Source organism: Thunnus thynnus, chromosome 19 (assembly GCF_963924715.1).
Source record: "Thunnus thynnus chromosome 19, fThuThy2.1, whole genome shotgun sequence".
In the NCBI taxonomy this organism is placed as follows: Eukaryota; Metazoa; Chordata; class Actinopteri; order Scombriformes; family Scombridae; genus Thunnus; species Thunnus thynnus.
In genome coordinates this window covers 14,385,199-14,673,556 of record NC_089535.1, presented here as the reverse complement: position 1 = coordinate 14,673,556, position 288,358 = coordinate 14,385,199, and the positions used below count along the sequence as shown (strand labels likewise).

Sequence of the window (288,358 nt, the reverse complement as noted above, 5' to 3'; positions counted from 1 at the left end):
AACAATGTTACTGGGACAATTCAGGATAATATCAGCATTGCCATCACGAGGGTAGTTCTAGTCACAGCAACTGCTCAAACTGAAGGACTAAATAATTTTGGTCCCTTTTTACTTGTGTGTCAGTGTGTGTGAACTTTATTTTACTGTAACATATACAATAGAAAAGCATTGTATACAACAATACAGTTTTACAGCAGATTTTACAGTATGGAGGGAATTGTACGTTTCATGGAAACCCAAAATGTTCTACTTATGTGTTTGGGTACTTTACCTGCTTATCAATGACGAATCCTGCGCAGTACATCTTCGATTCGATAAATCTTTTCTGATAAATGTATCTAAATGTATGCTGTCACTTTGACTCACTTATGGATAAAAATGTACATGCACATTTCTAACATATCAGATTTTCCATCCTTTGCCTTCTTGGCAGACCTACAGTATGTGTTTTTAAATGTACATATTTTTTCATAAGAGGGGGACCCAGACTTTTGACCAGAGGGTCAGTGGTATGAATAATTTTATTACTGCATAGGAAATGTTGTTGGGGAAAGGGATGTGAAAGCTATTCCTTATCCAAACATCCCAGGGCACTTAAAGGGTAAATCTGAAATATAGTGGGCAAAAAAAAAAAAAATGCTGCTGCACAGTTCTCTTTGTATTCCAGTTTACATGCATGTTTCACTTTTCGCCACACCTCAGTCAGTGATGTCATACCAGCTGTTTGGTTTTGGACAGCTGATGCAAAACACCTGCAGTGATAACACTGATTTGGATATGACCAGAGGTGAGACATGCTTGAATATTCTTTATATTGTTTGTTATTATATGGGGTTATAACATGCATATTCAGTAATTGTTTAAGGAGGCTCAAGGGACGATGCAACCACTTTTCAAGATATATTGCCCAGAACAGCATATTTCTTTCTTGCAGTCCTCCTGTCATGAGTCTTCTAACTAGAAGTTTGGAGTTTATTGAAATAGTTGGCATAGGCTCATATGAATATGAATGCTACTGTAATAGCTGGTATGCATCACCAAGTATAAAGAAAATATCTGTTGGCAGAAGTCACATCTGCGGCAAATTTAATCATAATCCTTCCTGTTTTTTATTGTAATACTTTACTTTTTTATCCGAGTTTATACTGACTTTATCCCTCTAAAGTTATGATGGCTTAGTTATTGTGCTCTGATTTCAAATCAAAACTCCACCCAGATTGTAATAAAATATAGAAGACTTAAGTCTGGGAGCTAAATGCACCTTTAGATCATGCTGAAGCAGTTTTCTCCTTCTGGTTGCCTTTACTGTTTCAGTGTGAATCAGAAGATTGTTGGGCTTCAGGGTCATATTTCCATTCTATATTAAATGAAAGAGAATAAACAGCATCGTGTACCCTTACTGCAGCTACCACCTTGCAGGATTCATAATGGTAAGGTCATTGCCATCTTTGCGACTAGTTACCATTCCCATCCACCTGTTACTGCATCAGCTAATGGCCTAAGTCTCATGGGCTCGACTTAGGGAAAGGTTCATTCCACACCTCTTGCCCAGAAGCCTGAGCCCTGAATTTTAAGTCCATAGAGGGAGGCTTTCAACCCAACGAGCGAAAGCCAAAAGGATCTCCATGCTCTTAAACAGATTTCAAGCTCTGAGGAGGCCCCCGTATCCTTCCCAACCCTTAACACTTCCATTTCCCACTGGCTTCTCTTGCAACCAATGTGCCCAAATTTTGAATATAGATTTTCCCAAGAAGTCCTTTGGTAAATTATAAATCATTGAAAATGCTGCAGCACACATGCTGGCCACTAACAGGAAAAGCGTATACATCACACCTGATTGGCAGAAGACCTGAGAGCTCCACTCAGTTTTAGTGTGATAATATGTCTTTTCATCAGCACTTTACATGAGGTCTTAAAGTCTACACAGTCATGGATTTATTTTATCTTTTCCACACTGTGTTGTGATCTTCCCTGTTATTTTAGTTTCTAGTCACTTAACATAATTCAGTAATTTAATTGGCTGTGGAGATTTTGATATTAGATTTGCAGCTGAGGCTCTTAAAAGGAACTTAAACTGTGACAATGTCGCACTCTTTTATTTGTATTTTGGCAATGAAGACTTTATAGCTCTTAATTACAGGCAATTTGCAAACCATCTTGTAATTATTGTCAGACTATTAGCCATAAATTAAATCTAATTAGGTTAGCGTCAGTGGTGACCACTGTGAGAGTGCTGTACTTGACATGTGATTTAATTCTTTATTCTTCCATTGTGTTAATATTATTTTTTTAAGCCAACACCTCACAACAGGGAATAATCAGTCAATTAAAACAAAAGTGCAGAGGAAACTCAAACCCCTGGCAATTTTGAAGATGCCTAGAGAAAGCCTATCCATGTAAAGTAAGCACTGTAACGTTTAGTAGGCTAGCTAGCATTCAGCCCAAGTGTGTTTTACATTAGGGAATAAGAGAGTGATACTGTGCTTGAACCTGGCATGTAGTAACCTTTATGGTGGTATGAGAGGGGGTTGAAGTCAAACTCTCACAGCCGTTTTTAATCCTTTTAACTTTTTCATCTTTCACTCAAGCTTACTCTCTGGAGATTATGCTTTTCTCACGATTGTGATGAAGAACATTGTTCTTTGATGCCCCAGTAACACCTCTGGGATCTACTAGAAGAACACAGCAACACCGATCATGCAAATACATACACCTGACATTTATAAAAGAGACATTATACTGTCAGTATTCTAAGAGCACTCCAGTCAAACAAACAACATACCTTGAGCTTGATGACCAGTTAGCATGTGTACTCATGCACTTACGAGCATATCTCCTCTTTTATTTGCAAAATGAGAAAGGTGGGAGAGGTAGGGAATTGGATTCCTCCAAGCCTGCTGTTCCTAGTCAGTGAGGCTGTAGACAGCTGGGCGCCCACTACAGTTAAGATCAGAGGCCTTGATAACCTGGGCCCTGATTTATGGAGAGCAAGCGGCCTCTGCAATCACCTAATGAGGTAGAGAACGCAGAGTGTTTACATGTTTATTAGATAGCCAAAACCAGCTGGGGACACTATTTCCCTCCACCTCTCCCTCTCTCTCTCTCTCTCTCTGGCAGTCTCAGCATTGAGAATGTTCTGTCTCCATCGCATCTATCTATCTATCTATTTATCTATCTATCTATCTATCTAGCTAGCTAGCTAGCTAGCTAGCTATTTATCTACATGAGTCGCAAAGTGGATGCTTTGAATCTGTGCCACTCAGTCTCGTTGGAGAGCATCTTTGTCTCATTGCGGATTCTTGTTTCGATTTTGATATCTAACACTGAAAAAGGTCAGCTAATACTGAAAGTGAAAAACAAACCCCCCTCTTCAGATTGTTTCCAGTAAACAGTTGCTAATTAATAGTGATACACCCATGGGGGTGTAACAATGAATATTCGCTATTTTCCAGTCTGGCACAGGTATTTAATGATCCCCAGCAGACCCTATTGTCTGCTTCCACAACCAAACAGCACCACATACTTTGCCGTTCTCATTACAGGAGGTCATGGAAAGTGTCCTCGGAAGGGGCTTGTCTACCTCAGGGCCTTTTCACAGCTGAGGGTGACTGAACGTCTTGGCTTCATGCATCTCAACTACAAAATGTAACAGTTTTACATCCACCAACATAAAGTAGCACCTATCTTTGTGCTGTTTTCTCAGTCAGTGAGCAAACACACTTGTGTGCATCCATATATAGACATTTCCAATAACCAGTGCTCAGTGGAAATTGGATCTTATAATCCCTGCTGCTGGCTAGTCTCCTAAAACTAGAAGAAGGAACAAGTGGTGGTGATGGCGGGGGTTGAGATTTAGTGGTACTCGTATCATGTGCATGTAATGTCCATGTGTGCACACACAAATTACCTCTCTTTCAACAATGTTCTCTGGGTTACAGTGATAAATGATAAAATAACACACAAACATAAGCACAAAATAACACACTTTCCCATCAGCATCTCTGGAATCTCTCAGCACCTGGGAAAAACTGTTGGCTGTCCAAAAAAGTTAATGCACAACAGACCACTTTCTCTCTCTCTCTCTCACCCTCTTCTTCTCCATTTGGCCTTGTAAAACCTTCGCAAATCAAATCCGCTTTCCATTGGGGTTTTGTAATTGTTGTTTTTGATGAGGAATTGTGGTTCTGAAGGCTTTCAGAGCTTGTCTTTCAACTACAGGATCTCTGCTGCTACTTGGTTCTTGTTATCCACTGCTATGTACTAGTGGTGAGCAGATTGTGTCGGAATCCACATAGAATTTAAAAGAGGTCCACAGGTCTCCCGACTGTTTTTGAAGAATGGATGATCTGTAAGATTACATTGTCATTTTCCTCTGACTGCTTAGGCTTATGTCAAAATAGAGCTTGTCATCAGCTTCCTCTCATCATTCGTCCAGTTTCCTAGATATTCTGACATTTTCCAAGAAAACATGAGAGTGCATTCAAACATAAAGTACAGTGGCTTGAGAATGTACTTTGCGCAAATCTAAATGTTTATTTAGTGCCGTCTGCTCCAGCAAACAAACATTTCAATTTAGCATTTTATTATTCTTGGTATTAGAAATTCTACCTCAGGCCCATAGCCCTCTGTTCAATTTCTCTGGATATTCAGTACATGTGCTGTATGTGCATAAGAAATACAAAAATATACAAATATAAGCAATGACAAGGACAGTAAGTCCTTGCACAAGCACAGGCACACACCCAGATAAGAGAAATGTTTGACTGGCTTGGATTGTAAACCTTCAACTGACCAACAACACCTCAGCAGCATTAGTCCTGCATATACACATACAGTAGGGATGCACAAACATACATTTAAGGCAGCAATGAATTTACACAGCCACAGTAACATACAGGCAATGCTGAAAGAGCCTGATCATCAAAATCTGCCATTTCAATTTCTATCTTCCCTCTCCTCCATTGCCCTTAGATGCCGACCGGCCGGCGCTCCTAACCAACCCCGACCCCAACAAATCACTCATTTTTATACAATTACCTCCCGCTCCCTTCCTGCGCATGGCTGGGTGCAAGTGTCGCCCGTCTGCCTGCCATTGTGTGCTAATTTTAGGCCCATTATTTGCTGTAACAAATGTGCAATGGGCAGAGTCACTTTCACATTAATAGTTTGCACCCAGAGGGGAAGTCTTCCTCCTCATCATGGATCAAAGGTCTCCTCTATTGTATCTAACTTCCTGTTTCCCCTTTTAGCTACTGTGTGTTGTTTTTTCTCACTCTCTCAACCTGGACCAAACTACTAGAGCAGTTCTGGGCTTCAGAGCCCTCAAATTGGACACTGCTGCGAATGACAAGCATGAGAAGATGACCTTTAACCTCCTGGGTGATTGCGGGAGAGCCGACAGGTGATTTGTGGAACTAGGAGGAGATGAGAGGAGATGCATAAAGTGAAAGCTCACGCTCTCGATATCATGTGTCCGCAGATGGGAGGAGAAATCTGCATTCCATTGTTGTACTGTCAGCAGAGGTGTCCAAATTTGATAAAATGCCTCGTCACCTTTCTCTGGTTCAACTCCCACACATGGTAAATGATAGAAGACTGCAGCTGAGGTTACCGTGACCTTGGTCTCTTCAAAAATAAGACTTTTCAAAGTAAAATGGGCAAGTGCGTGCTCTTGATAATCCTTTCATAGTCTTACCACATCACAATGTAAGGTTAATGCCAAACTGCTCTTCATTTTTCTTTCCAGAGCTTTCAGCCAAACATATCACCTCCAGTGATTTTTTTGGATGATTGATGTAACTATGTGTCACAGGAAGCTGTACGGTGTAACAGAATGGGAAGACCGTTATGTCACAAAGCTAAACAAATCTCCTCTCACCATTGTACTGCGAACAACTGATCCAACACATGTCTCCTATTAATCACATGGGCACGTTTGTAGAGAAAATAAGAGGCAATAAATAATCAAGCAGGGAAAACCTTCGCTCCCACTATGGCTTTATGGTCATCATTATTGCCAGAGTGAAGACAAATGATTAAAAGGTGCTTCTTTTTTTTACATTTTTGATCTTATTTCCATAGTTTCAGCCATCATTCTTATGGGTAATTATAACACTGGGCAGTGAGATCTGGGAATATAATAAAATCACTAGAAAGGAGTCAGACGGAGCACACACAAGCAGATCAATCAGGTTTTAAACTAATCAAATTAAAAGTAGAAGAGGGATACAATTATTATCCAAACTGTCTGTTGTAAACATCCATCAAAGTTTACAGACCGGCCTCCTGCTTCAACTTTAATCTGCATTACTTGTCATAGTTCAACAAGGAAGGATTTTACAGACATTTCACATGTGCTCACATTCAGTTTAGATTCTGTTAGCTTGCTGACAACCTGCAAATTTTGTTTTATCAGTGTCACTGTGTTCACAGATCTAAGCAATTATTTTGGTGAGTACGATGTTAACCAATATAAATAATGGCCAAAATTAGAAAAATAAGACCTCAGTTGTAATAAACTAGCATTATTCTTAATGTGAAACTATCAGCCAGTTTGCAGCTATTGTAAAATATAAGTTCCTTAAGTATTCAATTAGCAATTATCAAGTTGTCCTCATGAGAATTTTCGAAGGTCAAATCTCATCTCAGGGACACACTGCAATACTGTCATTCCTTTCAAGGTTACTAAGAATGCCATACTGACTGCTTTATTTAAACAAGCTAGTGATACACAATGATTTAGTGAAGAAAAAATACTTCTCTTTTCCCTGATTTTGGTATTTTCATCTGATGAGTGAGTATAAACAGCCAAGGATACTAGGAGTTTTGCTAATGGGTGATATCAAGAGAGCCCCACTTATCCATGGACTCGCCAATGCCAGTTTACACTAGTTTCACCATCCTCCAAAAGATACCCTCAAAAAAATCAAAATTGTGAATGTGCACACTTCAAATTACATTAATCTGCAAGCATGTTTCACACACACAGTCATCCATACCCTTATACACACAACAAAAGTCATATTTTCTGATTTTGTCATAAACAGATATCAGTATATGACAAGGACTGAGAAGTTCCAATGTGGCACAGTGAGGAAGCATTTCTTTGTGTCCATTGATCGTGTAATTAGGGCCACACAGAAGGTGAAAGAGATTGCTGACTGCTGAGGGAATGACCTCTTGGGTGATGGGGGGCGGGGGGTGGAGGGATATAGGAGCCGCGGCCAGTACTGCGGCTATGAGAGTGTGTCATCTTCCGCTATGTGGCGTGTCCATGTTAATGCAGAATGTCCCCTGTGGGACTGAGCCCTGAAGACTTACAGAATGAGCGGTTTGCTCATGATACTTTAGGTCAAACATTCCCCTCCTAGCAGTCAAGGCTGATGATTTCACAGAAACTGTGTAGACAACCACAGTTAACTCACAGCTAGTGAAAATTTATATGCCGATTTTAAAGGGCGAAAAAATCTATTCATATTATCACTGTTGTATATATAAAACAAAACATACAACTGTTTGCTCCTTATTTGCCCAAAATGACTTAAAGTAGCAAACTAAACTGTTTAGTTGACTGGAATGCAAATATTTGCTAATGAAAAAAAAATAATTTTTATTTCTATTTCTTTCTTTATTTCACATTAATAACTTTCTATCATCATCATTTTCATTAGCATTTTGTCATCATTTTACATTTGAAATGGTGCTTGTGATTTTCATAATTATGAATAATAATAATATTAATAATTATTATTATAAATAATAATAATAATAATAATCAATCAGGAAGAAAAAAGGAGAGAGAATAAAAGGCCAAGGACAGAAGCAAAGTGAACTGGAGCTCAGGAGACAGGCGGTGAGGGAAGAGGGAACAGGTAACTTGGATGCACTCTGACAACAGACTGTATCTGCCTTTCCCATATATACTAAATTTCTGTAGCTGCTCCGGTGCCTATATGAAGGTAACAAAGGTGTACAAGAAGCGAGCTATGTTATATATTGGTCTGCAATATGATTAGCAAAAATATTCAAACATATAACCTGTAAAACAACATAGGTGTATAATGTATGCGTAATAAAGAATATGCCAAATAAACATTGTGTTTCCATGATTTTGATAGGCAGCTATAATGCTTACACTTATCATTCTAAAGTTTTAATGTGACTACTGCAACACTTTATGTGTGTGCATGCATGTTTCATCGTGCATACAGTATATGCAATTTTTGAGTTACCATTGAATCACCAAAAAAGGAGTTTTGGATAAACAATTAACTGTAAGCTAAAATGAAGACCTTAAATTCACTTCTAATTCAACTATATTTAATTGACCTTGACTTTTAGTTTGTCCACCCATCCATGTGCTATAGCTAGTGTTTGTGCTGGATACTGCCTGCTTCTCCAACCTCAGCGCCAAAGCCTGCATGTCTTTCTCTGTTACTCCAAATGATGAGTTCTTATAGCCACACTGAGCTCTGCCTGGAACAAACACGGGCAAATTGACTTTATCCTCTTTTGTAAAGTTCAGGGGTCTGACAGACAGGACAGACACACGCAGATGGGAAAGAATATCTCTGAGCATCTGTATGTCATGGAGTCATGGGGCATCTCGAGGGGCATGTTTAGAGAGTATAGAGCAGGAGGCGGTGGGGGTTAGCGCTGTGTGGACTGGAGCAGACTGAAGGGGGGCAGGTCATTGTGCCTTCAGGCAGGTGGGGGTGGGCTCAGGAGTTAATTGGTAGTTTGGGGTTTGATGGTGAACGTTGGTGACAAGTCTGTGTGGCCAGACCCAGTGAGCCCCTGCTGCATATTCACTGTGTCGCAGGGCATCGCGGCAACTGTCACAGCTCACCAAAGCTGGAGAGATAGAAATAGAGAAAGGGGCAGTAAGGGGAGGAAAGAGAAAGATGGGTGGAAGAAAGAAGTGAAGGAAAGCAACTAGAGTAAAGATAGATTCATCTGTTTCACTCTTTTTCAGCTCAATAAAAACTAAACTCAAAAGAAGTATCTCTACCTCCCCGTAACAGTTTTCCTTCTTTCTGTATGATGTTGAAAGTGTCCAACTAGCTGTGCAGAAAATATGCTGGCATTCGGTTTATTACAAGTATGAATTGTTCACTTGCTTGATGAGAAGGGAGAGATATGACCGCTTCAAAGCCAGCTAGTAAGTGGGAGAGGGGGCCTGAATGAGGCTCCATGCAAGCATGACGCTGGGGTGACTCAGTGAAGCTCTGCTCCTAATTGTGGCCCAGGGAAACTATTGTAGCCGGGGTGCAGGTCACCCCGGGCCCCAGGAAGGTTACACTGGCCCTCTTAAACCTGTTGTTGCCTGGCGCTCACATAAAAATTACACCTCGTAAATATGGACAGCTAGGGAGTGTGTGAGGCAAGACGAGGTCGGTTACTTTTCTGAACCCTGCCCTTTAAACTTGCAGTCACCTTGATCCTGCTGCCGACTGCCTGTTAGGTTGTTCACTCACAGGGAGACAAGCAGCTGTGCACTTACTGGCTTGTGTTTTTGCTTGGTAGTTTTTTGGCACCTCATCTTGCTCTCTAGGTGGACAGCATTGAATCATCTTCGCACCTATCTGCATCCTGGACTTGCTTTGATGTGTTTCTGTATTTAAGGAAAAAAAACCTTCCTTTGACCCTCAGCTGTTATTTTTGTACATAGAAATTCTGCCCAAACACATGCCCATTAGATATCCATTGTCAGGGCACTATGTTAATCTTTAAATCTGTCTGTCAGTGTTTTTTTCATCTACTGAACAAAAATCTAATTTAGGTTTGAGAAAACTGGAGAAACATACCGTGTCAGGCCATGGTGACATTAAGTATTTAAGCTGTTTTATTGTTTTTATCATAAAAGAAAAAGTGTCTTGTGATGGATCAAATTGATACAAATTATCTGTCTGTTAGCTGTTTGTTACAGTTTGTATGGATGCAGACATTTTCATTTTAAAAACTATCATGCCATATCATGGCATTTCATCAAATGGATGTGAAATGAAATAGCCAGACTTCATGTCAAATCACAACATCCTCCTCCTCCTCCTCTTCCTCCAATTTTCTTTTCAGCGCACAAAAAGACTGTAAAGGTTTATTATGTATTCTGGTTTGAATCCAGTTCACAGAGCACAAGGAACGTCTTCACATAAATATTCTCTGGTCTCTGTCTGTAGGGCAGTTCTAGCTATGCCACTTGTGCATGAGGTGTACTATATGTGCATACACGCCTGTTCTACTAAGGCCTCTTTTGTCATTAAGGTGAGTAATGGGGATACAGGCTATAAGAGAGCCCAGGGAAAGGCATCAAAACCTTTGTCTGTCCGATATTGTTTTAGAATGTGTTTATTCAGTTCAAGAGGAGCCTCATTACTCTCTCTCTCTCTTTCTCTCTCCCTCTCTCTCTCCTTTCTCTGCCCATTTTCTCCTTCTTTGGTTTCCCAGGGACCAATGTGGGAACAATAGATGTACAATTAACGTGGGCCAGGCACGGGAGAGCAAGCGTTTGATGTTCCTGTTGAGTGGCCTCCTTGCTGAGGGCAGGAAAGCAATGTTTGGCTGTGTTCAGGCTTTACTGTGTGTTTTCGTTGTTTCTGAGGCATTGGCTCCCAGAATATTAAAATTCAGGCCATAAATAAGCTGATGGCAGCTGCAATATGCCAGAAATAATGTTTGCAAAGCCAAAGCCCTCATTATCTCCCCAAGGCCTAAAGTAGGAAGACAAGGGGTGGTAGAAGAAAGGAAAAATGCTTTTAGCCTCCTTTATGCCCACTTTTTCTCTGCTCCTCTTCACTCTCATTTCCTCATGTGCCACTTGCTCTTCCACTTGGAGGTGGAGTGGGAGGAGTAACACAGATATAGTCATGCTACACCTGACGCCCTAATGATAGCAGCAGCAATGGAAATGCTCTCATGAGAACAAATCCATTTTCCATACACATTTGTACCCCTTCAGGGCCAGCAATCGCATGGACTGTAACCCAGCCTGCATTTGGAAACAGGCAGGGAAACATGCTGGACAATTTGAAAGTCCATGAGAGGATGAACAAATACACTCATTTACACTGACACATATAGCCAATATTGCAGCCCAGTATTCCAAGGAATTACTTCGACATTGGACAATTCCACAACTCCTAATTTACATCCATTGCCAATATTCAGTGCCAATGCAGGATGTAGTGCAGCCTTTATGTAGCCCAGTGGATAGTAAGGCCTTGTTCAGACTAACACTAGCCCTGCATGAAAAAACGCAGCCCTCTCATTCATTTGAACCCCATTGCAGAGGTCTCCGGAAAAACAATGCAGGGTCATTTGGCAAAAAAAGTGAAACCTGGCAAAACTGGTGAGACACAACACAACATAACACAACACAATGTCACATAGACGTGCAAATGCACATTCATAGTGGATTACTTTGTAACATGAACACTGTATGTCTACTGTTCATTTTGTGATCGTCATGATGAAAGATAAAATAGTTACTGCTGTGATAACTTTCCAGAGTTGGAAAATCCTGTCTGTGTTTTCTTAATTTTTTATAACCTTTACTTAACCAGGAAAACCTCATTGAGATTGAAAATGGCCAAGATACATAAAAAGTATTATAAACCATAGTACAATGTTATGGCACTTGGCACCACCTATTTCATTGTCTCATGGCTATCATTAACAACACAGTCACCAACACAGTCCTGTGCGTTGCTTTGATGCATGTCTGACTTTCATGCAAAAGAATACGTGCAAACTAAAAGCTGATATTTAAACCCAGGACCTCTTTAATGTGAAGCAACAGTGGTTTTCATCTAAATGCCCTATCCATCCAACCATCCATTTTCTACCCCTGTGTATCCTTTTCAGGGTCACATTCTTTGACCAAGAGGCAGAATACGCCCTTGACAAGTAGCCAATTTATCATATTCACGCCCATGGGCAATTTATGGTTTCCATTTCACATAACCATTGGACTGAAGGCAGAAACCACACCAACACTGGAAGAGCATAGAAAATTCACATTGGTCCAAACTAGCGTGGTCAGTTTTGAACCAATGCAACCTTTTTGCTGTAAGGATAACCTGAGTAACCATCTCTCTGCCTACATGCACCACAATGTACAAAATCTGGCCACCAGATTCAGTACAAATCAGATTTGACAATGTCATTGTCTGCAAAAAAAAATAGTAGATATACAATGTCATACAGAGTAACAGTATTATCCCCAACAAAATGCATAATCAGATTCAAAGCAGATTCAAAATTGAGTGAATGTAATTTCTAGGACAATGAAACAAACTACCTGCTGGCTACCTGTCTTCAATTTCCCTTACCAAACATGTCTCTGCTGGGCTCAGATGTTTGGAGGTTCTCCAGAGACATCATCACAAAAGAGCAAAAAAGAAGGACTCCATCCATTGGAGTGGTACAGCCAAATAAATCCCATGGACATGAGGAGTACAGCCAATTCATCTTAAAATGTGGTCTTGATGAGAAAGGACATTCAATTACATGAACGCATTGTGATTGCACAATGGCCATTCTGGGGAAAATATATTGGTGAACCATGAATTGGTTTCGGTTGGCTGCCCTGGCAACTCGTTAAGTGAGCAACAGCATTTACATGGCGATGGAGGCCAAGTTCATAGGACCTTTTTTGGGATCAAGGGTTTGCAGTGGCCACAAACACATGCTTGTGTGGTTCATTTAGTTTTCAGCTTGGTGAATGATATCAACAATAAGCACTGCCAATTTATTGTCCAGTTTTACCCATAATCACAATTCTTCAATTCTAGGTGTCAGAAATCTGAAGTCATATGTAATGGGTAAGTGTTTGGGTGATAATTTATATCAGTTGAAGTCTAGCAGCTCCTCCCTGATGATGTGTGCCATGGCTTGAGCTGCTGCAACAATGAGAAGATGCTGTTTGGGCCACATAGAAAACACAAAGCCTGTGCATATGTTTGTACTGTGGATGTGTGTGTGTGTGTGTGTGTGTGTGTGTGTGTGTGTGTGTGTGTGTGTGTACGTGCATGTGTACGTGCATGTGTACATGCATGTGTGTGTGTGCAGTAATAAGCACACTAATACAGTACACACAAACACAAACTAGTAGCAAAAAAACCTGCATAAACTTGCACATACACAAATCGAGAATCAAATATAATATTGTATACACTTTTGGCCCAGTGGTGGCAGGTGCTTGTTCTAAATGTCAGAGTCTTTGATCACTGGGGTTGCTGATGGAGAGTGGTGAGGGTCAGAGTGTTTTTTTCATAAAAGATGAGGGAAAGAGAAAGACAGCGTGTCACATAAAAGCATGTTGCTTTGTTGGGAAAGCAGATTGGAGGAAGTGTATATTTAAGTGTGAAGTAATAAGGGTGTTGAATCCTCTCCAGGCAAAGCATAAGCAAATGTGAATCCAGCACAGATGCTTACAAACAAATCACATGCTCTCTCACACAAGCACACAATGGGACTAACAGCGGGTAGATTGATTAGGGAAATTTTGGTGACCAACTGAATTAGCAACCCTATCTATACACACATGTTGAAACAATTTGCTCTACTAAATACATTTTGGAAGCAGCACAATTGTTGCCTTGATTCACATATTCAAATTCAGGAACTTCTAAATTCCTATTTACTGCACAGAAGGCACAGCAAGGACATCAGCATGTTTGGTTTGGTGTCCAAAGCACAGAACTTGGTGGTTTGTTTTCCACTAATTGTTTTAGACTACTAAAAGAGTTGGTTGAAGCAAAAGTTCAATATTTTGGAGGATACACTTATTCACTTTCTGGTGAAAATCAATACCATGCTCATATTTGCTTGTTGAAAAGTAGGCTACAGCCAGCAGCTGGTTAGCTTAGCTTAGCATAAAGACTGGAAACAGGGGGAAACAGCTAGCCTGGCTCTGTACAACGGTAACAAAATCCACCCGCCCTTCTAAAGCTCACATCTTGTTTGTTTAATCCCAAAAATTCACCGTTTTATGGGGGGGGGGGGGGGGGGGGGGGGGGGTTATGTGCCATATTTCATGGCTTTGAGCAATTGCCAGGCAACCAGCGGAGACTCAAGGAAGTTACTGTGCCCGACCAAGAAATAGTCTGACATGTAACCACTGATGTATGAAGAGAGCTGGATACAGCGCGAATGCTCAGCCTTGCTACCAATTTTTATTCTAGTGGCCACTCGCATATTGCAACAAAAAAATCCCCTGCGTCCCAAAAAGCATTTTCCCCATAGACCAATATTATATAAAGATAAAACTGTTGACAGGACACATCAAACTGCAAATAAAGTCAGTTGTTCGTCTTTGTATTACTGTATGAATTTTGAATCCAGCGAGGTTTTACATTTGTAAAACTTTCCTCGAGCCTAGAAAAGCGATTTTAAATTTGTGACGTCATCCCAATGTAAAATCTATGGGCTGAGCAGGAACTCGTGCTAAGCTAACTCTCTGCCAGAAAACGAATAAGCGTGTTTCCCATCATGTTGAACGGTTCCTTGAAGGTCAGGGAAAGATTGCATCTATCAGCCTTTACTTTTACAGTATTCAACCAAGATCACAATCTGTTTCTAACCTTAGTCAAGTGCTGTGAGTTTCCTAAACAGCATAAAAATAGTAGTGGATATTGAAGGAAAGCAAATAAATACATTGACATTGACTGTTGTCAAAGTACGTTCAGTAGGAAAATTTGGTGTTGACACTTTACAGAAACATTCAACATAAACATATCCTTGTTATGTTCATTTAAAAATGAACAGTCTTACAACATATTTTCGTAATATCAGCGTACATTTGCAGAGACAGGGCTTCAAAAATGTCCCAATATGCCAACCAGGGGGGGGGCAAAGAGGAGAGGAATTATAAATATTTTTAAACCCCCCAAAGCCCACATGAGTTCATGAATTGATGTGGAAGGAGTGACATCCTTTTCTTTTTTTTTCTTTTTTTTACATCAGTATTTCAATTTTCTTTTGTTGTGGTCGATCTCTTTAAGTATGTCTAAGACTTTCCATTTGGCTGTCACTTAAGATCTGTCTCTTATCCTCTAAAAACTCATCTAGTCCTTTTGGCAGCTAATGGAAATGGTGTGGAGCTGCTGGCGACTCAGATGGCATTATAGGCAGGGTGGCTTTAGTGTCAGCATGGAGGAATACCTTCAACTGATGGCTTTCAGGACCATATGTAAAGGAGGGGAGGATAGGATATTGAAAAAAAAAAAAAAATCTCTAAATGAGGGTCACTTTATGTCACAATGTGGCAAAGATATTCAAGCCTTTGTGTACGCAAACAATGGGATTTGTACACCAAATGCTTGTCAAGTACAGAATAGTTTAGCTGATGTTGTGTGTTTTCTCCTCTTGTAGTAAGAAAGCAGAGATAAAGTAGTTTGATTCTGTACAACAAATAAACTCACAGTACTGAGGAGTGGTGAAATTTATCGGTGGCGCCTAAACAAATTGGCAAGATGGAAAAACTTCAATATATTCTGCATAGGATTTAATGAAACGGATACTACTCATGCAATTGCTGCCAGCTGCAGAACTCCATATGCAGCTGAGAGGGAGAGAGGATAAATCAGAAGTCAAATGCCAATACGCCATCGGCCAAATCTCTCAACCTGATGAAACACAAGAATAATCAGATTTGGAGAAGCTTTTTGGGAGTGGAAGTTCTGGGGGAGTTTGAGTGTTGGGTGATGATATGAGCAGAAAGGACAGAACAAGGAGTGCTTTTTCCTGACTGACAGACAGTCCCAAACAAGGCTGTTCTCCGGGGGTCTCGTCCCCAGACGTGATCGCAGCAGCTTGGAGAAAAAAACACAGAGGAGGGAAAAATGAAGTTCTTTGTCAAGGGCGGAGGATGCGTTGGTTGATTTGTGGGTCAGATAAGGATATAGAAATTTAGAGTTTGAAAGATTAATTAGTCTTGGCAGTTTCTGTAATGTTCTCGTGTGTTTGTATTGTGTAGACAAGGTCAACTGAATGTGTGTCTGTATGTGCATATTTATGTTTTTCTTATTGCATTTATTTTTAATGCATACTCATTGTAGGTCATAGTAGTGTACTGTGTCCCCACTTAGTAAAATGCTGATTTAGGTCAGTGGTTAAGGTTAGGTTTAGGCAAGCAGTGGTTATGGTTAGGGTTAAGATTAGGGTTAGGGTTAGGGTTAGGGTTGGGGTAAGTCTCCAGGAAATTATTGTAAGTCTTTGTAAATACCCCAAAAGTGACTTAAGTAAACCTGTGTGTGTGTGTGTGTGTGTGTGTGTGTGTGTGTGTGTGTGTGTGTGTGTGTGTGTGTGTGTGTGCCTGCAAACATGTGTGCACAGTATTTCTCTGTTTATGGTTGTCCGCGGTGACAAACGTGTGTTTCTGTATATGTGCTGCTTGTTGCAGGCGTTTCATCTCTTGGTCCATCACTTAACACAGACAGAACAGCCTGAAAACAACACAGCAACATAGCTGCTTCTCTGTGAAGCCGAACATGAGACACTTCAGCTGTCATTACATTTGCACACAGCTTGGCCCATCTTATCACACACTTGCCATCACTTGGTCTGTCGCTGACTGTTTGCATACATTTTACAATGACATGCATTTATCTGTAAAGACTTAATGAAACGTGAGATTCCTCCTGAATGGAGTATGTAATAGTCAAGGACATGAATCATCCATCACGGGCTGAGCATGTTTAGACAGGAGAGTTTGTTACACTACTCATAATATTCACTGAATTCAATACCACCAGATTTTTTTTGACTGTATAAAAAAATAAAGTTAACATATGCAAATTATCCAAATTATATCTACTAATTTGCTATACTTAACTAGCAAAACTTTTCCAATTAATACATAAAGCAGTTTTAAAGAGAAAGAAAAACTTTTTTGCCTTGTGATGTCTGTCATAATATGTTCTATTGTTGTTCCTCCTCTGTTTTATTGTATATAAAAGTGTCCAAAATAACTTCCACTCTACCAACATTAGAGTATCGTGTGGGAAAAACTGGTTGTTCATTTCCCTCAGCAAGAACAAGACCTCCACCAGCCCAATGTCACCTGCAGTGAAAAATAAAAACACAAAACTATTTTTAAAAAGATCCAATTTTATCCACTTATAATATTATTAATGATCATTTGATTTTTTAAAAATCTAGTATATGGAAATAGCACCATTAAGCACATTTATGTGAAGTATCTGCAAATGTATTTCTTTAGAAAGAAACTGCTCACCAACTCATAAACTGTCAAAATAGTTTTTTCCACTTTTCATTAAAAATAATAATGTTGATCAAGGCATTTTAAATTTGACCTCTGTGAGACACCATACACATTAAACTCTGAACGTTATAGATTTTCTGGGTTAATAATGATTTGTATTCCTGAATGATTTGGTTTTGGTTGCATCTGATCATCTGCTTGTCACACTGTGGTTCCAACTTTGGACCATTGTTGAGAAATATGGAAACTACATTTAAACATCTGCTTTGATTATAAGCATAGTTTTAATACCTTTTAAATTTTTAATTTTTTAAAATGTTTTCTTGGAGTCATCGTGCTTTTTGTTGAAGTTGGAGCTCATGTAATTGTCTGAAACATATATAAGTCCATGTTGCTTATAATTATTTGGTGATTAGCTCTGTTACTAACTAACTGTGACAATGCAAACTGTCCACGCGGTGACAATGTCAAACTCAGAGTAGGCTTTCAGATGATGTCAACGGGCCAGCTGTTTGTGTGACTCTTACTGATCCATACTATTCAGCTTTCTGAATGAGAGAGCAGCAGCATGCAGTAGAAGGGGAGGGCGGGGGCAGCAGGCTACTGCAATGTGGAAAACACCGGTGTATCTGCGAGAAGGGACGTCAATCTACTGGGATGAATTTTTCTGTCTCTCAGCCTCAAGTCGCAGTAGCATGTTGATGTTGTTATATATTTTTTTGTTGTTCTGATGTGTGTGTGTGTGTGTGTGTGTGTGTGTGTGTGTGTGTGTGTGTGTGTGTGTCACGCTGCAGAAGCGTCCAGGTAGGCAGCCTGTACACAGATCCGTGTTTCCGCGTGGAGGAGAGGCAGAGCGACAGCAGGCCTGATCCCGATAGAGTAAGATCATTTGAACTAACCCTTTAAAGTTTTGTTGAGACAAGAGACAGAGGCATGTATGCTTAATTCATTTTTACGCTTTGAAAGAAAAAAAATAAGCTAATTAATAAGGTGCTGTAGCCTAATATTCAGAAGTGATTGCATGTGATTGCAAAACAGGCCCTTATAGTTAATTATTCCCTAATAATTAAAATTAAATTGTTTAATTATTAATTGCAGTAAATTTATTTATATATTCAGCCTAATTTTGAACTTCACATGTATGTTGTAATGTAGGAGTAAAACCTTTTTTCTTTTTTTAAAAAATTTGTTGATATTGCAAATGAACTTTTTTTCAGAAAAGAAATCTAAGAAAAGTAAATGTTTTAAAAAATATCACCTACGTCTCTTAATATATTTTATTTTAAATGTAAATGAAGTTCAGAGTTGGATATAAAGTTCAGTAAGTGTCTTTTTTTAATTTAAGTTAAAAGTATCAGAGAACAATAAAGGCGTTTTCTTAATTATAGTCTAAACAAATGTCAAGTTTTACCATTTTTATTGTATTATTCCGGAAAATATCGTCGTTTTTATTATTATTTTTTGCAGCAATAGAATTGGTTTTATTGTTGTTGATATTATACACAGTATCCTGTCATAATGTGATGGAAAGTGCCGCGTGTCCTGCAGTTCCCTAGCGCCATGCAGTGGCGGGACAGTGTTTCCAGTGCGGTGTGATTGTGGTCGCTGTGCTGGCAGGAGTGATTTATGCACACCGTGAGTATCACTTTTTTTTAAGTCCAGCTATGATTCTTTTTTTCCCCCACTTATAAAATCATTTCATGACTCTAAAAATATGAATCCTCACAATTAAATTTCTATAAAAAGTTTTTGATTTTTCTAAATTGTTGATTTGATTTATAAAATATTGCCTGGAGGAGGGGGAAAAAAATCAGCTATTTTTTTATCCTCCGACTTGAAATATATCTTGTCAAAATAAACTTGAGTCAACTTTGATGTCAAGAATCAAACGCGTTTTAGCACAAAATCCGTTTCAGGAGGAAAAGCCTAATAGCTTAATTGGGTCTATCAAGTAAAATTGATACAATAACATCCCCTCACTCTGTTCAAAGAAAACTGTGACACTTTTTTTCTTTTTGGTCTAATGACCCCTGCAATTTTCCTCCACCCGGACTCATTTGCCGGCGAGTGGAGGAAATATTACATGGGACCATTTGAGGAGATGGTTTTTCTTTCTCTTGAAACAGTTTCTTCAGGTCGCTCCTGAGGGGAGTTTGAAAACATGTCGGCCCTAATTAGCGCTTCAGACATCACACACGAGTCCAAGAGTTTTTCAACTGTTTTGGATTTTGACATCTGCAGATTCTTACAAAAATCTCATATTTCAGAACAAAATAAATCCGCTATGAAGAGCGAATAATTATCTGTTGACATTTTCTAACGTTTGTTTTTTTCTTTCACAAGACAGTCTCTTCTTTTATCTATTTCACAATTGTTGTTTTTTTCTAAAGCTTATATCGCATAATTATTATTTCTACGTGTTTTATAAAAAAATCAAAAATAAATTCTTGTTAAAGTGTCCGCAAAAATCTTAATTTTCCAGCGGTGTATATTTCAATTTCTACTCCCAAACATTTGACTGAATCTTCAATAAAAACGTGTTAGTAATAATATATTTGACGCAGTTGAACGTGAAGGCACCACGGTCTCAGTTAACAGCGATAAGAGGAAAAAATGAACTAGTCTCATCAAATGAATGTAACCCGATGATTATTTGAAAGAGGAGCAGCGTCGCTCTTTATGTCTGCCTTGTTTAAATGTATTCTTTCTTTCTTTCTTTCTTTCTTTCTTTCTTTCTTTCTTTTTGTCTATGAACACTTTTGCACAGTCCAAAATTAAATATATATATTTAAATATGTATTTAAAAATCTTTACAAAGCAGGTCTTTTATTTAAAAAAATATTTTTTCTAAATAGTATGGAGCTTTAACATCAATAAATTCTCAGAAAAATGCAATATTTCAACATAACAATGCCAACTCTATCTATGATCAATTAATTCATTAATGAATTAAATCTTGATTTCCAACTTCTGTTCACCCCCATGCAAAATGATAGAAGAAGGAGAAATATGATTATGCGTCATGGCCATTTCAATCACATTACATCAGTGATGATACCAGTATCATAGCAATCATTTACCCCAGTTGCCTATTAATCACCTTCCATTAGTGTCTTTTACCGGGCTTTCAGAGGGGTTCCTGGATCCCAGTCCATGTTTCAGAACAAATGAGTCATCAAGCCAACCGCAAAAACGCAATAACTAACTGCCTTTTGTTCCCGTGTGTCACTCCAGCGTATACTTTTTTTAATTTGGGTTCAGAACACGAACACAAGCATCGATTTAAAATATGTTTTCCCACCATCAGGATTGGACTCGGGACAGTGTCCCATGGGATCCGGAAGGTTGGTGTGGGCAGAGGGAAGGGAAGGAGAGAGGGGAGACTCATGTGCAACACTTTAAAAGAGGAGGGTTCTCAATCTTGGTTTGTCAATGGGCCTGCTGACATGGGGAAACATCTGCTGCGTAGAAATAGAGACTGATGACTCAAATTGTATGGAGTCAGAGGGCCTGCCAGCTTAGATGGGGAATGTAATGGCAGAGAATATGGATATACCGTATCCGTTTGCCCCCCACGCCCCAAAAGGTACCGGCTCAAAACAAACAAAATGTCACTTTTCTTTGTTCATACACTGGTAAAACAGAGCTGGCACATCAGGGTGTTTGTGTGTTACTTGAAAGCTCTAAAGATAAGCTGGTGTGCTCACCCCAAAGTGGATCAACACATGTCAAAGTGTACCTCACCTTGCGTGCTTACTGGGGCAACCACAACAAAACACATATCAGCAGGGTTGTTTGTTGTCTGTCTCTAATAATCAACCTCTTTGCCATTTGATCTGGCAGCTGAGAAGTCTGTCTCTGTCTACTGCATGTTCCTTGTTGTGTTGGTCCACTTGAGTGAAAATGGAATTTTTAGGGGCACGTTTCACCTCTTGGTTTACTCTGCAACAGCAGCTCGCTGATGCTTTTATGATTAGGACGACTAAATTAGAACCAGAGAAAGCAAACCAGGAGAAAGACTGAAAGGAAAGACTGAAACTGCTCGGGCAGCCAGGCGAGGATCACTTCTGACCGCTACCTTCTCTTATATCGATACGCACAGCCAATAAACCTTTGTTTCAAAAAAGATGAATGTTGTCATTGTTATTGTAATGATAATCACCATATACAGGGCTCATTGCACGGGGAAGCCCACTGTTCCTTGATAGCATGTCAGTTGTTATGATCATCAAGGTATACAGTCACAACATCGGGTCTAAGAATGTTTCATCAAATTTCTCCACCATAATAGTGTTGATTTACATGCAATTGTGAATCTTCCATGTGAATAACAAAAGGGAGCTGAAAAGCGGGGAGAGGGGAACGTGTGCTTATGTTCTCGGTTTCAGTCATGCTAGTAAGCTGATTTATCTTACTATAAGAGGCAGATCTTGAGAATATGCAAGGAGAGAAAGCTAATGGATCATTATTATGTGTTCCTCACTCCCCTATCTTTCTAATGACTGCAGGGCTTCGCGATTCTGGCTTTGATTTGGAGCCCATTCTCTAATGTGACTTGAGTGGACTAGCTGAGCTAAGACACAATTTCCAGGAGATTGCAGAGTAAGTGCCTCTGGCAAGACCTTTTTATTCATATGGCACTTGACTTTCTCTATCTCTCTCTCCTGTTCGGGAGAAAGACAGCAGGAGAGGGGGAGAAAGAGAGTTTTTCTAACGGTTATTGATTGGGTTTAAAAGGAGGAAAATCACTGTGAGATGCAGGTCAAAACACATGTTAAAAGCAAAATCTGTTTGCACTTGTTTTTTCGACGATCCTCTAAAAGAAGAAAGTTTATATTCGGTCTGGTGACTTCATGAATATGTTCTGTTTCTTCACAAAAATCAGAGAAAATATAATGACTCGGTGCTGGTGAGTCCAAATTTTTGAATTCTGATGTCTTTAATGATGCCCTATTGGTGTAAATATAATTAAATGTATATCAGAAGAAAAGACTTACATTTACTTCTGTTTTCCTTGAAATTGTTCATGCAAATAAAATAATGTTTCCCAATAGGATAAAACAACAAAAGCATTGATGGATTTCTTTCTCACCTACAGTCTACGTATCACTATGTTGACCTAAATGGCACTGCTTTGTTTGTGTATGTTTGTCCCAAAGACTGTATGTTTTTCAGGAGTTTCCTTTTTCATCAAATGCTTCAGTAAGAAATGAGATATAATGTCCTTATCACAGTTTTTATGAATATTGTTGTCATACCCGTGAACCCCAACAGCTGTTTATTTGTCTGTCCATATGACATCTTTGTGTATGCTCGTTTATGTCAGTGTGTCACCTGTGTGTGCCCTAAATGCTTCCCTATGAGAAGAAGTTCAAAGGTTATTACAGTAATTCATTAGATAAGTCATAAGTTGATTAAATGATTGGAACGTAGTAATATGAATGTTGTATTGAACGTATAGTCACGAGTGTATCCTACAGTACAGTAGACGGACACGAATGTATAGTAGCTACATCTGTTGACTAACAACTCTCCCTTGTGGGCATGGAGGACATTGCATGAGTGATGAAAAGGAAATGTCTCCAAATCATGTTCACCTTTTTTTGTTGCTGTTTCTAAGTTTGCAGGTTCTCTCTTCTTCATAGGCTCCATCACAGCTTTTTCCCATTTTAAACCCCACAGTTTTCACTGCCTCACAGTTTAACAGTGCACACTTTAAAACTGATGTGATCCTTCTTCCAGTGTGTATAGTCAAATTCAAAAGTGTCTTTTTACAAAATCAAAACGTGCTAAAATGTATTTGTCTTGTGTCATATCCAAATACAAAAACTGATAAGACATTTCATACTTTTTTTTGTAGGGATTATATGAATTACATTACAGTAGGAAAAAAGATCTGTAAAACACTACATGTAGTGCAGTGAAAAGTACTTTTGTATTTTTATTAAATAATCATTAAATACAATAATAAGCTATAACCACACGCAATGTAGTTGAACAATAGGCTGTAGCTGAACAAAACACTGTTGTTGCTAGGCGACACAAACAGGAGTGTATAATTACCAGTGTGAGTGGCAGTTTTCCATCAGCGTATGTAACATATAAATGCGCTGTGATTCAGTCACAGGTGTGCCGTTGTTGGGTGTTTTACAGCTGCTTCAAACATGTCTCAGCCAATCTTGGCCACAGACTGGAGACTCCTCCTAATAATTAGGGGTCAAATAATTAATTAAATAATGAAACAATGAGACTAGAGAGGCTGTGTTTTACATCTCAGAGGCGTTGATAGGCCTCATCAAGATGCCAAGCGGGGGTTGAAGTGTCCAACGGCTTATTGGTTTTAAAAATCAGCCAAAACATTTTTGTACTGAAAAATAAATGACAAACATATTTTGTCAGGACAAAAAATGTTTTATTATGAATCAAAGATGATATATTATTCTCATGTTTCTTAAATAGTAAGTCTCTATGTAATGATTTTCTTTCAGTGCATTAATATTCGCAAGTCTTATGAGTAACAGGAGTGCTTTGATATGTCAGTGATGTGATGATCAACGATTAACAGCTGTCACAAGCTTATAGCTAAACATTTTTGACTGTCAGCATTCTGACATATGTGGAAAATGAGACTGAGCCAAATCATGTGGCCAAATATGATATAGCCACCCACACACACACACCAGTCAAATTGTTTCCCTACCATCAAAGAATAGGCTCAGTCTACTGCTCAGTTGATTTTAGTACAGTTATCAATATCTGAAAGAAATTTTATGTTTGCCATTGAATGATAAAATGATTCAAGGACTTTACAGGGCAGACCTTTGAAACCTCTATCATCAATTAATCAATGACATACTTGATACTTTTCTTGTCATCTTCACTGATGAAACATTTGCTTCCAGTCATACAAACACACACACACACACACACATACATGCCAGTCAGTCACCCTTAAATTATTGCATCAAGCTGTTTACAAAGTATGCAGTGACTTTCGTAGATGCTTTTTTGTTCATCACTTACAAGCATTTAATTGTTCAACTTTACCGTTTGGAGCTTCAATTAGTGGAGGTCGATAATTATTACAGTTTTTTTTTTTACAATTGCTTAAACATGATTTTGAAAACAGGGCTCATTTTGTCAAAAAACGACACACAATTCACACAACCAAACACACACGCAGCAGAACATCTGAGATGAGATCTTTTGCAAAATGAAACACTTCATTCAAAAGTATACAATAATTCATAAAAACCCAATTTTGTCATGGTATGGCACACACATGGTTCATACGATCTGATTCAGTTTGAACCAGTTACACACTGCTGTGCTCGGTTTAAAACACTTTTAACATTTCTACATTTCTGATGATATTTTCAGAGATATTGTTAGAGTCAAGTACATGAAAACATTGACCTACCACAACACACAACAGCAGTACTGCACACTGATGAAAATATTTATTTCTCTCCACATTGTAAAATCAGTCAATACATCCATGCATTTCCAAAGGTTGCATTTTGCACTGAGAATCAGAATAAAACATATTCTAAATAGAATATAGTACATAAACACAGAAAAAAAAACATTTGAGGGGACAAAAAAGAAAACATAAATTTAAAAAAAAAAACCCTAAGCATCATCTCTTCGCCTAGCTTGATCTGGCCATAGCACTAATTCCACATCACAGGCTCGCACAGACCCTGCATCAATTTGGTTGCAGGCCTCCTCCATAGCTTGAATGACGGGCTTCCACCGCCATGCCGAAGAAAAAACTCCTCAATAGGGTTAAGGACGGGAGAGTGTGCTGGGAGGTATTGGAGTGAAACTTGTGGATGCTGATGAAACCAGTTTTGGACCAGAGCGGATCGATTGAAAGACACATTGTCGCAGATGACAGTGTATCTCATCTGCTCTAAATATGTGAGTATGTGGGCCATGTTGTAAGGACCGAAGTTGGCATAGCAGTGGAGGTCCCCATTTTGTGTGATTGCGGCGCACATTGTGATGTTACCACCATGTTGGTCGAGACATTCAAAATAGCTCTGTGGCCAATGATGTATCTCCCTTTTCTTTTTACTTTTGTCAGGTTAAACTCAGCCTCATTTATGAAGATAAATTCATGAGGGACTGCATCAGCATCCATTTGCAAAACTCTTTGAAGAAAAGACATTGTGTAGTTCAGCATAGGCCTACTATCAATTTACATGTAAAAAGGTTCTTACTTACCTCCATATATTCATGCCGCAGGTCTTTTACTCTCTTAGAATTTCTTTCAAATTACACTCAGTGGAGTTGTTTCATCTGTATGTGATGTGATGTGATGTTTTTTAAGGGTTCAAACCAGTATTGATAGAGAAACCTGATGGATGTTATTGAAAACTGTGAGGTCATTTAGAATATTTGTTTGAATTTTTCTGAAGGCGTATCGTATTATTGGCCAAAACCATGTTTACGAAAGCTCTCTGAGAATATGGGACCCCTTCCTCCTTGTCCTCCTCATCTTCTTTGTCCACGTCCTACATGTCTACCTCTTCCTCTACCTCTACCTCTACCTCCTCCTATTCCTCTCCCTACCCCTCTTCCTCCGCGGGCTCCTCCTCTCATCCTCCCTCTTCCTCTCCTTCTTACTACAACGTTGCCGTTCATTTCTGTTGAAGACAGGTATACTCACCTGTTGCCTTTTTATAGTGATTACACCTGAACGGTGAGTTTACAATTAAGCACCTAAGTGTCTGTACACCCGACGGCCGTGTTTGATCAATTGGTTCATAGGTAGGTACTTTGAAAGGCAGTGCCTTGAAATAAAAGATTTCTGTCTCTAATGTAGATAAGTTTATGTAGTGTTGCAAAACACTGTGTGTAGTGTTTTGCAAAAAATGTGAGGCTGAGAATGTGCTTATAGTTGTGCAGATCTGGGCTGTGGTTTTGCTCTTTGAGTGTCAGGTTTCACTAACTGTGTTATTTTTAATTTTAGCGTGTAAGCAATCGAAAAAAAAAATGTAATGCGTCAGTGTGAGATATTCTTTTTTTTTCAAGCAGTAGCAGAAAAAAGAAAACTTGCACCAAAAGTTAATCTAGTGGGATTCAGATCAGTAGAATGTGTATAGTAGATGTGTGTGTGTGTGTGTGTGTGTGTGTGTGTATGTGTGACAATTCAATAATTCAAGCCATTGATAAAGCACATGCAACACAAAGAATTTTTGCAAAATTCCATTTGTCATCCTCGGTTTTTCTTCTGGGTCTTCCTTCCCCACTCAGCCTCCCTGCATTGCCTGTGGCATACAGTCATCAAGGGGATTAATGTCCTTCAAACTTTTATATCCGACATAAATGACAGATTGTTTTCTCTCTGCCGTTTTGATGTGTGCAAGAGAGGGGTGCACGGGGGCTGCTTTGAAGTCCTTGGAGCTTTTATCTTCCTGTATTTACATTGGCTAAAGTGTTAAGTGGAGTTCTCGTTTGGCTTGAAGGATGTAATACCCTGCAATGAGAGATTTACAGGAAGGGAAATTGCAAACTCTATGTGCTCCTTTCTGTGGGCCCCTTCTAACAAAAACTATTTATGCAAATGCAAAGGCTGTGGATGGAAAGCACTCCGAGACGAAATTAGATGTTTTCAAACAGGCTGCCGTGCTGAGTTGGCAGATGTTCTGTCGCTTCAGAAGGGACCCTTTAAACAAAAGCTGTTGATGGCTCTCTGTGTTGAGTGTGAGCTGCGCCAAGAGCTGCATTTCCTTGGAGCCATCTGGAAGATAGCTGAAGATTTGCTTGGCTGGAGCTGGCCTAGCACAGGAGCACTGGGAAAGTGATTGCACTAATTGAAAGGAATGTTTATATTTGTACATTTTCTCTCATCATTAAAATGTAGATGGATAGCGGTACATTTACAGCAAATTTATAAAGGGGAGATTTGGGGGGGGGGAAAGCATTTTTATTGCTTTTTGAACTGAAACAAAATGAAAGTTTTAACGTCATTGTATTTATTGCTGGTGGCAAAACTCTATAGGTGTCAGAGAGCTCAAAACCTCACTAAATCAAATCAAATCAATCACCTTGTGTAGATCAACAGGTAAGGAGGAGTCTGGATTACCAACCAGGCAAATTGGGTAACTGCCCAAGAGCCCCAGAAGCCCAGGTCTGCTCCATATAATTTGGTTCTAGATAATTTGATTAATTGAAAAATCTGTGAGAAATTTGCACCACTGAAGTACAATATCAACTATCTTCCATCTTATGGACTTGGTCCTCAAGAGGGACTCAAAACTGCACTGAAAACTGAGGGCAAGGTAGTTTTAGTGGTATTATTCTATCATAGCAGTATTGTAAAGTGGCAACCAACAATAATTTTCATTGTAAAATAGTGAAAATAGTGAAAAATAGCCATTGTTATTTCCTGAAGCCCAAGATAACATTTTCAAATTACTCGTTTTTTTCTGACCAACAGTCAAAAACCCAAAGATGCTGAGTATACTATCATGAAAAATTGGAAAAACTAGAAGATATTCACATTTGAGAAGCTGGCACCATTGAATCTTGGGTATTTTTGTTTTAAAAAAAGACTTAATCAATTCATTAATCAACAGAGTGGTTGCCAATTAATTTTCTGTTGATCAATTAATCAATTAAGTATTTGATCATTTCAGCTCTAGTGTACTACCCTTCAAATAACGATCAAATAATGATCTATTGTATGTGGATGAAATCAGTAGGACTGAACAGACCTGAAAATGTAAATGCACAAGGATGGAGGCTGATTCATGTGCACCACAGCAGGAATTCCTCTAACACAGGAACAAAAATATAAATAAATTGTCATCCCACAGACCACACTTCTGTTATACAGCAAATAACACATCTGCATAAAATGTGGTCCAGTCTGGGGAAACTTAAAAATTCTATGTCCTTTCCAAATGTAATCACCAACAAAGGATATCAAATTAAATAAATCATGAACCCTTTATAAAAATGTGTGTACAGACACACACTGTGTACAAAACAAAAACAAAAACTGGACTGCAATGGCACAGGCCGTGATGCAAGTGATGCAAACACAAGTGGTAATGTTGATTTCATATTAAAATTATGCCAAAGTCTTGTTACACAAGTCAATACCTCCCAAACCAGTCTCTTCAGATGGTTTTCAGACAGGGTGAAACACTAGTTGAAAGTGTTGCCTAATTACGTATCTGCCCCAATGACCCATTTATCTTGCCAAACCTGGTTACAAAGCCATTTGTAAAGTGGTCTCGTTAGAGGCTCAAACTCATTTCTCTCACATTGGATGGTGATGAGTTGACCTGTACCACCCACAGCTCTTGCAGAGTCCTGAACCCTTGCTGACCTGGCTGGCAAATCAGGGGTCAGGCTCAGATAGGACCTACCACGTTGTCCACCCCCCACATGACCACTGGCTAAAGGCTGCCATGACAGACACCAGACAGACAGCAGGGTATTCAAGGAGTGTGTGTGCATGTCTCTTTCCTTCTCTCTTTAACTTTAGAAAAAGTAGCAGCTATCTGCCACCATCTACAAGGCAGTGTGAGGCTACAGCCCCCAGCTGCCTCCACTTCAGAGGGAGAGGGCATGTCAAAACAGCACATGGCTCTGCCCTGCCACAGTCACGGCTGCAAGTGGAGCACTCTCACGGGTCATCTGGAGTGACAGAATGGCTGCGGCCCTGATCCTTAACGCACCTCTGCTTTGTTTATGGCTGTTTTCTGGCGCCCAGGAGACAGTTTAGGCAGCTAAACTGGCTCCCTGTGGAGTCCAGAGTGATGCAGTTAAACCTCTGTCAGGTTCACAAAATTGTAAATGGTGTAGCCCCAAATTAGGTATTAAACTTCTTTCCGCAGGTCAGAGAGGCTAACAGGCACAACACCAGGTCCAGTGTAGCAAATCTGATGCTGGTAAGGATCAGTAGCCAGATGGGTAAAAGTCCTTTTAGATACTCGGGTGCCCAGGATTGGAATAAGTTCCCTAAAAGCATTAAACAGACTACAAACCCACTCAAAACTAAAACAATACTGATAACCTACCCCTGTAAAGACAGTTGTGTAGGCAGAGTTGTATGTGGCTCATTTAATGGATCTGGGTTTTTTTGTATTAGAAGAGGTGTGTACTTTAGCCTGTTATCAGAATAATACCTGTAAATGCCTAATGTGAATATTTTCTGTATATTGATGTTTTTTGTGCTTTAATATGCTGCTAATGTCGTACTACACTATCTCCACACGCACGTACATGTATACACCTCCTCACACCTCCACAACAACTAACTCCAACGAGGACCACAATGGAAATAAGTCCTGTGACTTTCTTGTGTTATCTTAGATGTTCTTTTAATTGTGCAGGCACATAGTGTTGCAACCTTCTAATCTGTCCTTTTAAAATGATTTGTCAAATGAATAAACTAAACTAAACTAAACACAGCAACATTTAAATTACACAAAACATGTTAACTGCGTTTTGTGAAGCAACTGAAGTATACCTAATAATAAATACTTGTCACATGAAATAATTTAGCAGTTTTTTCAACTTTTGCAAATGTGAGTCAAGCAGCCATTCGGCCCTCATGTTTTGAATTCAGGTAGTCTTTTTTTTGTGTGTCAATTACATCTTCTGTTATTGTAGATTTACTTTTATAATTGTGACTGTGTTACTGTAAATTAAAGTTGTGGGTATCACATGAATATATTGTAGAATCTGTTCATTTGGGATATTCTAAACAAATCTAAAATACATTTCCATTAAAGGCCAGTATTCAGTTAAAAGATGCAGTATTTTACATATGTGTGTCAACAGCAATAAGCCACATTTTAAGTGTTAAGCTGACCTTTTCGCTCTCCTCAGAGGGCTTTTTTGAACAACCTTGTCATCTCATGTGATGCACTGTTGGCAGACAAGCGAGATAAAATGTCATTGACTTCTAATTGTGTTTGCGCTAATGCTATGTCAGGCCAGACCCCGGCCTCCTTTGTCCAGTCTGTAGGCCATTTGGCTGCAGCAATGCACTTGGCAAGCCAGATAACATTTGAATGGCCATGGTCTAATAGGCCATCTGTAGAAAACACAGTGCAGTCAATTAAGAGTCCACTTTCTCCAGTTGTGATGGCCATTAGACAGCCCCACTACAACAAGTGACTCTTCAGTGGCTTTTACTCTTCAGCTACCCGCTCCTTTTCATTCACAGTGTCCTCGAGCTGCCCAGTCCGTCAAAGACTGACTTATTGTCTAGTTTTGTCGTCCACTAGGCTTTTTCTAGTTTCTATTGAAATTTTCCACTCAATAATTTTATGTGACCCTGATGGTCAAATAGAACCTCCTTCACTTCCTCTTTTTCTCTCTCTTGTCCTCACATATTTTAACTCCCCCACTACATCACACAAAAGGAGCATAGCTCTTACCTCCCCTCGAGAGGACATCCTTTAGAATGATTACATACACACAATGAACTAATTTAAATGCCCTTAACATTTGTTTGACAAATGCATTTACTATTTTTCATATATAGTCCTTCACAAACCCAACCTCCTCCCCCCAAAGATACAACACACACAAACAAACACACACACACACACACACACACACACACACACATACACACATTCACAGGAAGTTGACTCTCCTATATTTAATACTGTTTCTCATTTGGGACTAATTTTAAAATCATGTAACAGCTGAGTCTGACAGCACGCCTGTGAGTCCCTTAAAGGATAGGTTCACATTTTTTCCAAAAAAATTTTCCCCTCATTCTGTGAAAAAATACATTCCAAAGTTTATCTGAAGATAATATGAGGCTTCAGCAGTTTGAGTTAGTCAAATCAAGAGAGTATGTTTTTGTGTTTGTAGAACAAAATCCGCCCTTTGTATTTCCACAGTGTGTCTGTGCTGAGATACAGAGGGGATTCTGTATTAAAAAGGCTGTAACTTTGGGAGATATTTAGTTAATTTGTTTAACTCAGATGAATGAAGTCTAATATTAACTTCAGATAAACTTTCATTTAGTCTCTTAATGGCCAGTGTGAACAGGAGGAATGATTACAGCGAGCAAAAATACATTTTAATGTAGCTATGTGGACTTCGCTATTATTTTAAGACAGGCTTAAAAAGTTGTGAAACCGTCCTTTAAATCAAACATGCCACTGTGACATGAAGTTTCCAGGAGAACTTCAGTCCTGATGTTGGCTTCATTGGGAGCAAATACAGTATTAGACTAATGTGGCACTCCTTGTTTTGTGGCTTGGTGCCATTTCCTCACCCAGTTAGTTTTTTTTTAACACTGACTCATGCCAGCTGACAAGATAAGTGCAGGGTAGTTTAATCTAGAAGAATGCATCGTATTTTTACGCAATTATCATATGTTTTGAATAAAATAATAACATGAAAGTTAACCAGTAGTTTGCCTCTGAAATGTAGAAGTATGAAGTAAAATAAAATGGAAATACTAATCAAGAAAAAGTATCTAGAATTGTACATAAAGAGCAATACTGACTACCAAAATAAACTTTGACCAAAATTAAAAAGGAATATAACACAGTCTGTATTAAAAGAGAACACCGAACACAACATCATTTTCAAGAGTTTTAATAATTTACTAAAAAATAGTGTAAAAGTAACAGATATCTCCCACTAATGTGGATCTGTTTGATATTCAAAGTGATGACAGATGTAACAAATTTTTGCAAACTTGCCTTCATCTGTACATTTGTGTACACTTTACTTGGCAATTTAACCTCTTGGCTGGAATTAAATGAGTTTTGCACTGTATACTGTATATCAAAAAAGCTCACAGCAAAAAAATACTTTGATATGAATCACTTGAAAGTAAACCAACCAGCATGAAATGTACAGCTTTAAGAAATTCCAAAAACACAGCTGAAAAGTGTATATACAAGCATGCTAGGAATCTAACAAATAGCAGACTGAGGGAAGCGACGGGCCTTTCTAATGGTTTGCTTGACATCATTTAGGAGAGCCAATGAAATAAAGCATCATTCTTAAATATTTAATAACCTTGCAATGTTCAAATACCATGATCTTCTATTGCCTATTTCAAGTTTTTTAACAGAAGAGGAACATTTTATAAATATACAGTATACTGTATCTCCTGCATCAATTAGTTTAATTTAAACTCATTAAATAAAAAAGGCAAAATGTTCAGTATCTGTAGAAAATAAAAAAGAACAACTAAAATGCATTTTCTTTGATAAATGTTCATACTGTGTCCACTTCTAAAGAGATGGTTGTGCCCATCACCCTTATCATTAAGTGCCTGCATGGAAGAGGTAATATATATTTATGTATATACATATATATATCAAATTCTATGACATGATATAATTTGTATAAATATGGCATCTTTACAGTTGCATTAAAATGACAAATTTTATTTCAGATCCCGAGACTATTAACAGTCAATTGGGGAAAAAAAGGCCTTGTTTAAGTTTCTCATTTTCTTGTTTTAAATATTAAAAATAAGTCTCAATTCTTTGCAAATGTATGTCTTACATTATAAACAACACATCTGTCTTAACTGGTCAAATATTTTCCATCGTGTTCATATCTACAACACTTTGGAAGATGAGGAAAAAAAGTGCCATTATCAAATGCTCCCCCCTTTGGAGTAGATGAGGACGTTTGCCCCATTCAGAGTAAAGGTACAAGTTTCATTAACCAACCACAAGTCCCAAGAAGCTCAACAGTGCAGTTCTATACAAAAATGTAAAAACACCACTAATGTAATAATGCCATGTGTTTGTGGTGGCATGCCATTCTGCTGGTTGTATAATATGGAGTTATGTGGCCCTGCACGGATGTCCCTTTCTGCTTCTCTGTAAATGTCATCCACAGATGCTTCAAATGCCAGTAAGATGCCACCCATGTGGCACATAATACTATTTTGATCAGGAGAAAGTTAATATTGTGATATGTCAGTAAAATGGGCATAGTTGGATAGATCCATCTGTTTTCTCCATCAGAAAGCACCATAACTGGCACAGAACCAGTCCTGTACTGGGTTTGAACGGGCTCGTGGTTAACCGAAGTTTTCATTCAGAGCAATTCACTCTTCTTGTTCATTACATTCCAGGCATGGGAGAGTCTGATTTGCCCTGTCCTTTTATTTGGCCATTAAATCAACGGTCTATTGATTTAAAGTCTATCCAAAACAAGAGAAGAGCTCTGGTGCTCTCTGGTGCCCAGAAGGAGGAAGCGTAGGCACAGAGGAAATGAAGGTATAACGTCAGTCCTCTAGAGTCCAAAAAGCTAAAGCATGTTCAGGATGGCGTTGTACATTTGGATCAGTACAGCCAAGTGGACGGGCAAGCAGGACTGGCGGTCTTGGGTGGAAGGTGTACATGTCAGCCAGGAGAGGGCGTTGTACTGCTCCAATACAAACCTGTAAAAAAATATAATTTTAGTCTTTTAGAGCTTTTAAAGATATTTGAAATAATCTATATTTTATGTGTGCCAAAATCCATTTTTCACTTTCAATATTAATTCAGCTGAGTCACTCATTTTAATTAGTATTTGTTGAAAATTAATCACAATTATATAACATGTAATTACACTTAAAAAATGTTTTTTTTTTCACAATTTCTTAATGAGTTATTTATTGTTAATCATGACAATGATTAATAATCAACCATAAATATAAGTTTTATTGCTGTTATCGGAAACAACTCTTGTTATCTCTTATCAGTTATGATACATGTGTAAATACTGCTGATAATTTTTACTGATAAACAAGTAACATTAACACACACATGTCCTTAGCAATCATGCAATATTTATAAAAAAAAAAAAAGTTTTAAATACGTAGATCTCTGTGAACTACTTAAATAAAACCATTGGCCACAGACTTTGACTAGACGGCTTCAGGAGTTTAGACTCTGTTTTAACGTGTTGTGTACTTACCTGAGCACATCAGAGGTGGTCTTTGAGTCTAAGGGGTGAGGGGTCCTCTTGGTCTTGTCTGACACTAGCTCATCTGACTGGGCTATGGAGATGTGGTGGTGGAGAGAGGCCTGAAGTGAAGAAGCAAAGGGCACAATGTTTACACATGCTTGGCTGTAGTGAGCAGCTGTATCCCTCTTTAATGTTTAATCACACAATTAAAGCATTTCTGCATGAATTCTTGATCTAATCAGTAAATCAGCATGTCTTTTCATCTCTGTGCTTTTCTCTCCCTCTTGCTCAAATCAAATAAGTTTTACTGGCTTTTTCTCTCACAGAAACACACATACGAACACATGCAGTGCTTTGAGTACCTTGAGGAAAAGTGGACACTGGCTCTCAGCCTGTGGGCAGGAAGCCCAGAACCAGTGAGGAAGTCCATTCGCTTGTGCGGTGGAGACGTAGTAGCCCAGAGCCAGTGGCTGCTGCTTTAGCTCCTCTGGTGGATTGTCCCTGGACAGCAAGCGCTCTCCCTGGCTCTATACACACACAGGAGAAGGCCAGCAATTAATTACCACATTCAATGTGATCCTAACAAATCCCGGGCCATGGCCTACATTATTTATTCATCAATCTACATCCTACACTGCACTGCACTGTCGCAGTTAAACAAGAACAATTCAGTTGAAGAACCAGCTGGCAGGCAGGTATGTAAAAAAAATTAAATTAAACTGGTTCAAAAAGTTAATATTATCGTATATTTATGTAAAAGTGAAAGACATCCCCTGCAGATTAAGTTCAGAAATTGCTGCACCATACCTGCTTATTATTTGGTTTCCCGTGTTTTGAGTTGGTGTGCTTGAACCCAGAATTAATTTATGTCAAGTCAGATATTTCTAGGTTATAGTATGCAAACCTAGATCAAGATATGTAGCATAGTATAGTACAGTTTAGTTTTAAGGTTATACATACAGCTTTAATAAGAAAAATACTGTTTTTAACCAACAAACTCTCCTTTTGTGTTTTGTAATGAGTCAAGATTTCCTGGTAAAAAAAAGACTGTTTTTTGCAAAAAAAAAAACCAAAACCATAAATTTGCTTTCGTTCCCTCCAGGGAAAAGTGTAGCAATGATACACACAACACACACAGCTGATGTACACATGTGTAAAGGTCACAGCTACACTTTCCCACAGTTTGTCTGTACTACATGAAATGTGCTTTAACACGGCACAGGTTGTCAACACGCCTCTTCTCTCGTGCCTTCAAGACAAATTCCTCTGCTTCTGTTATACTTGGCAAAAATCTCTGAACTGATTGTTGTTTGATAATAGGATGTGTTGAGTGTCAATCAAGACTGCAGAGAAGTGGCCCCAATGCAAAAGGTCAAAATCAAATCTGAACCTGAAGAGGTATGCATTTCAGTTCCATCAAAACACCCCTTTAGTGCACAGAATTGTCCATAAGTCTTTAGTTATTTCAACACTGCCCAGCTTGATTAAATAGACAGATCAAAAAATCCAAACAAAATTATTCTAACAACCAGGTCAGATCTCTCTTCCTTCCTCTGCAGAGTGAAAGCAGCTCAATTTCCTTCTTTGAAAACAATGATTAAGTAGTAATGTTTTTTTCACATGTAGGGGCGTGAGGGCATGTAATTGTTTTTCCTTTGTAAGAGGGTGTCATTTGCTACAGCTGTGAGTCACTGTAGGTGGATTTCTTTCAGAAGAAACAAAACACCAGCACTCACAGAACTATAGTCTTCTGATTTATTGTGAACAAAAACGAACACTAGAAGCCATCATCAGTGTCATTTCTTCCTACTGGTGTCTGACTCACCCTGGTGTGCTGGAAATGTGATCCCATTCCCATCCCGGACGGAGAGCCAGGCGAGGGCACAGGAGAGGTGTTCGGGGGAGAGTGGAGGTTCCCTGTGATCAGCATCATGTCATGGCCAATGTCATTTTCCAGTTCATCAGCAAAGGGCAGGTCAAACATGTCATCTGAGGGATGAAACAGAAAGAAAACAAAGTTCTGAATGTCAGCACAGAATTTAAACTTTTATAATCAATGGCACCTCCAGTTTGGGGTATTACTACAAAGGGGCACGTTTTTACTAAAAAGGCACAATGTGGTCAAGATCTGGAAGTTAATCATTTTATGCACAAGCCATGTGTGACTGTGTGTTTTAGGACAAAGATGCCACCTTTTGGTGCAAAAAAGCCAGTGAATAAAGTGTGCACAAAACTAGAGTAGCCCTCTGCCTTAATTTGTAACTTATTTCAATATATCTATAACATTTTTAAATGAGAGTTTAGTTTTACCCATGTCTCAAGATGTAATCTTGTTGCTCTAGTATAACTGTTATGCTGCAAAAACTAATGGTTACCGTTGTTGTCCTCAGTAGGGTAGGAGCTCGGTGCCAACTGGGTGGTGGCAGAAGTTGGGAAGACTAGGATGTGTGTACAGGAAGCATCCTGAGGTGTGTTCAGCTGCGAGGTCTGCAAGTTCAGGGCGGTGCTGCGGCCAAACACTGACCCCATGGTCACTGCATCTAAGTACAAACATTCAACAATACAGCGAAGGTGAAGTGTCTATTTAAACATTAGTTTAAATTAGCTTTAAAATAGAAATGGTCCACATACTGTATATGTATAATAGCATAATTTATGTGATTATACATGTGTATTCATAATTACTGTATCACTATTTTTTAAGTTAATTTACACTTTTTCTTATCTGCCAAATCATATTTTGTACCTAATCTGTGTCTAAACTAAACTAAACTAAACTAAACTAAACTAAACTAAACTAAACTAAACTAAACTAAACTAAACTAAACTAAACTAAACTAAACTAAACTAAACTAAACTAAACATCCCCACTGTTGTAACTGTTTGACAGATGAATTAGACAGGCTACTAACCAGGCATGATCACCAAGGAGCCCTGCGGCTCCATGGCTACCAGGCAGGCGCTGAGAATAGTGGGGGAGTCAGCAGCTGAGATCCCACACATACGACAAGCCTCCCTCAGCTGGCGCCCTATTGAGTGGAGAGAGTGCTCCCCAAGGAGCGAGCTCCAGTCTAGTTGAGAGAGAGGATGGGAGGTGCATGTGTGAGAGGGAGAACAAGATCAAAGCAGAGAGGGATGGAGACATGAAAGGTGTTTTAGTGAATCATACAAGAGGGTGCTAAACAAAATTACAGGAATCCCCGCATCCATTTGAGCAGACAGACTTATAAGGTGTAAAGGACAACAGACAAACACAGTCCTTTGTACAGATTTTTCCAAATGAATGGGGGGACTGAGTTTGTGTTGAGATGTAAGACATATCTTTGTTAGTGTGGAGGCTTCACACTTACTCTAATTTATACCTTGCAGTATATCGGGGAAATTAAGTGATAATGATCATAAAGTAAAGCTTTATCCATTAGAAGGTAAGAAAAAAATATCTTGCAACAAATAGTACTGTATATTTCCTATGAACATGACTCCTAAGTTTTATTCACCAAGACAAGCTGAGTTACTCACCTTTGAGCTCTCCATGCCCCAGTCTGCCTAATCGACCAATCACAATCCTCCATGGCAGTGAGGTCATCTGGATGATGCCAATACACCACTCCCACAGCTTCTGTAGCCCCATCTTCCTGGCTGACACCTTCGGACGCCGTGCTCTGAAGTGAAAAAATAATGAAATACTTAAAGATGCATGAACATAATAAACGAAGAACAATTAAGAGAATTAAGTACATAAACAACTTTTCCACACCTGTTGGGTACATCAATGTTGATAATGCAGGTCTCCAAGAGCTCTCCTTGTTGGTCAGTACAGGACACCAGGATCCAGCGCTGGTCATGTGATAGGCAGTATCCAACAAAGAGCACATTGTATTTGGGAGGGATCTCTGCCCATATCTCTCCTGGTTCTGGCTGTTTGGGACGGGTTGGACCAAGGACAAATGGGGGACAGTACAGCTGCAGTGGGCTGGGATGCTGGAGGAGGAAATTCAAAGGCATCAGCAAGTATATTACAATGATTTTCAGTGTATGTGAATAAAAGAATATGATTGTGTACATCTAAATACATAATTTCATGAATTTCCATGCCTACCTCTGGACTCTTAAGCACAGAATTGACAGTGGACACTGGTCCAAAGCCGGTCAGGGACTTGATGTGTGTTTGCTGGGGCATCAGACGTCTGCATTGGGAGTAACAGGAGAAAGCCAGGGAGCGCAGGTGTTGAAGGTACAAATGGCTCTCCCCACTAGCAGGCTGGAGAAGGTACTGGCACGGCACCACCTAAAAGGAATGGAAGGAAAAGATGATGATCACAAGAGCAATGCAATGGTTCAGGCAAGTCTACTGTAATGCAACACAGATGAATTTTTGTTCAATCCTGCCCAGAATAAATCAAAGAATCTGCTTACCTGTAGCATCAGTGCAGGTCTCATGGTCTCAGGCAAAGTCTGTAGCATCTCTGTGTAGCAGCGAAGAAGCCCTAGTAGCCAAATGCTTCCTGCCTCTACATCGTCAGCCTCTTCTTCCTCTCCCCCTTCATTTCGTGTTCCACTTGAGCTGAGAAAAGCATCCACTATGTAAATGACGATAGCTGGTGGGTTGGTGTGGCTGTCCATTGACTCAGCCACAGTGGGGATGCCGATTCTGGATTGCTCTGCAGTGCTGAAAGAGAACAAGAGAAAAGTTGCTCTGTAATTGTACCTGTTCAAATGTGTGGAATGAAATTTGTGATGAGGTAATTCCTCAGTAATTTGTGTCTTACAGTTCAGGGTTTTCTGCTGGTGTGTTGGCTGGCGGTGTGGCACTAGAAGGCCCTTTAGACTCGCTGGTTCCTCCGTGGGTTGTCTCCCCTATTTGGCCTGAGGTTGCTCCAGTTGGGGTCGAAGCGTTTGCTGAACTGAGAGTCCCCGGTGCTGGTTCTGCATCAGTGGCCCAAGCTTGAGGCTGCCCAGCAGAGGCAGACTGGGTTGAGGATGTGGGGTTTATGGGAGGCTGGACTTTGGGAGGCAACAGAAGACTGCTGTCCAAAGGCAGGCCTGATAGCTGGGGACCTGCAAGAGAGATTATTGTACTTACAAATTATCCTAACCTGACGCGCCAGATGGTTTGTTACAAGGAACCATCTGAGAAGTTGGCCATAGAAACTGTTTGGAAAAGGGCAGGCACTTGCAAAAAATACTTGGCCGGTGATTGGATGAACCATCTGTCTATCAGCGTCTTAACTTGCGAGGCAGCTGTATTTGTGACACTTGGTCCAAACCACCAGTGGTTCAGATACAAGCACATAAAATGAAGCCTGACAAGATGAATTCTCGCATGATCTCCTGATGTTGTGATCTTGCGAATCCAGCTGCCTCGCAAGGTAAAAATAATCCATGAAGGATAATACATTCAGCAGTAACTGACATGGCCATACATATAATAAAAATGCAATTATTCTCACCTAGCTGCTGCTTGCAGGCATAAGCGTAAAGTTTAAGTTTTCTGAGGTTGTCGGTGTGTTGCTGTCCAGCCCAGGGTCCAGTCAACCACTGGTCCACGTCCAACTCCTCCAGCTTTTCTGGCTCCACCTCCTCCCCCACACGCACTATGCCATCCCTGGACACTTTGGCCAGAGGACGGTGCTTCCCAAGGCGGCATGTCTGTAAATGGGGTCATTCTCTCATTAGAAACACTTATGACATTAAATATTCACAATCTAGGCACAGTTTTAGTGTAATGTGATCCAAATATGCGATGAAATTCTACCAAGTTTCTGATTCAGAATCAAATCTCCTACCTCGTAAACAGCGCTGAGCTCCTGGAAGAATGCCCGGGCTGCAGCCAGCAGAGAAGGGCTATTGGGACACAGCACCAAATATGCCACATCCCTCTGCCCACCATAAGGCTCCAGCAGCAACTTCTCCCAGAAAGGCAATGCCAAAGGGGACAACGCTAAGAAGTCACGCTCCCGGTCATAACCGAGTAAAACTGTAGGGATGGGCAAGGGCTCCGGTGACTCCTCCGAACCTTAGACAAAAGCAAATTGTGAGCTTTTTAGTTGGCTACAGTCTAATGCCACTTTCTCTGTGCACTCCACACCATCACTTCAGACATTTACAGTACTACAAATAACATAAAAAATTGAGACAGGTAAAAACGGGAGGAATGTCTTGGCTAACCATAGGAGCCCCTTCCAGCCATCTTATGGAACTGCTGCCAGGTGAGTGGACCCTGAACATGCTGGATGTTTTCCCAGGTCCGCCCTGTTCTCTTCTTCTGGATGGCATCCTGCAGGAAAGGCTGCAGTGAAAGCAGCATACGAACCATATCTTGGGACGACAACATGCTCATGTCCACCACTGTAGAGATAAGCAGACAACCACACACACAAGAAGGATACATGAGCATAAATAAACAAACATAATACACATCAATATACAATTTAGATCACATAAATGAAGTTGTGCAGGTGTAAAAATAATATTTCCACCAAAGTCTTTCTGATCTGTGAAGTAGAACTTAATTTATGAGAGTTTATCACATACTGTGTGCTATCCAAAGGATGCGCTGCATTTCATATCATTTAAATCCTTTATTTAGCAGCCAAATCATGCTTCTTACCATTAGTATGAGGCCAGGAGTGAAGAGCTGTACTTCTGACAACAGCTGGATCTACTTTCCCTCCTGTGGGATTATCCACATACTGCAGCCCCTGTTCCAGAGCATTGTAACACTCCACACAGGCATCGCTCCCATCTGCCCACTGCTTTTCAGACATCCAGCTTTGGAGCAGTGCCCCCTTGCGGCCATGGCAGGAACAGCTTATAGGGAGATGCAGTGATGCCAAGGAAGAAATGGGCTGGGAGCACTGTTCCTGTAGGAGGATCATGACTGACGGAGAGGCAGGAGCTGCGTCCTGGGGCCGCTTGGCTCTTGGGTCTCCCATAGTTGGGTCCCGCCGGCAAAGAGCCAGCCTCCTCTCAGCCGCCCGTCCCACCTCAGAGGAGCGACCATAAATATCCAGCTCGTCTTCAAGGAAGAGGCCTGTACCGTGGGCCAAACGCCTGTTCACAATGGCACTGAAGCCACACATACAGCGGTATTGATCCTCACAGGTGGAATCAGGGATGTACACCCCCACATCTGCTCCTTTGACATTCATATTGCAGGCACAGATACAGCAGCTGTCAAAGTTGCGATCCTTGAAAACATTGAGGACGGAGTCTGAGAGCAGGAGGATAGCGTACAGGCTGTGGGCCTCAGGTAAGGAGGGTCCTGGCCGAGCTAGGGGTTCTACTGAGCTAAGAGGCAGGCTGGTGGAGGGGGTGGAGACTGGTGAGCTAAGCTCAGTACCATCCTGCTTCACTGAACCTTGCCCAGAGCTTGCAGTGTTAATACCCCTTGGTGTACGCGGAGTGCGTGGAGTGGGCACAGAGAAACGAGGAGTGGCAGGAGAGGGGAGGATGCCAACAGTGGTGCTCACAGAAGCAGTGGTGGCACTCATCTGGCCATACTCCTGGTCCGTGAGGGTGTTGACACTGGGGACGTTTCTGGAAAACACACATATTGGAGGAAACAAAAACAAATAGTGAGATTACTCTGTCTGGGCAGCAGCTCTTTATGGTCATGCTGCTCCTTAAACACAAACAGAGCACAATCCTTTGAACTAACACTACCATCCTTAGAGCACTGCACTCTTTCTAGTGAGGTCTAAAAGTCAACCTCACACTTCAGAAACACCAGCACAACATTTTAAAAATCTTAAATAAAAGCTTTGAAATAAAGACATGATTAAACTTCATTAACATCAAAGATCTATTGGTCACAAATGCTTGTCATAGCTGACTACTCACGTGTATCCATCCCTGATGAAAGTGGTGTTCTGAGGATGCATGACCGTGGGGAAATGCTCCATTTTGGGCATGAGAGCCCAGGATGGACGGTAGAAGCATTGCTCAGGAATCTTGAGTGGTGGTAGACTCTGGCTAGGTAGGCAGGAAAGTGGAGCAAACATGGAAGAGCCTATCTGTGGCTGGACAGAGAGTAGTAGTAGTTAGTAACAAAGAGACACATTTCATTGTACTGAGTGGAAATAATCAGGTAGGAGTCCATAATAATTCTTGAGATTATGTTTCATATATGTATCTTGTAAGTGTGCCTGACAAGAATGAAGGTACAGAGGTACAGAGTAAACCATGTAGAATTTAATAAACAATTATTGGGGATAACCTAGAGAGAGGTTAGAGAGGAGGCAATATTATTGGGTCTATCTCCCAGTGCTAGTTAGTTAGTTGGTTGGTTAGTTGTTAAACTATTCCAAAGTATTTTGGACTGTCTTGTTAAAGATTTTGTGAGTTATTGAATGAGGCCATTGTCCTCCATTTCCTGAACTCAGTTTTAAAAATGGTTCCTTTCTCCCTGACACATTGTAATCCAATGGGAGGCCTTTTCTACATTATTGAGCTGTGGTGGAGGTAGTGGTACTGAACACAAGAAAGTTATTAGTAGAGGTTACTTAAAAAGTTACTTTGTGGTACATTTATGTGTGCTTGAAGTTAAGGAGACTAATTACCATTACCATTACACCATAAGCAGCCTGTGCCACTGACACAAAGCATGATCCAATGGATTTAATGCCATATTTTAATATATTTTATTTTATTTTTTATCAAAGTACCATAAAAGAAATCAAGATCTGCTCGACCAGGCAACATTCATAGTTTATTAAAGTTGTTGTGATCATGTGCCCACTGCAGCCTTCTTATTGTTAGCAAATCACATTGAAATCTGTAATTCCTGTTAGCTTCAAAAAGTCTGGCTAACCATCTCTGACATGTTTCATTTACAACATGATCATCCCCAAATGAATTAGCACTGAATAGATGTTTATTATTTACCACATCATATTCAGAGGCAGCAGCACAATACAATGAAAATCTATTACATCTGGAGCCAGCACTCGGTTGTCATCAAGTCACTTCAGATCCCATCTATTCTAATGTTAAATTGAACCTTTCAATCCTGTTTGCATGTTTTACATGTTGAGTTGCACTGACGATACTTGTTGTTTGAAGGAGCTGGGTGTTTGTGTTAATGAACAGATGCACCAAAAAGTGGCCACTAAGTGCATTCTGCTATAATTAGCATTTCCCAGCGCACGATGCCCGCAGTCAGTGCAGATGTCTGACTCACAACACAGAGATAGTTAATTAGTGAGCTACAGGTATTACTGAAACAATTCCAACATGATATGTAAGCCTGACCAGCTGCTGAGTAGCTGACTGCCAGTTAGTCAACACTTCCTTATATTAACTTCCCCTTGATGCCAGAATTTGAAGTGGATTTCAGTGATTTATTAAAGTCATTAAAGAGTCCAAGTCACCCTATTCACATACTTAGGTGAATATTTTTCACTTCACACTTACACTGCTTACAAATACACTGCTGTATTTGCTGTTAATCAGGTACCAATTCAGAATGTCTATTGACCTTCTTTGACAACAAAGCCATGTTTCTCCTCACCTTGAAATCCTCCTGCCTGGGACTGATCATGTCCTCTTCCATCTCCATCCTGTATTCAGTAAGCTGGGCGGAGGCTAAAGGCGGAAGGTGGTCAGCTGCTCCGCTCGGTGCAGGGGGCTCTTGGCTCGGGGTGTCACGATACGTCATGATGGGAGAGAAGGCTGGATGCTGCTCTAGAGAAGGTGGGGTGGGGAACATCCGCTGGAGGTCTGCTACTGCTGAAAGGAGACAGAAATGGTGAAAGAGACAGAGAGAGGAAGAGGAGAAGGAGAGACAAAACATTTTAGTTTAAGGAAATTATAATTGCAACAACCCCAAAAAAGTATAAATGCAGCAACAACTATACATGAAAGCAGTAGATAGATATTAATGTATTTCATTGAGATTTTAAAACTAAATATTCATCAAAGTGACTCACTTGATGGATAAGGTACTGCAACTCTCCCTTCCTTCCCCAGAGGGCGATCTTCTGTCGATACTGGTAGCTTGGTTGAGTGCTGGTTGGGGTAAACAGTCTACAAATTATTACACATAAGATTAGAGGATCAGTTTTATTAATTACAATATTTTGTGCTTCTGAATATTGAAGCATACATCATACTGAATGATGGGAGAATTATACTAAGAGCTGATATTAGTGCCTCTAGTGTTTCCACAAAATGTTTTAGTGGAAAAATTGTTGCTTTTCCCACAAGCTAATTAGTTTTACTAGAAATTCAATTATAGAATAGACAGGGGATACAGTACATCCTGCATGTGATATGTTTGGTAAAATATAAATGAAATATATAAACCATGATGCCTCACCCCTAGCTCCTCCTCATCTTCATCAAATATGTTGTCCAGATCAGAGATGTTGACTACCAGGTCTTTTTCTCTGGTCAGAGAAGGATTAGCTTTGGCAGCTCCGTCATCCTGACTTGATTCATCTAAAACACACAAACAACTTTAGGCCAATGGCTCAAAAAATAATATATACTGTATGATGTATACTGTATACTGTAGAGTATGCATATGATGTTGAAGGTGAAGGCTATGTCCCACCTGATTTTGGAGCGGAGTTAAAAATGGACATGGCGTCTTTCCCATCAGGCAGCGCGCCATTACTGGTGATTTCCTCTCCCTGGTGGATGGATTAGAATAAAATAAGAATATTCATAGTTTAATTCCAGATTAATTTTGCAAAATAAAAAGTGAAAAGCTCCCGTTTTTACAGAAAGATTATGCGAATAATGTGTCACATGCTGTTAGTGTTAGCGCATAAGCTTAGTGATGAAAAAAGCCTTTTGTGCACAAAATGTTCCATAAGGAACCAAGTGTCACTTTTTGTGCCATGGAATGGATTTCATGCCACAAAATTATGAATCATTTCACCATTTGGTGTTGAGCATGTAGTGTATAATGGGTTTCTAGAGCTTATTTAGAGCTTGCTGAAAACAGCTGCCTGTTGATGAGAGTGATGAGAGTGAATGAATAAGAACTGCCAGAAACCAAAACAATGAGAAAGACACAATAAAACTTAATAGAGTGGAGAGAAACTGCAGAGTCGAGTGATAATTCTCTGCAGGTTCATCACAATGAGCAACCCCCTCACAAAGAAGTAGTCATGTGATACATTGTTGTTATAAAAATATTGATTCTAGTCATTAAGTTTTTCTGAATCTTTACTATTACTGCATTGTGTTTTAAATTGTGTGTGTACCTTGGCCTTCTTGCTGGGTTCTCGTCCTTGACTCTTTAATCTCTTGGAAGTGGAGAAAGTGTACTCAATGTCTCCTTCCTTAAAGTCGTAGGGATCATCCCCAGGCTCCCGCAGTGCCTCCACAACTGGCTGCTGGAACAAACCCAAAGTTTGGACGTGGTCCCTCACCCTCTCCTCGGAGATTTTAAATCTCTTGTGAGTCTGTGTGTATAGTCTGGAGGAGACGAAGAGACAAATGCAATCAATTAATGTGCAGTGGTGGTAGCGTTTAATCCTTCTTTTGTGTCCTCATATCGCATATCTAATCTCATATCTCTAGGATAACCCACATGCTTTCATTGGATGTGTCACAGTGTAGCTCCAGCACTACCTGACAAACATAATAAATACCCCCAAATCCCCCACACTGTTGATGTTTTATGTCTACTATGATTCTGGCCTAGGCAGCACTGTGTCAAATATTTGCAGAAGCCTTATAATCTGCCTTTACTCTATGCAATCACCCTCCTCACTGCACCTAACATTGCTGCTATTGTGTATCTCCCCTACCTCTTTAGCGGAGTTCCCTCAGTGGCTGTGTCCACCTTCACTTCCTCTAATTTATCAATGGGGAGTTCTGCAGGTCTGCAGTCAGTCTTATCAGACCTGGGAGTTCTGAAGCCTCTCCACCAGCCAGCCCCGTTCTCCCTCAGCCTCAGCAGAGCTGTATACACAGCTGTCTCGCTGGTAATCACCCCCAGCCCTGAAGCCCCGTCCGGACAGACATGCATATCCACAGGCCCATCCAGGACCTCTGGGTCCTGCACCCGGGGATGTGGGCTGAGTGTGGGAGGAAGCGGAGACATTGGCGAAAGGAGGAGGGACTCTGGAGCTTTCCTGCCATTGGAGAGAGGCTTAGGATATTTGCAGTTCGCCAGCGTAGCCAGAGGTTCCAAGGGTGGCTCCAGCGCCACAAGATCACCGAGCTGAGGCCCTCCTGGTGAGTCCTGTTCCAGAGGGGTCTCCTGCGTGACAGATACACGGTGGTGGAAGGGGATCATGGCTGGCCTCTTGGACTGTTTGTCAGCCTTCTCTGTCTTGTCACTGGTCTTGTGTTTGGGCAGGGAGGGAGGGTATAATGATGGGCCAGAGGACTGAGTGGTATTGGCACTAGTCTGGGGGTTGGCAGTGGACGTGGTCGTCATATTCAACTTCTGCTGCTTCAACCTGCAACAAAGTCAAGTAGATTAAAATCAGAAAAAGCAATCAAATGAAAACCCTCTAAATAACCTGTTTTATGGTAATATATTATATACTGTAACACTTGTTTAATGACACTTCTTCATTATTTCTCTCCCAGAAAAGCAAACTATTAGCTGATTACATTATTATAGAGATGTTGCTTTAATCTCAAAATAGTCTTTGAGCTGCCAAAGCTCACTCATTTTTTATTTTCCCCTCTTTTAAAGCCCCATTTATTGTATCACAATTCAGCCAGCAAGACCTTTTCAGACAGCTGTAATGTTTCTGAGATAAAAGGTTTTTATTTGCTACACAGCAGCATCTCTTTTCTGATGAACATGATTTTACTTACTGTGATATGACATTTGTAGGACATTAAAACTGCATTAATTACAGTATATTAATACTATTGACTTTTTTTGCATACTATATTGTATTTTGACTTAGGTTTGAAAATTTCCTGAACAAAGTAATAATTGCAAATATTTAAATATGTTTTTTTGTAATAAACATGAAAACAAGGCCAGTAAAACGCTGGACATATTGAACAGCTTGAGTGCAGCTCTGTGGTACCTGGAGCAGCTGCAGGGCGCTCTCGCTCCCAGATCGTTGAAGTCCCACGTGGATACTCCATTTGGCACTTCCTTCTTGGGCGTCACGTCAGTTGGCTGATTCCGTCTGCAGGGAAGAAACATATCCATGAGGGCGCCAGCTCAGTTGCATCACTGCACTTCAATAATAATCACAGCAAACAGGGGAAACAGACGCAGAGATGGTAATAGTAACTTACACATGCTGAGGCTGGTTGAGATAGCACTCCCTCCAGGCCTGATGGACCACATGGCAAGTCAGCTTCTTCACAGAATGCTTTGGGCTGATGCTGGTGACCCCCATGCTGCTGTCTGGTGTTGGGACACTGGAGACGGAAGTCACAAAGCCACTGTCCGCTGGAAAGATGGAGGGGAAATAAACATTTATTTTATTTATTCAGTGTTCAGTGATCTGTTACATAGTTTAAATGGATGTAGTTCAGACTGTGCAACTAATTCTCTGTACGTTGTGTGTATTTGTTACCTGAGCAGGGCTGCTCTGGTGACGTTGGCGGTGTGAGGGGCACACTGCAGTGGTTCTGCTCTCTGGTGAGACCCTGAGCTGCAGGAACAGGTGGAGGCTGCTCCACTGGCAGGTCCCCCTGGGCAATCAGCACAAAAGCAGCTGGGTAGGTCATCCTTACTCCACCTGAGAAGATGAAAAAAAGGACATTATATACTGTTACGATACAACAGAACGGCCGCTGCTCATTTGTAACTGCAAAGATTATTGGACCTGTCAAAACTGAGACTCAGTTAAAACAGTAATTATATTTTTTATTATGTAATATCCAATTTGAGTGGAGAAAATGATACATGTCCCAGTAGCCTGGATATGCATTGTACTTGCTCCTTATCAATTAATAAAATCACACACGTTCACACACATTGCTCAAATGAAACATATCATCTGAAATCCTTTTACATTCACTTGTTCACTATCATTTCAGGCAGCCAAGACTAGACAAGGTTTCCTCTTTAGATGCCACTGGTATCCATAGGAGTTTTGATTATAATCAGGTCAAACCAGCGCTGTGGGATCAGACTGATTAGACAAAGCTGTTAAGAGTAACTCCCTGGAGCTTTTACCCCATCTTCTCTATCTTAACTTTCTGTCTTCCCCCCTCTCTCCTCTCCTCCCTTCAGCTAATTCCCTCTTTTGTGCTAAAAGATTGTGAAGATCGTTGCAGCCAAAATGTTCTTCACTAACATCTGATATTACCAAAGCTCAAACTACCTAGGAGTCTACATGGAGGCTGAGGGTAATCAATGTGATGTTGCTCCCTCACTCTTTGCTCTAGTAGAGCAACATCACTGTGGTCTAATGTTTTTTATTGCTGTTCTCATGCTAAAAAGATCTCCAGCGTGCTTAACTATGTACTGCTATGCAATAATTTCATGTGCAGAAGCTAATTTTGAGTTTGGACTGACTCCACAGCAAATTTCTAAATACTGGGTGAGCTAAGATGTTCCCACAAAGCAGTAAATTCTGGCATTTTTCACATTCCACATTGTTTTAAATGCACCAAACACTTTTTCCATACCTACGATGACCTCCACCGCCACGTGACAGTTGCGATCGTAGACCTGGCTCGCTTCATCTTTTTCCTTCTCTCCACTTCCCTCTTTCTGCTGAAGTACCATGGGATAGAAGTAGCTCCACTCCTCCATCAGCTTCCGTGTCGCTGGGTCACTCATCTTGTAGGCCTGGCCTGTTAGAGTGCCGCTCAGACCGTACGGGCTCAGGATCACTGCAGACGGATAAAACAGATATGAAGTGAGTTGTGAAAGATGTGAAAGATTATTTTGTTGATTTTATTTGTTGATTTATTTTAAGATTTTTTTCTTTATTTCTTCATTGCATTGACCTTAATCTAATTTGTAATGTAATGTCTAATTTGCACTGTGTATTTTGTGTTTTATGTAAGTGAAGCACTTACTGTACTTAAGTGTAATTTTGAGGTACTTTTACTTTACTTAAGTATTTCAAATTCATGCTATTTTATACTTCTACTCCACTATAGTTCAGAGGAAAATATTGTACTTTTTACTCTGCATTTATTTAGCAGCTATGGTTACTTTCAGTAAAATGTCACAGTATATCATACAGTTAAAATTACACATTCATGCATCTGCTACATATCAGCAATATAATATGAAATAGTGTAACATTCTCAGGGACTATTTTTCTGCATTGAGTACTTTTACTTTTGATACTTTTGAGTACATTTTGGTAATAATATTTTTACTCAAGTAACATTTTCAACTTGTAATGGAGTTTTCTTAAAGTGTGGTATTGCTACATTTACTTGAGTAAAGAATCTGAAAATTTCCTCAACCGCTGCCGATCTACCATGATCATGTCCATATTCTGGTTAGTGTGTTCATTTAAGTGAGAACTGCTTGTATTGTACATAATCATCATTTACATAATACATTTCTAGTTGTACTTCATTGTCATTGTTGGATAGATGCTTACATGAATTGTGTTTTGTTCTGTGTGTATATGCCATAGAAAAACAAACAAACAATGGTTTTGTATTTTTACCTTGTACTGGTGTGATGGAGGTCTGTGCAAGGCGGATGTGGTTTTCTGTGATGTGGTACGCAGGCTGGTGCTGGGCAATCTCCACACTTGTGCACACGTTGCTCTCCCCATGGAGGAAGAAGGAGAAGGAGCATGACAAGTGTTCACTGGGGAAAGAAGGCAGCAGAGGTTTAGACCATGAGACCGCAGATAGGGAAAAACAGCACAGAAATGTGGTGAGTGTGTGTACAGTAAGCTGATCATAGAAACATGTGTGCAAAATCTTCACTGTGAGCGTCAGCTTGTACTCCCCATGAAAATTTAATTGATTGCCAGTACGAGTTTGCATGCTCTGAACTCAAAAACAGACACTTCTTTCTTGTCCATTTCAATTAAATGTACATGTACCTAAACAACTGTTGACATAATTAAATTGCGATTTAAATTGAATTGAAATTAAATTCAATTATGTTAAATTTGAGATTAAATAAACCCATAAATCACATCTATTGAAAAACAAATGTACAACATGAATACTCTGGTCTTTTAGGCAGCAGCATGACAGATGATGAGTGCTTTTCTCCAAACAGTAATTTAGAGAACACACTCAGAATGTGTCTTTGTGAAAGCCTTGCTGAGCTCTACCTACATTGATCAACTTCATCGTTTCCCACATAGGCTCCTTATTGCAGGTATAAATCCTCATTTGCTTATGACTGATTGTCATGGCTACATGTTTACATATGCGGCGCTCTCTTTATTACGCAGCCCAGGCATAGTTCATCATGCATAGCTTTTTTTTAATCACAGAGGGGTAATTGTTGGGGCCTTGTTGCAATCTATATACCAGTGGGCGGGCTGGACATCATTAATACCAAGACGGCTTCACTGATGTATATTTTTAATCTATAAAGCTCCTTACTACCTTGGTATATATCAGACTGACAATAAAGTCAGCAGGTACTGTAATGTCCTTGTGATTACCCTGCTGCCTATGCAATATCTCCTTTGCCCTGAGGGAGCTAGACCTCTATTTGAGCCTTAATGGATCATCAAATTCAATAAAATGGCCAGTTCCACAGTCACTCATGGGCAGAACTAAACACAGTCTTAAGGGAGCCCAATACTGTGGCGTGGACCATGATAGCCTCCAGATGGCGCTGAGTGCACCCAAAGAGAGCAAGAGGCCAATTTCTCTGCTTCATAAACATCCCTGATGCTCCTTGAGGAAAAACATACCATCATAACAGCAGGTGGTTTGAACACAGTTCTGCACAATCACAGGAGGAAGAGCAGCGGCATACATATGCATGCAACAAACAGGCACAGGAGCATGTCGCCTTCACACTTATAGTACAAGCACGCACACACACTCTCGCAAGCACTATTCCGTCATCTCCACAATTCACATCTCCACAGTACATGAGTCGAAATGCTTTCAATGTCACTGCCCTCCAACATTGTCCTCAGTGCATCATTACACCATATGAGGAGCTATATATAGCTGCATGGGGAAGCTCAGTGGAAACAGGAGTACAGTTAACTGTCATGCGCATGTGCATGAACAACAAATATTTACATTTAAGGAACTTTAGGATTACCACATGCTCAAATTATCTTCTGACTGTGTTTAATTCTTTATTCTTAAATCATAAATAAATGTGATTCAGGGTGCCTAAGACAAACAACTTTTTTTTAAGGTTTTTTCTAATTGGCTGATTGACTGATTGACTGATTGATTTGATATATTTCACTATGTCACACTTCCTGTTCTGCCTGCCTGCACTACAATCATAATGTAACAGACCTCCACAGATTAAATAAGGCCGGGAAATGAAGCATCCATTCAATTTTATTTCCTTCTCATGGTGATAATTCTGTTTATATTGTTATTAAATATTTTTATGAGGTGTGTGTGCACACTGATCGGGACTGATGCGTGTACAAAAATACGACTTCCTCAAAACCCCTCATAAAACGGCAACTCCGACCAAAGAGCAGGGAATTACTGTTGGAAATCAACTCTGCTCCCTTTGTATCTTTATCTCATGTTCTCCATCTTATAATCAGACACGTAGCAACAGAGTTAGTGGCTGGATATGTTTGATATTTCAGCTGGAATTACAGTGTGCTGATAAGGCGTTGTTCACCTTTGTACTGTCAGTTAATTCTACCTGATATATATATGTTGTTATAAAGCAAAGCTCCTGGTGAAAATGATTACAGATGTTTAATATTGTAAGAACTAATTATGACTCTCAATCTATTACATTATTATAACTGCAATAATGTGCAGGAATGAGCAGAACTACAAAAAGAGCATCAAACTGTAGGCTGACACAGCTGGGAGATTGATGCTCCCTGTCCTTTTACAAAGGGCATTTTCCTGCACAGTAAGCGGGTGTGAGTGTGTGGACACACAGGGCTTCTTGCATCCTCGGGGACATTTGTGCAGTCGGCAAAGCGCGCGCATGCGTGTGTGTATGTGTGTGTGTGTGGGAACAGTGGACAGAGATGTGAGGCAGCTGTGTATGCTGGGCTGTATGAGTACAGGTATTAATAAATGAAGAGGAGTGATGGCTGAGACTTGCCTCAGGGCTGACAGTACTGGAGAGAGATGGAGAGAGGAGACGGAGAGAAAGAAAGGGGAGTGAGTAGGGGGCTGTGAAAAAGAAGTGAGAGTGAAGAGAAAGAGAGGAGGAAGAACAGAGTAGAAAGAAAGACAGGAATGGTGGAAGAGGGAGAGAGAGAGTGAGCACTAGAGGTAGAAAAATTAAGCAAACGCATGAATCAGACTGACACGAAGAGGGAAGATAGGAAGGTAGGGAGGAAATATGGAGGACAAGGAAAGAAAGATACAGTATAAAATGAGGAGTGAGAGCAGAACGAGAGTGAGAGAAAGAGGAGGAGGTGAATAATTCAGTGCCACGCACTGCAATTGCTGCACACATATCGATGAGATCAGAGTTTTAATGGGTGGCTACTGAGCACAATTTTATGGTGAAATCAATCAGGGAATGTCGAGCAGGAGAAGCACCCACCCACAGACACATCACGTACTGTCCTCGTGTGGAAAATGTGCATGCATGTCTATCTCATTTGGCTTCATATAGTACGTGTGTGAGTTAACAGCATAAATTCAGTTAAATCTAGGCTATCGCATGTGTGCAAATGTGCCACTGCCTACAAGCATTTGTGTAAGTGTGTGCATGCAGAGGAAGACACAAATGTACACACATAAACCTAGTTATTATAATAACATGTGAACACATATGTATACGTCTCATGCATGTTTGAATTCCACTGACAAGAAATGAGGAAAATGGACTCATTCGTGTGACAACATGTGTCTTTTCACCTCATCACAGCGCTACCAGCCAGCCAGCCAGCCTGCCAGCAGGGGCTCTGGTTAATGTCCGACATGCATCATGGACTTGACACACACACATCTGTGTGTACAATCACATGCACACAACATAACAACGGTTATCTTGGTTGTCGGGATGATGCTCATGTCTAACCCAGAGGGAAAAAAAGATAAAAACAGAAAATGGTTCTCAGATTAAAGGAGATAGAAAACAATAAACAGTAAAACAACTGTGTGCAAGACACACAGAGCTTCTGTTTCCACTGTTGCAGGCATTGAAAGCCCATGATGTGATAACTGCTTGTTGTGCTTAGATATCATTAAAGTCATAAACAGAGATGATCAGATTTTCTTATATTCTCTCCGATCTCCTCAATCTGTACGTCAAATTCTTTGACTGCCACCACAATTATGAGATGTCTCCTGCACTCTAGTAGCCTGACCTTTCCTACACGATCGCAAAATATCTCTTGGAATCACCGCTGCTCTGGTATATACGTGGACCAATGTACAGGATGTTTATCCTCTTGTAAGCTCTTGTGAGCAGCATGTACACACATGCTCCAAAAGTCCTTCCACTGCACTGACACAATAATTATTCCATTCAAACAAATCCTGCCAATCTACCAAATATGCATAATACGCTCAGTGTTATGCAGGTGTGTGCATATGCTCCTTCATTCACACTTAATACACACATACACACCACTATTAACACGAACATAAGGGGGATGCAGTCAGCTTGATGTATTATTCAGTGGCCCCCTGTGGGTGGCTTTGGCCGGTGTTGCTATCACAATGTTTGTGCTCAAACACCGCTCCAACTACTTATATGGATTCACAATGAAACGATGCCATGCTCAAGGACACAAACCGTGCATACTCATTGCCCTTTCTATAGGCACAAGATGCAGAAAAATATAAGTAGTTTGCAGCTGAAAATTCAATTTACTGTTAGTCATGAAAAATTGCAGAAAATGACTTAGAATACTTTGTCACTGGGCTATTCCCACACAGATGCTGCCAAGTGAAAAAGTCTCAAACCTCAGTACCAACATCAATGCCAGCTACCACAGGCTTTTTACCTTCATATCTGTGGTCCTAATTAAAAAAGAGGAAAAGGATATGTTGGTAGGCTGTTGCTGTGATGTATCATCGTCCTCTCTATTGATCTATGTGTCTTTTTTCTCTCTCTCTCACTCTCAGTGGGCTTACCTGGTAATATTAGAAATCTGGGGGATAGCTCATTACGTGTTCTCTGCTTTTTGTCTCAGGGGAGGCCTGATACACATGTAGAACAACAAGTTTCAAAGGGGAAAATGCAAATAGTTCAGTAAACCAAATATTTAACAAGGGTGCTTATGAATGAAGGCATGACTCTCCTGAAATTTTGTCTTAAAAGTGCAAAATAAATAGATGAGATAAATAGATTTCACAACATTATTAATTGCAAAAAACACATCAGATATCGTCTCATTTCTCTCCAGCACATTACATATAATATTTTTATGAGTCACAGTGCATGTAGTTAATCAATGAGCCACTGAATAAACCTGAGCTGCAGTATTTAAATACAGTGAGTTCTCTATAAAAAGCCTTTTCACTCCTCAACTGTAGCACATTTGTATGATAATAACATACACAGTTACAGTTATAGTCAATGACTGCAGAAGTGGTGTTGTGGTTTCTATTGTTATGTTCTTCCTACAGACGCATGCTGTACATTTCAGTTTGACCTTACACAGAAGGAAGAAGAAAAAAAAAAACGAATGTCACAACTATAAAGACAGAAATGACCCTCCACCTGAACACGCCTTCTCTGGAATTCAAGGAATTCCAGGAACATCTGCAACATGGCTAAATTTTATTGTACGAGCCAACATGTTTCAGCCACAGGAGTGTGGTCCTCGTGGTTCAGACCAAACAAATCACTTAAGTGCCTGAGTTAGTTTAGTTAGTAAGTTTTCGAATGAAATGCATGGGGAAGTAGGAAGAGTTTTGAAAGTTTGAATGTTCCTTTCATTGACTTTCATTTCATCATAAATGTCCTAAATGTGCTCTATATCTTAAAGTATGCAGAAGTGGTGGATTCCCCCCCAAAAAAGTACCGAAGGCAGACAAATAATGAGGAGAACAATGAAGATGTCTTCTTCCTCATGGTGCTAGATTCCTCCTTTAACTCACTGATAACAAACACTTTCTATATTCAAATGCTCTAATCCAAACTGTTTGACTTTTATTGGTGTGTTTTTCACAAGTAGCACTTTGGTCAGTCCACCAATCCACCTTTCATTTACTAATTAAACCTCATTCATCTACTCTGCCTGTCAGTCTGCAAGTTTCCATCAATCAGCCACTCAAGGGGCCATTTTCCTTGTCAGTCACCTTTGTAAGCAGTTAAATAATCAGCTGACCCCTGAGTCAACCAATGAGAGATCATAAGACCAGACCAGACACCCATCAGATATTTTGCACTTTTAATTACCATCAGACAAGTTTAACCATGTTGCACACATCATATCACACTGTGATTGAATGAAGATGCTAAATAAGGGAGAGGAATGTGACTTTCTTTCTATCACTCTGCGCAACTGGGAGCTGTAGTAACGTTGAAGGGAAGTCCTTGGAAGCACCAAGGGAAAGATTTAGCCAAACATACCAGTATGAGAAAAATTAGGTCAGTAGGCAATTTTTTCTTTTTTTCGTTTTTGTTTTTTTTTACTTGCTTGTCATTCTTGCTGTTTCATCTTGTCAGCCTGATGTTTGTGATTAGTTTTGAGTGAAAGGCTTCCTTCCTTACTTGCATATATCCATTTTGTTTTAAAATTGTATGACATCTTATTACTAAAACAAAAAGAACAGTAAACAAACTATCTTGGTGCATCCCTGGTGCTTTGAGTATCAGTAATGCGGAGGTCAGAGGAACAGGGTGAGACAAGAGGGCATGTTTATATATTTATATATATATTTTGTTTTTGTTTTTGTTTTTATTTCTGGAGATTCCTGTGACCTTGAGATGTGGCCTAACACCAAATGTCTGTTGCCTAGGAGATGGCTAATATCTCAATGTCATTGGTCCCTGGAGAGGAGAGGAGAGGAGAGGAGAGGAGAGGAGAGGAGAAGAGAGGAGAGGAGAGGAGAGGAGAAGAGAGGAGAGGAGAGGAGAGGAGAGGAGAGGAGAGGAGAGGAGAGGAGAGGAGAGGAGAAGAGAGGAGAGGAGAGGAGAGGAGAGGAGAAGAGAGGAGAGGAGAGGAGAGGAGAGGAGAGGAGAGGAGAGGAGAGGAGAGGAGAGGAGAGGAGAGGAGAGGAGAAAGTAGCTTTAACAGGCAATACAACTTGTTTCTGTTTCATGGTCAAGTACCAGAGGACATCTTTGTTATGCTGTAAAATACGAACATTATTTATGCATGAGTGTACAGCCATTAATGCAAATTAAAGCTCCGAGATTAACAAATATACTGTGTACTGTACTTGGCACGCGTAGAATTGACTGAACTAATGAGAGGGACAGACTCCAATACATCCATTCAGCCGTCTATAGTAATGATTAATTTACGACCCCCCACCTTCTCTGATCCCCACCACCCCATTACACACACTGAGCCTCCTCCCTGTCCTCTGTATCCATGTAACTCTCTCTTTCTCTTGCTCCCCTCAGCGTCTGATGCAATCCATTGCCAACCCAGAGTGCTTTCCTACCATTCAGACACAAAGAGAGCAGGAGTGTTGGGGGGGGCGGGGGGTGGGGGGGGCAGAGGAGGTTTGGGAATTTTCTCCTGGATGTGCCAATTCTCGCCATGCCCTGGGGACACATACGAGATAAACACCAGATAAGCCTGACAAAGGCAGCAGCGCCAAGGAGCAGGAGTTGGCACGAGCGAGGGGGCATGGCATATGATATGAGCACTGAAGCGCCCCCTGTTGGGGATAAAAAGCAGAGCGTGGAAGAGCAGAAGAGACAAAGGAGCTGGTTACAGCTGAGGCAGGAGGTCAGAGTATGCCCAACTGAGCAATACCCCCTCGTGGCATGAAAACACTGATGGCCAGGGATCTGCAGAGGGTTCCTCGGGCTCACACTGTCAATTTGGGGGCAACACTGCTATTCTGAGAACAAGGGATGATGACGTGTGTGCGTATGTGAGGGCAACACATGTTTGCATGTGTGCTGGAAGCCGGCAGTGGAGAAATGTGGAAAGAAGAAGTGTCACGGTTCACTTAGAGAGCGTGACACACGCGACAGCAGCAGAGCACAAGTATGAAATGTACAAGTAGTGCAGGCATTGACATAAGATTTCTATTTGTTTGTGTCTCAGGGTTCAATAATATTTCACTCCTCCTTCTCTGCCTCTCCTTCCAGGATGTTCAATAATTCAAAGACAGAAGAAGTCAGGATTGGCTCAGCAGGGGGCGTGCCAGCTGACAACATATTCATACAGAGCTGTCAAACTGAAGAGGAATTACATGATGTACAAAAGAAACAAACACACACACACACACACACACACACACACACATTCACATGTGAATCTTAGCACACAACCAAACACTGAGCGTCATTTCAGAAAGAGAACCTCCATATTCAACATATATTTGCATGAATGCGGTATGCAAACACACACAGGGCAGTGTCTTCACACCTTCTTACTTCCTATCACCACTTTTCTTGAGCCACTTTTTTTCACTATGCGTCCCTCTCCTCCCTCCTCGGTTTACATCAGCTCTGTTATCAGATCTTTCATTGACTCTAGGTTTATTTTCTATTTGGTAGCTTTTAATGTCATATTTGGTGGTAACATGTGTTTTGGTCATTATTCTTTTCTAAGTAACTGTTTCCCAAAGCCCAAGATGACGTCCCCAAATGTCTTATTTTGTCCCGACAAACAGTCTATAACCCAAAAATAATTTGTTTGCTCTAATAGAAGACTAAATTAACCAGAAAATATTCACATTTGAGAAGCTGGAATCAGAGATTTTGAACATTTTTTTTCTTAAAAAATGACTTAAAACGATCAATCAATTTTCAAAATAGTTGGCGATTAATTTTCTGTCGATCAATTTGTTTCAGCTCTAGACAACAATAAACACAAACTTCACAAACATAAATATGGATGCAAATTATAATTTATATTATGGTTGACAAATTTCAGGAAAAAAATAAAAAAGTGTTGGACCAGCATGAGCCACGAGAACAGCGTCAATGCTCATCAAGTTGGACTGAAGCTGTTCTCAAACTCTATTGGACACCATTCCTGAAAAAGATATCCCCTCACATGGTGTTCTTTGTCTCCAAAATCTCTACAGATGTTCAGTTGGGTTGACATCTGGTGACTGTGAAGGCCATAAAACATTCCTTTCCTCTCATCAAACCATTCAGTGAGCCCTGTATGGAAGCATGTCTTGTACCAGTAATTTATTCAGATTTATGTACCGCATATTGCACCATGAGAGTGCTTTCAGGTAAAAAAAAAAAAAAAAAAAAAATCACAATAACATCAGGCTTGCTCGAAGCATTTCTCCGAACACTATATGTATGAAATGTAAGTGACGCACACATTCTGTTGAGATGTCATGCAGTGTGACTCACTGAGGGATTTCAACCTGCTCTGAACAGCTAAACCTGAGTTTGCTACAGCACATCACAGCAGACTGCGTATGTGTCAGCAACTTTCTAGATCGTAGGTTTCCGGTGAATCTCTTAATTTGCACCACATTTGAATGAAAATACAATTTACAGCTTTCCGGTTCAAAAGTTACAAAGTAAATAGAAATAAAAGAAAGAATGATTTTCGCTGCCTCTAAGCGATATTCAAACAGACTTCTAAAATGAGCCATTTGACAGCTAAGTGGTTTCCTTGGAGCCATTTACTCAAACACTTTGCATTTGAGCACCGCTATTTTAGAGATGTAAGGAATGTGTCATTCTCACCAGCAGGAGAAGCTGAAGTGGGCAGACTGAGCTGTGAAAGGGGACTTTAATGGCTGAATCAACAAGTTCTGTCATCACACCCAACCCTCTTTTTACTCTGTTTCAGTCTGTCTCTCACATTGCCTACACAGTTATACAGTGTGACAATGTCACACATACACAACTGCCCAAAGCCGCGAGAGCTCGACTAAGCTCAGCTCTCACCTCTCGCTAGCATTCACTGTCCTAGTTTTTAATAGTCTCACACCATGAGCCAGCAGTTAGAACATCAAGGAGAGGACAAATACTGAATCACATGAAAGCCATTCACACCACCTACCTAGCTGTGTCACTCTTCGACATGCACACACACACACACGGTCATTCACATGTGCTGTGTATCTCTCACAGCCAAACGCTCAGTCACAAAGATACAGTTACTAAATATTATGAAGTGTGTGTGTGTGTTGGACATTTTACTTACCTGTTGCCCAAAGACTTTTCTTCCAGTTCATGTGGCTTGAAGAACCACTTCCCAGTCCTCACAAAACCCTTATCCATCAAACATCTGCAGCAGCAAAGAGAAGTAGAAAGAAAAGCCAACAGAGGAGTGAAAGAAAGAAAGTCATTAATTGGACATTAAAAAAGAGACACAGAAACACCTGAAGGATATATTACACTTCATATATAAGAAATATGTAACAAATAGTGTTCTTGTGATGCTCAGACAGGTTTTCACACAACTTAATCAAGATTTTTAATGTTGTAGCTTGCGATGAAGTTGTGTAGAATTTTAATACTATGCAGGTTGTTTCTCAAGCAGACTTGTCATTAACAATGGCAGCTTCCATAACATCAGTTTCTGGTCTTCTTATGGATTTCATAGCTTATATGACTAGAAAAAGCAAAGTCAAAAGTTAAAGTCTAAATCAATAAAAAAAAATTAGTCACAAAAAAGTATATTTATTTCCTTTTTTAAAAAATCAGGTGATTCTCTTGATCTTTGATCATGTGCTAAATTTAGAAACTTAACTGAAAAAAAAATATAATATAATAGATAATATTGATCCTAATTTTGGCTCTCTGCCTGTTTGTACTTTAATATTTAAAAGCTGCAGCTCCGACTGTCCCGCAGCAACATGAGCAAAGTCCGGGAAGTGGCATTTATGACAGGTACTTCTAATCTGCATGCCCCAAAGCAGTGTGCAATTTTACACATGGCTTTCCAAAATCTTTACTTTCGGCACATCAAAATTTAATTATATCAAACAGTTCATGCTCCCTGTCTGGCTACCCTGCCATCTGTTCACTTCTTCGCCTCATCTCATACCTTTCACAGACAAAACTCATTGCTCTCGGGTCTTTGACTTGTCTCTGTGTGCAGGTGCCAGAGAATCCCCTGCTGGATCCTCTGACCCACGTTAAGGAATTACAAAATAATTTGATGGACTCCTCTCCACTCAGCCAGGCTCAGCTATCCAAGGCTTTGCAGCCCCCAGCTCTACCATCTTTGGTGCATTCTTATCAACACATTTTATTATCCGACCATAGTTTCTCCTCTCTCTCTCTCTTTCACTGCCAGCCTGTCCGTGCCCTGGTTGCTGCTCTGACAGGATCTACAAACCACTGTGGTCCAGTGGGAAGGCCAGGAGCCTGAAGGAAACACCAGCCTACAGTATCTTTGCATCTCTTTGAGCCCACACATCTTCATACATATGGATTCACTGCAAAACATTTAGACCACAAGCCAGTTGGTGGACACTGTATTCATTAATGCTGCTGAATACAAACTGCTACACTTGATCGGTACAATGGTAAAAAAAAAAAAACAGTCTGCAGGTCAAGAAAGCATGGTAGTGCAGTAATTCAAAGTTCAAAAGTTACTGAACCAGTCAAATGTAATTCATGAATGATTTTGATGCTAAATATGTTAAGGCACTGGGTTACTTGATGTGCCAAATAGAAATTGTGCATCATGGTCATTTAACTGGAGTAAACAATCTGTTACGTATATCCATGGAGCAACCTCTGTGAGTAAATGCTGAAGCTAATGCTGAAAAGCCTCTAGATGCAGTTCCTTCAGTGGATCAAAAATATTCTTTGAGTTTATTTATTTGCACAGGTTAAAATCAAACAAGAAAAAAATCAATGTACGGGGAGAGGAAAAAGCCTAGTTGGCTTATTGATTACCTTTACATAAATAATATACAAACATAAATATAAAAGTCACACTAAATTAAAGCTCCTTTAAATATGCTCTAAATGACTTCATGAGAATAATAATTTCATAAATTTGGACCCCTGTGCCTGATTAAAAATGAACCTCTGCTTATCAGATGTTTGGGAAGACAAAGATTAGATAGTCTGGTTGCGTAAGAGTCAATCTGACAAAGCATTTCTTAGAAGAAAGATTCTGTGAAGAGTTGTGAGACATGTATTTTCCCATACTACATTGAATTGTGAAAATTAAGCATAAATTAAAGAATAATAAAGGGTATGAAGACAAAATATCTTAATTTCCCAATTTTATTGGGTAAATTAGGAAAAAATATCCTTGATGATATTGAAGTCAACGGGGTACAACTGACTTCTCTCTTGACTATAAAGCCAAAGTTTTGTTGGGTTTGCCAATTTTGCTCCTTCTAACACGTAACCTGTTGTAAATTGTGTTACTTTTGCCACAAGAAAATATTATAACATCAAAAGGGGTATGTTTGTGAGCATATTTGCCTGATTGACAGGTGTCCTAAGCTATCAAACTTAACTGAGATGGACTCTACATTCCACCTCACCTCCACCACAGGAGGAAGGCACCCAAAAAGTGTTTTTTAGCCACAGTAACTGTCAAAAATTGAAGTAAGCCCAAATTCCAGCCTTTTTACTGTAAAACATTCTTGTAGATGAGATGATGTCCCTGTTTTCCCCTGATTTAATTACATCCTGTGGCACAGTATTGACAAGTCCACATTGGAAACAAGCATTACATTTCACTATCATATGCTAAACTCTGAGTACGATAAGGCTTTACGGATAATTTATGTCCACTGATAACAAATAATAAAACCCATATGAAAGTCTGCTGCAGTGCGCTCCTATAAATCTTGCCGTAACTCCATTGGCAGATGTCTCACTGTCTTAAATCAACAAAACATCTGTACTGTCTGTCTAACCGATTACCCTGAGACTTAAACCAACCACTAAACCCCTCACCTTCTCACTGTTATTGCAGTCTTACTGTATGCTGCAGATTTCGAGGTAATGAACCATAGAAGAGAGCTCTCCTGACCATTACAAGCCGTACTAGTTCTTTCTGCTAACAGGGACTCTTATCTCTGAAGTTTCAACAAGCAAATTCAGCAACTCCTTGTTCTTTGTAATCTGTCTGCTAACATGCGTCTGTTGTAATGTTCCTGTGTTATTAAAAAATTCCTTACTGCTTAATTTGTAATTGTTTGATTAAGACCTGGTTAATTCAAATTATTGTTCATTTTTAGTTAAAATAATTACAAAACTGCCAGCGACAATGTTTATTTCAACTGTATGATATTAAAGAGAAAGTGTAAGTGATCCCTACCTGTGTTGAAATAGTGAGCTATAAAAGGAGTTAGCTTCAAGGTAATAGGAAGGTTAATTCAGCCTGCCCCCTATGATGATCACTGATGCTTAACTTAATAGAGAGCAAATATGTGCTGCTTCATTTAACAGATGGCTCTGACTCAGAAAGGAGAGCTTTGGCTACTTGAGCAAGTGATTCAGCGCGCAGATTATAATTTCATTAAGGTGATGCTGCTAGAAGGAAACTAAAGCCGTCTGTCAACATGACTTTTTGTATAAACGTCATTCTTGGTCATTTACGTAAGAGATAGAAGGAAATGACATTCAGAGTGGTCATTAAAAAGACTGGTAGATGTTAAAGATTTATTATATTATATCATTAAGTAAGGAAATCAAATAATATCACATAATTGTTTTAGCTTAATTTTATAATCTTAAGTTAAGTTATAATCTTAAGTTTTACACCATCCTTTCAGTTATTTTATTTAATTCACAAAACCAGATTTTCCTCATGAACTTAATGTGATAGAAAACATAGTATAAATCATAAACAATTAGAAAGTTAATTAGTGTGAACGCTGAAGCATTCAAATCTTCATTTATTCTCTTTCTTCCATATGTTTTTCAATCACTAAATACTTCTGCATACTTTCAGCAACAGAAACTGTTGAAATATCAAAATGTTCAGCTCTTTAAAGACATTTATGCTATGACTTTTATTCATTCTTGCATATTCCAGTCATTTTGTATATATTTTTAAAAAATATCAAAATGTATAATGGAAAGTCTATGGGAGGAATGTTTGAAAGTTGATATCTCAAAAACAGAAAGTGCTGAAGTATTTATACTTCATGGACAGCTGCTCCATGTAGAAATGCTTAACATATTACAACATGGTACCTATAGCGCCACCATGTGGTCAGTTATTATGTGTTTTACGTTTCGGCTAATAACTCATGAACCGTGAGGTGTGGCAAAACATCACTTATCAACACCAACAACAAAATAACTTATCGTTTGTCTGTAATTGGTTACCAAACTTTTGAAGGTGTGGCCTGATGCCCTTAATGGGACATAACTCTTCAATGCTACATTGGACTGCAACCAAATTTGTGAATGTTGTACGTACAGCCACACTGCACAAGTGTGTAGCATTTGATACAATTCTACCTAAAGGGGCGCTACTATAATATTATAACATATTTATACAATTCTGTTGTCTTTAATAAAATGAAACTTAGTACACAAGTTCCCCATGAATGTGTTCACGACATACTGAGGCATGGTACCAATAGCCCCACCTTGTGGCCATCAGTGAAACAACACAATGCTACTTATTAACTGCCATATCTCTTAAATGTAATATTCCATGGTAACCAAATTCAGCAAAGTTGTACAGATGAGGATGCTGAACAAGTCTGTAGCATTTGATACAATTTCACCTGTAGGTGGCGCTACAAGATTTAAAAAAAAAAAATGCTGCTGCACCAAAATGAACAAAAATGCAGTTCAGCTTCCAATGCTGCCAGTTTTACATTTCAGCTTCGGGGTTTTTCAGCAGTGCAGTGCAATGCATTTCAGCTTTCAGCTTTTTCAAGCAAGATTCATTTCAGGTTTCTGCATTTTCAGCAATGCTTTGCAATTTATTTCAGCTGTCAGTATTCACATGCATTTTCCCCAGGAAATGCATTTCATGTTTTTTTTGCACTGAAGTAGAACATATTGCACAAAAGCTGAAGTTATATACTTTGTAGAACATGTAATACAATCCATGTAACTTCTCCTGTTATGTAACATGTTTTCCTGTTCTAAGAATGTCATTCACTTCCTGTTTGCAGCCATCGCTCTGCAGGTAATGAAGGCTTCTGGGTAATGATTTTACCTTTCCAACAGGTTGTGTACGGCCTTGAACAGGAGAGTCCGGCACTCGTAGGACAGCCCGCACTCCCAAAGCCCCTCCTCAGCCACTGAAAGAAAGGGAAAAAAAACAATCATTAAATTATAAATCTCAATATCTTACCATCTCATTAATATAACCAGTGATGATATTTTCAGGGACAGAGAAACATCTGCACACACCAGCTTGAGGATAATAAACAACACATGATTCAGTGTTGCATGTTTATAGCTGTCAAAACATGCTGCATGTGCAGAGACGAGGAAACCTGCACATCATATTAGAAATTGCACTTACTGTGAAGTCGTGCGTGTGCATATGTGTGTGTGTGTGTATATGTGTGTGTTTGTGTGCATGCACAGAGGGTGCTTGGCTGTGCAGCTGTCAGGTTGGCTGCAGCGACAGCCCAGTCAAACCCCATGCAGTTGTCAAGCTCATTTAGCTAGAGAGCGAGAGTGTGCCTGTATCTGTGGAGGTTGACACACATGCTTGCGTGCTCAGGTTTGTACACGCATACGGAGTTTCAGTTCAGCCCTTATTTTTCCAGTGAAATTTTTAGGCAATGAAGACAATTTTGGTCGAATGAGCGTCACTTTGCCTGAGTCTCTGACATGTCAGCAGCCAGTTCACATGCGTGCCAAATGTGTTGTGAACAATTCTCTTGATTTCTTTAACCCCCCGACCCTACCCCGACACATGCTCACATTTCCCTCCTCCCAAAAAGGAACACACACACACACACACACACATGCACAGACACACATGCACAGACACACACACAGCGGCCAGTTAACAGTGTTTCTCTTTGTTCTTTGCCATATACCTGCAGGGCTGCTGGAAGAACTGGAGGATTGTGGGTGGGTGTTGTGTTTGCTTATAGGGTGGTGGCAAACAAACCAAGCATCACAGAAATACACAAGAAAAAAGGAATGAAAGACAGAAGCAGATCGCCTGGGGGATGGGTGGCATAAACCCCGGTTGAGGTTTTCTCTTTCTCCTCCTTCTCCTCTACCTCTTCCCTGTTTTTTTTTCTTTTTATTGATGTTGTGTATTCCTTTCCCCTTCTCTGTTGCTTTGTTGATATTTCCCTCCTGTTTTTTTTTCTCTTCTTCTTCTTCATACCAGAGTGAATGAAATTTCCTTACTCGCCAGAATTACCCTGTAACCATGGAAACGCTGGCGGTGAGAACATGGCGCCCTGGCATTCAATTTCAACACTGGTCCCTCCCGCCCCTCACCCTCCTCCTTCTCCTCCTTCCTCTGTTCTATTGCTTCCAACACCCCCCCTCTACCTCCTCCTCCTCCTCCTCCTCCCCCTCCTCCTTCCTCCACCCCCACCCACCCCTCATTTACTCCTGCTTCAGGGCTCAGACAGGAAGCTAGCTCCAGCCAGCTCTTCTACAGAGGAGAGAGATAGAGCGAGCACCATGAGCAGAATGCCAAGTCTCCAGAAAATCCAGCTCATTAGCTCTCACTGTCTCAATATCTTCTTCTCGTACTCCCTCTCTTAAAAATCCCTCAACTTTTTCCCCCTCCGCCCTGCCAATCCTCCACAACCATCTGCTCCTGACCAACTCCACAGCAGGCTCCTGACCTCTATTTACTCCAAAACTGTGTCACTGACTCCTCAACCTCACATTCCACTAACATTCAAGAACTGAACCACACACCCCACCAGAGAAAAGACTTAAAGGAACTTTTCCACATTTGCTCCGCTAATTCCAGCATGTGATTTTGTAGCTCATAAGACAGCAGGTACAATGTGTTTGACAAATCCCAACAGTGGTAGCCAAACAAACTTGGGTGCCTGGAAAACATGCAAACCACATCAGACACTCCTGTTTGTATTCTAGTTGTCAAAGAGCCAGCTCAATGCACCATATCAACACAAGGTGTGACAAATCACTCTTGCAAGCAAACAAGGTCAAATATCCACTCAAGCACGCGCACACGACCCCATACAAACCTTATACATATAGAGAATGAAGTGTGAAATAACATGATGATCTGAGGCATTAAAGTAGTGGTGTCCCATAGGGATGTTTGAGGCATATACTTGGAGAAAACACCATGAAACTGTCATTTCAGCAACAGTCAGTCAGTAACTGCCATGTTTTGAGTTTTACTGCCTGTTAATCAGAGGAGGAACACAGATGGCCCAAGGGAAAAGCGTGCAGTAGACTCTAAATGCACAGCAAAGTGCAATAGGGCTTTAAAGCATCATGATCCATCATTCATCACAGCCTGAGCTACAGGGAGCTAACTGCATCATGCCTAAAAGATTCTAAAGGGACTGGATGTAATCGACCACAGTCTCAATTAGATTAAACTGAAGGCTCATCAGTTTTGGGTTTTTATTGATTTTCAGTGATAAATAGAAAGATTTTTAGAAAAAGAAGCAGATGCATTTAAAAAATATATTTTCACACAGATTTTAAGTCCCACATTGAGCAAAAAATCATGTTTGTTTCCAGTGATAGAAAGTGAAGGAAAAAAAATGGGAGAAAATGGGTGATAATGACTAGCTGATAATGTGCCGAACTAAGTGACTAAAAAAAGAAACAATTTGATGAACAATAATTGTTAAGCAACAGTCTGTGCTACAAATTACATTTTTTTGTTATTAATTTTATTAGTCAGCTTTTCACCAGTTGCTTTAATAGTGAAAATAAACACAAAAAATTGGTGAATATTTATAACAAGACTAAAAGTCTACAGCCATGCTAGCAGCTCTGTGAGGCTGTACATAAGCAAAGCATTGCTTTGAGTTAAATGTTAATGTTAGCATGCTAAAATGCTCACAATGACAATCACTCCCTCTTTCACTCATTTACTGATCCCTGTATAATAGACGATAAATTGTTTACTCAATAGTGAGCTGCAAATTGATAATTATCATCAGTTTGCATCATTGATGTCAGCTGTAAAATCATCGGTAATTTTTGCATTTTTGCATTTTTGCAATAAAATGCGGTGCACTGCATTGTGGGATTGTTACCATTTTTTATAATGGATAAATTCACTCACGATTTCAGACACTCAAATAAAATGGTGGTGGGTAGGACTATATAGTAAGTAGGGAGTGATTTCTTCATTTATGCTCATATTTCCTAATTAGGAATAACCAAAAAGTACAGCTGTGGTTGAGAATGTAGTTAGTTAGTTTTGCAGGTATTTGGTCATAAACCAAAGTACTGGATACATTTTGACTTGATAATGGTGCTGGATGAGAAGTTAAAGGGAACAACCAAAGTTCGGTGCAATTCATCCTGAGGGGGACATGACATTAAAGTTGAGACACCTCACTCAGAACCACAAATGTTAACTTCATGGAGTCAACACAAGCTGAATGTCTTTATCTGGAGAACATAAATATCTGTATGATATTTCATAGCAATCCATCCAATAGTTGTTGAGATATTTCATTCTGGACCAAAGTAGTAGACTGACTGACAAACATTACCATCTCTTGTTGCTAAGATGCCTAAAAATACATTGCTGTAGTTTACTGGTTTCACTCCAAACTTCATGACTCTATATGGAACCAAAAACAGTCACAGACACAGGTCACAGTGTGTATGTGTGTGCATGAATGCTTGCTTCAGAACTACAAACATCTCAGCGTAAGAGGAACATCAGGAATCAAAATTGTCAGAATCATTATTAACGTGTGCATGTGTGTTCATGTTCGTACTTGCAGTGCATGTGAATACTGATTCCCAGAGTGCCTTTGTGCACATGCAAGCTCCCAATGTGTGAGTACTGTCTGTGAGTGTGTACAGTGAGCTAACCTTCATATAAATGCATGTTTGTTTCACATAACCTTCCTCCCCCCATCTCCGTGCCACGATTCTCTTAACTGCCGCACCAACCCAAACACAAACAAGCAGTGATGGAACTGGGTCGCCACTACCACTGTATTCCCACCTCTCTTTCTCTCCATCTCATCATCTGTATCTAACCCTATCTTTCCATCCCTTTGTGCGTCCCCCTCTCTCACTCACTATCCATCTCTTTCCCTGTGTTGCTCTCTCTCTCTCTCTCTCTCTCTCATTTTCCCCACATCATCTCCCCTCTCTCTCTCTCTCCTCTCTCTCTAGTCTCACACCACTAGGGGGGGTGACAACTCACCACCACAGTACTGTGCTAACAAACACAAAGATGGTATTGATCTAAGAAGGGGAGAGAGGCGGGAGTTGAGGTGTGACAACATTCAGTCTCGCACACGATGACCCCTCTCCACACATTTCCTGCCTCCTCTCTCTTTCTGTCTCCCTCCCTCTCTCTCTCTCTCTCATTGGTTCATTTGTCTTGGATCAATAGCACCAGGAGTCTTGGCGTCCAGTGGTGTCTCTGCAGTGTGCAGGCAATGAGCGTTTGTGTGTGTGTGTGTGTGTTTGTGTGATTTCACACAAACCCCACTGCCACTTTACTAATTAGCTGCCCTGCTGAATGTCTGAACAGAGGTTGATCTCTGTTTGCTGTGTGTGTGTGTGTGTGTGTGCATGCATGCATTAATGCGTGTACTATGTGTGTGGGTATGTAGTGCATGCGGTGCGTGTGCATAGCCAAATGCCTTTGCTTATGTGCTTTTACTATTAAGAGAGAGAGGCTGCAGGTGGATATAGAGTGAAACAAAGATACACACGGGCATGAAAGGAAAGAGTATGTGTATGTGTGTTTGTGTTTTTGTCTGTGAGTATGTGGAAGTGGGCGAAAATAATATCCTACCTATCTGTTTCAGGTCCTATCTGTTTGGCGGCACCTGGAATTTGCTCAACATTCTACGGATCAGATTCTTCATTATGTTATCAATTCATATATAATTCTGTCATCCTGTCTTTTTCATGCTGTATTTCTGTTATCTGGTCTTTTCTTTAAACACAACATCTGTTCAATCAATCAATCAATCAATTTTTATTTATATAGCGCCATATCACAACAGAAGTCATCTCAAGGCACTTTTCACATAGAGCAGGTCAAGACCGTACTCTTTAATATACAGAGACCCAACAATTCCCCCATGAGCAAGCACTTGGCGACAGCGGTAAGGAAAAACTCCCCTTTAACGGGTAGAAACCTCAAGCAGACCCCGGCTCTTGGTGGGCGGCCATCTGTTGCGCGTTTGTCCGACCTAGAAGAGGGATTCTTCCTGTTGCTCTTCCTGAGGTTTCTTCCATTTTTCTGAAGGGATTTTCCTTATCTGAATCAAGGGTCTAAAGATAGAAGATGTTGTATTGCTGTACAGACTGTAAAGCCCCCTGAGACAAATGTATGATTTGTGACTTGATCTTATGAAGCTGTTCAAATATTTACTTCAAGTTTTTAAATAAATCAGATAAAAAGTTAAATTCATACTGTTTCCTGTGAAGTTTTCAGTGTTTCACTAAATTCGAATTCTATAATTTTCAACATTATATGTGACACATTTTTGTAAAAGGTAACATTTAAATGATCCATGATCATTTTGCTAATGTGTGATTATATAGAAAGACAATAAAAGAAAATATTGAATAATTGTGTTGTGTGTGTGTGTTTGTTTGCATTTTAACACTTGACAACACACACAACCAGGTGTTGATGTAATGTTAAGTGCTGTGGGAGAAACTGTAGACGTGTCATGTAACGCTCACACTACATTTATATGATACTACCTAACACTGACATGAGTGTAAGTGGTTTTTGAACACCCTGAGGTGCTGTATGAGGTCTAAAGATGTCACCCAAACAATTTATAAGGCCATAAAAGTTGACTTTTTCAAAACACTAAACAGGCCAGAGAGCAAGTTTTGAATCAGCACAAAGAAAAGTAGTCGTTGAGTCACTGATATTGATCAACAGCCCTGCAGATATATTATTTTGATTTTATGTTGCAGTTCAGTAAATGTTACTCCTCAAACCTTAAAGAATGATTCAATTCTGGTTTTTGATTAATTTATTGATTGGGGGCATTCAGACACCAGCTGGTGGTATTTTGAAGCAGGGGTTCACTCTCTACACTGTGTTTTCTCGTTCTCTTGACCTCAGTAGCATTTCTTAAAGGAGAAATCCCCACCCAGGACAGGTATTTATGTGATATGAGGCAGTTTGGACATCAGAATAACAAAAAAGTAGAGTGTGCAGGGAGACAGAAGAAGCCCAGAGGGGATTACTTAATGCCTTTACCTACAGTATATAGAGCTAGCAGGGCAGAGTCATTGTGCTGGCACGGAGACAGAGTTAATGCAACTATTGTAGGCCAGCTGAGCTTCACGACCCTCAATACAAAACAGAAAATGTATAACTCGTTAAGAAAAGGAGCAAAACACCTTTTCAACTGCAGGAAGTTTAGCTAGAAATCAGGATGTTATGAGAATTATTATTCTAGAGCTTTACCTCTATTTGCACTGGACAAATCTGTGTCCAATTTAGGTTATTTGGCCATAGTTGTAGTTTTAGGAGTGGCACGCAAACATTAACATATTGCATCATTTGTTGTTCCTGAACTTTGTAGATCACAAACTTTTAAGCTCATCAGTTTATGAGTCTTTTTTTTTGGTCCGAAAAAAATGACACTTTGGTGAACGATCAGTGAGGAGCATCTCATACTTTGTTTCATTCATAAATTCTTACATCACCATTATTATCTTTATGTCAACTTTCCATGAGCCAAGTGATCGTTGGATACTCTCTTTAAGATGATTGCTATTCTGGTGTTCTCTCTTTTAGATCCACTTTCTTGCTCTACTCCAGCACCACCAGCAGTGTGTAGGGTAGCCTGTCCTCATTGACTAACATTTAATGGAGATGCTTCACACTGATGAAGTCTTATCACAATAAATATCTCACTAAATATTGTGATACATTTACATTGTCATACACAAAGATCTATCTTTGCGCTGTCACCCACTTGCACTGAAAAACATAAAAAATAAAACTGAACTTTTTTTGTTCTTCTGGAGGTGATGCAAGGCTCTATTACTCAATAATTGCTTCTGTGGCTGATCATGAATGCTTCAGATTGTGTGCAGATAATGATTGTGTGTGTTTGTCATCAGACATACATTTCAACGAAACCTAGCAGAGTCTCCATCCATTAGCCTCGCTAATTCTTGAACGATCAAAAAATCTCCTTAGCGTCAGTTTGAAACAGCAGCCATGGCTGTGTTATGAAAAATTAACGACTTTATTACTAGCTAGTAACTGACCTAATTACTAGTTAGGGTGTAGTTGTCCAAGTAAAGGGAGGGACTTTAGGTAGGAAGAAAATTTGTGTATCATTGTGGTTCAACGGGCTCAGGTGGTCTGTTGTAACTCCTAGTTTTTTCTTGTTTTCAGTCACATGAACATCAAGCTGGCTGATGTGAAAGATTTCTCTACACACAAGAGCACATTACAGGATCAGGCGAGGTCAATTAAACATGAAGGAGCATCTGACACCAGTAGCATAAGGACATGGCATCTGACTGTGCCTTTTATCCAGTGGTGTGTAAATACTGTACATTTGTACAACCCATTAACCATCGACCACACAGTTTACATTGTGCATACTGGTGTACTGTATACGCTTATTCAGAATCTCCGCTAGCTTTACTGTATGTTTTAGACACACAGGAGTAAAACTGTTCTCAATATCAAGAATTTATTATGTAATATGCTGTTTGTAAGATTGTAAAGTATTTGATTTTATTTCTTAAAAGAAGTTTTTTTTTACTAACATGACCATGTAAAAATACATTCATGTTGTATGAATGTATATCACTGGCATTGGCCCTATTTTGAACAGAAAGACTTTACTTTTTTCATTGTAAATTGATGGCAGAAAATCTAAAAACAGCCCTTAACTGTAAATGTATAGACACTAAATGATATCCACTAATGTTAAATGCATGTGAAATGGTGTAAAGTTTTACTGCATATTGTATGTAAATATTTTGGGTTTATTTTAATAGTGTCTCTAACTACAATTTCTGACATAAAAGGCTGGTCAACACTCTACAGTGCTTGAATTATCTGTTATCTGAAGTATAGAGTCTTTACTTATACAGCCATATTCACACTGTAGCATTTCATTTTACAACAAAACAAAGACAGGGCCATATTTTCTTCAGACTTTTTCCACCTCATTGCTGTTCACTCTTCAGATCATTTAACAGCAAACACCCTGCACCCTGCATCCTCCACCCCTGTCCATGTGACAGTCACCCACACATTCTCACGCTCTAGTGACACCATTTCCTAAACTTTTCAGCGACACCTGTCAACACAGCACAACAGAGTGTCTGCCATGTCTCTAAGCACACTAACACCACCACTTTAACAGGAAACCCTGCGGGCTTTCGAATTAAACAGATAACAGTTTTTTTTACAGCCTTTAAACTGGAAGTACAATTATGTAAACTGCCTTTCTTCTGTCCCGTAACAGGTTATCTTTACAACTTCTGGTTAAAGTCTTAAATATCTCCTTATCAGTTAGTCCTGCATGTGAGCTCTAACGGGCTTTCTTATCAAGTAATCTCATCTAATGACACTGCTGAGGAAGAAAGCTGAGACACTTTTAGAAAAAGAACCCATATACTGTCACTGACATACTGTGCACACAAACAGACACAAAACATGTTTACATATACACATTCATGAGTACATATATGTAATTGCAACCAGGTTGCATGCACACATGGCAGGTATTGAAACCCAGAAAGCCTAGAATGTACAGAACAAGAGGCAGCAGTGACAGCGAGGAGGAGGAGGAGGAGGAGGAGGAGGAGGTTGAGAGAGAGAGTGAAGGGATGAGGGGGAAATCTGGAATCAATTAGGTGACTGAGCTGAAGTTGCTTGCATAGTTGTGGGGGTGAGTCAGGCAGAGAGGCAAGAGAAGGGACCAGGATGTGAGCGTCGTGCCACGAGTGTGTGTATTTTTATAAACACAAGCGCACAAAAGCAGCTACAGTATAAGTGTTCAGTGACACGTGTGATTGTCCATGTGAGCATTCTATAATCTAACTAAAAGTTTTTGGTTGTCTCTTTCCCCTGACAGCGCCACTTGGAACAGCGGAGTCAAGTTGCAGCCAGGAAAGCCCCACCTCTCCTCCGTTGAGGTCAAAGTGGAGGGTAAGAACGGGTGGCTGGCACCGACCCAGGCCATGTCAACACAGCAGTTCTCAATACAGTATTCCTTTACACAACTTCCCCTCGTTACCTCTCTGCACACCGAATTCACAGCACTTTGTTTTCTACTGTTGGCTCTGATGATGGGGGAATTTGACTTTAAAAAGAAAAAAAGAATAAAGCACACAAGCAGGAGCTTTGTGAGCACATGTAGAAAACTGGTTTACATCTCGCTGTGCATGCAGCTGAGGTTTGCAGAGCATATTTGAATTTGCAGACGTAACAATGTGCACAGAATATATCGTGTGACAACTTTAAGTTAACAATGATTGGGATTTATTCACAGGGGTTCTGCTATTATTGCTACACAGCTTATCACACTGCTGCTAGTGGTGACCTGGTGTGAATCCTAGAAGCATAAAGCACCTCTGCAAGCGTACATAAGGCATACTAATGAGAGGAGGTAGAGGAAAGAGAGAAGTAAATAAAACAAAGTGTGAGCAAGACTGTACATGTGTCCGCCTGTGTAAAGCAAAAGCAAAATTAACAGGAAATAAAAGGGAAAGTATACACAAAGCGACAGAAAGAAAGATAGAGGTGTAACTCTCAGAGGAGTCAGCTTCTTCATGTGCAAACAGGGATCTATTTCACAGACAATGCTGCATGTTTTACACAATCAAGAGGGAGGCAATCATCACGGGCATGAGAGGACAATAAATAATTGAAAAAAATGCACAACACTGCACCATTATGCTAAAACACCAACAGTTCAACTATTCTCATTTGAGTCAACAAGACAGGCAGCACATAACATTAGTCCGATGTTCAAATCCAATTTGTGGTGCTTCACTTTTCAGAGATTAAAAATCTTATTTCACATTAGCTGGTTTTCTGTTTATTTCCATAGCAAAGTAGATTCATATATATTTAATCTAGTAAACAAATATGACACATAAGCTCCTTAATTTATTAAGCATCTCACCAGTAAGTCCAGTGATACTGCGCGTGATTCCTGTCATTACTGTAACAGCATGTTGACAGTGTAATGTATAATTCACAGGATATTTACTGTATTAATGCAGTCAATGGTGTAATTAGAGTGACTGGAGAGGATCTAGCTGGGGCTAATATGCGAACAACAAGAACACAAATGAGATTACTCTCTAATATAACCTGCTATAAAATGCATGTGTTGGTGTGAGAGTAAATATGTGGGACGTGTGGTGGAGCGGTGGTGTAGAGGGATCAGAGGGGATAGTTGGTGTGATAGAAAAGGAAAACAGACAGAAAAATAGAGAAGAAAATAGACAACAAAGTAAAAAAAATAGGTCTGCATGAAAAAGGAAGATGACAGGAAAGACATGACAGTGAAGGTAAGGTAAGGAGTGGGTTGTGTGTGATGCTGAAAGTAAAAGAGGAGTGTGTTTGTGTGTTTGTGTGTGTGTGTGTGTGTGTTGTACGCTGGCCTCTCACCAACCCTGACAATCAAAATGGAGCCAACTGTGCAGAGAAAAGCCAATAGAATTATCCCACACCCCTGCGTAATATGACAGTCACTTAGCTCATTCAACGCAGCACACATACACACACACACACACACACACACACACACGCAAAGCAACACCACACACAAATCTTTTTATGTTTGGGATGCATGCTAAGTGCTAAGTGCCAAGTGTTTTCCCATAAGTCGCTGGGTAATAAATAAATGAATGGGACGCCAGTGTCTGAACTGTTTTCCACACATTGTCGCGAAAATACATCTTGTCTCTGGCGGTGGTGTACAGTCACAACTGGAATTTTTGATTTCAGCACAGAATTAAAAGTTAGAAGAAGAAGAAAAAAACAATGCAAAAAGAGTAAGGAAGAAACTAAACTCAGCAACAAAAGAAATATTCTCTACAGCTTTGTGACCTTACATTTGTAATTAATAGACCCTGAGTGGTAAAAATAAATTAAAATTACTACACTGTGTTTGTTTTTTCTATTTTTATGTCCTTATCCTTTGCATAAAAAAAAGACTTTCTCTAAGAACTCTGTATTTGTTGTTTTAAAATGCCTCTGTCTCAGTTATTACAGGTCTATTCGCTGACTGTGTAACCTTTAACCAGTAAGATTATAATAATGTGCACTCTCTTCACAGTTTCACTTTTATGGCTTCCAAACTGCAGCACGAATAAACAGCTGAAGTACAATCTCATCCTGAATTCTTTTCAACGCCTCTGTAAACTGTTTCCTCTCAGCATTAATCCTGTTTGTCAGAAATACACAGGAAGTAACAGCAACTGTTTATTACAGTTTACATAGCGGAGAGTGGTGAAGACGACTTCTATTTACAGTTTGCTATTTATGTAACCAGATGTTTCTGAGTAATTCCAGTGGTGGTCTGCCGTCACTGTATCTTCCATGTGTCTCCGGTCCATTTATAACTAGAGTCAACTAAGAATTAAAGATAGAATTTCACTTTTTTTTTAATGAGTCGAATGAGTCAAACAGGGGGAGAGAAATGGCAAAAAGCCAAAGGCACTAATTAAAAAAGCTGCTTGAAAATGTTAAATAACATCAAAAGGAAATAGACCTGAAACCTTCACCTCTCTAGAAAACCCACAGCTCCTCCTCTCTTCCTCTCGCTTTTACCTTTTATAAATTGTTGCTTCTCTATCTAACCAACCACGACATCGACTTAACACTGAACTCTGCCTGTGCCTGTTCATACTGGGAAGCTCTCCATGTAATTACAGGAAGGTGGACCGATCTCTTTGTGCTCACAATATTTTCACTGGCAGTGTAACTAAACAGCACCGCGTTGGAGGGGAGAGGTTATTGACAAACTATCAAAAAATGTGTTGGACTCGTTGTTCCAGGGGAAGTGTTTGTGAAGTGGGTGACTGCAGCAAAAACTGTTTTTTTGTTATCTGCAACGCCATCTCAAATGAGGTCTGTCCAGGACCTTGATACTTTGAGTGGTGTTCAGGTAGAGTGAAGTGACGCTTCCTTTGAAGCCCATTCATTCAGCATGTACGCGCAGCTGTCAAAATATTGTGTCGAGTGTCAAGTAGCTGCTAGTGCTGGGACACGCAGAAGCTGAGTATCTAGCAAATTACAGCACTGTGACCTGGTGATTAAATATGTTTAAATATTCTGTTTATCCATGTAAGCAAGCTACAGAGACAGACAATTAATATTCACTTTGTCTGCTGCACATAAAATAGAGTCTGACAAGCGTTTTAGCCGATGCATATTCAAATAAAACACTAACAGATTAAAACATAAGAGCATGATATCATTAATCACTTGCTAGTAGTGTAAAAGGGCCCATTTCTGTGGTGTTGACCCTCATGTTAAGCCACAGACACTTGAGCACCTCATTAGAAGTGAATGGGCCTCGAGGTGGGAGGCAGGGCAGCCATTGAGAGGCTTAGCGGGACTCCACAGGGCTTCCTAACTGCCACTAGAGGGGAGAGGAGAGAGAGAGAGACTGAAAGCAAAGCTCTCTCTCTTTCTCTCAAGGATGAGCGGGAGATGGAGAGCTCTCCTCTCTTCCCAGGCAGGCCAAGCTGCAGTTCATTCATGGGAGTGCCTACAATGTCTATGCCAGTCCCCAGTCTGGTCATTAAAGCACTTATGATCTGATGACACATTTTTCAGTGAAGTCTCTCATAGGATTGCAGAGATCAATAGTTAGTGGCAATTAAAAAAAAAAAACAGCCAATCAGCAAAAATGTATCTATATTCACCAGTATATGATGAATTTAATGTCTTGATCAATTGTATATTTTTCATTTCTCACTTAACCATAATATGATTTTGTTGGTGAAATTTATATGTAGGATGGAAATGTTTCCTAAATGATCATTTCTGCTTTTTTGGCTCCACAGTGTCTCATTATCTCAGTTTTTATGGCAAAATTACAGATACTTACCATAAATTGAAGAACAGCTGGTTATAAAAAGGGTGTGGGCATTTATGTCAATGGCGTCACCGGGCAGTGCTGTCAGAAACTTAAAATTACCGAAAGCTAAAAAAGGACAACTTCACTGAATAAACCGAATGACTGCAAGATTATTTTTAATGTATCTCTATTCTGACTTCATGCGTTAAAGTGAGATCCATTAGTGCTTTAAAGAAAAAATTCACCGCTATGAATATGATGATTTCTTTTAACTAGGTCACCTATGTAGTAGATATGTGCAACTGTTTTTGAAATCGGTTCCCTATGACAAGAGAAAAGTAAGAAAAAGACTGTAGATTCCCCACACCTACAACAACCAGAATGCATTGCTCACGTCCCGTCCAATCAGACTGACTCTACAGACGTTATGTTTATGGCTGGCACAGCGGCGGTTTAGCAAAGACTGAGCAGCGTTATATCTCTTTACTGAGGCTTATTTTCATTTACATAATGTTTTTTCTCATTGAGTCTCGCTATATCATACCACTGTGTCTCCATTTTGGCTTGTTTTGGGAAACAATTGTGGATGAAGGGGTGAAAAACCGCAACCAAACACTGTTTTTAAGGACAAGGAGCCAGATCCTGGATTGTACTACCCGGGCTGTCTTTTGGCAGCTGTAACGTAGCTCTGGTGGCGGCAGCTCCCTCCTCCACACTGTTGTTACTGATTCCACAGCGCAATATTCAGCCTTGTATCATGAAACTAGTTTTTTTCCAAATATGCTGATATTTTAAAGTATTTAGTGGTATGATATTTTAGTGTCTGCTTTTCCCTATCAATGGCGTAACATGGTAGATGGGAGTGTTTTGTAGAGACCCACATTTGACAGTCCTTGACGGCACCACTACTGAAAATGAGGAAATATAGACTTTTGCCGGATCTCTGGATGCAGGCAACATGGAGGGAAATTAAACATTGTTCATTTGCATATACTACCCACAATGTAATGATACAATGCTGGTTCAAAATCAGCAAAGTTTCCCTTTAAGATACTGAAGACTGTGACATACTGAACACATTCCTGATAGATGATAGATAAGAGTTTACATATGCAGGCTTCCAGTACCCAAAAATGAAATTTTCATAATTGCTAATTGTTTTAACAAACAGCTGTAGTCCCTATATGAGAATAGCTGGCTATTGTGGAAACACTGATAGTGTGGTTACTGCAACAAAATCAGCATTTTCTGCTGGTGATAAAAACGCCAGGGGAAAAAATCAATTTGGCCGTTGTAGTCACTTGATGCAGGCTGAGAGGCCTCACAAACAGATATCAAAGGCAGCTGGCTCGTCTTCAAGAAGGAGGATAGAAGATAACAACAGCAGTATTCATCACATTTAATCACCCTTCATTTATTTAAAAATATATGTATATTTAGCTTTTTTGTTGTGAAACCTCATCTTAAAGTCAGATTGAAATAAGATTTAGAGGAGCTCTATTCTTATTTAAAGAAAAATATATTTTTTTTAGGTCAAAATATTCTGTTTTTTGTCATGCACTTTAATTTAAACTAATGCTGTATAGTATCACACTATGACATACAGTTGACATACATTTTACAAACCAAATACAATATTTGTATGCTCATATTTACACTTTAAGTCATATAATTTCTCTCACATTATCTCACTGTGATCACAGAAGAGTGTCTGAAACACTCTGCACTCCTCACTCTCATATACTTTTTTTTTTTTTTTTTTGCATATATAAGTTACTGCGGGCAAAAGATAAATGAACAAAATGTGCTTTTACTTGGAACTGAAATGGGACATGAAGTGTAGTGTGGGAGCTAAAGACTCAACCTGAGGCAACATTAACATCAGCCCATGACTTTTGATGTCTATCTCAAACATTAATCTCCCATGCATGCAAACATATCAAAGACAGAGTTCATTGATTCTTTGTAAGCGGCACATTCTGTTTATAGTGCTTCCAAATCACGCCACATACTGTAACAGACCATTACAGCTCAAGACTGAGAGACATGTTTCCTTTCTAACTTCAGCGTGAAACACATCACTTCTAAAAACACAGCAGCCTTTGTAAGTAGCTGCAAAAATACACAAACAGAGTCTGTTTGTTTTGAGGGTTTCCTATAAAACCTGTAATCTATATTTGCACTAGATTGTTGATCTTCTTGAAAAGTAGAAATGTCATAATCTTGCTCTCATTTCCCCTCCCTTCCTCGAACTTCCCTCCTCCATCCACATCACAGTTTGCTCCACCCCTCAACCCTGGTTCCCACTTTTGCACTCTTCCACACTTCCACACACAGATTCCCTTAACTCTCAAATATCCTCACAACGTCTTTAACGCTCCTACTCTCTCTGTCTCTCTCTCTCTCTCTGTTCTTCTTTCAGTCTCTCCATCTCTTTCTCTCTAAGACTCACAAAGCTCTTATTCTTTCAGTTTGTGGCTTTTCTTTCGAAACTGAAAGCTTTGCGAAGGGAAAACGTCCACCCCCACCCCCTTCTCCTCTCCGTGCAGCTGGGAAACTTCACCCTTACATCTCATCTCTCTCTCTCTCTCTCTCACACACACACACACGAACACACACATACAGAGCACAGGGTCAGGAGGTCACAGGCCACGCCCTGACAACCCACAGGGGGTGGAGAGAAGAAGAAGAGGAGGGAAGGAAATTAGAGATCCTCAGTCCTTCCCCGCAAATTTACAGACAAGTAAACATGACTGAGGCAATTTTTTCCTCGGTTCTCAACCTGCCGCCTTCATTCCTTGTTTCCTAGTTCATTTCCCCTCCTCCCTTCATGTGTATGTGCCCCCGTCTATCCAGGCGAAGTCAGAGGAAAAAGTTTTGCCCCAGTTTTTTTCCTCTTTCACCATGAATTTTGCAAGAAGACTATAAGATCTGTAACGGCAGTTAGAAGCAGTCATAGCTGAAGAACAGACTGATCTTTTCTCACAGATGTGAGATGAGAAACAAGTGAACAGGAGGTGTGAAATGACCAATTTTCGAAATAAGTATATGTTGTTTTTCTTGGCAGGACGGCAAATAAGGAACCACACCAACTGCATATCTAACTGCCCAAAGAGAAATCGCAGATGTTCTCTCTCCCTCCAAACAAACCACTTCTTTTCTTCTTTTTGAAGCATGAATTCCCGTCACACACACACACACACACACACACACACACACACACACACACGCTCTCCCCTCCCTTTTCTCTCCCTCTCTCTCACTACATGTATCTTCCCCTCCCTCGTCTTCCCACTCTTCCCGCCCATCCTCCCCTCTTTCTCTAGCTAATGTTTTCTTTTTCTTTTTTTTTTTCTGCTATCATGGAATTGCCGCTTTCCACATGTGACTCACTTTTTCACCAGCCAAAGCCAGACAGAAAAAAAAAAAAAAAAAAAAGTCAAACGCTTGTGTCTTCTCTCTGCCTCTATGGCTCTGTGTGTCCCTCTCAGTAGGTGAAGCAGCATTCCTTCAGGGGGCTCTTATAACCTCTGTAGGTCTCCCTCTTTCAGTGAGGTTGTTCCCTATTGAGACATGTGTCAGCCGGCGACCTAGTTCCCGATTCAAGCAAAAAATTGTGAGGCTAATTATTCATTCCCTCTGTTTGAGTTTTGCCTCTGAGAGCTATTCCTAAGACAAACCCCTCGAGGAATAAAGAGAAGGAGTAGGCCTTGATTGGCAACCGTACACCCCCACCTTTTATTTGCCAAGGAACCAAGCGTGCTAGCAGACATTCGCCACCCTAACATCACAGAGAGCAACCCCAAAAACAAGGGAGGAGAGAAAAAATAACGCTCAACAAAGCCTGAAAAGAGGAGGAGTAGCAGGCAGGAGGAGGGGGAGGGAGAGGATGGAGAGAGGGCTGGAAGAGGCGAGCGTCAGAGGAAAGAATGAATGCCAAGTAAAACTTGTTGACACAGAAAAGAGGTTTGGGAGTCAGTTTCAGTATTATATTTTTTTTTATCTTAAGATCAGAGTTCTTCTAACCTTTCTTTTTTAAAGAAACTTTTTTAAAAAGTATCATCAAGGCTCAGCGGATTCAAAAAAGGTGAAAACCTGCATCTTTGTCTTTTCACTTTTATCGGTAAATGGGTGCCTTTTAGTGAAACACACAGCACAATCATAGTATTGCGTCTATGGAAAATGACAGCGAAGATGAATATGTGCTTTGTACTCGACAAAAAATGTTGGTAGCAGGTTGCTGATCTTAACAATGAATATTTCTCTTTGAAAAATACCTTTCCACATTCACTAGAGGCGTCTCTCACTTTCATTGACTCCCTTTTATTCACTTCCTGCCTGTTTTATTTTACCCTAATTGACCCGTGTGGCCCTTGTCTTGTTAATCTTTAACGCCTTTCATCCAATTCCTTCTCACCGATTTATGGACTACAAGTCATAACCTCTAAAGGCTTTCTAATGAAATCGGTGTGGGGGAAAGAAATAACCACTTTCACCCACATTATCAGGTCAGAAACACATTTTCCTGTCTGCACACTGGTACCTGTTCTCTCCCACTGCATTCAACATGCATCCTGGGAGGATTTGCTCAACGTGTTTTATTAAACTGGAACGGTGCTGAGGAAGGAAAGCAATGTTGTAAAGCACTTGTAACCTCGCCTGTGACAATCTAACTCCTTTCTCTTGTTTAGGTGTTAAATGGCCAATGTCTGCTATCATTATGATGGAATCAGTAACAATGGGAAATGGGAGGAGAGCCGAGGTGAAAGGGGATCTTAAAGTTTTAAATAATGTGATGGACCCAATAGTCTGTAACCTTATTGGTAAGGTTTCACATCAAGTGGTGGCAGTTACTGTATATTCAGATGCTCACTGTCATCATCAAAATGCTCAGTTGGTTACAGCTTCACAGGACAACATGAACATGAAAGTGGCTCAAAGTGGTGATCCTAAAGTGTCAGCACTTTAGGATCACCACTTTGAGTCCTGGCTGCGATAATCAGAGAGGTGAAATGGACACCGGTCTCTATTCACTTAACAACTGCTGTTGAGACGCACTTTAGCAAAACACTTAATCTGTCACTGATTCACGGATATCATGGTGCTATTAAGTGGATAGGTGTAAATATCTGTCATGTATGGGGAGGTTGTTACCGTCTAGACTGCACATCTGCTCAGCAAATCAGCCCCAGAAAAATAAACATATAAAAAATGTCACTTTAAGAGAATAGTTTGACATTTTGGCAAATGTGTTGCTCGCTTTCTCGCTGAGAGTTAGATGAGAAGACTGATAGCACTCTCATGTCTGTACACAACATATGAAGCTACCGCAAGCAGTCGGTTAGCTTAACTTAGCATATAGACTGGAAACAGGGGGAAACAGCTAGCCTGGCTCTGTCCAAAGATAACAAAATCCACCTACTACCACCTGTAAAATGTATTAAATTAACATGTTATATATCTTGTTTGTTCAATGCAGAAACCGAAGTGGAAAAAAACAATTATTTCTGGTTTTACAGGGGGTTTATGCTGACTATTACTTCATATTATCATCACAGTGACAACCAGCGGAGACTTCTGCATACAGCCAAGAAATAGTCCAACACATTACCCCCCTAAAATCACAAATTGTTATTTTTACACTTCAGTAAGCGTATTTCCTGAATTATCTAACAATTTCTTGAATGAGACTGACTTTTTAATGTTTCATTTGAAGAAGATGTAACTGTGTAAAACACTACCCTACTTGAATGAATCAATGTATCATAACTAGTGTAGTTCCAACTGAGGGCTGTAAAAAAATAATCTTCTGCAGTTTCAATTTGCTTTTTGTAATTTGCAATTTGATTTTTTTTGTAATGCAGACGAGCAACAAGCACAAATGTTTCACTTTTCTAGTGTAGGCATAACATATTCATTCTGCTCTTGCACTACAGGCTCCAAGTGTAAAATACAAATGTAAACTACACTTATTTGCACCCAGCAAGAGTCACGTAGATCCCTAAAATAAACAGGGAATTATGTACGACACATTAATAACTGAGCATCTTCCATAGCAACAATAACCTCAATCTAACCTGTATTTCTGTAGCAGGTGGCAAGTGGTGAAGAGGGTTTGTCTCCACAGGCCAGATTATGAGGTCACAGCCAGACGTGGACAGATGGAGGCAGAGGTTAGCCCTCCCTCCTGTGCTCTGCTACACACACACACACACACACACACACACATTTGGCAACCATTTTTTCACAGGACAATTACCTTGCGACCTCTGCCAGCCCACACACACACACACACACACACACACACACACACACACACACTCTTGGCCAATTACGGACACACACAAGGAATGGTAACAGTCACAGTTGAGCCACATAGAAACCTGTCATGGTGAGTACATACACACTCAACAACCCCTCCAGCTCCACAAAATATGGCAACCAGCTCTGTTTCTGAAGGGCACAGCACCCAGCTGCAGCTTTCTAACACAAAAGACAGACAGACAGACTGATGACTGAGACTCTCCCCTACATATTTGGCAGAGATTTTTTTTTTCCCTCCTTGTTTAAACTCAGTGCCTGAAGTCATGTCCAATTCAGCCTTCTCTGTTCTGTTAATTCCATTATCTCTGATTATTTTCTCATAAGCATTGCTGCTCTAATCCACTTGTTGGTCACATATCTTTGTTGCACCAGCTAACCATTGAGCTGATAATGGATATGCATGACCCAGGTTTTTAATTCAGTCCTATCCCTCTTTGCTTTCACTTTTACAAGTAACAGTGGTGACAAACTGAATGATGTTAAAAGACATTTCCTACTCAGATAACGACAAAAATTGCTTTGAAGGTGAGTGATTTGTTACATTCAAGATATGGCATTAAATTATCTCCCCACTGCCTTGTACCCCCGTGCTTTTTAGTTTGTAGTTTTTTTTAAGACCATTTTGGAATTAAATAAGCTCATAATTTCTCTGAGACAGTGTGTTTAAGGCTCCCGTCCCTGGAACAACATACACCCCCAGCTAGGATTGATTCCAGTCAGAATCTTTTTCTGCTGGATTTCCCCTACTTTGTATTCCTCTCAGCTTTACTACAGTTTCAAGAAAGAAAAAGGAAAACTCAGAGTTGTTGAAGGCTCACTCTTGGTAAAAAAAAAAAGACATATAGATATGTCGTCTATGAATTCCCGATTGGAGCCTTACAACAAGAGCGACATAAATATTTTAGATTAAAAACATTTACAAGACACACAAGATAAATATTTTAGCAACCTCGGATGAAATTATTCTAATCATACATCATAGATAAATTTGCCAACATCTGCTAAGCAGTGTAAAGAGAATGGGCCTCTACCTCTTCCTCCTGCTCCTGCATTCACCTTGACCACATGCTGTTTTGGTGGCACACAGGAGCACCGCCTATGGTGTTATCAAAGTCATCAGCCTTTAGTATTCTCCTAACTAGATAACGCTACACCCACATACTCTTCGGCAAATCCATAATCAATCCTATTGTAGTGCTCTTGTCTCATTGTGTCGCTGTGAATGAAGCATATTTGTGGGCTGACAAAACAAAAATGACATTTCCATTTTTTTTGTGATCTAGCTGATGCTTTTATTCAGAGTAATTTGCGATGGGTGCAACAGCAGAATCATTTGAAATTCATAAATCACCAGCCCACTGTAAAGACAGCAGGGTTCAGTGCCTGCACAGCACATGTATTAGCTATTACTGAGTCCTTATTTGTGCAAATTTTAGGAATGTTTTTCTTGAAATTGAGACCTTTTTGTACTATTAGAATAGGAAAGAAATAAAAAAAACATGCATAAAACTGAAAGAATATACAACTATCACAAAATATAACTCACTGAAAAAAACAGCTCACGGAGAAAAAGAATCCTTTTTTAACTCGATTGTACAGCATAGTTCACTTCCTTTGAGATTGAATAGGCCTACAAATTTAATAATACATGAAATTTTACACTATTTCAGGATCTCCAGACACCCTGAACAAAAGACTGGATAAAGCAATAATAGGTAAGGTGAGAAGTTTAATAAAACATGACTATTTTGTAAGCAAATATGAATAGAAGCTGAGATATAATTCAGATATAGGTTTTGAAGTTGCAATAGAGGAGAGGTAATGACTCCTGCTCAATCTAACTCAGGTGGGAAAGTCATTCCTCTACGGGGAAGACAGGAGACAGCAAGGCCACTGCAGGGACAGGGATAAATAATTGGACAATTGTACCAGAACACAGGAGTCTAGGTCAAAACCTCAAAGTATAGAGTTTTGTTTTTAAAGTCAGTACGTACAGTCATGTAGGAGCAATGTGGCAGGAGGATTTAAGGACACTGTGGGCAATGTCGGGTGCAGCTTCACAGAGAAGATGCAACGACTGAAGAGATGTCGCAATAATCCAGACTTGAGATGAGTTTGAATAAAAAAGAAGGCAGCAATGCGGTGACAGATAGATAGAGATATGGTAGAATTCAGATTATTGCTGTGATGTGAGGCCAACAAAGCAATTTGCTCTCTAAGTCACTGCAGTGCTGTCAGTATTGATATGGAGGTCTTGCACGGGGCTTGCCGGAGAAAAACAGCAGCACAGTCTTGTCAAGGTTGAGCGTCTTGGCAGAGAAGAAACTTTATCAGTCCCCGTGTGTCATATTCTCAGCTGTCAGAGGATGGAAAGTAAAAGGCAGAGCGTTGCCGGTGTCAGAGCATGAGGAGAGGCTACGTGACGTGAAGACTAGAGTCTAGAAAGAGAAGAAGGGGAAGCCCAGTAGTGAACCCAGGGGAACCCCAGTGAAGAAGAATGAAGAAGAATAGAGCATCACTCTGCAGCCTTTCAGGTTGTCATCAATAATTTGGAAATAAACAGACAAAGAATAATAAAAAAGCTAGGAGGTAATGAAGAAAATTGTTGTTTTTTTTCCTATAGCTTTTTCCAACAGTGATTTTTACAAATGCTGATTATTTGTCTAAAAACTGATAATGGAGTACACAATGAAATAGATTAAAATTACATGTCAAATAAAGAGATACGGTATTCATGGGTTACCACAATGTAGGTCATGGGAAAATCAAAGCAGCTATTATTTTTTACAAGATTTGTTCATTTAAAAAGTCCTCTAAGGTAGAGAGGTGATTTTCATCAATGTAAACTCCATTTTTTTTTACATAATTTAGAAGTCTAGCTGACATATCGAGGCTGAGGTTAATCTTTATCACTGAAAAATACTGAGTTCACAGTTCAAACTGATCTTCACCCTGATTTAATGTGCTCTTGCGTCATTATGTTTCATCTACTTTTTGATGTAACAAAACACTGACGCTGTCTTGTCTCCCTGAAGTAATACTAGAACGTGTTTAAATGTGTATGTGATGAACATGTATTCATTCCATTTCCATCAATGTTTTATGTTAAAAACCGCTGATGAAAACCCTCATCAAACACCATATGACACCTTCATGCATCCCAGATGACACATTATATACTGGCACATCTTGCTAAAAATGTCTCGGTACTTTCCAAAGAAATTATCATCGTACATTGTGGCTACATGATTTCTTGGTAATTTTATCAATTCCTCATTTTAGACTTTGTGCTATGTTATGTGATCCGGTAGTAAAAATGTCACCACTGAGTCATCCGATTCGTGTCTAGGGAAGAACAACTATAAATTATAAACAAACCTAAAAGTTGGCCATATGTCTCTTTGTATACACCCTACTGTTTTGTTTTCAAAAGAGATAATTTATATCTGTACTTTAAAGACTAAGTGGGCTATCATTTAGTCTTAATGTGCCTGTCTTTGGTCGGTGTGATGTGGCTACTGACTGTGTAGCCAGCTGTGACTAAAACCTTATTTACACCGGACATGACTCAGACACATTTTTTTTTAGTCGTTCTTCTCTCAGACTAAAAACACCTTAATTTTAACCAACACTGCTGTCTACAGCAGGTAGATGCTCCATCCCCCTCACACATGCATCCCAGTGACCTGAAGCATCTGTTTACACTTTAAATTTCATGAATGAATGCGTCATTTCACTCACAAGCCATTTTAATGGGCCCCTTTTACAGCAGAATATGTTCACTTGCCATTGCAGGAAAAGCACAGGTGTAACTAATAACATTAATAATGACTGCATTCTATTCAGGGTATATCAGCGCCAGGGCTCTGATATTAGATACTGTATGTTGGCTCACTGGGACATTTCACAGGCATCATTAATATTATTAGTTACACCCATAGACTGTATATAAAGTTGGACATAGTGAGCTGTGACGTCGCCCATTGGTTTGCATTGGAGCCAGTTTGAAGATCAGAGTTGCGGCTTATGGTCAGCTACCTCGGACTGAAGTAAACGCTAGCTTACTGGGAACATTGAGCAGTGCACACTTGGGCTAACATTAGCTACTTTGGTGAAATTGTGCTAACAGGGCAGGTATCGTAATCAAGTAACACTAAACTTACTGAAATATTGGGACAGTAGTCAGACTCAGTGCAAGTCCCAAACTGTCAATCACACCTGTCAGTCAACGCCCACACAGCAGACATGAAAGCTATTATAAGTCTTCAAATCTTATTAACAGAGATATAATTTCCAGAATGACTACCAGCACACTTCTTAGAGGGCCCGAATTTAGCGATTGAGACCATTATGACTCAGTGAAAAAATAAGGATTGGCCTAATATTTCTAGAGGGAAGATGACGCTTTTTGAATGGGAGTCAATTGGAGCCAGGGATTTTTTGGAGCCAGGATCTAGCGGCCGTCTGTGACATTTTGCACTTTAAGGTACTTCCACATTGGCTTCAGCCTCAAGATGTGGTAGTTGCCGTTTGGTTACACATTGCTTTTCCTGCTCAGACAAGTCAAAATGTCAGCTGTCTACACATGCACCTATTTCAACAAGTCAATAAATTATTTTCTTATATGATAGATAGAAACGTATAGAAGGATAAAATGTTGTGCTTTATGTTTAGCTGATATTGTCAATAATTACAGCAATGCATGACTCTACAATTTACCATGTTGATAAAGCACAGTGTGCTCCTGTTTACAGTGAAGGACTCTATCCATACTTACATACTTATGGTATCACTGCTAAATGGTTAATTATATAACTTGAACACACTCTGCTCATCAGTAACGTTAACTTTACTCTGTTGATGATATTTTTCCTATGAAAATTGAAAATACTGCAGTCATGATGCTTTTCATAACAGGTTCACTGTACTACAACTGGAGTGTTATGATATAGCTTTTATTTAAATAATCGAATAATAATTGCAATCTTTCAATGTATGCAACAATTCCCCTTTTTGTTCATCATTTGTCCATTCCTGATAAATCATCTCACCACCCAGTCTCACAAACACAGAGAAAGAGAAGTGTGTGTATGTGTTTGTGTGTGTGCATGTGTGTGTGCGTGTGTGTGTGAGTAAATGTCATGATGACACTGCACTATGACTATACAGACTTTGTGTATCTCTGTACATAAATCTACTGGGTGGTATGTGGGGCTGCCGTTGGATAATCACAAGGTCCAAATCGTACATTCAGTCACACATTAATCATTGTGTGTATGTGCTATATGTGCGTGTGTGTGTGTGTGTCTGTGTGTGCGCACATTCATATTTATGACTCATATCCAAAATATGTCACTTTCGCTCTGCCTGTGCTGGAAATACTGATGACTCAGCCCATTCAACACATTAATCCTGTTTCCTTGCAAACTGTACTCAACCTACACTCTCCTTTATGCGCCTTATACATTACAGGCCAGTGCTGTCTGGTCATAAGAAAACAAGCCACCGTGTGTTGAACATGGTGCTCAAACACTTGACATTGAACCAAAGACAATATCACAGAGAGCTGGATTGCAGTGAGAGAGGAGTGGAGAGGTAACACCAGATCATAGCTGCTCATGCTGCTGGCACTATCTCAAAAGCATGATTTATTTAGACTTAACCCGTAGAGAAAAGATTCATTACCTTCACGCAATATCAAGATATTTTGCTAAGCTATCGAGCAGTTCTCCACACTAACACTTCATGTCTTCTTCATTAAATTACCCACCATGATTAGAAGATTTATACGTTAGACTTTGTTTTGTTTCTTTCCATTACTTTTTACTCTTTCACTTTAGATCAAATGGGCCTTAAATGGGCCACCTGATGCCGCTGAAACATTGGGGGTTAGCAAGTCAGCTACAGCTGCAGGAGAGGCATTTTCTTTGATAAAGATGAGCTTGTGGTAGTGGCTTGCAGCAGCCAGGCTACACAAATATAATTCAGTGGAATACTTATCTTTCTTTGTTGTCTAACTGTGTTAACATTTCAGTCTGTTTGTATGGATAATAACCAACCTCATATATCAATGTATTTCCTGTTTTCATTCTCTAGCAGCACTGATAGCTACTGTGGTGTCACTACACTGCCTGCAGCCTTAATATGTAACCTAATTGCTGCTCATTTAAATGATATGTCAAAATTTGAATGACACATTGATGGGGAAGTTGTTAAAGGTGGTTGCACAACACTTTGGTAGACTGTGACGGTGTTTGAAATCGGATACTAACAAACTGCCTGCTACATACTCAAACAGCATTAAGTATGCCATTACAGCAGACTGTTCACAGCTGCCGTTGTTGTTTATCACAAATATAAAACATTACTTCTTCCATTCTTCCAGCGGTAAATTACCAAAGAGCCGCACAGATCAGTTTATCAGATTATTTTCTCCCTGAGATGACGACATGTTGACCAGCCGATCATCTCAGGAGTCGGGCTGCTAGCAGCCAAGATGACTGATAGGTCTCACCCGGCCAGCAGCTCCTCATATCTCCAAAAGTGTTGCACCGAATTTCCAAACAGGCATTATTTGGATAAACTAACCACATATTAAGAATCTAAATGCTTACTTTCTTGCCTGAAAAAATATTAAAACTTGAAATTAAAATTCACATAAAGTGACATATTAACAGTCCTAAAGAGAAATTTACAGCAGCTTTTAGCCTGGCTCATAATCTCATTGCGCAGTCTGAGGAGACGCAATGCATTTTTGGGCAGTTGTCCAGTAAAGTCATGCTGCATTTTTGCTAATCTAGTACACATCCGGCCATATCTAATTTTGCATTTCATCAATTCATTTTTAAAAGTGACACATCAGGCAAAAGTATTTTTGTGTCACTAAATTATTGTTCTGTTACTATTTCAATTTTTTATTAATTTCCATATCAAGTGGTTTGGATGTTTGCACTGTTACTCAGTGTGCTCCATTTGTCCTCTCAACTTCTATTCATGCCCCATGTGGACCTCCCCTGCCCCCTCCTTGGCCAGCTGAACTGAACCCCCCCACCCCAACCCCCACCCCACCTGTTACGAGTTCAGCCTTTATGGGTCAATGTGAGCTCTTCTGAGTTTAACAACACAGTTTTTATTGTTTATATCTTTTTAATAACTGCTGGTGAGTGTGGGTGGGTATACCCATATACTAGAATAATAATTTATGTATTGTAAATATAATTAGGTTCTGTTTTTTTTACAAGTCTCACTTAAAAAACATGAACAACAGTTTAATGAGGTGGGGTTCCTTGGCTGATGTATTTGTTTAGTCCAACTCCCCATCCTGGTTCTAGTCCTCCGTCACTGTGCATTTTACCTCTTTTAATGTGAGTTCTAGGAAGTTGAAATTAAAGCAATCCCTTTTTTAAGCCGGACTTGACTGTATAATTGTATAGTCAGTCTTTATCTTATTGTTGTGTAAAGGATGTAACATCCTCTTCTTAACCATTAAATGGTAAACATACCTCATGAAAATTCACACATTCACTACTCTGCTGGCAGACAGCACTCTGAGCTGACTATCCAGCTAATTTAAAACATGACTCGAAACATAATTAACCTGCTGATTATTCACACTAAATGAGCCTGACAAGCCAGCAGCTTAAGCTGTTCGGTCAAATGTGTGTAAATCAGCATTTCTGCATGGATGAGTGTTTCCAGTGTAATAATAAAAATGCACATATATGGACCTGTTTTTGGCAAAAACAGTAGTTTATGGATTAAAACTGGTCTTTCGATATCCCAAACCAAAAACCTTCTGACTTTTGAACAGACAACAAAGTTACTTTAGTTTGTCAAACATTAGATTGTGGTGAGTGCTTCTGTATCAAGGGGACCTTTTGAATTTTGAACCTTTTTCAGCCAAAATCGAAGTACAACTAAAACTGTAGTTCTCTTCATTTATTTTCACACAAATTTCATGACTATAAGAGCAAAATTCCTGAGTGAATTTGAATATCTTGATACTACATGAAACAATTTGTCCCAGTGGTAGAAACATTTACTGATTTTAACTCTAGCTGGCAGAAGTTCACAAAAAAAAAATCAGCACATCATGCATCACATCAATAGACTTTTTTATGTAATGGCCAGGTCAGCCAGAGAACAAGGAGAGCAAGGAGGAATAGGGGAGAAATCACACAAGGTGCAGACTGACACAAGTAAAAAGGAAAACAAGAGAGGAAGTCAAGGTGACACAAGGGAGAGGGAGTGACAGAAGTGCAGGAGAGAGAAAGCTAACACATAAAACGTTCCCACGTCGAATAGAAATTTAGGTGTGTAGCTCTTTAAGACTTGGTAAAACACCAATATTCCCTGTGTTACAACTGAGTCTAATTTGGAGGGAATCCAGCTTCACTTTAATTAACAATTATCAACTCCTTCTCACACCCCAAGTGCTATTTTCAGTGCTTAATAGGAATTATAAACGGAGACCTGTGAGATTTTGCAGAAGTAAAGAAGTCGTATTATCATAATTGCATGCAGCATGTGTAAGTGTGTGTGTGTGAGTGTCTGTGCATCTGTTGAGTTGTAGAGTAATCCTCCTCAAGAGTCCCTCCACACTAACACAGCCATGACGTTAAAAATTAGTAGTAATACTGATGCCAAAAGATAACAAGTAGCAGCCTTTGACTTTAAAAACTGGACTAAAAATTGATCCTCATTTTTACTTGAAGAGTAAACTAAGATTAACTGTCCTTTTCAGATACAAAATGAAGCACTGCCGGGTTGTGCAAATTAATTAAGGGTTGTTGTGTGAGGCATCAAATTCACTAGCTGCCATTCACTTTGCATTGTGAAGTCACTTGTAAACAAAACTGTAATGGGAATTGAGCTGCAACAATTTGTCTGTTAATCAATTAGTCGATCAGCTCCTATTTTGATTAATCAATTAGGTCATTTTTCAGGCTCCAGAGCTTTGATGGCTCCAGTTTCTCAAATGTGAGATTTTGCTGTTTTTCCTTGTAACATGAGAGTAAATTGAATACTTCTGAGTTTTGGACTGAGATGTCTGTGATTTGCATTTTTCACAGTTTTTCGATGTTTTGTAGGCTAAACAATTAAGAAGAAGAAAATAATAAATCAATTATGAAAACGACTGTTAAAGGGACTCATTCCAAGAAACCCCAACAGCAGAAGTAGCAAAAAAAATAGTGTTACAAAATGTCTAAATGTATTTGGGCCTGAAGTCAGAGAAGTTGATTTTTTTTTAATTTATTCCCTAAAAAACATTGTCTCGACTTCTATTAATTGATCATTTTTTAGAGTAAATTTATTAAATTGAAACCTGGAGACAAATATCTAATTAACCCTTGTTAGCAGAGTTCATCCCCATGGATATAAAGACAAATAGTGACAAAATCCTTAGACTAGTGACACATCTGCAATCCTAAGTAATCAATAACTATGAAATGTAAACAGGCCAATATTAAAATCATCTCTATTAGACCTAAATGTGCTACTCAAAGGGAGTCACAACTGTTGGTTTAAGCTGCCATTAGCAGCTTGCAAACTGGTGATGTAATGCTAAAATTAAAATACATGCATTATACAGCTTCAGGTAATGTATTTTTGCTCTGAATGAATAATTCCTGCCACTACAAACTGATCACTATCATCCTGCATGCTTTGTATAAGATCGCTATTAGATGTCATGAGAATGAAAGAAAAAGTTATCTTATGCCTTAGATGCAACCAAAACCCAACTGAAAGGTACAGTGGATCTTTCTGTATTACACACGCTTGTGCAGTCTGAGTCAAAAGGCACAACATCTGTCAAATATCTCCTGCAGTGCCTGAAAGGCCTTTTCACATCAAGTCAGCTTTAATAGGTAACTGAAGACTGCAATTCGCTTCAACCTCTCCATCTAATATTCTTGCTTTTTCCTCCTGACTGTTATTCTGTTAAACCAGACCCAATATAATCCCTCTCCTGTTTCCTCCTCTCCGTCTTCCCGAGGCTTAGTCGATATGTTAGACCTCCACACACGTGCGCAGCGAGATAATGCAAATGTTTCTATAAATAGGGACAATAGTGCTGACAGTAGCACTCTCTCAAGTGAGATATCTCAGTGTAATTTTCACTAACACTCACAACCACACACACACACTCTCTCTCTCTCTCTCTCTCTCTCTCTCTCTCTCTCTCTCTCTCTCTCTCTCTCTCTCTCACTCTCTCACACACACAAACACAGCAGAATTCTGGCAAGAAAAATCTACTCTATTGCTGAGCACTTCATCATATGGTGATACTCCTGAAGCAGCATATAAACACTTGAGTTGCAAAGCAAACACATTTCAGATATGCGCTATATGAGGCTCAAATATAGGACTACTCCACACAAAACAGATCAATGTGCCCTAAACATCTTAAACAAACAGCACACAGCTTGAATCTGCAGCAGACTAAACGGCTTGAATCTACATACTAATGCTCCATATTAGACAGCGCAGCTCATGTATAACATAAGCTACACTATAAAACTCAGTATAAGTCAATTTTACATGAAATTCACTAAAACTGCAAGACAACTGGGTTCCATGAAATCATTCCCTAGTCTATATAATTCAATGCAGCATAATAAAAAGCAACCATAAAATTATACAGCCTGTACAAGCCTCTAACCTAAACTTCCAGAGCATAAACGGGAGCTGAAGTCAAGGCCGACGAGATGGAAAAATAATTGAGATGGATAGAACAGAGGAGCGAGCCTCATCCTTCATCTCTTTCATTGTTTTTTTTCTCTCTTTCTCACCTTCCAGCTCATGATGAATGACATCAGAGAGGTTGGGCTCTTCACCCCACCAGAAGATCCACAGCTCCTTGGCATCGGGCTTGATTTTGCGTCGCCATACACACAGCAGGTTGGCCTGCACGCAGCGCATGAAGCTGCGCAGAACCGGGTCATCCTGGGCCGGGGCCGAGATCACCGGACCGTACTCCCCGCCGCTGCGGAAGCTGTAGCAACGCCATTTGATGCCTGTCAACTCCGCCTGGAAGAGGAGAGGAGAGAAGAGACGAAGAGAGGAGATTGATTAGTCCATTAAAAGCAAATTAATTCTGCAATTATTTTGATAATCCATTATTTATTTAGGTCATATTTTTAAACAAAAACAAAAGATTTACTCTGGTTTCAGCTTCTCTAATGTGAGGTTTTATATTATTACAGATTGAGTGTCTTTGGGTTTTGACATTGAAAGACATCTGAGAAATAGTGATGAGCATTTTTCGCTATTTTCTGATATTTTATATATTTTATATTAACCAATTAATTAAAATAAAAGTTGGCAGAGTGATCGATACCAAAAATAATGCAGCCATAAATGTCATATATCATTGTATATTATTGTTACTCAAATATGTAAATTGCAAATATGTTCAACATTTGCAACTGTACTGCAGCAGATCAATTAATCAATACAGGAAACACATTTTTCAAAATATTTATCTCACATGCATGACATGAAATAAAACATCCATTAGGCATAAATCCATAATGTTCCTGCAGCCTTATTAGTGTAGTGTTAACCTTGAAGCATTGTATTTACAGTGTTGTGTTTCACATGAAAGAGAACATCAGACAATATAATATAATCAATAACTGCACAGATGCTGTCCAGTCATGTTTGATTGTTTGTTCAATTTCGACTAGGCTTCCTGTTTCACGCGGCTAAGATCCTTTGTGTAAACGTTTGAGTACATTTAATGTATCCCTGTTGTGTTGTTATAACCTTATTTAACTGATACCTTCAGTCACTGTTGCTGCTGAAAAGATAAAATGTAACTACGGAGGAGAGCAGAGGTGGAGACCGACAGCGAGACATAAAAAATGGCCTTGAGTGAAATACTGGGAAGGAACCACTACAGGAGAGACAGCACTTAAATATAGAGGAAGCTACAAAGAGTGAGAGAGATATGAGAAAAGGAAATAGTGCCGGGGTCAATGGCTGGAGCCTGGCCCAGCAACTGACATCTCCTCCATTTAATCTAATGGTATGATAAGTGTTTATGTTGCCTATCGCAGACTTGGGCGTGGAGGCACTCTGCCATGACGCATTTAGTGATGAGCCGGTAAAAAAAAAAAAAAAGGCAGACCCAGAGAGACAGTAAACAGAACAGAAATTTTGCACAGGAACGCAAATAATCGTGACCCTGTGAGACGCATGTGTGTTTTGGACACTTTTGTAAGTGCGTTTGTATTTGTGTGTGAGCGAGTCAAGTGGACAAAGGTATTGTTGAACAGGACGGAGATTTGGCACGCGGGGGGGGGGGGAAAATCTCAGTGCTTCGTGCTGCCCTCCTCTCCTGTGTTCACCCAGCTGTGAGGATCGTGTTTGGCACACCGGCCCCAGCACCAAGCCATCCAAGACCAGCTGAGAGGAGAGAGAACACTGACCCACTTTAACTGTGTGGAAAACACAGGGACAGGTACAAAGAAGCAGCTCAAAGACAATTAAATCCTGCAATGTCTTTTTTGAGTGGATGAAGAAAAGCAGCAGCTATCAACAGCTTCCGTGACAGTCGAAAGGATGCTTGTGTGTGTACGCATAGTAGGGATGCGTCCAAATCAGAAGCTAAAATCTCGGAAAAATCACAAATCTGAGCATGTTATGAACAATACACACACTGCATCATCTTTAAAAGTGAGGGCAGTGCACACCGAAGTATGCACAGGACCCTCAGGAACATCCTGACTGCAGAATGCACCCATAATTACAAGCATGTCCCTCCTGTAATGACAGTGTGTGTAATGGAAGATATAAACATTGGTGCTGTGATAAGCCAAGCCCTAAAATTAGCCATGACAAGGTCAAGGATGCTGTTTCTCCCAAAGCAAAGAGGAAGACATCTGCTTGCACTGCCTCGTCACTCCCAGTCAATGTCAAAAGTTCCTCGGCTGTTTGACACAGCTGTCTGCTGCTACTGAGTCAGGAGCACGGAGGAAGAGATGAGGACAAGTAAATATGTCAGGAAATAAATTCACAATAAAGACACACCAGTTTGACAACGCGTGCTCTCTGGTGTGTCTATTGTTGAGGCAAACTTTTCAGCGTAGTGGGTAAGACTCCGACTGAACACCTTGCTGAACTCCTGTGGAGGATTAGTTGTGGCGCAGTTGCAGGAAGAAGAGGAACGGGGCTACAGTCACATGCTTGCAGGCAGATGTAAACACTAACACACACAACATCAGACAACATAGCAGCTGTGATGATATGCAGACCAGACGAGCACAAAAACACTGACATGCATCATGATGTAGACATATATTCCGGCTGATGTCCGGTTCTTTTTCAATGATAACAGCTGAGATCTGACTGTCTATCCATTTGTATTTTCATGGGTGTTTCTGTATTGAATATGTACATAAATTCTTATGTGTATATGGAGGTGAGGGCTACACTGATTACCTAGACTTCACCGTCACAATCAGCCCTCTGAAGTCACAGTAATACCAGTGCCAACAAAAGGCAAATTCTCATATTTGTAGGAATAAATTATCACTTGTATCACATAAAAGAAAGCAGAGAAAATCTTTCAAGCGTGTAAATTCATCTGATGTCACATCGCAGTCAAAGCGGAAGCGGAGTTTTTATCTCTGCAACTTCAGTGACAAATCAGTGTTGTGAATAAAATTCTGCCATGCAAATAAAAACAAGCTTTAATCTTTTTAGCTATAATTCTATCAGTGTTAGTCATAAAAAGAGTTGGAGGGGGGAAGATGCTGAAGTGCAGATGCTAAACTTAGATTAGATAGATTTGTGATTCGTGTCGACCAATGAGAGGATAAATTATAGCGCTGTGACTAACGATTATTTATATCATCAATTAATCTACTGATTATTTTATCAATTATACATGTGGTTTGTAAAATAAATTGTGAAAAAAAGTCCATCCCAAGTTCCCAGAGCCCATGGTTACTCTTCAAAATGTCTTGTTTTGTGTGACCATGGTCCAAAACCCAAAGATAATCAGTTTATTATCATAGAGGAGGATGAAAACCAGAGAATATTCACATTTGGGATGCTAGAACCAGTGAATTTTAGCCATTATTGCTAAAAAAATTGCTTGAACAATTATTTGATTATCAAAATTGTTGCCGATGAATTTTCTGTTGATCAGCTAATGGATTAATCAGCTAAATTTTTGAGTAATTCCGCTATATTTTGGGTGTTCAGTGAAGGAAAATTGTGAAAACCTTAAAATGGAAGGGTTAGCCAGCTCGGATTTTACTCCCATTAACGTGGGAAAAAGATTTACTTGTTCCTCTTTTGCCATCCGGGGTGGTGTCAATGGTATGCTTGATGGGACAGTGAATCTATATTTATGTTCATCAAGATAGCAGAAAAAAAAACTGAGCAATTATGCATCCAAAGCAGCAAATTCTACGCCACCCTTCAGAGTACGAAAGAGCAAATAAACGATTATCCCAGGAAGCAGCTTCTGTCTCTTTTAAACAGTACCGAAGGGGTAAAAAAGGCAAAGAGGTCAAGAAAAAAAGATGGTAAATTTGGTTTCACTGTCAATAAAGCCAGCACTCCTCCAAGCCCCTTGTTCTGCAGGTTGGCTGGTTTAATTTCTGATTGAGTGCAGGACCAAAAACAAGAGCTTTTTCCTTCCAATGTGAAGACGGACCAAAGCTTTGACCTTACTCTCACCTCTATTATCTTTCTCCTCTCCACTCTCCCTCTCATCTCTCAGCGCTCTCTCACTGTCACGGATGCCTATTGAATACACCTCGGAGTATCTCATGCTCTCTCTCTTTTTTTCATTTATCTTTTTATGTATTTTTGTCTGGTAAACAGAGAAAAGATAACAGTTCGCCGTGTCTATCCAGAATATTCTTGTGTTAAGCACAGAAGAGGTGGAAGATTGCCCTCTGTTTGTTAAATTCCATTAAAATCCTTCTTTTCAGCTGGCAGCATGAAAAATCTGTGTTTCTCACAGCCGGATGGGTGCTTTATTATTTTACATGCTTTTCTGTTTTTGAAAATTGGTTTCAAATAGGACCCTAAACTTCAAATCAGAGAGTTAAAGATAATTTCCTGCTGAATGTAAGGTGACCTGAGCCCAGGCTTGGAAACCAGAATCTGTATCCCACCCAGAGGTCAACCTCAGTGCACTAGACATGTGCTTGTAATCAAAAGAAAATATGGAAGTCAGAACTTTAATCTTTAGCATGTGTTGCTCAAACAGACAGCAGTGGATAAAGTCTAAACCATGTGACTTAAACAGAAAAGAGGATCCAGTTTCCAGAGATTGGTGAGGTTTGTCATACTGCAGGTTTAAAACACAGACACGTACATACAGTACTGCATGTTGATAAAGCCCAGGAGCTTTACAATGCAGAGGAAACCTCCATTACTTAGATAGCAGAGCTGAGAGGAAAACACACTTGACATGCACTTCACAGGAATGCTTCTGAAGGCTGAAAATATGTTTGCTCCTCCTGTTCTTTCTCAAAAAACTTATGGGACCTCTTTGAATGGACCTCTTGAACTCCCCAAGACACAGCTGAATGTATGTTTTTCTTGTCCTCAAACATGTAGGAAAACACATACTCAGACAAGGCTTTGTCAGAGACAAGGGAAAACACACACACGCACGCACTTTTTACGCTCACAAATACACCCAGACAAGGCAGGAACTGGCAACATATTCAAACGCAACTCTGTACATGTAGAGACATTTTTTTCGTCTTGGAGAAATCATTGAGGGTGACCCTCATTTGCAATGATGCCGAGATTACGCCACGGAAAATCAAAACATACAATATCAACAAACAAAATCAGTTAAAATAGTTGCCATGGTGATACACCATGGAAAATACAAACACTCTAAATCAACAAACAAAATCTCCTTTTCCTTCCACTTCCATGACAAAGCACCAGAAACGTGCAGACAACGTGGCTAAAGTGGCTGGAGCCAGTCTACAGCTGCCCTCTCTGGACCATGTAATTATATATTAAAAAATTATTGCAATTATTAACAATGCAATTTGTTGTTGTTGCACATTCTAATTATTATAGCACCAAATTATCACTATTACATTGAATAAAACGATGTTGTTCAGACAATAACATCAAGTGACAGTGCATCCACACTCTGCTGTGTGTGCGTGAGAAATGGAGAATTCTTTTCATCAAGCTGACGTGCTAAAACATTGTAGAGAAGCTTGTGATGATACCTGCCCAGCACGTGTTTTCTCGATTTCTACTGCCGTTCATCCGCAGTACCTGCATGACATGTTCATGCTAGTCCTTTTAAGGATCAGTTCTCTTCTACTGCCGTCCTTCGAATGTGGAGTTTTTTTCATTATATGTTATTTGATATTTACCTGGAAGCAAGTCGGTGATTTTGTAAATTATATAACACTAAGATGGAGAAAGAGCTGAGTAAGGAAACAAAGGAAGCCTTATTAGGGCTGCAACTAACTTTTTTTTTTTTCATTATCAGTTAATCTATCCAAATATTTTCTCAGTTAATCATTTGATCTGTAAAATGTTGAAAAGTAGAACAAAATTCACCATGTTTGGAAGGCACAGTGATGCCTACCATTTGCTTATTTTGTCCGTCCAACAGTCCTGAATTTTAAGATATTCAATTCACTGTTGTATATGTTAAAGAAAAACAAATTCTCACATTTAAGAAGCTGTAATTAGAGAGAATATTTGGTATTTTTGCTTGAAAAATAACTGAAATGTTTCATTGATTAGTCAAATAGTTCATTTTGTAAGACGCAGCTCTAAACGTTTTACACCTTATCTCCTTTAACGTATGTTTGTTTCCATATCTTTTTTTAAAGTTGGAAGTAGTTATGGATTTAATCAGACATTATTTTTACAGGTGTATCATCAAATCAGTGTTTCATCCTTGTGCACACAAGCATGTATATTTGTGAGTTTGGGCAGATGATTTTAAGTAGTGTCAACATCAGGAGGCAATACAGTGAGTGTGGGGGATTCATTGTTCTTTAAATTGAGCCATTGCCCATAAAAATGTCTGTGCAAATCAATGCAAATGTCTATTAATATAAGAATTCAATGCATACATGAAGCAGACTAAAAAGAGCAATCATTTAAAAATGCAAGATACAGAGAAAAAAAAACATATTTAGTCTGGTTAAAGGCAGCTGTTTGAGGTTCATTAAGGATAATTTATCAGTCTCTTAGAATAGCAGCTGATGTCAACAGTGGGTGTGGATGCCTAGCTCTATCAAAGCTGACAGAAAGTGTATGAGTATGTCATCTAAGAGACATGCTACTTCTTCAGGAATCTCACAACAGCGTAAAGAGCCTCACAGTCTGATAGTCTGACAAAGGAGGCACTTTAGGCAATTGAGAGACAGCTTGTATCAGCAGTTTTACCTACTCTGGCACAAGTGAAACACTTATTCTGTCAGAGTGGCATAGCTTTCTCATCAGCTTCAAATCTGTTTAGACACTTGACAAGCTGCCAATATTTGGAATTTGCTCAGATCGCTTGTGATGCATGTGAGTCTTTAGATAAAACTTATCTTTATCAGCCAATGCAACACTATCCATCTCGCTTTGATCAAATGTCAAAGGAACAAGGAAAATTTAATTATTTATGAAAGGGTTTGTGTGAGAATTGACCTAATACAACTTATCTGAAGCTTCAGCAGTAACTCTATGTATGTTTTTTTATACAATTTTCCCTGAGTACATCAGAGCTGACACATTCAAGTGTCAGAATAGTGAAGAATAAATATAGACAAAGACAATGAAGGTTGGGTGGCTGTGCTGGTAAGTCAGCAGTGAGAAGAATCAGTGGCAGAAATCAGAACAGGCAACGACTCCCCGTTCATCAATTAGCCCGCTGAAATCAAATTAACCCACAAGGAGTCGTGCTCCCCTCTGGCATTTTACACCACAAATGAAGAGCGATGCACATTACTGCACTTGTGAGGGAGTGAGAGCGACACAAAAGAACCAAACAGGTGTAGAAAGAGGGCCTCTGGGGCTGAGGACACTAAACAGATGCTTTTCCTCCGCGTTCTTCCGTCACCTTTACAAGGCCCTACAAAACAAGGGACCGTCATTTGATCTGTGTTGTGCTGTAGCATCCAGCCCTGGGAGGTGAGCAAGCCAAGCGACCTAATTAGAGCAGCGAGAGTCCCCAGGGCTGAGTGACGGATAGACCTGCCAATCACGCTGCGGAAAGCCTCCATCAAGCCATGACTTCTCACCTGACACAAAGAGAGGTGGGAGGCAGGAGGCGCCAGTATTGGAAGACCAATAAGGACAACGAGACATTGTGTGCAGTGTTGCTGCCACATCTAAAAGGGCTGACAAGATCCCCAGCCATTTGGCAAAAATAAAACAACACAAAGCTGCAGCGTCAGGCTGCTTTTAAAGCGTTAAGGGACAGGCTAAAGCACTGGCCCTGCTTAGCCTAAATTATTAACGTGCAAATAAATAAACCAGTCTCTGCTTTACTAGTGTCTCAGGTGTAACTTAATTAACTGTGACAAGCCATTTGCAGGGAGGAATGAGTGAAAGACAGACAAAGACAGAAAAACTGAGGGTCATAAAAAAGGAAAAACAGAAGACACACAGAGAGGCAGAGAGAGAGCGCGAGAGAGAGAAGTAAAAACTGTTGCTAGGCAACATACAACATCTGTAGGAATTCAGCAAGGTATTCAATTTTTGAGATTTCTGTCTCCAGGGTTACAGTAGAAATACTAGAATATTTGCATTTTCTGAAAAAAATGCGTGTGAGAGCTGGAAGCTGTTGCTGATGCTGCTATTGCAAGCTGCTGCTCCAGCAGCAAATTTTTAAATCTTATAGCGCCACCTACAGGTGAAATTGTATCAAATGCTACAGTCTTGTTCAGAATCCCCATCTGTACAACTTTGCTGAATTTGATTACCATGGAATTTATTTATATTTAATTTCACTTACATTTAAGAGAGGCAGTTAATAAGTAGTATGATGGTGTTTTACTAATGGCCACAAGGTGGGGCTATTGGTGCCATGCTTCAATACGTCATGCACATTCTCGTGAAGAACTTGTGTACCTAGCTTAATTTTATTAAAGACGACAGAATTGTAGAAATATAATGTTATTATATTATAGTAGCGCCCCCTGTGAGTAGCAGTATATCAAATGCTACACACTTGTGCAGTGTGGCTTTATGTACAAGATTCACAAATTTGGTTGCAATCCAATGTAGCATTGAAGAGTTATGTCCCGTTAAGGGCATCAGGCCACACCTTCAAAAGTTTGGTAACCAATTACAGACAAATGATAAGTGATACCCAAAAACGAACCCAAACGTTTCATTTGGGATCATCTAAATATGGTATCTACCAAGTTTGGTGAAGAATACATGAAATATAGACCAACAGAAGCAAAAAATGTGTTTACGGAAAAATCCAAAATGGCGGACATTTTTTCCCAGCGCAAACGGGCGTGGCCTATGTCAGTTGAATCAGCCTTATCCAAGGAACACACTGTGCAAACATTGTTTTGCCACACCTCAGGGTTCATAAGTTATTAGCCAAAATGTAAAACAAGTCATAACTTACCACATGGTGGCGTTATAGAAGCAGCTGTCCACAAGCACTTTAAGTTTTTGAGATATCAACTTTCAAACATTCCTCCCATAGACTTTTATAAACTACATTATAAATTTTAATACTTTAAATTATATAAAATCACTAAAACATGTCACAATAAAGAAAATTGATAGTATACATCTCCTTAAGAAGACGGTCATTTTGACATTCAAACAAAATTTGTAGGAGAAACAGTACAAAAGTAGATAGACGCCAAAAAACGGCGAAATAAGTAAAACAGAGCAAAGATAACGTAGTGTGAGAGCTGCATCACATGTTGTTATAACGTTGTTAAATGTTATAATGTAACATTTCAAGCTTTTCTGCGTTCCCTTTCTTTACTCTGAAAATCAGTGTACTGTACTGAGTGTACTGTATGTCTGCATGTTGTCGTTCTTGGCTAGAATAACACCTCCGCTTGTTCCCTTACAGCTGGAATTCATAAACTCAAATTTGGCTGGTGATGGTATCAAACACGTCATACATGCGTCAGTAAAGTCCCGGGATTACCAGAAGCAAGACAATTACATTGTGGTGTAGGTTTACTTACTGAGTTTCTTTAGTGAGTGAATTATTTGAAATTTATTTGAAAATTATTCACTGCAGTAATTGCACAATTAGCACTGCATGGAGGCTTCCAAAATGCCTACAAGTAGTTAATAGGGTTATTGTTCCTGAAATTGGGCAAATGGAGCATAAGCGGTATGAAAAAATAACTAATTTGGCTTGTAATTTCCTGCATTGATTTTTTTTCCCACAGGGGTGCTGTTTCAGATAAAATGACAGCTTTGCGTTAGTCAGCGTGACTTTTTTCTTGTTTCATTACACACCAGATAAAATATAAAGGGGAAAAACTGGAAAGCAATGCCTCCATCTATCTGTGTGTGTGTGTGTGTGTGTGTGTGTGTGTGTGTGTGTGTGTGTGTAGGACTTAGGCTTGGCCGGGCTCTGGGTCTCACCTGAACAGGTTTCAACCTGCAACTCACCTGGCTGCTGCCTCTAATCTGTTGTTTGCTTACTAAGTGGGAGTGGCAGCCAATCAGAGCTAAAACACTACAAGTCCTGTGCACTTCTGCTAACACATTCAGCACACACACACACACCCACACACACACACACACACACACACACACACACACACAGACATACTCAAGTCCTCCTCTCTTGTCCATTCACTCTTTACAACAGATACAACGGTCATGGTATCTTTGCACTACAACACCACCTGCTAGCAAAAACTATCAAACCTTTTGTGTCTCACCACCACACCTGAAATGTCCTTTTTTTTTTCTATGACGCCAGCCAGGATTTAAATTGAGCTGTACAATTTTTCATTAGCATCTGAAAAATCACAGGCGTCTGCCTAATTCAAGATGAGAGAGAGCGAGTGCCGTTTGGCAGCGCAGGGAGAATCAATGCACCACAAACGGCTGTGAATCAACAGTCTGCACATAATGTGTTTGTTCTCATCAAGTACCCGTCTGATTGGTCACAGATAATCCCTCAATGGAACATGAACACATGATAATTAGAATTTGCAACAGCACAGCAGACAACATTAATGTTTTTTCTCTCGCCTTGTTTCGCAGTTCTAAAAGACAGCCTTTAACCTAAGTGTGCTCTAACTGCAGTTGAATCCCAGCCAACCATGATATTGGCAAAGCTGTCTGGCTTGCAGAAAATATTTGCCCAGTTACAAGCAGCGCAATATCTCCCTTTAAAGAAATTCTCTTTGTCAGGGGGATCTGCAGTCAGGTGAAAAGATTGCAAACTGATCAGAGACAAGCCTGTTCTGTTTCTGGGATTTTATCTACTAATCAGACAACAGGCCTCAGCACTTGACCAGAGGTTCTGCAGCAACGCACATCCAAAAATGTAATAGTTTGGAAGAAAGTGCTATTTATCTGGTGGGAAAACACTTGTGTTTATGGAAAATGTGTCTGAGCCAGGTGGAGCGTCTCTGCTGAAGATGACAAGAATATTTCTAGATGAGACGGAACAACTGAATTCAGCATAAAAACACAGCAGGAGCAACGCTGTGAAAACAATGATTGGCTTTAACAATGGTTAAAATCGATCTATCCATTTAAAAGTCTATCTAACAGTCTATCAGTCTTGCTGCCAGCTAACCAGCTAACTTTCCAGCTATCAGGAGCCAGCTACTGTCCATTCCTGCCAATCCTCCTTTCCCACTCTGCCTTCTGTCGCCCTGCACACATGCAGGAACACCAGCGGGCGCTAAGAATAGAACACAGCTGGCACTGCAGGGCTTACATATTTTACACTCAAGCCACCGTGCTCCAAAATACTCCTGCCCATCCCGTCCCATTTCAAGCTCCGGGACCAGCGGTGGTTCCCTCCCTCCTTCCCAGTCCGCATTTGAACCGTTCTTCACCTCTGTGGCAAGGCCCTGACAGGCCTACTGCTCAGATAAGATCCATGACTACATGGGGAACTTTACCAGAGATAAGTAGTGAAAACAGAGGCGGAAGAGTGAGGGAAGCCCCTTTTTTTTGGTTCCCAACCAACACCCAACCCCATTTCTTTCAGTGGCTAACCCACAACGACGCTTGTTCATGAGTCATTTTGTTATGGCAGCAAAAACACACATGTCTGTGCAAGTGACATAGAGAATGCCATGTTCACACAGGTGGGCTACTGTCAGGTTGAGTCCTATTGCGATGACAAGGGATTCCCACAGAAGTGACAGGGGCAGATTGGTGGGAGGTACCGCACGCAGACTCAAGGTGAAGACAGTGCTAGCTGTCAAAATTGCAAGTGAACAGAGCCAAAAGCACAGGTTGGGCACTGGGGGTGGACTGTTTAGTGAGAAGCAACCAGATGGAGCTGCTCCATAGGGCACGCTGCAGAAGACTAGGGGTGCTGCCTTGGAAACCTGGATTGAATCTGTCCTTGTGAGAGAGGGCGCTGCCGTGGCTTCAATGTCATCCATAGAGATCTCAATATAAACACAGGGCTTACGGATCAAATATTTCTTTTTTGCTACAGACCTAAATGTTACAGATGCCTGGTCAAATTCATAATGTGTTTACTCAGTTCTGATTGAAATTTTGCCAATTTGACTATTTTATTTAGGCTTAATTCTCATAAAACTGCTTTACACTATGGCTTTACTGCATTTTTGAAGCTGATACTGCTCATTATTTGGGTTTAAAAATTCCATAACAATATTACCATTAATTTACCAGTCAGGCAAAAATTCAGACAACTTTTAAGATCCGATAATGTAATTTGATAATAACTGGCTTCTTTATTAAATGAAAATGCTTATATTTCTCAAAATAAGGTATCCATAATGGTATTGTTTTGGTATCTGTACTGTACAGTGGCCCCTAAGCACAAAGCACGCACATAAGTGAAAGACCACAAACATTAAGAAAACAAATCCAAAAATGCTACAAATACCAAAACATGTACAAAAAGCAAAAACACCTGCAACAAGAAATATACTACAAAGCTAACCGCTAACCGAGCGATGGTCTTGAATTGAATAAGCAGCAGCGAGTGTAAAGATAATGTCACATGCCCATCAGGCTCGGCAGTCAGCGGCAAAGAAACAAGGGACTGTTATAATGGCATTTTATTAAGTTTTGATATTTTTTCAGGCGAGAGAGTAACCCTTTAGATTTGGTCAATTTGCTGGTAATGACACCAAGGTAATGTATCGGTGCTGGTGTTGTATATATCATGGCCCTCCATAAACTCCTACTGCACCAATTATCTGGCTCAGCAGCAACCATTGCCTCTTTCTCATCCCTAAGCATCCTTGCAATACCCTCTACTGCCATTAATAACATGGAAATGCAAACAGTCTATATTAAACAGACACCATTCCTGATTACCTGCTCCTTCTTACAAGCCGCGGCCACTCACCTGCCATAAATCAAGACGCTCCTGTTAATGGTCTTCCCTCAGCCTCATCTCTAAGCACTTTATTTCCATACCAGACAGTAGCATCATTATTATACATGCAAGATCTCTACTGGAATACAGTTTGGCTAATGAGCACCTCTTAGTTGATCACATTAGACCTCCACTTGAGGACACTTAATTACCAGTGTTGCACTCCACGCGACTCTGTCGAGGGGACAGAGAAAGTCCTTTAATTACAGTCTCTGCATTCTACCTTTGTTTGTACAAGCCTGCATTCTTGGCATGTAGGATATACAGATGGGTGACAAATTAAAGGAAAAACCAACATAAAGTGTCTTAGTGAGGTGTTGGGCCACCACCTGCCACCAGAACAGCTTCAATGCGCCTTGGCATTGATTCTACAAGTCTCTGAAATCTACTGGAGGGATGAACACCATTCTTCTAAAAGATATTCCCTCATTTGTTCTTTTGATGATGGTGGTGGAGAGCGTTGTCTAACCAGTCAGTATAAAATCTCCCATAAGTGTTCAACTGGGTTGAGATCTGGTGACTGCGAAGGCCGTAGCATATGATTCACATCATTTTCATACTCATCAAACCGTTCAGTGACCCCTCGTGCCCTATGGATGGGGGCATTGTCATCCTAGAAGAGACCACTCCCATCAGGATAGAAATGTTTCATCATAGGATAAAGGTGATCACTCAGAACAACCTTGTATTGATTTGCAGTGACCCTCCCCGCTAAGGGGACAAGCAGACCAAAACCATGCCAGCAAAATGCCCCCCACAGCATAACAGAGCCACCAGATCCCCTCACTGTAGGGGTCAATCATTCAGGCCTGTTCTTGGTGTAAGACACACATGCACTCATCCACTTGTCGAGACCATATCACTTTTTTTCCACATCTCTGTAGACCGGTGTCTATGGTTTTTGCAGCGCTGAACTCTTAAATGTGCATTCATCTTTGTAATGAGGGGTTTATGCACTGCTACCCTACTATAATATCTCTCTCTATGTAATTGTCGACGGACTGTTCTTGCTGACACAGTCCGATCGCGTCCTGCATTGACATTCTCAGTCACCTGAGGAAGAGTTGCTCTTCTTTTTTTTCTTACATATCACACTAATGCACGAGCCTCACCGTCATCAAATGTGCGCTGTCGACCACAATTTCCGACTCTATTTACTGATGTCTTTGCCATAGATCTAAATGCAGATGTCACTTTAGTCACTGTTCCTATTGAAACACCAGCCAGCTGAGCAGTATTTGTGACTAAAGCTCCTATCATCCGTGCCCCAACAATGAACCTTCTTTCAAAGTCACTTAGATCTTTTCCTCTTTGCCATCTTGATAGAAAATCAGAATCAACTGGGCCTGCTCAGCATTTTTATACATCGCACCATGCAGTGCACCTGTGTTTCTCCACTCATTTATTCAGATTTTTCCTTTTAATTTGTCCACCATCTGTATTTTCACAGCCCAAATAAAGGCAATAAAACATGTGGCGTGTGTGTGTGTGTGTGCGCTGGCAAGTGTGGGTGGGAGATTTAGTGTGTGCGTGTTTCATTTGTGATACATATGTTTGTGTGGGCATGTGGGTGTTTATTTTTTTCCTCTCTCCGTGTCGGTGCTCATGTTTGTGAATGCATCTGTGTGTGTATTTGTCTGTGTGTGTGTGTATAATATGATGGGTGTTTGAAGTTTGTCTCCTGAGTCTGGATGGTTTACAATGTGCACATAACACACACACAGACAGAGAGAGAGAGAGAGAGAGAGAGAGAGAGAGAGAGAGAGAGAGGCTTCCTGTGTTATGAGGCTCTTTTACTGTCTCCTCCTTGCGTTTCACATTCAGGCTGGGACTCTGACTTGAGTCAGTGTTATAAGAACCTGCCCAGTCCACAGAAAGATGACTGTTTGCTCTCTCTCTCCCTCTCTCTCATTACGTTCCTCACTCTTTAATTTTCTCTCGCTCTGTCTCACTCTTTCACTCTCAGTTTCTCTCTCAAATAGGCTGAGGCTAGCAGTCAGGAAATGCACATCAGTCATAATACTTTCCTAAAATGAAAACAGATTCCGCTGCAGTCCTTCGGCCTCTCTCTCTCTCTGTCTCTTTCTCTCTCTCTCTCTTTCTCTTTCGGCTGAAAACACTTCCATGTTTCTCCCCTCGTCCTCCACCCTTCCCTCCTCAGTCGCCACTTCAACTTAGCTCACCAGCTCAGATCTTTTTCCCCCCACTTACAAGGGTCTTGTTTGCTTTCTGTCACAGATGGATGATCATCAGCACACAAGACAGTTGTTTTGTGGGTTGTGTGATCGCAGCAATCTCAAGTATCTGACACCGGCCTCACAGAGCGCATGACAGTAATCTGCTGCGTTCCCATAAAGTCCCACAGTATGGGCACTTATGCTTTTTAGGTACTTTTTTATTGATGCAGGCAGCAATAACAGCCAGTAAATCAGTGTGACGGACGAGGTTAGTGCATGTTGGAATGTTGTTTAACAGGTTGTCAGACCAGAGCGCTCACTGGTTAGCTACAAGACCTTTATGTAAGAACATAGCCAATATGAAATACTATACAAGGTAAAGAAATATCCTACTATTGTTTGATTGGCTGATTCAGTTTTTCAATCTATAAAATGTCAGAAAATAGTGAAAATGTACACCAAAATTTCCTAGAACCACATGTGCATCTTCAAATTGTTGCAACCACAGTCAAAAAGCCCAAAAGATATTCTATTAACAATAGAACACAAAGAAAATCAGGAAATCCTCACGATTCTCAAGTTGGAACCAGCAACTATTTGACTCCTTGACTAATATCTAACTATTTATTGATTATGAAAAAAGCTGCTGTATTAATATCTGTCGATTGACTAATTAATTAATCTAATTGTTTCAGCACTAAACTAAGTAATAAGTGGTCAAATGCATGCAGGAAATACTAACTGTGCACTTATTCAGATTGATTACATTTTTCTCTACGTCTTCTTTGCTGGATCAATACTCACACCTGATTTGATTAATTTACTTCAAGCACAGAGCTTCAACCGCCGCTTCTTTAGCTTAAAGCTCACATCTGCCTCATCTCCAACATCGGGAAGCAATCCGCATCTCTTTGTCTGTCTCTTTGTCTCTGTCGTACCCTCTAACCAGGACACTCGGTGTTGTCATTAGTGTTTTGTTCTGTCTTGGACTTCCCTATAGGAGCCCTGCCAGTGACTAACCGCTGTGGCACTAGCCAGTCATAAATATTCTCAACAAGCCAGCTGATGGATGGTCTCTTTCTCTTTCAGTTTGAAAGGGATGTTCACAGGGCCGGCTCGATGGCCAACAACGCCACGGCAGGTGAATGAAAGCTTCGCCACGAGAGAATAACCTAAACTGGGAAGTTGACGGAGATGTAAGCACTGTTTTCAATTGTTGCGTGTTGAGACTGAGAGAATTTAAGACATCTGACACCGGAACAATGATCCATTCACTTCACCGATAATCAATTTGCCCTTGGGAGGTGTTTCCCAAAAGGTAGTTTGAATGAAAACAAGCTAAAGATATAACTTTAAATCTCTTTCTCCTTTGCAGTCACAAAAACTACTGACATGCATGAAATTGTGCTTTGTTTAAAATTTATATTCTAGATATTTCTGTAAGCTGTGTGATGTCCATTTAAATCCATACCCTGTGATATTTGTTTATTTAGCTTTGGTGTGATTTGTGTAGTGCAACAGCGGATGGCTGCTGTTGCTGGTGGACATCCTGCATGATCACCTAAAAAAGCCCTCAGGACCCCTATGTTGTTGTGGTTCTCAGCAGCCTGTGCCTGCATGCCTTTCCACTTGGCTGCATGTTGTAGTAGGACAGTTAACTCACTGACTGCAGGATGAAAACTGTAAAAAAAAAAAAAAAAAAAAAAAAAAAAAAAAAAAAACCCTGCACAAAAAAACCCCAAAAAACAGTGACTTCTGCAAAAATACTAATCAAAAATCACCTTTTTCTGATAAACTGAGTGTGAAAGTGCTGTTTCCGCTGTGTGCCTGATACATGTTGCTGTCTGTCAAAATCTTATTAACCTTTCTCTCACAGGGAAACATTATAATTTTATCAGCTTTTATCTGATAAGATGATGGGGAAAAAAAGCTTTTGGCTGCTCCTCAGTTCACATAATCTTCTGATTTATGACCTTGTGAGCCATTTGTGTAGCTTGACATATCAGAAAATCTCTTTTTTTTATTTTCTGGCTGCAGAAGTATTTGACAGAGGCAGCAATACGCCTTCTCTCCAAGTTAGTTGCTTGGCAATGCAACAGAGTTCCAGACAGATTTCCAGTGAAATGATTATTTATAGGGAGGGGAGATATTGGGCACTGAAAACTGTGCTCTTTATGGGGAGAAAATTACTGTTTATCTATTGTTTATCATGCCAAAACTGCAAGTATCATCACAAATAATTGGTCAGATTGTTTTGGGTAGCATTTGAAAATTGAATTTTAAGCATTACAAGATAATAAAGTAGAGTTGATCTTTTTTTAAACCGTGTTGATTTAAGCTTCGGGGGTGATATGTATTATTATAACAGGCTTAGTGGTAAACATACACTGCTTTTTCCCGGACCACTAACTAGTGTTAATGATTGCCTAATAACAACATCAGCAATATGGTTCACCTTTGTACAGCAGACACACATTTAAGCGTGCCTCCCACGGTCTTATGACATGTCGATCACAACTGGCTCGCGTGTCTGTGACGAGCATGATTTATTTATACCGTACCAGAGAGAAGATGTTGGAGTGGCAGTCCTCAAGGCTTGCCCCGTTAGCCACCCAATTCGTTGTTGTAGTCATAATCGTCCGCCGTTGGGGTCGTCAGCGCTGGGCATGTCGAAATCCTACATCGGCATCAAAACACCGAAGCAGGGCTGACAAATCGGTCCCCCCCCCCCCCCCCCTCCCGCCTGACAAGCCTGCCACGACACGGCCAAAACAAGCAGGCTTATAACCTCACAAGAGGTCCAGATAATAGACGCGGGATGGTCGAGCAGAGGAATGGGCGTATTCAGAAAGAAGTGCAGAATGCATCCATAAAAGCCAAATCTGTAAATGTTGTAAATCCAAAAGCGAGATCAAAACATTGTTACAATCCAGGTCAGGCGATTCCAAATCTGATCACTGTCAAAGGCACAGAAATGTATCCATTTCAATCCACACGCTGGGGAAGATCAGCCTGTTTCCATATCAGTCTTTCCGCTGATAGTTTCATCATTAAATGAGCATAATCCATGGGAAAACGACTGCTTTCATCCGCGCCCCCCATCCCATCCCCCTCCACAAAAAAAAATATGTGAAATCAGCCTCAAAACTTCTTAAAAAAAAAAAATATTATACTTCCTCTTCTCTGCAAAACAATTAACTCAGAGGCGAGGCGTTACGTGCAGGATATCTGATTCCGTCTGCTCCACAAGCTGATGCACCACTTGTGATAGTTTTCGAGAATTGCACGAGCTATTTATAGCTCTTCTTTCTTACCACAACCGTTCCTCTCACAATGTAACCCAGTCTGCCTCTCACACAAACAGGCGCTGCGAGCAGGAATGTTTAATCCCTCTGTTGCTCTTCAATTAAACGGACCGCAGACGAGGGTCGCTAAAAACAGAACCCCCCCCACCACCACCACCACCAACACTAACACCCCCCTCCCGCCCCCCCTATAGCCTATAGTGCTCCAATTCGTGGCAGGGCGGACAAAGTCGAGCGGGTTCCCAGTAACCCGAATCATGAGTGAAACCGTTCCGACAAGAAAAACTATTCTTACTCCACCGCCGGCAGGAAAACGACAAGCAGGCTTCTGTAGACGGAGGCTTGAAAAAATCCTTCCTTCCTTTCAGTTTTATATCATTACGAAACGTCCTCTCACGGCTACAGCAGCCTCAGTCTTGCACACATACACACACACACACACACAAAAAGATGATTTCTTAAATGCAGAGTTCAAGCAAAAGAGACAGTCCTTGTCTGGAGAATATGTTGCATGCTGCAGGCTTTTTCTTTATAACCCAACGCGGCATTTAAAAGCGTATCCTCCATCTCGAGAATTGTTGATGATTTGGATTATTGAAGTAAATCCTCAAACGTGCGCATGATTTCAGCAGAAGCGCGTCCCATTCCTCATTGTTTTGTGTCTCAGAGTTGTTATTATTATATCGGTAAATAAGTAGGAGTGTGCGCGCAGCCCGTGAGTGCCATTCTCACCCCTCTGTGTCTGTTTGCTTTGCGCGAAGTGCCGCTGTAGCAGTTTTTCGCCCACGATCGTCCAGCCCACCACGCATTGTAATGTAATGGCGGTCGGAAGGTACTACAGAGACTCGCCTTCCCATTTGACCAAGTTTGAGCTCACGTGATCAAAGTCTGGGATTACAGTACTGTTTGGTATCTTTTGATATGAGGCTGGATGCGACGCATCAGACGCCGCGCCAGCCGTGCGCGCGGGCAGGCAAGGCAGTTATAGAGATTGTTTTATTGTTGTTAAATGTACCCTTGTTGTTTCATGTTATCAGTCTGTTAAAGTGCTTGAATATAAAAAAAATATTTGTATATGATTTTTTTTTTTCTTTTCATGTTCGCATGGTTTCATTGTGTGATGCGTGGTTACATAATGTAACCTAACTGTGTTCTCACAACAGAGGATGTGACAGAATAGAGGTCAGAATGACTTACTGAGCTTATACTGTGTTTCATAAGAGATCTCTATGTAGGTTACACTCACCAAATATGTCACACCATAACGCTTTCTTGAGGGACTTTCTTGAGGCGATGATATAAATCATATGCAAGTCAAGCATTTTGTTTGAAGTTATCCAAATTGCTTATATCCAGGGCTGTAGCAAGGATGTTAGAGATGCTGAGGTCATGAGGCAAAGTCCTCCTAACCCCCCACGCCCCCAAGACACCTCAAAGAAAGTCTCTAAAATTGTTTAATTATAGAGATTTTTCATTGAGTTAGCGATTATATCTTCTGCAAAAATATTGATTATTGTAGCTTTAAATAAATTGAAGCTATAATCAATATTTTTATATTAATAAAAAATGACAATGTGACAGGAATCCCTCATAGTGACAAACCCTCATATTATTAATCACTCAACTTTGCAGTTCTTCTTAGCTCTACATGGCTTTTTAGTAGCTTTCAGCTCGTTGTTTTGGTTTTTGCCACCCACAACTTTACTGTTTCGGTTCACTCTCACCACTGTCGTCAACTTGTTTGCAGCACACAGCTAATTTCAGTGATAAAGCTCTGATAGAATCTGCTGTTCACTATCTGTCCATCAAGAAACAGAAAAACAAACTTAGCAACAACCTGATGAACATAGTGGTGCATTTTTGCAGTTAAAGATTTCCCTCAGGAGTTGGTGAAGCAGAGCTAAAAATACACTAAATTTCGGACTTACATTCGCCAGGTCGACACAATAATGACTCCAAATCTTATTGTTCTGTGTCTGCTGGAGGTATAAATAAACAACTGCGTACTAACATGTTTACCACATGAACTTTATAAGGTGATATTATGTAAGTGTTGTGTTTACAGATTCTTTTGCTGCCCAAGGTGGCCAAAAAGAAAAAAAAACAATGATTAAGGTTTAGATAGAGCAGTTACTTTAAGAAAAGTCTTCTTGAAATCATTGCTCATACACCTGACTAACTAAAGTCTAATTCAAATACCCGCCCAAGAACTTAGTTCCTATTTTTCCTCTAATTATTGCCAGATTACATAGTTACAAAATTATTAGGAAATTAACCTACTGGAAAATTACGGGCTATAAAATAAACCAATTTCTGGTAAGGAAATCCTGTATTTATTTTTTATTTCGTTTGCATAAAAGTAATCCAATTTTTAAAAAAAAACAGTGGAATTAGCCTAAAGTAAGTTTAACTTGTAAACTTCCCCCGAGGTTGCGGAAGCCCCCATATTCCCAGAAAAAAATACACACATCATGACCTCAATGGCAGCCCTATTTATATCATAACTTTACTTCAATTGATTTACAATTTAGCCAATACAAACACATTAATATGTCCTGTCTACTATCCAGACATTGTACTGCACACTAGCTTTGTTACACTTGTATAGACATTGTGCAAACTGTTGGAGGTTTTGTTTACACCATCTATAAAAATGTTCTTCAGTTGTTCTCTCTGTTCTCTGACAATGCAGGTGGTGCCCTTTGAGGCTGAAGAACAAAAGATTATTAATAAAGCCACAGTTTCCTGAGGTAGACAGAAGGGTCCATCCAGGCGTCAGTCCATCAAATATTTGTGTGATTATTAATCATTTATTAGAGGTATATTATATGTTCTTTATGTGTATTTAGCTTTTCCTCATGTTTATTACAAATATAACTACATTTCTGGTTTGTGCTTCAGAGCTTACTGTACATTTCCTTACTTTTGTGAACTTGATTCTCTTTTGCAACCTAAAAAGATACTACAGTGCAAACTGCTTTATCTTGAACAGTATTAAATAAACAGGCAAAAACAGTCAATAGCTACAGACCTTTGCAAATGGATCCCCCTAGAGGTCTTTCAAAAGTTAGTTTATTCAGTCAATAAGCCTTTTATCCCTCAATCTCGCGGAAAAATAAAATGTATCACACTGAGTTGAATGGGCTTTTTTATTTGCAGCCATAAAGCTGCAATACCTTTTAAAAGCCCACACTTGCACTGCAAAAATTACCTAACCCTTTAACCTATCATCAGGCTCCAGGGATTCCAGGGATTTATTTTGCATGGCAGTGTGTCTGCATGAAGATTCAGCTGAGACTATGTCCAAGACTAAATTAGTTACAGTCAGTGACAAGTGAAGTCTCTTCTCTATGCCAGCCTCAATGAGAGCCTCTACAAAATAATAACAGTATGTATGTATGTATGTATGTATGTGTGTGTTTGTATGATGCAAAGAGGCAGCCTAACGGTTAACCACAGCAATATACCATTAAATATTAGCTTTTTACTCACAACAACAAAAAACATCCAGTTACTTGCCATGCACAAGTCACTAGTTAGTGCGCTATTTAATGCTGTCATCTTTCGACAATTATATAAGCACAAGAGCCATCATACACAGCTAAATAAATGACACAGGAATTGTATTTTTATGCTGTGGCTCTGGGATTTTTACATTTTCTGGGAGACATCTGAACAGCATCATGTGAAGTATATAAACGACGGCATACAACATGCACCATGGCATGCTGGATTTGTTTTATAATTTATAGGTTGTTCCAGGCTGAATGCAATATCATTTCTACATGTAAGAGATGTTGCCCCTTGAGTGTAAATCTAACTGAGCTATTTATAGACGACTCTATATTCCCTCTGCTGGCATATATCTCTAGAAAAGATCATCATATACTGACATATTCAATCTATTATCATACAAGCATAATTCTGACATGACACACTTAATACAGTTTTATGTATGTGGGAAAACAGCTGGTACATATTGCCACAGAGAGGGAGCCTTTAGTCCAGTGATTTCTCTTCTGTTTGAGAAGTAGGAGGGGAAAAAAGATATGAATCAGATGGATGAGCGAGGGCTTAGCCTGGCGGTTATTGATCCCTTTGCTCCAGGAATGATCCAGAACTCATTTGGAGACTTTTTCCCCCTCCTTTTTGTTCGATACATCCTTAAAGGCTTTCCAAAAGACTCTCACACACACAGTTTGGCACACTAGGTGTGGAGCTGATAGGATGAGATGTTATCAGTTGGAATAAATCTATTTCAATATGCCAAGCATTTCCCCCTCATCAGGCCCCCACTGACTTGATCTGTGTGTGAGGAGAAAAGATGCATTACTGCTCTGATTAAAGATAATATGTTTGTCTAGACAATCTGTTTAGACTTGTTTCGTGATGGAGTGGATAGGCGTGTATGTGTGTGTGTGTGTGCGTGTGTGTGTGTGTGTGTGTGTGTGTGTGTGTGTGTGTGTGTGTGTGTGTGTGTGTTTGTGGATCTTTCATTTAGTCTCCTGTCACATAAAATGACAAGGTGCAGTAAATACTCACATGAATATATGCAGACATATATTCAGGTGGCACAGGTCTTTTTGCAACACATAAAATTCATTATAATCTTCTATTTGGACCACAAGCCTTCTTCAACCACACAGAAAATATACTTAACATTGTTTTTAACACCTTGATAGTTGATGACTTCTTCTAATTTAATGAGAATCTCTTATAAATATGATTTTGAACAGATGACATATTTCAGAAATGTTGGTAAAACATGGTTAAATAAAATGGATTTTCATTACATTACATCTGTGATAGGTGTTGACAGTACAGATTTAGTAGGGTTTACGCAGCACTACTCCACCCAGATCCCACATCAGTCTATTAGGATTTATATTATCAGAGTTTTATTACAGTTTGCTCTTAAGAGATCCAACAGGGATTCAGACCTCTCTGGGCTCAGATTGATGCCAAACATGAGTAACGTCACCTTCATCGAGCCCAGTTTGTGGCAAAGGAAATGGTTATCACTTTAATATATTTTATATACTGGGTTTTAATAAGGTCAAAAGAAAGGAAAAAAGTATTTAAATGGGGAACATTTGTATTTATTGATATATTATTCTGCATACAGCAGTGGAGTCTGTAGGGAAATAAAGCTAATATCAACTTAATTGTTGGTTAATAGTAGATAAAATCTGTATTTTTGTATTTTTATCAGTTATGCTATTAACTACAAGTCAGAAATGAAATGGTGGTTGGAGATTGGGATGGTCATACCTGCAGCCACACCAGCAGTCTGAAATATTTAATATGTTTTTCACCCACATTCACTTTGATTCTGCTTCTTCTCATTGAGGTTTAAATTGAGTTAGCAGCAAACTGTGTATGTAATGTTTATTTGTAGTTAATTTATTTATTGTGTTATGTCCATCCTTCATGTCTGTTAATTGGTTTGGCCAGTCAGTATATACTCTATATTCCCCTCAGGTGTTGTTAGTTAGGCCAGTTTTGTCTTTGTTAAGGTCAGTTAAGTTATGTAGTTCAGTTTACTGTATTTTGATTCCAGTTCTGTCTTACTGACTTTTTATTTAGGGCCAGGTTTAGTTAATTATCACATTTGCTTAGTTGAGTGTCATTTTTTGGGTGAATAAAAATCCACTTTTTTGAAATAAACAAAAAAATTGTGTCCTTGCCTTGCTGTTCAGTCCCTAACAGAGATAAAACCCAGAGCCAAACCCAAACCTAGTTTATCTGAATATCACTCTAACACTCCTGCTTCGTGTTTTTCTAAATGTTTTATGTTTTTGCACACAGCTAACTGTTGGAGCGCTCATAAATGATTCAGGACCAGCACATTGCAAGGGATTATGCTCGTATGGACATAGAAGGGTGTTTATCATTCAGAGGATTATGTTTTTCTTAAGAAAGAGCCTTGCAGTATCTTCATTAGTGATTGATGGATCATCGTGTGCTAAGTAAACACACACCTAGCAGCAAATTCTCTCCCTGAAATCAGATGAGAGTGTCTCCTCTCTTCAGCTCCGGCTACCTCACTGGCATTTCCTGGAGCGCGGAGAGTCTGGCTGAGAAGAATAGATGGTGTGCATTATAATGAACATGGGCTGACACCGCCTCATCCATCATTCCACCCAGGAAAATTATAGCAGTGCCAGGGAGAGAGGGAGAGAGAGAGAGAGAGACTTTAAATCACAGGACGTCTACAGGTCTAACTCCTCTCTCAGACTGTCATCAGCTCATTGTTGTTGTTTTTCAACTGTCCAGTCCACTTCTGGTTTGGGTCACAGAGGGACACTGTCTAACTGTTTGTCTCCCTGTCAGTTTACTGTATCCCCACTCTAACTCTCTTGTTGTATATTGCCTTAAATATTCTTCTGTCTGTTCCTCCTTATATGCTTATATTACCCATGTGGGCTGCAACTAAGGATTATTATTACTGACAATTAGTCTGTTGGTTATTGTTATGATTAATCACTCGGATGATAGTAAAAAATGTCGATCACAAGTGCCTACAGTGAGGTGACGTTTTCAAATTGCTTGCTTTTGTCCAAAACCAGTCCAACATCCAAAGCTATTCCATTCACAATGATATAAAGCAGCAAATCCTTACACATTTTTTGGCATTTTTCCTTGACAAATGACTTGCACATTAATTTCCTGTTGATTGACTAATCAGTTTTGCTCACTCACTCTTCAATCTAGTGTCACATATTTTAATATTTTGCTGTTGTGTGTCCCATGTTACCTCTCTGCACTTTGCTACTGATGAATGTAATGTGCTGTGTGTGTGTCTTTTAGCAGAAGATACACTCCACTGACCACAATCCCGTCTCCCCTGTGAGCCCACTGCGCCCAGTATAATTCATCCTAATACTGGTGTGTTTTTTACATGCACATTTCTCAACACGCCAAAGATTTGTCTCAAGGCACCGAGACACAATTTAATTACACTGAGCGTACTTGTGCTTTTTGGGCTTTTTGAATTTATTATATCAAAGGACATACTGGAGGTGACGGTGTGTTTACGTGTGTGTGTGTGTGTGTGTGTGTGTCTGCATCTGCCTGTGCGTGCATGTTCATCTGTGATCTCGAGTGATTCACTCAAGCACTGTGAAGACTGTTGTAATGGTGTTTCCGCAGCATATTGATTTCACGATGAGCAGACGATGTCTTTATAAGATGACTCGAGAGATGGGAAATTAGATGTTATCTCGTAACAACAGAGGATGAGGAATCATATGGTGCATTATCTGATTTTGGACTCATGTCAAGCCGTCAAACTTACTGCTCCACAGATGACATGTGCGCTGCGAGCCTCCTCTATGCGCTGCTAGACGAGGATAATTACCACAGATGGACTGCGACTGGTAAATTGAGTGAAAGTGGGAAACAAAATATAGATTTTGTTTTACATTGCAAATAGTAGTTTAAAGTTATGCAGCGTAGGAGATAGCCTGAAGGTTAGAGCAAGGCCTTTAATCCCCCGTTGCCCTAGTAAACCTCCTCTGTGACCACTATAGAAGCCTGCCTGTGTTGCATATTTCAACCTGCAAGTAGAAGAATACAGCCCAAGCAGTGTGCAGTGCTTTCATGTAGAAAGATTACCACAGATAGTGTGCTTTAAGTGACCGGCCAGCATTTCCACTTGGCTGCACCCTCTGATGCCACCTGAACAGAATTCAGTAGGAGCCTTCAAGCTCCTCATACATAATGTATTGCTGAAGGTCTGCTCAGTTTTCATGTTCTCCTAATTCATTTCACAAAGAGAGAGAGAGAGCTCTGCCAGCATACAGAGCACAACGCCTGCATCACACTGTACACTGTCAAATCAGGAATCACCACTTCACAACTGACTTTCTTTGCTCAAGAACTGTCAGGTGGCTTTTTGTTTGACTTGAATTCTTATGGATGTATATCAAACCTATTTTTATGTATCTTTTGTGCCGGTTGTGACATTGTTTGACCCTTTAAACTTTTATCTAAAATAGTATATTTATTGTCTTTTTGTTTCGACAAGTTTCATTTGATTGAGGTTGCTGAGAGAAAGAACTTGATCGAATCAACGTAGCAGCATAATGCAGTGTAATTCTCCATGCTCTTTGTCTTCACGTCTCAGAGACAGAAATTGATATTTATTAGTTTAATGCTCAGTGACACGGCTCTGGCCTTGCCCTTCATTTTTTATGTTGCCTCTCCTTATTTCTTTAGCGGTGTGATTTGATGTGCCGTGATTGTCTTTTGTTTCTCTTTTGCTCACAGCCTAAAATCATTCATGAAAATCAATCCCAACATAGCGCGCTCTTCTGTTTCTCAAAACGTAGCCTTCCGCTGACCTCAATAAATCGACCGACGAGCGTTAAACATTTCAGTTAGTGCCCTTAAAGTGGCCTTTCCACAAACATAGTTCTTCACGCAAAGGGGGGCACTGAGAGCTGTGTGTGTGTGTGTGTGTGTGTGTGTGTGTTAGTGTGTGTGTGTGTGTGAGAGAGAGACAGAGAGAGAGAGAGAGAAAGGGAGAGACCAGTGTAATGAACACAATTGTAGTGTAATATAATTATGGCTGATTGACTATAATTAATGATTGTGTCTGATCATTTTAGTTTATGTTATTTTAAAGGGAGGGGTCCCAGTCAGTCTGCCCATTATCTGGGAATCCACAGGAAGTCAAATGGCATCTAGTTACTGATGCCAGTAGTCATAAATGATTTTTCACATTATTTCAGTGAAAGGATAAGGATGGGCAATTTTCTATATTTTTCTGATTGTCAGCAAATCTCATGTGCAGAGCCAAAATAACAATAAACTTATACTTGCAAGTATTGTGTGGATGTGTCCAAAGCCTCTTGACTTTGTGCTACATTATAAATTTCTCAAAGAACTTCAGTACAAAGTCAAGAAGTTTTGATATGTGGCACAACCAGTTAGCAAAGCTCTGTAAACAGTATCAAATTCCCACACTATGGTAGCCATTGTCCTCATGGTGAATGAATATGTCACCCAGTGCGGTGTGGCTCATTGATGTGTTTTTAATAGTTTTTGGGCAACAACGGAGGTCTAAGGCACAGAAGAATAAGATCAGATCTTGTTTGCACACAATACTTGTAAGCAGTATGACATTGTTGGTTTGGCTCTGCACATGAGACTTGTTGACAATAAGAAAAATATAGATCATATATCACCAGCCTTATCCTCAAGTACCTCTAAAAAGGGATGAGTAACTACAATCCGGCCTCTTCTTTCCATCCTGTTTGGTTCTGCCTCCAGCGATCCTGATAGGATAGGTTCCTGAGGTTGGGACCTAAGAGGGCCCTCCTTTCTTGCTATGTCAGTTTCTCTTTAGGCAAAGCACCTCTGCACCAGTAGCACCCCTTATCTCCAGTGTTCATTCACTATTGACTACTATTATACCTCACCATTCACCTGCTGGGCTTATCAACTGGTAACACGTAGATCTCAATTTGTAATCCACACACACACAGCACAAAAGCAGCCAAGAAATCAGAGCTCTGTTTTCTCCAGTGAATCACCTTTAAACACCTGGCCCTCTAAAGGCACAGGTGCTTAAGAGAAACAAATGGGGACTAAAGACTGCAGAACCAAGAAGGTGGCCCTACCAATTTACAAGTTTGAGTTTAAAAAAACTGGTTTTGTGTCTTAAAACAGTGAATAGTTATGAATTACATTCTGTTTGTTAGAAGCTGAGACATGTTTAAGTGTTAATCTATTACTCTAGACACACAAGGTTAAAAGAAGTCTGGACGTCCAAACAAGGCAACTCAAAACAGAGGTCTAGTCAAAAGCCAAGCTGCTCCACTTTGTACTTGTATGGGCCTTACAGTTAATGCAAGAAAAGAGGATTACAAGAGATGTTATGAAAAGAAATTAAGGCATGACTCGACTCTCTCTGTTCTCAAGACATATTTTTAATGGAACAGAATACTGCATGTAAGCTCAGACAACAAATCCCAAGTGAAATAATTTTAATATAACCTTGTAGGAAAAAAAACAAATATGCACCAAGGCAACAAATTAGGTGCAGCTTCTCCATATTTGACATGATGTATTAAATTAGAAATTAGGCAAATTTGCCTGGAGTTTTTCTTTTCATTCCATTTTACTGTGTTATGTTTAAAATTACATTATGTTCTGTAATGTAATTATGCACCTTTCGCAAATTATGACTTGATCCAGAATGTTTAAAGTAGTTCTGAGAAAAGCTTGTTTGTGACCGTGCATTCAAGTGGACATGAAACTGTTTAGGTTGATTAGGTTATGGCTGATTTCCTGCATCTGAATTTTATCTTAAATGCACACATTGAAAGCTACAATGCAGCTGCACAAACTGTACACAGAGAATAAGACAAGAGTGACAGATATTTATGTTTGCTTGTCCTGAGTGAAGGCTTGTTTTTCTGCATCTGGCTGTATGGATATCAGTGTGGGATGTGGGGGGTGGAAGCATCTGAAAGGCTGAGAATTCCTGAAAAAAAAAGCAGCGAGACAAGTGAGAAGGGAAGAGGGAGGTCTTTTGGCCACTTGTGGCCTTCGCAACCCAGGCACAAATCATAGAGGGACATGGCAATCGGAGTGACAGATGAACAATGCTCCCATTTTCCAACCCCCTGTGAACAGGCCCATCCATCACGGGAGGGGAGATTAATTCAATTCATCAGCTTTTTGTCTCCTTGGGCCCCCTAATGCCACCTGATATTGCTCAAAGGGGACTTATAAATGTTTGTGGATTTGATCTGAACCCGCTTGCTTGACACTGAATTAAAACATTAGTCTTTTACTCTTAGCAGTACACTGGTTTTTGCCAACAGCCTGCCTGCCAATTCTACCATAACTCTGAACAAGATGAATTCTTATGAGGAGGAAAATGTTTGCCAAAGGCAGCAAACAAGAACGTAAACAGGAGTTTGTGAAGTGAGAAGTGCTTTGGAGAAAGATGGAGTGGTGGTTACAGAGGAAAATACAGTTCCTCTAAATGTTTCATGGAAAAAAAACTTTTAATGAAAAAGCTGAATCATCACTGCAGGGATTCAGCTGATGTAAATTTCATCAGGGCACAGAAGATGCAAAACACTTTTTAGCATCATCTATTAATATGACACTGTCAAAGACTATTCACACAAAGAACAATCTATAAAACTATGTTCAACAAGTTTGGGCAGTTTTATCACCATTGCCCAACAAAGGAATATGCAGTTTCTAAAAATCTATACAAACATAGCAACAAGAGATCTGATGATTATATAAATTGATTAATCCAAAGTTACATTTTCACATCTTTACCATTTTGAAAGTTATGCTCTCAAATACATAAATATATACATAAAGCAACTAAAGCCTAACTGATGTTGGAGTCATGAAACTTGTCATGTTGAGAATCACGTAGCCAGCCAACTCAGGGGGCAAAGTCAAGGTTCAAGCCATGGTGTGTGCTGTAAAATAATATGCATTTGCTGTGTAGTCCTGCCTAGCTAGACAGGTGGAGCATGGCACAAACTCAGGAGCAGTGAGGACCTCTAGTGGTCATTACAATAACTGAATAAAAGATTTGTATGTACTGAAGTGAAATTGTGTAAGTGACATCCAATTCTTTTGATTTCTAATTTGTTTGTGTTAAAAGGCCTTTAGAGCTGCTTAATTTGTGAATATGACCAACCACCGCCATTGTCAGGAGGATAAACACTCATTTTGTATGGTCACAAAACACTTGTGAGAAGCATATGCAATACATGTAAAGAGTGCATTTCTGGTACATTGCATATACATAAAAATTAAAATCTATTTTGGTTGCCATGACCTAAAGAACCTAAATAAGCAAGAACACAATGATTAATATAGTTAAGCATTTGTACCTTAAGTAGAACTTTGGTTCCATTTTACACAACTATACTGTATATAAAGTACACCACCGAGTTAGGTATATATATTTTATAGAAAATTCACTTTAATGCCATTTAGACTATTTTCCTTGGGCAGTTAAGTAGATTTTGCTAGTCACTCTCTTAGAAGCTTTGGCTTGAGGATCCAAGAGTATCTTATCGGGGTCATTATGTAGATTTCGATGGCATTTCCATTAAGTACAGACCAACAAATACCTGCTCTGCCCCAGTAACACACTGTCCAAAACATGTAGTAATTACAACCACAAGTGATAAAGGCAGTTTAATTTGTATGAATTGTAGAAAAAGAAAATTACATACATGTATATGTGGTATATACAGAGTTGTTAAGGCAAAAGGGTTACCATTTTAGGCCATGTCCCATTTATATTCACTTCTCACATCTTTTCTGATGTATTTCTTCAAATAAAAAAGTGTTCATGGACTAAAAACTGACAACTGAGACTTCTTATTGAAGAAAAGGTCACTTTATTCAGATTTAAGGATAACTCTCTTTCTGAGGCTGATAGTGAATCCTGCCTCCTCTCCAGACATACAGGTAGTAGGCCACGCTCAGAGACCCCACTATAGACACCAGCAGGACAGCTGCGACAAGAACCATCTTCCACACAGCTGATTCTCCTCCTTTTTCATCTGAATCTAACAGGAAATAACAAAAAAAAGGGATCACTTACTGTAGAGGATGTAGTCTCAAATGGACAGTTTAAAGACCATAATGACTGCTACAGATTGATGCTCTGCTGTTACCAGCCCACCTTGCTCCTTCATAACAAATGGCTCTAATGTAGTTACTAAGGTCTGGTCCTCCAACATCATCTGTTGAAGCACTGCTGGGCTCTCGGGCCACACCACCTCCTCTACTGCTGGAGATTCTCTATCAACCTGTCTATCAACCTCTTCATACTGTGGAGTGTCATCATTGAGAATCCAATGGCCCCGGACGTATCGAGGAATGCCTATGAATATAAATTGTCAGGAGCGTGGTACAGAGGAATAGGTTGATTATTTCTGAATTATTCTTCACATGCAGATTATAAACCAGTAGATCAAACCATCAGCCAACAAAAGATACATGTTAATATTTGTATCTTACCTGACTGGACATTTGATGGGGCCAAAAGAGCCAAAAACACAAGATTAAGAAGAAGCATGACTGTGCGTACCAGTGCTTGGATTTCCTTTGCCTTTTATGTGTGCACTTCATCTGTTGAATTGGCATCAGCTGTGGCCTCCTGACTCAATCAAGATAAATTACTGCAACAGCACTCTTGTGCTTGAGAGTGCTTCCATTCGATTGGTTAAACCGTCCCCTGAATTTCACCTCTTTTATCTGAAAGTGATGGTAGGTTTCTCAGGAAGTGGAAACAGCCTGCACGAAGAGCAAGTTGTCACGCTGTTGTTTAAAATCTCAAGATGTTCTCATAAGGAGGTCATGCTGCAGATTGTGTTTAGTTACATAATTGCTCATTTTTTCCCAAAACTGAGCGGTCAATCATTATTTCCCAACGCTAAAAAGTGGTTCTGCTTTACTTGTTAATATTTGTGCTGGAAAAGATAAATGTAGGAATGTTAAAAACAGAGCAAATAGCTTATAAAGACTTACTTATGTAACTAACTAAAAGTCTTAATGCTGTTTTGTGATGTTTGAAAAGAGAAATCAGACATGTTGTTCTGTCATTATATAATTTATTTCACAACAGATTTACAAGTTTTTTTTCTCCAGTGTTTGAGAAGTTGTTACAGGAATAGGAAGGAAACTGTGTTCATTGTAAGTGATGGAGCTTTCAACAGTTGCTTTCACATTTGAAAAAATAATCTCCACTTGGTGAACTACTGAAAACGGAACAGAGTTTGAGGTTTGGCAATTTTTCAGTTAAGGCTGAAAGTGTGACTCATATAACCCACTTCCGAACACACCGCCGCATATGAAAATTAGCAAAAATGTTCAGAAAAAAAAAAAAGTGTTACAGTAAACAATTCCTTTTCATTTGCAGCAAGCAACAATAGCAAAAAATACAATGAAGTTCTGAGTGTAAAGTTTGAGATGTTAAAATTGAATATGAATAAGTATGTATGTAATGTAATATAGGATGCACCAATAAGACTTTTAAATCAGATGATTTGACGTGTCATAGCAGAGTAATAACATTAATAATAGGTGCATTCAGTTGAGGCATCCCAGTTGCAGAGCACTGGTAGTACACTTGCTGACTGGTAGGGCTTACTGGGACACTTAAGCAAACTATGTGTAGATTTTTGATTTTGAAGCCTTTGTTATTTACATCTGTGCTTTTCCTGCTACGGCAAGTCAAATGTCAGGCAAGAAAAGTCTATACTTTTATACTTACTTAAGGTAAAAGTAAACATAACAATATTGCTGGTATTCACTGAAGCCTTAACCACATACTAAATTGTCAGCCAATAAAAAATAAGTACTGTTCAATAAAACTGGCCTGATTTGGTTATGAAATAATGTTAAATAGGTTGCTTTAGTACCAGCAAGTAAAAACATCACCATTGGTACACCCCAAGTTTTCACAATCTTTCCTTTCAAGACATCTCCCTCCATGAAAAAGTGCACCACACCCTCCATAGCAAGGAGAAAATGATGTAACATATTAGTTATTGCTAAAATGGTATACTGATGGTAACCGTTCCCTTTGTAGTATGTTCTTTGTCTTAGTGACAGCTAATCCAAATTTCAAGCCACATTTTGTATCAGGTGTCCCTTCATTTTACAACATTTAACATACTTTGCATATCTTATTTCTAAAGTGGAAGAACAATCCCTTTAATTCGCAAAGTACACAAAGACTTGTACACAAAGAATTCTTTCCCTTGCATAGTTCAGCATGAGCTACAGTATATTACTTTGCTCCTTGAAGAAAAGCCTTGGTAATAATAGATTTACAGTATCTGTACATTTCTTACTTAATCCCTTAAACCGTTTTCTGCATAGGTACTACACTGGCCTCCACAATTATTTGAGAAGTGCAACACTAAATTAAATATACTTGTACTAGATGGAGAACTCTACTTTTCTACATCACCTGTTTAATTTATACAGTCACAGGTTAAAGTTTATTGGGAGAAGTATCATATTTCAAGGTCTGATGGTTTTATCTATTTTTCAGCTATAATTTACTCTAACTGTATACTCCATATCACGCTGTCTATAAATAAAGTCTAAAATTTGTTATACATGTCAGAAACTATTGTGTATCATGGTCAGACTACAAGAAGTTACAGTATTGTGCATTAAGAACATCTGACTATGACCAACAGTTTAGATATTGGTGATAAATCATTCAAATACTTGTGAGGCTGACTGCACAAGTATGACTTGATGTTACTACAGGTATTCTTAAGTTTAATAGAGCAATAGACCATATATATAGAATTGCACTGATTGTAACAATGGTGTAAAAAGACTCCCAGTGCAAACCTTAACAGCTCCCATCACTAACAATAAGGTAGAATGAAACAATGGGGGGACAAAGTGCATTAGAGAATGCACTTAAAACATCTATTCTGGATAGCAGACACCTTTCTATTCAGCTAGAAACAAAAAACTGAAACATTTTGTATAAGTAAAGAATAAAAGGGACATCATGGCAAACTGGCTTTTTGGCCTTTCATTACAGTACCACTGAATATGGCTAAAAAACACAGCAAGTGTGGATTTGTATGCAATCTCTTAGACATCCAGACATGAGGTGAGACCAGAGAAACAGCTCATAACTCTAACAGAGGGCAACCTTGGAGGGTTTCTCTGTACAGACAATCTCAGGAATATAACAGCACACTGTATCCCTGCCGAAGAATACCTTAAGAAGCAGTATGTCGCTTTTTCATTCTCAATATTTATACATTTTGTCATACAGCTACATTTCTTTTTGAACATTTTTTTGGTACCTCTACCCAGATTGCCCTGAGAGCTTTAAGTTGAGTATCCCCAGAGGGATAATTCAAGAAACAGGATTTCACTTTTAAGAACTTAACCTGCTTATATAAACTCTGTAATTTTGCAATAAAATCCCTTTAATAATTTCTATCTTTGATGAGCTGTGAAATCTTGCTTCTTGAAATCCATATACATTTCTTTAGTGCTTCACAGTGGTGAATAATCACTACAGGTCTACACAGACTGGACTGGTTTCTACCAGGGAGGGGACAGTCTGCCTTCTGCATGATCCCTCATTATTTGTGCTTCTCTTCCTCATTGTAGACCTTCCGCAGGCTCGAATCCAGCAGGAAATCCACTGACCTACAGGGGACAGAGAGTGGAAACATTGTGACATTATTTCTGGATCCGTTTCACAGAAGCAGAAGTGAGTCTATGAGACACGTCCGCTTTAGAGAGTTTCAGTTTGTGCAGCTCCCCGTTTGTCAGCAATAGTAGCTGATTTTTTTTTTCTTTTTTTTACTACCTGATAACAAAATGTGAGAGTGTGAGTTTAGTACATTTTATTTGTGTGTATATGTTTCATCAAAACTTGAGAATGTTCTAAAAAATGTTTTTAAAAAATCTGGGAATGTTCTACTTGTAATACCAGCTCTAAAATAAAAAGTTAAATAAAAATATTAAAGTAGCTGCACTGTTGAAATTTTATATACTGTATACTGGAACTAGGGGTGCAACAAATCATAAAATCACAGTTCAGATCATATCACGGTTTTGAGTCACACATCGGATCATTTTTGAGATCAACAGAAGTAAAAAAAAAAAAAAAAGAAGGAGGAAACAAATATAACTATGCTTTCCATTTATTCTGTAAAACACTTAAAACAAGGAACTTTCTCCAGTGGTCTTAAATGAAAACAATATTCAAGATGTCCAATGTTTAAATAAAATCTTAAAATAAATAAAATACTCAATTGTTAAATTAAATTGCAATATGAGGTATGATATCTTCCTCCTTTCAACATGGTGGTGAATGACAAAACAGCCTGAAGCCACGTCATCAAAACTTGATAACTTACAAACATGAACACGTCTCATCCTGCAGCTCATTGAACAACTCACCAAACAAACATTCACTGGAGAAAAGTGCACTGCTAACGTCAGATAGCAGCTACACATCTAATTAGCTGCAGCACATTTAACAGCATGTAAACATACCTGAAAACGTCACTTCGGACCCATTAGATGCTGGTTTGGTCGTTGCTCTTCAAAATCCCTGTTAGCAACACGCTGTCTGTCCATGACTTGTAACTACAGCAGTTTGTTTACTTTGTCTCAAATAAGACATTCAATTTTACAGTTAATCCGCGGTTCACATGTGTGCCAAACTGTGGGGGGCGGTCCGTATGGATCACAGATCAACTATGTTCCGTTACACCACTAACTGGAACCAATGTATATTTACCAGTATACCTCGCACACCTCTAAGAGGCACATAATGTATTAAGCGGCATGCATTTACCCAAATCACTGTTAACGCAGTAATTTTTTATCAGCATATGCGTGTATTAACTTTTCTTCAGCATGAATTAAACATTATATAGTATATCCAGCAGATTAATTACTTAATGACATATCAGTGTTAAACTTGTCAGCAGCTGCTTTGCACTTGAGTGGCAAGTGGAGCTCAAACTGCTAATCACTTGCGGGCAGCCTAACCCTTAAAATGAAAGCTTACATAATGGGCAAGTTACATAATCCTTTCACATTACACATAAACACATTCATTTGTGCCAACCTGTCTATAGGAGTAATGATGAAGGGGATGGTGGAGAGGCCGATAGCTGTGGTGGTCCACTTGCGGACGGGTAGGGGCCACCTGGTGGTTCTGCCCAGCAGGTAGAGTGACCCAGCACACACACGGTTGATGGTGAAGCCCGGGATGATCACAGAGGCGAGGGCCTGCCACACGAACGTGTCCACCACTGCCACTGCTACCCGTGTTGTCTTACCTGGGTTGTCCCCATGTGCCTTAGGGAACAGATGGACAATCAGAAAATGAGTTGATGTACATTTTACTGGTATCTTTGACTGGCTTACATGAAGGCTCAGGGTTGTGCCATAGATTAGTAACACCTAAAAAACTAACAGGATGAATTCATTTGAAAGATAGCAGTCAAATACCAAATACAGATGGTAAAAACACAATACAAATAGTAGTTTGGGACTTAAACTCAACTGTAAGTGGACCTACAGTTCTAGTGTGGTTGTTTTAATCCATTTTTATTTGGTAATGGTTGAATCTTACCACAGCTGCTTTCTTCCCTTTGTCCACAGCATCAGCAGTGACGTAAGCAGTGGCCACAGCATAGCTGCCCCATACGAAGCTCACTGGCACCAGGGCACGGAAAGCCTCCCCAACCTCATTTGCATAGCCTGTAGGAGTAAATACATAAATGTAGATCCTGCAAAAACCATCTAAATGCGTCATAAATGTAGTTAGCTGCCCTCAGGTCCAGGAAAAAATGATTTGTCCTATATATTTATTAAAATAACAATTGAGTTTTAGAACCATTTGAGGCAGTTCATTAAATATTCAAAAGGTCAGTTTTTTACTTTTTATCCCCCAGATTCCAGTACATTAATATTATCCTGAAACATACAAGGAGCGAATAAACATAAACTTCCTCTCTGACATTGTCTGAGTGAAAAAGAAGAGCAACATTTGGAAAATTATGCAATATCCACTCCACAAGGGTGGAATGACATAGATACCCTTGATCTCTTATTAAGAAGTCACCTGTGCCATCTCCACAGTACATGTAAATCAGTGGTAAAATTACCTACAGTCACACGGGAAGCTTTATCTTTAGTTCAATGACGTTAGAACCATCAGAGCGTGGTGGAGTCATATTCTGCTGCCGCTGTAAAGTACGACTCTATCACTGTTACTGCAGGCAAAACTGAGGCTCCTGTGCAAACAGTGCACTTTACTGTCCTACCTGTACAGAGGAATAAGCTTATGTTACAAGCGACAATGTCACAGCCTGTTAAACACAGCTTGGTGACAATTTATTATCTCCTCAACAATAATTGTCTAAATAAATAATGTAATCATTGGAGGTAATAGTAATACACAATGCCCACAGAGTCACTGTTTAAGACAATCAAATTATGATACATTTAGGATATTGATCTGTTTATTATTCTCATAATCATTTTTAGTAGATTACCAAAAGACTACATGTTTATTTCAAGAAGCTAGAATTATCACCATTTCCTGCATGATGATGAACTAATGCACAGTTTGAGTACATATAAACATTCAGAATATGTTTTGAGCTTGTAAAAAGTTACATTATTGATATTATAGTAAGCCTGTGTAGATTCTAGATAGACAGTCTCAACCCAGCCCTACTCTCCAATAAAACTTGTATTCATGTCCACTACTACATTAAAGTTACCTTTCACACAAGCACACACACACAGTGATACACATTCCTGCCAGTGGTTTCACACTATTTCATTGATCTGCAGGTGGTTGTAATTCACTGAGGAAAAAGCAGCAATGCCTCATGAAAGGCAGTGAAAAAAAAAGCTGCTAGCAAGTCTCAAACTTCTGGAAATAAATCATCTTTGCAAATGTTTTATGTGGAAGGAAAAACACTTCACATATTTATTAGACCTACACATGAGACACTGAATGTCTACTAGTTTTGGTTTGTTTGTTCATGCTGATGTTTCCCATTAATTAAGATACTGCACAAAAAGCTCCTTGTAGAATTTCACTATCTCATAATTCAACACATTATGGTAATTGCTAAACTTTTGTTTCTGAACTGTTTTAAGCATTTCACTTAAAATACAGCCTTTAATAAAAAAAGGTGCTTCCATGGCTACGGTGAATGCATCAGTGAGCAAATCACATGACAGTTTTGGTTTTGTTTTGTTTTTCTGTTATCTCTAAGCAGCAGCCAAAGACTATATCAAACCCTTTGAACTCACAAAGTAATTGTTATGAGTCATGTTTAGGGCTGAGAAATACCCAACCAATGATTATGACTCCAAACTCAGCACTGCCTGCTACCACAAGGACATTTTCAGGCCACTTTTAGGTTTCAGGAAAAGAAGAGAGGCAAATTCTGCAGATCAAAGCAAAAAAAAAAAAAAAAATCACAGCTGCAATAAGTGCTTATAATTCCAAATGTGTGTAAGTGGAGTTAAAGCTGTGCAAAGTCCTGAAAACTGTGGAAGTGAAATGGTATAATATCCACTTAAATAAGATGGTTTTTAAACCTACATCTTAAATACTGATGTAATAGACAAAAACTGTAAAAAATTGGCATCCCTGAATAATAATGAATTCATTTTCTACAAGGAATAGTCAAAATATATGCTGTGAAAAATACATATTGACTGAAAAGACAGCAATGGGAGTTTAAAGTGTCAGTTTTAGCTCTAGGCTGTCTGGTTTAATACTGTAGCATTAAAATAACAGTAAAGTTAACTACTGGATTTGAAACTCCTGAAGCCATTGTGAGTACAAGATGATACTAGTATGATAACAGAGTCTAGATAAGATTATCTTCCGGCAAGGCACTCAGTTAATAATAAAATGTGCCAAGCCCTGGTGTAATAGGCTGGGGCCCAATTCTTACCAGTAAGCACAGGCTTCAGATTACCCTTCCTGATTCACTATTTGCCCTGTGCCCAGCAAGGCATGAAGGTGTGTTTGACAGAGAATGTGTGCGGTGACATGACGTTGATGGTAGGAGAAACATAAACAGAAGAGATAAGGAATGACAGAGAACGCAGGTTGCGGGATAGATGTGAAGGCTTGGAGAGGGTGAGCGATAAAAAAAAAAAGACGTTCAGAGAGTTGCAATAACAGTGCCTGACAGCCAGAAAATGAGAAACATAAAGATGAACTGTCCACTCAACAACCGTATCACGTTTCTGATCTACAGCGTGTCAGTTCTGCTGGATTGTTTACCAATAGTGGAGTTTTGGAAGTGACCCAGACAACTACAACACCTTGTGAGAACTGTCAACACAAGGACGTCCAGCAATCCTCTTTATCTCACCTCTAAGGTTATCCACCGACAATTAGCCTGCTGTGCTGTGTATATGGGGTGGCGATGCACGCACACACACACACACACACACACACCATATTATCTGAGGAACAGTCAACTCCTCAGGACAGACAGCTGAAGTGACATCAACATTTTTCCATAAGGGAATTTCTTGAAGTTCCTGCTCGCTCAGTTGGCTAAAGCGGCCACATTTCAGGTTAAATCCAGTCTGTGTTACATAATCACCATTACAGCTGCCATAATAGTAAAAGATAATCTGTTCCCAACATGGTAAAGAGTTCTGGGGGGATTAAAATTCAGAATTTGTACAGACGCATCAAGTGTACGTAACCATTTAAAATGATAAAATATAATATACATACAAGTAATTAATATGAAATAATAGTATCTAAGACAAATACAACAGAACTGACAACTTTTAATTAAAAAGTGGGATCTTTTCATTTAAATTACCCACTTAATAATATTTTTTACTATTCTATTCATTTCATTGTTCAACTGTTTACCAATCTCAGGTACAATGGGATTACTGGTTTAGAAATGTGGCTCATAATCAGTCAAAAAATCACACAAAAATTAAAAACAGAATGTATAGGAATCATTTTTTGTTTTCTGTTTCTGTTAACATGCTGCTCAATGTAGAGATACAGAGACTGACAATAAAGATAGAAAAGCAAATCATTTAAGATTTTTTGAAGGAGATAAACAGATTTGCATGACATTTAATTCTCAGTAAGCCATGGAGCAGGTCATGTAAGTCTGTGGGTGAACAGCCAACACTTTGACAACTGCTGCAGCACAAATGCCCTTCAGACAGGTGACTGCATGCTGTTTCAAGCCAGCAGATCACTGGTGCTCCTTTAAGAGAGACCCTGCTGTTATCAATTGCAGAATGACAGCAGGTAAAGGGGGCACTTATACTAAGTTGTTGTGTCTGTTAAACAGTGACGGTGTCTCAATTTCGAGTCTGGACATGCTTGCAGGCGTTTCTTCGATGTCGTGTGAGTCACTGTCTCCTCATGCTAACGCCACACACAGATAACTCTACCTAGCTTTATATAAGTAATAGTTACTTACTTAAAGCAAACAAAAGCGTGCAACAACGATATTGTTGTCCAGTAGTGGACTTCGTCCGCTATGTCCTGCGGTAACAAAATGTCCTTCAACAGCCAAGTTTGCTATAAATAGCTGTTTAACAGAGTAGTTAGCCGGCGATGCTACCCTCTAGCTCGCTAGCACACAGCTCCGGTGTCACGACAGCTTTAACGTTAACTTATAGTTTGTTCAGGGAACATCGGACTGAGCTGCCAGAAAGGTCACATTTAACACGACATACCTAGGAAGCGGACCCATGTATCGCGGTAAATGTCGACTGTTTTGCTCGTTTTTTCTTCAGTGGGATCCATGCCTTCCTGTTCCTTTTCCTACTCCATCCATCGATGCTTTACTACATGAATCCGGGTGTGAATTCCGACAGACAGCAGGGACCGTGAAGGGGGCGTGATCTTAGCTACAGCATCCAACCGGCTGCAAACGTCCTACCACAGACTGAATATAAATATGTCCCTAACTGGACACTGGGCGGCAGTAAAACTGCTGCCCGTCTCTTTTGCACAATATGTACTTCTTCTTTTTCTTCTTCTTTGATGTTTAACAGCAGTTGGCATCTATATTGTTGGATTACTGCCATCTTCTGGAGTCAATTAACCCCTACAGTATCAGCTGATCAAGCATCTTCTGCCCTGTCCAATATCACCTCACTCCAGGCAAGTACTTTAATTATGCTCCTCTTATCCCTAATCTTTCCATTTCCTCCATCATGTCCTCTCTTTTTGACATATATTTATTGCAGTTGATGATAATGTTAATGATGTTCTACAGTTTCTGATATCTGATACTGTTCACAAAGACCGGTTGGATGTTCACTTATAACATGACCTTTTCTTTCCTTTTTCCTTCCTACTCTATTTTGAATTGAATGTAAATGTCTCCCCCTTATCTCCTGATCACACAGTATGTTGTGGCTTTCTTTCTCATTTAAAGATCCCCTCCAGATATGTTTAACATATATTTAAAAAATGCTTTGAATAATAATTTGCATCTGATATGTTTTTTTCCCCCACAAATTACCTCATTAATCCCCCTACACTCAAAAATGTGTTTTTCTTCTTATTCCTACAGTTGAATGTTTGAGCCTCACTGTGCAGAATGATGTATGTGCAGAGTTTGACACTAAAAGGCTGTTTTCACATTCATCTGCTGAAAAGTGGAAAGTTTCTCTGTACTCAATGAATATCAGATTTTAAGGGGTGGGCCTGCAAGCATGATTTGTGACTAACAAATAGTTTGGAAGCCAATTCTGGTCCAATGTTCAACTCACAGAAGTGTGATGTGGAAACTTGAAGCCTCCAGTGCACATAAGCCTAGCTTTGACTTTGCAGTGAAGTAGGAGACATCTTGAGTCCAGCAGTTAAACTTTTTGGAACAAGATATTGTATTATATACATCTTGAGATATGTCCGGAAGGGATCTTTAAAATGACATGTAATCCTTCTCCCACATTTAAAAATTCCAGAATCTATGAAAATATGTATTATTCCAGAGTTTACTGCTGGATGCAAGATGTCTCCTATATCACTGAAAAGTCCATTTCCAGTGTATGTGCACTTAAAGTTTCCACATCATGCTTCAAACCAGCTGTGATGTCACAAATCCTTCTCATAAGCACACACCTTAAATTCAGATTTAAGGTGAGCACATAGAAACTTTCCCCCTTCAGCAATTGAATGTGAAAATAAAGTTCTAGCGATAAACTCTGCACATACATTATCAACACTGTGAAACAGGCACAAGAAGAAAAACACATTTTTGAATGGAAGGGGACTTTAACTGTTATGAGATAACACACACATACCACTTTTCACAGGGATTTGTGGAGATTAAGGTCAGTAAATTCAATAAGCACTTGTTTGCAGATCTGTATCCTATTTTATTAACTGAGTTCACATTTTGTGCTGGCAAGCACTGACATATAACATATTTTAATGTCTGGAGATGTTTTTACATTTTTATCATTTGTACTGGCACAATATTCCGTTAACAAGCTCATGTAGAACAGAAAAAACACCATCAGTGTGTGTTGGCTTTTGCAAGAGGAAGAATCACCTGTATAAAAACACCCATATGATGAACCTTAAAGGCCCTTGGTTCACTGTTTGGGAATATGTACTACTATAACACAATGTAAACTGCATTTTTACCTAATTTGAGGCAATGTTGTGTCAAGTTGCCCTGTGCCAAAATCTAATTTCAAATGAAGAGGCTGCATTTTTTTCACACTGGATTAAATGTCAGTCTGAATGTGGCCTACCAGACAAAACAAACAAACAAACAAACAAAAAAAAAAAACATGGATTAGTTTTCTAGCTGTCCTAGCTCAGGTTGGTTTTCAAAATATAATAAAGCAGCCATGTCTACTGTACCTGATGGGTACTTAAAGGCAACGCAACACAAGCACAATACAATGGGAGTGTCAGGAAGTGGGGGGTAGTGGGCCATAATTCAATCATGCCCCAGGGGCCCCCTAGCAGGTTAATCTGGCTCTGCATATGGGACATTTTATAGATTCACTATATGAGAAAGACAGTTCAGAAGAAGGACCTAAATGAAAGAGGTTGGGAGGAGGAAAGAGAGAGGCATGGTATTTTATTTTAGGGCAATAAAGGACTGGTTTACCAGCTGAGACAGATTTACAGAAGAAGAGAATAAAGCAGCATTGTCCCTAAAGCCAGACTAATGTAACTAACTGTATAAAACCTTATCAGTGTGTTTAATTGGAGTATCTTGCATTCTTAACATAATTAGTCTTCCATATCCCTCTGCTTCCCACAGCTTTTGTGCCATAAAAATATATCATCAGGAGCACATTCATAGCAGATAATTCATAACAGAACTGTTGATAAAGTTTAAAAATATTGAAACATGTCAAACCAAGGTGGAATCATTAAGAATAAAAATTATACTCCAAATATATGTTGACTCCAACACAGCAAACTTAGGGTTGAATGAATGATATGATGCTACTGTAGCTCCAGCTTCAATTGACAACCAGTAATAGGCTAAATAATTATCAAAAGCATGGATGTATTAGAGGCTAGAGCATACATTTTTCCTACATTCAATTAAAACTGATGGTGTTTCAGACAAACTTTCAGCCTTTCATGCAGATAATATAACAGGTATCCTGCTTTATGGACCATGAATGTTCTAGAAACTTATGCAGAAAGGCTGCACCCACAAATAAGACCTGCCACGCGCGGGTTTCCCAAAGAATACCTGGATTAGTATTAAGATTAGGATTATTGACATTTCATAGTAAAGGCAATTTCTATATTATATTTGCTATCGTTTCACACTTTCAATTTCATACATTAATTGATTTATTCTTACTAAAACCATCAGCTGAAAAGGAGATACATCACAACCAATAAAAATAGTGCATTCTGATTGACAACCAAATAGACCAATGACGATGAGCTATGGAACACAGCGGACCAATGGGAAGGCTGCTAGCTGTTCAGAGGGGTGAGTTTTGACCTACGATGGCAGCCGACAGCCGGAGCAATCGTTGCAGCGGCACCAAATCACTATCTAGTTTATTTTCTACACGGAATATAATGCCTTGTAAATCATACTGGACTTTAGCTTTTCTGATTGTTATTGTAAGCCGATGTTTCGCCGACGACGATCACGAAATGGAAGAGTTTCTGAAGCGGGAATATTCCCTTTCCAAGCCTTACCAAGGTATGTTGCCCGTTATACGCTCACTATTCACAGGGGGACAGATGATTCTATTAGCGATCAAATTACATCCATGCTTGAGCTTATTTTTCTCCTAAAATGTCTTCATAATCTGTCTTCTGTCGCTATAACATTCAACCAAACAAGGCAGCCTATATATTCACACCCTATTTAAAACCTTAACGCTACATTGTGCTTAATTAAAGACCACTGTGCGCTTTTTCATACTCAAGTGGATGTTTTGTGTAGTAACAAAGCAGAGCTGTTTTGAATGTATTGTGCTTTGTCAGCTCTTTGTCATGATGATATTTGTGTGCTCAGGTGTGGGATCTTCAGGCTCCTCCCACTGGGAGCTGATGGGTGATGCCATGGTAACCGCCGACCAGGTGCGCCTCACACCTGACATGCAGAGCAGGCAGGGGGCAGTGTGGAGCCGCCTTGTGAGTATGCACCGTACATCTTACTGGTACTGTCCCAGTGATGTATTTCAAACACTAGAAAGTTGAGCTTGGAGGTTCATGCTTGACCTTGGGAGCACATACCGCGATATAAATTCTTAACTTAGAGTCCCCCTCCAGTCAAAAATGTTTTTTTTCTTCTTGTTCCTTCAATTGGATGTTTGAGGGTCACTGAGGAGATTGATTTATGTGCAGAGTTTGACACTAGTACCCCATTTGCACCCGATATTAACATGTGATCTGTATCTGGATAAGGAGAAACACATTCAGGCTGTTTTCATCTGCTGTAAGTGGAAACTTTGTCTGTGTTCACCTTAAATCTGAGCTTAAGGGGTGAAGCTACGAGTATGTTTGGTGACATCACAACAATTGTGGAGCCAGTCATGGTCTAGTACGCAACTTACAATGTGTGTACAGTGTGTACAGTGCACATACACTGAGAATGGGCATTTCAGTGAAATAGGAGACATCTTGTGTCCATCAGTTAGACTTTTCAAGGTGGCAGTTGAACTTTTTTCGTGGAAAAAACATATTAGACACAATTAGTCAAACAGAGTATTTTCTTATGTCTTCAAACATGTCTAGAGGGGATCTTTAATGTTCACTAAGTGAGCTATTCCCAAAGCTTTTAGCTGTATCCTACAGGCTTCCACCTTCCACCTACTAAAAAAGACGACGGGATATAGCTGAAAGTGAACCTTGAGTTTAGAATTTTTATCACAGGTTGAAAAAGTTTTTTATAGTAACAGTCAGGGGACACAAGATGCAGATGGAGGGAGGGTTAGAGCAAGAGGGGTAGGGCTTAACTGGTCTAAGTTGTCTTTATAATAGAGATTGTTAAATTAAAAGTATGGGTTTGGTGTATTTAAGGTCAGTGGGAGAATGTTTTAGCAGCTGATTTTTGCTGTCTTTACAGTCCTTGACTATCACTCAGCAGTTCAGCTATCTGTCTGTCATGTTTTTTGTGATAACCATGTTGGATCTTATCTTGCTCATACCAAAATAAACACCCTCATCATCATGTGGTATGTCTAATATGTCAACCTATATGCCAACCCAGCTCAACTGAACACTTTATACTTCAGTCTATAGTTAAGTACCTTGCTGAAGGGTTCTGTGACAGTAGTTGTTTACCGTTAACCTTCCATTTGAGTGGACTAGAAACCCTAACCCAACCCAAGGTCTAACCCCAACCACAGAGAGCAGCACTGTGGGAAAATATTTGATGGGAAACCAGACTGTTATGCAACACCAGTTCCAGTGTGGTCAGGTCCTCTGGGTTTTAATGGCTCGACCCCAGAGTGCCATCCCAAATCAAAACTATCGATTTCCTAGAGCCCGAGGTGACATCTTCAAATTGCTTGTTGCAACCAACAGTCTAAACCTAACTCAACAATATTCAAGTTTCAATTGTAAAAAACAGAGAAAGGCAGCAAATCCTCACATCTGAGAAGCTGCTAATGTAGTAAATCTGGCATTTTGCCTTGAAAAATTACTGAAATGAATTAATTATCAAATTTATATTTTTTTGTAGATTGATTAATCGATTTGTTTCAGCTTGATGTATTTGTCCTTCCAGCCTTGCCATCTTAAGGACTGGGAGATGCAGGTGCACTTTAAGATTCACGGACAAGGAAAGAAGAACCTGAATGGTGACGGGTTGGCTATTTGGTATACTAAAGAACGCATGCAGAGAGGTAAATGTTATAAGACATAATATCGACCTAAACTTACTTCTTATCTATTTTAAAACACAGTTTTTTATACTCCGTCATCTCATTCATGCACAGGTCCCGTGTTTGGAAATGTAGACAACTTCACCGGCTTGGGTGTTTTTGTGGACACGTATCCCAATGAGGAGAAACACATAGAGGTATGCTGCGGTACCATTGCGTAGATCTCACATGTTTTGTGAAAGTAAAAGAGAGTTAATGGTTATAATGGACGAGTGCATCTGCAGATTTGTGTAATGGGGCTGTCTTTATGTTCTTTTGTGCAACCATTTGGAGACAGGCGCAGAAGAAGAGATACACTCCTCGCACACAGGTAACCTTTGGATCGTACACGTGTGACCTCAACCCATGTTATACAGCCTCCATTAGGCCTTAATCGTGTTTCTCCGACTGTAAAAATACTATTAACTTTTTAAAAAATCACTGCACCAGACTAAATGTGTGATATGTTTTGTTTGTTGTTGTTTTTTTTTTGTCCCTGTATGGTTGTTGTGTGGTTGCTGCTAAGTCTTAATCAGAGTAGCATGCATTTTACAATGGTTATAAAACTAAACTATTAAAAGATGATAGGAATTGATATATGGAAGCAATATTAGAGAGAAGCCAAGCAACAAAATTTGACATTTAAGTGACATATTTAATGCAAGTTTGTAAATATGAGTTTTTAAGATTCAAAGTAATGAAAAGCATAACTTCTCTGCGCCGTCTTGCAAAGCCTGCTTGTTCTAATATTAAAAGTATCAAGGTTATTTGTTACAAAATTGTCAGATAAACAGTAGGGATTCTCCAATAACCTGGTTCCAGTCCTGCCAAAAGACAAAATAAATAAAAGACAAAAACCACATAGATTTTGTATAGAAATATCCTTTGACATTGCACTGTAACTGTGAATATAAACATCCCTGCATGACTCCAGGCTTCAGAGAGGCTGTTAAACTGTGACTATAAAGTGTGAACATCCCACTGATGAATAAAAATTACCATCACCTCTCAGTCCTCTAATAGCGCAGGATAAGGGACCAATTTAAATCAAAAACGTTTTCCTAATCTCTTTACATTTTTTTTCCTCCTGTGACCACAAGAGGATCTTCCCCTTCGTCCTGGCCATGGTGGGGAACGGCAGCATCAGTTATGACCACGAGCGGGACGGACGGCCCACAGAGCTCGGGGGCTGCAACGCCATGGTTCGCAACCTCAAACACGACACCTTCCTCTTCATCCGATACATCCGCCGAAGACTCACGGTGAGAGAATCCCCATCTTAGCACATGCAGACACTTCCTCATGTCCTCAACTGTCCAACCTAGCTATTAGTCTACACTGGGCGGGGTGACTTTGAACGGGTAATATTGATTTAAACATACGTGCTCTTTTACAGCAACGCCCTGTTTGTGGTTACACTGAAAAATCAAATACCAATAATCTAACAAGAACAGACACAAACGGAACAGAATAATATAAATATCTTGATTTTTAGGCGGAACTGTAGATTATTTTACAACACTGGTGTGCAGTTTCTCTAAAGCAGCAAATGTAAAATCTAAGATGGCAATTTTTCAACAACTAGGTGATGATAGACATCGACGGGCAGCACGAGTGGAGGGACTGCCTCGACATACCCGGGGTGCGGCTGCCCCAAGGCTTTTATTTCGGAGCTACTGCGATCACCGGAGACCTCTCAGGTAAACAGCTTCCACTTGTGCAGATGTGATTAATATCAAACAGGAACACATTTTATGATACACTATACTGTACTATGAGCGATGGGATCCTACATGAACAGTTTTGGTTATTCCACATGAGAGATTTCCGGTTTTCTCACTGGTTTGAAGTGGGCGGGGCTTAGCTGGGTACAGGTGATGTAACATACTTCCACGCACCTAGAAGGATTTAGGTTGTTTACTCACTGTCAATCAAATCTGATCAAACCACACCCACACAGTCATGATGAAGCACGTTACCAGAATTTTGCGTGTCAGACTCTTAATAACGCCTAAAACTGTTGTATAAAGAAATACTTATATACTCGTTCGTATACAGTACTGCACAAAAGTTTTAGGCACTAAAAGTAAAGTGAGGATGCTTTCAAAAATAATGCCATGAATAGTTTTTATTTGAAGTAATTTCATACAAAGTTCAGTAAACAGACAAAACTAAATGAAATCAGTATTTGGTGGGGGGCCACACCATCTGTTGCAGGACTCCTTGTTCTTCTTGTCCATGAAAATAGTTCTTTATGACTCTGGTTGTATGTTTGGGGTTGTTGACATGCTGCAGAATACATTTGGGACCAATCATACGCCTCCCTGATGGTTTTGCATAACGGATAAGCATCTAAACATGCCTAAAACTTTTGCACAGTACTGTGTATATATATATATATATATATATATATATATGTATATGTGTACACTGTACGCCTCAGACCTTTCTGGGGGCTTTCAAGGCTTAATCATGAATAAAAGCATGACCCGTGACTGCATGATTCACTAACAAAGAACACCATTTAAAACAAAACAGCCTTATAGTCAGACTGAATCGCTATTTATTTTAACTTTTACCATATGAACAGCTGAAACAAAGCAGCATGTGTGTAAGAACAAATTCAGTGTCTTCACAGTTGAACGGTCGGGGTCTTCATTAAACTACTATCCCAACCTTTATAAATCTCAAATATAATTTTAACTGTATTATGTGGAGTTAAATTTTAGGTAACTCAGCATGTTCCAGTAAATCATTAAGCTTTGCCTTACTTAACTAAAAACCATGTGAGCTTTATTTTAAATCAAAGCAGCTCTGTTTTACGATCGAGATCCAAAAAAGTATCAATGACAAGAACGTGGTCTGAGTGTCACACTAAAATGTTTATATTCCATCTCAAAATTAAATATAACTCAAGATTGTCTAAAGTTTTATTTTCACTCAGCCTTGCTTGACAGAACACATGCTGTGTCTGCTCTTTATAGTGAATAAAATATTAAAGCCATTACTGGATGATTGGAAAACCTTTGTGCAGCAAGTTGGTATTTTAGTATATAAATACCCAGTTTATTCATGAAAATAACATATTTTACATTTCACTGAGAATACCAGTTCAGTCAGAGACACTTGAGTGAAGGAATTTACAATTTATAGTTGGTTACACAGTTAGATTTGGCAAAAATAGGGAGCTGTCTGCCTAAACTAACGCAATCCCTTTATTTTTCACTATGAACATTTCTACTGGAAATGTGAAACCTTCTAATTGATGTTTTTTTTTTCTTAATTTCTTTCCTTAATCATATTTTCCAAATCTGAATTTATAGATAACCATGATATAATTTCCCTGAAACTCTACCAACTGACGGTGTTGCGGAGTAAAAAGGAAGAGCAAGAGGAGGAGGAGGAAGAGGAAATAACCATACCCAGCGTAGATAACTTTGACCTACTCAGATGTAAGACACACACACACACACACACGTATTGTGGAATTCCATGAATTCACTCCTGTCAGATGATTGATCACCTTTCATCTCTCACTCCCTGTCCTCTCTTCAAGTGGGTCAGGTTGAAGAAGGGATGAGTGGCATCGCTATTTTCTTCACCGTGCTCTTCTCCATGCTGGGTTGCATCTTCCTCATCGTCATCGGCCTGGTGGTCTACAGCCACTGGAACGAGAGCCGACGCAAGCGCTTCTACTGAGAGGAAGAGGGAGGGAGAGAGGAAAAACAAAACAAGGAGACAGTGATTGTGATAACTGCCTGCAGTCCACGGACCCAACTGCACTGAGACGAAAGTGAGATCCCGCTGTCGGCCAGTAGAGCGCAGCAGGGTGTTTTTATCCTGCCGACAAAACACTTTTGACAGCAGATGTTGAGTATCACCTGCCACAAGAAGCCATTCTCCAACTTTTGCCATTGGTTCGTTATGACGCTGTAGGAGGACTTTAATTTTACACATCCTCTGTCCTCAGATCCTGCCTGATACACACCAACTGGGCCTTACCATCTCCACCTCTGTGCTTGTTACACGGCAGACATGCAGTATATTACATGACTTCTTCTGAGCAGCTACATTTTCTTTTTTTTTTTATTACCTTTCGCTGCATTTGACTTTCCACTAATTTTCAGTGCACTGATATTGATTTTATGACTTTGAGAAATATATAAGTATCTGATGATGTGTTCCTACTCATGCTTCGTTAACCAAACGTCACTGAAAACCCCACCGTACCCAATCATTTAGAGTCTGTGTATGTATATAATATACATATTGTGTATATATAGTATTCTGCATATTCTTATCCTGTAGTTGCTGTACTATGCATGGTTTGTTGAGGGTTTGTTTTTATTTTTTAAATCATGGAGGCTACCACCGTTCTTTGTTTACATCCTCTGTCTCATTGATGCATGTGCTGATGGCAAAGATTTATATGTTTCAGAGGAATATTTAATTTCCTTTAAATAGAATTTTTATGTATATATTTGAGAAAAATTTGAGAAAATGTATCAAATTTCTTGATCGGTACAGAGCAAATTCTTTTAAATGTATTTAAAAATAGATATATTTAATGTCAGAATAGGAGCTTTGCACTGAAAGGCAGCGTGGGGACGATTAAAGAGGATTTAAACTTATTTATTACAGCTTTATTCCCCGTCGCTGATACTTTTTATCTGCATATTTAATACAAAAATGACTGAAAAATGTGTTTCTTTTGTGTTATATGTAAAAACATCACGTCTTGTTTTTGTGTTGAACTTGCTGTTTTGCAGTGGTTTGAACAAACCTGCTGATTTGGCCTCAGGCTGCTTCTTTTCAATCTAAGCGTTAAATCGGTGGCTGACCAGCTGTTGTTGACTCAGCCTCGTCTTCTTCTACATGCTCTGGATATGGTTCCACGCCTTTGTCATCATCATTGATCTTTTGCGGTGCATTGTTTTTGATGTGTGTGAGGACTTCCTCATTTCCTGTAGCCACTTTGACAACCGTCCTACCTTATTTATATTTGTTTTATTATTTGTTTCCTTTTGTTTCTTGATTCGTATGAAAACTGTGTGCCTCATGTATCCATTCACTGACTCTCATCTACATTTTTTAATTCTTTGTTCTGAACTATTTGCATTGCCTCATTAAAGACCGAACAAGAACACTGACCTTGTTTTGACCTCTGAGGGATCGTAGAGTTACTGTGGTTGATCTACATTTATCTTACATTCTTTCTATCTAGAGGACAGATAACTTCCAGAGATGCATGTAGTGCATTATAGACCTCATTTAAACTTGCACTGTGTGCAGGCAACAACAAGTTGTGTTAATCAAATTTTTTTCATTATGTAACATCCCGTCAATAATTAAGGCTAACTGCCTGTGGCTCTGTCACATGCTTGGGTGGGGCTCCACTCTCACTCCCGGGGCCGAGATCTGTTTCTTTTTGAACACTTCAAAGAACAAGCGGTTACCTAAACGACACGCAAGGATCCAGCAAGAGGAAACTTGTGGTCAAAGGATAGGTTCACAAAAAAAGTTGGGTCTTAAAACAACAGTCAGGTGTCCATATGAAAACTGAAAGAGATTTTCCTCGCTGTGATTGTTCTTCCTGTTTATACTGGCTATTAAAAGATGTGCTTTCAATATAAGTGATGGGAGCCAAAATCCACAGTGTGTCCACACAGTCATTTTGTACAAAAATGCATTTAAGTTTGTCTGAAGCTTATATGAGGCTACAGCAGTCTGAGTTAGTCATTATCAAGTGGATATCTGCCACATCTACAGTCTTTTTAGCATCAAATTCCCTCTTTGTTTCCCTGTTGAGCTGCAGTGGAAGTATAGTAACAAAAGGATGAACTGTAGCACTAAGAGACTGTAACACTGAAAGATATTTACTTGATTTGACTCATTTGGAGGCTGAAGCTTCATATTAGCTTCAGATAAACTTTTAAATATACTTTTGCACAGAATGAAGCTTGTAGATTTTGGCTCCTATCACTTACATTGTAAGTGCTTTATGAAGGGATCTTCTAATGATCAATATGAACAGGATGAAATCAAACAAATAAGTCAAGAAATGACACAAGGCGGTCAGTTGAGTGCCAATGTTTGTTTTATTAAAAAAATAAAATACAAATGATGACCCAAACAGTACACAGCAGACTTCTTACTAAACCCAAAGCATTTCTATCTATCATTCAGTGCTTTTTTTTTTTTCTCTTTTTTTCCACTTTACTCATTTTGGCTTGTTTAAAGATAGAAAAACAATGTACAAAGAGTCTAGTTTGTGTTTGTAGATGCCTGCTTCCTTCTCAAGCTGGGGTGTCTCTCATTTTGGCAAAAATGAAAAAAAAACAAAAAAAAAAACAAAACCCACATAGCTCAACCATGGCGCCTCCATCTGTTTGGTATTATCAATGGTTGAGAACAAAAAAAAGCATAGTTTCCAGTTTCTTGACAGAAACAATCACACTGATAACCGAGATATTGTTTCAGAGTGTTGAGGGGTCCCACAAAGCATTCCTGTATTACCCCGACGTCCCCTGGTCTAACGTAAGCTGACTGTGTCCCGTGTTGAGGTCTTTCATATGTATAATATACAAATTTCGAAACGTATTGTGTTTATAATAACTGAAGATTAAAGGCAACAGTTAAATATTCAGTCAGTGAAAAGTCTTCAAGGTGGAAAAAGAAGAAAGCTCTTGTTTAAAAATAAAAAAAAAAGAACAAAAACAAAGAAACCGGACACATTGAATTAGTGCAACAAAATTGAGGGATGGAAAAAGTGGTGAACAGACCAAAGATACCAAAAAAAAGAAATCATCCAACAAACAATATATTCAACTTTCTCCTTCGACAACTTAATAATGCGGTTTATACATAAGTCATGAGTATAAAGAGTTAGTGGTTGAGGAGGCAGGCAAACTGTATTTCTACTGGAAAAAGCCAAAGGAGGGGAGGAAAAAAAAAAAAAAAAAAAAAAAAAAAAGAATATATAAACCAGAATGGCTTTTTAACTCAAGCCCCTCAGCCGACACCGAAGCATACATACTCACCACATCGTTGTAGTAGCGTTACAAGTACTTTTTTTTTTTTTTTTTACTTTTTTTTCTTTTATACAAGTTTCTTAAACAAATACATATACATAGACCAACCAGAAGAAGAGATTACAGTACAGTGCAGTGCCACAAGTACTGAGAGTTATATTGCTAGTACTGGTGCCCACAGACGCATGACAGAGAGAGTGAGAAAGGGGGTCGCAGCATATAACAGTAGGTTTATGTTTTTGCATAGCCTAGTTGAGTAAAGTACAATACGCTACAGAGATGCGTGATGCAGAAACAACATCAGGCGACAACAGGGGGTGGAGGGGTGGAGGGTTGGGGGGGGGGGGGGGGGGTGGGAGAACAATAATCGTGGAACAACCGCTTTGGCTTTATGAGACTGGTGGGTCATTTAAAATTCTAGCACTGCTTGTTAAAAGATAACCCTGAGAGTGGGAAACCAAACCGGCCATCGACATGGCTACCGCACACACACACACACATACACATACACGCACATACACACAAACGTTGAAGACAGTGATGGATCCTTGTAGCGTGGAGATGGCAGCGACTTTGGTTAGAATATATTCTGTCAACTGCATGGGTGGATGTGTCCTGTGCCCCCCCCCGCCCTCCCTCCACCCTGCCCCCTGCTGAGAAAAAACAAACAGCTGCGGCGTGTCTGTTACCAAGACGGAGCTTGATGGAGCGTGGGGTCACAGTTCACGAAAAAAAAAAAAAAAAGAAAACAGTCGCCACAACACATGCAGTAACAATCGTTCTTATTGGGCAGGAGTGGGAGTGGAAGTGGGAGTGGGAGGGATGTCGCATCACGCACCTCCGTTGAGGTTTGACAAAAAACAAAAAAAGGCAAAGTTTAAGCCTATAAAACAAACATACACGGTCATATACAATCAGCTATTATTAAATATGAGCGGCCACCGCAACATTAGAAGTACATCCGAATCCAAACAGCTAGTGGATCTCAGCAACTGTGGCTTTGAATAAACAGCACAGAGCAGACAAATCACTCAATGCACGGATGAATGGATGTTTGTCCACAATTGATGACTGATATAGCCCTTAATCTCGGTAAACATGCGAAAAAACCAGGGAGGCATAGTAGTTGTTTGGCAATGGGAAAACTATGGACCTCCAGTTCGCTCATGCACAAAAGAATCCCTTCCCTTGTTCCTCAACCCCCTCTCCCCTGTTATTATGTCTACATTTGTATACACATAAGCAAAGTAATGCACATTAGCAAAAGATTACAAAGCAAATCTCTTACTGGAGTTCATTTTTGTCCTCCAAAAACACAAAACAGGATGAATCACAACAAAAAACCATAGAACTACAAAAAAAAATATCTCTCTTTTTTTTTTTATCCTTTACTCATTTTCCTCATGCTTTCAAGTCAGTTAGTAACTAATTGTAACCAGATCTGTGGAACAAAAACAGAATGAGCACAACCTGAAAATTTGGTCTTGACTAATTCTATCAGTGCCACAACTAACTAGACACACACACAGTATTTTAAACACTAACCTCAACACCTCGGTCACAAAACCAAAAGTAAAAGTCTATAAGAACACATGACAGTTTAAATCTTGCAGGGTTTAAAAAAAAAACATTTTTTTTAAACCCACATCCCCTTTTCTCAAAAAAGGCCAGCGCGCTTTCTCGGAAAACAAGCTCGCTCCTCTGCTCTGACGCCATCATGCTTGGAACAAAAACAAATCAATTACTAATCAGGAGAAATACAGAACAAAACCCACTTGACTACAGCTACTCTAATAAGGCAGTAGCACATCTGTTTCTGCATACAGATGCTATTTTTTTTTGTTTATTTTTTTTATTGTGCAGCTCCATAATCAAGACATTTGCTCTCTAGAGACATGGCAAGGCAGCTTGAGGTGTGTTGGTCAAAAGATGTCTTAAATTACTTCTGCTTATCGGTGTGCAGTCATGCTCACAGTGTACCGGCTCTTCAGAAAAAGGTCATTGTCATCATGTTAGTATGGCTTCATATCTAAGCACCTGCTCAAACCACTGCTGTCTTTCACAACTGCTGCAAAACGTTTTCTACCAGCATGTGTGAATTCTATCTTCCAATTGAAGCCATAAGCCTCTGTACATTGTTTTGTTTCACTCTATAATGATATATCTGGTGCGCTGGGCCTCTTGTATTGTTTTTTTCCTACGCTTTGGCCACAACAGTGCGCACAGTCCCTCCGATGGTAGAACACAGAAACAAACACAACCACAGCCGGTACGGGCTTGGGGCTGCTGCCATTTTGGAGGAAAGAGGAAACACTTTCATGGGCCACTGAGTTCCTTTCAGGGAGGTGAAACGGTACTAAAATTAAACACATTTATGTGCGGAACCCAGTGTCATCATGTCTTTAAGAGGCCAGGAATTTCCTAAAGGTGTCCTTGTCAGGGTTCAATCAGTGCTGGAAATAGACACATGCCAGGCTATATTTAACACCTGAATATATATATATATATATATGTATGTACGACAAGCATGAAATTTTAGCGTTTACTCCCTACTTGGACTGCTGGAAATGTGATCAACTGGAAGTTTAAATGATATTTAGGGCATTTTTACCTTTAATGAGTTCATCTAGAACAATGAATAATGCACCATGGAGTTTAAACATCGTGACAATGCAGTGTTTTGTGAGCTTGTGTGCTTGTGTGAAGCAGGATGGCTGACCTCAGTCTTTACACTGTGCCCATTTGTGACACAAATATCAGAGCAGACAAAAAAAAAAAAAAAAACTCGTTCCAAATAAATTTCTCAATGAAACGTTTACTGACTTATCAGTTACTGCCTCAAGTCAGAAGACTTTTTTTTATCTTCCAACAATTATGTTTTGCGGTGGTTTTCCTATTTGACAACACCCTGTTCTACCACTATGCTTTGAATACATACAGTATATCGGGCAGGCAACATGCGACGTAGAGGAGCATGCAGTTAATCACAATAGATTCTGCAGCTGTGCCAACACTGACTAGACTGCAGCGCACAGCCTGCATCCACCTCAACTTGCTAACACACCCGCTCTCTGCTGCCAGTGGAAAATACCACAACAAATCCATCACATTGCCGAGAGCTACGGGGGCCACGGGGAGTCGAGACAGCGCCAGCTAACTAGCTACCAGCACTGCATAACGGAATATCATGGCTCATACAGTCATAACAACACGATCAAACTAGATCCAGGGCATATACACTTAACATATTTCTTTACTCTGCCATCTGTCAACGTAGTTGTGCAGCCACTGTAATCCATTGTCATTTTAATAAACAGATGGGCAAAGCAAGCAGCACAACTGCTACTTTACTCAAATATAAACACAGAAATTCATGCCTCATGCAAAATACCAGTGATTTTAATTGTTAATCCACCTCAGTGCTGAGTAAGTATTTCAACCAGATGCTACACAGCACTTTAAAAAAGATACACAAACAAGACTCAACCCTTCCCCTACTGCACTATAACATCCACTCACTAGTTCACACTCTAGCAGCCCCTGTCAGGAGCTTTGTTGCAACTAACGGTGACATCTGTGGCCTTTACTGACGCACAGCTGGTTATGAAATGAAAAAAAAAAAAGAAAAAAGAAGCAAGTACATCCTTCGTTTCGTTTTCAACATCTAAACTATAATCGGAGCGAAATGCTGCTGCTGACGCAACGCAGGAAATAAAACACGCTAACATAGGGCCACCACAAGGCTTTTCATTGATAACAAGATTTGGTGGCATAGCCCTATCAATTTAATGCAAAGTGGGGAGATCAAGTGCACACAATCAATTTATTCATGAAAAGCTGGTCACTCCTCACCTACAGTCATGCTAACTGGTGACCACAGAGTTGTGGAGACCATAATATGGATATCATGAAGAAAACAAGGGCTGGTGGGGGGGGTAGTAGATGAAATTTAATACCCGAAGATTAAACAAACTCCTTCCTGTATCTCCTTCCTCTGCTATGTGTGGGTGTTTAGTCTCTCCCCTACTTTAGATGTGAAAAAAAATCCCACCGACTTCACACCAGAGAACACCAGACGCTGGTTGCCATGACCTCAGAGCCGTGCCATCACCGTGCAGCTGTGTCCTAGATTTCACAGCACACACACACACACAAACACACACACACACACACAAACTCTCACGCTCACACACAGCTTTGAGAAAAAGGAAATGTGTGCTCTTGTTGAATTCTCCAGTATCTTCCTAAATCTTTCAAGAGGTTTGTTTTTTTGGACTCCTCTGCTTAAGTCGTAGTGGGGATAGACTGGGGAAATGTTGCTGACCGTGTTGGTATGTCTCTAGCTGACCATCCCACAAGAGGTAAAATGTCAGATGGAGGGATGGCCGGAAATGTTCTGACCAAAGGAGAGTGGCGAGACAGAAACAGAAACATGACAGCAGAGAGCAGGAGCATGGGAGACATTCAGTTCTGGTTTCAGTCACAATGAATTGCTGCCTTCTCGCAACACAGTGACGCTCTCTCACTTAACAGCAGCAAAAAAAAAAAAAAAAACCATACCAAATGGAGCATCAAAATGTGTTTGCTGGTTTCCCCACTAAGCAAAAGCAAAGCAAAAAAAAAAAGGAGTTTCTCCACACAATGTATTATTTGTCTTTCCTAATTAGGAGCCATGAAGGATTAGTTATCATCATCATCTTAACAACATGCCTATGTGTTAGTTCAGAGAATTAAAGCACAGACAGTCCCTGTGGTGATGATGATGGCAACAGCTATGTCATATCACCCAGTGTGAAGCAGAAAGCCGCACCGGTTAGCTGGTTAGTTGTGTTGTGGATCACACCATGTGGTCTCCAGTGCTGGTGCTGGCGGTCTGGTTGGGCAGCTCAGAGGTGTGCTCCTTCTGTCTGAAGATCTGCTGCTGGTGCCCGGAGCAGCAGTCCCCTCCGGCGACCTTGCACATCCGGTGCTCTTCGTCGCTTTCCTCTTCAAGCCCCGAGCCCTCGTCCACGTCCAGCTGGCAAACACACACCTCAATCCCTGAGTCGCCGGTCACGTGCCGACGCCGAGTGACGAGCTCCTCGTCCTCCTCCGCCGCCGCCATCAACGGAGCCTCCGCGTTCTCCTCCGCGTTCTCCTCTGCCAGACACTGTGCTTGGATCGGCATGGATACTGCTTCCTGGTCCGATGGTGGGTTTGAGGCCTCCGCCCTCGGTTCCACCTCAGGCAGGGGCTGTAGCACCGAGGCGATGTCAGGCTGGCTCACTTGTGGAGGGAGTGCCGGAGTCGCCTCAGGAGGGTTTTCAGAGTAAGGGGGAGGTGGTGTCGGGGGGTGACCGACCACCTCTTCATAGTCAGGAAGCTTGCAGTCGTTCCAAAACCCTAAAAGTCAGCAAATGCAAAAACAAGACAGTTATACATCCGCTAACATCCATGCTAATTATTTGAGTGATCTCGACCAAACCATGACACCAGAAACCCCAAAAACAGTAAAACTAATCAATACTACTGCAAATCACTGAAGTTTGTGTGTTATTTTCTCTCAAATGAAGTAAAGACTGCAGTCAAACTACATAATGTATGTACATGTGACTCTGTATTGCTACTATTGTTCATTTTTATCTAATCATGTAAGGATCACAAGCAGTTAAACCTCTGAAATGCTGATTTGTAATTTGTCAAGCAAAGCAGCATCTTTACTAGTTAATAAAAATAAATGAATAACTCTGATTCATTTCCAAATGACAAAGACCTTACAGTTGATGAGAAGACTGTGTCTGTGAGGCCCTTCTGTAATCCACATGCTAAAAACAGGTAAGTTTGCAGGTGTTTCTGATTAAATATCATGTAACTTTTGCTGGGTATTCCTACCATAATACAACTGGAAGGGAAGGATGGAGGCTGTGCAACCGCTTCAATAATGACTAATCTAATATATGTGCGCAACATTCTTGTGTACCTACTGAGGATTTCCCCATATCACAAAACCTAATCCAAACAATACTAAGAGCATTCATTGGGATTCAAAGTCCGATAGCATTTTTTCAAATGTTAGTCCCACCTACTATTACACTGCGATTATTTTTGAATCTTCAAAAATTTGCCATTACAAGGGTTGGGTATAAGTCAGTGCTTTCATTTTAAATGGCAATGTTTTATATGTATGGTTTCAAAACAGACCATTCTTCTTTAAAACCATATTATATTTTGTACATTCCTCTTATTTATTTCACACTCACATTATTTATAGACATGAGTTGAAAATAGAAAATTATGTTCTCCCAGAAGATAAAATTAGAATCTATATTTAAAGAGTTTTATCATATTGTACACATCGAGGTTGCATGTTTAAACAGGAGTACGTGTTAGCAGGGTCTCTGTGTGAGTCACTGTCTACACACACTAACAGTTGGAGTTGGAGTCACATTCTTGACATTAAGTCAAACGTGTTCACGGTGGACCTCGGACTCTGACAAGTGTGCACCTTGTCCACTCCTGTTTGTGATATTAGTGGATACAATATCAAGTTTCAGCCAAGGTCTGGAGTAACCACTGACATTAGGGTGGCATCTCTGCTGTCTGCTGTCCTTCTGGCAGCATCACCCAATGAGCTCCAATATACCCTGACGTAATATGCAGCTGAGTATGACAAGATCGGAATGAGGATCAGCACCTCAAACTCTAAGGTTACGACTCACTCTCAGTACAAGGTGGCCGTTTAATTCAGGAAGAGAGTGGGGAGGGCAGCTGTTTCAAGAAGCGTTCAGGTAAGTTGTAGGTCTGAGAATCACTGCTGGTTAGGTGCATCAGCTGCTGTAATTGTGGACACTGTATTGGATCTTGGTGGTTGAGAAAGCAAACTTCTACATTTGGATTATTGATCATATTAATCCTGACCCTCACCTATGTACATGAGCTTGGAGTGTAGTGACAAAAAAATAACATTGTGGATGCAAGCTGCCAACATCTAGTTTGGAAGATAATTGGCCACACTCTGATTGCAGCTCCTACACTGAATCAGGGAAGACCTTAGGGCAGACCCAGTAGAGACAAATACCCCATTCAGACCGAGACGGAGGTCAAACTCGGGTTTTGGGACTATCTGAATGAATTAACGTGGGTCAGCCAACCCTCTCAACCAGGTTGGACAGTTTCGTGGACTTGAAGCTTCCGGTCAACAGTAGGTCAACAACAACAACAGTTTGCAGTTAGCAGAAATTTTAACTGTTACCGGTCAGATACAAAAACACATGCCTCACCTCACCTACATACATCACACACACTCGCCCAGGAGAGTGGTCTGGATGGACAGGCAAGTGTGTGCAATGTACATATGTGAGTTTTTTTCCTTTTTTGTGTCTGTGAGAGAGAGAGAGGAGCAAAACGCTAAAGCAAGTCTCATGCCGGCGGCTTAAAAAAAAAACCTGACTATTTGTATTCAATATAGTCATTTACTACATCCCACGTAGAACAAGCTCACCCCTAGTCAGAGGCAATTTAAATGTAATTTTCCAGTCTACACTGTAGACTGGAATATCTTAATATATGAAAATGCATGAAGTTACTGGAGAAAGTTGAAGAAAAAAAGATCCAGGCTTCTAAGCACACACAACCGCAACCCTGTTTGTAGCTCCCAACATCTGTATTTAACATATAAACAACATCTGAACGGAGAAAGCACTCACAGACTATCATAGGTTTTGAAGAACTCACCGCCTAAACATAAAGCTACAAGATGAGGCAGAGTATAGAACTGCGAGATAATTGTACACTAAAAAGCTGAAAATAAAACTAGGAACGAATAAAGCATATCATCTGCTCCAAATATAAACCCGTAGCAAAAAGAAAGACTACTCACTTAAATTGAGTGGTGGAGGAGAAATGAAGGAGCTGGAGGCTCCTTGGTAGGCCATGAGACTGATCTCACGCTGACGTTGCTCCTGCTGCAGGCGCATTTTAACTCTCCGGTGTCGGTAGGCACAGCAGCAACTCAGCATGATGATCAAGGTCCATACCAACCAGAACCCTATTGAGGAGAGAGGCTCAATGTAATATGATCATCATCTACAGATAGCTAATGAAATTGCAGGCTTGAGTTGCTTTTACTTTCAGTATATTTTAGTTTCATTTCAGAATGACAAAATAAACAAATCAATGCAATACTTGAGGCAAATTGCCAAATCAGAGAATTAAATGGACAATACGGATGGGACACAAATAAACAGTATGTAATTTATCTGAATAAAGAATTGGGAAAAGACAAAAAAAATATTTTGTAACTTACACCAGAGCTCATAGTAATAGGTGCAGCACTCTGTCTCTCCACAGCAGTACCCCATCTCACAGCGATACTGCTCATTGTTTACCCCAAAACAGAACTCCTTCCCCTTAAATACACAGAAAGGGTACACAGAGCGAATGTCTGAGTCAATATTCAACCACACAAGTAAACAAGAAATCAGAATAGCAGGCTATTGATAGGCTGACATCACAATACGTGAGCCATTTAGTCACGTCCGTGTCACTTAATGTGTGTCCACATTGGGATACTTATATTTAAAGATCCCCTCCAGACATGTTTCAAAATGTATATAAAACACTTTTCTTTGTATAATAATATGTTTAATATGGTTTTTCCACCAAAAAAAAGTTCAATTATCTTGTTAAAATCCTTAAAATCACATCTAGTCCTTCTCAATCATTAAATATTCCAGAACCTATAAATATGCAAATATATTTCATTTCAGAAGTCGAACTGTTGGACACAAGATGTCTTCTACATCACTGTCATTGTCCAATGTTTGCTCATTGGAGGCTTCAAGTTTCCACATCACACTTGTGTAAATTGAATATTGGACCAGGACTGGCTTCCAAACTATTTGTGATGATGTCACAAATCAGGCTTGTAGGTCCGTCCCTTAAAATTTGCTTTTCAAAGAACACAGAGAAACTTTCCACTTTCAGCAAGATGAATGTGAAAACAGCTTTCAAGTGTCAAACTCTGCACATGCATCATTTCGCACGGTGAAGCTCAAACATTCAACATATTTTTGAGTGGAGGGGAACTTTAAAATACAGGTAAAACACACTTGAAACAACAACATCAGCTGGAGTTGAATGCGGCCGATGCTAAAGTGAGTTACATGACTATTTCAACACATTTAAAGTTAACACACATTAATCAGGAAATACAATCACAAAAACAGAAGGGGTTGTTATGATAGGGGCTCCAACAAGTCAGAAAGTAAGGCACAGTCCAATGGCATCTGTTTTTAAAATATAACAAAGTGCCAAAACCTCTTAAGTCATTCGTCCATGTTTAACCTTGCTGAGTGAATTAAAAGAGGTTTTAACGGCAACTATAATAAACGAATGACGCCAACGTTTCTGTTTCACTGCTGAACGATGTCATTATGCTAATAAATACGCATATAATATCAACAAATGTGACGATAAAGTACCATTGTGAGGGTTCATATCGTTATCAACTAGTTTTGATAAAAATTTAAATATCTGGGAAGCAAACTGGGGCTGACTGCTCTGTCTGGCTAGCCTATAACAACCATGAATAAACACGTCAATTTGCCGGGTACCAGTTAGCAACTGCTAACGTTAATCTGGCCACCGTTGATTCAAACTGTGAAATTGAGGTTATAAAACACATCCGTGTAGCTTTTCGAGTTACAACCTAACGTAAACCTCCAAGCAAGTTAACTGTCGATATAAACATCAAAACTTTGGCTAACTGACGTCATCCACAGTATACAGTAGCGAACCGTGCCCATTTTCCTTTGTGGAGGAGACAAAAAAGGGATCGGCACAAGGCCTCCACAAAGCCCAGGAGCCTCGGCCTCGACTGGAGGCGCCCGCCGACTCCTGGAGCGCTAGCGCCGGCTTACCTGCACCAGACAGGTCCCAGTACAAAGAAGACCTACAATGGATCCCAGCGCTTTCTGCGGCATCTTTCTGGGGTTTCGGCCGTTAACACGACGGGAATCATATAGCAGTCGGTCGAATCGACGGCTAGTTGAGGTGACTGCAGGTTGCTGCTCCTACTTAACGGTTCGGCTCGTCGCACTCAGACATGTTTTTGTTGTTCCTTGAGTGAGAAACAGCGCCTGTAAGTAACATGAAACTGAGTCGAGTATTGAACTGTAGGGGGAGCTGTGTATGCGTGTGTAAAAACCATATATTTCAGTTTCACTATTCCAGTAGTTCTATTTAATTAATTTGCTTCATATATATATTTTTGTGACCAACTTTTTCATTGCCCCTCCAGATGCACTCCAAATGAATGAAAAACTCATATCAACATCTCTGTCCAAGGTCTTTACATTACCAAAAAACAATCAACCAACAAAAGCAGCCTGTACCCTACCACCCCCTATATCCTATACACCTTGGCTGCAAACAAAACAAAACAAACAAAAAACAGAAACAAACAAACAAAGCATAAAAGCCAAAGCCAAACGTTTCAGAGCTGACTGTCCATATCAAACAATACATTTCTCCAATATCGGAATTTACAAACAAAAAAGCAAAAACAAAAAATGTTAAAAGCTGTATAACTATTGTAACATTTAAAATCAACTATTTTTTTTTATTACTACAACCTTTAGTCCCCCTGGCGTGCTTGTAGATACAAGTTGTATACACAAAGTACTGTAAACTTGTTGTATACTTTTTTCAATAAAGTTGTTTCTAAAAAAAAAATGAATAAGGCTTCAGGGTTCATGTCATAGATATAATAATAAGATATAATAAGTTCTTATAATTCATCCATGGTTCATGTCAGTCTGTGGTTCAAGTTCAATGCAGAAGATTGCTACAAATCTTTTTTTTTAATTTTACAATTTTATTAACAGCACAGTGATATTACAAGCCAACCAACAGTAAAATGAGTATTTGGGGAACATTTTTAATAAATAAACTGATACATAATACAAAAATCAAAAGAGAAAAATGAATAAATTTAAATAACTTTAAAAAATGAATAAGCAATATTGCAAACCAACTTAAATAATAATAATAATATAATTTAAAAAGTGTGTTTGTAGCATGTATCAAAATCATAATCATGACACAAAAAACCAATAAGAAAGATCAATTAAACAGTAAAAAAATTTGATCAAATTTAAAAAATGATTTCTGTATTTGTGTCGAAATCATGTAAATATTTCAATTTGTATTATTTTTGGACCTCTGTTTTGCCTGTCATGCCACGTCACACCGCGGTTCCCCTGGTAACCAAACTTGAAAGCTGTTCTTCCAAGAAGCATGGTCAGGATGAAGTTAATCCACTCAGCCTGAGCAGGGGCCACAGCTCCACCTGAGGAAAACATGGTGAGTTATCAGGATTCACAGTCATAGCCATAGCTACTTTGATGAAACTTTTAATTTATATTTACATTGAATGATTGTTAGTTGCTGTTGCTGGACATGTGTGTGATTCTGGATATTGTTAGATACAACTGTCTAACAGTAGATGCCCATGAATAGAGCAGCTAGTGTGGGTCACATGTCGTCACTGTCAAATATGTGCTGTCACTGGAAGTAGCAAGCTATATACCTGTGATGCTCAAATGTGTGGTTTGGCAAGTTGTAATCGTTTTAGTGTATTCATTTCTAATGTTATTTTTGGATTATTCACTTCCTTTTAGTGCAGGCAAGCAAGCAAACCTTATTTATATAGCACTTTTCAAAGCAGCTAGTTTGAAATGTCTTAACAGGGGAAAGAAAAGTAGACACAGGGGAAGACAAAGTGTTTAAACCACAAAATGTAAAGTTATTAAATCTAAAAAAGTTAAGTGAATAGGTAACTTTTAAGATGCGTTTTACTGTATATGTGCTGGAGTTATTAGTATATGAATCAATTTCTTTATTGACAGAAAATCTGTTGATTCCAATATGGACACAGTAGGTTGCAGAGTCATCTTAGCAGAGCTTGAGCCAAAGCCTTCCTCACCACCTTCTGGGCACAAGCCACTAACAACGCACTCGCCTAATCTGGGCTGACCAATGAGAGCTTTTGTCTCCCTACATGTGTATGTCATTACAAGCGGCTAACAGCTAAATCCTCATGCTCTAGATGGTTCTTGCTGTGAGGCGAGTGTTTAACCTCCTTTATATGCTGCGACAGGTTCGTCTGCCAATCCTTGTCAGCAGACTGGCCACTGATGACTGCTGCAGGCTGCGCAGGGTGCTAGCCAGCTGCTTATTCAAGCTTTACCTGATACAGCTTAAGCCGTGACCCTTTAACAATACAGTGAGACTATGCTGGCAGGGCTTTTGATTTGTCTTTTTAAATGCGGTTTAAATTTGGAACGTGCACTCTGATCACCTGCAGGGCCTGCTGTCCATTCTTCGAAGGTTGAAGCAGTCTCCAGAACAGGAGGTGCGCTTACTGTTGCTCGGTTTGGACAATGCTGGCAAGACCACTCTGCTGAAACAGCTGGCAGCCGAAGATATCAGCCACATCACACCGACACAAGTACAAATTTGCACACACCCACTTAGTGATAAACTGTTCTATCTTTACACAGACATTTTCCAGTCAAACAGATGTCCAAATCATGTTTTAATTCACCTCCTTCAGATATTACATTAATCATTAAGCATCCATCTTGTTTTTGAACAGGGCTTCAATATAAAAAGCGTTCAGTCGTCCGGCTTCAAGTTGAATGTTTGGGATATCGGAGGTCAACGCAAGATCCGCCCTTACTGGAGGAATTACTTTGAGAACACAGATGTGCTGGTAGGGCCTGCTGGGAAATGCATAAGCTGCTTGTTCAAGCTGCTTGTTGTCTTCATGATGTATTATTCTACATATGTTAAGATCAGTTTGTTAATACTGACTGTACTGTTTGCAGATCTACGTGATTGACAGCTCAGACAGGAAACGGTTGGAAGAGACGAGTCTGGTGAGATGCAGTTTACATTTTGCAATAATAGAATAACATTCTTCAGTATGTGATTATTTGCTATATATAGAAACAAGAGAGATTCTCATTGTGGGTGCTGACTCATCACAAACACTGGGAATTAAACATCGATCATGGATGATTACAGATGATGAAGACCACAGCATGTCAATTACAGTCTATAAATTTTCATTTTAAATTCAGAATCGGATTAGTTTCCTGAATCAGACAGTTGATTATGTTACTGACTCTACTTGTGCGTCTGTTCCTTCAGGAGCTGTCTGAGTTGCTGGACGAGGAAAAGCTTGCTGCCGTGCCTCTGCTAATCTTTGCCAACAAGCAGGACCTGATGACAGCCACGCCAGCCTCTGAGCTGGCAGAGAGCCTCAATCTGCACACTATCCGAGATCGCATGTGGCAGGTCCAGGCCTGCTCAGCACTCACTGCTGAGGGAGTGCAGGTAAACGCTGTCTGCAAACAACACAACATGAATACACCAGCGAGGGTTGAGACTACAGGGCAGCCAGCAAAGTGGCACCAGCTGCACTCACAGTCAGTTTGAATTCTCACTCACAGAATATTGGCATTGACATAGTGACTTTTGATAGCAACAGTAGCTTTCAGCAACACAGTTTATACGTTTAAAAGCAGCAGTAAATGATAAACTAATCACCATAACTGACTGAAAACCTTGACACATGTCACATTAAAACTCACTGACTACTACTTGGCAAATACTTATATACTTATAATACTTATAATACTTAAAAACACCTATTCATGTTAACTAACAAGCCAGCAGAATCCGTGTAGTTAATTCCTCTTATATTCAGCTGATTCTGGGTGTAAATTTAAAGACCCTCTCCAGTCATCTTTTAAGAAATATAAAAATACTCTGCTTAGAATAACAATAAGTGTACTAAGTGTTTGATAAAAAGATTCATTTAACCTGTTAAAAATTCTTAAAATTACATCTACTTCTTCTTCCTCATTAAAAAATATAGAAATTATGAATATGTAAAAAAATTTCAAACTCACTCCAAGTGAAGTAACAAGAAGAAAAACACATTTTTTCAGTAAAGGGGGGATTTTAAGGTTGTCATATCCATGAAATTATAATTCATTGATCCTTAAAATAGTACATCTCCACGCTCAAATTATACATACTATATCATTGCCCAGATTAGTGGTTCAAAGTCAAGCATGTTCTCATCTCTATAAAGACTAAAGAGGCTTTGCTGCCGAGTCTTCACTATATGTATTAAAGTGCTTCAGCCTCCCATAACCAACTACAGTAGGAAAATGTTTTTAAAACAACAACATTCCCTACCCTAGTCAATATATTACACATCATCAAATAGATAACAGATAGATAATAGTCCACTCTGAGTAGCATTTTACAATTTTTTGCCTCGATTTCCTGATTTTATTGGTTAGTTTGCATCAGAGGGCACATACAATGAGTGCTTTCAACTTATGAGGCAGCTCCCTTCTTCCTCTATTAAGTGCATAAGAAAACATCAGTAGGCTGTCAAAGGAGGAAGTTATTGCCCTGAAAATCAGCAATAAACTAGAGCACATACATGGACTTTGAAGCTGAGGCTCACATGAATTTCGCCTCGCTAATTTTAACAGCACAATGCCATTGATTGTCTGTTTGGTTTTTCCAGGATGGCATGAACTGGGTGTGCAGGAATATAACATTTCGGAAGAAGAATTGACGAACCATCCCTGAAGAACTGCAGCTGCACTTTAAATTTGACCCATTCGGTCATTTTATGTCCAGGATAAGGAGATGACTGATTGTGTTGTTATTTTTTATGAAACTATCACTTCTTTTACTCTGTCTTCACTGTGTTTTTGTGTACTTACCAGCATAAAAAACATTGTATGAATAGAAACAATAAAACAGATTTCACGTTATCTTCTTAACCCTGTATCTTAAAATGTATATATTGTAAATATTAGGCTGTCTTATCTGCTGTTTCTGCTTGTAATATTTTGTAATGTGTGACTTTAAATGAAAGGGTATGAGGACAATGACTGAGTAAACAGATCAAAACTTCTATATTTTGTGTGGTGGATTAATGACTGGTATGTGATGTATGCCTGTGAGTCTCTCTAGTCAAAGCTAGAGGGCGGCCTTGCGCTAGTGTTGTCTCTCACAGCTTAATGCCTAATTATTATATTCTCTCCTTTCTTTCCAATGATGAGGCATCCTGTGTCATCATGTTTGATTTGGTCATTTAATGATCACAATTTTTTTTCATTCAGTATTATAAACTAATTAATCTATTACCGACCACCAAGTCTTTTTTTGACATGCTGTCAAACAGATTCACGGCCATAAACAAGGTAGGCATTAATCAACAGTAATTCATTCAGTGATGCTTCAGCATTTTGCTCATTCACACTTTGTTTTCTTGCAGAGGTGCTAATGTCCACACTGTGTTTTGCTCAGGAACACAAAATGTACTACAGGTACTACAAAAGATGTGTACCATGCACAAAATGACTATAAATATGCTCGCAGGAAACAGACCTCAATACATCTCTCTTCCATGCACAATAAACTACATAGAAACACCTTGGCCATTCAATTACTCAACTTCTCACCTTGTTCACAATGATTTACCACAAGGCAATTGCATTTTCTGTCTACTTTTCGATTTTGTCTTTTGCAGCACATTTGCCACAAACCCTGCTAATCTGAACTGGACGAGTGCTCCACTGTGGTCCTATAGGGCATTTACATACAAACCTTTTCCAGGACTAATAGCTCTCCAATACAATTTGCATTTATATAGCCCCCTTCATACCAACATGATTTGGCGCCTTTGCCCATGATAAAAATAAACCTCCTTTTGGCCTTGAGTTACTGCCCTGCTGCTGGTATGTGTGCACACGTGTCCCTCTCTGTGTGTAAGGTTGGCTGATTTTAATATGGAGCTGCTTGATCTTCCGATGGAGACTGAAACAAGTGCAGAAATCCTCAAAATGGACCTCATAATGATTCAGCCGTCAGTGCAGGAGTGAGGGCTTTGGTCTCATGCAGCAGTGTGTTTTCTGCTTTACATTATATCTGAATATTGTTGATACAGCACTGTTATGTACACTTGACCAGGGCAAAGAGTCACAAGGTAAATATTTAGCCACAACAGATCGTCTTGGCCAAACTGAAAAAGGAGACCTACCATTTTTCGGAAGCTGCTTTCATTTTGCGTAAATGCATCCAACACTTTTACAAGGCTCTATGGAGCATACACGAAAAGAGAAAAAAAAAAGTAATGAATAAGGAAATGAAACTCTACCATGTGAAACTGAGAATGAAATGCCCCTCTCTCTCTCCCCTCGGATTGCTTAATCATTAACATCTAATCCATGTGATAATCACCCAGCCTATAAAAAATATACTCAATTACACACAGAAGTACCCGGATAAATCGTTCCAATTTTATCTACCAATAGCATGTGAATCAGACGGCGAAGGCTGTGAAGTGCCTTTAAATCCCAAATGAATAAAATTGGATTTTCCAAATAGAAGAGTGGATTGGAGCAACCAGTCCTCGTTACCTCTGGCTCTATCTCAGCGAGGTGAGAGGCAGTCAGGCCTGCAAAGGGCCATAAATCATGGGACTTTCCCAGCTACTCAGGCCAGCACACCGGCCTCCCACACAGGGGAAACGAAGGGCAGAGAGTCTGATTGACTCACAGGGCCGGAGAGAGAGAGAGAAAAAAAAAGGGGGGGAGAGAGATCCTGTGACTTAATTAAAGTGTTGTGTATCTCACACACTGTAACTACAGTTCAGTCACTCGGGCACTACAGCAGTGGTTTCACTGATATGACCTAAAAGAGGGTACTACAACCTCAACCAGATGTTAAGAAAAAAACATTTAATTCATGTAATAGAGAACATGCAGATGAGATAGAAGGTGAGATAAACATGATGGTTACTGAGAGAAATCTGTGGGATGATGTGCAAAAATATTTTGGTAGATAGATGTGTTTTTCATGTTCTAATTATATAAGGAGGGAAAACACCGACATAGAGGCCAAACAAATAGTGATAAACCAGACTAGTAGCTACTCCACACACTCAACCCCTCATAGTTCAATCAAATTTGAGGTTTCATATGTAACGAGGCTCTTTTAGTGAAGCAAGTATCTCTTCAGCTCGAGGCCCGTTACATACGACCAGTGAGGGTTACATGCACAGGTGCTTATAAGTATCATATCTTAGGTGTACAGTATTTTGCTTCTAATTTACACATCAAGATCCGTTTAGTAGTCGTGAACATAGTACTGCACAGCTTGTTAGGACAGTTGCATAATGTCTTCTGTAGGGCTGCAACTAACGGTTATTTTCATTATCAGTTAAACTGCCCGTTATTTTCTCAATTCATTGATTATTCATTTTATCTATAAAATGTCGGGAAATAGTGAAAAATAACTTGTAATCTTTTAGAGACTAAGGTGACATCTTCAAACGATGTGTTTTGTCCGATCAACAATCAAAATTCAAAGATATTCAGTTTACTATCATGCATGACACACAAAATCTTTAAATCCTCACATTTGAGAAGCTGCAACCAGAAAATCTTTGGCATTTTTCCTAAAAAAAAAAAAATTCAATTATCAAACTAGTTGATGATTAAATTTCTGTCAATCAACTCTCGATTAAACGTGCAGCTCTAGTCTTGTAAAGTCAGAGGAAATAACCCTTGTGATATTATCGGAGTTATCTGTGGTTGTGTTTGAGATTACAGATTTTTAAAAACTGGGCATTTGGAGTTCAAAAGATTTGAAAAGAAGCTATTGTGTTGCATCATGGGAATTGAAGGATCCAGCTTTTATTGAGCCTGACCCATACAAGGGAATACAGTTTGGGATATCAAAACCTATGCTGGATCAATTTGGACCATTCTGTCTTTTGTGAGTCCCACCACTTTATGTAAGTGTGATATTATATCACTGGACCCCTTTAAAGTGATTATCTGCATTATCTGACTCCTTGTTGGTCAGTCTCCATCTGTGGAAAATCTTGGTGAACCAAACCTGAACACGTACTTTTATCAAATAGTTGACCACACTGACAGAACAGCTTTGTTTGTCTATAAGGTTGTAAACTTCAGTACAGTATAATACAGAAGTTGTGTGGAAAAAAACAGTCCACAAATAATCAATATTATACTAATTTCATTCACTGCATCAAAGTATTTTAATTTTCAGAGAAATGTATAGACAACTATACATAAAGTTCACTCTTTTAACAAGAAAGCTGCACAAACTATAATTCAGAAGCAAAACATTTAAAAAGTGACAAGTAGTTGAGGTGCATTTGTATGATAAAGGAGGGGGGGGATCCAAATTATTGGTGGAAAGTGTATTAATGATTAATCACAATATTGTTACCAGTCTATCAGTCTTTCAGTCGTTTCTAATGTTGGTGATTGTTTGTCCTGATTCACCAGAATGTAAAAAGGAATTTTTTGTAATGCTGAGGAACATAAATATTACATCTTTACTCTAACAGTAACAATCCATCCTTTGCTTTAATTAATGCTTAACTGTGGCCTCTCATATTCTGTTCTTCAACTCTCTCCTCACATCAAACTACCATGTACCTTGTAAGCTGCTATAATCAAAATGAAGCTGGCCCATCCCACAAGCAACAATTACAGAGTTGGGAATAGTTTGTTTGGCCAGCCGAGTGTCCCTCCTGCCTCATTCCCGGGCCAATCCTTTATGATTAAGCAGATAAGTGCTGGTACTGGATGATAAAACAAACAACAAATGTCCACATTCCTCTCATAGCTCCTTTGATGTGTGTGTGTGTGTGTGTGTGTGTGAGTGAGTGTCTGCCTCTCCGGGGCTCTTACCTCTCTGAGCTCCGTTTGCTATAATCAAACTGCAGAGTCATAAACGAGTAAGGGATGGGGGACTATAAAAATGATCAGGAGTCTCTATCAGCTGGGGGACAGAAGTTCACACCTCAGAGCGGGTCAGGGCGTGGAGGGGGTCGGCGTAGGGGTCGGCCTGGTAGGGGGTCCATGTTTGATGCTCCTGAGACAGAAAGCAGAGAAGGAGAGGTGGTGTTCGGATGAACTCAGAGGTTGAGTAATACAGTGGGACGCTAGCAGAAACTTTGAGATGAGTACTGACTTTTGTAGGAAGATATTCAGCTATTTTGGGATCAGTATTGAGCAAAGTCGGACTATGAAAGGGTCTAGACTTCCATACTTAACTGAATAAGTCTTGTGTCCTCTTTCAGATTATGCTTCTAGTATCTGGGAGTTCCCTGAATATGTAAACTGTAACCCAGTTTATAACAGAGCTCTTCAGTAGTTTCTTGGAGTTAATAAGTTTGATGTACACTTACCGGCCACCCAACAACAACAGCTTCTCCATAAATACTACTTTTACAAAGCTTATACATTTTCAGTTTTTGTTGACATTGTCAGAAAGGTGATAATTCTACTTAATGTTTATTACTGAGGTCATAGCTGCACACCAGTACACCACCACCACCACCACCGATTACAACCTCAATAATAAACATAAAGTAGAATTATAACCTTTCTGACTATTTGAACAAAAACTGAAAATGTTTAAGTAGAATTGATGGCAGAGCTTTTGTATTGGATTGCATTAGATTCCACAGGTGTACCTAATGAAGTGGCCGGTGAGTGTAAATGGGAGATGATCCGACTTTGGAACAGACTTCAGAAATATGCCTAAACAGTGGCTCACTTGGAAGATCTTTAACTGGGACATTTTGAATGGACACCCCTGGATTAGGAGGTTAAATGTTAATTTTGTATGATCCATTAATTTTTTGTTTTTCAAAACAGGTTACAGTGTAATTTTCATGATGTTCAGCACAAATTGTTCCTTATGTATGAGGAAAGTTGATGTTTGGTACAAACTTTGACCACAGCGTAGAGCCTCATGTGAAGAATTTAACCAAAAAGCCAAATGTTTTGGTGTGTTATAAGTATTAAAATCACAATAAAAAACATAACTATCTATCTGAAAATGTTTAAGTGTTATTAAGTGTGTGAGGTTGTGTGGTCAGAGGTATTTGAATGGTTGTTTCTTTCCCATATTCTGCTGCTCCATTGCTAGTTTTATTTCTCATTCCTTCTTTTGTAAAAAAAAAAAAAAAGACACATCTGTAGCTGTCCAGTCAAAATGTAGCAAGTCTCACAAGCTATAACATAACAAGCTCTAAACCCTAACTTCCAAAAAACAACTAACAAAAAAGTTTTAGAGTGTCAAAGGATATATTAAACTTACCAACGTTTTAAATGTGTGAATCTGTTTTGTTTATATATGCATACATGGAGAAGTATGTGTGTTAGTTCATGTAGTTTAGAGTAAGAGGTTAAGCTAATTTTTAACTGATTAAGCTAACGTAAACCTAACAGACATTATTTAGCATGACTTTACCGGCATAATGTTTTGTTATTTGAGGTATATTGTGTAATTTTTGTGAAATTAAAATTGATTTCCACTCAATAATCAGCATTTAAAACATCCTTGTCACTACTTAAAGTACTTTCCTGTTCAAATCAGTGCAATTGGAAACCAATCATGTTTGATAGATAATAACATGGGTAAACTGAAGACTACGAATCAATGACTGACGGACTGGTGTCTCACTCTTCACTAGCGCGAGGTCAGAGGTCATACTCTTGACCCTTCACCGACCCCTTGACTCCAAACTGCACTGGGAGGAAATAACACTTTCCATCGTCCGAAGCGTTCTCAGATTGACTGATTGCCCTTATCATTTGACGGATCTGGTCCAATTCTCTTTCTCTGTCTCCGCTCCCCCACACTCTCTTGTCCCTTCCCGGCGCTCATAATTTGACTTTTTATCACCTCTCGCTGAAAGTTGGACCCAGCGCCATCCGTCATTACAGCACAACGCTGACAGCTCCTCACACATGCATGGATTTTTACATTTGACTCAATCCAGGGGCTTACTTTACTGTAACCGATTCAATATTCCTCAAATGAGCCCACCGATCTATGTACACGCCACAGTGGATGGGATGATCTATAGCACGGCCTTAATAGATTTCCCAGGCCTCAGAGCTCGGCTACTTTAGGGAAAGAGCATAATTTGTGCAATAAAAACATAATTATTCATTTGACTTGCTTGATAATATATGTTATTCACGTGTTCTTAGGCATTACAGCAGGAATGTGTGTATGAATTTTGCATGCTGTTGTCTGTGTGGGTGTTTTAATCAACCTCAGGATTGAATTTCACCAGCTATAAATGAATCATTACTAAGTTTGTACGTTAAGTCCTTCAATTAATAGAAATTCACTAGTTTCAAACTAGTGAGTTTAGAATAATAGGTCAAGCTAAATTTTAACCGATTAAGCTAACGTTAACCTAACCGAGTTATTTGGTCATTTAGCATGACTTTATTGGCATAATGTTTTGTTCTTTGGGGTGTATTGTGCAATACAACATAATTAACCAACATTTTGATCAGTCAAATCAAATATGTCAATCATACAGGTAATATGATCTTGTCATATATTAGCAAGATAACGTTAACTTTGTCATTCTGTTCAGTTAGCTAAAACTAATCTCTACTTAATAGCTAGTTGTAGCTAGTAGTTGCTAGCTGTGCAGTGCAACTCACTTTTCTCCACTCTGTAAGCACACATTTTATAACCAGGCTAAGCTTGAATTTATGAATAGCTTGATGAAACAGAGAGTTTAAACAAAAAGTTGTAAAACTCTAACAGACCCGTAACAAATTGAGATATATGACAGTAAACAACACAAACAGTGTCTCTAAGAACCAGATACCTTCTCTTTAAATAAATATGGTGCATATTTCCTGCAGCAGTATGAATCAAATGTTCATGTTAATGATATCATATTATAAATAAATCGCATCCCAATGCATAACAGTGGTGTGTATTTGTGCACAAAGCTATGCACTTTCCCGTGAGAGTGTGTGCCACAGAGGCAGCCGGAGAAAGGGAAATATTGTTTGTGTTTTTATTTTGTTTATATCTCCCTGCCTTTTATGGCCTGCGCTCAAGCTTTGCGAGTGCCAGAGAGGGTAAAAGAGAGGGAGAGAAAGAGAGTGTTCTCAATTTCCTTCTAAAAAGAAAATTCATTTGCAGTTGCTAATGTAATGTCATCGTTGTGTTTACTGAGCGTGGATGATGTATAGGGGATGTTGCATTGAGTGAGACTGCTTAATGATGCATAGAATTAAGTCTGTGGCTTTCAGCTGAGCTCCCCTCTCTCTCATACACTCCTCTCCCTCTTCCTCCCTCCCCTTCTCTCTTTCACACACACTCTTTCTCTACGACTCCCTATTCCCTTCCTCTTTCCTTCTCTCCTTTTTACCTCTCTCTTCGTTTAATCCCCACCCTCCTTCTCCTCCTCCTCCTCCTCCTCCCCCTCACCAACCTCTCTCTTTCTCTCTGATACGAGCTGTCTTGGACTGTTGGCCACACGTTGCTCTGTGCTCTGTTGCCTAACTCCATCAATCACTACGAAGGGAGAGAAGAGAGTGTAGAGGGGTGGGATGGTGGCGGTGGCACGAGGGGGTGATAAAAAAGAATAAAAATAAGATATGGTTGGAAAAAAAATGAGCAGGATGAAAACACACATTGGGTATAGACAGGATCAGTTTTAGAAACCTGGAGGGAAGAGAGCAAACGAGTGGGAAGAACACCTCTTACATTTAATGATCCGCTGTGCACAGTGCCAGTCCAAATAACTGCCTGAATACTGTGTGAATATATAGATGCAACTGTGTTATTTCTGGCGGTAGCTATGATTGTAAGTGTGCTGGAGCCGGCCGGGCGCGATGATGATAATGATGATGATTATGATGATGTGATTTCAGTGCTTATGTTAACGGTTATTACCTGAGCGAGATGGCTACCTGAGTGGGATGAGAGCTGAGTGGGAGGATTGTAGTTGCGGATGAGTTACAAGAGAGAGGAATCAAGAAAATATTTTTAGGTTACTACGGAAACACGTCCTTTAATTCATCCGATCTGGAAAGTGATGTAACCGAAATGCTGTTATTTTTGTTCTGCTGGTGTCTTTGTCTGTTTACTGCTTAAAAATTATGTATATTATTGTTGTGTATGTGCTTTAAGATATGCTGAAATATTCAGATTGCTTTCTTGGAAATATCTCAGATCCTGCAGAGTTGCAACGTACATTCTGACAGCTGTGATAGTCACATTTCATCACAAAAATCACATTTTCATATTTGATTGATCAAACTGAAGCCACATTATTGCTTTTCTTTAATAAATAGACCAATCCAAATGCAAAAATTTGAAAAACATGATCAGTTATAATCAGAAAAGATCAATAGACAAGGAGATTTGTAAAGACATTACATGTGTTTGCAGTTCACCTGTGTGCATTTTGATTGGTTGTTTTCAGCTTATTGTTAGTATCGCTCCCACACACTTTGGCAAGAGGTTGTGGTGTCAAAGCTGCTCTTGTTTGGTTAATTTGTTGTGTCACAAGTAGTAGCTGTACACAATGGCCTTGCTCCTCGTGTTAGAAACTTCATTAGATTGAATTATGTGTAGCAAACTTAATAGCTTCTCAAGCAGTAGTGGAGGTGTACTAAGAGGACAGAGAGTTAAACAAGAAATAGGAAATGTTGAAACCAATCAAAGGGTAAGTGAAGTCTCCTGAACCACTTAATGGGCAAGTTCAATCATTAAATGGAGTATAATTTACAGAGGTATACTTCAGTATGAGGAGAAATTATATTGAAGGGTTCTTTCAAATGAATTCAGTCTGTAGTGCATGCCCTAATAATGTTTTATTAAGTTTAACTGGGGGGAAAAAACACACATATACAGTATATAAAAGTGAGATACTAGTGGAGAAACAATATTATACCATATTTCAAATTTCTTGAAGCAAATGTTAATGTTGCCATTCAATTCTCTTCAGGTTTCAAAGACAAAGGAAAAGCTTTCTTTTGTTGGCTGTCAAAGAATTGCTCCACTATGATAACTAACTAAACTGTATGCATGAGGATAAATATAAATGAAGCAATGAACTTATATATTGCATTAGGTATCTTCACTATAGGGACACCTGCTGGACTTCTGCGCTCACCTTCACTCATCATCTATTGGATCCTGCAGTTATATTTTCCTAAAGTAAACATGCTTCATACTAAACAAACTTCAGTTTCGCAAAACTCATTAAAAACTATTTTAGTATTTGGGAGGAAAAAAATAGTTGTTTTCTTGATCTGTGGCAGCAAAATTAACGTGAGAAAGTTGAACATTTCAGGAGAAATTCAAGAATAACAAATATTTGGATAATTCAGTGTTGACGTGCAGATAATAAAAAGTAAATGTGTCAATTAAGTGTATTGCATCCTCACACTTTATGTAACAACTGTGTATCCAGATTGTGCCATCCAAACAAAGTGTGATTCATGAATTTTACACATTGGGGCTCAGTTTGACAAATACTTACTATACTTATCCTCAACAAACTTAGAAGACTGGGATAGAAAATGAAAATGATGAAAATTCATTATTAATATTCTCAAAGTTATTGATCAGAGCACTAGGGTTTGGTAAGAAAAAGCTCCCAGAAATGTGACGTTCTGCCACTCATCAAGAAATTACACCTTTACAGGCAACGCTGCACAGATTTCAAGTTGTAAACGCTCACTTGACCAGCATTTAAAGTACGGTGCAAAATTATTATAATCCAAGTTGAAATACAGCTGAAAGACGTGATTTCTCAGTTTCAAAAAATCTGTTCTTGCCAACTGGAAATGGGAAAAAATAATAAACACATCTGCAAAAATATGAATTAAAATTGAAATGCAAACGATAACACTTGTTTATACGACATGGCCAAAAGTATGTGAACACCTCTTTCCATAGTTACACATGACACATTAATCCACATGTTTGGCTGTTTGATATTGTCCAGTATGAAATGGAAAGATGAGACTGAGATGTCAGCTCAGAGTTGGCCTGTTTAGAAACACACAAAAACACATTTTGTTTGCGTGTTGATTTTACAGTTTCTCTCTCACATCCCACTCCTTCATCTCTCTCTCTCTCTCTATCTCTTCCTCTCACTCACTCACTCCATTGCTCCATTGTGATCCAGCTGTCCACCCCATTCATCATCCCGCTCTCCCCCGCACAGAATTATTATTTCTTTGATGTGTTACTAGTTGAAAACAAATCAATTTTTCTGGCCATCAATTTATCATTTGGAATGGGGAGTCACACTTGAGTTGTAGGGGCAACCACATTTTCCCCGATTCCAACTTGCACTGGGCACTGTGTGTGTGTGTGTGTTTTTGTGTGTGTGTTTTTGTGTGTACACGCTGTATATGTGTGAGAAAAATGCGTGTATCCTGTTGTGATCAGAGCTTTCTGTAAATGCGAGATGCGGGATGAAAGAAATCAGAGGTAAATAGAAATGATGGGAGGAAAGAAAGAGAGGAGTAGTTTGGGAAAGTGATGGGATGAGAGAAAGGAGTGTGTGTGTTTGTGTGTGTGTGTGTGTGTGTGTGTGTGTGTGTGTGTGTGTGTGTGTGTGTTTGTGTGTGCGTGTGTGTGTGTGTGAGAGAGAGAGAGAGAGAGAGAGAGAGAGAGAGGGCTTCCCTCTTCTTCCAGTCACCCTCCTTCACCTAACGTCTGTGATAATTTATCACTCCTCCTAGCTTGGCTGACAAACTATTTGCAGGAAAATGAGTTTTTCCGCCATGGATTTGTCCTCTGGGAATAGAAAGGGGAGCTGCTGTGTTTTTATTCCATCGCACACACACAAACACACACAAACACACACACATACATCCACACACACAGATGAACGGTTGTTCACGTGCACACACACACGGACTGAGGTCTCCAGTATTTATTGGGGGGAGGGGGAGGTGGTTAAGATAAATGAGGTAAATTAATAGAGTCACTGAGGGAAAAGATCTGCTTCCGCACCAGCAGATCTGCAACTGACACACAAGAGATGAGCACATACCCCCCCCCCCACCTCTTTCTCTCTCTCATTCACTCTCTCTACTCCTCTCTCTTTCACCTGCCATCCTCTCCCTCCCTCCCTCTCTCACTTTGCTCCCCAGTCCTCCTGATCCCTCATTTGCCCTCCCACAGATGACAAATGTAACACTCAGACAAACAGCGATCAGGGCCATACAGCATAATGTCAGCTTAGATCAACACTGGGACAAAAGCAAATATCACAGCATCAACACTGCATTACAAGCACTCTACGTGCGCGCGTGTATGTGTGTGCGCGCTTCTATGTATGTGTGTGCCATTATTACGGCAGCTGGCCTGGGTCACTGGATTCCAATCTCACTTTCAACCTCATCAACCAAGATATTGACAATGTGCTTGACGGAGAATTACATGACAGTAAAGGCCTAATTACGTTGCTATTACCCTGGGCTATCCATAATCGTCAAACATGACGCATCAGTGGGACATCACAGCAGTAAATCAGCGGGCGCTCCCTCTGTCTCTCTTAATGCCTGTTAGAATTACAGTGTTAACATTTCTTTCCACTTTATCGTCTGTTGACAACAGAGTCAGCCAAATATACTGAAGTCAGATACGCTTACGTTATATCACTCTAATGAATGTAAAAGTGACTGTTTGAAAATATATGGGCTGCATAACTATAACCTCTTTTATTCTTACCTACCTCCCTATATGTAGCTTAACAGTAGACTGAGAATACAAAGGTGATGCAGACACACTGTCAAAAAAATGGTTTGATTGTCCTCTTCTCACACATGACATCTACATTTACCTCCATTGACAACACAGATAAATAATTAAGCTTATTTTGACTGTTCACTCAGTCAACATCTAGCAACAGCTACCTCAGCTTGAGGTTGGAAGTCAATGCAGAAGTACCTTTTAATGCGATGTCATAGATGGCCGCTAAAAATCCCTGGCTCTGATTGACTCCCATTCAAAAAGTGGCAACTTCTCTCCAGAAATACTAATACTAATATTTTCTTCAATGAGTCATTATGGTCTCAATTGTCTATTTTAAGTGCGCTGGTGGTAATTTTGGAAATGACTGCTCCGTTAATAAGATTTGAAGACTTACAGTAGCTTTAGTGTCTGCTGTGTGGGCGTTGATTGACAGCTGTGATTGACAGTTCGTTCACCTGCTGCTCTCCCCACCTCCAGGACTCACACTGATCTATTTTTGCAGTATCTCAGTAAATTTAATGTTACTTGAATTACAATACCTGCCCTGTTAGCATCATTTAGCTAAAGTCGCTAATGTTAGCTTAAGCATGCACCGCTCAGTGTTCTCAGTCCAGAGCATGTTTCCAGAGTGTGAAAGGCAACATCCTGCACCCCTTATTTGAAGGTTTTGGCTTCAAACGGAAAAGATGGCACCAACCACAAGCTGCAACTCTGGGCTTCAAGCTGGCTCCACTGCAAACCAATGGGTGATGTCACACTTTGCTACGTCCATCTTTATATACAGTCTATGATTATCAAGATTTTAGTTATAGGTGGTTTACAGCTTTAGAGTCTGCTTGCATTATATGTCATATTTCAGCTAAATTGTATTTAGTAGGCCTGTAACTGACTCTCTGTCTTTTTGTTACTGTCCTTCCACAGAAGCTCAGCAGGGAAACACTGTCCAAGGAAACGGCATTGAAAGATGTTGAAATTATTGGTTTCTGTCATCATTCCTCTTCTCCATACTGGCCGTGAAGAGATCTCTACTTTAAAGCCACAGTCTTTGTTCTCTGCCTTTTAGCTACAGCAGTCTAAGTTAATCAAGTGGGTTTTTTGCAAAGTTACATTCTTTTTAGTAGTTTTAAATTGGAGCCAATTTGGAGTGGATCACTTCACGGCCAGCACGGACAGGAGCAGCAATCAATAACTCTCTCAATCTACATTGGCATAGATTGGTAGCTACCGTCGAGGGCACTGGGGTCATGTCAGCTTGACAATATTTACTACAATATTTGCATTGCATGTAGTGGTGTGGGTGTTACACATCGTAGTCGATCCATGATCCATATGGATCGCCCCCCATGGTTCAGCAGGCATGTGAACCGCGGATTAATTGCAACATTTAATGTCTCATTTAAGACAACGTAAACAAACTGCTGGAAGTAAAAGTCATGGACAGACAGCTGAGCAGCTAATTAGCTACATAGCTGCTAACTGACGTTAGCGGTGCACTTTTCCCCAGTGAATGTTTCTTTGGTGGCTCGTTCAACAAGCTGCAGGACAAGACGTGTGTTCATGTTTGCAAATTATCATCAAGTTTTGATGATGTGGACACAAAATGTTGTTTCATTGAGTATTTTATATATTTTATTTAAACATTAGACATCTTGAATGTTGTTTTCATTTAAGACCATGGGCAAAAGTTCCTTGCTGTAAGTGTTTTACAGAATATATGGAAAACAATGTTTTATTTGTCCCTCCCCCTTTTTTTTGGCTGATCCATAAAATGATCCGATCCATGACTCAAATCCGTGATACGATCCGAACCGTGAGTTTTGTGATCAGTTGTCCCTTAACTGCATGTATGTCAGAAAGGTTAGTGTCAGCCTAAAAAATATGGCAAACTGTTTAGCATGAATAATGTAGTGTGTAGATTTCATTTAGATGGCTTTGCCCTCCCACCCTCATTACTGCCTGTGGTTGCAGAGAGAAACCGTATCCAGCTACAGTGAAGCAGCCGCGCCGATGAATGAATATGAATTTGGTGCTAATTACACTGTGAATAATTCACTGAAATGTTATTAACACAACAAAACCTGTAAAAAAACTCATCTGACCCCTCCCACCCCACGCCGCCACCAATCAGAAACCAGCTCACATAAACATGAAGTCTGACTAAATGAATTAAATTCCATGTGGAATTTTTTTGTAAACAAACAAAGCTTCTGTTTGCATTCAGTGTTCAGTTTCTCACCGCAACACATTGATAACATTGAGTGACTAACAGCTACTAACAAACATGTTACATTACTTACATTTATGTTCACTAGCTGCACTCTTCTTCTCTTTCTTTGCTCACACATTTTTGCATTACTTGGTGCGTTACCACCAAATATTTGAGTGTTTGTTTACATTTTAACAAACAGTCTCCATTAAAAGTCTGCTGAATTAGCTTTTAGCAAGTCCTGTTTGTAATGTAGCCTACTATCACTGGATTACTTTCATACTGAAGAAACCTTTAAAATGTGATGATTCTCAGGCAAGTTCTGCAGCCTCTTTTTTCTATGATTTCAAAACATTTTCAAAACATTAAACACATATTCTTAAAATCACTTTGGCACATTTTGAACAGAATTTTCTCTTAAAGCAACATCCTCAAAACATTGCAGGAACGTTTTATAAAATTATGAAAAGCAGTGAGGCATTCTTTCAAATCCAATGTTTTCCCAAAATCACAAAATTCATATAAGTCTAACGCTGCTGGCAGCTTTAATTTAGTTAGTAGTCCTCTGCCTTTTGGGCTCGGTCCCTAATGATAATAATAATTCAGTGTTGGATCTTGAAACTTGAATATAAGTTCACCACCAGTGGCAGATTTTTCTTAGTGACTTGTAATGTGGGTGAAAGGTCAGAAACATGTCTTTGTAATCACTGTTGGAACAATGACATGGAAAAATGCTAACACCAACATACCGTATTGGCCTATATGGGAACCGATGTGGACAGAAAAACATAAAACCATCAGGAGAGAAAGACCCAATAAAAGCTCATGAAATGGGCTGTTGTAACATCAGTTACAGAGGAGCACAGAGAATATTTGATTCCCCACCTCCTCCTGTGATGTTCATCCTGTCTGAATGGAACTTTACTCTTGTTTAAATCATAACATAATATTTGACAGAGCTTCTACTTTCTAACATTCACAGTAAAGTAAAGTAAAGTCATACAGTTGTTGTTTTTTTATTTTTTTATTTGTATTTTCATCTGGTATTTGTGATCAATTGAGGTTTAATTTAGTAGTTTCCAATCAGCCTGACCTGCATGTCTTTGTGTTGTGGGAGGAAACCCGAGAGCCGGGAGAAAACCCACGCAGACACGAGGAGAACATGCAAACTCCACACAGAAACAAGCAGAAACAGGCAGGTGGAGGTGTTTCTGTGAGGCTGCAGTGCTGATCACTGAGCCCGCGTGCCGCCCTAAAGGGGGAAGGAAAGAGGTTAGGAAAGGTGGAGGGGAGAGGGAGGAGAGGTAGAGGGGGAGAGGAGAGAGGGTGGGGTTTAGGGGGAGAGGAGAGAGGGGAGGGGTGAGGAGAGAGGTTGGCGGAGAGAGGTGAAAGGTAGAACGGAGTAGGAAGAGGAGTTGGGGGTAAAGGAAGATGAGGAAAGGGGGGAGGATGGGGGTGAGAGAGATGGAGGAGAGGAGGGAGGATGGAAAGAGGGAGGAAGGGTGGAGAGGTGAAGGGGTTCTGCTTGTTGTTCAGCCTCCGCTGGACAACAAGCAGTTTCCTCCACCTTTCTGTCGCTCTTCTTGCGTCTCCAGCCCCAAAAACCTGTTTTCTTCTCCTTGTTTTCTTTCTGTGTCTGTGCCATCTTCTCCTCTTTTTCTTTTTTCTTCTTTTCCATCTTCTGCTCTTGTTCTTTTTTCTTCTTTTCCATCTTCTGCTCTTGTTCTTTTTTCTTCTTTTCCATTTTCTCCTCTTTTTCTTTCTTCTTCTCTTCTTTTGCTCTTTGTTTCTCTTCCTCCTTCTCCCGTTTTTGTCTTGCTTTCTTTTGTTTCTTGTCCTCATTTTCTTGTGGTTTCTCATCTTTATTCCCTTCATTTTCTTGTGGGTTCTCATCGTTCTTTCCTTCATTTTCTTGTGGGTTCTCATCTTTATTCCCCTCATTTTCTTGTGGGTTCTCTTCTTTATTCCCCTCATTTTCTTGTGGGTTCTCTTCTTTATTCCCTTCATTTTCTTGTGGGTTCTCTTCTTTATTCCCCTCATTTTCTTGTGGGTTCTCTTCTTTATTCCCTTCATTTTCTTGTGGGTTCTCATCTTTATTCCCCTCATTTTCTTGTGGGTTCTCTTCTTTATTCCCCTCATTTTCTTGTGGGTTCTCTTCTTTATTCCCTTCATTTTCTTGTGGGTTCTCTTCTTTCATCCCCTGGTTTTCATGTTCTTTCTGTTCCATCTTCTGGCTGTGCAGAAGCGCCTCCTCTCTCAGCTGGGCAGAAGCTAACAGTGTGGCTTTTTCTGCCTGACATCTAGCCGTGACCTTGTCACACTCCTCCTTCCAGAAGCGTTCGATGGTGTCGGCCTGCATGGTCTTGCTTTGGACACTTTCTCTGAGGGAGGAGATGAGTGTATCTCTCTCAGAGATGTCCTCTCTACTCTTCTGGAGTAGAGAGGACATCTCTGTGAGTTCCCTCTCCTTGGACTCCAGACGTTCCTCCAGCCTTCTTATGGTGGCGTTACTGGCCTGTAACCTCTGGTCACAAAGCAACCAGTTGCCCAGCATGGGCTCCACAGTTTGGGACCAGTTGTTCCATTCTGCAATCTGCCTGTGAGCAATGTTGAGGCAACTTTGCAGATATCCGCAGTCGCGGCAGGGAGGCCTTCCAGCCGGTGGTCTCTGCTGGTTGGGATGCTGATTAGGACGCTGACGTGGTGCAGCATCAGCAAATCTGCCCTGACGTCTTGGGTTATCTCCTCTGTTCATTGTTTTTACAAAGTAGACACTAGTTGTGGGTGAAGGATGGTCTTCGTTCTTCGTTCTTTGGTCTTTGATAGATTGTGGATCTGTAACACGATTCTTGTGTTCAGATGTGAGATGAAATGGTCTCAGTTTACAGATAAACTGATCCTTCCACAATCTTGCATCATAAAGCCGTCTTGCCTTTGATGTGTCATAGGTTGACAAATGTCACATGTCTGATGACATCCGGAACTGATGACATCATGAGCTCAACCTTGGAGGAGGTCATGTGACCTGACAGCAGATATCAGATTAAAAAATAAAAGTTGGATTAAAAAATAAAAGTTGGTCTAAAAAATAAAAGATATCAGGTTAAAAAACATATCATATCACATTTAAAAAGATTGAAATCTTTGGAGCAAAGTTACATTGATGTTGACATTATTTAAATTACTGACTAATGATCTCTAAACCAGCTGATTTCTACTTTGTTTTGGAAGCTGATTCATCAAACACCTTTAAGTTGAACTTGCTTTGTGATACAGACCCCCGAATAATTTACCTAGTTGACAGTTAAAGGCTGCTGTCAGTGTTGGAGGGATATTAAAAACAGAAAAACTCAGTCAGTGGTCATCATAATGCAAAAATGAGTGCAATAATTTCTGTTTGAGAGCTCATTGTCATGACATATTGTCAAGTATTGTTTCAAGAAATTTTGGGGTTTAAATGACCACCATAGAGAGTTTTTTTGGCCAGATTCTGGTATTTTTTTATGTCAGAATTCTTGGATTTGGCTCTTTTAGGCCAAAAATATTAATTTAAAGAACGGTATCTCATGATTCTCCACCGGAATTATATTCCAGGTATTGTTATGAGGACTTTGAAGCAGCATTAAGACAATTGTGAAAGGAGATCAAGTTTGAGAAAATGTATTTTAACAGTTAAATTAATGTACAAAATCACAGATGTTTTGGTGGCTATAGTCAAAAAAATTGTAGGGAGGGTGGGGTTGCACTTGGAGACTGAAGACTCTTGACCTCAGTATCTCCAAAATCCTGGCTACAGTCCTGCATGGGCAAGTAAGTTATCAGTTAAGAATGATCTGACCCTATCTTTCCAAGGGTTAGTTCACCCAAAATTATAAAAAATGACACATTTTTCCACTGACCCTTGTGGTATCTAGCCATACAGATAGTTTTAGTTTTATGTGCTGGAGCTCTGAGAGACTCAATCCAACACAATGAGGGTGAAAGAAGTTTTGTTTGATCTGCTTACAGCATCATCTTTTCATTTGTCTCTCTAGAAATGTTATCTTTGTCACACAACACAATCCACAGACCTCACTGTGAGCAGTTTTCACTGAAACGTCTTTCTACCAAACATATGAAAACTGTTAACAGCTCAGTCTCTGAAGCCACTTTGGGGGAAATAAGAAAATACATGAACTGACCCTTTAAGTTCAGTCAATTATAAATCTAGAGTTATCCTCAAAGACACATAAGCATATCCACATTTTCTTCTTGTGTAAAGTGGCCTGAAAATGTCTTGTTCTGAGTCTCTTTAGCAAGTTAATTGGAAACAAGACATGAATCCAGAAGATGACACAAAGTGTTTTGGTTTCCTCACTGACATTCACTGCGACTGCTAACAAAGTTGTGCTTTGATATTTTCAGCATTACAGCTGCATACTGCTCTGTGGATAATGAGGTTCTTTTACCATCCGTTTGATTAACTCCGCTGCCCACGTCTCCACTTGTAAGAGGAGCACCTGAGTTCCCACGAGGACACCCGACTCCATTGCCCCCCCCCCCCCTCAAAACATTACAGCCCTACTGCCAACTTTGTGATGCCCGTCTCCATGGAGACCACCTCTGACTGACAGGCATGAAGACAAGGTCCACCAGTCGCTCTGATCCTCAAAGTCTGCAATTACTAGTGTGTGTCAATGGGGGTGCGTGTGTGTGTGTGTGTGTGTGTGTGTGTGTGTGTTTGTGGCCTGTATCACCCACACTGCATTCATTCATGTAAATCATTAAAGTAATGACTGCACATTTTGATAATATCCTCCACTTTTACTCTATTTTAGGGGAATCAAAAATGAAGTGAGGAAGAGGGTCAGCAACAGACCAAGAGGAGCAGAAAAACCAGAAGCTGATCAAATGACATTGATGTTAAATCTTGAAGAGTTCACATCCGACCACCAGTCTGAATTGTATGTGGGCTAAACACAGCTAAACACTGCTCGCAGGACAAGCCCCTCTGTTGCTAATGGCCATTACTGCCTGTATGCCATTGTACGCCTCACAATAGCAATCACGCTGGGATTTTGTGTGGCGCTTGCCGGCAACAGTTATTAGCCCCCCAAAAAAAACTTGAGGGGGAGCAGTCAAGAGAAGAACAAGAAGATTTGGGGTTCTGAGGGGAGGGTTTGGGGGGGGGGGGCGGCGTCAGCAGGAGGGACGGGGGAGGACAGGGTGCGGGGTCAGAGGGCAACACCAAAGCGGAAATGGGAGGCACAGGGGGAACAATGGAGGGGGCTGGACTAAGACAGACAAAGCTGGAGGGAGGGTGGACAGTGCACAAAACACAGGAAGATGAGGAGAAAAAGATGAGGGGACCGAATGGAGGGGAGCCAAAACAGATGGTAAAGGCTGGTCGGAGAGAAAGGGGCGGCACTGAAAGGATGATGGTGGTGGTGGTGGTGGTGGTTGTGGTGGTGTAGGGGGGACAGACATGCATCATGACAGTAACAGCCAAGGAGACAGGCTCAACACCTAAATATGCCTGGTTTCCATATCGGCAACACTGTTTTGGAGGAGAGATATGAACAGATACATCCTAAATCCAAATGTTTGCAGCTTTCATGGGAGAAACAGAACTTTTTCTATCAAATATGGACTCCATACTTTCTTAAGGGGAATATTTTGTGTCCCAGTCTTCACGGTGACATAGTGGGACACCTGAGGACCTTCTGTGGGCCCCAGAAGACCTTTATCAAAATGTGAAATTCTTCACTTTACAAATAAGTCTACAGACAGACAGAAATACAATAAAAAAAGGAGGAAGTGGGTGAATAAATACACATAAATTAAGACAGATATTCTCAATATATTCTCCTATATATTGCAAAAGAAAAAACGTTTTTCAAAAAGTGACTGAAATCCTCTTAATCAAGAATGAGGCAGAAAATATACAGTACGTTTCAGCACTCATTGCCTTAATGGGATCATCAATACTGAGGTGTTTCTCGGGCTATTATGACCTAATTATCTGACTCATCTCGACTCGCTGACCACCAAGAGACATGCGCTGGATGAGATTTATAAAACTTGTCATTAAGTGGGGCTTTTCCCCGGGAAGCATTTATCTTAGAGGGAGCGCGCGCACGCATGCAGGAGGAGCAGGAGGAGGCGATGCATCAACTGCGGGAGCGCGCACCGCGAGTCACTCACACCTCTGCGTTTTGATGGAAGATGATAAACATACAAGGAAGGAAAAAAAACATACTTTTGTAATATTCCTGTCGAGTTTTTTTTTCAGAATGGGGCTACTTCATCTCCAATAGGTCTCATTGTAATAATCGTCTTATCTGTGTCTCTTTATGCTCTTCAATCGTAATAACTTCATATATCTTTATATTTCGTGATGTACTTCTCAGCATATAATCCTAATTTTTGGGTTCCCTATATGGTGTATTAGTTTTGAGTTACATGTCGAAAGTTTAATAAAGTTTTTGTCATAATATCTCCCTCTTCAAGATATTCCTGCTGGATTACAAACAGCTATGACTCGACTTTTACAGCAACTAAAATATATATTAAAAAGGGGGAAAAACACCTTCCTAGACATGTGAAATGAAACCGGTGCATTGTATATTTGGAAAATTGACTTGTTTCCAATTTAGTTTGTGCTAAATAACTCTTAAATTTAAATTAAGCACAAAACTACAGTGTAGTAATGAATGTTGTCCTTATCTCTGCAGTCGGAAGTGTTTGGTCTGACCTCTTGTTGGCACCTGTCGCCGCAGGTTAAGCTGCTTTTTTTTTTTTTTTTTGCAGACACACAAACTTTGCTCGGGGAAGTAAATCCGGGCGGAGACACACCCGGAGAGAAACAGAAACATTGCAGCAGGCCTTTATCTCTCTGACTACTTGCATCGTTTCGTTCATGTCAGGTAACATTCATGAGGGGGAAAAAAAGCCGCAAGTGAAGGAAAGAAAACTTTTCCTCAAGAGAGGGAGATACTCTGTTTATACCACCAGATAATATCACAATTATCTAAGCATGTTAATCCAATTATTTGGCACTTTGCAGCATTATTACCCCGCGTAAAATGTGCAGCCAGGGCCTCAACAAACAGCTGATTATAGAGGGAAAATGATGAGGTGCGTTATTTAGGGAGTCAGCAACATGAAGGGAAGTCCAGGAATATGTGTTCAAGGCTGAATTAAGTCCAAAAAAAAAAAGACATGATTTAACCAGCGTGGTGAATCATTCATTTAAGGTGACAAACGGGTGCGTGTGGAAACATGTCTGACCATGTTATTGTTGGGTAGAGCTTTGGAAATATAACCCTCATTTAGCATTGACATATTACATAAATTATAATTAACAATAAATAATGCAAACGATTAATTAATATAAAATACATTTTGTGAAATCCTTATATACACCTAAAAAAAATTTTTTTCCTCTAAGTTGCACCTTGTAGCACCACCAGACATTTCATTCCTCCTTTTTTATACATTTCAGACACATAAAGACACGCAGGCCTAAAAATATACGACACATAGCCTCAATAGAAAGTTCATATTTACAGTTTATTGCGTGTCGTTTGGTTGAACTGTCAGATTTGGTTTTTAAACAAGGTGGAGATAAGGTCAGTTTTATCATTTTGACTTGTTTTTTTTAGGTTTTCACGACACATTTTTCTGTGTGAAAATGAAGGTTTTATTTTCTATTTAGCACAGAATACCAATCATCTTAGCAAAAAAAAAGATGTATTTATGTGTGTAAGTCTTCTTTTAGGATGATGTCTGAAGTCCAGTAATCTACATTTTATTCCCTTTCTTCTATTATAGCAGTCAACAGCGAATTGGTGGCATTAAAGATCAAGATATTTGTTACTTTATTATACAACTGATGAACCTCAGTAATATCTGACATCATCCTGACAGCCTATGAAAACACTTTTGGGGTGAATATGAAGCTTGATCTTACTTATAGTTGCAGTTTCACATCACTACAGTGGAATATTATCTTAATATTAGGCCGGATTTGGGGCGTGTATGAACTCTGCCCCTTGGCAAGTGGACCCATATAATTAAGCTCTATTTTAATTCACAGTATCATCGTGATAGATACCAATCTGTAGAGTTTTAATCCCTTGTTAAACTCTCTGTCACCTCTGTCTTTTCTGCCACTTCTCCCTCCGGGCACTTGTCATTTTCTCTGCGCTCTGGTCACTTCACAGAGGAGCTGCTCTGTTTCCATCTAATGTTGTGATTCCCTTTTAGTGTCTTGACAGTTTTATTTATTTAAAAACAGACGCCTCCATTGTCCTGCAGCGGCACTGATGTAGCTTTTTTTTTAAAAGACGAGGAGTGAAGGAATTCAATCACAAACTGACCAGATAAGAGCTGAAGTGTTGCACGTTTTAAATCCTGCAAGGAAACTGCAAAGATGTATAAAACTATTTATTTATTCTCACATATCTGCCGTCACACCAGGCGATTTATTTATAATCTGACTCGGGTTTTTTTTCTCTCTCTCATTAGAAATAAAACAATTTATCCAAACTCCACGTGGCTTTAAAAAAAAAAACCTGCTTTTACATCAGACAGACGACTCGGTGCCATGAATAGCTGTCATTAGAGGTGTGGTGTTTGTTTAACAGGCTTGTGAGAACAACATTAACAGCGTTTTAACTCAGGGGGATCCTGACACCCTGGTGTGACATCAGGCGCGTATACAGGGCCTGGTTCAAGCAGAAACTCTATATAGGCTGTATATGCACTTCCCACGAGCCTCAGGTCCCTTTTATTCACGTGAAATCAACGCATAATAGTACAGAAATCTCTAATGTGGTCATTCACACCTCAGCATACATGTACCTGTATCATTTTCAATAAATTATCTTTATTCAGAAAAAAAGCATGAAACAACTGCAAGTATATCTGTTGCAACTGCAGCTTATTTTTACCCTTTTTTTTATTTTCCCCTATTGTTGTCACACGCATGCTCTAAACGAGTCTGTTTTTATTTAATTTTTACTGTTTTTCATCTGCCAAAAGGAGGCAGAAAGGCTCGTCATCTGTCTGCTCTTTAATCTCATTGAAGCTGAGCTGAGCACAGCCATGAAATAGCCCAGCAAGAAGTGATCCATTCAATTTCATACTGAGAAAAGAAACAAATTAAGGGCCTCATTGTTACTGCGGTGCCATTAAATTCCAAATCGATCTGAATAGAAAAGAATTAAGATCAAACTCCAAGTTATTGCGCAAAAAGGCATTTGAATGTGACTAAATAATAAAAAAAAATATATATGTAGCTGTACTGTTTATAAGACAGATAACAAATGAGACAATTCACTGTCAGCCCTGCTTATATTATCAGTTTGACAAACTTTGGGCCGAAATCGGTTTTTTTTTTTGCGCCTTTTCGTTCCATTTGCGCAAAATTGTTCGCTATTTTTTCAACTGAAAGTTTAGGAAACTTGGGCCAAAAATTTCCAGTCTTTTCCCTCAGCCAGGTGTAGTCTACCTGTCAGAGAGAGAAACTGTGACGGATCGCAGCAAATCAGGCACTAAATTGTGTGTGAAAGCGGCGCTCGGACGGTCGGAAACGGCGTCACATGGCCGTACAGAGTCTAATGAAAGCGGCGCTGTGAGTGGAAACAAGCCGTCTCCTTGACAAGTGTTTCCGTACAGTCGCTCAGTGGGTGTAATGCCATCAAAACAAGGGGTCAGTCTTTTTTTTTTTTTTCTTTTTCCCATAAAGCCACTCCTCCTCCTCCTCCTCTATTTCGTCCTCCTCGTCCAATGGCTGCAGCGCATGGTAATGTGCGCAGCCCCGGTTGGATAAAACCTGGCTGAGTGTCGGCAGCGCGCACACTACACAACACAACAGCAGCCCTGTCTCTTGTAACACACAGCCCGGACACACACACACACACCCTATTACACCACCGGAGTCCCTTCATTTGGATAATATCAGAATATCTGCTGGGGAGCGTTTTATTTTGAGCATCGGCGTGGAAAGGTAAATAAAAGGCTTTATTTAATCCTTTTGGAGGTGCGGTTTGTAGATTGTGTTATGCGACGTCTGAATGGTTTAATTGTCAGCAATTAATCCGCAATCCTGACAACACAGCGAGCTGTTCAACGCAACTTAAATCATCCTCAAACACTCTCTGCAACATCCAATAAGACTGCATTTTACGCTGGTTGTAGTTCTGTTTTGGTGAAACACAGTAAAACAGGTCACATTCATGAGAATAATTAATTGTAATTAGATGAAGATTTAATGTGTGATCCTGGTCAAGCGAGGGGAAAGTTTCACGCACTGGAAAAACATCAATATTCACTTTATAGGCGACGATCCTCAGTGGAGGAGCTGAACAGTAAAAAAAAACTGGTGAATTTTCAGGAGTGAATCGGAGGTTTTAGATCAATTTAAAAAATATATGTGTAATATTTATATTTTTAAATGCAGTCCTAAAGACAATTGTGTTTGAGCCAAGTAAGAGTGTATAAGGTATCGCGATATGTCTGCAATAACTATGTAAAAAAAAAACTGCAAAGATAAATAAACAATCTTCATCTAAAATTTAGAAAAGGTTGTAATCTCGCGCAAACCGTCTCGACTGTTGCCAACATAATTAATATTATAGAGAAACAATAAAAAGACCTGATTCATGTTTAGAATAGAAAAAAGAAGAGCTGGACATAAACTACTGAAAAAATAAAGTGATAAAAATGTAAAAATGAGATGTTGAGTGTTGAAAATAAATGTAAAATATCTGCAGGATAGCGATGCTCTCTACACAGCCCTGCAGGGATTCACTTTGTTGTAGTTTATCCATTTCATTTTCTTGACAAACGTATTAATAATTAATAATCATAATCAATAATCATAGTCACATTTATATACAATAGTTTAAATATTACACCTCAGTAGCACATAATCATAAACATCATCATCAAAAGTCAGACAGTTTTTTTTACATTTAAAAATTAAAAATGCAAGTTAGTTTTTCTGTGTTTTGTTATTCTCTGTTTATTTATTTATTTTTAACATTAAAGGAATCACTTTCATGTTTGGAATATTATCAATGATTAATAGGTATGTATAGCTTGAAGTTAATTAAAATATTTAAATTTGAGGCAGGTGTAATTTCAGCTCATATTTTGCAGATTGTATTTGTGTACAACAAAGAGTTGAAATTAAAATGTAATTACATTTTTCAAAAAAATACTTTTTCAATTAAGATAAATGTCCTTGTTCCAATTAAGTAAATCCACACACAAACAGCAGAAGGCAAAAGTTAATTAAACCTGGTCATGCAGAGCTTTGATAGTAACTAACTGTGTGAATGTTATTAGCAACAAACTAAAATAAGTCTCGATCAAAGCAAACACTGAACCTACAGTTATAATCATAATTGTGTCATAATCAGCTCTTTATTTGTTTAAATGTAAAGTATCATCCAGCAGGAGTCCAATAACATGACAGTGACCTTGTAAAGGTTTCTCTGTTCATTTCAGCTGCTTTTCTCTTTAAAATCATGTAGTTGCAACTGTTGCCGCTGATGCAAACTCACAGTGGTCTTATTTATCCATCTATCTCAGTGTGTGTGTGTGTGTGTGTGTTGTGCATTAATGATACAGAGATGGTTTCACTGTCTCTTTTAACTTCAAACATCAAATATTATGTCTCCGTCTATAGCAGCTTTTCAGTTTTAACAGAAGGTCATCCAGCAGAGTGAAGAAGGTGTGCAGCAGCTGAGCAGATGGAGCCTGTAATCAAGGCTTACATATGGGCGATAACAACTGCCAGCTAGCACATTTACAACAGATTCACTATCTTCTAGTTAAGAGTTAAGACACCAATCATTTGTCCGTCTTAATGCCAACGGTATTTTTCTTTCTTCCTTTTTTTAGTGTCAAATCTGAGTTGGAGCACTTAATATCTTCGCTCTGATAAGAAAAGTCCTTTTTATTCATATTCACTTGATATTTATTGTGCAATTTAATATTAACTTTCAGATTTCACTCTCATCTTCTTCACTTAAACTACTTTACATTATAGTGTCATTTATTGCTGCTTGATTTTAATGATTAAGAGCCAAAATAAAATATACTCTAATAATTATGAGGCCAATTAATGGGACCAGTCAATCCTAATGATAAACAGGGTTTATGAAAGGAAATTTTGTGTATAACAGGAGCTGCTGTCTAACATTTTTTCATCAGTCACTGTCAGAGAAAGTACTAAATGTTGATTTATAGTATTTGTACACACATACAGATACATGGACTTACTCTGTACACTTGTTAAATGATGGTGTACTCTCCCAACTCTTGATATACAAAAAGAAAGAAAGACATTCAGTAATTTGAAGATAACAAACCCTCTCACACACTGTCTTAGCTGTGCCTCCTCTGCACTACATTTCCACATATGGTGACACACACAGAGTGCCACAGCGAACACCAGCCGAGTATTTGTTCTGTAGAGGAGCTCAGAGACATCACATATGACAAACTCCCCCCCCCCTGTACTCCTGCAGCGTGTGATCAGCGGGGCGCTCAGCAGGAGCACACTCATGCCACACAAGGCAGGACGGGGAGTAAAAACACTTTAACTGGGACAGCGAGGAGGAGACCGTCACGTTCAGCTGGTGGACCACGGACCAAAAACTCAGGGATATGTCCCACAACACCGGAAGAGGTAAATAAACAACACGAGCCTGCCGTCTTTTCTTTTAACACTGGCTGAACAGTTTATTTGACATTTTATTACTGACAGGATGAGAGAATAAGTCTTTCTAAAGACTACAGGTGTTGTTTTTCTAGACCTCTGCATGTTTTTACCATGAAAGAGGTGATCTGTCCTCATATTAATAACCCATTAACATCCACTTTTATATCCCTTTACATAGCTTGAAGTTAGGAAAAACATCTATTTAAGCTGTGTGGTATTCTAGATATACTGTGCATCACTTTTATACAAAATTTGACCTGATATGTTTGATATCTGTGCAGACTTTGGGATGTGTCCTGTCACATTCAGCAAAAATATCAGCTGTGAAACATTGAAAACATTGTAGTGGCATTCAGAGAGGCATCTTGTCTGCTCATTGTAATTCTTGAAGGGGTGATTTGTGTGTCTCCCCCCCCTCCTCTGGTTGTTGTGTAGGAAGGATATTGAAGAAGTTAATTGGATGGCACTTAAGGCTGTCAGATATAAATTTGGAACAATCCTCCCCTGGTCAGTGGCTCTTCAGCTGCAATCATGGAGCAGCAGGAGGTTGAGGGCTTGTTTATGTCTCAGATAGTTATAAATGATCTATATATCTATCTATCTGTATCTATAAGGGCTTTTTTTGTAATGAATGCATGCTTTGTTTTGGCGTGCGCGTGATGTCTGTGCGCGTGCGTGCCTCCCCCACTCCCCCACTCCCCCCCCCACCCCCCATCCCCTACCCTCCCCACCCCGGGGCTGCTCCGCTTTAATATCCTGCAGGTTGATGAAGCTTGGCGGGGAGATTTTTTTCCACACTCGGCTGGCAGCGTTAATAGAGGCTCCCCTCCCTCAGCCTCCGTCCGGCCGCTGTTTGATGTGGAAATGAAAGCTGGAGAGAGAGAGAGAGAGAGAGAGAGAGAGAGAGAGAGAGAGAGAGAGAGAGAGAGAGAGAGAGAGAAGAGAGAGAAGGCTGAGAAAAAGAAGTGACTCAATGGGTTAAAATTAAAAGCAATGGTGTTCTTGCAGAGTCACCACCGTGCAGTCTGAAGAGAAGAGAGCGGAGGCCGCTGTGTGAGGGATGTTGTTGGTGCGATGTTGTTGTCTGACGCGATTTTATGAAAATCAAATATAATGACAGCGTCTGATATTTCATATTTTCTGCAGTTATTCACTGATCTCACAATATTTTCAGCACGAGGTATAATTAACACAAATTTAAAATTAAAAAAAAGTATTTACAACTGAATTAATAATTGTGACATATCTAAAAATGTATTTGCATTATAGGATATTATAGAAGAAAGAAAACTAAACATTTAATGAGAAAACTCATTAAATGTTTAGGCTACATAAATAACAATAAGTCATCTATCACAACTTTTCTCATGTAATCCTGAGGAAATATTAATTATTATATTGTACATGTGGAGTTCTTAGATGTGTTTGATTCAAATATATTTTTGACAGTGTTCAAATAAAAAATAATCAATATACAGACTGTTTTCTTAGTCTTTTGCTAAATGACACCCCTTGAAAATGAAGAACATAATTTCTAGTGTACAGGGTCATTAACAAATATACAAACTGTTTTAGAGCTGATTGTGTGTGTAAAGGCCTTGAGGCTGCAGGTAGAACATGGTAATTAGCCTGTAAGTAATTAAACAATCATCACTAACTAATGTACCATTTAAAAGTGTGAGCTTTAATGTTTGTAGGTAAAGTTAAATAGAAGCTAAATATCAGTCTGATACTTTATGTTTAAGTGTGATTTCAGGTCCAACAAATGCTGAATGTTTGATTTATATAATCATACAATAAACATTAAACAGTTTAGACCCAAATTCAGAGAGTAAAAATAAAACTTAGCTACACCCAAGTTTATTGGCCAAACATGCTCCGTTTTTAAATAAATGTCTATAAATCTTCTGTGAAATATGCTCATTCCTAGTCTTCTCTATGACTCACAGGCTTCTTTTGTTCACTGCAGTCAAAGTCTGTTTCTTGTCTTGTGTCTTCCACTCTATTAATGTAAAACTTCATTACGGACCTGACACTGCCGACTCCTGCTAATGTTTTACAGGACACATTACATTTGTGAAAGAATGAATGAAAAATGTTGCAGAGATAATGTAATGCCGGGGAAAACTAAAAACATTTAGATACTTTACTGTAAGCCACATAAAATGTCTAAAAAGGCCTGAAGCTATAACAACATGTGACACCGTAACATTTCCTAAGCTTTTTGCTTTTTTTTAGCAGCCACTTTCTGTGCTTGTGTGATTGTTGACACATCTGAGAGTGTGTTTTATACACTGTAAACTAATTTTGGGACACACATTTTAAATAAACAGTAGTTTACTGGAAGCAGCTTCTAAAACAGGGAATAAAATCAGTGTCCCAGGTTTGGATTTTGTCTTCTTCACTGGTTAGTTCAGGGTGTGAATGTATAAATCAACACAAAAGTATAAACGAACATGTAAGTGTGTCCAGGTGTGTGTGAGTTTAATCATTATTTTGCAGTCCACCAGTTCCATGACATTTATAAGTGTTCATCCCCCCTCCTCCCCCAGGTCATGGGGGTCTTAACCAACTAGGTGGCATGTTTGTTAATGGCCGTCCACTTCCGGAGGTGATCCGGCAACGCATTGTGGACATGGCCCACCAGGGCGTTCGGCCTTGCGACATCTCCCGGCAGCTCCGAGTCAGCCACGGCTGTGTCAGCAAGATCCTGGGCCGGTAAATACACCAACAAGCACCTTACTCCACTTCCTGTTCATGTTCTTTGACCCCTAAAAGTGTGTCACTTTGATGTGTTTGTTTACCAAGCCTAAATGAATGACTTCAAAAAAAAGTAATAGTCCTTCATTCACAGTCCTCCTCCCCCTCCACATTTCCCCCAGTTACTACGAGACAGGCAGCATCAAACCTGGCGTGATCGGTGGCTCCAAGCCCAAGGTGGCCACCCCGAAGGTCGTGGACAAGATCGCAGAGTATAAGAGGCAGAATCCCACAATGTTCGCCTGGGAGATCAGGGACCGGCTGCTGGCAGAGGGAGTGTGTGACAGCGACACGGTGCCCAGCGTGAGCTCCATTAACAGGTGACAAACTGAATTATGAATGAAATCATGTTTGAGGTGTAAATATAAAAAGGCTCAGCAGTCAGGGGGATAAATTAAGCACACAAAAGTAAACACTTCTGACATCCATGAACCCCTCAACACCTTCTCTCGATCCTGATATGCTCTTCTTGGGTTTACACACACCTGACGACATCTAAAGATACTTAAATTGTTCTTTTTTCTTTGCTTTGTTTCAGAATAATTCGAACAAAAGTGCAGCAGCCGTTCAATCTGCCTCTGGATGGAAAAGGCCTGAGCCCAGGACAAACCTTAAGTAAGTCTGCACAATGGAGGTTGTGTATTACCTTCCATATACACCAAGCATTACCATCTGATGGTGAAGGATTAAGGTTAAAGATGGAGCTGGCTCATTGTTCGGCGGGATTAAGCCCGTGACCTTGTGCTAACAGTACTGGTGAGATTTACAGCATCGTTTCCGCTCTCCCTCTCAAATGTGTCTGTCTTTGTTTTTCATTCTCTTAGTCCCCAGTTCGGCGGTCACCCCTCCAGAGTCTCCACAGTCAGACTCTTTGGGCTCCACCTACTCCATCAGCGGCTTGTTGGGTATCCCCCAACCCAGCGCCGAGGGCAAGAGGAGCCACGATGACAGTAAGGATTTTAACAGATGAATGAGACTTTTGGACCCTCAGACCAAAACAGAGTGTAAAGGCTGGCTGTTGTTTTTGCATATTTGGCAACATTTTACAGGTTAATATTTAGTTTCTTGAACAAAATATTGTATTTTGGCATCCTGCTGGAAGTCTTTTACTCTAAAATATGTATCTTAAAAGTTGGAAAAACATCTCCAAATCACGTTAAGTAATCATGTTTGAAGTTTCTCTGTCACAAGGAAGAACAGGCCAAACAAGGAACAATGAATTTAATTCAAAATGCTTGATTCATCATTTAAAAAAGCATATAAAACATATTTTCTTGTATATTGGCTGCTGGCTTTAAAGTTAGCCACAGTATGTTTGGATATATGACTGTCATGAAATGAAATATTTCAATTTTTCAATATTTTTTTTCACATTTTACCTGATGAATTTCAGATTTTTCAAACTTTCTGAAATAGAATAACAGTTTTTGGAGTTTTCCACTACTGTCTTCCTCACTCTCCATCCTCCTCTGCATCTTCCTCAGGTGACCAGGAGAGTTGTCGGCACAGCGTGGACTCTCAGGGCAGCGGGGGCGTCCCGAGGAAACAGATGAGAGTGGATCACTTCTCCGCGGCCTCGCAACATCTGGACTGTGGGTTTGATCGTCACCACTACCCACCGGACTCCTTCAGCTCCGCCTCCGGCAGCAAGACAGAGCAGGTAGCAGCCATGTTAAAACCTACTCAGGAAGTATTTATAAGGATTTAATGTTTAAAGTGAAAGCAAGAATATTAAGATCTTTTATTCTCAGTCTTGCTTTCTTGTTTTCTTTCCATTTCAGTTTTGTTTTTTGACTTGCACATGTGCTCCTTCTCACAAATAAGCATTCTTTCCACAAATAGCTAATCCCTGTTCTTCATCCCCAGACTTTGTACCCGCTGTCCCTCATCAATAGCAGCCTAGACGAGGCCAAGACCAGCCTCTCAACATCCAGCTCCGCCATTGGACGGAATCTGACGGCGCACCAGAGTTACACCATGGTGACTGGTAAGACTCTTAATGCCCTTTGACCCCTGTGAGGCACAAAGTTGAAGGCCTCAACATGCTGACTCGTAACATCTTTCAAAGTTGCACAATAGCTTACGAGTGTCCTGAAGCCACTCGCTCTTTGTTTGTTTCTTTGTCCTTTTTTTGCCATTTCACTGAGTTTTTTTGTTGCATTTGTAGTTCCACTCACATTCACCACTTGTTTTCATGTTCTCACCTGCCCGCCTGCCCTCCCTGCACACTGGCTGTAAACACCTCAGAGCCCCTACAGTCCCTGCCGATCTGTCTAAAACAGGAAATGTCCCCAGAAGTGACCAGCACGAGTCCCTCCCCAAACATGGCGGCAGCGTCCAACCTGGCGTTTGTGGAGCTGCAGGCGCTGCAGAAACCCGTGTCTGTCAGCAACAGCTGCAGCAGCAGCAGCTCCAACCATTTCCCCAACGCCTTCAACTCATTCTCCCATCATGCACCAGTGTACGGGCAGTTCAGCAGTCAGTCTATCATCTCAGGTAACGCAGGCATCCATCTCATTCATGTTCACACTCATTACACACAAATGAAGGTTTGTGCATTTATGTTTGCAATTCCTTCATTATCAATTAATCCGACCATTGTTCTATCAATTTTGTTGACAAATCATCTGGTCAAGTAATTGTCAGAAAATGTCCAACTAACTGTCCAAAACATTAAAATATTTAATTTACCATCAAAGAGTGCAAGGAAAACCAGCAAATACTCACATCCAAGAAGCTGGAGCAGGTGGATTTTTTTGGCGTTTTTGCTTGAGAAATTACTTACCTTTACTTTCACTTTTAATTGACCATTAAAATGTATGCACTGGCAATCAACTAATCAATTAATCAACTGATTGTTTCAGCTTTTAATTCAGTGTCTTCTCTCTAAACCAGAGCTATAACTACAACTGCAACAATTAGTCAATTAATCGATTAGTGGACCGACAGAAAATTAATCAGCAACTATTTTAATAATCAGTTAATCATTTTGAGTCAAAGTTCTCTCGTTCCAGCTTCTCAAATGTGAACATTTTCTGTTTTCTTTAGTCTTCTGTCACAGTAAACTGAATATCTTTGGGTTGTGGGTTTTTGGTCGGAGCAAAAGAGGACATTTGAGACATTCCCAAAGCCTGTCAGATGTCCAAGATCATCGTCTTGGGCATTTTATAGACCAAAAGTTTAAAAAGTTGCAGCCCTTGCTGTAACAAATGCGATATAGTAACTTGAACCTCCAACTTGATGTTAAAGGTTTGTGTCTTTGTGTGTGTTTTCAGGGCGTGACATGGTGAGCTCCACCCTGCCAGGCTACCCACCTCACATCCCCTCCCCTGCCCAGACAGGATACACCTCCTCTGCCATCACTGGCATGGTAGCAGGTAACTTTTTCTTTATTAGCATGTTTCCTCCAACATTTAACCCACAATGGAGAATTTGGCATAAAACAAAAACAAGGTATAGAAAGGGAAGAGGAGGTGACGAAGAGAGGGAATGAAGAGGAACAGAGGCAGGGATGGAGGCTTGTAGATAAACAGGGAGACAGGCGGAGTTAATGAGTAGCATTGCCAGGGTGGTGAACTGTGTACGTGTGTGTGTGTGTGTGTGTGTGTGTGTGTGTGTGTGTGTGTGTGTGTGTGTGTGTGTGTGTGCGGGTGCACATGGGCCCAGGGGGTACAGGGAACAAGCTGGGGGTTCCGCCCTGCTGCCCACACCCCCCACCCAGACACCTCTGACCACACATCGCCATGGGAACCAGGGGGCCCAGGAGGGAGATGCAGGGGTGGCGGAGGGGGTGTAAGTCTGGATATGAACGTAGGGGAGGAGGTCTTTGTAGTGCATGCGTGTGCATGTGTGTCTGTGTGTGTGTGTGTGTGTGTGTGTGCACATGAAACTGCATCAGGATGCCTGCATACAGCCAGAGTGTGTGTGTGTGTGTGTGTGTGTGTGTGTGTGTGTGTGTGTGTGTGTCTGTGTGTGTGTGTGATGTGCCTTTTTTTATTTGAAGTCTGCCCTCCGAAGCGCGAAATGAGAGGGTCTGATTTATTATTTTTCTGGTGGGCTCGCTGTGAGGAAGCGTTGATACACAATTACTGAGTGAAGGGGGGGGGTGGGTGGGAGGGGGGGGTTAGGACAGGAGGAGGAGGAGGAGGTGGGGAGCACGGGGTTTCATTCCAGCCAACATAATTACCAATTAGATATTGGAATGTTAAAAAAAGAGAGAGAGAAGAGAAGAAAGAGGAGTGCCAGAGAGGCTGAAGCAGGAAGTGTAGGACGGAGAGAGGAGGGGGAGGAGGAGGAGGAGGAGGAGGAGGAGGGCATTTCAGAGGGCAGCGGCTGAACAACGCGAGGGGCCGAGAGCTGGAGAGAGAGAGAGAGAGAGAGGGCGTAGAGGGCTAGGTGCATGCATGCATCACTGGGCCGAGGGATTTTACCCTCAGCCATCCACCTGCACCACAGATTAATGGTTTACAGGCTGCACTAACTGTTGGTGAATTATGAGCTAAGGCTGAGCAGATGCTGGCACACAGACAAACAACACAGCTCTTGGCGATGTCTCAGCTTTGCCTTTTAATAACTGTTGTTTTGATGTGTTTGATCTGGATGTGAGCGTTTGACGTGAAGTTTTTCCTCTTTTCGCAGCAGGTGCAGACTACTCGGGTCAGTCCTACAGCCACTCGCCCTACACCACCTACAGTGAAGCCTGGAGGTTCACCAATTCCAGTATACTGGGTGAGTGATGGACACACTGCTGACAACCTCATGAACTCTGCACATCACCTCTGAATGTTTTTACTTCCACTACAAGGATTCAGGAGTATCTGCATCACTTTAAAAAACTCATAAAAATCCCCTGAGAATTTAGAAAAACTCAGTTTGCACTGACCTTATGATTCACAAACATTTCCGTCATGACTAGAATTTAAATGAACGGCTGCAGGAGACGAGAGACTCACCAAACTGTTCAAACTGCTTCAGTCACATAATGCTTTTTTTCGTCCTCTGTAGGAAACCATGAGTCACATTACCAATTAGGATTTACTTTGTGCTCTGTGCTCCACATTATTTTAATATTAGGTTTATGTATTTGCTTTTGTTTATTTTACCTGCCACAACAATACAGGGAGCAGATAATACAGAATGGTGGTACCGCTTTCTGATAAACCATCCTTTATAAAGTGTTTTCATGCTGTAACTAATGGTTTTATTATTGTTAATAATATATAAACCATTAATAAGAATAACTCGTAGGTTGCCAGCTTCAGCATCAAACTTTCTTTATCTTTTTAGCACTTAAGTGCATCAGGAAGACCCTTCCAACGTGGTAAATAAAGGGTCCCATGTTTCTCACTTTCTAATGAGCCATATTGTCTGCAGTTATAAATGTTAGGAGATCATTAATTGATAATGGCACTTAAGTTTTTTCAATTTCTAATAAGCCATCAGCAAAACTTTGTAAGTCACCTGCTGTTATAAATGTTACCAAATCATTAATAAAGGGTTTATTATTGGATTTTGGTCCTGCAGCCCTTTTCAAGAAATTAAGTGGTCAAACAGTCTTTGGAGGATTTTCCTGATGTACTAAAGTGCTAAAAAGACAAAGAAAGTTTGATGCTGGAGGAGGATTTTCCCACAACCTGGCAACCCAAAAGTTATTCTTATTAATGTCTTATAAATTTATATTAATATATATAAATATATTTCTTAATTGAATTAACCCTTATATGCTGTTAAGGTCAAATCTGACCCATTTTTACATTTGAGAGCAGTAAAAACACCCTGAACATCATTATTATAGCCTGAAATTTAAGTGACCCAGAATATATGAAAATAAAAATATTTTAACTTTCTTAATTTTTGTGCAGCTGATACACATTTTTGTACATAGTGGGTGTAAATTTGACCCATATGTATTTAGAAAAATCACAATCACATTCAAAAATGTTGTTGCGTTCTTCACATTCAACAACATTCATTGAAATCATGATGGCTGATATGTTCTCCTGTTTTAGGTAACGTAATAAAGTGTGATCGTTTTCTCCATAAACGAATAGTATAAAGCCTAAAAAATACACTCTCTCCTCTCTCTGAAAGCTTAATTAAGGATTGATCACCCATTCATTAACAACTGATGAGGTTTTTATGAAAAATAGATTTGTGGTTCAGAAATTTGGTAAAGAGACCAATTATGAGGGGATATTGTAAGATAAGAGTCAGAACAGTGTGTAAATCCCTTATAAAAGGTTAACAATAGTTTTCAGTTCTCTTGTACATACATACATATATACATTCATCAAGTTAAATTCCAAGAGGCTGCAGCTGAAAACATGAACACTGTCTTTCCATCTGTGTTATTACACACAAACAGCAGATATACTGTATGAGAGCTGAGATAATGACTGCACTGTATCACATTAGCACAGATATGGTGAAATTAAAAACTGGGATCCAAACTCATACAAACAAAAATGCAAGGCCTAGATATATCACCTCGTTTTTGTTCTGATAACATAGAAAATGTTTAGACTGTTGAGAAGCTTAAAAGTACTGATGCATGTCAGCTGAGATTCAGTGAATTTCTCCTCGGCTGCATCCCCAAACAACCTGTTTAGACGAGGGAAGTCTTGCATTTCTCTTATTATTTTGATGAGAAGGGTTCAGACTCAATCCACTCACAGGACAAACAGTCCAAGTTAGTCAGACTTTCAACCATCTGTTGTCCAGCACTGCAGATAAGATGGATAATGAAAGTCTGATCCGTGCAGCACCACCATCAACTCCTTCAACTTCTGACGGCCTCCATCTGTGTCTCCCCCCACAGGTTCACCCTATTATTACAGCTCGGCCTCCCGCACCGCTCCACCGTCTGCTGCAGCCGCCTACGACCACCTCTAGTCCCTGCTAGACTCTGTGCTAGTGGATCTGACTCTGAGGAACCAGACAATGTTGAGAACTTTACATCAGCTGGCACATCTGATCACGGACCAAGGCATGAAAGTCAAAACTGGATGTGAACTTGAGACTTGAGGCACATTTTTTTTTTTTATACCCTCTCATGGTCAACCAGGCCTACTCATAAGTTATTTATTTGTCATTACTGATACCATCGCCCAGGGGAATTCAGACTCATGCACGTTTTACACAATTCTAACACTAAACTCCTCCTGTTTTCTGTTACGCCTGACGTCTCCTCACATGGTGCATATTTTCAGTATCGAGCTCTTTAACGCTGTTTTTGGCCAAAGACTTTCTTTCTCGCACATCTGCAACTTGACACCACTGATCCAGTGAATGGGGGATATGCAACTTCTTTATACTGAACTATGCCTGCTTTTGTTTACAATGTTTGTTTGTTTTTTTTTTACTATTATTATTGTGAATCCTGTCCTATCATCACAAATTATTTCCTATTCTCGATCTGTGTCTGCTTGCAAATTAAATTTTGTGACTTGTTTTCTCTCTAAATTCAGATTTTAAGAGCTTTCCTGTAGTGAAACCTTATAAGGGCGACACATTAAAAATCACAATTACAACAAAATGCCCACATATGCCCCTCAAAGACAATTAATGTATCTGTCTAGCAATATGTACATATTGTAAATGATGAATTACTTACAGGGAAGTGATGCAATTTTACTCAGAGAATGGCTGGTGAGGGAGGGGAACGGTGATTTGGCTACTAAAAACCAACAAGGCTTGAAATACATTTGTGTTGCTTCAAATAAATTTAGTTTGTTGTCATGCTGATGTTCTGATGTTTGGTAAGAACTGTGACTATTTTTTCTTATACTGTTATTAATATTATTGCAGATGTAAATAATGAATTTCTAAAGAATTATTTTAATTAAAGCATGACAAATGTATAATTGTTTTTTTGCTGTTGTGTTTTTTTTTAAGGATGGCTCTGATTTTAAATTTTAAATAATTTAATCTGTAAGTAATTGTAATTGTAGTATAGATGCATAGACTACAATACTGATATTTTCAGACTACAGTGAAACTTCTCACAACAATGAAGCTGATTATTATCATTATTATTATCATTATCATCGTTATTATCATTAGTAGTAGTAGTAGTAGTAGTAGTAGTAATAGTACTAGTTGTAGTAATGGCCTAGTATTCAGCTGCAGCATAACCTGAAATGTTGCATATTTTTTGCAACTCAGCAATTTAAAAGGACGGAATCAATGATCCTGAAAACACGCGCATCTGTTTAATTTCTTTTTTTTATTTTCTGCATCATGTAGTTTTATTTGCAATTATTTCGTCCCTCTTTGTGGACTCATTATTGCGGCGCGTTAACGAGGCCACGGTTCGGCGGTGCCGCGGCCCACCTGGTGCCACCGCGCGCTGGACGCCGCGAGGATTGATGGAGTGGAGAAGGCCGGGGGGGCGCGCACCGTGAGCGAGACCTGCAGCATGTGAAACTGGGTGTTATAGTATAGTCGCAGCGAAACAGTTGGGTTCATACAGTGTAGCTACATGTTGTAAATAATGTGAGTAATGCAGCAACGATACAACGTGTTAACACTTAATTTTCAGTTAAAATCAAACTAAAACGGATTTGCAGCGAAAAGAAAACAAGCTCAAACACTTTTATTCGTTTCAGCTGCTTAAAAACGTAAAGCAAAATTCACATAGTCAAAGATAAATATGTCGTATAGAGATATGACTGTAAATTCGTTTGATATACAATCATTTTATATGACTATAATGTGAGAATAGTTGACAATTTCACCAAAAAGTCCTTTCAGTAACTGCTCTAGAGCTTTCAATCATAGCACATGATCTTTCTCAGTAGAGGAAGCTGTCCAGTTGTAATTGTAATTTTATATATATATATATATATATATATATATATATATATATATACACACACACACACACACACACACACACACACACACAGACACACACACACACATATATATACACACACATCATATATATATATATATATATATATATATATATATATATATATATACATTTTCTGACCACAAATTTCATTTAATTCAGTGTTTATTTACTTAACTGTTTATTTATTTATTTTATTTTTTGTTTGGGTTTTTTGCTTGTTTATTTCCTTATTTACTTATTGATTATCCATTTTGGATCTCTTTTTTTTTAAAAAAGAAAAAGAACTCACACATTTTTGTGTTATTGATTTTGTTTTGGTAGTTTTTCATTATTTCAATAGGATTTCTACCAGTGAGAAAAACAAACTGACACTTGAACTTGATTTAATTTAAGCGTTGAGTTTCATCATCTTTGTGGAGGCTGCTGTTGAGTCTCATTAGACCACTTGAACCTCTGCAATAATTTTCAGTTCACAAACTTCTGTGTGGTTCATGGCCTAATTCATCATTATAGAAGCTCAAACCTAATTACGCCGCTCTTGAATCAGACTGTATGAAGGCTTTTGTCTGATCACTTAAAATCCTCAATATCAGTTCAGTCAGAGCGGTATCTGTCCGCTGATGAAGATCAGCTCTGACATCTTTCTGTTTACAGTATGCACTCCTCTTTTCTCTCTGTCTCTCCGAGCCTTCACCCTCCTCACATTTCACCATTTTCCTGACTCACCTCTTTACACCCTTCTCTTTGTATCCCTCTCCTGCAGCCGCACTACTGTACACACCGCGTACCGCCCTGTAAACTTTAAACAATAGTCTGCACTTCATCCCATTGTTGTCCCAAGTGTCCTGGCTCACTCCAGACAGCCCATCAACTGACTGGACACTCATTCTTTCCAGCTCCCTGCTCAGGCATGCAGAAACACACACATCCATATACATTCATACAGAGGAGCTTTCAAGGAGATGTGCCTCACAGGGACCAGGCAAACCTTTTAACTGAACCCAGTTTCAAATTCTTCAGCCAGCTGACGGAAGGCCAGAGAAATAACGGCAGCAAACGTTAAACATTAACAGTCTGACTGCCAAAAGAGTGAAAAACACAACATTATACTGCTACACACAAGCCACAGCAGAAATAACTCCTCTGTGTCTCTCTCTGGGCCTATTAGCGAGGAGGTCTCGGGCCACAGTGCTTCTGGTAATGAGCCCGCCTGCACAATACAGGCACCGGGCCGGAACAGCTGAGGGCAGACAAAGCTGGCAGGACTGGGCGACTGGGAGTTACTACATTTAACACAGAGCCATACTAACACTGTGTCCATGTGTCATGTGTGTGTGTGTGTGTGTGATGGAGAGACAGAGTAAGAATGTCTATCTGTGTGTGTGTTTGTGAAATATAACAGTGTGTGTGCAGAGGAGAAGGCATGTGTCCCATTACCATTATGGGGACGAACTCAAAGACAGAATGGGGGCCCCTGGAGAAATTGCTGCCAAAAAGGCAGCAGAGGAGTGTGTGGCAATCAGTGGGATGACGGGTCTGGGTTGTCCTGCGCCAGTCATCTGGAAAGTTCTCCACTTATCTCTGGGCCAGAGACACTGGCCAACCAATTCAGCCCAGCAAATAAGTATTATGTAGGCTGACAGAATTTGTCCGTCCAAATGAGCTGCAGAACACGCTGTTGTTATAAACTGTGAATGGCAGCGCTGCAGGCTCTTTGTGGCCCTCGAGAAAACCCAGATTGTGCGAGTGAACCCATCACCTTGTTTATTAATTGTTTTGGACAAAGCATGGCTGATTATTCTAAACCCTTTGTGGTCTTTTTACATCCTGCTTCTCTTTGAATCGCTCACAAATATTTTGGAGCCCTTTCACAGTGTGATATCCTCATTCTGCTGCAATGATTTTGACATCACTGTTACGACCAACTTATAATTCTCCTTTGGCTTTATAGAACAAGACTTAAGGGGTCAGTATGCTTCAACCGAAATGCATGTCCTTATCGTCAAAAAGTCTCTGAAACCCTGTCTGCCCCCCACACATGTCTGACCCAGAATGGTGGAAGCTCTGTCCATCAGTTTTTGTAACTTCCAAAACCAACTTTATACAGTCTCCAAGTCTCTTTTTTCATTCGCCACACAGCTACTTCTGTGAAAGATTGTCCAAATGTGTGCCCCATTATTCCCATTTGAGCAAATATCACGGCTCGCCCATCTGTATACCTTCAAGTGTGGCGTTCAGAACACTTTTGCCTTCTGATGTGGGTAAATTACACGTCTTATAAATTAGTTATAATCATAATCTGCTCTTAGGTGTCTGCAGCGGTGCAAAGGCTGGCACAGCAGAGATTTGAGCAAAATGCTAACATCAGCATGCTAACATGTGCACAACGACAACTCTAACATGTTCAGCAGGTGTATCATATTATATTCACCATCTTAGTGTTAGCATGCTAACATTGGCTAATTAGCACCAAACACAAAGTATTGGGAAAGACAATTGGGAATGTTATTAATTTTACAGGTTTTTGGTCATAAACTGAGGGACTGACCGACATGTTTTCACCTGATGACGGTGCTAGATGGAAAGTCAGGGGATCAGTCTTTACAATTCATCCTGAGGTGAACATGAATGTGTGAATTAAATTTCATGGCAATCCAACTGATAGTTGTCAAGACATTTCACTTAAAACCTCAAAAGTGAACCTTTTGTGAAAGTCATGGGGTCGCTAAAGTGAGTAGGATACATTGTTTATAGGAACTATGAATATACGTACAAAATTTTTGTTTGTAATCCATCTAATACCTGTTTAGCCTACATATTTCACTCACTATGAAGCCAAATCCCTTAATTTTTTACCTTAAAATCCCATAAATTCCTTTGATAATAATGGATTTAAGGTCTTAATTAATTGGGTTTTAAGGGATAACTAATGGATAATTATTGGATTGAAATAACCCCCTAAAAATCCATTAAAATGGGACCCAAATCCATGAAAACTATCTTCAATTAGAAAATGTAGGCATTTTAGAGTATAAATTAAGGGTTTTAGTTCATTTGGGGCTAAATTAAGGAGTAATGATGATGATAATGGTATTTTAATGGATTCTTGTTTCATAATGACTGGATGAGTGAAAACATTGACCTGCTGGTGGCGCTACAGGAAAAGTCAGGGGAACAGCTATGTCATTAGGATTCATCCTCTATGAATCTCTGTGTAAAATGTTATAAAAATCCATCCCAAAGTTGCTGAGATATTTCAGTCTGGACCAGTGCCACACACTTAGATGTTTTGCTCTCCCGGTCCAGAGAAAATGCCTCAGAACACCTGAGTGGACTTCAAATGACAACATCTTCCTCAAATTTCAAGACGCTATCTAATCTCCTCCACCTTTAACCATAATGCACCTGGAACAAATGTGCCAGTCAAACAGAGCAAAGTGGCCTAACAGAGGGTGTTTCTGTATAAGATCAGTCGGGGTGGAAACACAGGTGCCCTGTGTGCCGGGCCAGCCTATTAAACAACACACAGACCCCCGAAGGCAGGAAGCTACTATTGACTGGGAGACATCAAGAAAAACGCACCTTTCAAAGCACACACACATACAACACTATACACACCAAGGTGGATAAAATCTGCCAGGTATCAGGTACTGCCCTGAGGGAGAGGTTTGACCTGTGGAGGCTGGGTGAGTCAAACACACAGCCGACAAATAGTTCATTCAACATCACACAGACATCCCGATAACACTGGTTTATCCCTGAAGAGAAGGGTAAAGATTTCTATGTAAAGAAAGAATCTGGATGTGATGCTGTCACACTGATTGCCGTATCAACTCAAAGATGAAATGAGATAAGATGGAGGAGATTAGTCCACAAACATTCTTGCTCTGCTCTATATGTTGCATTAACTCATGCAGCTCTGACTTTAAGGTCCCGGTATGTTTGTCTTGCATCTTAAAAGCCGCTGAGTCTGTGCCTGAGGACTGTTGTCAGAGCCAGGAGTGTATGTGTGTGTGTGTGTGTGGAAGAGGAGAGGGCAAAGAGAGGTCATGCGTTGAAATGCCCTTAAGCAAGGCACTTGCCTTAACTCTTTCAACCAGAGGCTCCTTTGCTACAAAAGCCTTCGTTTATAAAAGGGACATATCTAAAGAGTGATTCATGTTTGGATTGGGTCTGATTGGCAAATAAAATGAAAATGTCTGGGTCTGAGTCTGGCTATGAGAAAAGCAACACTAATGAGTGCAGTCTGAGACAAAAAAAAAAGGCGGGGAAGGAGATGTTTTTCTTCAGAGGCTCTTGTTTCTTTTAATATTAAAGTCTCCTTCCACTGAAAAATATGTTTTTCTTCTTTTTCCTACAGTTGAATGTTTGGGCTAACCTGACGCACCAGATTTGTTACACAGAACAACCTAAGAAGTCCTCCATGGAAACTTTCAAAAAATGCAGGTGATTGGATGAACCATCTTTCTATCACTGTCTTACCTTGCAAGGCAGCTGGATTCACAACGCTGATTGGTCCGAACCACCAGTGGTCCGGACACAAGTGCATAACATGAAGCCTGACGAGATGGATTCTTGCATGATCTTGCAAATCCAGCTGCCTCACGAGGTAATGTTTGAGCTTCACTGTGAAGAATGATGTATGTGCAGAGTTTTGACACTAGAAATCTGTTTTCACATTAATCTGCTGAAGAGGAAAGTTTCTCTGTGCTCATCGAAAATCAACAAATAGTTTGGAGCCAAATCTGGTCAAATATTCAACTTACACAAGTGTGATGTGGAAACTTGAAGCTTCCAGTGCACAAACACTGAGAATTGACTTTACAGTGAAGTAGGAGACATCTTGTGTCCAACAGTTAAACTTAAAGCTGGAGTGCGAGACTTTTACATATAAACGAACGTCTGTTACTTTCAAGCTCTCGCCAAACGAGTTCACACAATGCTGACTTAAGCTGATCACCTCCAGGTAAATCTCTCTGTATTTCGCAGTACGCTGGAGTTTCTAAATCTGGCGTCTGTGGCGACATTCCCGCATACACCGCATCAGTAGCGATGCGTTTTACGTCAACCAGTGATGTTTGATTTACGACTGTCGACTAGGGCGGACTGACCTCATTGCACCTCAACCACATTGCATTGTCACGGTGGGGAAAAAACATCAGGGGTCTGCGGCGATGACGTTGACAGCATTTGTGTAATTACTCACTGCCAGAACCGGGAGACTTAAGTTCTCCACTGCAGGTTTATAGACTAATCTTTAATGAGGGAGAAGGAGTAGATGTAATTTTAAGGATTTTAAAAAGGTAATTGAACTTTTTTTGTGGAAAAACCATATCAGACACAAATTATGATTCAAAGTAGAGTATTTTATGTACATCTTAAAATATGTCAGGAGGGGATCTTTAACTTAGAAGTTACAAAGGACATTTTTACATTTATCTTGAGACTGACTACACTGACTGTGTTCACCTTTTTGTAGCCAGAGTAGTAAAGTACACATGAGACCCTCTCTGGTACAAGTGGATGAGAGCAGGAGAGAATAAGAGTGGAGTTAATGTCTCGGTGAAAGAGGCGAACAGAGTCTGAGTGGAAGAACAAAAACCGCCTGAGAGGACCAGAGAGAGATTTCAAGGGCCCTGGACAGAGAGAGCCACATCACAACACCAGCAGTGAAGAGCGAAGGATGGACGCATAGAAACAGACGAGGAAGAGGAGGGGCAGGATACACACACACACACACACACACACACAAAAAAACACATCTCTGAATAGCCAGAGTGGGAGAAATCAAGTGTTAGTGCAGATATGAGATAAAAAGTAACAAGTAGAGCGTGCGAGGCGTCAGCAGCAGATGGAGAATGTGCATCAGGAGGAGCATTGAGGGCAGCGGCAAGCAGAGAAAAAAAAAACAAACCCCAGGGATGAATGTGAACATCTACAGTACAGTTAATGTTTGCTGGAAGTGTTTGTGGGTGTTTGTGGCATATATTTACTGAGCCATTGTGGATGCTGAGAAATGTTCAAAGCCACATTGTGCGTGAGGGGGAGGAGAAAAAGGAAAAAGGGCAGAAGTGACCTTACGTGGCGGGGTCATTTTTGGAGGCTGGAGAAAGAAAAAAAAAGCATGCTGGACAAGCCCCTAATGATCACAACTTGAGCTCTTGCCTTTTTAATTACCCACCCAGGCCTGACTGAGTCTCACAAAGCTCTCCAGCCCCGAGAATGGAGTGGCGCAGATGGAACAAAAACAGGCCAATTCCTTGGGAAGGATGCCCTCTGAACCCAGCAGCTAATGCAGCCCCTGCTGCTCCAGCCTGTCATTATTGTTGTTGCAGAGGAGGAGGAAGATGGCACTCCAAAACAAGGCCACCACCGCTGAAGTCATGGTCCACAGGCCATGTGAGAAGAGCTTTGGTGGAGAGCTCCTCGGTGACGCCACCGCCGAAGCACCTTCAGCACAGACTGTAACTCTTATTAAGCATTTTAATCTGATCTGGAAAACAAGAGGCGCTAATGGCCGCCGCTTGTTGTAACATTTCGTCACAGACTCGAGAGCATGTAGGTTAGCAAAGATGGCGTCGCCTTTCAGCGTGTGGGGCCGCCCCCCTCCCGCCCCTCTCAAGGTGCTGCGATGGCCTCAGGCCCCTGTCACTCATGTGGCTCATCAGTCAGCCTCATCTACAGAATCTGACTTTATCTTAATGAGCTGTTGTTATTCCAGTGAATGAATGGAGACTGCTTCCATTCAGAGAACAAGTTGACCATTATCACATTAACACAGTTTCTCCTGATGTCTGTCTGTCCAGCAGGGAAAAATCTTTAAGAAATGTCCGCTTGTCCGTTGCCTTGATCCCATTCGGACTCCCAGACAAGACGGTGTGTCCTTGTCTGTATTGTCTGTGCTCTTCATTGCGTTTCCTATTGTCATATCACATTCCTGTGTGTAGAATGTGTGTGTGTGTGTGTGTGTGTTTGGAGGTGGGGGGCTTAATTCCAGACATCCTGCTCTTATTGTTGACCGCCCCAGGTCGACCGCTGCTCAACATGTCAGGCTGAAAGAGAACAAAATGGGGCCCGTGCCACTGAGAGCGATCAAACACACACACACACACACACAATCACACACAGAAAAACACACTTCTAGGTCTGCTTCAATGTCTGAGGTGACATGTAAGGACATTCATCGCTAATGTAGACACGCAGTATTTGAAAAAAGTTGAATGTTGTACTTTTCTCAAGAATGAAATAATTCAATGAACACTTCTACAGATCACTGGATGTTCAGATCAGTTTGATGCTGAGTTTGATCGGTCTGAGACACCCTGATCAATATTTTAAATGACTTCGTCCTCCTTAAGCTCAGTTTCTGAGTTCTGTGGGAAACAGAGGATTTTATACACTAATAGATATATTTTGAGATAAGAAAGTACATTTTCTCATTAAGCTAAAGGAAAAAAGGTGATATAATTGCAGCCCTGTGTTACTGGGTTGTTAAAAATAAAACAGATTTTAAGTTTTTGTGAAAAATGCAACAAAATCAGATTTGATGTATGAGAGTTTTTTAAAAAAACACACTGAACAAATAACATGCTGACGATGTTACAAAAGCAACATTTTAATACTGACTTTTGTTGAAAAATCAAGCTTCTTCATCTTTTATTACATATCTTGTACACACTTCAAGCCTTTTTTTTTTGCAGATATTCTGATATGACAGCTCACAAAACCTGTAACCAAGTAACGAAAGTTTGAATGACTGCGATTTACTGTCATCAAATAAGGGAAGCAAAACAACTGAATTACAGGCCCTGAGAACACAAGTGTTTATATCATCACCAGTCTCTCCAATATTGAATAACTGTCTGTTTTTCCCCAAACAGAAACAAATACACAACATTTAGGAAATAAAACCTTCATATGAACAAAATAAATGTGACAAATCAACATTTTTATACACAATATCTAAAATAGCAAAAGTGCAAATAGGACACAATCAGTAACTGACAGCACATCCTGTCCCCTACATTCACTCCGAGATATCCTGTGCTACAGCTCCCTCTTGTGGTTTACATTGTGAAGGCACAGTTTTGCACAACATAAAACAAATGAAACCACCAGACCCGAGTCATAACAAAAGTAAATAAATTAGGTCCAGATATTCTGAGTCATTCGACCAATGAGTCAGGTTCTCCCCTTTCCTCTGAAGGTTCAGGATTCCCTGAGGTTTATTTTTCTAAAAGTGCACAAGCTAAAAATGCTGAAAAACTGAGACAAAGAATAACTTGCTGAGACAGATGTGACTTTCTCTGCTTCCACAAATCATTTCAAGCTGTAAAAACTAAAGGTCCCATCTGCTCAAGACAGAAATATGTAAAATCAGCATTTTCAAAGTACCATAAACAAGTCAAGTTATCACTTTTCAGACCTCTTTCTGCAATCGGGGAATGATGGCCTTGCGATAAGTCCGTCTTTCAGAGATATTGCGTCTGACTTTGATCACAGTTGGAGCAGCCGTCTCCAGCTCCAAAGAAGGGCTGGAGTAGGCCCTTTTCAGCCCGCCTTCCTCGTCCTCCTCCTCGCCCGCAGAGTCTGCACACACGGCTTTATCGAACAGGCTCAGGTCTGTGGTGCTCAACGCGCTGTCATCTGTCTTATTCAAGCTCTTCCAGGCCTCTAGCATCTGGATGTAGATCTCATATCGACACATCTGTGGGGGTTTGAAGAAGAGACGCAGGAGACGTTCAAGAGATGCTCATCAGCAGTACAAACACTCATATACACACTCTCTAACTCACAACACCCTACTCTACCTCGTGCTGCAAGTACTCCGCTCTGACACGACGCTCCTCCAGCTCCTTGGCTTTGGCTTTCTTGCTCTCTGCTTGGTTCTCCTGCAGGTACAACAGGTCTGCTTTGAAGGACTCCAGCATTCTTGCATGAGACTGCAGCTGACGCTCCTGGACAGGAAGCAGGACAGAGAAACAGATAAGAAGGTTTCACGTAAATCAGTTTATGCAAATCCAAAGTTATTACCCCTGTCTCAAGCGGGAGACGTGAAGCATGCGGGAAAGTTTACAGTACAGATGTGTATCATGGAAACTGTGCACAGTGTGATTAAGTGTAAGTGTATTATGATCATTAGTTAAACGGTAAAAATAAGCTTTTTCATTGCATTGTGACTTTAGATGTTCCATCATCACATGAATCAGCACATAAGTTATTTTTGACGTTTTTCATCAGAAAGGAGAAAAAAAAAGAGAAGTAGGATGACAGAAAGAGGAGATATGCACAACATCATAACAAGGGAGGGAAGACTTTTGAAAACAGTCATACTTGGTTTAAAAATAAATTTGATTCAGTAAAAACAATACTAATATACTGATACTAATACTAATACTGATAATGAAATCAAATACAGGTGGGAGTGTGTACCAGAGTCTGAACAGACTGTGAGGCGGGCAGGATCGGTCTGCAGAACCTCCTCTGGGAGCCGACAGCTGCAGGGAACGGAGGCGAGGAGTGAAGAGCCGAAACCAGGTTAATGCGGCTGATCCATGAATTCATCTCCACTTTGGATCTGAGAGGAAAACAAGCAGCGCTGTGAGTGCCGAACACACACACGCGCACACACACATAAATGAATATTCCAGCTGTGCTGCAACTTACGAGGCCTGAAAGAGGAAAACCCTCCAGTCAGCAGTCTGAAGACGGAAGACGTGCGGCTTCTTGGTGTAGTCGGCTGCCTGCTCTGCCAGGGAGTGGTGCACGCTCACCACTTCCTCATTAATCTGCTGATCCTTCCTATAATCATCCTGATACACACACACACACACACACAGACATAAGAGGAGTCATTACAGAAATATATTAACAATAATAAAATATATAAAATCATACTTGCATGAAGGTACAAAACCTTACTGACCTTCTGTAAGTAGAGGACCATTCCCTTCAGCACTCCACAGAAAGTCTTCCAGCTTCTTTTCCCCCACGGAGCTAAAACACACGAACCAGAACTTAACATCATTACAACTCAAATAGAAATTATTCAAATGCAGGATTCAACAACTGTTGCTGTCTACAGCATTATCAAAATGTCCAAGAAGTATCTCAACGATACAGAATATAATTAGTTGAAATTTTATTTGATTTCTTTATTTCTTTAACTAACACGAGTTGCTAATCCAGTGTGTATTTCTTCTGGGAGTGAATAATGTTAACTGCATTACCCAAAAAAAATAATTTGCATGAAATGAAGATTAATTGAAACAAAAAGCAAATTAAATTAAACATTAAATCTCATTACACCACTGCCACATCTTGTTTGTTTTCTCAGACTACATCAACACTACATTTTCATTTTAAAGATCTCCGACCACACAAGCATTTTAACACTGTTTCAGATATAATCTCCGTCCATACTAACACGCCCGAAAATGCATATCACATGACCATTCATGTACACTGGGCATGTGCGTATCCTTATTTTTACAGCAGTTTGTCTACTTTGTGGTTGGTTGCTTAGTTGTAGAAAATACTACAGAGGAAGAACAGCAATGAGAGATTTTTTTGCTGGGACCGACGACGAGATGGAAATGTTACTGAAGGTAACACAAGGCGTTCAAGGTGGTGGAAAACATAGATTGGGAGTTGACGAATCAGGGAAGGACACGTCGGGAGTTTTCAAACTAAAAAGGGATCAGCTGCGTTTTCAAAAGTCTCAGTTTTAGAGGTTCGAAAATGTAGTAGTGTTGTGAGTAGTGTGGACGCTAGGCATACGTATTATTGTGGATGTAACCTTAGTTTGACAGGTAAGACATGAGAGTTTTGCCTCCTGAGGTCAACTGTGGATTCAGAATTGATTCAGTTGATGAAATAACTTCAATAATCCAAAATAGGGCTGTGTGATATGACCAAAATCTCATATCCCAATAACGACACCCAATATAGCAACTTTTCTGTAAATTCAAAGAATAAATGGTCTGTCCATCTTTTGCACAAATACTTTTATTGGCTTTTTACTTGTGGAGCTTTTATTGCACTTAAAGTAACGAGTATAGTTGTCGTCAACTCGAGTACTTCACCTAGTTCACCGCGCTGCACACACACGGAGGGCTCACAGTGAACCATCAGTTAAATCGACTAATTGTTTCAGCTCTAAAGTTAAGCGTTTAACTAGGGCAGATGAAACTAGCACAGCCATAAATGACAGCAAAACGCAGCAGAGACTCTCACACTGACCTGAAATGAAATGAGTGCACATAAATTAAATAAATAACATCAATAAAGATTGTCTCTACTGCGTTTTGCTGTCATTTATGGTCGTGCTAGTTTCCTCTGGTCTCTGTGGTTCACTGCAGGCAGGCCTGAGCAGTCCGTGTGTGTGCAGCGCAGCACAGGAGAGACAGACAGAGCTGGAGAGCTGACGACAACTAAACTCCTTACGTTACTGTAACTACAATAAAAGCTTTGTGAGTAAAAAGCCAAGAACAGTAATTTATCAATGTAATCCGCGTAAAAGATGGACAGACTCCAAATGACGAAAAATATTGGTGTAAAGGTGATTTGTGACACAACGAAATAATCAATAGAGCATAATAAGAAACAATAGACGTTTTTCTCTCATCACACGATACCGTCATATCGCACAGCCCTATTCCAAAATAATTTTATTTAGTAAAACTAAGTGTTCTCTTTTGAAATAAAAATTTTGGGTAAAATTGTAGCTTTACTGACCATATTCTTGATATTTTCTGTTGCCAGCGGCCCGTATTTTTACAGCCATGTTACAATACACATCCTCCTCTTCAGACGCCATAGCAAAGCCAAACATCATAAATAAAAACATCATTCTAATGTTTTCTTTCTGCACATAAACCCACACCAAACCCCGTCTGAGATGATATCCAACATCGGTTTAGATTTTTTAACGTCACATTAACTAAATCACAGACTCTGCCTTCAAATAAATTACCGTCCTTAAAGGCAAGACAAAACATAGCTGACAAACACATAATCCATTTGTTGTTGCGTCTCACTCACTGCGTTTGCCGTCGATATCGGCGTGGAGCTTTCTCTGCAGGAAACCCTGTTTGACCACTGAGGCCTTCTTGTCATGTGGAACATCCTGGAAGGGGTTACTCTTTGACCGCATCGTTGCGTCATCTGTGCCGTCCTCTGAAAACACGGAGCTCTTCAGCTCCTCCTCATCACTTTAGCACGCAAAGGAAAATGATTATGTGTGAGATTATATATGTGAGGGATGTGATAAGAGAGAGGGAGAGGAAAATCAAGTTTCAAGGTGAAAATGAAAACCGTCCACTTACACAGCCCATTCCAGTGGTTCACTCTTAATGGAATTGTAAAGACTCTGAAATGCAGATGGAGAAGAGAAAGTTTAATAATCTTTCCACCTACTTGGACTTGGCTTTGCTCATTTAAATGTGTCTAAAAATATCAACTAAAGCCTTACTTTCAGGAGGTCTTTGCTGTAGTTTTCCCCATCATTCATCCCATCCAGGTTGGACACAAACTTAGAGGAGGACATGCATTTTCCTACATTCTGTTAAAACACACAAAACATGCGGTTAACGAAATGACTCACACACACACATACAAATCACCTGGTAATAAAATGCTATGTCAAAACAAGATTTAAGATGTCATTACTCATTTCTGTTACAGTCATAAATGTTTCCCCACCTGTCCATGCAAGTCAGTGTTGAGAAGCATCAAAGCACATGTGAGAGCCAACACAGCCTCTGAGGATGTAAAAAAAAAAAAAAAAAAAAAAAAAAAGAGGGAAAATGACACATGCATCTTGTCACATGTGAGAGCACACTGCCGTATCTCTGAGCAGGAAACAATATCGAGTAAAAAAGTAAAGAGATCCTCACCTGAAGAGGAAAAGGCGTCCGGGTTGCACTGATGGAAGCGGCAGGAGAAATGCTGCAGCACTCGCTCTCTCTCCTGGGTCTCTCCTATCAGTATAACCACTTTCAGAAAAGACCTGAGAGAAGGAAACCGAAAGAGAATAAAACATTAATGAGCCTTCTGAGATGTCGCTGCATGCAACCTAAGCTCCACCTCTGTAACTCTTACCTCAAGGCATGATCCAGAGTTTGCCCGGTGAAGTCAAAAAATTTGAGGTATTCCTCTCCGACAGAGCGACTGAAGTCATTACTGCAGAGAGAAAAAAACAATCAGTTATCACCATTTTAATTCTTAACTCATGTTTAACTCAGTATCTTGATATTAATAATGGGACAATATTTGGGGATGATTATTAGAGCTTTAATGCCTCGTTTAATTTGAACCGGTGACAAAGGAGGAGGAGGATGTGGTCTGGATAAAAAAAATCATGTGACGTCTTGAATCTGATGGCAATAGAGGAATTCTGTTTATTTCACAAACTGTCAAAAAGTTCAACCGTAATGTGAATTTTAAGAACAGGGAAGGACTTTTTTTTAGCTACTGTATCAAAATGTGATGACAACTATAACCAAAATAACATGATGACATGTACAGCAGTCCTGTATCACAAATTAAAGGGGTATTTCAGCGATTTAGTGTTGCACTTACATAAAATTGTGGAACTATTAAACAGATTTTAAATTGCATCTCTCCCTGGCTCCATGCCCACATCTTTCTTTCAGCCTCAACACTTCTAATTTGTTAAACAGACTTTCTATGAAAAAATGTGGAAAAACTCCAAGCCCAGTTCGAGATAAACAGGCGGAAGATAAGCATCACGGGGGTTATTTTCTCAGACGTTAGAAAGCTCCTCCAAAACCACAGAGGACATTTAACAACTGCTTTAATAGGCTGAGCTATGACAGGTAAACTGATTGTTATGTGTAAAACCTGGTGAGTACCTCATAAATGTTATATCAGTATGCAGTATCCATAGCAGCCTCTGTGACAGTGTTTTCGATGATGCTCTGCTTGACATTTACACACATCTGCACCAGTTTCTTTCGACAGCAGCAGAAGAACTGTCTGCTGCTGCAGCTTTGCTCATAACACCAAAAACCAAAAAAATGAAACATATAAAATGTGTGCTTACTCTTTGTCTATGTGCTTCACCACATCTACACGTTGGATCCCGTCCAGCTTATGGAGCCGCTCAGCAAGGCGACGGGCCATGTCTTTCTCCATATCACCTCCATTCATATGGGGCACCGCTGTCTCTGTGGGTTTGGGTTGCTCACCGTTTGCCAAAACTGTTCCTCCCACTTCTTCAGCCTGATTAGACGTCTTCTGATTTAACTCAGCCTCTGCTGTCTGCTGTGCAACCTCTGTTTCAGTAGACAGCTGTTTTGTTATTTCTGACTCATCTGTCTTGTCTGGTTCCACAAACTGCTCCGAAAGTGCTGGCTGAGACAAGTCGGTCGTTTGCAGCGACTGCTCATTCTGCTCTGATGGCTCCGTCTGTTCTTGCTGCTCTGCCACTTCAGGGTCTTTTGCTTCGACACAAACTGTCTGCTCTGACTGAGTGGAGTCGTCTACCTGGTCAGAATTTCCAGTTTGGGCTGACTGTTCTGTTGTTTCCATTTGTGGTGACTCTTCCAGATGTTGCGACTGGTCAGACTCTTCACAGTGCTGCTCCTCTGCCTGGATCTGCTCAGACTCTTCAGTTAACGTGAGCTGCTCGGACTCTGCGTGTTCAGGCTGCACTGTCGGCTCTACCTCCTGTGGAGTCGTTTGGTCACAATCTTGTTGCTCTGAACAACCTGTACTCTCCGGGTTTTCAGTCAGCTCTGGTATCTCTTGAGAGTTTTCTATCCTCTCTGCATTATCTGCCTCCTGTATCGATGGTTCTTCGTTGTTGTCCTGTTGTTGAGCAGCCTCTAACTGTTCAGGGTCCACCTCCTCATCTACATCTTCGCACATTTCTGGCTCTTCAGTCTGACTTGCAGGATCTTCATGTGACCGTTCTATTACCTCTATGTCCTCTTCAGTCCCAGAGTGCAGACTTTCCTCCGAAATATCTGACTGTTGCAAATTAATTAGCTTATCTGGGTTTATAGCTAGTCCAGTACTGTCAGTTGGTTGTGGCTCTACAGGAGCCTCCCTACAAAATGCGGATGAAATATGCAATGTAGTTAATGTTATATGGCATGTATTTAACATGATGAAAGCACAGAAAGTCCATGATACTCACACATCATTCAGACAGCTAACAGTGTTTTCCTCTCCACTTTCTTCATTACAGGACAAGTTTGTCTCACTTGGCTCCTCTTCAACCACGCCTCCTTCCTCCCTGTCTTCTTCAGTCTTGACACTATTAACCGAAGTTTTCTCTTCCTCTGAGTCTGTCTCACAAGACAGAACGTCTAGATCCTGTTGTGCTTCTGGTCTTAAATCTATAATACTGTCCGTGTCATCCTCCGAGCTTTCGATATCCTCAAGAATATCAATTAAGTCCACAGTTTCAACGGCGTCTGACGCATCTGAGTGTCCTTGCTCTTCTTCTGAATCTGTCCTTAGAGGGGTATCTGGAGGATCTTACAGAAACAGGTGAACATGACAGTTAAGCAGTTAAACCAAAACTAATTTCTAATTTACATAAACAGGCCAGAATTACACAAAACTACAAAAGAATCATGAGTGTTATTCTCAAAAAACAGCAAGCAACTACGATAGAAACATGTGCTATTGAATTAAAATGTGTTGCGCTGAGTGTTACGTACCATTGTTGCCATCTAACAGCTCATGCTTTGAGTCTTCCTTTTCCTGTGTTGCTGCCTCTTGCACATCTACAGCATCACATGGCTGGAAATTGCAACACAGGGCATCGATCATGAACTTTCATGAAAGTTGTGTGAGAAAACTTGTGATTGCCGGTGGTATCATGAGTAAGAGGCTGCCCTCTGAGCCTCATCTGAGCGACGTTATTTCCGCACTATTCCTCCCACGTCTGCTAAACTTATTACATTAACCTACACATGAAGATCTAAACAGATAAAGACTTGAGGTGGCGAGGCCCAAGTCAAGTCTACACTCACTGAAAGATGGGCTGATGACACAGGAAATTGTAGCTAAAGGTGTTTATACACACAGAAATAGACAGAATTCCAAGCACCCTGGTGGCCTCATGGTTAAGGCGAATACCACAAAACCACAACATCCACACTTCAACTCCTTGCCAAGGGACCTACACTGTATGTCATACCCCTCTTTCTCTCGCCCTACATTTTCTGTCTCTACACTGTCTGTCAAATTAGGGCAACAGCCTGAAAAAATCATCTTCAAAAAATAAATAGACCAAATTCTAAAGAACAGCAGCATTACATGACATCTCTTCCTGCCTCTCTTCACACACAGTACATACCTCAGAGCCATTTCCAGCGAATTCTTGATCTGAGTTCAGAAAAAGCCACGATTCACTCCCATCCTGCTCCTCTCGGTCCTCTTGTGTTAAAAGCTCAGCATTAACGTCTTGAGATTGCTGAAGTGACGGGGAAGTGGTGTCTCTACTCATCACACTGCCAGAGTCCAGCTCATTGGCTAAGCTGCTGTCAATTATGAGAGAGGGCGTCTCTGAGGCAGTATCGGGCATGTCCCACTGCACTGTGGCAAAGGAAAGTGGAGCAGTGGTAATGCTCATGGGGCGCACCGGCCATATTATTTGCTCCCACTGCTCAGGCTCCTCAGGACTCTCCTGCTCAGCCTCCTCAGGACTCTCCTGTCCAGCCTCCTCAAGATTCTCCTGTCCAGCCTCCTCAGGATTCTCCTGTCCAGCCTCCTCAAGATTCTCCTGTCCAGCCTCCTCAGGACTCTCCTGTCCTCCCTTTAGGGAGACATGAAGCTGTTCTGTCCCGTGTTCCTCATTTATCTGCACCTCTGACACAATAGCCTCCTGTTCTCCATTGATGTATGGGTGGTCTGTAGAGGTATATGAGTCTTGCTGAGGCTGTTGAAGGACTGAATCTGTAATATCTGGCAGAGAGGAGCTCAAATTTTCTTCCTCCATGAGCGTCTCCCTCAGTCAGTGTAGCTGTCGGGGTGTTTGTGGGTGAAAGATGTTGTAGCTGTAAATGCTGTCAGGCTACAAAATGTCCTCCTCTGCTGTAAGAAGGATGATCATCTTGTAAGGTCACATAAATGTAAGATCCTGAAGTGTGATACCGACTCCAATAGCCCCATTCACAGATCTGTGACAAAAGAAAACATGTTAACCAACAAATGTTAAAAAATATTTAACCACACCCACCTCTGAAGCAACCTGACAAGCTCTTCCCTTGAATTTTCAGTCAGACACATGTGGCTGGAAAAGCCTGAAGTTGTATTACAACAAAATAAAATAAAGTGGTTCATCATGATCTATTTAAATGCTAGATTTAAAAAAAAACAAGTTGGGCGAATTTCCAGGAGTAACATCTGATTAGCTGATAGACAAAAAAGCCATTCATAAGACTCTACTATACTTGATTGTAGAGCAGTATTGATAATTCAGAAATGGGCTGTCTAAACAGTGGCTCTGTTTTTTTCTGTTCATCTGTGATAAAGAGTAAATTTAACACATTACACATTACACATCACCCTGCAAAAGCAAAACTGACATAAAATCATTCATACAGAACACGTAGCACAAAATTACTACACACACTCACCACCATAATCCTGTCTGCAGAAAGTTTTTGTCTGTTTTTTATTCCATGCTGATCATTTGACTCGTTTTCTTGATTATTTTTTGGCGTAGACTCACAGATGCACAGTGCAATGACTTAAATGCAATGACTGAAATCTTACCAGACGCACATTTCTACTTCCTGACCACAGACAAAGAAAATCATTCGAGCAAGCGAGAGAGGCAGAAGGAAAGAGAGGCAGATAGAGGTGTTTGATGCGGATTGAGAGGGTGGGGCTGAGGAGTTGTTTCTGGTGTGCAGTTTAACTGTCTGCGTCCTATGTTTATCATATTATCGCCACGCCGCACTGTGACCCTGGCTGATGGATAAGACCGTGGAAGAGTCAAAACATGTGTTCACATCATGTTGCCATCACAAAGCGAGGACATCTCTCTGAACAATGCCAAGGCCAGAAAAAGAACATTAACAAAAAAAATAATAATCCCTGCTTGTACTGTGATAAATACATATTCTGACTGCTGCAGTTTGAACTCACCTTCATCTACAACTCCCTTTCTGTTACACTTTTTTTTATATATCTCTCTCTCTATCTTCATAATTCACGTCATGCAACCAACATCCGGGACAGACCTTGACCACATTTCCTGTGTGGGTGCTCACTTCTCAGTTCCTGTAAGGGTGCAAAGAGTGCTTCGTGTTCGAGAGTTATCCGAGACTAACAACGACAATCAACTGTAAATGAATCAGTGAGGAACTAAAAAAAAAAGTGGAGATACTGTAAATTAAATTCTATTAAACATTTGAAATCCAGTATTATCTTTCTAGAGGTTTTCAAGTTGGCTGAATTTAAAATTATTTGGACCCTTCTGTCATTATACAGTACTGATTACATTTAATTATATAAAAAATAGTGTTTCACATGATCACACAGTTAATCTTCTCTGTGTGATGTTATCCTTGGTGCCATTGTTGATGATAAAAACTGTAGAAAAAAAATACACAGATGACTGCAAAGAGTTCCATAAAGAAACACTTTTTCAGCCTCCTCAAATAGAAGACAAGAATAAATTAGGATATTTTCAGCCAAATCTAATATAATCCAGATGCACTGCAGATTACCCTAAATGGAAAATACCAAGAGAAGTTTCTTACAATACATAGGAAGTTTATACTGCACATCATAGCCTTAAGGGGATGTTAACACAATAATAAGGAGAAGTACAAATTCTAAAAAAAAAACATATAACAGAGAAGAAAAAAATAAATAGGGGAACATCGCTAAACTAGTTGAAGTGAAAGTTCTGAAAGAGCGAATGAATGTGTGCATGTATATAATAATAGAACCTGTCAATAGAGGATACACACTGCTTAGTATGTCATTCATTACCACCAGTGAACATGGCGCACACATTAATTTCAACATTTTCAAGCCTCAAAGAACAAAACGATCTCATTAAAAGGAATCTTTTCAACTGTGAAGCATGACTTACCACCCTTCAGGCTCTCTGCAGCAACATCATATGATCAGCCAGCTTGTGAGGTTTTAAGTCAGGTCTTGTGGGAGGGAGAGACACACAACTCTGTTGCACTGTCAAAGAGCACTGCCTTCTCATTCACTCGCACACATACATACACACAAGCATACAATTACCCCCTCAGTTGATTGTGTCTGAACCTGCTGCGCACAACAAACAAGCCTCACATCCACACTCTCTTTAAGCCAGGCAGCTTTTTAGTCTGTGGTGTCGCATACACAATACATGCAAGTCACAAGTCCTAGTCTGGACCCGGTCCTCTTCCTTCTTTGTGCTTCCTGTCCATTTTGAATAGATCAAGATCAGACTTCCGTCTCCCCCTCCGTCTTGCTCGTCTCTCTGCAGATTCAGCTAGGAGAGAAAAAGGGGAGAATTCAGAGGAGGGATAAAAGGAGAAAGCTGCTGAGTTGCAGCAAAGAGGAAGAAAAGACCCTTTGTGATTGGCAGATGACTCAGGAGCTCAAAGACACCTGAGAGGCCTCAGTCTACACCCACTGCCCTGAGGGCAATGCAAGCAAATACCAGTCAGGTGAGGGGAGTGGCTCAACTTCATTCCTGCAAATGACAACAGCAGGAAAGATGTGGTAAAACCAGAAGGCATCCAGATTCAGAGTGCACAAATCATCAGACTTGCAAATAGTTTTGTCACTTTCTTGGCTGAGTTTCTGGCTGTCAGGTAGGAAAGTCTATTGTCCTGGGTAATGAAACTGTTTTTTAGGCTTAACGTTACCTATAAGAACAAGGCAACATTCTACTTTTAATACTCATTTTCCTTCTATTTTTATTTGAACTTGTTTCTTTAGTAATGCCTTTATGTGTTTCATTGACGTAACCTAATTAAATTGTAAGTTTTATTTAAATTGGAAATGGTTTTAGCATTATATTTTTAGTATTACTGATTGTATTATTGATTGCATCATTACCTGGAGTTAGAATCGTTCAATTGATTAGCGGTTAGCATCATTTGCAAAAGCATTATGATCCTATTAGCACCGGCGTTTCGCATTTTAATATAACGCTAATTATCGTTAGCGTTTCAGTTATTTTTTTGTCGTTAACTACAGAGTATTAGCACATTAAGTAATATTATGTAACATCAACATTCATTCAATCATTATGTATCATGAGCATGCTTGTTAGTAGCGTTTTCAACTTTAGTGCTAGTTAGCATCAGTGTCATTAGCATGAATAGCATTAAGATAACCGTTGCTATTAAAGTATTAGCATTACCGTTACCTAGCATTTATGTGAGCATCCTGGCAGTTGTAAGTTAGTTGCTTCTAGCTAGCAGTTGTAGTAGCTAATATAGTAGTAGTGATACTAGTGGTGTTAGTGGTAGTAACCCAATAGTGCTGCTATACTTTTCCAGTTTTTCTTGTTGTTATTTACACACTATTTTAACACCATGGTGGTTATTTGTGTAACTAAACGTCTCACAGTAACGTTAGCTAAGGCCCCGGCTAGTCTAACGTTGCACTCCACACCAGCAGCGGCGCTGCAGAGCTGCGCGCCGCCAGCAAAACAACACCAGCTTCTCCTCGTCGTCACTTTCGAGCGACTGTCACACCGCTTTGTCTGTTCCGCACACGGCAGCAGAGCAGCACACACCCTCTTTTTTGTCCAGATAGTTTCAGCTGTGCACAAACCACCTGGTGAGGTTTCCACAGCCGCAGCCGCTCGGTCTAACATGGCCAACGATCTGAAAATGCTCCTGGAGTCTTCACTGAATGAGATCTTTAAAGCGACAGTGAGCGACATTCTGGACTCAGTGGACAGGACCCTGTCCGAGTACCAGGGCAAAATACAGAGGATCGAGTCCGAAAATGAGGGCCTGAGACGGCTGCTGTTTGCAGAGAAGAGCGCGGCGGAGTCTGCTGCTAGAGGTACGATGGCCGGTGTATCGGTGTAACGAGTGACCGTGTTACCTTGTGACTTTCGGCCGAATGGTTGCTCGTAGTGACCATAGAGTCAATAGTGACGGCAGCTGTTGAAAACACGAACAGAACACGTACCTGTCCTCTTAAAAGCCTGTAATTTGACCTTAGTCATTTTAAAATACATAGTTAACTGTGATTAATATCTACGCCAACCACTGCGAGAGTTAAATTGTGCTCAGCAAGAAGCATTCACCTCTCATAGTGTTTTTTATAATGTGGGAAACAAAACGTAGCCTACCTTAGGATTTTATACTTTAATTCTCAGTCGGAAAGTAGCTCATATTCAACCAATTAACCTGTATAATGTTAAATTCCTCATTAGACGCTAGCTGCTCTGCTAATCTATTTGTTTCCCTACATTAAAAGTAGCTACAAGAGATGTGAATGCTTCTTGTACATCATGTATGACAAAAAGGACCAGACGAATATATACTGTATTGAATATTCAATAATTTAAGACTTTTCAACAGCTGCCGTCACCACGACAACCGTGGACGCATCTGGCTAAAAGTCACCAGTTAACACGGTCACTCGTTAAACCGTAACACCTACACTCGGTAAATATTGGAGCATGTCTGTGTTTGTTGTCCACTGTAGCTTCATGTGGTCACTGACCTTTTGTTCAAGCAGCCCCAGCAGTGACAACAAACTGTGCCTGTTTGTGTGTGTGTTTACTAGACTTAAAGATCCCCTCCAGACATGTTTAAGATGTATGTAAAGCAGACTGCTTTGAAAAATAATGTGTGTCTGATATAGTTTTTCCACAAAAAAGTTATATATTTCATCTCAAATATTTTGCTGTTGAACACAGGATGTCTCCTACTTCACTGTAAAGTTCATTCTCAGTGTTTGTGCACTGCAGGCTTCAAATTTCTACATCACATTTGTGTAAATATTGGACCAGGATTGGACCAAATTGGACCCTTAAAATTTGATTATCCATGAGCACAGAGAAACTTTCCACTTTTAGCAGATAAACAGCCTCCTAGTTTCAAATTCTGCACATACATCATTCTACACAGCGAAGCTTAAACATTCAACTGTAGGAACAAGAAGCGAAACACATTTTTGAGTGGAGAGGGGCTTTAAATAAAAAGTAGCAATATGACAGTAAAAAAAGCAGAAGACCACAAGCAGACGTAAACAATGCAGGTTTCAGCACATTCAAAACTGGGTGTTGCAAATGTTTATGGAGCAGTATATGCCTGATCACTTTGTAATACAGTAATGACTATAGTGTAATGTAATACCATTGTTATCACAATGCAACACAGACAATTTTACATACACAGTGCATCAAAACATGTATGAGTTTCAGTGTTTCATAGATAGTTGATGAATCAGCGTCTGCTACACTGTCAGTTTGAGCCTGACTAAAACAACACACACAGCAACAAAATATGTGTCAATCCATTTATGTCAGACAGACATAATCTGTTTATCTTAAAATGTAAACTTAACACTTAGCTCTTCAGCCTGGATTTAGACTACAATCCTTTATGGCCACTATTTATTTTGTTCACTTACTTTATTGTATTAGTGTTTTTAAGTGTTTTCTTCTCTCCCTCTAAATTAATGCTACTGTTGCTTTGTGTCTGTGCTGGATGTGCTAGATTGCAACAAGATGTATCTATATGTTGTGTTTACAGATTGTTCTGCTGCCACCAAAGTGGCCAAAAATCAATTAATGCAGCTTGAAATTATAATGAGCCTATACTCAAGTCAGATGACTTATAGTCAGTTAAATTTGTTTTGTTGTTTTGTTGTCTTACATATTACTATGTAAGACTCTAAATTACACTCGGTGCATTTTGTTCATTATGTTGGCCTTTAATTTTCACAGATGTACACAAACAAGATGCCGCTGAAAACTGTGCAACCTCAGAATGGAGCAATCTTTCCATCAGCTCCTCCCAGGGCATGTTCGCCACATCAATATGCAGCAGTGACAAGAAGAGCTCCAGGAGGAGGCACAAAGACAAGATGAGGGAGCGTGTATCCTCTGCTTCTTTTGTGCTGCAGACTAATCACATAGCAGAACAACCATGTGTGAACACGTCAGAGGTAGGTTTGTCCACCCAAACCTTGATATCCATAAAAACGGAGCCTGACCTGGATGACAGCGGCGCTATGGACCTCTCCCAGCCTTCATCCCTTCTCAATCTGACAATGAAGCACATAAAAACCGAGAGCACAGAGGTCAGTTACGACAGTTGTGATGCATATGCACCTCTGCCGCCATCTTCAGGCGTTGGACAGGATTCCAGAGATAGTGACAATGCTGTTAAAGTCACCATTGTTTCTGACAGCTACATGGTGAAGGATGAGGATGGACACTTTATTAAGACAGAGGAAGAGGAGCAGAATGGGGTCTTGCAGTATGGTGACGATGACAAATCAGAGAGGCATGCATTGACATATTACACTGAATCAGAAATTGATCCTGAGGGAACGAGCCGACAGGTTGTGAAGCCAGAAGTAAAAAGGCAGGAGGAAAATAATTCACCTGCTGTTCCTGCAGATGAGTTTTTGGAGATTTGTGACAACTTTTTGCGCTGTCCCATCTGTCCCAAAACATTTAGTCAAGCAAACTCGCTTAACATCCACATCAAGACTCACAGCAGTGAGAAGGCCCACTGCTGCAGCTACTGTGGCAAACGCTTTAGCCGGGCTGACCTCCTCAAATCCCACAAGCGTACCCACACAGGAGAAAGGCCCTATAGCTGCAACATCTGCACTAAAACATACGCACATCCAAGTCAGCTCAGGATACACAAACGCATCCACACTGGAGAGAAGCCGTATTCCTGCTCCCACTGCGCAAAGCGCTTTAACGAGCACAACCAGCTCAAGGTCCACTTGCGGACTCACACTGGGGAGAGGCCTTACAGTTGCCAGGAGTGCGGCAAAACTTTCAGTAATGCAGGAAACCTGCGTATACATGAGAGGATCCACACTGGGGAGAAGCCATACTGCTGCGCTCAGTGTGGGAAACGGTTCAATGGCTTGGGTGACCTCAAAACACATTACAGGATTCACACTGGAGAGAGGCCCTACAGCTGTGAGCTGTGTAAGAAGACTTTCAGCCAGGCAGGCCACCTCACCATACACATGCGGATGCACACAGGAGAAAGACCCTACAGCTGCAAAGAGTGTGGCAAGAAGTTCACGGTGGCCAGCAGCCTTAAACTGCACCAGAGGACTCACACAGGAGAGAAGGAGTACAGCTGCTCGTACTGCAGCAAGAGCTTCAGCAGGTCAGGCCACCTGAAGCGACACGAGCTGGTCCACACCAAAGAGAAGGTCTTCCTCTGCAGCCTGTGTGGCAAGACCTACACTGACCAATCCTCCCTTAAAAAGCACCTAAAGATGCACGCAGCCAAGGAGCAGAAAGCTCAGAGCGAGGCTGAAACAAACCCAGTCAGACCTTCAGGTTCTGAGACACTTTTTCGACACTGTTAAAAATTCCTTGGAGATGAATAATATAGAAGCTGCTGCAATAGGAGTACCCACACACAGAGTTAGAGCTCCCGTCAATTTTATTGGCTGGTTTTGTCAGGTAGGTTTGCCTGAGGAAGACCTGTAGTAGGTCAAAATGTTGCTAATAAAATTGAAGGAAGCTGTGATTCTTGTGTGCAGATACTCCTTGTATTGCAATTTAATTGATTTTTGTATCCAGCACCTAACCCACTGAGGTTTTGTGCACGTGCACATGACTACTTTGATTTGTGATATAAAAGCTGTATGTGGTTTTACAAAAATATGAAATAATCTTAAATCAAGGTCCACTTACTAGATTTCTTTTTTTTTAGCTTTCAACCACATCTTATGGCTTACATCAGCAGATGGAGTTTGCTCATTTGTCAAACACAACTCTAGTCTCACCCTGCCCTATTCATACCCCCCCATATACACCCAATTGTTATTAATGTCACAAATGACAACTGAGCAAACTCTGTTCAAGGATGTAGTGGTTGGTGAGACCAAAAACAAAAAGGCAAGGGGCTGCGTTGGTGGGGGCGGGTTGCTTCAGACGCCTCTGAGATAATGAAATACAATAAGTGAGTTACATTAGAGTAACAGATCAATGATTCCAAAGGCACATCAGACTGACTAGTTTATAATATTATGAAGAATGAATTTACAATTCTAGAAAGTTGTGGCAATCATTTTAAACAGTATGAACACAGCATTTACATTACAAAGCAACCTACCAGGAATGTGTGCTTGCACGTATTTGATTGGCCAACACAGCACCTTGCTGGATGACCCAGGCTCAGTGCCAGAGCTGTCAATGGGGTGTCCCCTTTAAATGAATGAGGAAGGGGAGTTTTTTCACACTGCTGTCTGAATGTGACCTAAAAGGTTGTACGCTGTGGTTGAAAGCTTCAGAAAAAAACCTGTAAGTGGACCTTGAGTGAAGATAATTTGTGAAACTACTGTTCCCACGGTCACAAATGAACTTTCACACTCAAACCTCTATGTGATGTTTGTGGTACAGTGCAATACACCGTTATATTGCTGTGATATAATAGGTCAACATATTTACCAATAGTGTATGATAAATTATTTAAATTTTATTGATAAACTCTAATATTCTCCTTGTAGTCTTCCCTCTCACAACAATGTAAGAGTTAAAGACAGAAGATGGGACCCTAAAAGAACAAGTTCTTTTAAACTTGCTACAGATTTCCAAAATGTTGGTGATACATTTTGCAAGAAAAGACATTTTCATACATCCAATGAAGTGTTTTTGAGGAAGTTACTAAATCCCAGATCCAGTTTTCTGTTCTGCAACTATTCCTGACCTTTGAACTCTCTGTAAAGACGACAAAAGTTCCCCCACAAGTTTTCATTAAATAACAACAATGTTGTTTTCGAATTAAATTGCTTCTACACACATTTATACACTTTGTAGTAGCCAGAGGTTTAGAAGTGTGTGCTCCACCAGATATTCTCAGTGCAGATTATTAATATAATGCTGTATATAGCTTTAACTCTACAGTCAGCGGTTGGATCCATTGACTTGACAAGAATGCATTAATGTAATAATGTTGCTGAAAATTATTTTAGTGCACATATTCAGTACTAATTGACCAGCTTTCAATAGAAAATCAATTATTGTTTTGGAAGCCGTACTGATCTCAAAGAATGTCGAGCTTCTAGATTTGTTGTAGGTTGTTCACTGTACTACCAGGAAATGTGTCCTGACATTAATTATGACACACAGGAGTAAAAGTTCTTGTTTTGATGATACGGCTACTGTTTGTTGTGGCAACTGGTTGATATACCTGCATAGCAATTAAACTGAGTGTTTGCTACTAGGAGGTCATTGTGACTTAGTTTTGTGCAATTTGTGTCTCAAAAATAAAGAGAGCAGTAATCCAATATATTTTCATGTCTTATTTATCCTTTACAGGTGTGCTTTTATTTGAAATGAAAGACACTGTGCAGAAAAATTATTAACTAAATACATAGTACAAATATGTTCTTTTTACACATTTAGTTCATCCAGGAAAGCAAATACAACATAGCCTATAGATAAGAGTGAACAATCCTTTAAAAAATGTGTTTCTTCCCAAAAGTCTTTCAATCTTACCAGAATGCTATCGATTAATTTTGTGCATATTCTATCTACATGCTTTTTTCATCCTCACATTTGGCTAGAATTGTAATCTTTGGAGTCACCTTTAGGGGGAACCAGACCCCAGGTTGTAAACCACTGCATAATACATCTTTTTATCTATCAGCAACATCTGGTCAAGCAACAACAAAAATTATTCTTCTAAATTTAAAAAAAAAAAAAACATTCAATTTACAACTTTCAGAGCACAAAAAAATGGCAAACATTCATGTATCTATTCGATTTGGGTTGTGCTGGTCTGGCAGCAGCTCCATGACAGCTTTCCCTTTGACAGATAGAGCAAGGGCTGAACGCTGCTGCTGAAGTTCATCAAGCCAAAGGCAATGTAGTGAATGTAGCAAGTAAACACTTTTTCAGAGAAGAAGGGCTTGAAGGGGAACAGTGCAACAGGTGGCAAGTAGTTGAACACAATGATGGCCAAGATGATGAGGACCATCTTGAAGGCCCTCTTCTTCACAGGGTGTACCTCGTCTCTGCCGGGCCACGACTGCCGGAGCACCCGGAGAATTGCAATGTTGCAGTACACCATGAAGGCAAATGCTCCAAGGATCATCACAGTGAAGACCTCTAATTTGATGAGGGTGCCCACACACTTCACACAGGCGTAGGCCAGAATGATCAGCCACACCACAATAGAAAGGGACGCTCTGTGGCGGCAGTCCTGGATCTCATTGAAGGTGAGGGGGTGGACCACAGCCATGTAGCGGTCCAGGCAGATGCAGGAGAGAAGAAGTGGTGAGAAGTCTTTCAAGCCATAGAAGAAGCGCATGACATACCAGGTGTTGGCGTTGGTGAGGAAGATGATGTTGGCCACCTCGAGGGGAGGGATGAGACAGAAGAAGACATCTAAAATTGCCAGTTGGAAGATGAAGATATCTGAGGTGGAGTCAGCCTTGCTCTTGTGGATGAGCCATAGCACCATGATGTTGGCCGGGATGCCCAGGAACATGTTAATGAACTGCAGGCCCAAGTACCAAATGAGTACTTCGTGCATGTCTGTGCATTGCTCATACACCGTCTCCTCAACATCCGTGCCGTTGGTGAGGTTGGTGGGTCTGTGAGAGACCATGAGCACAGAGAGGTCAGTGTCGCTAACCGCCATGAACGTCAAATCAGAGCACGTAGTTGTCACAGGACACCAGCCAGAGGAACAGAGATCTGTCAGACAAACACATTTTCAGGTGTCAGATACAATAGACAAACACCATGTGACAATGCTGTATAAGAATCGCTCAGGGGTGATACTCAAAACTGTCAGTTATGTGATAAAGATCAATAAAGAGAATTCACAGGGCTTACATTACAACTGTGCAGGTATGGTTGTGATGTGGGGGATGCACTGATGCACTTGGTTATGTTTTTCTTGTGTCATTATCCAATTGTAATGAGATTTTGGGCTCATGTATTTGAAAACCCTTTATCTATACTAAATACATAGACTATGTCCAATCAATAGTTTACTTCACATAGAAAAGGAAACTACACGTTAACTGGTTTTGCACCAGATTGCCTTCAAGAAAGAAAAATCTAAGATACTCTATTTTAAGAAGTAGCTTTCAATGTTGCCTGACTGACACTTGGAATACGCATTTTATGAATTTATAAAATAAAATTGTTATTCTTTTATTAGAGTCGATATGTGCCAGGAAATGGCACCTCCCTGCAGAGTTTCCCAACTTGATACATCTAGGTGGTCACAAGATGATAAGAAAATAAAGATACACAAAAATGTTTTATTCTTGTTATATACAGGATACTTTCACCACTTATGGCCTCTAGAAATCCTTTAAATGAAACATCTAAGAAGAAAAAAAATCACCCTTAGGATGAACTGCTTACAGCTCAGGCCTCTACTAAGGTCACTGGTGATTGATCTTATGGGGTCACGAGCAAAAAAGGTCAGGAACCACTGTTTAAGTTTTTATATAGTGTAACAGTGTTGTATTGTGATATAATTGGTTTTTGGCTCTTTAAACTTTGAGTATAAAAGAATGTCTGTGTGATATGCATCTATATATTGATATAATGTTCATATTTGACAAAATATAATTTGCAACTGGTTATTGTAATATTGTGATAGAACGTAAATGTTGCCTTTTCTTGGTCTTAAATGCCACTAAACTTGACAGTTCAACCTGAGTGAAATGAACATGTCAACCTGTATCACCATACAGTATCTACAGTACATTACTTAGATATTAATGACATAGCACTTGCATATCCATAAGGGAAAAAGCTGATTTTTGGGTCAGTGGTTAAGTTTAGGGTAAGGGCCAAGGTTAGGCAAGTATTTCTGCACCTTGACCACCCAATTTCCCTATCTGGGATAATAAAGTTTACCTTGACCTTGACTTGTGGTTTGTATCTCAGAGTTCATATCACCCACCCCCAATTCAGATGAAGTACTGTATAAAAGCAGCAGTCAGTATTACAGACTGTCACCGTCCTTGTCGCTATAGAGGTACACAATACTGTGCACTCTGTCTGAAACTTTTAAGAGAAGGCTGCGGTTACTCAGTGTACTGGAAGGGAACTGAGACTTGCTAAACTCTGAAGTTTTATCAATCACACCTTTATTTTACAGAATATACTTCCTCTAAATGCCCTCTGTAGAAAAATAATTCTTCACTCGTCAGGAAAAACATATTAATGATACCAAGGACCACAGTAATACAAAAAAAAATGAAGTCAGGCAAGCAGTCTTGGAAAAAGTAACAAAGAAAGATGCATATTTAAACAGCTGAATCAGCAAACATGATACTGTGATACTAAAACTGTATTTCAAAGCTGCTTCAACTTGTAACATTAAAATAAAACTTTTCACTCATTTAGTATTTGAACTTCTAAAACAATCTATTCTATAATCTTACCACATTACAATAAGTCATTAAAATACACAATTAGTTAAGAAAAAATGAAGTGGACTCATGCATATGTGAAATTTCTTTTCTCTCTAAGTAGTTTTGTATAGTAAAAAAAAGCCTCTTACCTTTAATTGATATTTAATCGTCTAATGAACGGATCCTCTCTGCCCTTAACTGTCTGTGTATTACTGTCTCACTAACTCACAGACTCCTGTACACATTTCCTTTTCAGAAACCAATGTAGAACTGTGTGGTGACACAATATGATTGTATGTTGAAAGCTGCTTTCTTAAAGGGCTCGCAGAATTGTTTGCAAGTGTCACCTAACATGTGTTTCCACCATGTCAGCAAGCAGCAAATCCCACTATCTCTGTATCTAAGGGTGACATGTAAATATGCAACCTGACTATAAACAGAGCCTCATCTCCGCAGAACATATTGTCTAATAAAGTAGGTCAGTGCCAGAATATTGCCACTGTCAAAGACACAGCTACAAGACTGAGGAGGTCACCCAAGATGCTAGATACAGTACCAGTCAAAAGTTTGGAAACACCCAAACATTTGACTGGTACAACATGTATGAGCCACTTCATAATACATCTTTTTCATCTATTAGCAACATCTGATCAAGCAACAACATAACTTATTCTCCTACATTACACAAAAAATACATTAAATTTACAACTTCCAGAACACAAAAAAATGGCAAACATTTATGTGTCTATTGGGTTTGGGTTGTGCTGGCCTGGCAGCAGCTCCATGGCAGCTTTTCCTTGCAATGATAGAGCAAGGGCTGAATGCTACTGCTGAAGCTCATAAAGCCAAAGGGAATGTAGTGAATGTAGCAACGAAACACTTTGGGAGAGAAGTAGTGCTGGAAGGGGAACAGTGCAACAGCTGGGAAGTAGTTGAACACAATGATGGCCAAGATGATGAGGACCATCTTGAAGGCCCTCTTCTTCATAGGGTTCATCTCATCTCTGCCGGGCCCCGACTGCCGGAGCACCAGGAGAATGGAGATGTTGCAGAACACCATGAAGGCAAATTCTGCAAGGATCATCCCCGTGAAGACCTCTAAGTAGATGATATTGCCCACACATACCACAGAGGCGTAGGCCAGAATGATCAGCCACACCACAATGGAAAGGACCACTCTGTGCTGGCGGTCCTTGAGCTTGGTGAAGGTGATGGGGTGGACCACAGCCATGTAGCGATCCAGGCAGATGCAGGAAAGGAAGAGTGGTGTAAATTCTATCATGCCATAGAAGAAGCGCATGACATACCAGGTGCTGCTGGTGGTGAGGAAGAAAATGTTGGCCAGCTCGAGGGGAGGGATGAGACAGAGGAGGACATCTAAAATCGCCAGATGGAAGATGAAGATATTTGAGGTGGAGGAGTCACTTTTGTTCTTGTGGATGAGCCACAGCACCATGATGTTGGCTGGGATGCCCAGGAACATGTTAATGAACTTCATGCCCAGGTACCAAATGAGTACAGCAGGCATGTCTTTGCAATGCTCATACACCGTCATCTCAGCATTTGTGTCATTGATGTAGAGAACCTCCATGAAGACCAAATTAGAGAGCGTAGTCACCAGAGGATCTGCCAGACAAACACATATCAGATTTAGGTGTCAGAGACAATAGACTAACACTATGTGATAATGCTGTATATGAATCACTCGGGTGATACTCAAAAGTGTCAGTTATGTGATAAAGATCAATAAAGAGAATTCACAGGGCTTACATTACAAATATGTAGGTATGGTTGTGATGTGGGGGATGCACTGATGCACTTGGTTGTGTTTCTCTTGTGTCATTATCCAATGACACAAGAGAAACCTCAGAACCTATGTAGTGTTTTTAGAAGATAGTGTTAAAACATCTCACTGAAGTGTCACCATTCTTGGATCCTTATTGGTTTTCATACCAGGCAGGTATTGAAGACGGACTGCTGACAGTGACCAACAGTATATGAACTCCTGAAACAACCTCACAGTCTTGTGAAGGTGAGTTTATTTATTGTAGCAGTTCATTTAACACCATCCAACCCCACCTGCTGGTAGGCAAACTGATGGATTTTAGAGTTAATCCAAGGCTCATTCTATGGATTAATGATTTTCTACCCAGCAGGTAAGATTCAACACAGCTATTTCCTCCCCTAAGTTTATAAATACAGGGGCCCCACAGGGCCTCGCTTTGTCTCCCATACTGTATACACCACAGCCTTGGTAGGGTTCCTAAAGCCTGACTACTCATCCTTGGGTGGTTTTGAGGAGGAGGTAGAGACCTTCATTAAATGGTGTTCTGACAATTTCCTTGAGGTTAACGTGACTTAAACAAAGGACATGGTCATAGATTTTAGATGTAGTGGAGGAGAAGTCCCACTCACCAATGTCAACAATGTACCCATTGAAAAGGTTCATACTTATAAATACTTAGGGATAGAAATTGATGAACAGTTGAAGTTCAACAAATGTGTTACTGTGAAGGTCAAAACACTGTAACAGCGAATGTTCTTACAAAAACTGTACAGTTTTAATGTTGATTGGTATGTCCTGCAACTGTTTTACAAGGCTGTCCTTCAGAGCAACTTGCCTGATTTGTGTGATTGGTAACATGCACCCAAGACCAGGATAAGTTGCAGCACATGATCAAAATGGCGAGTAGAGTCATTGGGTGTGACCAGATAACAGCTGCTCAGGTGTGTAAAGACCACATTGTGAGTAAGGCATATTCTCAGCGCTCCTCTACACAACAGGTTCCAACTAAGCTATCGGTCCAAAGAAAGAATGATCAAGGTGATCTTTGTGCAACACTTGTGTGGTGCAATATATTTTAGTCAGTTTTTAGTTGGTATTAGTTGGTTCTAATGCTGTTTCAGAGATTGTTTCTCAGGGATCATGTAGCCCACTGTGTATGAAGTAGTTATCTGTCTCTACATTAGTGCGTGTCACTGTACAGTATGCTAGAGTGAGGGTGTTTGGAAATACTCCGTGTGTGTCTAATTGCTTGTCCAATTGGACACAAAGGGAAAAAGCTGATTTTTGAGTAACCGGTTAAGGTTAGGGTTAGGGTAAGTCTCAGGAAATCAATGTTAGTCTATGTAATGTCCCCAAAAGTGACCATGGTCTGATATGTGTGTGTGTGTGTGTGTGTGTGTGTTAGGTAGATGAAAGGGGGGACTACATATAGTGTATTTGTATTTATATCTGTTTTTATGACTGCTCTGTATATTTCTGCACCTTGACTACCTGAATTTCCCTATCTGGGATAATAAAGTTTACCTTGACCTTGACTTGTGGTTTGTATCTCAGAGTTCATATCACCCACCCCCAATTCAGATGAAATACTGTATAAAAGCAGCAGTCAGTATTACATACTGTCACCTTCCTTGTAGCTATTGACGTACAAAATACTGTGACCTCTGTCTGAAACTTTTAAGTGGCACATTGCGGTTACTCAGTGTACTGGAAGGGAACTGGGACTTGCTAAACTCTAAAGTTTTATCAGTCATCACATCTCTATTTTACAAAACATACTTCCTCTAAATGCCCTCTGTAGAAAAATAATTCTTCACTCGTCAGGCAAAACATACTAATGATACCAAGGACCACAGTAAAACAATAAAAAATGAAGTCAGGCAAGCAGTCTTGGAAAAAGTAACAAAGAAAGATGCATATTTAAACAGCTGAATCAGCAAACATGATACTGTGATACTAAAACTATATTTCAAAGCTGCTTCAACTTGTAACATTAAAATAAAACGTTTCACTCATTTAGTACTTGAACTTCTAAAACAATCTATTCTATAATCTTACCACATTACAATAAGTCATTAAAATACACAATTAGTTAAGAAAAAATGAAGTGGACTCGTGTATATGTGAAATTTCTTTTTCTCTAAATAGTTTTGTATAGTAAAAAAAGCCTCTTACCTTTCATTGATATTTAGTCATCTAAGGAATGGATCCGCTCTGCCCTTAACTGTCTGTGTATTAGGGCTCGCAGAATTGCTTGCAAGTGTCACCTTCGTGTTTCCACCATGTCAACAAGCGGCACATCCCACTATCTCTGTATCTAAGGGTGACATGTAAATATACAACCTGACTATAAACACAGCGTCATCTACCACAGAACATATTGTCTAATAAAGTCAGTCATTGCCAGAACATTGCCACGGACACAGCTACAAAATTGAAGAAGTCACCCAAGATGCAAGATACAGTGCCAGTTAAAAGTTTGGACTCACCCAAACATTTGACTGGTACTGTATGTATGAACCACTGCATAATACATCATTATTAACATTTTTATCTATAAGCAACATCTGATCAAGCAGCAACATAACTTATTCTCTTATATCACAAAAGAATGCATTCAATTTACAACTTCCAGACCACAAAAAAATGGCAAACATTTATGTGTCTATTGGGTTTGGATTGTGCTGGTCTGGCAGCAGCTCCATGGCAGCTTCTCCTTGGACAGATAGAGCAAGGGCTGAATGCTACTGCTGAAGTCCATCAAGCCAAAGGCAACATAGTGAATGTAGCAACGAAACACTTTGGGAGAGAAGTAGTGCTGGAAGGGGAACAGTGCAACAGGTGGGAAGTAGTTGAACACAATGATGGCCAAGATGATGAGGACCATCTTGAAGGCCCTCTTCTTCACAGGGTGCATCTCATCTCTGCCGGGCCCCGACTGCCGGAGCGCCAGGAGAATGGAGATGTTGCAGAACACCATGAAGGCGAATGCTGCGAGGATCATCCCCGTGAAGACCTTCTCGAAGTTGACGATGTTGCCCACACACTTCGCAGAGGCGTAGGCCAGAATGATCAGCCACACCACAATGGCAAGGACTGCTCTGTGCTGGCGGTCCTTGAGCTCGGTGAAGGTGATGGGGTGGACCACGGCCATGTAGCGGTCCAGGCAGATGCAGGAGAGGAAGAGTGGCGAGGAGTCTTTCATTCCATAGAAGAAGCGCAGGACGTACCAGGTGCTGCTGGTGGTGAGGAAGACGATGTTGGCCAGCTCGAGGGGAGGGATGAGACAGAAGAGGACATCTAAAATTGCCAGATGGAAGATGAAGATATCTGAGGTGGAGGAGTCACCCTTGTTCTTGTGGATGAGCCACAGCACCATGATGTTGGCTGGGATGCCCAGGAACATGTTAATGAATTGCAGGCCCAGGTACCAAATGAGTACAGCAGGCATGTCTTTGCAATGCTCATACACCGTCCTCTCACCATCCGTGTAGTTGATGGGTCTGTGAGAGACGAAGAGCACAGAGGAGTTGATGTAGAGAACCGCCATGAAGGCCAAATCAGAGAGCGTTGTCGTCAGAGGACACCAGCCAGAGGAATAAAGATCTGCCAGACAAACACATATCAGGTCCAGGTGTCAGAGACAGTAGACAAACACCACGTGATAATGCTGTGTCAAATTTGACCCGTGTTTAAATTCATTAACAAGCACTGAAAAAACACTAATTATCATTCAGTAAAATGTTTTATCTGCTAAGTGACTAACCATAATATATATACTTACTTTGATATTTTATGTACCTTAGACCACATTTAACTTACAATGTACAAATCATTTTTAGTTTAAAATAGGCATAATTTATCTGTTTTATTGCTTATGATGGACAGAATAGGATAATAAGTCCATGAGATGATCTGATAAACAAAATAAATCCTAAAATAACTTGTTTACATTTTCTTATACATTAAAATGAGTAATTATTGTGATATCTGTTGTGTTATGGGTCAAAATTGACCACATATAATTTGACCACATTTAATTTCCAAAAACATTTTATTTTGGTCAATCACACAACAAGTGTCATCTACAGCATGGTGTGTGTGTGAGTGTGTGTGTGTGTGCATGTGTGTGTGTGTCTGTCTGTCTGTCAGTGGCTACTTTCGTGGACAAATTTCAAACTTAAGACCAGTTAATTGGGGATAGCTTGTCCAACCGGGGACAACAGCTGTGTCCCCAAGTGGGTAAAAGCTGATTTTTGGGTCAGTGGTTAAAGGTTATGGTTAGGGTAAGTGTCTGCGTGTGTGAGTGTGTGTGTGTGTGTGTGTGTTGTGCCAGGTGTGTTGTGAAATGTGAGAAATAAAGCACGGGAAAGCCCCGTCTTATACACTGCTATACAGCTGGGGGACAGGAGATGTGGATGTGTGTGTGTGTGATGATGATGATGATATTCATCATCATCGTGTATTGTATAAGAAGAGGAGAGTGTTATATACTTATTGTATATATATTACCATATTGTATGGTTGTAATGATATCTGTTTTTATGACTGCTTTGTGTACTTCTGCACTTTGAACACCCAAATTTCCCTAATCTAATAATAATAATAATAATAAAGTTTACATTGACGCAAGGTTTGTATCTTAGAGTTCACATCACCCGCCCACAGTTAAGATTAAAAGCACTAGTCAGTATTACACACTGTCACCTTCCCTGAGTTACAAAATACTGTGCACTCTGTATTAACCCTTTACATCACACACTGCTGTTACTCAGTGTACTGGAAGGAAACTGTGACTTTCTAAACTCTAAAGTTTTATCGGTCGTCACACTTCTATTTTACGCAATATACTTCCTTTCAATGCCCTCTGTAGAAAACCACAGTAAGACAATAAAAAATTAAGTAAGGCAAGCGGCCTTGGAAAAAGAAACATGCATATTTTAACAGCTGGATCAGAAATTGAAAAAGCAAACATGATGCTGTGATACTAAAACTATATTTCAAAGCTGCATCAACAGCTTTATTTTCTGTGGGAACAAAACTTGTAACAACTTGTAACTTGTAATTAAACTTTTCACTCATTTAGTACTTGAACTTCTAAAACAATCTATTCAATAATCTAACCACATTACAGTAAGTCATTAAAATACACAATTAGTTAAGAGAAAATGAAGTGGACTCGTGTATATGTGAAATTTCTTTTTTCTCTAAGTAGTTTTCTATAGTAAATAAAGCCTCTTACCTTTAATTGATATTTAATCGTCTAATGAATGGATCCGCCCTTAACTGTCTGTGTATTACTGTCTCACTGACTGCAAACTCCTGCGCACATTTTGTTTTCAGATACCAATGAAGTGGTGACACAATGATATGATTGTATGTTGAATGTCACTTTATGAAAGGGCTTGCAGAGTGGCTCATCCCACTATTTCTGTATCTAAAGCAACATGTAAATGTGCAACCTGACTATAAGCAGAGTCTCATATTGTCTAATAAAGGCAGTCAGTGCCATAATATTGCCACTGTAAAAGACATGGCTACAAAACTAGTCACCCAAGATGTGAGATACAGTACCGGTCAAAAGTTGGACACACCCAAACATTTGACTGGTACTGTGTGCATGCAAAAATTGCAGCGTTTCTAATTGAATGGAAAATTGTGCATGCAAAATGACACTCACCTGTTTAACAGGATACTGCACTACGTTCTCCTAAAGTGACTGGTTTCCCCGCCTTCCACCTGATCGTTGTGACTCCTGTGTACATCTGTCCCAGTGTGAGCAGATTCTGTGCTCTCGCCTCAAAATGAATGGAAAACCTTTTGGAAGATGACCCAACACTTCAGGGATCCTGCTCCATCCAATCATCCAATCACAGCATCGAGATGAGGGTGTGGAAGACGAGGATCTCTCCCTGGATGTCTTGTTAGGCCCCTGTACATCCATCGCACCTTTTTACAAATAAAATAATCATAAAACAATAACACGGATAATCACTTGAGTGGCATGAAAGTGTGAAAGTGAGTTGGGGGAAACAATTATTAAAGAAGAGTTTAGGTTTGTGTGCAGGACATGTTGTGGCAAGCCATCATCCATTCACACCGATTGGCAATGATGCAACAAACCGATGGTGCCTGACGGAAAATCGGCAGTAAACAACTGATGCAACAGTCCAGAAAATCACTTCTGATTCAATTCAGTGTAACAATGAGCAAAGTGTTACGTGAGGCTGACATGTTTCAAGTTGAGACATCTGTCGGTGGTTTTGCACTGAATCTAACGTACAGAACAAAGACATTTCTCCACTGACAACCACAGATTACCTCATGTCTAGATTCACTGGTGCAACTTGAGTTTTATTGTTGTTTCCTTGTGTGAATCATCTACAGGTAGTGTTGTTTTTGAGGATTATTAAGTGACCTCTCAGGTGACCTTTGACCTTTTAGTCATCAGCCTTATACATTGACCAAAACACCATTAAATAATGTTAACATAGTCAATCTATAAACTTGTTACAGTAAAGGTTTTTTGATTATTTTATCATTCATCATGTTCATTTCTCTACCATGTCTTATTTGTGGTGTTGCAGTGTATTATTCTGTGTGTGTTTCGGGCTGTTTGAACAGACAGGCCGTCTCTTGAAACTCGACCCAGCCTTGTTTACCTCTGTGTGTCTGTCTCTGAACTTGTTTGTATTGGTGTCAGGTTCACAGGAGATGTATCTCTCTCCTGTAAGGTTGAAGATTCTCAGAGGTTTGTTAAATTCTGCATCTGAGCAGAAACACACTCACACACACACACACACACACACACACACACGCAGCAGCAGCACACTGCTGCTTTTGTCCAAACAGGCCCATTTCAAAGATCACTGAAGCCTCTTGAAGTTTTAATGTCAAATTACCAGGTGTATTAAATGAATATGATATTTGCAGATTAGCATTAAAAATTCCTTTTCTGACATAAACAGTAGTACAAAGATTCAAATTGTTATTTTGTTCATTATGGGCCATCTTGTCAGTTGATTATCCTGCATAAAAGACCGGTCCAGGACCAGGCCAAGACAATTGCATGGAATATCTACCGGTATTTTATTAACAATTTGGTCTGTTCTCCTTTAGTTGTGTCTTACGGCTGTGTTGCATGGCTTGTGTGTTACCATTCTACTAACCCGTAACTCCATCTTTTAACAATTTATCAAGAACAACACAATGATTTTATTTATTTATTGTATTTTATTTATGTCTACTGTTTATTGCTGCTTTGCATGTCTGCATGTATTAAGAGATGGTTATGGTCAGTATTGCTTTGGGTGTGTTTTGTTGCTTTGTGTTGTTCACATGGCTATATGTGAAGAAATGGTGTTTGTTGTTGCCGTATTACTGTACTGATGTTTTGCTGTTTCTTGTTGCTCTGCATGGTTTGTCTTCTGTCTTGACAATTCTTCTTTTGTTGCTGCTGTCTTTATGGCATCTTGTTGTCTTTGTTCTGTAAATTTTATCACTTTATAGGTTTCAAAACATCTCGCCAATGTGTGTTGTCCTTAATAAATTAAATAAATTAAATGAAAGGGATTTGATCAAACTTAATATTGAAAATAAACAGGCCTAAATATATGCAAGGTATACATTCACTTGAATGGGAAAGTGGTCTCAGACATTTGGACCCTACTGTATATACATCTGTACAAGTAAAGATATAATCACATTTGCATAGTAATAAATTCTGTTGTCTTTTCATACTGTAGACAATACAGTTTTATTTTTACTGCTGTTCCTTTGTAGGCAATGACTGGGTGTGAGATAGAGAAAGGTCCACCAACAAATAGCAAACTACAAAGTCAATAAAATACAGACCATAAATGAGCTTAAAAGTTCAAACAATAAAACACAAATTATTCAACTGATAACAGAGAGGAAAGATATAAATATATCTTCAGGATTGTAAAAGTGAATTATTACATATAGATGGCCAGTTGTATGAAAAACAGCATTTGCAAATGATGTTTGTGCTATTCCTGCATGAATTACATCAGATCCTGGAAATTCGCTGGTTCTTAATTGTTTGTTTTTTTTAACTGAAATTTACATTGACATATAATAAACTGCAAGCACTGCATGCAACCAGACACGTGCACATCAAAACGTGGAAGCAGAAAAAGGAGAAGTAAAATATGTTAGTTTCTCAATTTAGGTTGTGGTCTACTTCAATCTTAAGAATGGAGAGAATCGTTAAATCAGTTGATTAAAACTGAATAATCCAACAAAACATATGAACAAATACCTATAAAATACCCTGAAAATGGCTTTTTTTAATCTACACAATCCTGAAGGTTAGAATAAAAATTGTTAAAACTGAGTGAAAAACAGAGTCATTTAGAGTCACCTACATTATATTTATATAAAAGGTGTTCAGGTTCAGTGAAGCATTGTAAACATCATGAGAGAAACACTGCAAAGAACCACAGAACCAGTCAGCCCCGTTTGGTCATATTTATTATTTTACATTTCATCCGAGTACTCTTGATAGAAAGCAGAAGGAAAAGAGTGTCACTCACACATAATGTAGTTTCGAGCAGCAAAAAAACATACAATCAGACAAGTGGGAAACAGACATCAACAGTATATAACTATGTTATGTGCGGACATCCCAGCAGTACCATACAGATCCATTACAAAACGACTTTTTTTTTGTCCTACTGCCACCCACTAACTAAAGATTTCTCTTGTAAACTTGTGAATGGCTAAATGTTTTTACAGTTTTAGTCAGAAGCCATCTGTTTCCAGGCTGATCCCGGTAAAGACAACAAGGGCTTTTACATCTGTGCTAACGTTTAATCTCCATTTTTCGAACAGAAATCTCTCAAAAGATAAATATCATGGGCTGTAAATATGACCCATGCAAAGAATCCGCTGTAAACGCATACAGGGGTTGTAGCACTAAATAGCCAAAGTGTTGTTGTTGGTTTTTTTTTTTATTCTGATATGACATCAGAAGATCTCCCAACCAAAGGAGCTCGGCCCGCAGCTTTGACACATTCACCGTCTACCACGTTTTATCCTCCTCAGCTCTTCTTCGTGCAAACTTTCAAACCTCTCTTGTCCATCTCTGCCTCTACATCTCGTCAGTTTATAGGCTGACCTCCCATCTTTTTTTTTTTTTTTTCCCCTCCAACCTTAAAAGGAAAAAACATCTCAAAATTCATGATAGGTCTTGACATTAAACATGCTACTATAATATAAAAACTGTTCTTCTTTTACAGGCAATGTTCTCAGTAACTCTCTCAGTGATTGAAAGCCGATGTGAGATAATTAATTTACATTATAAAGTAGGAAATATGGAGAGAAAAAAAGGGCAAAGTCATTATATTTGATTTAGATCAAGGTACCAGACTTAAAAAAAAATTGTAAACAAAAATGTAATTGGATAGGTCACAGCAAGCAGATGCAGCTGATAATTTAACTGTAAGAATATGGCATTTTATTCCAACAAAAACCATCATCCCCATTGTCCAGTAGCTTTTTAGACCACTATAATTCAGCTTCAGTGGATCCGAGTTAATAAAGTTCATGTTTTTCCTTGTGAAGTCGAGCAGCAGAAGTAAACAGTCTTCAGGGAGTGGGAGTGGAGAACTTGCAGCTGCTATAATCCTGCAAAGAGACCCTGGTGGTTTTCTTGATAGTGTTCCAGGCTTTTCAGCTCGTTAGGGAGTGTTTAGGTAGGAAATGTGAAGGCAGCAGTCGAGTCATTCGGGTCACGTGTTGCTCGGAGTGTTCACATCTAGGTAGTAGTGCGTGATTCGGTTTTCGGGGTGGAGTGGTCACACGTTGCGGTTGAGGATGTTGGCAAAAAGGTGCGTCACTGCCTGGAGTGGTCAGTTGGGTAAACAAGGGTCAGCTTAGGGACCGCTTCAGTCAGATATGTCGACGTTACATCGTGATGATTCCTAGCTGAGACGCGGTGACGTTACGGTGTTTTCAGATGAAGGTGGAATCCATGGCGCTGGTGTCTTGCACGCTGCGGGCACGAGCCTCGAAAAGCTGTTTTATCAAGGCCGACTTCTCCTGCTCCAGCTGGGCGATCCGCTCGCTCCTCTCTGTCACCTCCTTGATGGAGAGAAAGAAAAGGATTGAAGTGAGTGACACCCCTAAACTCCAAACAGCCTACAGTGACTGACTACTGGGGGCTTGGCGATGTATATATAGACTATGTTAAACCTGTGTGAGAAGTCGGTTCTGGTCCTTCAGTCTCTGGATGGCTTGTGGAGGTGCTGGAGGTGGAGGCTGGGAGCTTGTGGAGAGCGCTGCTGTCTGAGCGCCGCCAGAAGGAAATGACTGCTGGGAAACAAAGAGGAAGTGTTGAAGGAAAACTCCACCACAGATATATTGTTATATATTATCAATACTGTTTTCTGGAAGTTGCTTTGTCAAGTAGTGACATCATTTACATGTCTAGTACGCCCCGCCCGCTTCCCATAACCTGCTTTCTCTATTTCAGCTTCAGTTAGCAATAACCGATTTTTGTGAGAGAGGGGGATTCGATTAGATCACTACTAAAGACTCCTGCTGGTGGTGACGTGTAATGCGAGCTGGGCGATGCTCGGTTTTGGCTCGTCTTGTTTCCAACATAGCGGCTGGGTCACAAACTTTCTCATATTACAGCTAAACAGTTCACTAAAATATGTTTCTGAAAACATTTGAGGCAAGAAACAGCCAATGCAGTAACAGAATCTTGATTCATATTCGATCAGCACTGCCTAGTTTTACTCCTCCTTGGTTCTGGCTAATCGCTAATGGCTAATCGTTAACCCCCCTCGGCGCTCATTGAAATCGATCGCTTTTTCTACCAAGAAACCACTGCTTCATGATGCCAGATGACCCAGTTGACTTGATGGAAAGGGCGGATTCAAATGTTCTGCATCCAAGAAACCGAGTAAGCAAGCAAGTCATTTCCCTGGATGCTATTTTGAGAAACGTGCATTCAGCTTTGAGTCACACAAATTTTCCGATGATAAGCAATAAAAAAAGTTACACTTCTGCCCTCAACGACATACTGAAAACATTTTGTTGAGGACTTGGCGATGTCAGCATTTTTACATTGTACTTTTGGTTTCACAATTAAAAATGACAATGCATCATTATACGTTACTGGTTACAGCAAATGAATCCGTGAAAAGGCCGCTTGATCAGAGAATCACTTAATGTAACAATCTACTGAATAATAAGCATACTAGTGTTGGTTTGTGGTTGTTTTTGAGCAACTGTGTTAGGGTTTGTTTTTTTTTTTTTTGATGATAAAATGTTTCAAAATATGGGTAAGAGCTTCCTGTAGAGCAGACATCAATACTTTCTCACATCACAACACTCACTGTGAAGTTCTAGTTTTGTGCTGCACTGATTATTACACAGCTGTTACAATGGATCATAATAATGACACAGTGACACAGCAAAATATCAAAACCTCCATAAAAACTTCTGCAGCTGTTGTCCGTCTACACGCTCAGTATGAATCCTCCCAACATTCACACTTAACGAGCAGGTAGTTGAACGCTAGCACCTCATCTATATTAAGATTTAGATTGTCTTTACATATCATGAGACATTAAGGAATACTTGACTTTTCTTAGATCTTATTAGAATCACATAAAAACACTGAATCTATGGGCAGTTAACACTCACCATCCCAGAGCAGGAAATAAGGTCATTAAGGCAGCGGTTGACTTCTTGCAGTTTAGGAATAAGAACATTCATGCGACTCTGATTGGCTTCTGTGAGAAAATCCTGAAAAGGAGACAAAAACATATGACATTTAAGAAAGTAATGACCTTGAAATAGTAAATAAAAAAGTATCACCTTAACCTGTGGCTAGTTCTCTACTTAGCAATCATTTCCCAGAATGACAACCTGCACTGGAGGCATTTTGAAAAGTGTTGCCAGTCAGCAGGAACAACTCCATACTTTTATTTAAAATAATATTTTAATGACAGAACATGAACTTACTGCATTCAGCCATGTCAAAAGAAAAGTTTACATTGTAAGGTTTCTCTTATTGTTTCTTAACAAACAAACAAGTAAAATCACATTAATGAACAGCCTCAGGGAGAAATCGTTTTCTCTATACTTGAAAAATCTTCATCTGAAACCTCCAGTTCATACTAGAAGCAAAACCGTGACAGATTACTGAGGCCACTGTGGAGAGGAAATGTGTCCTCTACCACAAGGAATTTTATAATTTAAAAAAAACAACTATAAAATATATAAAAGCCTATAAAGAAGCCCTAACTTTGTGACTCTGGGGGACTGACGCCAAACTATAAATCTCTCCCAACAAATTTAAATAGACGTTGTTTTTGTTGTTTACTGTTTGTGTTTTGTTCTGCTTTAATGTTTGATTTAGAAACACAGGAAAACTCAAAAATATGTTTTTCTTCTTGCTTCTACAGTTGGATGTTTGAGTTTCACTGTGCAGAATGATGTACGTGCAGAGTTTTACACTTGAAGGCTGTTTTCACTTCATCTGCTGAAAGTGGAAATCAGATTTTAAGGGGCGGGCCTACAAGCAGGATTTGTGACATCACAAATAGTTTGGAGCCAATCGTGGTCCAATATGCAACTTACACAAGTGTGATGTGGAAACTCGAAGCCTCCAGAGCACAAAACACAGAGAATGGACTTTACAGTGAAGTAGGAGACATCTAGTGTCTTTAATGAGGAAGAAGGAATAGATGCCATTTTGAGGATTTGAGGATTTTTTTGGTGGAAAAACCATATCAGACATAAATTAGTATTTTATATACATCTTAAAACATGTCAGGAGGTGATCTTTAAGTTTTAGACTGAGACTAATGTTTTGAAAGTCTTCTCATGATGTGATATTGTCTACATTATATCAATAAAAAACTATATCACCAAATAACAGAACACAACAGGTTGCATCTCAGACAGCTTTTTAACTGTGTGTTACAGCGGATGGTTTCTGCATATTAAAACACAGACCAGTGCGTATACTGACCGTGCAGTGGGAGTTCTGGCCGACCTGCCGCTGTCTCTCTGTTACATTGTGGATTTGGCCCTGGTACCAATCCCGGGCCCGCTCCACCACCTCCAGGCCCGCCAGCAGGGAGTCCTTCTCCTGCTCCAGCTCTTTCATTTGCTTCAACTGTGAGAGTTGAAAAGGAGGGCATGTTGTAGGAGAGTTAAAAAGGAGGGGGGGAGCACAGGAAAAGGGTGAAAGACAAGAAATTGGCTTAGAACAGAAAAGTCACTTTCTGTACGGATTTCACAGACACGACTGAAATAAAACATTTAACTTCCATATTTCCCACGCCGTCACTGAGAGAGCTTTTAGATCGCTGCCAAGATTAAATCTAATCATTGATTCTGGGCCGCCGGCAGTCTACGCGGTAGACAAACTCCCATCTTTTCACGAGGGCATCTGCAGCAAACTCTTTTGTGCTGGCGGAGACAATGGCGCCGTACCAATTGTGCCGGACTCTCTCCGATCCTGAACAATGTTTAGAGGAGCAATCAGTCCAGCGTCATGGCAACTGCGCAGCAACCTAAGAATGGGGTAAACAGCGGACCCACTTCAACTATGGCCACCCCAGTGTGTGTCTATGTGTGAAAGAGACAGAGGGAGAGATGTGTGAGAGAAAATGTGTGTGTGTGTGTATATGTGTGTGTGTGTGTGTGTGTGTGCACCCCGGCAAGGCTGCAATGAGTTGTGCTGACCAGGCTGTCCATGCGGCACACTGCCACAGTCCAGGCCTCATCGCTGGCATTCAGCCACCTGGTGTGTCATCTTTCTATCCACCCGTTCCTCTCATCCTGTCCCCGGGTTGAAGCTCATTACATTCCTTCGATCATCGCTCATTGATGTTTAAAATAGCCACAAAGTCACACGGGGAAGCATGTCGCAACACAGAGGAGAAGGGACGTTAAGAGGCCAACAACATCGAACCCTGTTTACCATATTTGTGCTCTTTCCCACAGAGCCAGAGGAGAGAGTGCACACAGAGGAAGGGGGTGTGGGGTGGGGGGGGAGGTTAGGGGAAGAGGAGGGGGGGTAGGGTCCGTGTCTAGAATGAAGCATGACCTAGTGTCAGGCTGCGTGAATGTGCGGAGGGCCACAGGCAGGCAAACCCACCGGTTTGAAAATGAAAAGGAAAACACACAGAGAGAGAGAGGGGAGCAGAACAGCGAATGGCTAAAAGGTTACGGAAAAGTCTGTGTACATATGTTTGTGCGAGCCCCGCACACATGTCCCCGCTGACTGAACGAGCGGGCGTGAATACACACGACGCACATACAATAACATGACACCCGGTGCACAAGCTGTTTGGTTAAAAACACAAAGAACAACTTCATACAAAAGCATCACAGAACAGTGTGTTCAAAACCTTGAAGCGCAACAATACAACAGCAGGTCAGAGGCGATAAACAAAGCCTGAAGTCTCAAAAAACAGTTAACAGTAACAGTTTAAGGACAACAAATAGTTTATTAATCGATTAGTCGATCAACAGAAAATTAATTGGCAACTATTTTGACAACTGATTCATTGTTTTGAGTCATTTTTTAAGAAACAACTTTGATAGCAGCTTCTCAAATGTGAATATTTTCTGATTTATTTATCTTTCTCTGATAATAAACTGAAAATCTTTGGGTTTTGGTGTTGGTCAGGACAAAAGAAGACATTTGAGGACGTCACATTGGACTTTGGGAAACAGTGAACGATTTTTTTTTTTTTTTTTAACCATTTTCCGATATTTTATAGCCCACACGACTAATCAATTAATCAATACATTCATTTTAAATGAATATAAACAGAGAAAAGCAGCACATGCACACATTCAGAAAACTCAAACTAGTGAATGTTTGGCATTCCTGCTTGATAAATGACTTTAAGTTGTCAATTAAGTTCTGCCGATCAACTAATCGGTTACTTATTTCAGCAGTAGTCCGAACCTGGAAGCTCTACAGTAGCACAGCAGGTTTGAACCAACAAACAAGCCCAGAAGTTTGATCATAACTGTTTATCTCCACCGTTTGTCTTTACTGTCACAATCAAATATCACTCTAACCTGACGCACATCTTCCAATCCTGAAACAGACTCCTTCATCCAACAGACAGGCTTTAATCTCCTCAGTCTTCTACAAACATCTCTCCCTGTCTCCCTCCGTCTTTCTCTCCCTCTCGTCTTACTCACCCAGAGGAAAAACTGCAGGGCCTTGCTGCTGTAGAGGCTACTGCTGAGGGGGATGAAGACAGTAGTGTAAGCGGCCCAGACCGCCGTCCAGGCTGGGCCGGGCCGGCCGAGCGAGTCCTCTACTTCTACCAGGCCCCTGGGCCCGACCCGGCTCACTACCATCAGGGCAGCAGCGGGCCAAGTCGGCCTGGGTGGGAGGGACAGAGGGAAGGGGGGGGAGGAGGAGGAGAGGGGCAGGGAGGGAGGGAGGGAGAAGGAGGGGAGTCGGTCAGTCAGCCTCTCCAGACACAGAGGCCGAGGGGAAAAAGACAGAGACGGCGACACAAACAGGGAGAGAAAGAGGGAGAGGAGGCAAGCTGGAGAGAGTGAGAAATGGTGAGGCAGAGGGAGAGACGGAGAGTGAAAGCAGGCATGAGACCCGGACCGGAGGGTGGGAGGGGCAGAGTGAGGGGGGGGAGGCAGGGGGCAGAGGGATGGGAGGGGAATGTGGTGGCCAATAGAAAGTGAAATGGAGCTTGAACTAGAAAACTTTTTCATACTGTCCCAGCAGTTCCACTGTTTACTTTTCTGCAAAAATATGCAAAGATTTATTTTCTTGAAGTCTCGAATCTCAGTTCTGATCCAATCAGACTTCAGATCATCAAGGTCCAGGCAGAACTCTTTCTTTCTGACAGTTTTACCACTGATCCTCCGCTCCTTTACCCAACTCAACACAACTAAAATCATGACAGTTATCAAAGAAAAATCTAAAAAGTAAGACTCTGCATCCACTGGGAAATCTCCGCTCCACCATCCGTCTTTACTTACTTACTAAAAGTACTTACAACTGGGGCAAAGTTACAAAAAAAACATACTTTCAGGGCTGCAACTTGAAGAGTATTTTAATACTTAAAGAGTTTTAAGGCGATATATTTAAACATATTAAATTAAATTGGTGACTAATATAAATTGTTTTGGCCAAAATCTGAAGAAATCAAAAACTACTACTGTCATACAAGACAAAGAAAAACAACAAATCCTCATATTTGAGAAGCTGGAACCAGCAGCGTTTTTGGCATTTTTGCTTGAAAAATGATTAAACAATTAATCAATTATCAAAATTGATGCTGATTAATGTTTTTCTGTCAGTCAACTAATCAATTCATCTAGAGCTGCAACAATTTGTCGATTAGTCGATCGACAGAAAATTAATCAGCGACTGTTTCAATAATGGAATAACTGTTTTTGTCTTTTTTTAAGCCAAAATGCAAAACACTCGCTGCTAGTTTTATGCTTTTTTATGTCATAAATGGCAGTAAACTGAATATCTTTGGGTTGTGGACTGTTGGTTGGACAAAACAAGACAAGACACGTCAACTTGGGCAAAATTGGGGAATTTTAACAGCCAATTTTCAATATTTACTGACATTTTAAATACCAAACAACTAATTGATGAAGTAATTGGCAGATTAATCGATAATGAAATCATTAGTTGAAGCCCTAAATTAATTGCTCTACATATTTTAACTACAAGAAATACAACAACTCAAGAAAAGTCTGACAACTTGAACAATCACACTGTTGGCAAAAAAAAAGCCTCAGATACAACCAGCATCTGCCTTATTCGACTGAAGAGTTCATTGTAATACAGTGAAAATAAATGATTTATCCCAACAGACGCAGTAATAGAGCGAACCTACTTCTACCATGTTCTTAAGTTTGTGCGTTTGTGCAGACCTAAACCAAAAGCTACAGCGACACCTTTAATATTAAAATCAGCCACACGTTTATTTGAGCTTCACTTCTCGCTGGGTTCTTCCCACAGACACAGAAGTGATATTTCAGAGGAAGTGGGTTTGAAAAGGCGAGCAAAGCTGTCTAGTAGCAAAAGGCAACCCTTACCCGGTTTGTTGAGCGAAAGGTTATGAATGGAAAACTAAACGGAAACATCACTGTGTGCGTGTGTGTACGTGTGTGTATATATACCAACCATTCCATAATCCACTCCGTTAGATATGGTATGCCGCCTCTGCTCGTCCCGACTACGCCCGTGTCGCCTGGAGCCACCTGTAAATCCTGTTGCTGACTCGCTCTGAGATCTTGGTAAACCTGATTTCACAACACCTAGACACAAAGCAGACAGATGTAATTAATTTCAACAGTGCGCTGGAATGCACTCTGTATTATCTGCAGCTTTATTTCTTGCCAGCTGAACATAACTGTGTTAACGGCATGTTGAAATCTACTAAAACACATTTATCAGTGAACAAGTGAACATAATGTATTGTGCTGGATGCTTTCTGATGTTTACACTCTAACTTAGTTCAGTTAGGTGCTTCTAAATTAACCCCTGAAATCATAAATATGAAAAAAATGTACTCTACACACAAAGAAGAAAACTACAGACAAAACATTATTTTGGTTTGATAATGCGTTTGGGCTGCCAGTGTGAACCACAGGAGGGAGCTCTGCCCTGCTGGATTACTTTCATTACAAGGTCCACACTGAACTCAACACTTAGTGACACTGTAACAAATGTAGTGATACAGTGATAGAAAATACTGATTTTTCTACCATGTTCTGAACTTTGTGCTTTAGTACAGATGTAAACCTGTACAAACCAGCAGGAAACCTGTTAACTGTGCAACTAATCAGGGTCTCCTTTATTTGATGACTTGACTGAGGATGAGTTCAGTGATGCCAAAGGAAATATGTAAAGTAATCTCACTGGATAACCTCCCAGAATTAATGTGATTTCCAATAGTAGCAAGAGAGATGAATGAACAGTGAGTAAGAAATCTTTTTCTTTTCTTTCTTTATTTATGTTTCTGTTTAGGTATGTAATATTATTCCTATAGATTATTATTGTTCCTATTTTTACTGTTGTCACTGTCATTGTTATTATTGTTACTACTGTATTATCAGTCATTCACAATGTAGGTTTCTGTAAACATAGTTTATTGCTGTGGTTAACTACCTGTCAAAAATGAATACAATTGTGAGAAAATATCACCTCTACCACTGTTTAGACCAAGTTTCCCAAAAAGTGATTATAATACAATCTTCCACAGAGAGTATGTGTAAGTGTTTTTATTTTCTCAAGAGTCAAACGTTATGGTAAATAGTTTTAAGACAGTTTTCAGTTGCACCTTTGACGACCAAGAAAAAGGTTTCTCTGCCTGCTCTCCTTCAACTCCTCTTTTCATCACGCGGGTGTCTGTTTTGCCTCCATCAGGAAGGCTCTGGCTTTGAATCTCTTTCCTGCACCTTTTCTGTGTGAGGTTAACATGTTCTGGCCACGTTTCTAAGCATTTCTTCTCACTTTCCATAAACACGCAGCCCTGATGACGTGAAACTTGCGTTCCAAGCCCTTCCAAATTGATTGTGCAAACTTGGCAAAGTGTCTCAGTGACTGTTTTCTCTGGTATTTTATCCTCAGTATTTTCCTTTTAGTTGCGCTGAGCTGTGTTATCATTATCAGATTTTTAGATGCAAGTGCACGCATCACCACCGCTCTAAACCTTTCCCAAAACCAAGATAAAGTCAAAGTCAGAGTGAGTAGCACCACTTTGTGCTGATGTTCAGGGTGTTGGGCAGAATTTCACCACTGCCCATGATTCAGTGAGCCCTGGCCCGCCTGCTGTAATCTGGACTAATCCAGTAGGGTTTGGCTGCATGTGAGAGATTACAGCACGGACACTGCTGGTCTGTCTGTCTGTCTACTAAGTGGACAAAAGTATGTGGCTGCCCGGACAAAGAGTGGACATAAACATTACACTAAAATGTGATTTTTGGATACAGAATCTACACTCTTCTGGGAAGGCCTGTCACAAGATTTTGGACACTGGCTGGAAGGATTTGCTCCCATTCAGCCACAAGAGCATTGGTGACTGATGTTGAGCGACAAGGCTTGTAGTCTGTATTTGGTTCCAGTTCATCTCAGATGTGTTGAATTGGGTTTGAGGCTCTAAGTAGGACCTTTCTTTGTACACGGGGACACTGTCATGTTGAAAGAGGAGACGGTCTTCATCAAACTGTTACAAAACTGCCATAAAATTGGGAGCAAGTTGGAAGTATAATATAAAATATCATTGTATGCTGTAGGGGTGTATGGCAGGAGTCTAGCAAACAACAAAAAACAACCGCTGACGAAAGGCACACAGAAGTATGTGAACGTTTGGTAAAGTGTATCTGTACATCTACTGTATCTATCCATCCATCTGAAAGCCAACACTGTTCTGAGTGCAAGTGGTGTGAGCAGTGAAAACCCTGAGGGCTCTAAAGAGAAAAAGTGAGAGAGTGTCACTCTTATGGCTCCAGACAGGCCTGGCTGTATCAGGCAGACTCGGGCAGACTCTAGATATGTGTGTGTGTGTGTGTGAGAGAGAGAGAGAGAGAATTAGAGAAAGGGAGAGAGCGAGGGAGAGTGGATATAGAAGTCTCGTATGATTGTGATGGGAGGAAATAACAAGAGTGAGCCTGTATGAGAGCCTGTATGTATGAACAAGATAATGAGCTGGCAAACTGGGAATTACTCAGTTCTCCCAACCTAGAGCCAGCACACCAGGGAAAAACTGAACAAATGAACAAGCACACAACTGACCATCACCCGTTCCCCGGTCTCGGGGCCATGGCGGATCTACAAGGCAAGACCCTTGATGAGGATAAATCTCTGCAGGAATTTCTCACATAATCTCTGACCTGACCTGAGGTTAACAACGGCAATTATTCAACTAGGCACCCATCATTGGAGCAGAAGCCCTTAAACAGGCCTGTTTAAGCTGTGACACAATACTGATACCTGAGAGAAGTGTATTGTCAAACCTCAACAATGAGCGTTGCCGACCTCTATTGAGATTCAGGGAACGACTCCCTTTAAAGTCACAGTTTTTTACCTCTGTAAGACTCCTGCTGAATGACAAATACTGACATGCAAGCACTCTGCAGACATTGTGCACTTGTGTGTACAACATGGTTCAGTGCATCCAATTAAATTATAATATGAGATCTGTGCTGGCAATGGTGCAGTGGACGTATCAGTTCAGTTATGCATGCAATCGATGGCTCGCTCATCAGAATATAGTCGGTGTATTATGTTGTGTGCACTGGTAGGTTTTCAGGGGTACAGTAGGTCTACTTCTGACTCACATCCTTATTTTTTGGTGTCCTTTTTAAGATTTTGTCCTTGTTTCAAGTCAGCATCAAACTGATAGTGAGGCACAAATAAACAGAAATCCTTAAGGTGGGTTGGGAGTATTAAGGTGCAGATGCAGCTGCAGGACAGCAGCATGTTGCATTAAACTTCTACAGACAGTAGTGATGAAACAATACTAATCAATTAATCAATTATATTAAAAAAAAATGTATTTGAAAACAACCTTTCTAGTTGATTCATCGTTTTAAGTCTTTTAAATGTCAAAACAATCACTGGTTTAATTGTGCGAATGTGTTGCTTTTCTGTTTCATATCATTGTAAACTGAATATATTTGACTTTTAAACTGTTGATCTGACAAAACAAGCAATCGGAGGACATCACCATGAGCTTTTGGGAAATTGTGATTTGCATTTTTCACTATTTTATTGACATTTTATAGGCTAAACAATCATAAATAACCAACAGATGAAAAAGGGCTGGAACTAGTGAGGTGCAGCTGCATGACAGCAGCATCTTGCATGAACTGTTGATTGACAGATGTGATCAGATCGATGCTGTTTCTATTGACAAGAGTGTATTAGTGTTATGCTGTATCTGGATTTTGATGGACAGGGTTTTAACTTATTAATGAGGATGTCTTTATTGACATCAGCTCTCCATGATCTCACTGAACTGCCCCTCGCCCCCTCACAGCCATCGTTTTTTTTTTTACCTTTGACTCTCATGGTGCCACTTACTTTGTCCTTGGAGCTGCGGTGACTCCAGAGCAAGAGACTCAATGGTCCTGACCCGGCTCTGCTGAGGCTGGGTTGGTTTGGTGACATGGCCCGGTTCGGCCCGGTAACACCCGCCCTCCGGCGCGATGGGAATCCTCTCCAAACTCCGCCCGGACCTCTCGAAGCCCGCGTTGTATCGCGCCGGCCCACACGCGGGGTACCCGGGCCCGTCTTCGGGCCTGGCCCGACCCTGCAAGGAGGACGCCCGGTGCTGTTGGGTGTTGGTCACGTTGCTCGGCCCCAGCGGACGCACCTTGTTCTCAACCCGGGTCCCGACGCTGCATGAGGACAGCGGTGCGGGTTTCTGGGGCTGCTTTGGAGCCTGCTGCGGGTGTACGGCAGCCTGGGCCTTTAAGTGGGAGCTGTTCTCTGGGTTGAGCATGGAGTACCGCAGCCCCGCAACGAACCGCTCAAAGGTGAGGCAGCCATGCGGTGGAGTGACCCTCCTGAGGCAGTTAAGCACCCCGCCGGGCAGGTCTCGGGTGTCTGCCCCCTGCCAGCGGCTCTCGATCTCCGAGATGTGGACATAACCGCGTCCAGCGTCATCCAAAATGTCAAACAGCGTCCTCAGACTGTGCAGGAAGGCTTTGGGGAGGCCATCTGTTGAATACTCCGTCTCTTTTGGCTGCATTTTGGCCGTTTTAAAGCCCTCCGCCTTCGCTTGAGACGCCTCTTTTCTTGGCCCAACTCTGCCGTAAATCACCGACGTCCCGTTCACTTTGCAGCCCTGCTCGGTCGCTATCAAAGCCATGGAGGTATTGATAATACCCACTGACTAATCAATCAAAAACACACCAACACAAGTTGGCTAACTTTATATAAACACACACCTGGACATGCACAGAATAATTAAACGATTTATCGCTTACTAAACAGCAAAATCCTTACAATTAAAGAGATTTTTAGCCTAAATTTGATCGTTTTGAGTGTCTACCTTCCCACTGAAACTCCGCCGCTCTCTGATCCATACTTTCCTTTTTCTGCCGAGGACCGCCCTTCAAACGGCTGTGCGCGAGAGTCCCGGGACCAGCCATTGGACGCGGTGTGCACGAGCTGTGCGCTGATTGGTTCAGGCCTGAGGTAAGCTCCAGTTTGAGTTGCGCTTTTGTTATTATTACTAATGCAGAGACGTTATTCATAAAGCCTGCATATTATCCCTCCACTTAATCAGAAAGAGCTGGGTGAACTATCATCTTACAGCCCCCAAACAGCCTCCATGAGAGGCAGAATCCCCCTTTTTAAACCATTAAAGCCCCTTAAAATTTCACTTTATAATTAAGTTGTAATGATAATGAAGTAAACAATTGATCATTCTTGACAAACTGCATCCTATTTGTGTAGTTTATATGCCTCAAAACTTACCCTTATAGCTAACCCCTTATCTGAATAATTATAGTATATATCCACCTACTATTTGTATATAAAGTAATGTCATTTTTTACCATTTAATATTTATCTTAGCACTTCTTGCTTCACTTCTTTACACTATTTGTATCCTGTTTACAGTCCACAGAAACTGTTTCACCTGTATATATAACTTCTTGTGTATATTTCTGAAGATTGTTGCGTTGTTATTTTGTGTAAGTACATTGAGAGCCACTAAAGCAGAGTCAAATTCCTTTTATGTGTAAACATACTTGGCCAGTAAAGATGATTCTGATATAATAATTATATTGTTTGCAGATGATACAAACATTTTTTGTTGTGGTTAGAATTTGAAACAACTTTTGGATACAGTGGAAAAAGAATTGAAAATGCTTAAGAGTTGGTTTGATTTTAATGAACTAACGACTGAATTGAAGTAAAACTAATTTTACCATCATTTTTTCTATTTGGTTGCATTTTAGAATAACTCTAACCCCCTAAAGTAAGCTACTCTCAAGTGACAACAATCACAATAAATATGCAATGATATTATATCAAGATTTCCTCTCAGTCAGGCTGAAAAGCTGCATTCACTCTCCGTTAGACATCCCTGCACACAACTTGAATTCCCAGCTTTCACAGAGTCAAAACACATCGCAACCATTTCTTGACACTTTTCCTGTTTCTCTTTTCCAAAGCGATGAGTCACACAGAGAAACTCTCAGTCCCTGCACAGGCCCGTGTTTATCTCTGACCTGCCCAGACATGAACGCTCATCCCGTTACTATCTGCAAAAACTGCACCAGTGATTCATGTTGAAGATATACTGTCACACTGTCACAAAGGACTCCTTGTAATTTACCTCCTGCCTTACTATACATGAGCTACTGAACTATTTTCCCTGTCAGACCAGTTATTGAATCAAAAATTTCCTCTGTTGTGTTCATCACAAGCACTGCACATTTTTCAAAAGAGCCTGAAAGATAGGACGACAATCAATAATAAAGATATGGGCTCCCTACTCCCCTCTGATAATCACACATACACCAGTTCTTGTTAACACACTAATTTGTGAGAATTGATAATGGCTGCAGGCCAGAGAGAGAGAGGTGTCCAATTGATCAGATGATCAAATACCCAATAACACTATTTCAGAGTATAGATTAAACCCAGCGGTGGTTCTGGTTTTTCCAATTGGAGCTGCAGAAATGTTGTAAATTGTGTTTGCTTTAAGGCTTTTTTCTGGACTGCCATTTCAGCCTTGATTGTTATATAACCAAAGAAGAAGACAGAAAGTGAAGGAAAGAGGAGAAAGAGAGAGACACACACACACACATACACACGCTGTCCAGTAGGAGCTCAGCTCAGTGCGATCACTCCACTCACAGAGGTCAGACAAATGAGCGCTCACTCTTGCTCTCTTCGTCTCGCTGTCTTCTGCTGTCACGCACATGCACACTCTCTCACTCGCGCTGTAGGCTTTATAAACCACGCCAGGGGTTGCCCAGCGTGCCAAAGGCCAGTCCATATTGCTGTTTTTTCTTGTGTGTGTGTGTGTTATTGGATGTGTGCAGAACCTCAGCTGCACTGGCCAGTCAGTCCTCTCATATAACACACACACACACACACACACTCCCTTATTATCTCCTGTTTGTTCTCTGTTAGTCTTTTCCTTAAGCTGTATCAGTGTGCATGTGACAAAGGATTTGAGAGCTTATTCAATTCATGAACCCTGGGTTGTTTTTTTTTTTTATTTGGATGGGGAAAGACACAGAAAGAGACTTCAAAATCTTGGAGGTGTTAAATCAGATTTGAATTACAGTGGGAGGACGAGAGCGAGAGCAAGCAAAGAGTGGGGGTGGAATCAGGCTGCACAGGGATGGAGAGAAAAAAAAAAAAAAAAGAACATTAAACCAAAGCCAAAAATCTTCCCTCATTCAGATTGCCTTTACTATGAGGATCTCCCATCCAGACTGCGAGCACATTTCCCTCTCCGCCACTGTGAGCTCAGAATTAGTGCATTTCTTTGGCTTGTTCTCCATAAATCAAACGAATCCTGGACTTTGGTCACTTTGTTCACTCGAGGTGTTCAGGCGTGCTTGAAAGACGTTATTGTTTCAGTGACCTGCACTCCAGCAGACTTTATGTTACTAACACAAACTAGTTCGGCTATGCAAATTGGAGTCACAGCGGGATTTAAAAAAAGCACAATGAAATCATAATTTTTTTCTCTTCTGGACAACACAAAATGAATCTCATTTACATGCATTTACAGCTGTTTTTTTTTCAGCACTTCTGCATCACTAGTAGCAATTATAGAGTCAGAATAAAGAGCAAGTGGCTGCAGCTCTTCGGGATCTGCACAGAGATTTTAAAGGAACCTGGCCTCAATATCCAATAATTTGACATTACTTATAGTTGACAACATCTGACATTGTGAAGGGGGATGAATGCTCTATCATTTTGTGTGTAAGGTCTCAAGTACTGGCAGCTTTAAGGGGATGGCAGACGTTCAAAATAGTAATACCTCTGGGTTGTTGCCAAGCCCTGGCAGGATGTTCAGTATACCTCTCTGTTCCTCATTGGATATACATTTTTTTTTTCTAATTTGTGTGTTTATATTTGCTCAATCAAAACCAATTGAAGCGGGGGAGGCATCCAGCGTGCCAAGGCTTCTTGCCTCCACCTCAACAGGCATGACTGGATATGTGTGAAATATTTGTATGGGACAGGTTGTATAGCCTGTCTTTTTAAATTAGTGACAGTCCTAATTCTGACCCAGGAATTGTGAGTTACTGCCTCTGGTCCTGAGAATATGATAATGATTTTGAGTTAACCTCATTTAATCATTTTTGACACTGGTACTCTGATCGTGTCCAGTTTTATGGTTGTCCTGTTCTTTCCTCTCTGTTTTGTTAAAAACAGGAACACGGGGTGTCTTTGTGTCTGTGGATGAGGTGAAGATAGATCACTTTGTCTTTGTACTGCACGCACTATTAAGAATACAGTATATGCTCTATGATATGTTGTGTTTTTTTAAATTGTACTGTATGCTGTTGAATTATAAAAACATTCAAATGAAGAAAGGGAACTACAAATCAGGGTGGCTTTGTGAAAACTTTGCAGTAAAATCACCAGATGAAGACCATTATTAGGGTGGACTTTTGTTTCCCTCTTTCATTCTGTCCTCTGCTTGATACTTATTTAAAATCTCCACAATCTGTGATAATTCCTCCGTAAAGAACAGCACACAAACACTGAATTTGCAATGACTTCTACATTTCCGTTGCCACCTTTTAGTCCTTTGTCACAGAGGACATTTCGACATGTCACAGTAGGAAAAGCACGGGTGTAAATGATTAAATAAATGATGGCTGAATTCCATTTAGCTGTGTCACTTTCAGGGTCCTGCTATTGTGCATGCTGGCTCACTGTGACGGCTTACTGGGACACTTGAATAAACTGGGTAACACCTGTAATTTTCCTACTTTGACAAGTCAAAATATCTACAGTGAAAAAGATTCTTTGTTCATGCTGCCATCACTTATAAATATGCATCTATGTGGTATTTATGTTTTGCAAAAATGCAAAAAATGTATATAAATTGCAACAGGATTCATATTTACTCATTTTATGAATGTCGGGGTCATTATATCATCAGCAAACTGAAGATGGGATAAACATGCAGCATCAAAATGATTTCCAGTCAATTACACTGTGGCACTGAATGTTTATTTATCAGGATGAATCATCCCACAAAGATTTGCTCTCTGTAGTCTAAGGCATACATGAAAGGAAATATCAATATGTAATTTAGATTACATGCTTAAAAGATCAAAAAAAAAAAGCAAACAAACTGGTGATTTAGTTGGTTACTTGACCCTCCTGTATCTACAGCACACAGTCCTGCATGTCCGTGAGGTATTACAGTGACAGCTAGGGATTTGAAGTGGTACTGCAGTGTTAATTCTGTTGCATGTCAAACAAACACATCCAAATAATAATACCGGATCACAAGCTTAACATCTGATTCCTCCTAAAAACCCGAACTAATTCCTGACCTCTGATTCAGAAAACTTTATCCACACATTAATGCTGTTATGAAATTCAAAAGCTGTACAAACTCTGAAATTGGAAGAAAAAAAAAAACACTTCCTTCATTTGGTGTATTGCAGAAATAAGATGCAATTAAATGCAGAATGTATTATGTCACACCCAGCTTTTCTGAATATCTCCAGCAAAGTACATTTTCTGAAAATGTGTCGTTATATACAGTAGATAAACAAGTTTGTTTATGATCCTGTTCATTCCATCACGTCACCATATTTTGTCTTCCCAGTTCCTTTTGGTTCCTCTGGTTTAGGCACTGAAAGATAAACACAGAGAGAGGTAAACATAAAGCACAAAAGTCTGTTGAGAATACTACGTCCTGGATTAAGGTGAATGAACTTTCTTGGAACACCATTACTGCCAAAGAAACATCCACATTTAATAATTTTCCAGTGTACGAGGCATGAGGAATTTTGAGAAGGTGCCGCAGTCACACACTGTACTCACCCTGGGGCGGCGATCTGTCCGGGACTTTCCCAGTTTCTAATAACAACCAGAGGTCTGAGCATTTCTGTGTTTCCCAGCGTGTCACTGCATAACTGCCCACGGATGACGCCACTGAAAGAGATCACAGGGAGGTCAGAGAGTAAAGAAACAGAAGTAAGAGTTCAGGTATGTGTGGCTAGAGAGAAAATAACTCATTTTACCCATTTTAAAGCTCATTTTTCATTTCTCACCTATGGAAATGAGCAAGTTCCATTGAAGAGGATAAGGAAGTCTTTTCTGCACAGCCATCTGAATGGCAAATAAGCTCCCAGCGCCTGTAAAAGCAGCACAGGAGACATCTCAGTGACAGCCATGACAGACATGCAAACTTTTTCAACTCATTCAACACTCATTTCAGTTGCTACAACATCACAAATCCTTTGCAACACTCTTGTCCTCCTGCAGATGTTTTGCTCAATCAACTTGTTTCCAAATGGTATTTAAAAAGGGAGGCTGTGCACACACTGTGCGCATCAAGTTAATCTTCAGGGAGGTTCAATCATGCAGTCTTTGGCCTGCTAATTTTTGGCAAATCAAGATATTAAATCAGTAGCAGGGAGTTTTGAGAGGGCAGAAACCTCAAATTTATCTACATGGACAATGTTTTAATCCCAGTCGGATCACTGTCAGGCTTTTTTGGGATTGAAATGTTGTCAACTGTAGTTTGAAGTCAATCTGCAAGTGTTACTCTTTATCAGTCCTGATTTTCAACAGCCGTGCACCTGTGTGTGATGTGCGTACACACTTCTTCTAGGGTATTTTTATTTCGGGGGGAAATGGGTGTAAATTTCTTTAGATCTTGCAAAAGTTTCAGAATTCTGTTAACAAAACATTCCTGCATTGGGAAATATGATTATAACAGCAGTTGTTAAATGTAACACTAACAATATATTCAAGTGGTGATGGTTAACAGTGACAGTAAACAATAGAGCTGCAATGATTAACCCATTAATCAATTAGTCAACTGACAGAAAATTAATCGCCAACTATATTGATAATCAATTAATCATTTTCATTTTTTTAAGGAAAAAAAAATTCTCTTGTTCCGGCTCCTTAAATGTGAATATTTTCTGGGTTTTTTGTCATTTTTTCATGGTAAATTGAATATCTTTGAGTTGTGGACTGTTCGTAAACAAACAAACATTTTAGGCTGCATCTTGAGTTTTGGGAAACAATGATATTTTTCACTCTCCAACATTTTCAGAACCAAATGACTAATTCAATAATGAAAATAATCATTAGTTGCAGCCCTAAGTAAACAGTAACATGAAAAAACTAACATTTCTCTATGCTAATGTTCCAGTCTGATTATACAATATATATCAGTATCTGTTTAGGTATGAATAATCACAGATCACTGTCTGAAGTCCATCTCGTTAGACTTTACTGCAACAGAAAGCTTCTCAGATGTGAATATTTTCTGGTTTCTTTAATCCTCTATGACAGTAAACTGAATATCTTTGTGCTGTGAACTGTTGGTCCAGACAAAACAAGACATTTGAGGATGTTGCCTTGGTTTTTGGGAAACTATGATGGACATTTTTCACCATTTTCTGACATCTTATGGACCCAACAACTAATTGATTAATTGAGAAAATAATTGACATTATATTTAATCCATAATGAAAATAATCATTAATTGCAGCCTTAGTTTGCAGCATGGAGTGAATAACATCATAACATACAGCTCCATCTTGTGGCACACATTGGTTAAAATGTTGGGGGTTTTTTGTTTGTTTTTTTGTTTGTAGTTTCTTTGGACTCATTTCTGTTTTCTTTCTGTTTGTTTACAGATATTCAGACATTAAGCCCAGTAAATATTTACTGTATATTTGTTAGTTCAGGAGCTAATTTAGAAACACTGGACTCAAACAAATAAGAGTATGAAAATGGGGGGAAAATACAATACAACGCATTATTTTCAAAAGTCTGCCAATACACTGTATTTTCCAGTGTGGCTGGCAATGAGCTGTGGTGAGCACAGTGGGAAATGACACCTCACTTACCCAGTATAAAGGTCCCAGTCCCCTTCATAAAGGCATGAGACTGACAGGCAGCATAACTCCCTAAACCCTGAAACACAGGACGAGAAAACAAATAAAAAACAGCATAATTCCTGTGCTATTTTCCAGTACAATACAAAGGTGTCAACGTGTGCAGCAGCTGGTTCATTTGACAGCCAGTGTCCTCCAGAGATCCAGCAGGACTGAGAGGAAAAACATGAAACCTAAAGCTCACCGGGTGTTTGGCCGCCAGCGCGTCGTCCACTTTGGTGAGACCGAGGTTGACCATTTTGTCGACTGTTGAGAAACTGGAGGTTAAAATCCTATATGAATGACAACATTAGCTCATGCTGATACTACACTGTATACATAAGTCTCCTGTTATAAAACTTCCGTCCTCTGCAAGCCAAAAAAACACAGAAAGAGGAGAAAACAGCAGTTTGTATTAAAAACAATGGCGACACCTAAAGGAGAGGAGGTGGTACTGCAGGCTACAGCTGATCACACGTGAATGTTAGAGTTAAAGGATAGCTTCATAATTTTTCAAATCTGTCTTAAAACAACAGTCAGGTGTCCATATGAACACTGAAAGAGGTTTTCCTCATTGTAATCATTCCTCCTGTTCATACTGGCTGTTATAAGATCCCCTTATATGTGCTTTCAATGTAAGTGATGAGGGACAAAATCCACAGTGTGTCCGCACCGTCATTTTGTGCAAAAAAAATGCATTTAAAAGTTTATCTGAAGCTTATATAGGGCTTCAGTAGTCTGAGTTAGTCACATCAAGTGGATATCTGCAACATTTACAGTCTTTTTAGCATCAGATTCCCTCTTTGTGTTTCCCTGTTGAGCTGCAGTGGAGGTATAATAACAAAAAGAGGGACTTGGACACTAAAAAGACTGTAACACTGACAGATATCTACTTGATTTGACTAATTTGGAGGCTGAAGCTCCATATCAGACAAACTTTTAAACACATTTTTGCACAGAAGGAGGCCAGTATGAACAGGAGGAATGATTACAGCAAGAGGGAAAAAAAGGTTTCAGTGTTTTTGGGCACCTGACTGTTGTTTTAAGGCTTGAAAAATTGTGAACACGTCCTTTAAGTTTTAGAAGTTATTTGCACAGTTTACAATGAAAAAATGAACAGAGATATTTAAAAAAATATTGTGCTGTTCAGATCCAAAAAAAGAAGAAAAAAAAAGCATCATAAAGGCATCTTACCAAAAAAAGAAATAAAACAGCATTTAAAATGACATCTAAGCAATAATCCACCACCACTGATATAAACTAAACCACAGCAGCTTTAAGTTTAAGGCCCAGTAAACACATAAACACATGGAAGTTGTTGCTTAAATAAAGTCATCACAGTGAATTGTCTTTGTGTCCGGTGATTGCCGTGTGGTACTTGCCTAGACAGCCCATCCTGCTGACCTCTGTGACCCCCCTCTGTTGAACTTTGACATCACAGCGACCGCAGAGAGTGAAGTGATCTGCTGGTGATTGGAGATGTGCGGGAAGAAGAAGAAGCAGAGGAGGAGGAGGAGGAGGAGGCAGATGGAGAGAATCCAACTACCGCTGAGACACAAGTAACAACACAGAGGCTCAAGTTACCAAACGGCCATAGCAGAGCTGCTGGACATCTGGTTCTTGTTATACAAGAGAGAGAAGACGGGATGATAAAAGTGAGTAACAGTATAAAGCCACAGAGTGAAAGAAAGCTTAGTATGTTTTAAAAGTGTTTACATGATTATATATTTACACGTTTCTGTCACACAAGCTACGTTACTACACACACACATCAGGGTTCATCCAGTCAAATCTCAGGAGCCCAAACCAACAACTACAGATTAATTTAATAACCTGATTATGATACTTTATTTATTTATTTATTTTGCTTTTCGTATTATTAAGACAGGGTGAAAAGAACTACAAGTTAATATGAAAAATAAATTAACAATGAATATTAATGGTGCCTAGACATGTTATTATTCTCTTCATTGATTTATCTTTTTGTTATTTTTTCGATAAATCATTTATTCAGTAAAATGTGAGGAAATAGTAACAAAATGGTCATAAAGATTTGTCAGAGCCCAGGGTGATATATCTTCAACTCGCTTGTTTTATCTGAACACCCTAAAGATATTTAATCAACAATGAAAAGCAGCAAATCTTCTAATTTGAGTAGCTGGAACCATCAAAACCTGAACAGGTGTGTAACATTTCATACAATTCTACCCATAGGTGGCACTACAGTAACAACATAATATGATATTTCAACAATTCTCTTGTCTATAATAAAATCAAACCTTGTACACAAGTTCTTCATGTGAATGTGCACAACATATTGAATCATGGCACCAACAGCTCCACCTTGTGGCCATTAATAAAACACCACCAGGCTACTTATCAACTGCCATATCTGTTAAATGTAATATTCCATGGCAACCAAATTCAGCAAAGTTGTACAGATGGTGATGTTGATGCTGTAGCATTTGATATAATTTCACCTGTAGGTGGCGCTACAACATTTATAAATTTACAGCTGGAGCAGGAGCAGCAGCAGCAGCAGCTTTCTACAACAGCACAGAGTTGGCACATGTCTGCCTGAACAATCAATGGGTGAGTTTATGTTTTCTTTGCTTAGCATAGGCAAAATACATTATATTTCCAATCAATTTGAATTGAGCTATATGTCCTTACTTCTGTCATGATAATGATTTGGCACCATGTCATCTGATCACAACATTAAAAATATAAGATATTTTACTAGTATTTTTTTCATTAAGCCTGAGATCTATTCTTTGCGATTCTTATCAAAAAATCTTGATGTTTTGGAGTTTTTGCTCAAATTGTTATCTTGAAGTGAATTTTATTCCGATTAAATATGAAAAGCATTGGAGTAAAATTAAGTTTTGAAATCAGTCTTGCTAACTAGTGACATTTGCATCTGTTTAATACATCTGTACTAAAATAAGCTTCAGTGGCAAGTCAACATTTCTGAGAGTGGACAGGTCCTCCTGGGGACCGCTGACCCAGGGGGAACCCCAGGAGGCAGCAGCTCACTGCAGCTGGTCTGGACTGCTTCTGGGGGGGGACACCCAGGGGGGAAGGTGGGAGAAAGCCCCGGGAGGCAGCAGTCTCTAGGGAATGCCAGAAAGGCAGCACTCACTACAGCTGGCCTTGGTTTGTTCCCTGGTGCAACAATGTCCACCCTCCTATAACAATCCTTATTGCAGCGGAGCAGAAGGAGCCTCCGACTGGACTCTCTGTTGTCTGACCAGGAGGTTGTGTAGGGGGTGTGTAGTGTTGTCCGTTATGTTGAACAACTTCTCCAACATCCTTCTCTCCACAACCAGCTCTAGGGGCTCCAGAGCAGTCTCCAGCACAGAGCCCACGTTCTTTATCAGGTGGTTCAGTTTCTTAAGAGTCACCGGCGCTGATGCTGCTGCCCCAACAGATGGCTGCAAAGGAAACTGCCACAACAGGCAGGTAGAGGATCTCCAACATCTCTCTGCACACATTGAAGGACCTAAACTTCCTCAGGATGTAGAGTCTACTCTGTCCCTTCCTGTAGACTGTAACACACACCCCATCCCCCTTTACCCATTTTACCGTTAATACCATTAATAGACTGAACTCCTTCATGATAATACAATCTTCATGTTCTGCTCTACAGATTCATACAGGTTTCGATGTCTGTATAATCAAAAGTGATCAGTCGGAGGGGAAACGTGGGGATAAAGATGTTTTTAGCCCAGTGACAGAGGTGAAATATTATTACATAAATGTAGTCATTTGTTTCACTATTTAGTAATGTTGTTAATTAATTAGGTAACCTATTTCTCATTGGGTAATTTGTCATATTGATGAGGAAGCCAATCAGTGACCCTGCTGTCGGTGGGATCATTTTTCCCAGAATGCCGTGCAGCGAGTGTGTCACAGAAAATGTGAGTGAGCCAATGTTTACCTCTTGTTTATCTTTTTTTTTCTATCCTTCCTTCTTTCCTCCTTTCTGTCTATCTTACTCCCTTCCTTTCTTTGTTTCCTTCCTCCATCCCTCCTCCTTCCTCACTTCCTTCCTTCCTTCCTTCCTTCCTCCTTGACAAGTGAGTGAAGAGACAGACAGCCAACAAGGGGAGAGAGAGATGAGTATGACATGATTTGTATGACATCCCTAGCTGGAATTGAAACAGGGAAGTTGCGCTTCTGAGGGATGTGCACTAACCATCTGACGACTAGAACGCTCCCTTCCTTCCTGTCTTTCTTCCTTCCTTCCTCCTTGAGAAGTGACTGAAGAGACAAGACGGCCAACAAGGGGAGAGAGTGAGTATGACATGATTCGTATGACATCCCTAGCTGGAATTGAAACGGAAGTTGCGCTTCTGAGGGATGTGCACTAACCATCTGACGACTAGAACGCTCCCTTCCTTCCTGTCTTTCTTCCTTCCTTCCTTACTTCCTTCCTCCTTGAGAAGTGAGTGAAGAGACAAGACGGCCAACAAGGGGAGAGAGTGAGTATGACATGATATGTATGACATCCCCAGCTGGAATTGAAACAGGGAAGTTGCGGTTATGAGGGATGTGCACTGACCATTCGACTACTAGAGCGCTCCCTTCCTTCCTGTCTTCCTTCCTTCCTCACTCACTTCCTTCCTTGCCTGTTCCCTTCCTTTGATAATACTCCACTGCTACATTTATCAGCACTCACTTTAACTACTCCAACAAATGAGGTTCATTTAATTTCATTTATTATCATTTTACATTGGAAAAGCAACTGTCAGTTATCCCCAACTGTACTTCCATTCACATATTGTAGCTCTTTATTTCTAGGTGATTAATGTTTATATTCTTACAAAACGAAAAAGATCTCAGACACAATCTGTACACTCTGTCCAAATCAACAACCCCTCCCCCCCCGCCCTCACCCCATCATCTATAACGAATACGCTAACATGGGAGCTAAATTTTTAGTGCAGTGTTGAAAACCTGTTCACACACACATACAAAATAAACAATCAACAAGTCGCATGTACATCTGTGAATTACATGCTTATTAAGTGTCTGAACTCCTCACCTAAGACACAAGAGGACAGATTAAGCAGGTGTGCATTGTAGGTAATACAAGGAAGGCAGGCGATTGAGGATAAAGTTGACACAGAACAAATTGACTCGGACTGCCGTGTCTTAGAAAACAAAAGCAGGAAATGGTTCAGTTCATAAAACCACTCTCCAAAATAGAAGTTACCAAAAGGTGTGTAAAGGGGAGGAAGGGGAGGAGGGGTGGGGGGTGGGGGGATTCAAGTTTTACACTCCAAGACGTCTCTCACATGGAAGATTTTAGTGATAATGGTGGTGTGCAGTGTTTTTTTCATGGAAAAATCTGGAAGGGCGACATCGAGGAGGACTCATTCACTCGGGATCAGGAAAGAAATCAAGTAACTGGGACGAAATGTTCAGACCCCCTCCCCGCCCAAAGGAAAAAAAAAAAAAAAATAGATGTGACATAAAAAGGTCCCATATTGTCCACTTTTCATCGAGTTTGCCTTCAAATATCACCAGGACAAAAACATGTTTCACAATCAAATGTTTTAAATAAATATAGCTCCATTGATAGAATTTCTTCAAAAATAACCCTTAGAGCAAACTCTCACACAAGAAACTGTGCACCCACCCACCCGACCCCCACCACACACACACACACACACAAACACATAGCGTAACCCTGCAAATGCAAAAATACCGTTGAAAAAGACAGGTGTCTGTTAAAAAACCAGCAAACTGAGACTGACTGGAGGGATTTAAACCAGTTAATAAGAGGAGTGCCAGACTACGAAAGGTCAGTGTAGACTTTGGTAGACATCATTTCTAACATTTTGTCTCCTTTGTGATCATCAGATTAGTTTGATAGAGAAACTTTGAGACCATAACAGTTTGTGTGATCATGAAAAAGACACAAAGTACCAAATAACACCAGGACCAGCTTCTTTTTTTTTTTTAAACAGTAACTGCAGAATTTTGAAAACACTCATTTAAAAAAAGGGATCCAATTTTCGAAGATGTACTAATTCCAGTTACTTTGTCCAATTCAAATTTTCTCTGATCAAATTGATTAAAAAAATAATGGGTCAAGAAAACATCTAGAAAATAATTAAAGCCTTTATTTGGCAGCTACTTTATTATAGAACAGTGAAAATATTTTTAACCCATCAATTTATGATTAAATATGACATTTAAAACTGTGTAATATGGCCCCTTTAAGAGAAAAAGACATACATTAACCCTGCCCATTGCCCGTGTTGACCATTTCAAAGTCCTTCAGCACATATTGGCAGCACATACACATACATACATACATACATACACAAGCATACACACATACACACTCCCACACACATACACAATACTGGTAGTGTGATTCAATCAGTGAAATCTATCTGATGTGTGTCGTGGTTGGCTGCGGGGGGGGAAAAAAGAGTACAACAGACGGGGAGGTGGGCTAAGGTGTCGATGACTGTGACGACGGCAGCCGTGTGCACCAGAGAGGTCAGAAAAGGGAGCGATACAGTGAAAAGGTCCGTGTCCCATTGTACCAGCTGAACGAAGGGTACTGTAGCCCCTGGGTCCCCCGTTTGCACAGACGTCACCGCACCCGAGCGGCTGGGTGGAGGAACTAAAGTGGATGACGACAACTGTCCGTGTTCGACTGTGGTCCAAAGAAGCTTGTCCAGTTCGTCAACAAGACAGCTTTCCCCCCCCCTCCCCCTCACATAAAAAACCATAGCAGCAGGTAGAGCTCAAGGGTCTCCGTCCTCGAGAAAAATAAAGACAAAAAAAACAAAAACAAAAAAAAAAAGAAAAAAAACAAAAACAAATACCTTTCCCCGTCATCCACATGAAAAGCAAGCTATGGAGAATTACCAGTTCTGGGAAGTGGCAGATGTCTTTTTGTTTTATTCTCCTTCCCCTCCTCCATCTTCTTACCCCCTGAATCCATCAAACAACCAAGCAACCAACATTGTCCTCTGTCGTTAGTCTCTCTCTCCCCCCTCCCCCTTCACCCCCCCGTCCCCATTTTTGCACTTCATCCCCACTCCCCTCCCACAAGTCAAACCCTGTCCCCCCTTTTCTCCCTCCTCCTCTCCCAGTCGAGGATGAGGGCAGATCATCGTTCGGGCTCCGACTCCAGGGCCAGCACCCGCTTGCGCTCTCGACACTGCTTCTTGTGGGCGGGCCAGTCCCTCTGCTGGCACTGGGAGCCGCAGTAGCGCGCCACCTGGCAGCGGCCGCAGATGTTGAACTCCCGGAGCTGTGGAAAGACGAGGGACAAGATTATATTATGAGTGCATGTCATCTGCCACTTTAAAATTCAAATAAAAAAAAAAAAAAAATTGTTTTAACTACATATCAACATTTGGAAAGTAGCTGAATTACTTAAAAAACAGCATACAAGATTCAAGATATTTTCCCTTCATAGTAGTAGTTACAGTACGTACCCTCCTCTCAATGAGTGAACAGGGAGGGTAATGACACTCGTAGTATGTGCAGGAGCACTCCTCCTCCTCCACCAGCTCCCCGTTAGCGTTGTAGTAGCGTGTGCGGCTCAGCTCCAGGTACTGCTCCTCCACCGGGTCGGCCGGTACCTGCTGGATGGCCAGCCAGTAGAGAGACTGCTCTCTGGACGAGTAAAGGAAGAAATATATTGCGAAATTAGAAAGATCTCGTATGGCCAGATCTCATTGTACAAACCGAGAGCTGCTCCACTGAAGGCACCTCCAAGCCTGTTTCACAAATGCTTTGCAAGACAATGACAACAAAGTTTATGTTTTCCTGAGGTATTAGTGATGTTCACATTACAGTAGGTATGTTCATAGCCACCTTATTTACACTGGCTGCCTGGTGATTCGATTTACAATCTAAAGTTGTTTACACACCGCACTAGAGAAAGCACTTATCTGGTCACTCAATACTCACTGACTGTAGAGTCTGTAGAGATGCACCATATTGTGTTGACTGCTGTAGTGTGTTCATGATAAATGAAAAGTACATTAATGTAACTGCTTAAAGGGTCAATTCTTGATGTAAACATTAGTATTTTTAATAATGCACCAGGTAGAGGAATCCTTTTGCAAATTACAACATTAGTTATCTAAGAATCTCTTTCATATCCAAGCAAAATTGATATTGTTACTGAATCAATATCAAATCAAGACCTTGTCAATCGGAATAGAATATTGTATAGTCCTGACCAACAGTCCACAACTCAAAGATATTTAGTTTACCATCATAGAGGATGAAAGAAAATATTCACATTTAAGAAGCTGGAACCAGAGACTTTTAGCTTCTTGCCTTAAAAAATTACTCGAAGCGATTAATTGATTGTCAAAATAGTTGGCAATTAACTTTCTGCCAGTTGACTAATCGTTGCAGGTCTATGCACACAATGACCCAGCCTTCGACATCCCTTAATCAAGACCATTCATGCCACTCTGGTGTATTTCAAATTGTAGTGAGCTTTCTTCCTTTAGATGAAACAAACCAGTTCTTAACTTTTATCCACTATTCTCAATAGCACTGAAGTGTCAGCAAACCCAGAAACATTTTTGAACCAATTTTCAATTATCCACTAAATGTAAGCAGAGCCCGATGTGATGCTAATGCAATGCTTGGTTTTTGTGGCCAACAGTCAAACCCCCCCAAAAGTATTTGTTTTAAAATGTCAAGATATGGAAAAAGTATGCAAAACATTTCTTTTACTGAGCAAAAGGCTGTTTCTGTTTTAGTGTTTTCCTGCGGAAAAAATCTTAGTTGTCAGACACAGTTTTTTACATTCCTACAGAGCAACAGAATCATACTTCAGCCTTCAGTACAGTATCATTAATATGTATCTCACCTCTGTTTGCTGGAAATTTCCTCCGGTTTGGGGCTCCAGCCCACTGGCACCAGCCGCAGGTTGTCTAGCCGGTTGTCCACTGTCACAGAGTTGATGTGGATGACTTGAAAACTGGGGGCGATGCCTCCTCTGTGCTTCTCCCTGAGTAAAAAACATGTTTCCAAATCTTTCAGTCAGCCACTTACCAGTTACACAAAACAGCTTCACTAAGATGAGGACATTAATCACTAATGTGGATGCAGGAATGCGAAGCTTTAAGAGCAGAAGTGTTTGTTGTTTCCTTGTTTATTTCAGAACACTTTATTCTAAGGGCTGTGAGCAGGTTTAGTTTAAAGAAGTTATTAGCAGCTCAATCATTTTCACAAATACTACGACGTCAATAAAGAAACTCTGGCCAAAGTTCAATTTATTCATCCATAAAAAGGCAGTTTTTACTGGATGCTGAGAAAACATGGCAAACTACACTCATATGAAAACAAGCAACTGCAGACTAACAATTTGTGAGATACATAGAACTAACCACTGAACTAACCAAATTCCTAAAAATCCTGAACTGATGTGAAGCTTTACTGATACCTGCAGGAAATGTATCTGAGAGTAGCTACAAGCACCAACCTGCACTAGTAGGGATTCAAGTTCTTCTTTCTAGCTCACCTAATGTTTAATGGCTTCTACAGCATTCTTCTTGCAGCTTTAACAGTTTTTGATCAGGCGGTTGAATCAATAATCTCCTACATCTAGATGTTCTACTCATAACGTCTAGTGTGATCTTAATCAAAGGACTCCATCCAGGACACCTGCACAATATGGATGCTTGCCAACACAAAGGCTTGACCCCGGATGCTCCAACAGAAAAACAAACATTCACCCCACACCTGATGTGACGAACAAATGACTTACCAGAGCAGCTCATGCAACGGCCTTCCCGCCCAGCGGCCTTTGCCGATGTCGAAAGCGTAGGCAAAGATCTTAGCTCCATTGCCGTCTGCATCTACCTCCATGCGCGCCTGGAAATTGAATCATTTCATTGTTTAATATCAAGTCTTGTGATTGCAATGAATATTAAGAACGATAACAGCAATACGTGTGATGAACAGAAGTTGCAGTTGAATCCTCATATTTACCTCAAAGGCATAGTTTTCCACAAGCGGTATGTCCTGTTCATCGATCAGTGTGTATTTTGTCTGAGGAGAGAATAGAGAGAGGGGAGTTTAAATTCATGTTGTTGACACCTGAAACAGTAACAGCCACAACTCACAGGGAAGCAGCTACCAGCTTTCAGGGACTGCTCTGCTTTCGCAATATGTAAAACCATTAAAACGAAACATTTCAGGAACCCGAAGAAAAAGAGAAAAGCCAGCAGCACCCTATAGACTCATCATATAGCGTAATGTCAGCTAAATCTACTTATTTCTGTCTTTGCTAGTCTTCCCTCCTCACCTCATAGCCACCTTCAGGCATTCATAAAGATCTATTTGAGCAGTTAAAAACATTTTATTCAATTAATGACACTTAACAACACTAAATTTAAATATTTCGTCAGTCCAGTGGTTGGCAAATGTCATGTTTTTCCAGCAGGAGATGCTTGTCTAAACCACTTCTGTATTTTGGCAACAGCTATCGGATAGGACATTGACTTTAGTTACTCTTTAGGTTTAGAAGTGCCGGGAATCTTTTTTTTTTTTTTTATACCCCGCCCCCTTCCCCATGAAATAAACTATCATGTCCAAATAGGGCTTTGGTGTGTATTTGTACACAATCTAGCTGGGTTGTACAAACTTCAACCTACACTGCTTATCAAATGTGTACAGGGGCCACAATAGTCACAACCATTGAGGGCCACGTGACAATTGCAACACACATAAACAGAAGGAGTATCTCTTTTAGACATGTTAAATCTCATATTAAGAGTAAAATAAGTTGTTTTCAACCTCTTAAAAACACACTGTTTCATTATGAGGTTTTACATCCACCGTATTTGGACTCAGATACAACGTATTTATTTTTTTTAAAAAAGGAGCCAAAGAGACACGTGTAAACTGTGTAATGAGTTACCTGAGCTCCCTGTTAGAAGGTGGGACTCGAGCATAGTGCCACACACACACAGCATGGGTGGTGTTATCCACATACCAAAGGGTGGAAACATGCAATGTGACACTTTGTGTCGACCGCCAGGACTGACATCATGTATATTAGCTGTGTGACAGTCCAGGAGCACTGTCACTCGGCAGGTGGGCAGCTGGTTTGTCACACCTAAACAAAAAAAACTGCTTTTCCACAGTGTGACTGTCCTGTGACACGAGTAGCCTTGGGGGGGCAACTAGTGACCAACATTTAGCCACAGTTTAACACCACCGCTGCCTGTAGCGACCATAAATGCAACTTTAGCGACAAAAAAACATAATGCAAGTTTTCGGCCACAGACAGCTGTTGAGCAGTTCTACCGAGGCTTTGTCACGTTGCACAAAAGAGTCAGTTGATGGAGCATGGCAATGGCTTCCTCATTAGCCGACACTTAACCGTGTAATCCTAACAACACAGCTAGCGTGGCACTGCTAACTGTACCACCGAGCGTAAATATAACATGACCCGCCGCTATAAAAGCAGTCTTCTCTGTTTCTACACTACACGACACCGGTAATGACAAAATAAGGACCCGTGTGTTTACCTCCGTGGCACTATTTAACGTTAACCAACAGCTAACGTATCCCGCTAGGTGCTAGCTAGCGTTAGCTTCACAGCGAGGCTGAGAGCGGCGGCGGCGGCGGAGCCACAGAAACCTCCGCACGGCCGGCGTCTCTAATCCGCTCAAATGCGGCGAAAATCGTTCAACCTGAACCACTCCCGAAACGACAACGGCTTGATAATCGTTAAAGCGTCAGACTAGCACCGACTCGTCACCGCAAAGCCTGTTTTTTCCAGTAGCTTTTGTGATCCCCCGCGGGCCCTCCCCCGGCCGCACATGGCAGCCCTGGGATCCAGCTCACCTTCCCGGCCACACGGCCGAGCCGCACGATCCCGAGCTTGAAATCCGACATCAGGAGGACGGACGGGCGGGCGGTGACAGAGCGAGGCGTAGGATCCCAACCTAAATGGTATTCAGGTTTAGAAACTCGTCGGGGGCAGCCCCTCAGCCCCGCTGCGATGCCAGTTTGCGTTAACTGGTTGAGTGTCTGCCCTGACTCCGACTCTCTCCGGCAGCAGCCTCGGTGACACACCGCTGCTGGCGCAGGAAAGACGAGCGAGCCGCTGGGGGCGGGCCGGTACCAGCCGCTGACCAGATCGTCCAATCAAACAGCACGTTACGACTTCTAATACGACGCATCCGATGATGTTATCCAATAGAAAACGACTATTTTTCAGCACTGCCAGTTTCAGCTATTACGTCATGACACTCTCGTGACCACTTCCAGCCATTTTCGCGCGAAATGTTTGATGGCTCGATGGGATTAGACCATGGCCGTATTATACAATCTTATACATCCATCCGGACCAAACCACTTCATTTCCGTGCTGTTTGACGTCATGGCGTATGACGTTGGCTGCGAATTCAGGCTTGAAGCAGAATTTAGAAAGTATTTTGGGTTTATCCACTGTATAAACAATAAGAAATGTGCACATACTTGTAGATTTTTTTAAGGAAGTATGTTACTTTTCTATTTATTTATTTATTATTACTACTTTTACCCTTTGTTCTGTTGCCATGTTGACTGTATCAATAAATTGAAAGTGAAATCGTGTAATTTATTTTATCTTTATTTCATTATGATGCTTAATTGTTTTCTGTTATTGTATTATTGTCACACATGTTGTAAATAACGCTTCCAATGAATAAAGTGATGAAAAAAATCAGGCTTGATGCAGGACCATTGTTTGCGTACCAACATCTGTATGTAATCCTGGATCAAGTCTCTTGCTGCAGAGGCACAAAAAATAATATAATAAACACAAAAAATGATACAGAAATATAGAGAAAAGTGTATAAAAGGGCAATTAAATGTAAACTAAGCTACTGTATAACTAGCAACAAAGATTTTTAATTAAATGCAGGTATATTTAGATATGGCCTTTTCTGCCCATTTCATGTAATTGATCATAATCTGTTGGCTGCAATTACAATCTAAATCTATGCATGTTTGCACATCTAGCTGTAGGTCACTTTGTTTAAAACAATAAGAAGTAAAAAACAATGAAATATTGATTTGGGGAAATGAGTGTGTTGTTAAAATATCAGATTCACTCCTTTCTTTGAATGTATATTAGACTGTTGATTATTTGTTTACCTTTTCCACTTGGGCTTTTAGTTGTTATGTTAATAGAAATAGAAATTCCAACTTCCATTAATTTAAAGGAATATGATAAACAGTCTCTCGTTAAATATTACTTCATCTTAATTCCCTGTTTAATCTGCCCAGTAAATTGTATTTATTTAGTGCTTTGATGCCTTTCATCCCCACACACTGATGCTTTTCAAACTGGGATAGCAAACCACTGGGGATCCATGATGGGTTATTGTTCTGTTTATGTCTACGGTTTGTACAATCAGCACCTACGGCTGGAGCATTGTGCAGTTGTGGCCTTTTTGGAAAAGAGAAACCTACAAATAAAGATGAGGAAACACATCCCCATAAAGAAGAAATGCAACATGCCACTCAACCCAATTAACTGGGAACGTGTAGAGATATAAATCCAGATTAAGAGTAAAATTTGGAATATGGAGGTATATTAAGGTAGGTTCTTTATCGATCATAATCATTACTATGCACACGTATCACTCTAAATACTCTGATACAGTTTCATCTGGAACCACCAGATGTGCTGTCATGTGTTCAGCAGCATCTCACCCCCTTTTATCACAACACAGCTGCCTGTTGATGAAAGTGAGTTAGCGCCCTCTGGAGATCAATAGCTGTATTACAGAAACTTCCTGACTGAAAATGGAAATGGAAACTTGAGTTCGAGCCTGGTTGGGAAATCTAAAAAAAATGTAAACTTTGAGAGAGTGTTAAGAAGAACTTTAGAAGACTCATTTTGAATTTTAGAAAATATTGTTTGTGTTTCTGATGTTTCTGAGTCCCTCTGATGCCTGCTCATTATTAAATTTATTAATGGATTTAATTGCATTAAGGGGGAAAGAGTAAATTGAGTGTCATTGTCCTTAAAGGGAAGAAGGAACCGTTTCAGTTGAGAAGTTGCCTCTGGTGTGTAAAAAGATGAACAAAAACAACACAATTTTATTATTTATGACCTGTTAATATGCTGTTTGCAAAGTTACATCAGACTAGAGCTGCATCAATTAGTTGATTAATCAATTAGTTGCCAACTATTAAAATAATTGTCAGATATTTTGATAATCGATTAATTTGTTTGAGAAATTTCAAAAGAAAAAAAATGTCCAAATTCTCTGATTCCAGCTTCTTAAATGTGAATATTTTCTGGTTTCTTTAGTTTTCACTGATAGTAAACTGAATTTCTTTGGGTTGTGGACTGTTGGTCAGAACAAAAGTAGACACCTGCGGACATCAACTCGGGCTTTGGGAAACAATGATCAACAATTCTTACCATTTTCTGACATTTTATGAACCAAATCAATTCATCAAAAAATAATCGCTTAATCGATAATGAAAATAATTGTTAGTTGCAGCCCATCAGACATGAAGAAAGAAACTTTTTTTTTGTGGAATTTACACTACAAAATTCAACGAGGTGTACAAAAGAAATAAAAATGCATTACACTTTCTTTTTAACTACTTATTTTTACTGTTTTCCTCTTTTTCCTGTAAATCTCAAGACGGAGAATACCAGTATGATTCATGTGTTTAGATCTTTCTTCCACAACAAACTGAATGCACAGGAAACCCTTGTTCACTTCATGATGTGAGCACCAGTATATCTTGTGTTTACCAGTTTCACCCATTACAAAACATCTTTTTATGTTGGTATAACAATGGCAGCCCTGTGCTGTTCTCATTTCAAAGTGAAATGAATGGAAACCCACCTGACGTTTGACCCAGAGGCCACGACTCTCTCCTGTCAATCACTCATATCCAGTTACCCACAGATGTGGAGCTGGGAGGAGTGGGAGGCTATTCCCTCCTACTGGTTTGAATTTCTTGAGATTCAATCTCCTTTCTCTCAAACATACCTGTAGCTTTAACAGACAGTCTTTGATCTCAGTTCAGTTGGAAAAGTGGATACAAAGAGGACTTTAAAGCCGTTTAAAGCCTTTTTATTTTCCTTTGTTTTAACCTACTTCCCCCAATTATCCTCTTCAGAGTGCTTGACAGAAATAACAGGAAACTTTTAACACCAGTGAAAGCTGAGTGCAAACAACATGTCACAAATCAGTTGGCTGAACTTTGTTCTTTTGTGTTTATAGCTCAGTCAGCAGAAATTTCACTTGAGGACGTTAAAAAAAAAGTCATTTTTCATTTGCTTCCCATCCACGTGAAAACAGAAAATCTCTTCATGGCTTCTACAATCGTCTAAAATAACATATTACACTGTAAACAGCCTAATAATTTAATATTATCAACATGTTATATAGGTTGTTAAGTATTTTAGGATTATACCTGGTGTAATTATAGAAATGAAAACACATTCTTGGGACAGCACCACACCTAATGAACTAGTGATGTTAACATGATCTGAGTAGACTCTTTAGCCCTCCAGCTTACAACTGACAAACATTTTCAATCAACGGGCCTGGCCATCTATAAGGTGAGGCATTTTTTTGTAACGCACACTTAATCTTTCCAGACAAATACTCTCTCTGGAATCAAGCTTTTCCAGACAGGGTGTTTACACACTATTGCTAAATAGAGCTGTCATAGGTGTGGTTTTACCTCTGATCCTCAACTCACATGATGAAACAATGTTTCCATCCATCACACCTGCCCAACCTGGAAAATTTTATTATGCCCCTTAACAGGTTTCCGTGAATTGTGTCTACAAACACAGTGGTGGAAGAAGTACTGAGATCTTTTATTTAAGTAAAAGCAGCAATACCACAATGAGAAAATAGACCATTACAAGTGAAAGTCCTGCATTCAAAATCATACATAAGTAAAAGTACAGAAGTACTAGCAGCAAAATGTGTTTAAAGTATCAAAAGTAAAAGTACAAAATGCAAAATGGCCCCGTTTAGTGTTATATTTGTCATATTTATATCATTGGAATTTTAATACTCATTCACTGACATGTAAGCATCATTTTAATGTTGTCATGGAAACTCTAATGTTTACAACATATACTGCTGGGTATTCAAATGAATAGGAATGCAAATAAATGTAGGGGAGTATAAAGTATAATATTTCCCACTGAAATGTGGTGGAGTAGAAGTGCAAAGTTGATAAAATGGAAATACTCAAGTAAAGTAAAAGTACCTCAAAGTTGTACTTAAGTACAGAATAGAATAAATGTACTTTTTTTTTACATTCCACCGCTGTACAAACATAAGTATAACTCATAAAAAGCTGTATATGAACATAAAACTCCACTGATAGAAAAACCAAAAATCTCGTTTTTAGTTTACTTGTAAAAAAACCCCCAAGAATTTCAGATTCTTTGTTCATGAATCAAAAAACATGATGTGATGTTAGTCAGAATGAAACTGATCAGTTTTTATCTGCAACACATAAAACTTGATATTGAAACAACATCAATTCTTGCTGTGAAATAATCACTGAATAAGAAATCGTACACACACACACACACACACACACACACACACATACTGTATCGGCTAGCAATAAATAATATTTATGTACTCGTCATATGTTTACAATTTCCCAGTGGGATATACTGTTGTGTAGTACAATTACCTCAAGATACTTTGAGTACTACTTGAGGCTTGACTTTAGGACCCAGCTGGAAGTTTGACCAGGTATTACGCGTCCAAAATCAGGTTTTTAAAAAAAAAAAAAAAAAACCTAGTGATAATGAGAAAAGGTGAGGCAGGGGGAGAGAGACATTGTAAATATACAACTTGTTTCAGCATGTCAGGTGTGTGATTGAATATACCTGTGTGTGGCTCATTAGTACAACATGATTAACGACTTATAATGTGGTTTTCACCTGACGCCCAAAACAAACAACTCAATAAACCAGCAGGGCAGAAACCTTTTTTTTCTCTCCCGGCTCTGACCTCTGATGGTCGTGTTACTTCCGTGTTCCGCTCACCTGTTACACCTGTGTCACAGCGCTGTAACTGACTCCAGCTCTGCCGGTGCACCTGTTGCGTTATTGTGCCATGACCGAGGAGCTAAAAACATGCGAGTTAGTATGCTCATCACCGGGTGACCCAAGGGAGACTTTACACACCGTGAGACCCAAAGACATGGATGGTGAGCAGCCTATTTTCTCCGTGTTGAGCGGCGGTGTGAGGCAGCAGCAGGCGGGGGACACAACTGCGGTGACGCGGTGCGGCGGTGGCGGCGGTGGCAACGGAACGACCTCACCGGCTGCGACCACTTCCGACAACGAGTCTGGCATCTTCTCCGGTGAATGTGAGCTCTGTGTGGAGCATGAGTCTGAGCTGGACTGGTACTGCGGCACCGAGCAGAAACTCATCTGCTCACACTGCGCCATCGTAGGGCCTTGCCACGGACACACCGTGACCCCTCTGGCTACCAGAGTTACCGCAGTCAGGGTGAGTGTGTGTGGAGCAGTTCACCTGCTGTATATATGCACCTGTTTACTCTTTTTAAATGCATTACCAGAGCTGTGGCATAATATTTTCAACTTTGGGACGTATTTCCTATATAGCAGGTGCCTTATGGATAAAGTTTTCTTTGCTGAAGTTACCTGCCGGGTTGAAAAAAAACATAGCTCAGGAAAGTTACTTTCACTTCTGTATGAATGGATTTGCCTTCTAACTTCTTTATTTTTCTTATAATGTGCTACTAAGCAGGTTTAAACTCATGTTATCTGCTTTATAAGCTATTATTCTATGTATTCTGTTCTTTTATGAGAGATTTAGCATATTTAACATGAGAAAATGTGGATTTTTCTACTTCAACCACTCTTCAATCACTCTATTAAATAAGGCAGCAGTTGGGAAGTGTGTGTTATTTGTGTTCTCATATTTGACAGTGTAATAAATAAGATGTGTATCTCATAAGTCGTTCTTGGGTGTGACACATTTGCAAGTTGTTTTTTCCTGCTGACTGCTCTGCATGGCATTTTAAGAAGACAGGATTTTCTTGTTGCGCTTCCAGCTGATGATGTTATGTGCTTATTCAAAAAGTGTGTGTGTGTTTTTCACTAGAATCGACTGGTGGATGTGTGTGAGAAAATGCAGCTGCAGGCACTGAGGATTGAAAGGTTTATCGAGCAGACGCTGACAGCCAAAGAGCAACAGCTTCAGGTGAGAGACGCTTCTGATCTCCTCCCACGCTCATTCACATACTAATGATTACAGACACAGTATCAAGCTCAACACCGGTACAACACTGTTTCACACAATGTGTTTTGACAGGTGAAGGCTTTGCAGAAAAGTAAAAAAAGAACATCATGTGCTTTGTGGACATATGTTGGCTTTGTGTATGTGGATACTGAACCCTGTGAAATGTCTATAAAGCAGAAACCAACGAGTGATTGAAATTCCTGCTTGATGAATAACTTCATTAATTATGTCAGCACTACTTTGCATGTGAAACAGTTATTTTGATATCAACAAGGAGGGGAAATAATGAGTAAAGTCATCCAAATAAGGTAAAAAAAAAAATCCATCTCATTCATTGGGGTACAGTTCTTTTCAGTATAAGGAGGTTTCTCAGCCATTGTAATCTTTTTCTTCCACTCACTTGCTCTCTAATTTGATCTCTTTATTCTAAACCTTTATCATAATAAGGTCAATTGTAAATGTATGCATAAGAGGAAAAAAATGAATTTCAGAAAGCTTCACTATGTTCAGTAACCAAATATACCTTGAAATGATATTGTTGTTCTCTTATTTATTTACGTCTCTGATCACACTGGGTGTCTAAATTGATCACAGGTCATGCATGCATAGTTTTCTAGGTAACAAGTCACCACAGAGCAAATTAAACCTCAAGCAAACAACAAAAGCAGGTGATGCAAATACATAGACACCTCATCTAAGCAAGAATCAAATCAACAAACCAACACATGTTTCTGCAACAACATAAAACAAACTTACTTGACACTGTCGAGACAATGTCGTTGGTTAAAAGTCTGGTTGGTGTGTTCGTTTATGGCCAGAAGTGTAAAATGTGTCATTGCTGACCTCCCAAAGGGTTTATTTGGCTACTTATGAGCACCAGAAGCAAACAAAGTGACTCTGTTTGACCCATGTGTTCCTTAATGTTTGATTGTGGGGAAGAGAAAATGCATCTGCCCTCCCGACTAGAAACTCTCACTTTAAGAGCCATTGTGTTTGGTGATCACAGGTCCTCACCTGTAACTGAATACAGCATTATTTAGTGAAAACTAGAGTTGGTCCAGTACTGAGAACAGTCTCGGAAATGCCTCTGATACTGCCTAAAATGCTGGATCGGGTATTAGGGAGTATATGAGTATATGCACTGATCCGATACCATGTAAATTATTAATAAACTTTAAAGTAGTTTCACACCAGTTCTTCTTCCAAAACAGCAGCCTACACAGCAAACTGCACTGTGTAGTCACTGGCAGCTACCGTTCTAGAGCAGCAAAGAATAATTGATTTCCAGTGAATTGTGTAATTTTAGCCATCGGCAAAATGTCAGCAATTTGGAAATATTTTACACTGGAAAGTCCCACCAGTAAAAAGGCAACGTGTACAATATGCAAGGCTTTAGTTTCGAGGGGCGGCACTAGTGTTGCCAGTTTCAACACCAGCAATCTTATAAAGCATTTCTGAGCATTTTTGCAAGATAGCAGTCATATCACATCCATACAGGGTTAGTGGTATACAGCTGTTGAATTTTTTTTGACGCAGTGGTATAGGATCAGTACTCAGTATTGGCCAGTACACAAGTTCAGGTATCAGAATTGGCACTGGGAAGGAAAAAATGGTATCAGAACATCTCTAGATTAAACATACATGAGATGTAGTCAAAGGCCCTCCTGTGACATCACTACAGTCCATCACTCAGTTTTTTATTGTTTTTAATTAGTGTTAAAACAACACATCTTTTCCCATAACACACTTTAACTGTTCATTGTAGGAAAACAAAGGTATTGCCAGTCATGCTAACAACGACTCTATTCTGTTCAGGTATCTGAATAAGTCATGACAGTGACAGAAGCAGCCAAATGGATTCATTCATTTTATTATTTGCACCTGTGCTTTTCTTACTGAGCCTATTAGTCAATTAGTTCATTGTTTAAGTAATTTATAGAGCAAGAATGCCAAATATTCACCAGTTCAGGCTTCTTAATTATGATTTTCTGCTTATTTGTATTTTGTATCAATGTAAATTGAATATTTTTTGGTTTTGGATTGTTTGTTAGACAATTTTAAGATATCAGCGTGGGCTCTGGGAGCTTGTGAAGGGCATTCTTTACTGTTTTGTAGATTAAACAATTAATCAATTGACTGAAAAAAACATTTATTTATCTCATTGCAGTGTTACATGAAAGCCATGTCTGAGAAAAGCGGTGTCTGTTTGATGAGAGTGTATTTTTATTTATTTATTTTTTTAAACATACCTGAGTAACGCCTTTGCCAGGCGTTAAAGCACATCATAATAATTTTAGCTTATTAAGGAATTACATCCACAATTAACCAACAAAAATACACACAGAACATGAACTGCAACATACAGAGTCTTGATCACAAACATTACAGTTAAAAACGTAAACTAAAAAAGAAGTTGCAACTATACTATAAATATAATTAGAGCTGAAATGATTAGTCAATTAATCTATCAATCAGGTTGACTGACAGACAATTGATATTTTTAAAAATGTATCAATTGTTTAAGTCTTTTTTTGTTGTTGCTTTTTGTTTTCAAAAATGCCCCAAACTGTATCGCTTCCTGCTTCTCAAATGTGAAATTTTGCTGGTTTTCTGAGCCTTTGAACATCGTATGTTTTTAACTTAACAACATTGTTTATTGATTATGCAATTGATTTTCCTCTTCATCACAACATCACAAATCCTCTAATATTTCCCCTTCTCTCCCGACTTTCCACGTAGGTATCGGCGAGCAGAGCGAGGGAGCAGGTGCTGGCTCAGGTCACCGCGGCACGTGAAGCCCTGGACGAGGAGGAGCAGCGTCTCCTGGAGGAGGTGCAGAGGGAGGAGGAGCGGGTGGAGCAGTGTCTCCTCACCCAGAAAGCCCACTGGAGCCAAGCCATGGCGAATCTGTCGCAAACACGCTCCCGCCTGGTGCACACCCTGACTCACACTCCAGATGCACAGCTGGCGGTGAGAGACTGGGAAAGTTTTTGCAGGAAGGGAGGAGGGGGGGGGGGGTTCAAGGACGACCAGGAATCATTGTGGGAATATTTGTGGAGAACAGAGGAAGTTGTGCTCAAATAACATCTTTATAATGATCATAAATTACTTAACTACACTAATATCCAGGAGAATAATCACTTGCTTCCTGTCTCGTCTTTCAGATAAGTGCCCAGGAGATAGCTGAAAGGTAATCACGTGCTTGTATATATATATATTTTTATATTTTCCTCAGGACATTCCAGAGAGGTAATATCTCTTCTACTTTTTCTAAATGCGTGTGTTTGTGTATGCAGAGTGGAGGAGGCAGAGGGGGTCGGGGAGCCCTGTGATACAGTCCAGCTCAACATGAACCCAGGCTGCGGTGACAGCAAGCTGCTGAGAGGGCTGTGGGCCACGGCAGTACTGCAGGGACCAAACGGTTAGTATGTTTCTATTCAGTTGTAAACCATCCTGGAGCTTCATGTATACATGACAAGCATCTTTATGGTCATTAACATGCCTTAAAAATTATGAGAATCCAGCAATCCAGGAGAGAAAAGTGCATTTTTCATTCTGATCACTTTTTGTGCATATTATTACAAAACCAAAGAAGATATTACATCAGTTGCTCCCCGACAGAAACAGCCAAAGAAAAACATTTCAATGAGAAAAGTGAAGCCGTCTTTTCATGAAAATATCAATACTACAATCTAAAAATATAAAGTACTGAACACAAAACTGTTAATATAAAAATGTGCTCAAGTATAAAAAAGTCAAAGTAAGGACACTTGTAGTGTCACAATATTGTATATACGGTATTATATTATATGATCATTATTATTAAAGCATGTTGGAAGTATTTTAATGTTTTGCTGGTTGAGGAGGACCTATTTTAAACTACTGTATATACTGTTAGGGAGATTGATCAGTAACAATATATCATATTTTATAAGGTAATATACACTATATGCTATGCTAAGTATAAGCTGCTTTTATATATCTTAAAAGCAACAAGTCTGATTTTAATATCTTACAACACTGGCTCACAGCTCATAAATTACTACTCAATAAAACTAAATTTCACATTATGATTTTCAGTATTTGCCAAAGCATTAAATCCAAATTTAAAGCTTATTCATGAGTTACTGCCTGTCTGGATGGTACACCACTGCAAAGAGTTGAACACAGCAAATAACTGGGGTTATGGCTCGACCCTGAAATTTCATTTAAATATCATATTAATCATATTGTGAAGAAAAGGAACTTCGGTATTGGTGTTCTTTACCGCTCCAGGAATTGTTTTTCTTTTACTGTCAGAAAGAAGCTTGTGTCACAACTCATTTTACCAATATGAGATGAGGCTGATGTTGTATATCAGGCTGCATACAAAACTAATCTTCTTCCTCTCAACATAGTTTATACTAGACTGTGCAGATTTGCTCTTGGTTGTCCTTTGATCATTGTACAATGTATAAAACTATTAATTGGCCCTTTCCCATGATAAGAAGGCAGAGACATTGGCTGCAGTTTATTTTTAAACGTATACATTTCAATTACCCTCACTATTGAAAACAGTTCATGCTACCTTTCTCCTCCAATCAGTTGAGACACTCTGTACAGCTCTTTTTCTGTTCCTGTAGTCTCTAAGTCTATAGCTAAGAAAGTCTTTATGTTTCAAGCTCCCTCTGATTGGAATAATCTACCTGTAAACATTCGACCCATATCATCTTCCCACTCATTCAAACATGCCCGGTTTCCTTATTATGGGATCAGTTGTACATGTCCTTAATAACACCTCTATAATTATGTTTTACAACTTTATTACTCAATGCTATCACTGACATTAATACTTTTTCGTGAATGAATGATCTGTTTGCTCTGTTTAGAGTATAATCTCCTGATTTTGTGTGTCTTATTATTTTATATGTACTGTTTGTTTGTTTTTTCTGTCACATTTGGCATCGTTTAATTATCTTGTAGTTATTTTTGTTTTCTGTGAAACATTTTGTCTAATTGTGCTTAGATTATATTGTTGTTTAGGACCCCCTCGAAAATGAGATGGTACATCTCAAGGGGTTATTCCTAATAAAGAATTTCCCCCCCAAAAAAACAAAAAAGGAACTATAGCTTTCAAATTAATGTAGTGCTCTATAATTGTCTCAAAATTATATAAAAAATGAAAAAGTTGCTTGCCACAAACTTTCTTGTTGACTAGCTGGTTTAAGCTGGTCCAGAGCTGAGTTTCTTTGCTGAGAGGGGATCCCCTTTTTCATTTTTGATTCTACTCTATTGCCTTCACCAGTACCTGACTGCATTATAATCTACTGCTGTGCAGAAGATTTATGATCTTGATTGCCCAACCTTGTACTCAAGTGTAGTTCTTGGGTTTGAGCACAGATGTTAAGGGTGGCAAGAAGTGATCAGTTCAGTGGGCGACCCTCATTTTTGGCATCCTCGAAAGTTGTGACATTACAGTAGACAAAAGATTTAATCGCAGTAAAGAAAATTCTTCAAACCATGATGTCTGCTTACAGTATTACAGCAGTTTATGACATCCATCCTCTTTCTTTTTCCCACAGCTTACGGTTCATCTCATCTAAAGTTTGACGAGCGCACATTGAGCCCTCTCCTGTCCCTCTCTGATGACTTGTGCACTTTGACCTTCCTCCACAAAAAACCCCGCCAATCCCCGCCCTACGACCCTGCACGATTCGACTGTTGGCCCAATGTTCTGGGTTCGCTGTCTATGTCCTCCGGCACCCACAGCTGGGTGGTGGATGTAGGCCAGAGTGGTGCCTTTAAGGTCGGGGTCTGCTACGCCAGCCTGGAGCGCAAAGGCTCCGGGAACGAGTCCCGGCTGGGCTACAACAGTCAGTCCTGGGTGTTGTCTCACTATGACTGGGACTACTCCTTCTGCCACGCGGGGAAGAAGGAGCCCCTGCAGGTTATAAAGAGACCCCAGAGGATCGGCCTGCTGCTGGACTGGCCGAGTCAGACACTGCTGTTTTATGAGCCGGACTCCAGTGCCGTGCTGCACTCCGTCACGCATCACTTCAGCGCCCCTCTGCTGCCAGCATGTGCCGTGACTGACCGCAGTATCACCATACTGCACTAACAGACCACCAACGCTGCCAAAACTACAAATGACCTTAAACATGTGAAGAAATGCCAATGTAAATATGATCAGCAGTTAAACATCCTCCATCTGTGCAATAATGAAACTCCAGCTTTGACATGGCATAAATTTTTATTTATTCTTACTGTGATTCTTTTTTTACTATTTTAAATGGCTAATTTCTTTATCTATTGATCATATTCATACAGTAGTGCTATAACAACAACTATTGTGACTGACGATGATTGTTTTTTAATGAAGTTTTACTATTTGATCTGTGTTAGGAAGCTTCCCGAAGGCTCCATATAAAAAAATATGAATCATACTGATTGATCCAGGACTGTTTGAAATGTCACGTGGCAAAGAAACTCAATATGGAAACTCAACTGAGATCATTTTGTTTTTATGTCATGTGCTCAGTAAACTAATTATTACAATTTGACGATTTCATTTCCTGACGCTGCAGTAGATATTTCAGTGAATACACAAGGTTTTGTTTTGTAATTTCCTTTACTATAACATTTTTCCAGAGATGAAGAGTTTTGAGTTTGTCCTTTTCTGACACAGCAAGGTTTTCTTTTGCGTGCATGTGTCAGCTGGGATACATCACATATCCAGTTTGCTGGTAGGGACTCAGCAGGAAGATAAGATATGTTAACAGAGCGAGTGAAACTTGATCTTGTTTTGTTAAAGGGGACATATCACGCTTTTCATCATTTTCTATCATTTATATACTGTTATAATGTTAGATGTCAAACAAGTTCCAAAACTTGAGGTGAACATATGTAGAAATGCTTCATGAAAGTGAAAAACCCGGGCTTCAGGCTGCTCTGAATGCTCCATTTGCAATATTACTTGTACTTCCCCATCGAACTGGTGTCCGATTGTTCACACGTACCCGTCTGTTCCATAGTCTTTGTTGCTTAGGTTGTTCCACGGGTTGTTCGCATTGTCCACCTGCATATTTAGGATCAAACATAGTATGGATGTATTTGAGAAGTTGACATTTTGAGTAAAGAACAAAAGAAAAGAGATGAAATTCTGCTATTGTATGTCAACGTATCCTCCAGAGCTGAAGCTGGCCAATCAGAACAGAGAGGGCTCATCAGGAGGGGGTCTTAAAGAGACAGGAGCTGAAACGGCCTGTTCCAGACAGAGGCTGAACTGAGGGGCTGCATAAAGAGCCATTATAAGATACATAAGGAGTTTTTTTGAACAGTAAATCATACAAAGATATTCCAGTAGAGTCCCAGAATAAAAATATAGACCTTATATGTCACCTTTAAAATCTGTAAAACACTTGCTGTTGAAAATTAATGTTTTTTTTTCTTTATTTACATTTGAAATGTTCTTAGGAAAGAGCATAAAGGTCAGTTTTAAACATTTGAATTTCACTAAGTAGCTCAGCTCTGTCACGTGAAGATCATAGTATCTTATCTCTTGTCTAAGTCCAAAACAAATGCAATTGTCTTCTCAGATGACTTGCAACACTGTTACCTACTACATTTAAAATTGCTCCTTTTTATTTCATTAGGAGAAGGGACAGTAGCCTAAAGGTTGGAGAAATGGGTTTGTGACCAGCAGGATAAATGTGAAAGAAGCAGAAGTGAACACACCTCTCCTTCCTCTCAGATGTTTATGCATAAAAACCTGTAGAGGGCGGCAAAGTCAAATAAAGCCTCTGCAACCAATATCAGAGAAACAACAAAGTAATCTTGGTGATGCATATCAAATCAGAGTGTAAGTGTAAGTGAAAATGCCAGGACCAGGACCACGGACAGCTACAGGGATGGAAGCCACAATAGGACAAAAAACTCAGTCGACCCTAACGTTCAGCACAGATAGGATGAATTTGTTGAATTAATGTGAATTATAATATCTCCTTTGAGCCAAAGGGAATTTACATTTAGCTTTAAAATCAGTAAGAGGTGTGAACTGGATGCACTCATTTAATGTCAGACATGAGTTAGACAGGAAACTTCAAGTGAAAGCAACATACCAAGAACGAGAATAGATAAAAGTGTGAGAACTGGGAACTTGGCGGTGAGATAAAGCAGAGAAAAATGACAATTCAGATAAAAGACAATTCTTTATCAAAGGTTTTGTTTTGTACCGTCAATAAGGCCATTAACCGTAAGTGCTTTGATGAAATGCGACATTATCAGGAGAGGTTTAATATGAATAGCTTCAGGATGACTGAATGTTTAAATTACAGTTAGAGGGTGTGTATAACAGGATGTAGCAATTACATGTCAGCACTAAGTAGTATAATGCTGTTACAGCCCATTTGTGTTGACACTGCTATTTCAACACTATCTATGGAGACATCTTTGTTGCAAAACCCATCCTGATTTTAATCCAGTGCATAAGGCTTGGTTGATGACTTACCAACAGCTCTATCATTAACTCTTCAGAGTCACAGTATATGTACAATTATAATCCTATGAAGTTATGGTATGCAGACATGAACAAATGTGATGGACACCGTTAAAATGCTGAGAGAAACAGATGCCAGTAGGTTTTTACTCCTTTATTTGAAGGGAAATACATCATCAAAGGGGATATTTCACATATAACTCCCTTCTCTACAATACAATATTAGTAAAATCATGAGTTGTCTTTCTGCATTATGTCAAAAGCCTTGTGATTATATTAAGTCTGTTGGTTACGGCATTCAACTTTTTTTTTT

At 40.0% G+C, this 288,358-nt stretch overlaps 16 protein-coding genes and 1 long non-coding RNA gene across 31 annotated transcripts; 6 read left to right on the top strand and 11 right to left on the bottom strand.

The window, feature by feature from the left end:
- Positions 1–31,794: 31,794 nt before the first annotated feature.
- LOC137170365 (mediator of RNA polymerase II transcription subunit 13-like) lies at positions 31,795–112,885 on the bottom strand. Of its 5 annotated transcripts, none has more exons than XM_067573679.1 (31): positions 111,991–112,885; positions 94,504–94,741; positions 64,393–64,477; positions 59,440–59,523; positions 49,705–49,850; positions 48,701–48,907; positions 47,641–47,805; positions 47,357–47,513; positions 47,140–47,244; positions 45,895–46,551; positions 45,346–45,559; positions 44,688–44,766; positions 44,451–44,572; positions 44,062–44,158; positions 43,644–43,861; positions 41,975–42,153; positions 40,743–41,671; positions 40,301–40,480; positions 39,919–40,148; positions 39,583–39,781; positions 38,902–39,190; positions 38,549–38,801; positions 38,232–38,420; positions 37,890–38,113; positions 37,652–37,794; positions 37,045–37,203; positions 36,508–36,672; positions 35,958–36,121; positions 34,495–34,659; positions 34,142–34,251; positions 31,795–33,623 (listed from the first exon to the last, which is right to left on the bottom strand). In XM_067573679.1, exons 1-31 carry the CDS (start codon positions 112,060–112,062, stop codon positions 33,491–33,493), a joined length of 6,357 nt encoding a protein of 2,118 aa, XP_067429780.1. In that variant the 5' UTR covers positions 112,063–112,885; the 3' UTR covers positions 31,795–33,490. The 5 variants fall into 5 exon arrangements, with proteins under 5 accessions (XP_067429780.1, XP_067429782.1, XP_067429781.1 ...); XM_067573681.1 differs by having other exon boundaries at positions 41,975–42,147; XM_067573680.1 differs by having other exon boundaries at positions 43,644–43,858.
- A 12,218-nt stretch (positions 112,886–125,103) lies between these two features.
- Positions 125,104–135,643, bottom strand: mtfp1 (mitochondrial fission process 1). The gene is made up of 6 exons (XM_067573648.1): positions 134,995–135,643; positions 130,871–130,998; positions 130,361–130,593; positions 125,752–128,925; positions 125,414–125,614; positions 125,104–125,297 (listed from the first exon to the last, which is right to left on the bottom strand). The coding sequence occupies exons 1-4, from the start codon at positions 135,062–135,064 to the stop codon at positions 128,859–128,861; spliced, it is 498 nt and encodes a 165-aa protein (XP_067429749.1). The 5' UTR covers positions 135,065–135,643; the 3' UTR covers positions 125,104–125,297; positions 125,414–125,614; positions 125,752–128,858.
- A 561-nt stretch (positions 135,644–136,204) lies between these two features.
- Positions 136,205–145,777, top strand: lman2la (lectin, mannose-binding 2-like a). Its single transcript, XM_067573647.1, has 9 exons — positions 136,205–138,461; positions 138,780–138,898; positions 140,496–140,613; positions 140,707–140,789; positions 140,930–140,962; positions 141,732–141,893; positions 142,217–142,331; positions 143,955–144,083; positions 144,188–145,777. The coding sequence occupies exons 1-9, from the start codon at positions 138,260–138,262 to the stop codon at positions 144,328–144,330; spliced, it is 1,104 nt and encodes a 367-aa protein (XP_067429748.1). The 5' UTR covers positions 136,205–138,259; the 3' UTR covers positions 144,331–145,777.
- Positions 145,778–146,710: 933 nt separating this feature from the next.
- wbp1 (WW domain binding protein 1) lies at positions 146,711–157,778 on the bottom strand. Its single transcript, XM_067573628.1, has 4 exons — positions 157,562–157,778; positions 155,947–156,049; positions 155,521–155,688; positions 146,711–153,044 (listed from the first exon to the last, which is right to left on the bottom strand). Exons 1-4 carry the CDS (start codon positions 157,622–157,624, stop codon positions 152,500–152,502), a joined length of 879 nt encoding a protein of 292 aa, XP_067429729.1. The 5' UTR covers positions 157,625–157,778; the 3' UTR covers positions 146,711–152,499.
- A 134-nt stretch (positions 157,779–157,912) lies between these two features.
- LOC137170336 (ADP-ribosylation factor-like protein 3) lies at positions 157,913–162,648 on the top strand. The gene is made up of 6 exons (XM_067573629.1): positions 157,913–159,005; positions 160,009–160,152; positions 160,300–160,416; positions 160,532–160,582; positions 160,857–161,042; positions 162,253–162,648. The coding sequence occupies exons 1-6, from the start codon at positions 159,003–159,005 to the stop codon at positions 162,301–162,303; spliced, it is 552 nt and encodes a 183-aa protein (XP_067429730.1). The 5' UTR covers positions 157,913–159,002; the 3' UTR covers positions 162,304–162,648.
- Positions 162,649–177,548: 14,900 nt separating this feature from the next.
- On the bottom strand, positions 177,549–179,395 carry LOC137170717 (DNA ligase 1-like). Its single transcript, XM_067574263.1, has one exon. It carries the CDS (start codon positions 179,279–179,281, stop codon positions 177,860–177,862), a length of 1,422 nt encoding a protein of 473 aa, XP_067430364.1. The 5' UTR covers positions 179,282–179,395; the 3' UTR covers positions 177,549–177,859.
- A 6,955-nt stretch (positions 179,396–186,350) lies between these two features.
- On the top strand, positions 186,351–199,854 carry pax8 (paired box 8). 2 transcript variants are annotated; one of them, XM_067574828.1, is made up of 12 exons: positions 186,351–186,517; positions 189,048–189,208; positions 191,818–191,959; positions 192,124–192,321; positions 192,540–192,616; positions 192,826–192,951; positions 193,486–193,661; positions 193,868–193,988; positions 194,249–194,497; positions 195,277–195,378; positions 196,640–196,729; positions 198,819–199,854. In XM_067574828.1, the coding sequence occupies exons 2-12, from the start codon at positions 189,187–189,189 to the stop codon at positions 198,890–198,892; spliced, it is 1,377 nt and encodes a 458-aa protein (XP_067430929.1). In that variant the 5' UTR covers positions 186,351–186,517; positions 189,048–189,186; the 3' UTR covers positions 198,893–199,854. The 2 variants fall into 2 exon arrangements, with proteins under 2 accessions (XP_067430929.1, XP_067430928.1); XM_067574827.1 differs by having other exon boundaries at positions 191,794–191,959.
- An 8,582-nt stretch (positions 199,855–208,436) lies between these two features.
- Positions 208,437–221,616, bottom strand: LOC137171246 (PH and SEC7 domain-containing protein 2). 6 transcript variants are annotated; one of them, XM_067575146.1, is made up of 18 exons: positions 221,596–221,616; positions 219,943–220,338; positions 218,988–219,122; positions 217,192–218,014; positions 216,551–216,632; positions 216,022–216,364; positions 214,924–215,931; positions 213,960–214,040; positions 213,755–213,867; positions 213,561–213,619; positions 213,331–213,420; positions 213,185–213,228; positions 212,901–213,070; positions 210,784–210,854; positions 210,525–210,670; positions 210,291–210,435; positions 209,669–209,815; positions 208,437–209,565 (listed from the first exon to the last, which is right to left on the bottom strand). In XM_067575146.1, exons 4-18 carry the CDS (start codon positions 217,831–217,833, stop codon positions 209,278–209,280), a joined length of 3,429 nt encoding a protein of 1,142 aa, XP_067431247.1. In that variant the 5' UTR covers positions 217,834–218,014; positions 218,988–219,122; positions 219,943–220,338; positions 221,596–221,616; the 3' UTR covers positions 208,437–209,277. The 6 variants fall into 6 exon arrangements, with proteins under 6 accessions (XP_067431247.1, XP_067431243.1, XP_067431244.1 ...); XM_067575142.1 differs by lacking the exon at positions 221,596–221,616 and adding an exon at positions 221,218–221,446; XM_067575143.1 differs by lacking the exon at positions 221,596–221,616 and adding an exon at positions 220,458–220,567.
- On the top strand, positions 220,582–226,806 carry LOC137171247 (zinc finger protein 583). Of its 2 annotated transcripts, XM_067575150.1 has the most exons (3): positions 220,582–220,663; positions 221,612–221,870; positions 223,768–226,806. In XM_067575150.1, the coding sequence occupies exons 2-3, from the start codon at positions 221,675–221,677 to the stop codon at positions 225,384–225,386; spliced, it is 1,815 nt and encodes a 604-aa protein (XP_067431251.1). In that variant the 5' UTR covers positions 220,582–220,663; positions 221,612–221,674; the 3' UTR covers positions 225,387–226,806. The 2 variants fall into 2 exon arrangements, with proteins under 2 accessions (XP_067431251.1, XP_067431250.1); XM_067575149.1 differs by lacking the exon at positions 220,582–220,663 and having other exon boundaries at positions 221,393–221,870.
- A 496-nt stretch (positions 226,807–227,302) lies between these two features.
- On the bottom strand, positions 227,303–237,472 carry LOC137171248 (proteinase-activated receptor 3-like). 2 transcript variants are annotated; one of them, XM_067575152.1, is made up of 2 exons: positions 237,437–237,472; positions 227,303–228,726 (listed from the first exon to the last, which is right to left on the bottom strand). In XM_067575152.1, exon 2 carries the CDS (start codon positions 228,668–228,670, stop codon positions 227,783–227,785), a length of 888 nt encoding a protein of 295 aa, XP_067431253.1. In that variant the 5' UTR covers positions 228,671–228,726; positions 237,437–237,472; the 3' UTR covers positions 227,303–227,782. The 2 variants fall into 2 exon arrangements, with proteins under 2 accessions (XP_067431253.1, XP_067431252.1); XM_067575151.1 differs by lacking the exon at positions 237,437–237,472 and adding an exon at positions 230,558–230,759 and having other exon boundaries at positions 227,305–228,726.
- LOC137171250 (proteinase-activated receptor 3-like) lies at positions 230,894–233,571 on the bottom strand. Its single transcript, XM_067575155.1, has one exon. It carries the CDS (start codon positions 231,997–231,999, stop codon positions 231,154–231,156), a length of 846 nt encoding a protein of 281 aa, XP_067431256.1. The 5' UTR covers positions 232,000–233,571; the 3' UTR covers positions 230,894–231,153.
- Positions 234,376–235,795, bottom strand: LOC137171249 (proteinase-activated receptor 3-like). Its single transcript, XM_067575154.1, has one exon. It carries the CDS (start codon positions 235,742–235,744, stop codon positions 234,860–234,862), a length of 885 nt encoding a protein of 294 aa, XP_067431255.1. The 5' UTR covers positions 235,745–235,795; the 3' UTR covers positions 234,376–234,859.
- Positions 237,473–240,670: 3,198 nt separating the features above from the next.
- Positions 240,671–254,272, bottom strand: sapcd2 (suppressor APC domain containing 2). Of its 2 annotated transcripts, none has more exons than XM_067574906.1 (6): positions 253,271–254,272; positions 249,368–249,501; positions 245,204–245,350; positions 243,871–243,972; positions 242,410–242,526; positions 240,671–242,298 (listed from the first exon to the last, which is right to left on the bottom strand). In XM_067574906.1, exons 1-6 carry the CDS (start codon positions 254,058–254,060, stop codon positions 242,170–242,172), a joined length of 1,419 nt encoding a protein of 472 aa, XP_067431007.1. In that variant the 5' UTR covers positions 254,061–254,272; the 3' UTR covers positions 240,671–242,169. The 2 variants fall into 2 exon arrangements, with proteins under 2 accessions (XP_067431007.1, XP_067431006.1); XM_067574905.1 differs by having other exon boundaries at positions 242,410–242,529; positions 253,271–254,270.
- LOC137171139 (uncharacterized) lies at positions 253,867–257,993 on the top strand. Its single transcript, XR_010924714.1, has 3 exons — positions 253,867–254,064; positions 254,298–254,389; positions 255,373–257,993. It is a non-coding gene; the product is annotated as an uncharacterized lncRNA (long non-coding RNA).
- A 391-nt stretch (positions 257,994–258,384) lies between these two features.
- On the bottom strand, positions 258,385–261,689 carry tmem141 (transmembrane protein 141). The gene is made up of 5 exons (XM_067574910.1): positions 261,509–261,689; positions 261,277–261,343; positions 259,462–259,545; positions 259,232–259,342; positions 258,385–259,040 (listed from the first exon to the last, which is right to left on the bottom strand). The coding sequence occupies exons 1-5, from the start codon at positions 261,560–261,562 to the stop codon at positions 258,979–258,981; spliced, it is 378 nt and encodes a 125-aa protein (XP_067431011.1). The 5' UTR covers positions 261,563–261,689; the 3' UTR covers positions 258,385–258,978.
- A 4,318-nt stretch (positions 261,690–266,007) lies between these two features.
- Positions 266,008–273,418, bottom strand: zmynd19 (zinc finger, MYND-type containing 19). Of its 2 annotated transcripts, none has more exons than XM_067574908.1 (6): positions 273,154–273,418; positions 271,291–271,350; positions 271,067–271,173; positions 270,167–270,307; positions 268,770–268,950; positions 266,008–268,582 (listed from the first exon to the last, which is right to left on the bottom strand). In XM_067574908.1, the coding sequence occupies exons 1-6, from the start codon at positions 273,202–273,204 to the stop codon at positions 268,439–268,441; spliced, it is 684 nt and encodes a 227-aa protein (XP_067431009.1). In that variant the 5' UTR covers positions 273,205–273,418; the 3' UTR covers positions 266,008–268,438. The 2 variants fall into 2 exon arrangements, with proteins under 2 accessions (XP_067431009.1, XP_067431010.1); XM_067574909.1 differs by lacking the exon at positions 273,154–273,418 and adding an exon at positions 272,222–272,966.
- Positions 273,419–278,278: 4,860 nt separating this feature from the next.
- On the top strand, positions 278,279–286,935 carry bspry (B-box and SPRY domain containing). Its single transcript, XM_067574892.1, has 6 exons — positions 278,279–278,816; positions 279,435–279,533; positions 282,312–282,542; positions 282,737–282,762; positions 282,869–282,993; positions 285,134–286,935. Exons 1-6 carry the CDS (start codon positions 278,418–278,420, stop codon positions 285,667–285,669), a joined length of 1,416 nt encoding a protein of 471 aa, XP_067430993.1. The 5' UTR covers positions 278,279–278,417; the 3' UTR covers positions 285,670–286,935.
- Positions 286,936–288,358: the final 1,423 nt, after the last annotated feature.

What these genes read in the sequence shown, in the direction of transcription:
- LOC137170365 (XM_067573679.1), bottom strand. Translation starts at nt 112,062, where the DNA reads ATGACTACAACAACGAATTGGGTGGCTAACGGGGCAAGCCTTGAGGAC. An exon ending in CTGTGCTTAAGAGTCCAGAG is followed by an intron (nt 38,114 to 38,231) that starts GTAGGCATGGAA and finishes TTCCTCCTCCAG; the next exon opens with CATCCCAGCCCACTGCAGCT. An exon ending in GGGGCATGGAGAGCTCAAAG is followed by an intron (nt 37,204 to 37,651) that starts GTGAGTAACTCA and finishes TCTCTCAACTAG; the next exon opens with ACTGGAGCTCGCTCCTTGGG.
- mtfp1 (XM_067573648.1), bottom strand. Translation starts at nt 135,064, where the DNA reads ATGGATCCCACTGAAGAAAAAACGAGCAAAACAGTCGACATTTACCGC. An exon ending in TACATGGGTCCGCTTCCTAG is followed by an intron (nt 130,999 to 134,994) that starts GTATGTCGTGTT and finishes TTACTCCTACAG; the next exon opens with GCTATGCAAATGAGGTTGGG. An exon ending in AAGGGAAGAAAGCAGCTGTG is followed by an intron (nt 130,594 to 130,870) that starts GTAAGATTCAAC and finishes CTGTTCCCTAAG; the next exon opens with GCACATGGGGACAACCCAGG.
- lman2la (XM_067573647.1), top strand. Translation starts at nt 138,260, where the DNA reads ATGGCAGCCGACAGCCGGAGCAATCGTTGCAGCGGCACCAAATCACTA. An exon ending in TAAAGAACGCATGCAGAGAG is followed by an intron (nt 140,614 to 140,706) that starts GTAAATGTTATA and finishes ATTCATGCACAG; the next exon opens with GTCCCGTGTTTGGAAATGTA. An exon ending in GATCACCGGAGACCTCTCAG is followed by an intron (nt 142,332 to 143,954) that starts GTAAACAGCTTC and finishes CTGAATTTATAG; the next exon opens with ATAACCATGATATAATTTCC.
- wbp1 (XM_067573628.1), bottom strand. Translation starts at nt 157,624, where the DNA reads ATGCCGCAGAAAGCGCTGGGATCCATTGTAGGTCTTCTTTGTACTGGG. An exon ending in CTATTACTATGAGCTCTGGT is followed by an intron (nt 155,689 to 155,946) that starts GTAAGTTACAAA and finishes TCTCCTCAATAG; the next exon opens with GGTTCTGGTTGGTATGGACC. An exon ending in TCCTCCACCACTCAATTTAA is followed by an intron (nt 153,045 to 155,520) that starts GTGAGTAGTCTT and finishes GCTGACTTTTAG; the next exon opens with GGTTTTGGAACGACTGCAAG.
- LOC137170336 (XM_067573629.1), top strand. An exon ending in GCCACATCACACCGACACAA is followed by an intron (nt 160,153 to 160,299) that starts GTACAAATTTGC and finishes GTTTTTGAACAG; the next exon opens with GGCTTCAATATAAAAAGCGT. An exon ending in TTGAGAACACAGATGTGCTG is followed by an intron (nt 160,417 to 160,531) that starts GTAGGGCCTGCT and finishes TACTGTTTGCAG; the next exon opens with ATCTACGTGATTGACAGCTC.
- LOC137170717 (XM_067574263.1), bottom strand. Translation starts at nt 179,281, where the DNA reads ATGAACAGAGGAGATAACCCAAGACGTCAGGGCAGATTTGCTGATGCT.
- pax8 (XM_067574827.1), top strand. Translation starts at nt 189,187, where the DNA reads ATGTCCCACAACACCGGAAGAG. An exon ending in AGCGTGAGCTCCATTAACAG is followed by an intron (nt 192,322 to 192,539) that starts GTGACAAACTGA and finishes GCTTTGTTTCAG; the next exon opens with AATAATTCGAACAAAAGTGC. An exon ending in GAGCCCAGGACAAACCTTAA is followed by an intron (nt 192,617 to 192,825) that starts GTAAGTCTGCAC and finishes TCATTCTCTTAG; the next exon opens with TCCCCAGTTCGGCGGTCACC.
- LOC137171246 (XM_067575146.1), bottom strand. Translation starts at nt 217,833, where the DNA reads ATGGAGGAAGAAAATTTGAGCTCCTCTCTGCCAGATATTACAGATTCA. An exon ending in GAACCACTGGAATGGGCTGT is followed by an intron (nt 213,071 to 213,184) that starts GTAAGTGGACGG and finishes TGCGTGCTAAAG; the next exon opens with TGATGAGGAGGAGCTGAAGA. An exon ending in CACAGTCTGTTCAGACTCTG is followed by an intron (nt 209,816 to 210,290) that starts GTACACACTCCC and finishes CTTCCTGTCCAG; the next exon opens with GAGCGTCAGCTGCAGTCTCA.
- LOC137171247 (XM_067575149.1), top strand. Translation starts at nt 221,393, where the DNA reads ATGGTGGTTATTTGTGTAACTAAACGTCTCACAGTAACGTTAGCTAAG. An exon ending in GGCGGAGTCTGCTGCTAGAG is followed by an intron (nt 221,871 to 223,767) that starts GTACGATGGCCG and finishes TAATTTTCACAG; the next exon opens with ATGTACACAAACAAGATGCC.
- LOC137171248 (XM_067575152.1), bottom strand. Translation starts at nt 228,670, where the DNA reads ATGGCGGTTAGCGACACTGACCTCTCTGTGCTCATGGTCTCTCACAGA.
- LOC137171250 (XM_067575155.1), bottom strand. Translation starts at nt 231,999, where the DNA reads ATGGAGGTTCTCTACATCAATGACACAAATGCTGAGATGACGGTGTAT.
- LOC137171249 (XM_067575154.1), bottom strand. Translation starts at nt 235,744, where the DNA reads ATGGCGGTTCTCTACATCAACTCCTCTGTGCTCTTCGTCTCTCACAGA.
- sapcd2 (XM_067574905.1), bottom strand. Translation starts at nt 254,060, where the DNA reads ATGGCTTTGATAGCGACCGAGCAGGGCTGCAAAGTGAACGGGACGTCG. An exon ending in GCCAGAACTCCCACTGCACG is followed by an intron (nt 243,973 to 245,203) that starts GTCAGTATACGC and finishes TCTCCTTTTCAG; the next exon opens with GATTTTCTCACAGAAGCCAA. An exon ending in TTATTTCCTGCTCTGGGATG is followed by an intron (nt 242,530 to 243,870) that starts GTGAGTGTTAAC and finishes TTTGTTTCCCAG; the next exon opens with CAGTCATTTCCTTCTGGCGG.
- tmem141 (XM_067574910.1), bottom strand. Translation starts at nt 261,562, where the DNA reads ATGGTCAACCTCGGTCTCACCAAAGTGGACGACGCGCTGGCGGCCAAA. An exon ending in CGCTGGCGGCCAAACACCCG is followed by an intron (nt 261,344 to 261,508) that starts GTGAGCTTTAGG and finishes CCTGTGTTTCAG; the next exon opens with GGTTTAGGGAGTTATGCTGC. An exon ending in GACTGGGACCTTTATACTGG is followed by an intron (nt 259,546 to 261,276) that starts GTAAGTGAGGTG and finishes CTGCTTTTACAG; the next exon opens with GCGCTGGGAGCTTATTTGCC.
- zmynd19 (XM_067574908.1), bottom strand. Translation starts at nt 273,204, where the DNA reads ATGTCGGATTTCAAGCTCGGGATCGTGCGGCTCGGCCGTGTGGCCGGG. An exon ending in TCGGCCGTGTGGCCGGGAAG is followed by an intron (nt 271,351 to 273,153) that starts GTGAGCTGGATC and finishes TTCTCTCCTCAG; the next exon opens with ACAAAATACACACTGATCGA. An exon ending in GTTCACTCATTGAGAGGAGG is followed by an intron (nt 268,583 to 268,769) that starts GTACGTACTGTA and finishes GTCTTTCCACAG; the next exon opens with CTCCGGGAGTTCAACATCTG.
- bspry (XM_067574892.1), top strand. Translation starts at nt 278,418, where the DNA reads ATGACCGAGGAGCTAAAAACATGCGAGTTAGTATGCTCATCACCGGGT. An exon ending in CTCCAGATGCACAGCTGGCG is followed by an intron (nt 282,543 to 282,736) that starts GTGAGAGACTGG and finishes CTCGTCTTTCAG; the next exon opens with ATAAGTGCCCAGGAGATAGC. An exon ending in GCCCAGGAGATAGCTGAAAG is followed by an intron (nt 282,763 to 282,868) that starts GTAATCACGTGC and finishes TTGTGTATGCAG; the next exon opens with AGTGGAGGAGGCAGAGGGGG.